This window comes from Podarcis bocagei (genome assembly GCF_964188305.1).
Source record: "Podarcis bocagei genome assembly, chromosome: 2".
NCBI classification, from domain to species: domain Eukaryota; kingdom Metazoa; phylum Chordata; class Lepidosauria; order Squamata; family Lacertidae; genus Podarcis; species Podarcis bocagei.
The window spans coordinates 65,603,992-65,891,748 of record NC_138126.1 but is presented as its reverse complement, the minus strand read 5'-3'; the positions used below and the strand labels follow the sequence as shown (position 1 = coordinate 65,891,748).

Here is a 287,757-nt window from a genome sequence, read left to right as displayed (position 1 = left end):
GTCTACACGTGCTGGCTATTTGTTTGAATTCCTCTTTGGTGGTTTCCCCCCTTTTCCATTTTTTGTACACATCCTTTTTTAATCTTAATTCAGTTAAAAGTTCTTTAGATAGCCACCCTGGCTTCTTTAGGCACCTTCCATGTTTCCGTCTCATTGGTATTGCCTGACGTTGTGCTTTTACTATCTCCCTCTTAACAAACTCCCAGCCATCATGAACTCCCTTTCCTTTTAGTATTACTGTCCATGGGATCTCACCCAGCACTTCCCTAAGTTTTATGAAGTCGGCTTTCTTAAAGTCAAGAAATTGAGTCCTAGTATGCTTGGCTGCTCCTTTCCGCTGTATAGTAAACTTCAGAAGAGCATGATCACTCGCGCCTAATGATCCTTCCACTTCTACCCCACTAACCAGGTCATCAACATTGGTTAGGACCAGATCTAAAATGGCTGTTCCTCTTGTTGCTTCTCCCACTTTCTGGACAATGAAGTTGTCTGCAAGGCCAGTGAGGAATCTGTTTGACCTTATGCTCTTGGCTGAGTTTGACGTCCAACAAATATCCGCGTAATTGAAGTCCCCCATTACTACTATCTCCCTTCCTTTTGCATGCTTGGCCATCTGTTCCAGGAAGGCATCATCTATGTCCTCCGTTTGGCTTGGGGATCTATAGTAAACTCCCACAATGAGGTCTCTGTTATTCTTCTCTCCCTTAATTTTGACCCAAATGCTCTCACATTGGCTTTGAGGTTCTAAATCTTGGATCTCTTCACAGGTATACACATCCCTGACATATAACGCCACTCCTCCTCCTTTCTTGTCTGGTCTGTTTCTCTGAAATAGATTGTATCCCCCCATTATTACATTCCAATCGTGGGACTTATCCCACCAGGTTTCAGTGATGCCTATTATGTCATATTTAGTTTGCTGTACCAAGAGCTCAAGCTCATCTTGTTTATTTCCCATGCTTTGCGCATTAGTGTACAGACATTGAAGTCCATTAATCATTCCCCCGTGTCTCTTATTTAAGGATTTTTTCCTCCCACCACTAGGTCCGCGTGCTGTTTGCTCCATTTGGTCTATGACATTTGGATGATCATCTTCATTAATTGAAAGACTCCTACCTTCAGGAGCACTGTCTCCCTCCCCCACATTAGTCAGTTTAAAGCCCTCCTGATGAGGTTTCTGAGATTTTTGGCAAAAACATTCCTCCCAACCGTTGTGAGGTGCAGCCCATCACTTGCCAGAAGTCCATCTTCAAGAAACTGCAGTCCGTGATCTAAGAATCCAAACCGTTCCTGTTTACACCATTTGCGAAGCCAGCTGTTCACTTCCACTATTTTCCCCTCTCTCCCTGGGCCACGTCGTTCAACTGGGAGGACAGACGAGATGACAATTTGTGCATTTAGTTGCTTCAATTTCCTGCCGAGAGCCTCGTAGTCTCTTTTGATCTTCTGGAGGCTATTGCTTGCAGTGTCATTGGTTCCCACATGAACCAAGAGGAAGGGGTATTTGTCAGTGGGTTTTATGATTCCTTGCAGTCGTTCAGTTACATCTTGGATCTTAGCCCCGGGGAGACAGCACACTTCCCGAGACATCTTGTCAGGCCCACAGATCACTGCTTCTGTTCCCCTCAGTAGGGAATCCCCTATCACCACTACACGCCTCCTCTTGGGTTTGGTCGGGGTTCTTCCGTGAGCTGTCCGTTCCAAGGTCGCCTGCACATTCCCTGAGGACTGACTTTGCTGCTCGTCTTCATATACCTGATCGACTGTAATGAGGGAGAGATCCTCAAATGGAGTCTGCTCTTCGTCTTCCATGCTAGGGGAGAGGACCTCAAAGCGATTGTGTATTTCTAAACAATCAGAGTGAACCCTGGGCCTCCTACTTCTTTGAGTCACGTTTCTCCATATATCTGGCTCCTGTGTTGATGAACTAGCCTCCTTCTCAGGGGAGTCCCCTGTCTCCTCCTTGGTGGGGACGGTGTGCTCTGTTGCTTCCAAGAAGAGCTCCAGCTCTCTAATTCTTTGGAGCGTAGCTACACGTTCCTCCAGTTGCTGGACTTTGTCTTTTAAAAGGGCAATCAACATGCAATTGCTGCAGGTGAAGCTGCCTGCAACCTTTGGCAAGATGGCAAACATTGCGCAGGAATCGCAGGCGACTGCAGCTGTTCCCTCCCCTTCCATCTTGAGATCGTGTTGTTGGGGGTGGCTACAGAGGTCCTCCATCATAAAAAGCTTGAAGACAGGACAAATAACTTCGCCCACAAAAAAAAAAAAACAAAAAAAAAACCTAGGTCTCCCCCAACAAACGTTTGAGACTAGCTCCCCTAACTCTAAAAGATGGCCTACAAACTCTGATAAGCTCCTCCCACAGCTAATCCCCTGCCTCAACAGAAACCCTGCCCCCTCTGACCTTTACACAGGGAAAAGAGCTAATCAGCCACAAGAAACACACACACACAAGAAAACCCTTTTTGCTCCTTCTTCAACTGCTGCCCTACAAACTCTGATAAGCTCCTCCCACAGCTAATCCCCTGCCTCAACAGAAACCCTGCCCCCTCTGACCTTTACACAGGGAAAAGAGCTAATCAGCCACAAAGAAACACACACACACCAAAAAGTGCAAAAAGTGCAATTGAGGGGGCAGAATGAAGTCTTGGAAAAGTTAAAGACAAAAAGTAGAAGTGACTACAGAGTTCTTCAAAGCAGCAACTATTTTAGAACGCTGTGACCTCATTTTCATTCTGATTAGGGATAATATAACCAGAGTGTGTATACTTGGTGAGCTGGAAAATAGAGGGAAATTAAATAACTTGAGGATTCATGCTGCTCTTGAGGGCCCCATCAGACCACTGTGTAGTCTTTTTGTTCCTAATGAAAAATAGAAAGTGTATAGAGCTGTCTTTGGCAAATATATATTTTAGAGATGACCAAAGGCTCTTTGTGAAGCTGGGTTGTGATGCTCAGTCTTTCCTTCCTATTCCTTGGTTTCTTTCAATCCTGAAATGAAATCCACCCCACCACCCCAGTCATCATTGGTTTTTTTCCCTTCACATTAAATCTATTGGAAGAGAAAGTTCCAAATATTAAAACTCTCAAGAAATTTTAAGATTTGTCATCATGTTAAATAATTATAAATTTTATTTCATCTACAGTTGGGGCTAAGAGAGAGGCAGACAGTTACTGGGCACCATAACCTATTTAAAGAAGGAAGTGTATGTGGTGGCCTAACTTTCTATCCACTAGGCTCCACTAGCTCAGGCATACATTTGACTGAATCCTTTTCCTGAAGATTGTTTCATTTGTTAGCTGGCTGTGACTGATACTTTGCCTTAGGTACCAGAAGAGCTGTAAAATGATTCATCTAAATATCAACTATACACAAATCCGGCATGTCACTGAATTATACAAGGAAGGGTTCATTCCAGGACCTTGTGAGGCTAGACTGTGCCATGCAGTCTGGAGCCCTCTGCGATGGTCAGCTACCAAGGGTACATCAAGTCTTTATGAAGACAATCAAAGGCAGAGAGTTCCAAAGCATTTTGAAGCAAAATTGCTCTTCATCAGGAGAGTAAAATCTTTTAAAAGTCCTTGGAGTGGGAACAAAATCAAACATATGACCTGCAGCCTTCTTTTACAAGATGTCAAGATTCCATCTCCTGATGAAGAGCTATTTTAACTTGAAATGTGCTACAGCCTACTTTTGATTGTGCACATTACGGCATTGACGTAGAAAGGGTGCTATCTCAGACAGAGGGGCGGTTTTCAACCACTTAGAAAAGCTTGCTTTTGGATCCAAATTGCTTGCAAAAATGTAGTCAGTTTTAAGAGCCTTTGTTATGTGTGCATGCACAGAAAATGCCTACTGCACTCAGAAGGGGCTTACTCTCTGGAAAATACAGTGGTACCTTGGGTTAAGTACTTAATTCGTTCCGGAGGTCCATTCTTAACCTGAAACTGTTCTTAACCCGGAGCATCCCTTTAGCTAATGGGGCCTCCTGCTGCCACCGCGCCACCGGAACACGATTTCTGTTCTCATCCTGAAGCAAAGTTCTTAACCTGAAGCACTATTTCTGGGTTAGCGGAGCCTGTACAGTGGTGCCCCGCAAGACGAATGCCTCGCAAGACGAAAAACTCGCTAGACGAAAGGGTTTTTCGTTTTTTGAGGTGCTTCGCAAGAAGAATTTCCCTATGGGCTTGCTTCACAAGACGAAAACGTCTTGCAAGTTTGTTTCCTTTTTCGTAAAACCGTTAATACCCAGGGTGCATTGCTTGAAGAGGTGCAGTTGTGACTTGACTTCGAGGAGCAAATCATAGCACGCGGTGTGGTAGCCTTTTTTGAGGTTTTTGAAGACTTTGGTGATTTTTGAAGCTTTTCCAAAACTTCTTTTGCAGCCATTTGGTAAGTTAAACTTTTAAAACTTTTTTTGGGGGGGTTGGATTTTGGGTTGGGGTGTTTGGAATTCAAGGACTTGGTGTTGGGGAGGGGTTTGCAAGAATCTGGAAGCTTGTGTGTTTTTTTCCCTGCATTTTTTGGGCCACTCTGCTTTTTTTAAAAAAAAAAAATCTGGGTTTGAATTTCTGTGTGGTGGGTAGCTGGGGGAACAGTTGGGGAGGGGTTTGCAAGAATCTGGAAGCTTGTGTGGTTTTTTTTCTGCATTTTTATTATTTTCTGTGACCATTGGGCCATTCTGCTGTTTTTTTTAAAAAAGAATTCTGGGTTTGAATTTCTGTGTGGTGGGTGGCTGGGGGAACAGTTGGGGAGGGGTTTGCAATTTCTGTGTGGTGGGTGGCTGGGGGAATAGTTGAGGTTTTTGAAGACTTTGGTGATTTTTGAAGCTTTCCCAAAACTTCTTTTGCAGCCATTCGGTAAGTTAAACTTTTAAAACTTTTTTGGGGGTTTTTGGATTTTGGGTTGGGGTGTTTGGAATTCAAGGACTTGGTTCTGGGTTTGAATTTCTGTGTGGTGGGTGGCTGGGTGCTTTTGAATTTTTTGGATGTGAAGCACTGGTGTGTTGTTGTTTTTTTTGTTTTTTGTTTTTTGTTTGGTTTGTGAAGGTAGGAGCTGTGCTGCCATGGGACCCAAGAAGACTGCTGCTGCAGAGGCCGGCGAGGGGAAGAAGGAGAAGGTTACGCTGGAAATGAAGGAGGAAATCATCCGGAAGCATGGCGGTGGAATGCGTGTGACAGACCTCGCCAGGGAGTACGGGAGGAATCCATCGACCATCCTGAAGATGAGGGAGAAGATCCTTGCGACTGATGCAGCCAAGGGAGTCACCAGGATCGTGAAGAACCGCCCAGCTGTTCTGGAGGAGGTGGAGAAGTTGCTGCTCATCTGGTTAGAAGAGAAGCAGCGTGCAGGGGACACAGTGACTGAGGCCGTCATTTGTGAGAAGGCCAAGGCCTTGCACGCAGACCTCGTCCGGGAACAGCCAGGAACCTCAGGCGAGCCAGAAGTCTTCAAGGCAAGCAGAGGCTGGTTTGACCGGTTCAAGACAAGATCTGGAATCCACAGCGTGGTCAGGCATGGAGAGGCTGCCAGTTCTGATGTTTCTGTGGCTGAAGACTTTGCAGCAGAGTTCCTGGAGGTTGTGAAGACGGAGGGCTACGTTCCACAGCAGGTCGTCAACTGCGACGAGACCGGGCTGTTTTGGAAGAGGATGCCCAAAAGGACTTTCATCACACAGGAGGAGGCCAAGTTGCCTGGCCACAAGCCCATGAAGGACCGTCTGACCCTGCTCTTCTGTGCCAACACAAGCGCGACCTGAAGATCAAGCCCCTGCTGGTGTACCACTCGGAGAACCCACGGGCCTTCAAGAAACACAAGGTCGACAAGAAGCAGCTGAGTGTCATGTGGCGATCCAACAGTAAGGCTTGGGTCACACATGTGCTGTTTGTGGACTGGGTCAATCTTGCTTTTGGCCCTGCTGTCAAACAGTACCTGCTGGACAACGACCTGCCCCTGAAGGCTTTGCTTCTGATGGACAATGCTCCTGCTCATCCTAAAGGCCTGAGGAGGACTTGTTGGAGGAGTTCAGCTTCATCAGCATCATGTTCCTGCCGCCTAACACCACGCCACTGCTCCAGCCGATGGATCAGCAGGTCATCGCCAATTTCAAAAAACTCTACACCAAGGAGCTTTTCAGGCGATGCTTCAAGGTGACTGACTGCACCACCATCACCCTGCGGGAATTCTGGAAGGACCACTTCGACATCGTCACCTGCTTGAAGATGATCACCACAGCCAGAGAAATTTGAATTGCGCTTGGCGCAACCTGTGGCCGGACTGTGTGGCACCAAGTGATTCTGATGCACCAGAGTCAACAGTGGTGCAGGACATTGTTGCCTTGGGGAGGACCATGGGCCTGGAGGTCACAGAGGAGGACATCAGCGAGCTGGTGGAGGAGCACGACCACGAGCTGACCACCCAGGAGCTGGTCGAACTGCAGGCAGAGGCTGCACAGAAGCAGGCCTCGCTGGAAGAGGAGGAAGCAACTGAGGAACGGCTGTCCTCCAAAGAACTGAGGGACATTTGCCTGAAGTGGAAGGATGTGCAGGCTTTTGCACAGCGGCACCACCCTGACAAGCACGTGGCACATGACCTTGCGAACACTTTTGATACGAGGGTCATGTCGCCTTTCAGGGAGGTGCTGAAAAGGCGGATGAAGCAGCAGACCATGGACAGGTTCTTCAGCAAGAAGCAAAGAGTGGAAGAGGAACCTTCTTTGAGTTGTCCCCCAGAGTCTTAGAAAATGTACTGTACACTTTGTTGATTTTTAAATGTTTTTCTGTCATGTTTAGAAACTTAATTTATTGTTCTTTCAATTTTTGAAATGCTCTTTACAGTATGTGTGACTTTAAAGAGCACTTAATAAACTCTTGTTGTACCAAATTTGGCTTTGTTTGGACTTTTTTTGACCATAGGAACACATTAATTGAATTTCAATGCATTCCTATGGGATTTCGTGCTTCGCAAGACAAAAAATTCGCTAGACGAAAAAACTCGCGGAACGAATTGATTTCGTCTTGCGAGGCACCACTGTAACCTGAAGCGTATGTAACCTGAGGTACCAATGTACACTATGGTGTCCATCAGGATTCAGTTTTGTCTTCCACAACATCTACATGAAACTCATGAAACTGCTGAGTGAAGTAATCTGGAAGCCTGGGGTGAGGTGTTAACAGTATGCAGATGGCACCCATCTCTTGGAACAAGTGAAACAAACGCCACCAAACTCTTTCTAAGAGACAGTTTTCAAAAAAGTTTTAAGACTTCACACTCTCTCCCCTCAAGCACTGTGAGTGGAAATAGTTGAGTAAGGTTAGATTATAGCCCTGTAGCTCTCAATAAGCAAAGTCCAGCTCTCCTGTCTCCACCATGGTGTGCTCTTTATATGGTGTAATTGCAACAATTTGGAGACTGTCTGTCTATGTTTCTGAGAGACTGTTTTGCGCAACAGATTGACACAAATCACTACAAATACATTTGAGTCAACCTGACCTGCTCTATAGCACTTTGAAGCTTCCTTGATCCAATCTGGGCAAGGCACAGATGGGCCCAGTTCAGGATTTGGCCAAATCCAGGGCACAGGCTTAGTTTTCAGTGGAAGCGGTTGAAAACCCCCCCCCCATCAAATGTACAGCAATTAGGTGCAGAGAAATCAAATGATATATGTGAATATATAAACCAATCCTCTGTCTGCACAAATAAAGCTGGATGGTCTTACCATGCAACCAGAAGAAGAACTCTGTTTCCCAGAAACAGTATCCATGCAGACTGCACTATTCTCTAAAAGGCTGTGTTCCCTGTGAACTGGAAGACAAAAGATGACAATGGCATTTGCCACTGACATTTATTGATGAGACGAAATCCACAAGAAAGCCTGCTTTGGATTCAGACTGAATGTGACTGTTTAATGGATGGCTGGAATGTAAGAGCCATTAAGGGAAAATAAAGATATCATTAAATAAGTAGACAGAAGGGAGTTGACTGTGCTAATGGATGGCCATAGAATACCAAAGGGAAGCAAGAGACAATTGAATAATATATTGTATTAGCAGAAATGCACTAGTGACCCAAAGCTACAGTATAAAATGGAGATGAATCAATAGAGTGTAATGGGAAAGAATTATATGTGGGTTGTTGAAGATAGTGGCATGCTTTTTGGATGAGAGCTGCCCCCCAAAAGACTACTGTAGTTCCCTGAGAAGTATAAATCTTTAATCAGCTTCCCAGCTTGTTCTCTCATTCTTGGCACAAACTCTCTGGCTCCCGCCATAACTTAGTTTATGGATTTTCTTTTGCTCTAGTTAAAAAAACACAAAAACAGGCTCATTGGAAAACAGATTCTACAAGATCAATACAATATTTGTGGCAGCAATTTTATTATTATTATTATTTTAAAAGTGTGTTTCTATATAACTGTTCCTTCAGATACAAAAATTCATTCTCTTAACCAAAGACTTTGAATATGAATGTTTGCTGATGACTTACATGACTCTTGAGATTGTGGAAGGAAAGTGATGGCCATATTGCCCAACAAGACAATTAATACATGTCTTCTAAATGGACACCAGTGCTCTAAACCAGTGTTTCCCAACCGGTGTTCCGCGGCACACGAGTGTGCCGTGAGACGTTGCCTCGTGTGCCGCGAGATGCCTGGAGGGAGGCGGGCGAGTCGGGCGGCGAGAGGCGGGGCGGCGGCGGCGAGGAGAGGCCGCGCCTCCTGCTGCTGCCTGGCGCTCCTCCTCGCAGCTGGCAGCGCTGCCTGGGCGCCTCCGCGCGACTCTGCCTCGCTGGGTTTGGTCTCCCAGCAGAGACGGGTCACACGCGCACCTCCCTCCCTCCCTCAGCCTGCGCTGAGGGAGAGCCAGAGAGAGGCATCGCTCCTGCGCGGCGGGAGAGGGAGCAGCCGGAGCGATGCCTCAAACGAGCTGAATTCCGAGCGAGGGACTGAGGGGGGAGGGGAAAAACTTTCACTTTCGTGCGTCCTCCCGGCGTGACGCTGCGCGCTGACGTCACGGGGCGGGGCTTTAATGGTGGTGTGCCGCGAGATTTTTTTTCAGTAAACAGGTGTGCCGTTGCCCAAAAAAGTTTGGGAAACACTGCTCTAAACTATACAACTAATGGTGAGTGAGCCTTCTCTCTTCCCTACAGGGCAGTCAAAGCTAAAGATCGAGTCATGAAAGTGGGGACTCCTCACCAATGCAGGCATAGAATAGTAAATCTTTCTATGACTGAAAGTAAACTATTGCTCTGCTTGAAATAGATAAAGTCCTCCTTCTGCACTTGGCACTGTGTTATCTTTAACCTTCAACCTAAAGGTGTCCATGAGAGTTGTGGCTGCGAGTCAAGGCCTCATCCTCCGCTTTATGATGAAATTGGACACAAGTATTTTAGGTTAATGGGCAAAAAAGGGCCACAACTTTATTGGTTACAGAATGTGAGTGTCATGGTCTGGGTTACAGGCAGTCAGAGTCCTGGCTTGGTACATCGGGACCAGGGTAGAGGACAGGAAGCAGGAATCAGCAGTCCAGGGATCCGGAAGCCAAGAGTCCATGAATCAGGAAACCAGGAGTCAGGAAGCCAAGAGTCCGAAGGTCGGAAGACCAGGAGTCAGGAAGCCAAGAGCCCAAGGGTCAGGAGAGCAGGAGTCGGGAAGCCGAAGCACAGCTAGTTGGGTAGCATGTTGCTGTGGCAAAGAGCCAGAGGGAATTGCTGGTCTTATATACCCCTCCTGGCCCTTGTCACCAGGTGCTACGAGTCTTCTGTCAAGCCTCACCTGTTCAGCCGTGCCTTGCCCTTCCAGGCCAAACTCAAGAAGGCCCCAGTCCTGTGAGACCCTACCAATCACAGGGCCAGGCTCCTGCACGCACTCCTGACAGTGAGTAGTGAGGGTGTGACACAGGCCCAGGACTCCCTGCAATACAGGGGGACCAACCACGCTGTGATGCGCGGGAAGCGAGTCCTGCTCACAACCCCTCCCCTCACGGAAGAGGAGAGGCTTTTTATTTGCCCCCATTCAGTTGCCCTGGTTCTATGGAAGAAAGAGTGTTCCACTGTGAAAGATTGTCATTGAAGAGTGGGCAAAAACATATTGGAGGTCACCTGACGTCTCCAGTTACAGTCACATCATTTTGCCCCATATAAGACAATGGAACTCAGTAACTAGGCTTCAGCTTTGAGAACATCTGAGAAGGAGAAGAACATGTTTCCCTTTTGCTCCAGATATATGTCTGAGGAGAGGCATATTCTGACTCCCCCTCCAGCTTAAAATTGGGACACAGCTCATGTGTCAATAGAATCTCTACACCCCATACTGATGCCCCCAATGCCTGTAGCAAAGGCATGTCTTGCTCCACTTGTATCTTAGCCTCTTTAGTTCCCCCCATTGGCCAGCAAAATTCACATCAGAGGGGTAACGACATGTGTCTGTTCCTTCCCCATTCTCATCAAAATGATGGGCATTTGCTAGTTTAAATCTGCATGGTAGAACTGAACCCTGCATTACATAAGCATCTTCAGGGGTACTGCAGAGATGTTACTTTGCAGATGCAGGAGCCAGGTGCAAACTATTAAACTGAAATACTGATACTATTTATGTGGAAGTAGTCTACTTGTTCTGTTTATAAGATTTTGGTTTGATGATCAATACAGAGCCCAGTGGGATTTCATAGGCCTCCTACTCTAGTCCAGGCTCCTCCAAATTGAGTGATACCTGCAAAGCTATTGATTTCAGTGCAGCTGTATGCATCGCTGGGAGTGGGGTCAACAAAATAAATGAAAACTAAAGCTACACCCTCGAAATCTAAACAATGCAGCAGCCCTATAGTCTGTAATGATCACTGACTCAATGTCAAACCAAACAAACAAATCCCAAGTTGTATATCAGATGATGATGTACTCCTTTGCCTGGTCCTTTGTTCTCCATAGCAATGTACCTAAAGTACAAAAGTGGTGCCAAGAGCTTGGATGAATGAGTCATATGCTTCAGAAACCATTCCCCCACATGTTTAGGAGTATCTGCAAGGTCTTCCCAAGACATTTTGCTGCCTGAGATGAAGGACAAGATGGTGTCCCCCATTCCACCAATAGAAGTCTACTGGAGTAGCAGCTGAAACTTACTCCCATAGTAGTGATACTACCTTCAATGACGAACTTTGGGCTTTAAAATTTCAGGGGCAGCTTGTGCAATGCATACAGACACACACACACCTCTTGCCTTCCATTGTTCATCACTGTTGCAGAACACCTTGTAGCACCTCTCAGCTCAGTGCCCAGTGCAGGCGAACTGGTCATGCTCCCCTAAATCCTCCTCTGCTGCCTGAGGGGGCATTCCAATGGCCACTCTGCTTGCCCCCACCTCCACCACTGGCATCAGCACCCATTTCCTCACTCGAAACCAGTGGCAGAGGTGGCTGTGCTGGTGGTGCTGGCAAAGGCAGCAGTGGCAGGCCAGGGCAGCACTTCCCATTTTGCCTCAAGCAGCAAAATAGGATTCTTCACTCCTGTTTATGGAGCTGCAGAACAGGCTGTGTGGAAGGCACAGCTCTATCTTCCAGCAGAAGGTTATGCGTGGAGACTTAGGAAAAACTGCTGGAGAACTGACACCGCTGCTTCCCATTGATTTGCCACTAAGGCAGTTGCCTCAATATGCCCAGTGGGAGGGCTGGTCCTGAGTCTCTAGATTACAGAGGAAATTTCCTATGGGGGTCATTGTGGCATTTTACTTTATGTATGCATTCTTCCCCACTGATGGACATGACTTGTATGCAATAAAATGTGATGACAGCATTTCACATCAACCAGCACATAGTATGTGAAACAATGGACATGTGAGAAGCAGGGCTTTATCAATGCCCCCTTAATGTCTGTTTGGGGTTCTTAAGACCATTTTTTTCATGAGTGATGATGACTATGCACTCTTAAGGTTACGGCCCAACCTAGGTGTTATTCAGATGACCTTTGTAGCTATTATGGAAGCACTGCTTTTGCAATAAATGTGCATCTCCTCAGTTTTTTGTGGTTTTTTTAAAGGCAGCAGCATACCCTCCAACATTTCTCCATTGAAAATAGGGCAAAGTGGGACATTCTGGAATCAAATGATCTAAATCAGGAACTAAAGTGTGTGTGTGTGTTAACTGGAATGTTTGGTGTGGCTCCTGCCTGCTATCTGGGTTACTTTTTACCAAACTATTCCTTGCCCATAGGCTCTGCTAACATGCTTTCTTATCATAGCTGAACACTGTTATGCATATAATTGTGGTTAGCTTAATTTTGTTCTATTATGCAAAGATGCAGGCTGAAAGAGGGGCCATAACTAGGAATGGGTACAAATTTGATTCATTTCATGTTTAACAGTGAACCTACTAAATATACACTTTTGAAAGCAATGCACAAGCCATTCTTGTAAATTCTTACTTCACCAGATTTTGCAATGTGATTCTGCAGCCAAGTAACATGTGTACAAATACACACACATGTGAAAATAACATTCAAATTGTATTACAATGGGGGAAATGACTTTGCAAAAATGTGTGTGTTAGGAAAAATTCTCTGGTGAATTTTATGAGGACTGATGTGGAAATGTGGAGAACTGGAAAAAGGAGAACCTGAGAGGAACCAAAATAAGCAGATTTGCCAGAACTCAGAATAGATACTTGGTAGGGGAAAGGTCTCAAATTCAAGTCCTCCCTGGCATCCCCAGTTAAAAAAATATCAGCAAGGCTGGAAAAGATTCCCAAAGCTTTGAAGAGCTGCTGTCAATCAGAACAGAAAACAGTGCTGAATGGCTAAAGACAATACCATATAGCTGTGTATTATATTTCATGTAACCTTTATGTCCCCTCTTATGCCACCCTGTGATTTTATGAAGAGAAGAGACAGAACAAAGTAAAATAATAAGGGCTGCACTGTCAGAAGCCTTCACAAGGACTTCCACTTGGGCAATGGGCCTTTCCCCTCTTTTCTTGCCCCCACACCAAAGCAACTCTGGGAGGTCAGGAGAACCCTAGAGCAGAGTGTGAGGGGAGGGGATGTAGAATATAGTATCTGGCAAGCATAAATGCTTGGATTGACATAAAGGTTGCCCTAGTGCTACTGATGAGTGTTCTGATACTATCAGAGCTCGTCCAGGCTTCTGGTAGCTTCAGCCACTCTTTTAAACAGGACTCACTTTTAATCTGGCAAAATAGCTCATGGAATTTTATATAACTTTTATCATCTTGACTTTTCAACTGTTTAATAGCCCTTATCAGCAAATAAAAACCTCCCACGACAGCTGAGCAGAGTGATCGAGAAAGCCATAAACACAGAAAGGAAGAAGACATCTATAGTTAAACCAAGCCTGAATGCCTGTTTGCTGCCAAAATCCTCCGTAAATACAGAGGTCTAACAGGTTTATTATCCTCCCTTTGATTGTATGTCATTATAAATGCATTGTTTTCAAAAACACCAATTCCTCCTTAGTGCACACTTTGCAGTAAAACACACTGATCTGGATTCTTTTAAAAGATTAATAGACATAGCTCCCCTCAGATTCTAAACTTGTAAAATAACTAGATATTGCTTTGCAAATTCGAAGTGTACAATTGCAGGATTTATCTATACTGTATTGCTAGATATTAGGAGGTGAGTGAGAAAGTATAATAGGATGAACTTTGGATTCATGAAGAAAGGACTACTGTTTAGGCGTGCATTACAAAGGTCAAGGGCTGTTTTCACCAAGCTGGTGCCTTCCAAATGCTTGATCTATTACAATTCCCATCAGTCCCTTCCAACATGTGTATAGTACAGTGGCAGAGTGTCATACAGGCGGCTAAGAAGCCAAGGATTCAATTCCCTCTCACTGTATGGCTGTGAGCCAAGCATCTCTCAAGCTAAAATGAGCAGGCACCAATAAAATGGGCAGGGGAGGGCCATGTATGCTACCTTGAAGTCCTTGGAAGATTAAGGCAATACAATCTAAGAAATAGATGTATTGTGTAGACAGGCATATCCATGTTTGGATGAACCTGCAGCCCACCTCAGACATTCTCCCTCCTGCAATTTCCATCATGCAAGACCCTCCAAGTGTTCCTGTTTTCAAGGGCCAGCCCCAGATTAACAGAAGACATACCAGTTTCTGATTTGATCCCAGAGTGTCCCGCTTTTTCTTAGGATGTCCCTATTTTCATCAGAGAAATATTGGAGGGTATGGTAGGATGTTGCTCTTTTCATCATATAAATGTTGGAGGGTATGCGACCCCCGAGCCAAGGAGGTTTAGACAACATCTGAAGGCAGCCCTGTATAAAGAAGGTTATTTTTTAATGTTTAATGTTTTGTTATGTTTTTCTGTATGTTGGAAGCCACCCAGTCAGATGGGCAGGGTATAAATTATAACATTATCATCACCACCACCACGGGTAGAAACTGTTCTTTAACCTGTTGGTGCGGCTTATCATTCTTCTATATCTCCTGCTCGCCAGGGTGTGAATCACCCCTGAGAATGTTCCTCGCTCTTCCGAGGCAATGGTCTCCTGCGATGACATCTAGCAGACTCAGGGGACAGCCCATGATATTGTGTGCTGTCTTCACCACCCTCTGTAGGGACATTCTGTCCATGGCTGTCAAACCAGCGTACCACACCGTAATACAGTATGAGAGAACACTTTCTATCATGGACTGATAGAAGGAAATCATCAGTTGCTGTCTAACATTGTTCTTTCGCAAGATCCTAAGGAAATGAAGTTGTACAGTACCTTGAGCTGCTTCCATATCTACCATGTGCTTTACTGTGATTAAGACTCTGAATAATACTCTTCCTGTTGCTTTTAGTAACTTGAGGGAAGGAGCACTGAGGATTCTATTTATGGCTTCCAGCCGATATGCAGAGCCTGAAACCCTACGATGACCTTCAAAAAGAAATCCTGGACATCTCCACAGTCCAAGTAAGCAATCTAAAAGGGGATAAGGAAGTTCTATTTACAATTGGAAGATATTGATTAGTTTCAGAAGCTAGGAAGTCTGGTTTTCAATTTTAAATATATCCAGAGAACTGAACACCCCAAATCCAAGATCCTATCCTCCCAACACAGTTTGCCACCACCACCACCAGTGGAAAAAGCTCTAAAGTGCTATGAAAACTATAGCTCAGCAGGTTTTAAAAAATGGCATTCGGTTGTAGCAGTGCTTTGTGGATTCCACCCATTATTTCTGGAGAAGTGCTCCAAAATGAGAGAAAAAAGCCCTTCAGCAGAATTTCTCAGACAGGGATCTTATTTTCCCTGCATTTCGTATTTCTTTGCCATGCAGCTCCTTCTCCTTTATCGCCTTCATGAGGCTTCTGCATCTTTTCCAATCAAGCAGATTTGTGTGTAATTTATTATTAGTTAAGAATTAATAGGCAACTGAAAGTATAATGCTACATTTCCCCTCTTATCTTTTGGTTTTCAGCAGCATTAGGCACAGGAGTCCTGGCATTCAATTTGTCATTTACACACATTGTTTTGTCATGTAATATATTGTGATGTTAGGCTACAAGAAATTTTAAAAAGCTCTTAACTGCTTTTGTCTGATGTATGTTTCCAAAAGAACCCAGTGCTATTTAATGAGCACCACTTACAGATTTGTTAAAAAAATATATATTAAACAGTTTATAAATGCTTTTAAATGAATAAAGGTACCCCTGCCCGTACGGGCCAGTCTTGACAGACTCTAGGGTTGTGCGCTCATCTCACTCTAGAGGCCGGGAGCCAGCGCTGTCCGCAGACACTTCCAGGTCACGTGGCCAGCGTGACAAAGCTGCTCTGGCGAACCGACACCAGAGCAGCACACGGAAACGCCGTTTACCTTCCCGCTATAAAGCGGTACCTATTTATCTACTTGCACTTAAGGGTGCTTTCGAACTGCTAGGTGGGCAGGAGCTGGGACCGAACGACGGGAGCTCACCCTGCCGCGGGGATTCGAACTGCCGACCATGCGATCGGCAAGTCCTAGGCGCTGAGGTTTTACCCACAGTGCCACTCGCATCCCTCCCAAATGAATAAAAATAAATAAAATAATGAACATCTCTCTTCTTAAATAAGATTTATTTTTATACTTGCAATGCGTTTCCATGTTTCACATCCCCCTGAAATGACCGTATTTTGAATTACATATACATGTTCTTTTTAGCAGGGATGTGAGCAGCAATGCAAATTATACAGTTTGAATTGCATCTCCTTGGTAAAGTAAGTAAGACAGAGAGAGTACATCACAATGGCTTCTCTTTTTATTGTGGAATATTCCTTCCCTCCTTCATTGCATTGGCTTTTGAAGCTGCAAACATCATGGTATAAGAAATCTGTATAGAGGCAGTTATGCACAGAATGTGAGTCTTTTCCCACCATGAAGTAATTTAAATATGTGAGTGGAACTGAATAGACAAGAATGGAAAAGTAACACTGCAATCCTATGTATTTTTACTCAGGAGTAACTCCTATTAATTTCAATAAGACTTAATTCCTAATAAAGATGTTTAGGATTGCAGCCTCAGTGGAGGGCTACAGTCCCACTAACTAGACAATGAAATGTGGACAATGAAATGAAATTAAGGCTTTTGAGGGAGCATCTATAAGACTGCTTGTAGAACAGAATATCAGCACATAATACTTTAATATTTTATGTGCTTCTGAAAGACACCAGTATAAAGAATGGGCCATATATTTTGTTCTGCATTGAAAGCTTCTGCTCTCCATGGATTCTAGCCATCATTAAACCGAATTTTAGCCCAAAGATTCCATTACAGTTTTAGGATTCTTCCTTCAAGTTAGAAGTTGAAGGGCTGACATATATAGGAAAGGAACATAGTCTTCTCCAGGTTTAACTCAAAGATCCTATCAAAGTTTTAGAGACTCTTGCTTCAGATGAAGTTTTACAGAGCTGTTCTGATAGTGCTCCTTTTTAAGAAGAAGGCTTTTTTGTGAAAGCCTTCCCTCACGAGGTACCTTAATATGTTCCCAAATATTGGTATGAAAAGGAACTTGGACTCTCTCATATCACCCAAATCGTCCATAAAAGGTGTTTCAGTGCAATTCTCACTGAAAGTATGGTGTGTGTGTGTGTGTGTGTGTGTGTGTGTGTGTGTGTAAATAGTGTTTTTTCATCCATAGCATAGTGAATTTTCATTAGCAGTATCTTGTAATGGGGAACAAACACATATATTTAACAGTTATGTTAAACAGTTACATATAATGTTTTTACTTGGATGGGTGGATGATGAACAAGTAAGAGTTCATTTCCCCCTAAGAGTTCATTTTTACCATTGTGTAGACTGGAAAAATGCTAATTCCCTGCAACAGCAGTGTTTCTATAGCAGAGGACACCCGAATCACCTATAAGTTGGTAGTAGCCATATTTCAGGAAGGCTGGTTCAAAATAATGTCAGAGGCTAAGGGGACATTTCCATTATTCTATTTTTCACGTAAGAATTGCTGAGCGATACAAGACAGCTGATGTAATGTACTTTATTCTGTCACATTTCACCACATATTGGCTGTACCCATCAATTTTTCAGGAAATGGTTACAACATGTGGGAATGTGGAATTGCTTTGTCAAAATTATGCTCTTTCTCTCATTTTAATCTCAAGAAATATTCAGCTTTCTGTGTGTGTAATAATTACATCCTTCTCACTTTAATTGTCCCCTACTGTTTCAATTTGAGACTATGCTCTTCTTTATTTCCTTCCCTCAACTACCGTGCTGCGCTGCAACTCTTCCTGTCAGTGCTGGTGGGTCATGAACCAACAGTTCCATTCTTTTCTTTACCGGAGTTGTTATACAGCTGGATATGTGTTAGTATAAAGTGCTCTGAGACCTTGGAAATGAAGAGTGCTCGACAAAAAAGTGAGGTATTGTGGCTGGATTTGAAAGTGAAGTGGAAAACAGAGCACGGAAACAAAAACCAAAGCACAGAGGGCTCAGCCCAGTGGAAATGTTGCAGACAGCAGTGTGAGTTCATGGCAATGAATGATAGATGAGATACGCTGGCATTCGCTCTGTGCTGGGAGCAAGCTTGGCAAAAAGAAATAGCAGAAGTGAGAAGTTCGAAGAGAAAGAAGTTAGATGTCTCAGTCATTTTGCTACAGAAAACACAGTACAAAACATCAGGGAGTGAACTTAGGGAGGCTTAGCTGAAAGTGCTTGCTCTGCCTATAAGGACCTTAATGGCCTATACACTGGTCTACTGAAGGACTGCACCATCTCATATGAGCCTACTTAAGGTCACCTTCTGAAACCTTGTTCCAAGTGTCTCCTTTCACAGGTTTAAGTGGGTTTCCAAGGACAACCCTTTTTTCAGCTAGTACCCTTTCTATGAAATGCCCTCCAGAGAACTGTTTCCCTTTTAGGTGGGAAAACTTTGGTCTCCAGATGTTGCTGGACAAAATGCTGTTTTGATGTTGTTGTCCAATGCTGTTTTGGCAGCCACCAGTTGCCCATCTCTGCTCTAAAATAAATGTGCATTGCATGAAAAATACTTCGTTTTCTTTGACCTGAACCTATCCACCAATCAATTTCACTGGCTGACCCCAAGTATTTTGAGAGCATGGGGATGGAGCCATTTTTCACACCAGAGGGGCTCTTCCAAATGATTATTACACTGTAGAAGAACCTGGTTTAGCTAAAACTTAACTCTGCAGCATTCTCAGCATCTGCCAGCTGTTTCTGAACTGAAGCAAAACTGGTTTGTCAAAACAAATAGTAGGGACACGGCCATCAAGAAGAGAAACCTTTAACCTTAACCTGTTTCATTTTTTTCACCTGAAGAATTTTTAAAAAGAGACATTTTATATACACAATTTTTTTTTTTTTTTTAAGGGAAAGGTTAGAAGGTTTAAGGAGAGATTTCAAATTAAACAGCTTAATTTGGTGCTAGGCAAATGATCCAAAACTTTAGTAAATAATTCATCTGCACAACGTACATCATATTGCAGTGGGGCCTGTGATGCAAATTGTGTCAAGGGGGGCTTGTTTTGTGCAGAGACATCTTAATTCAGTACACAAAGATAATCCAAACCCCCATAAATGATTCATTACTGGATTGAGCACTGTGGATTTCTCCACAGACATGCTCTATAGTGCATTAAATATGCACGTGGCTTTTATGATGCATATTGGTAAAGTCTGAGTTTGGGAGAGAAGGATAATCAGTGCCTATTTTATCGCACAGATAACTTAAAACTGAGAGAGTCGATATCTAAGCACAACAATGGAAAGCAACCACCTACCTGCGATTATTGCAGTAAGGCACATATACAGTGGTGCCTCGCAAGACGAAATTAATTCGTTCCGCGAGTCTCTTGGTCTTGCAGTTTTTTCGTCTTGCGAAGCACGGCTATTAGCGGCTTAGCGGCTATTAGCGGCTTAGCGGCTTTAAGAAAAAGGAAACAAACTCGCAAGAACTCGCAAGACGTTTCATCTTGCGAAGCAAGCCCATAGGGAAATTCATCTTGCGGAACGACTCAAAAAACAGAAAACTCTTTCGTCTAGTGTTTTTTTCGTCTTGCGAGGCATTCGTCTTGCGGGGCACCACTGTATGTGACATTTCATCACAATATAATCACTTTGGAATAATTTCAGGAATGCAGCAGCTTCAGAGACATACCTGGCCCTAAGGTTCGCTACAGATTACACATTCATCATCCCTATTTCCATTTCACCCCTAGCTATTGATCATTGATCATGCTTGCTGGGGCTAATGGGAGTTATGCGTGCAGCAACACCCAGAAGGCCCAAGGTTCTCCACACCTGGCTTATGAACTGATTTTACCTAGGAGAACTCCTCCATGTAAAATCCAATCTTCAGGGAGGTCAGTGCCAAAATATATATATCGGAGTTTGGATTGGGTTGAGTTTGCATTTTGCATGCTCTGCACTGCACAGAATGTGAATTTACGTTTCTTTCAGGATTGCACCAAAATCATTTTTAGGTGGACTATTTTTTATTTTATTTCATCTCCTCTACTTCAGTATGTAATAGTATGTCATATAGATAGAATTGCTACTTCAGATCATGCTCCAGTATGTCTTGCCATGCAGTTAACTGATATTGCTTAAATAATAATAATAATAACAGTAATAATAATAATTTATTAATATGCCACTCATCTGACAGGGTTGCTCCAGCCACACTGGCTCTTGGCATTTAAACACGGGGCTTCTGAATAATGGGGGGGGGGGGTTAAGACAGAAGGGAGTTGAATTTCAGGAATATTTTGAAAATAATGGAGGTACAACTTCTTCATGTACTATTGAATGGTGAGCATGTAATGTAGAGAAAACAGTGAATCCCTTTTCAAGTCTATTTGCAGCATCCCCTTCTCCAAATCTGCATCAAAGTTTACAACACGCTAAATATGAATTTAATAATTTATTGCCTGTTAAAGCTGAATTTGCATTGACATAAATATGCCAGAAGTATTGGGAACATGCAAATGTTCCATCTGCGCAACCATTGCAGTTCACCAGACAGAATGACCCCCTTCCCCATGCACTATTTTGGGGGTTCTCCTAAAACGCCCCAGAGCCAATTTCGTGGTGACACAGGGGTAGTGGGGAGGAGAGGGGTGAAGCTACGATAATAAACATTTAAAATGGCTACTACTATGGAAATTTTATGCTATGGCTTCATGTAACATCTGCTATCATCAGTCCATGACATCTCGTCCCAGCAAAAGCAATAAAATAAAACTACAACATCACAACTCAAAGCAGATGCAGCAAAACTAAAGGATAAATAATATAAATAACTAAGTGAGGCAGAAGCAGCAGCAAAATTCAATATCATTAAAAAAAATCCTGCAGCAAAGTAAAAACTCCAGATAGAATAAAAACTACCATGCTCCCCCAAAAGCTTCCTAGAAAGCAGAGTTTTTGCCACACGGTGGAAGCCATTAAAAGGAGAGTGGGGAAACTCAAGCCAGGTGTCCATCAGTTCAAAATCCTAGCCACAGCTAACCAGAGTTGTTATACTTACAAGGCCACCCTCTGTTATTGCTGTGAAACTACCTATTCTTTAGCTCTGGAGCCTTGTGCTTGTTTTATTTAGTCATCTTGCATTGTTCTTCTGTCACTCATTTTCTACCTCTCTTCTTATGACAAAAAACGCTGCTCATCAGCTGGGCTTTTTAGCAAATATATTACTTATATTCTCACCTTCCTAAAAAACCCAAATGTGTTTGCATTCAACTTAGAACTTGGAAATGAACCAGAAAAGTAATGAAACGAGGATGAAAGCACTGGTAGGAACCATCTGGTATAATGAGGTCTATTAAGAAAGTTACATTGGCATTCTATTAATCTTGAAATAATCTTTTAATTCCCTCTTCTTAAAGGATTTGCCTTCCTATCTCAGCCACTGGCTGGCTTTGCTATAGTTTTCTTTTGTGTTTCCTCATTATCCAATCCTTGTTCCGAAATAGCTGTATCTTCGTTTTTAATTACTTTTCTCCGCCTTCTCTATATTAATCGGGCTAGTTAGGTCATTATCTTCTCTCTTCAGGCCTTTTTGAGCCAATTTATTGGTCATTTTAGTGTAGACAATTTCCCCCAAGCTGCAGGTATAGGTACACGTCAAATGATTTCATAGACATAAGCTAAATCTTTGATTTAATTACCACATTGCTTCATGAAGCAGAGCTGTGGTCCCTTTGGATTCTCCAGATATAATACCATTAAGTTTTGACATTGAATCGGAACAAATTAAAAACCACTTGGGCCAGGAAGCTGCTGTTCTGTGTGCCATAGTAATTGCAATAAATTGAGCACTGTAGAATTTCAAGGCAACATTAAACTGGATCGATTCCCCACCATGCCCACCGTCACCCTGGTTATAAATGCAGTTCCTAATGCAGGGGTGAAGGTCAGGATGACCAATAGAGAGCCAGGCTAAGAACCTCTGAAGCCATATTATAGGGCCATCTAAAAGCTAAAAGCACAAAGCCATTTTAGAAAGCTAAAGACTATTTCTCTTTCTCATGTTTGTCACTTTGCCACCTTTTGCAGAGGCAGCAAGCATGCAAGCTTGTGGGTGCAGCTAGCTTGCCCCTGCAGGAAGTTTGCCAGTTGAGGTTAAGCCATTTCTGAGAAACGACCCCTGACAAAGGCAAGTAGCAGGATGTTTGCTGACCGCCAGGCTCCAGATATAACGCTTAGGTGTGAAGTTGCTAAACCACAAGGACATTTCTTGGAAGCGGGGGGTTCAGGGGCACTTCCTGGAACTAGTACAGAGGTTAAGTAGATTATAAGCCAGTAGCGCCACCTAGTGGAATAGGCAACTTGGAACCGAAAGGACACACCAAATTTATTCATTGGTTGAGCTTTAATGAATATGTATCAATGACCATAGGAAATTGTCAATCATTGGCTAAAGGGATGCCAAGGGGCTGAACTGTGCTTTGCAGAAAGATATATAAGTTGACTGCCCCAAAGGGGGGGGTGGGCATTCTTCATTTTCCTGAATGCACCCTATTTGCTTTTTGTCTGACAAAAATCCAAATAAAAACTTTTTCTTTAAGAAACTTTGCTGCCTGATTTTTACATTCCTGGTCTGAATACCGATGTCCCTTTCATTTCTGGTGCCGTGACTCGGATCAGAAGGACTTTAAGTGTCCTCAGAGACCAGGAGGCAGCTCCCTTGCCCTCTGGGCAGAGACGGCGGAGGGCCAACAGACCTCCTGGCTTCCACGTGCACACCGAACCTTTTCTTCGGAGGGGGACAGAAGGCGACTTGACCCTCTTGCTGTATCCTGGGACAGAGGACAACGGATTTGAAGAGCCGAGGTTGGGAGGACAGGGCAGAGAAGAGCCGGCTGGGGTGAGTACATGGCAACAAGACCTGAGGGCATAGGAAATCCTCCTTTTAATTAAGGAGAAGGGAGATCCTGATCAAATCTCCAGCGTGGATAGTGGCATTAAGTAGAAGGGTTGACTGCTGACAACCACCCACGCTTTGGTATTAGGAAGGAGAAAAAGGGGGGGCACAGGGTGGTTAGTGTGTCGTGCAAGCGTCCAACGAGAGAGGCATTTTGTGCATGTATGTGTCTTACCCCGGGGCATTCCCCTGGGGTCGTAGCAACAAGTACTCCATTTCCCAGTCGGGCGACCGCACCTGGGTGAGAAAAGTTGCGAAATGAATGTGTGAGTGTTTGGTGTGGGGACGCTGTACAGGGCCATACTGAAAATGGGAGGGGGGAGGCTTGAAAGGCTTGAAAGGTCCAGTAATCCCCCTTCAATGTATGTTAAACAACTTCAAGAAAGGATTCAGCGGAGACTATGGCATAGACCAGGGGGGACATCCTGACCAGATTCCCTATATAGACAACTGGCTGAAGTGGTAGATGACAATTCCCCCCCCCCCCCGGTTGAAGAAATGCAGGACTGAACATTGCAAAGTCACTCCCTCATGTCAGGTTTTGGAGAGGGAAGATGTACAGAAGAAGTACAGTGTTTATGGAGAAGAGTGTACAGAGCAGTAAGCAGTTATTACTGCATTAACAGAGGGAAATAAAAAAAAAGAGCATGAAACAGGATGCTGCTATAGAATTAATGTAACAGGATCTTGAACAGACAAATGAAGGACTTAATAGATTAAACACAAGTCATTTAGAAGAGAGGTCTCAACTAATTCAAGACCTCCAGAGGCATGGAAGAGAATTTGACAACCTCAGAGAGGTTTTAGTTGAGAAAGACAAAGAAATTTCTGCTATTATTTCAAATATAAATGTGTATTCTGAGTAGATTAATATTCTGAAATGTCAGATCAAGTGCAAAGAGGATGAAATGTAAGACAGGGAAATAGTGTTGTCTAAGGCTGAAAGGGAAGTCCAGTTACTGAAAGATCTACAAACCAAAGGTGTGAACAGTGGAGGCAGAAAGCTTTCAGAACTTTCTGAACAGTTAAGTGCAATAAAATCATAACTGGCTGAGAAAAAAAAAAATTTGAAAACGCTAGTAAAACAAAAGAGAATGAAGAATTTGTTAGGCAAAACAAAGAGACTAGCCAAACAGTTAAAGATCTTCATTCTACAATCAATACTTGTGATGTTACTTAAAACAACAAACTCATGGAGTGTGAGTCACAAATTAAATTGCTTAAAGAACAAATAAGTAAATCAGCTAAAAATTGCAAGAAACAGAAATAGAATGTAAGGAGGAACAGACCATCTTAAATCCCAGGTCGATGAACATATCTCTGTAAAGGAGAAATTGAACAAGTTACTAAAATTAAAAGAAAAACAAAGAACAAAGTTTTGTGAATGAGCTGAAATCAGTGAAAGATTCATACAACCAGCTCACTTTACAAAATGCAAAAAAAGAAAGGGATGAAGATTTAGCTAATTTATCCAGACAACTTGCTGAACATACTGACCATCTAGAAATTGTCAAAAGGTCACTGCAAAAAAAAAAAAAAAAGGCAGAGATTGTGATATCCCTAAAAGACAAGCTTAAAGTTGTGGAGCAGTAGGCTTTTGCAGAATCCTGATCCAAGGCTTCAGTATTTTAGCAAAACCTCTAAATGAGAATACCAGAGGAAGAGGAAGAGACCCCTTTGAGTGGGGACCAGCCCAACAAGAAGCCTTTGAGACTATCAAGCAATTAGATTCCACAGTGAAAGGCTGGCCACCCTGTCTGTGGCCTGTCACTGCCACCGCCACACTAGTGGAAGAAGCAGGCAAGTTCATGTTTGGCCAGGAGATGCATGTGAATGTGCCCCATTCAGTTCTCACCCTTATGGAATATAAGGGTTACACATGCTGAAACAGGCTTTGCCCAACCCATTGAGAAGTCTGCAGGCGCAGTGGAAGCTTGTGAAGCAGACGTGCCTGATGCTCTGGAGAGACCAAAGGGTCCTAGCCATTTTAAGGGCCAGCCTTGATTCTTGGCTGTTGCCAATACTCCAAGGGAGGAAGCCCTGGGTAGCGTGGCAGCCACTGAAGACAGCATGTCAGGCCACAGTGGCAGCCAGACCAGAGGGGGCTGGAAGCCCAGAAGGGGCTGTGGGACGCCCAGAAAGCCCAGAGGGGGCTAGAGGATGCCCAGAAAAAGTACCAAGCCCAGAGGGGGCTGAGGCTGTTTTGGGAAGCTGTTTCTACGCTTCAATAAATCTGTATGATGGACTGTGGGCGGAAGGCAGTTACAAGTTGTTCCTCAGGCAGCAGAGCACCCAGAAGTGGGGGTGCAAGCCAGGCAAGCCGTTCCAAGAGCTCTAAGAAAGCCAAAGTCGCCAAGAGTTGTTTGTGCTCTGAGGCGAAGTCCAACAGCAAAAGGCATTGCCCTGCAATTGGCAGCTGGATGCAAGGCTGACGTCCAGAAGTTGAGACGTTACTGGAAGCAGTATGGGGTCCCGAAGAGATTGCCGTGATGCACTGCAAAGGCCATGGGAGAGGCCGGGACATGGTCACTAGGAGCAACCGGAAGGCAGACAACGCAGCTCGTGAAGCAGCTTTGAAACCTCCACCAGCACTCAACGCAGCCCTCATCCCACAACTCACTCCAGACGATGTGGAACCACGCTACACACCGGAGGAGCAACAGTGGGCACGCCAGGAAGGAGCAACACTCCAGGAGGGATGGTTCCGTCTACCAGAAAACCGTGTTTTTGTGCCCCAACATCTGGCTACCGTGATTGTGAAGAATTACCACGAGTCCACTCATCTAGGGGGTCCAGCTGCCAGAGCACACCTTGGGAGACTTTTCTATATCACTAACCTTTCTCAACTAGTTGCTGCTATATCCCAGGGGTGTGTCCTGTGCGCCAAGAACACCCCCAGACAAGGCCACCTTCCCCCACCGGGTGTACAACACGTGGGCTTTACCCCTATGGAAAGCCTGATTGTGGACTTCACTGAATTGCCTCCAGCTAGGGGTATCAAATACCTGCTTGTGTTTGTCTTCACGCTGACGGGCTGGACAGAGGCGTACCCCACTAGAACAGAGATACCTCGTGAAGTGTCCAAGAAACTGTTACATGAACTCATACCCCGATTTGGCCTCCCCAGAAGTATTGGCAGTGACAATGGCCCTGCCTTCATTGATAAAGTTGTGCAAGAAGTGTGCAAGGCGCTGCAGATAAACTGGAGGCTACACGCAGCCTACAGACCCCAGAGTTTGGAAAAACCTGAGCGTATGAATCGCACCTTGAAGGCCCACTTGGCCAAGTTGACCCAGGAGCCGGGACTACACTGGATAGATGTCCTGCCCATTGCCTTGTTTCGAATTTGGAGTGCTCCAACCAAGAAACTGAGACTATCACCCTTTGAACTTTTGTATGGCAGACCAACCCCTTTCGTCCGAGACATCCCCGCCAGTTTGGGGCGGGTGGGAGATCACATCACTCAGGAACAAGTGCAATTCCTGTCCCCGTGTGTTTGCTTCCCTTTCCAGGTACTACCTCGAGCCTACACCGTGCAGTCTCGCTGAGCCGGTCCACCAGTTCCAGCCGGGTGACAGCGTGGAAGCGCAACCCCCTCATCCCTAAGTGGCGAGGCCCGTATGCCGTCCTCCTCTCCATCCCAACTGCGGTGAGAGTAGCCGACGTGATTCCCTGGGTGCATCACACGCGTCTGATCATCACCTTGTGTCTGACGCTACCGGAAACGCGTTGGGCCACGGGCAACGAGATCCTGCGACTGATCATCACAAGGACTTTCACAAGGACTTTCCCCTTTTCTCTATTATGTTCTGTATTGATTTTGCTCTATGTCCTACTGCCCTTTTTGCTCTATGTCCTATTGCCCTGACCCCACCGAGCCATACCGACCCTATTGGTCTGCGGACCTCTGCTACGACTGGTTCGTCTTGCCAGTGGTAAGAAACGGCGTGCTCATTGGCTATTGGGAACAGGGCTTTGATGAGGTTGCCGTATTGAAACATCCCACTACCCCACTGTGGCTTCTCTTCCACACCACTGTCCAGCGCACATGGGTACTGCTCCTACGGGAAGTTGCAGAGACGGTTGAAATCTATCGAGTTCTGGACCGCTCTTGCTGTTGTGGGGGGGGTAACCAACTGTCACTCAGGGGGTAGAGCACTGTACCAACCCCATCTGGTAGACCAGGTCCTAATCTTAATCCAGGTGTTGCATGGGACGGAGCCTATCTTAATGCAAATATTGCAGGGGAGGGAGCCTGAACCAGGTGCGCATTGAAATTGCTGAACAAGTGCCAGTAAATCCTGCAGCCCCACCTGTGGTTGTCGTGGTGGCTCGAGCCTCCCATAATCCCAGAAGAATACCTGGCCTGGTAACTCCACATCTAATACCCTTGAATGTGGTAGGGTATTCTTGTGGCTGCATAAGGGTTACCACTCCAGGCTTCAGCCTCCATAGGCCCTGGTCAGAGACCACGTAGGTGACCGCTACCCAGTAGGACCAGCCTATGAACTTTACAGAGTCTATTGCCATCCCTATAGCTCCCGAGGCCTAACAGTGTATCAGTGCCAGGCGGCCACTTTTCCCTGTGTAGAGTGGGAACGTTTTGTGTGTAGACGCTGTTCACGCCTCAGTAGGGCCAGGAGTTAGAGGCCCACATGACCTGGCCTTCGTGGGCCCCCATCCCTTTGGCCTGCGGTATTACCCTTTTTGTGGTATTTCTGTGTTGGTGGTACAGTTCTTTGTTCTGGGCCACCGAACATCCCTCGAATCAGGATGTGGATCATACCCCGCCTCCGGATGGTTCTCACCTCTCAGATGGCCACCGGGGGGAGGGAGAACACCTTCCTGAACATGACCATGGCTGTGGCCAAGAGCCTGAACAGGTCTGAGTGCTGGGTATGCGTGCGAGGTCAAGATTCTGAGCACCACCTATGTGGTTCCCGAGCACCATATTTGAAGTCTTGACAGGGTCATAGAGGGAGGCACGTGTATCCACAGGAGTGTACATTTCCTGGCTCTCTATGATGTTGCACCTATAGGTCCATCAAGCGAAAATGGAGAACCGTGACCGGTCAGCATTTTCGTGATGGAAAGGGGGGAATGCAGGGGTGAAGGTCAGGATGACCAATAGAGAGCCAGGCTAAGAACCTCTGAAGCCATATTATAGGGCCATCTAAAAGCTAAAAGCACAAAGCCATTTTAGAAAGCTAAAGACTATTTCTCTTTCTCATGTTTGTCACTTTGCCACCTTTTGCAGAGGCAGCAAGCATGCAAGCTTGTGGGTGCAGCTAGCTTGCCCCTGCAGGAAGTTTGCCAGTTGAGGTTAAGCCATTTCTGAGAAACGACCCCTGACAAAGGCAAGTAGCAGGATGTTTGCTGACCGCCAGGCTCCAGATATAACGCTTAGGTGTGAAGTTGCTAAACCACAAGGACATTTCTTGGAAGCGGGGGGGGGGGGTTCAGGGGCACTTCCTGGAACTAGTACAGAGGTTAAGTAGATTATAAGCCAGTAGCGCCACCTAGTGGAATAGGCAACTTGGAACCGAAAGGACACACCAAATTTATTCATTGGTTGAGCTTTAATGAATATGTATCAATGACCATAGGAAATTGTCAATCATTGGCTAAAGGGATGCCAAGGGGCTGAACTGTGCTTTGCAGAAAGATATATAAGTTGACTGCCCCAAAGGGGGGGTGGGCATTCTTCATTTTCCTGAATGCACCCTATTTGCTTTTTGTCTGACAAAAATCCAAATATAAACTTTTTCTTTAAGAAACTTTGCTGCCTGATTTTTACATTCCTGGTCTGAATACCGATGTCCCTTTCACTAAAAGAGTCTCAAGGGATAATGGATGTCCACGCACCACATGGAAATGGGATAGCAAACTGAATTTCTTCTCTGATGTCGAGTTGGATTCACAATACATCAGAGGCTTACAAAACTCATCTTATATATGGGGGGAGTAGAAGAAACACTTATATCCAAAGAAAAATTATACTTTAAAAGCAATAGAAGATGTTATACTCTAACTGGGAACAGGTTCAAATCTTAAGATTTGCATGTGAGCATAAGTGAAAAACATATTGGCATGATGGCACTCCATATGAATGCTATAATGTTTGTAAACAGCTTACCATATTGCTGGGGCTAATCTCACAATACATCCCATGCTTCACCTCTGCTTCCAGGAACATATGTTCAGAAAATGCTCCTCCAGTCCACCTAGTTAACGGATGATTGTGAAATCACCATTGAAATCACCATGGCAACTTGTGCTTTTGTTGATACAGTCTAAAGAAAGGGGTTGAATTACCAGGCTGGTGGCATGGAATTTTAACAGAACAATATTGTTTAGTAAATGTGATTTTCTCAGAACTACACCCTCGTGTAACTAATTGTCTTTGCTATATGGTTTTAAAGCAATACCATAGCATTGGCTCCATGTCTTATAAACAGGCATGCCGTTGTATAACTGAAGATCCTCTCTCTATACCAGACTGACTGTGCTCTGAGATTTTCTCAGGAGGCTCTTCAATGTCTTTTGCAACTGAGGGAAGCTCATTGTGTCTGTTATATACTGTATTTTTTGCTCTATAAGACTCACTTTTCCCTCCTAAAAAGTAAGGGGAAATGTGTGCACGTCTTATGGAGCGAATGCAGGCTGCGCAGCTATCACAGAAGCCAGAACAGCAAGAGGGATTGCTGCTTTCACTGTGCAGCGATCCCTCTTGCTGTTCTGGCTTCTGAGATTCATAATATTTTTTCCCTTGTTTTCCTCCTCCAAAAACTATGTGCGTCTTGTGGTCTGGTGCGTCTTATAGAGCGAAAAATACGGTACATAACGACTGTATGTTTGATTGTGTACAGCTGCATTAGGTAATGCAGCAACAGTTACATGAAATGGGGGAGGATGTTGGGATTTCATTCCTCCCGTTGCAGGATGTGTAATTGTTTTCATCACATGTCTGTGTTGACATTCTGTACTGTTGGAGTCATGAGAACGGAAGTTTCAGTTACACTGTTCCATTATGTTGTACTATTGCTTTTCTGCTCTCTCGGAGATGGAGAAAGGAGTCATGTTTTCTTTTGTTCTTTTGTTCTGTTTTGTACATAATAAAGTAGCTTAGAAATCCACATCTCCAATGCCTAGCTTCTGCTTGGACTCTGCTATTGTATTGTGTGCATATATCTTCAGATATGTGTTCCAGAAGTGCATCGGGAAAGAAGAGTGATGAATCATCCCAAGGGTCGCTTGTGGGGGAGAACGTAGCTGCCTGGCATTCTCTAGTTGGTGGAAGAAGCCCAGCAAGGTCTATCTCCATGTACGCAGGCACCAACAGGTGAGACGGAACATGAGCCTTCTCTGGAGGTGCCTGTATCATGGAATCTCTTCTCACAAGCGCAACAGGCACAAACATTAAAATTTTGGCACCAGGCTATTTACTTGTTTGCCCAGGCATTATAAATTGATGGTTATTTAGCTTGCTCTCTTGCCTTGAGCTGTGTGTTTTGTTTCTCAATTGATATGTATTTTATCATTTACGTTTTGTAATTTATGTATCACTGTAGATGAAGAGTGGGTTGGAGACACTTTAAATAAATAAATAAAATTGTGATATGTATCAGGTGCAGAAATGCCCATCTATGTATGCATGCTTGATTGCTTGTTAATGATCAGTGATGATCAGCTGATGTGCTGATGCTTCTAGAGCCAGATGACATTTATTCAGTGGGTAATATCAGTGAGTAAAAGATGTTACTTCAGTAGCCTAGCTACAAAGCATGTAAGTTTGTCTGCAGTTTTAAAAATTAAGGTGCCTGGGGAAAATGTGGAATGATGGTGGTGGTGATGATGCACATAGCCAGAATCCCATCTGTCAGCCATGATGCCATGGCATCTTAGAAAAAGAATGACATGTTGTGAACATTTCCAGGATGCACTCTGTAAACATATATGCACAAAACTTCAAAGATGCTCCAAAAATCATAGGACATAATACGTGGAAGCTTTTATCAAACTTAATTTGGCTAACAGATTCTGAATTGCAATAAGGTACTAATGGGTCAGTCAGTTCACTCATCCTTGCTTTGAAGGACTTCTTAAGTGAGAAGGAATGTTAACCTTAATACGTCTTTTTTCTTTTTCTTTTACTTTGTCGCTCTTTAAAGAGCTGCCATGTTTGTCAAGTTTCTCTGCATCCCGGGACTGTATTTCTTATGCCTTATTTCTTTAGAGGAATGTATGTCTCTCTTGGTTACTTCTCCAAAAGATCTCTTTAACCTTTCATTAAATGTGCTGACAGCTGGTATCAGTTCCTCATGAATTAGTTCAGTGCATTTCCATTTACATATGTCCCAACAGAATTCATTAGCGTTCCGTGCAGGTTCCTATCCTCTGATTTCCTTTGTAAATTCAAACATGAGCCAGAGTAAATAATTGGAAGTGAGGATATGGAGAGCAAGGTGGGGAAGAAGGAATGCTCAGGTGCCTCTGTTGCATCTAATTTACATTTCTGGGGCACGGTCTCCATAAGGCAGATTTGCTCAGACTGGCTTCTCCATTATCTTGAGGAGTGCATGTGTATGATGCATTATAACTTTTCAGAATGATATGTCAGATAGGTTGGGAGTGTTTGAATCAAATCCTGTCTGTTCGTTGGTCAAAGGAGGCATTCCACATTGTGCACTACCCTTGCAGAAGGTGCCAAGCATTTCACTGCAGTGTGCTTTTCCACTTCTTTTGTAGAAGTTTGAACTTCCAATTTCTTTTGTAGAATCATAGAGTTGGAAGAGACCACAAGGGCCATCGAGTCCAACCCCCTGCCAAGCAGGAAACCGTGGTGCAGTTACACCATCAGAGCACTCCTGACATATGGTTGACCTCCAAAGAAGAAGACTCCACCACACTCCTTGGCAGCAAATTCCACTGTCAAACAGCTCTTACTGTCAGGAAGTTCTTCCTAAAGTTACCCCCCTTCTAGTTACCCCCCTACTGTGGTTGTCTCCCCCTTTCAGCCCCACTAACTTGCCATATCTGGAAGAAAGAGTAACAGACAAGTTGTAACTGCACCACGGTTATTTCTCATTCTTCAAGACTCATCAAAATGCCTGGTTAACAGCTTGGAGGCAACATCAGACAACATGGAGGCAGCTGACAAACAGCAACGAAGGTATGGTTTCCATTGAAAGACCATGGTGCAAACTGTGCTAATGGTTCTAGCTGTCTTAGGATATTGAATGACAGGACTGCAAAAATGTTGGGGAAAGAATTTGAGTAATGGAACAGAATGCATGGGAAAGTGCCTATGAAATCAATCTCAGCAAAGATTCAAGAATCAACTCTTAAACTTTAGGTAGCACTATACACTTGTAAAATGCTGTAAAAGAACAGAAACTCATGTATTTCCATTTATTGTGGCAGGGTGCAACATTCTCATGGACATGTTTGCTCCAAAGAAAATGACTGAATAAACTGAAGGCAATGGCCACACTGAATCTACCAAGATACAGAGCCTAGATGGTTCACAATAACTGAACAGGTCACTGAAGCTGCAGTTCTATGTACACCTACCCATTAAACTAAGAATTATGAGTACTTGTATAGGCTTGTGCTGTTAGAGTACCAAACTCGTTAAAATGCAAATATTTGTTCATGAGCTAAAACAAAAACTCAAACATGAGCTAGCTCAAACACATGGAGGAGAGCACTTCTCACTTGCATTTCTGGGGCAGTCTGCACAAGGCACAAGTCCTCATCATTAGGCAATACATGAATAGTTTACTTAAGGATTTTATTTACTTTAAACATTTTTAATAGATTTAACCAATTTTTATTTTTATTGTATTGCATTCCTTGTACACCACGTAGAGACTGCTGTAATTAAGCAGTGCTGTATATACATTGTCTAAATACAGTGCTACTACCACTACCCATAACAATAATTCCGCAATGCTTCTTTACATATTAATCACTAGCATGATTAAAATGTATTACTTGTAAAAGGATTTGCATGATGTAAGCTAAACAGCTAGAAATTTGAGGAAGAAAATGTTTAAGTAATAGAGTTTAGCATTATTAGTAACTGCTGAAATAGCAGATTACTACCAGATGGAAAATAGACCAACATGCTGTTGCTGCTGCTGCCACAGCTGCAACTAATATCACAGCCACTACCATTATTTACCATTCATTTTATGCTTAGTACAGGATTTAAAAATTACACATGAAAGGTGGAAGCAGGGAAGAGAGCCCAATAAAAGAAGAGAAGCGGGGGGGGGGGGGAGAGAGATGAAGTGGTTAGTTGGCAAATAGATGCAATAGGGCGATCAGCATAATTTATGCAATCTGTCATTCAGGAATGCTTCTTCGAAATGCTTCCATTCATGGATCTTGAATTTGTAGCTAGATTTGAATGTAAAAATGTGACTGCTACAGAGGAAACATTCCATTCTCTCCTCCTGTTTCAGCAAGTGTTTGTTCGGGTTCTTCATGTGTGTTTAAGCTGCAAGGACAAGCACGAGTCTTTTAAAACTTGGGGTAAATAAGTACACGGTTGTTTTGTTTAACTTATTCATTTAGCTCAGTTTCTTTCACTATACTGTAGTTCCGGTGCCAAATTAAGATTGCCAACCCACAAATGGGTAAAAGTATTGTACAATACATGGATTTAGTTGGGCCTGAAAGTCATTGGAGTCTGTAAGTGTAGTGGTTGTGTCAACATACTCCTTAGGATAACAGATTTCTTAGGATAGTAAAAAATAAATAAATCCTGTTTACTCCCCCCACCCTTCAATATTAGCATATTAAGCCTATGGGATAGCATCCATTGGATAAGTGCAGAACAATTACTATGGCCACATTGATATTTCCCAAGAAAAGAACTCAAGTCCTGCCCTGAGGCTTACTTATAGTCTAAAAGAAAAATTGAAAAAGGACAGGGCTATTGGGTAAGGGTAATAAACACAAAGGGAAAAGGAGAATAAATAGAACCAGAAATGCTAGTGTGGGCTCATATAAAAATTATTATGTCTCTCTTTCAATTAGACATAAAAAAGAATTGGTTTGCAAACTAAACTCTAACCTTTTGGTTTCGTCAATGTGGTATTTTCTAATCTTTTTACCTAGAGAGGGAATGAAGATTGATTAGTTTTAATAGGAACATCTATTCTAGGACAGTATGATGCAATTTAGTGAACCAACAGACTTGGCTAAGTCATAATACACAACTCTTGAGGAGTAGAAAACTTTCACTAAAAGCAACAGGAATAGCATAGCAAGCAGTCAGGAGTCTTCTTTGTGCACAACTGAAAGACCACACAGAAAGAGATTGCTGAGGGTGACTTCAAAGATTCACCCAAGAGGGTTTCATGCACTGGAAGAGAAATGGAGCACTGAAAGTGGCAAGGCTCCCTATTCCTTAATAATCATAGGAGACATGGGCTGCAGTGCTAGAGAAGAGTGTGCAGCTTTTAAGTAAGAAGAGAAAAGAGAATAAAGCTCTGTGAAATTGCAGGGACATCGCTGCAGGAACACAGTTTTGTTCAACATTCTGGTGCTTCACAACCACTTGAGTTGTTTTTTATGCTGATAGTCCACTCTGTTTAAATACAATTTTATTTTGGTGTATATTGATGTTTTATGGTGCTGATTATGCATGAATCTGATAGCTTTGCTTAAGACTGGTGCAAGGGCTCAGTCCTACACACACTTACCTGGGAGTAGGGAATGGGGGGGGGGAGTTCATTTCAGTATGCATTTAAAGCCAAATCTATGCAGTCTGCACTTTCTCAAACAATATACAAACAGAAATGCAGCCATCCTTATCTGGTGCAGTTCTCCAGCCAAGCAATGTTTACAAAGATTAATGTACGTATTGGGGAAAGTGCATAAAAATGAAGATGTTTGTAAAAATAACATACAAAAATGCTGGGGAAATTGCTTGTAAAAAACAAGTCTATACAGTGGTACCTCGGGTTACATACGCTTCAGGTTACATAAGCTTCAGGTTATAGACTCTGCTAACCCAGAAATATTGCTTCAGGTTAAGAACTTTGCTTCAGGATGAGAACAGAAATCGTGCTCCGGTGGTGCGGCGGCAGCAGGAGGCCCCATTAGCTAAAGTGGTGCTTCAGGTTAAGAACAGTTTCAGGTTAAGTACGGACCCCCAGAACGAATTAAGTACTTAACCCAAGGTACCACTGTGGTGGTCAAAACTGCATATAAAAATGTATTGATTAAGAGAAATTCACACTAAAATGCTGATTTCTTTTACACTTTTATGTAGAAATCTTTATCCCAGTTTGCATCTGTATTGGATTTGAATTATTATTTTTTTGTTTTAAATTGTTTTAAATTACTTTTAAATATTGAGTTGGTTTTAATGGTTTTTGTTGATGTTTTTACTATTAAATCACTTGAAGATTTTTTAATTGATAAATATAATCAAATGAATAAAATAAATACTCTCTCTCCTCTCCAGCATGGAAGGAAGGAAGGGAGGGAGGGAGGAACCAACCAACTAACCAACCAACCAGCGAAGAGAGAATGGTCTATGAAATGTCAGAGGCATTCCTGGAATGTGAATGAGTTGTCTTGCTAGTGTGCTCTAGGACTAGATTAGCAAACTGGAGCTTTGTTAGGGGAAAGTTCCAAAAGATTTCTTCGGTACCAAACATTTATTTAAAACAGAGTACAAACTGCATATTCCATACTTACGTCTCATTAGCAGTACTACTGGAATCAAGAGGAGAACCGAAAGTGCAATAGCACCAAGAATCAGCACTTCCTAACAGGAAAAAATACAAACCAAATAGGCTTTTAAAACTGTTATGATCCAGGTTAAGTTTGCCAACAGACGGGGACACCTGGACCCCAGTGTTCTGGCCTGAAGCTCCAGTTGGTGGGCTGAAAGGAGTGGATCGATCAGCACATTTCACTTGAGTTGGATTTTGTGATCCAACCCACCCTAGCTTCCAAATATACGAGTTCACTTTTCTTTTACATTTAAAGATCAGAACTAGAGATGTAGATAAAAGAACATTTACACATGCTGGGGACAAGCTTTCAATAGATTTCTCTTTCACCTGGATCAGGGTGCATTTTTGAGGGTGTAAATTGGAACAGTCTTGTCATGGTAATCCCCTGTGTGCTTACATTATGGCCAGAAAAAGCATATGCAGATGTATGCTGAAGGCCTGACTTTTCTTCCCTGGAGTAGAGCAGGAGAAGGATTCAGGGAAGTAATGCATGTCCCAGTGGTTGACAATACAGAACCCATGGGTACCAGTGTGCCCACCAGTATCATCTATGGCACCCATGAAAAGTCTCAGTAAACATCTCAAAAATCCACGATACATCAGAGACTTGATCTTTCTATTCCATTCCTGTTTGCACTGGCTCAGTCTCTCCTACAATGAATATACTCCCTTAAACCTGTCACATTTAATTGAGTGTCAGGATTGGACACACACCTTCCCACCCATTCTGAACAGAGAAGAGGAACAAAGAGTTTCCCTCCATGAACAAGTCTGGTGGTGGCTGATATAGATGGATTTCTGCCCATTGACAGGTTGACTGTTGTGGGAGAGGGATCATGCCTGCACCATTTTGTGGCCCCACCTCTTTTTCTGCTCTTTTAGATGTGGCAGCCATTTTGTGTTCTGACATGGCCCCACAGCTGTCATTTTGTAACTGGTGTCAAGATATGCCCACTGACCTCCAAATGTTGGTAACCCCTCACTTAACCCCTTTCTGACTGGCTAATGTTTCTGCTCCAAATCCCATGCTTTTCCCTGTGTACATATATGGCAGGAGTCTGAGCTTGTTGGAAAAGTAAGCAACCAAATACAATAAATACCTTATATGTTACTAGCATATCAGAAATTCCAAACTGGTTTTGGCTAAAAAAAAAAAGAGAAAAAAATGAGGATCACAAATCATAAATACACATTTTAAAGCTTATAACATTCCAATGAGAGTTTACACAATAAAACTGGTTGAACAGACATGGAGAAAATTAAATTTCTTTTATTTTTATTTGCAGTGGTGGCCATCTTTATAATGTCATTGCAGCTATAAGCTACTAATGAGAACATGACACCACAGATATTCTTCCAGTACATGGGATTATGAATCAAATGAAACCACCCTAACCTCTGGAACCCTATGGGATGCCTGGAGTAGGGTTACAAGGAGGCAGCCATTCCCATCCCAGGTTGATCACAAGCAGCACCTTTTCTTTCCATTGCAGTTCAGCTTCTGCTAAAACCTGTTACTCATCTCACTATTCGCTATGGCTGAAATGTATGTAATTAATGAAGTAATTAATTTCAGTGCATTTCAGTGGAAGGGGAATGTTAGGAAAAAGAGCAGAAAATAATGTAATGACTTGTGTAACATTTCCGGGTAAAAAAAGAATAGTGAATACCTACTTGTTATTTGCTGGAGTCATTTCCATTCCTGACTTCTGATTATCATGTGAATGTTGGGGATTTTCACTTCCATTCCTGTTTCCAGTGGAGTTCTCTGACATCTGTGGGTGAACCACAGCACTTTTGGGGGACTGAAGGGTTTGGTCTTCTGAGAAGTAAGGGAGAGTTCTCTGAGGAGATTCTAAGGGATTTGAGGAGGAACATTTGACTGAGTAGACTACAGTGCTGATGTAGACAATAAAAACACCCACCTAGAGTAAGGTTACCAGATTTTTTTCAATGAATCCGGGAACACTTTTCAACTTCCTACTAAATAGATGGATTTTGTCAGGGGATTGATTTGTAAATCTGGGGACTGTCCCCAGGAAACGGGGACATCTGGTAACCTTAACCTAGAGAATACAGTGGAGGAGAAAGCAGCAGGAGATACAGCCTACTGAGCTCACAGCGATCATCCAGTAGCAGCTCCATTGCCATAGGAATGAGAGACACTGAGGCAAACAGCTGCTTTTGAGCCCAGGACTGTGTAGCAAGGGGCAGGTTTAAGAATCTATTCACATTAAACTGTATACACATCTTGGGTAGTCCCACAACCACCACCACTTTCCACTACTTTCATCTACTTTCCTTCAGGCAACATGGGGGCTGTGGAGACAACAAACATAATGTTGGGGCCCTGGCTTTGTTTCTCATCATGCATCTCAGGTCCCATAATTCCTTCCACTTGGGAGTATGTTCCCACCAAACAGTGGAAAAGAACAGATAACATATTCCACTGTGATCTCTTTACCTCCAGGTAGGATATTGCCTTATAATGCTGGTGTTTTTACTTTTTACTGGTTCCTACGATAATTACCACAAACTGTCCATTGCATAGGAGAACCTTCAGGGAAATTATCTTTAGTGATTTTTCACAAATGGTCTGACACTTACAGTATGGTAAATTTCAGGCTTCCAGGAACTCTCCAGTTTGCAGCCCCCTCACACCATTTCACCAGAGTGCATATTGGGGGGCGAGGTAATATGGAAATACTGACTGGCTTGGCAAGCTTTTCAGGCATCTGAATTATCTGAGGAAAGCCTTGAATTGGTTTTTGTTTTTAAAGTGAGATGGGGGGCGAAAAATATGGTTAGAATTTTTCTCTTTCGGAAGAGAGGGTTTTATTCTGGAATTGTTGCCTAAGTTTATGGGGTATTTTCACATGGGAGCAACAGGAAATCAATGAGCCCTCCTTCCTCCCCCTGCCCATCCCCAGACTTGGATGTTGGCTGCTCTTTGTGGCTAGGAATTGGATTGTGGAAAACAAAACAATTAAGTCATGAACGCACATGTCAAATCTAGAATCTGAATTTCTGAGGACAGTTTCACAGAGGCCACCGGGGAGTCTGGCCAATCCTTTACAGTAGGAAAGGCAAGTCATCATAGGCCAACCTCTCTGCCATGAAGAATCCTTCTTGTGAATGCAACCTCCTTACATGGTATGACTTGCATTAACAAAGTCTTGAAGAATAGCTCAAAATGGAGAATTGAAAACAATTGTTTTGGTGGGTTGCATGGGAAATGAGGAAGCTCATAAGCAGAAGGAAAGGAAACTTCTGTGTTTCTTTGGTCCTAATGCTAACAATCTGGAACATAAAATGTGATTTAAGTAACTGTGTTCCAGGGTACACTTGACTTCTGGAAAACTGGCTCTGCCTTTGGGTTCTGGGAGAAATGCCCAGGCCCATGAAATAAAGACATTTTTGGGGTCACGCGGTCAAGCTATATCTGTTGCAGAAAAGATTAATACAGAACTAAGAAATACTTCAATCTGACAGACAATGGAACACACTTAAGAATGTCATACCTCAGGTTACGAATGCTGCAGGTTGCGCATTTTCGGGTTGTGGGCCACGCCAAACCCGGAAGTACCGGAACAGGTTACTTCTGGGTTTCGGTGCTCGCACATGTGCAGAAACACAAAATGACATCACACGCATGTGCAGACACAGTGCTTCAGGCTGCGAACACTGCGGGCTGCGAATGTGCCTCCCGCACAGATCATGTTCGCAACCAGAGGTATGACTGTAACTGTGAGGGAAGAGCAATCCAGATAAAGTGGAAGGTGGGGTTAGGGGGGATATTTTAAAAGGAGCACAGAAGAAGTGGGGAGCTATTCTCCACCCCCTTTCTTTTTTTTCTCCTCAAAGTTGCTTAACCTAGCTGGTTTTTCAATTGGAGCTACTTCTAGTCCCAGATTGTCGGGGGGGGCATATGGGAGAGCCAGTGTTTAGGAGGAATGAGTTCACTTCTCCACTTCCACCTACCTTCTCACTTATGCCATTTTATGCTTTAAATTGTCCTGTCTTTATATGGATTTCCAGTTATTTCACCTGTATGTAGCTTGTGTGCTTTCAATGCCTGTTGAAAACCCTTTTTATTTTACTCAGACTTTCCCTAGGAGAACAGCTGTCTTTTTGTTTGCAGCTGATTTGATTATTACTGGTCCCCCTGCCATCTTGTTCACCAGTTAACTATTTTATATCAAGCATTTTATAAATTCTTAGAGCAAATAAATAAATAAATTGAACTTAAAGGAGGCAGTTCTTCTGGGTTAAGCATTGTACCTGTAGCTGGAGGGGCAGTCACTGTGGTTATTAAGGGAGAAGGAGTACTTGTGGTGATAATCACTTGAGGTGTGGTGGCAATAGTTGTGGTAGAGACTGTAGTGGTTGCTGTAAGAAAACAACAAAAATATGTATCAGAACTACATCTATGGAATGGGAACAAAGCAAATGGTGGCCAAAAAGATGACAACTCAAGCCAACAAATGAGGTTGAAGGTTGAAGTGGAAATTGTTTACTAACTGAGATTCTGTGATAGGTCAGATGAAAATATTTTTGATTAGATTGTTCAGCTCTGCTGCCAGCTAGATCAACTGCAGCTTTAAATTGTCCTGTCTTTATATGGATTTCCAGTTATTTCACCCAGATCTTCCACCATCATTTCTAATTTGACAGCCTGTATGTAGCTTGTGTGCTTTCAATGCCTGTTGAAAACCCTTTCTATTTTACTCAGACTTTCCCTAGGAGAACAGCTGTCTTTTTCTTTGCAGCTGATTTGATTATTACTGAAGAATATTCAGTCATGCTTTCAATGTTATCTTATGGCTGGTCCCCCTGCCATCTTGTTCACCAGTTAACTATTTTATATCAAGCATTTTATAAATTCTTAGAGCAAATAAATAAATAAATTGAACTTAAAGGAGGTTTAAGCATTGTACCTGTAGCTGGAGGGGCAGTCACTGTGGTAAAAAAACAACAGACATTTTCGGTCAACTCGTCCTGGCGACGGGTTGGTGATGGTTTGAAGTTGACTGATGGAGAAACAGTTGTAAGAAAAGCCATGTCTGTTGTCACAAAAGATGTGGTCATTGTTGGAATATGAGCATCAGTGGGGGCTGCAGTGGGGGAATCGGGGCTATTTGAAATAAAAGGAGAAGCTTGTGGGAAAGTAACTGTGGTTATTAAGGGAGAAGGAGTACTTGTGATAATCACTTGAGGTGTGGTGGCAATAGTTGTGGTGGAGACTGTGGTTGTTGTGGTGGAGACTGTAGTTGTTGCTGTAAGAAAACAACAAAAATATGTATCAGAACTACATCTATGGAATGGGAACAAAGCAAATGGTGGCCATAAAGATGACAACTCAAGCCAACAAATGAGTAGGTTGAAGGGGAAATTGTTTACTAACTGAGATTCTGTGATAGGTCAGATGAAAATATTTTTGATTAGATAGTTCAGCTCTGCTGCCAGTTAGATCAACTGCAGCTGAACAATGGTCCACAGACTCCCCACACAGTGAACTTGTAGTGCAAAGAAACCTAACATCTACTTTTCATAATTCTCATAGGATGGGGAAAATGGGCAGAGGATAATAATTCCACTCACCTCTATTAACCTGTAGATCCAAGGTCATTTTAATGTCATTGAACCAGCCTGGGATTTCAATACGACAGCAGTACAATCCTTTATCTCTTTCATTTAGACCTGTAATTGTCAGGGACACATCTCCCCATGTCACAGATCCCCTTAACTGGTACCTATGTGAGTTTCTTGATATCACCCGCCTTCCATCCGTGCGGAGAATTTCGTTGCTGCATTTAGAATTCGGACAGCTGCCTCGGCCCCAGCACATATCAGTAAGGTCATAGCTGTTCCGGACAGGATAGGTGCATGGCAGTTTGATGGCTTGGCCCACCACCCCTCTTACTACTGTTTGAGATATGGTATCCACTGAGAAGAAAAGAACAGAGAAAATGGTCAAAAATATTTTACTCCATAAAATGTAACGTTGCTTTCCTGAAATGAAGGAACCAGTTTTCCTGAAAAACTATATATTTAAATTGTTAGCTATACATGAATGTGTTCGTCACTTTCCTGTTATGTATATAGAAATCAAGCACACCTTTACATTTATTTATTTATTTATTTAAGGTGTTTAATAACCAAGCAACATATAATTAAAAATAATTAAGTTCAACAGTCAATATAACATATCAATACAGTGGTACCTCGGGTTACATGCGCTTCAGGTTACATACGCTTCAGGTTACAGACTCCGCCAATCCAGAAATAGTGCTTCAGATTAAGAACTTTGCTTCAGGATAAGAACAGAAATTGTGCTCCGGCAGCCCGGCGGCAGGAGGAGACCCCATTAGCTAAAGTGGTGCTTCAGGTTAAGAATAGTTTCAGGTTAAGAACGGACCTCCAGAACGAATTAAGTACTTAACCCGAGGTACCACTGTAGTCTGAAACAAATAATCTAAACTAAAACCCAGTTGAAACTAACAAGCAGCAAGTCCATTTGACATGTGTTTTGATCACAGTGGATTGATAGAGGGAGAATATTTTTATCAGACAACGCTTCACTTATTATTGCATGAATCGGAATCCTATTTATCATGCCTTACACCCCAGTCCTATACACATCTCAGCTGTAATTCCCAAGACCAATCATGCTTAGGTTAATTTTAATTTTTTGCCCGTTTTCCATCTGCCTTAGATTTCCTAGTCATTCCTGAATCATTTTCAGTAGAGGTTGCCTTCCAGATGTTCTTAACTACAACTTCCGTTATTCCTACCCATTGGCCATGCTGGCTGAGGCTGATGAGAGTTGTAGTCCAGAACACCTGTAGCTTTCCACCCCTTGTTTTTTTAAGTAAGTAGATTCTGGCATCCCCACTGTCAATGCCAGTTTACACTAGAACAGTGAGTTGTACTTCTGTGACCAAAGCATCTTGTGTTTGGGGGATGAGGTCAGAACTCCCTTTGTAATGCTTGAAACACAGAGAAGGTGGATTCTCTCATATTCTCCCTTTTGCTTAAGGCACTCTGACAAAAGAAAGTTCTATCAGGTGGAACAAATTATCTGCTTAACTTCATTGCATTTCAGTCGGGTCAAGGAAACGAGGATTTGTAACATTGTGCTTGTTTCATCCTTTCCTAGCCTGCTCTACCCTAGAGTTTGACTATTTATAATCCATACCTTTCTTGTCCTCTGTATGAAGTGACTTCTAATATTTTGCTGAGTAGAGGGCATGGGGGGGTCAATGCAATGCCTGTGGCTGCTCAAACTACACAGTGCCCCTCTGCTCCTGTGCCTGGTTGTTGAAGCAGCAAAACGACCCTGTGATTCTAATCCCTACCCGGCTCAGCTCTCCCAGAGAGGGCCGCAGGCATGAAATGCTGTGCCTTGATTCTGCTGAGCGGTTCTTCTCCGGAGATCTGTGAATGTCATTTCCTCTTGGCAACACTCCCAGGAAAGATGCGGAGGCTCCTCCAAATGGGCCCTCATAATTTTCATGCAACACTCCCCAGGTGATATTAGGACGGCACTGTCTTGCTATAGGATATGTTATTGGGATGATATTGCTTCTGGCCCGTGGGGTTTACACATTCCAGTAATGCTCTCATTACGAAGCAGGCTAAAATAATTTCAGGGGTGGAGGGAAGTTCAGTAGGTAATGAAATGAAATGGAAAGCAAGGGCATTGGCCCATCATTACCACACCAGCATTGACCAACAACCTTTTATTTTATGGCATATAGCATAAAGAACTGATAACCTTTGTATAAGAACATTCAGTGAACGTCTAAGAATTCTGTTCTCCTTAGTACTACTAAGCTGTTCATTAAAGGTCTGCTCCCACTGAAATTATTGTTAACAGTAGAAATTTCAGTGATGACGAATAGAAAGGGCCAGCTTTTAGATTAGCCCTACTGTTAAGATTTAGGGGTCTGAATATTGAGAGATAAATCAGAGATAGCCACAACCTGGGAACCTCCTGTGTGGATTACTGTAACGCGTTATATACACTTAAAAACAATCCAGAAAAGTTAGTTGGTCCAAAACAGGACAGGCCCATTCGGAAAGAGGTAGACTCCACCGTGGGAGCAGGGCCAGGGTGGGAGAGTGCTGGAGTCCTGTCTAGTCAAGTTGTATGAGATCAGTTCCAATCTGTTACCTCCAAGGATGTGGACAAGCTGCTTGGACGAGTGAAATCAACCACCTGTCTCCTTGACCCTACCCATGCTGGCTCATAAAAGTAAGCTGGGAAGGGCTGGGTGATAGGCTCTGCAGGGTGGTGAATGCTCTGCTCTGTGAGGGAGCCTTCCCAGACCCGCTGAAAGAGGTGGTCATTAAACCGCTTATTAGGAAAACATCTTTGGACCCAGGCAATATGGCCAACTATCACCCATTCTCAAATCTTCTATTCTTGGGCAAGGTGGTTAAGCGAGTGGTTGCTGAACAACTCTAGGCATGCCTGGAGGATGCGGACCACTTGTATCCCTTCCAATCAGGATTCAGGCCTCATCATGGGACTGAAACTGCACTGGTTGCACTGGTTGATTATCTCTGGCGGGCTAGATAGAAAGGTGAAAGCTGTTTCCTAGTTCTGCTGGATTTCTCAGCGGCCTGGTCGATGGACCATGACCTCCTTCTGGACCATCTAGAGGAGCTGGGAACTGGAGGCACTGTTATACAGTGGTTCTGTTCCTTCCTCCTGAAGCCACTGGGAGAGATCATCAGGGGGTTTGGGCTGGGTGTTCATCAGTATGCAGATGACACCCAGCTCTACCTACCTCTCCTTTAAATCAGAACCAGTGAAGGTGGTGAAGGTCCTGTGTGAGTGTCTGGAGACGGTTGGAGAATGGATGGCGGCTAACAGATTGAGGTTGAATCCTGACAAGACAGAAGTACTGTTTTGGGGGGACAGGGGTCAGGCAGGTGTGGAGGACGACCTGGTCCTGAATGGGGAAACTGTGCCCCTGAAGGATCAGGTGTCCAGCCTGGAAGTCGTTTTGGACTCACAGCTGTCCATGGAGGCGCAGGTCAATTCCGTGTCCTGGGCAGCTGTCTACCAGCTCCATCTGGTATGCAGGCTGAGACCCTACCTGCCCGCGGACTGTCTCGCCAGAGTGGTGCATGCTCTAGTTATCTCCCACTTGGACTACTGCAATGCGCTCTACGTGGGGCTACCTTTGAAGGTGACCCAGAAACTACAATTAATCCAGAATATGGCAGCTAGACTGGTGACTGGGAGAGGCCGCCAAGACAATATAACACCAGTTCTGAAAGACCTACATTGGCTCCCAGTACATTTCTGAGTACAATTCAAAGTGTTGGTGCTGACCTTTTAAGCCCTAAACAGCCTCAGCCCAGTATACCTGAAGGAGCATCTCCACCCTCATTGTTCTGCCCGGACACTGAGGTCCAGCTCTGAGGTCCTTCTGGCGGTTCCCTCACTGAGAGATGTAAGGTTACAGGGAATCAGGCAGAGGGCCTTCTCAGTAGTGGTGCCCACCCTGTGGAACACCCTTCCATCAGATGTCAAGGAAATAAACAACTACAGTAACTGACTTTTAGAAGACATCTGAAGGCAGCCCTGTTTAGAAAAGTTTTTCATGTTTGATGTTTTATTGTGTTTTTAATGTTCTGTTGGGAGCCGCCCAGAGTGACTGGGGAGGCCCAGCCAGATGGGCGGGATATAAGTAATAAACTATTGTTATTATATATACAGTCATTAATATGAAACAATGATCCTGACTGTCTTGCAAAAATATGTTATTATAATTTTCAAATTTCTGGTGTGGCTGATGAAGGTTCCTGATATAAACGATGGGTGTTAATATAAGAAATAAGGTACCACTCTATGCACTGGAATTTATCTGTCTTTGCTTTTTCATTAATAAATCTGTGGTACCAAGTTATTTCTTCCATCAGCATAATAGTCCAGATACCATGCGGGCAATGCAGTGTTGGCCAGTGTCTTACATGATACCACCTATGGTTGAAGAGAGTCAATTCACAAATTGGGAATTCCCAAATAAAACTGCTAATCAACAAAAGACAGGAAATAACCTTTATTTATTTTCAGGATTTTGCCATGTTTGTGTGTGAGTGATTTAGAAGGACACACATAGTAAAGGACACATAATAGTAAAATCTGAAAACTCATGGTCTCCAGGAAGTGGAAAGCCTGTGTGGAATATAAAACTCAAACTGATATATCAAAGTAGTACTTTGAGTGCCCTCTAGTGAGCCACTGGAAAAATTAGAACATTGTTTTCCCTCTGATCTGCAGATAACTATAAATGACTAATCTGTATTAAGCTGTATATCTGAGTTGTCCCTCTCGTTTCCTTCCTCCTCTTTTTTTTATAAAAAAGTTTTATTTTGCAAGAAAGTTTAAAATTATGGGCAACGAAAAGGAGGAGCACACATAACGATGTAAGTAGATTGATAATCAAGGGGAAAAGGAAACTTAATAATTACAGCTCGTGGTGGTACAATACAACAGATTATATCAATCTTGTGGAGGCTGTGACCGTACTCAGGGATGTCAGCCAAGACTATGACCATGTGAATTGCATTGCCAACCCTCTGATTTCAATCAGAATACCCAATGAAAGATGTTATCCCAGTACTTGACCCCAAGGACTGGAAAACTGGTCCATCACGTGGGGAAAGATTCCATGTAGTAAAGTTTTCAGCAGCAGTCACATGGCTGCTTGTTGTCCTTCTTTTAATTGAGAGAACCTCACTTGCATGATATACATAGAAGACCTAAGAAGTTGTATCTGTGCCTTTAAGTGATGGATGGCCAATTAAACAGACAGTAGGCGACTGTGGCGTGGTTCTTCAGAAGGAGAAACTGGTTATGGCATCCTTTTCCAACTTGATGCCTTCCAGATATTTTGCATGGCAAATTTCATCATCCCTAACCACTGGCCATGCTGTCTTGGCTGATGGGAGTTGTAGGTCAAACCATCTAGGGGACATCAGGGTGGTAAAGGCTGGGTTATGGCACAGAGTCAGGCTTCCAATTCTGGTCTGTTTCTCTTACACAGCATACTAGAGGGAAACACATATCAAAGCACAGTGGTATGCATATGTACTGTAATAAAGTTGCAGTGTCTCACGCTGTAGAAAAACATGTGAAGTTCTCCCCAAAATGTCTGGCCACCAGTGAATCTGGACATACTCGCTGTTTTACTGATATCTTTTTGATAGCCAGTCTGCTCCGAGTAACACCTCTTGGTGTAGTTGTCAACACAATCCAAACTGTGCATATTATTCTTATTCTAATCCATCTCATAAATATTTTCTGGTGCACGGACACCAGTCTCCATAACATGTCGAATTCCTCCAGTGGCTGAGCTTGAGATTGCCACCTGACTGGAAAGAGCAAACAAATATAAATCACGTTTGGGCTAAATGAAATATGTGAAGTCATAGCAAATATACTATTGTTAAAGTAACAAGTTTGATCATTCAACAAATCTTAGTATTCCCCAGTTTTTGGAGTCTACCCGCTAGGTTATTCTGACCTAGGACCTGGCTCCCTAAAGAACACCGTGTATTGTTATGAAGCTGTTCAGCTATTTAGTTCTTGCAGGAGGGGCCCTTTTGAGGATACTGCCATCTACAGAGGCCCGCTTGACAGTCATGCACAAGAGCTCTTTCTCCTTATCGCTATCATATTCTAGAACGTGCTCCCCTCAGAGTTACAATTGGCCCCTTTTCCTTGTTTTCAGAAAAGGTATCAAGACACCTCTTTTTAATTTGGCCTTTTAAATATTTTTGTTGTGTTGTTGTTTGTACTGCTTTCATTGATTTTAACATTTTTAGTTCTGCGAGTAAAGCAACAACACTTGCAATAAGCTACCTGACCCCGTGAGGGGGAGACTGTGATAGAAAGAAAGACAGCCAGTTCTTCCTCACTTCCTTCTTTTTTAGTAACTATTCGTTGGTAAAGTAGATCACTTCCTTTCAGGCTTTAGTTCCTTCCTGATTCTTCTCCAAGCTAGGGGTACTGTCTTGGTGACATGTAATACCTTTACTCAGAATGGCTTTGGCTGCCCTAAGTTTGCTGTGAGGCATCTTGATGCTGCTATGAACATGCGCTGCAGCATCCAGGCCATACACCTGAGGTCTATGTCACCTCCCTGCTAGCTCCTTGCTTTTAAAAAAATTCAGAAGAAGTGTCCCTCTCCGATGTAATAATCCCATTACAAATCATATGCAAACTGAAACAATCTGGGCCCAATTAAGTATAACCTGAGGAAGACTTGTTTTCTGAAACCATCAAAATTGTACCTTATCAACATCTCTAGAAATAACTCAGGACCAAACAAAATGGACAAATTATGGTCATATGTTTTCTAGTGCTGAACTGAAAGTTACCAAGTGAGAATTCGTGGCTCGAATTTTAAAATCTGGGGGACAAAACATATCCACAGCTTTGTGTTTTGCTGCAGCCACCACCAGTTTTGTGGCAACACCATTCTCCCTCTCCCTAAAATAATTACTCTGCAAATGCCATAGCATTGTTGTCAAGGATGTACTGAAAGATAGAAATGGTCACCAGAAATAACTCAATATACCCAGTGGGGTGTTTCGGGTTTTCTTTTTTTACCTTTTCTTTAAACAGCAGACCATTACTTCATTTCATAATCTGCTTTTGAAATTCCCCTCATTTTGAAAATTGGTATTCAGGCCTATCCTTCTGTCTGCTTCTCATACCTAGCCCCATGTGGCCTTGGGGGTGCTGCTGTTTGACACACATGGAAGTATTTGCATGCTTTAAATCCAGGCCTATAAACATCCTAATGTAACCCATGATGTTACCTATATATTTCCAATGAATGTGAATATGTAGCACTCGTGCTGAACTCTCCAACTGTACCAGAACAATTGCAAGTTGTAGAATTACTATAGCATCTACTCTTCTTAGCATTAAACTAGAAACAGACTTGAATAGTAATTACCTTATAGAATTACTCATCTTCTGCTTCTTGTGTAAATACCCTGTGGGATGTTTTTAAAAAGCATAAATAATATAAAAGGCAGTTGCTTTCATTAGATTAAGAGTGAGATTAATATAGAGGAACTACCAAACAGTACTTCCTGATATTACTGCCCTCCAGAAAGTCTGTCCTATTTTCATATTTTTATGCAGCAAGTAAATCATCCTGATTTTGCTAGTAAGGCATTACCTGAATATGTTTGCACTTTCATTGTTCCCAAATCCATTTTGATGAAAATAGGGCAATAGACAACCTGGTTACTATGGCAAGGTGACTATTGTCTCTCTTCTCTACTCCGCAGTATTGGCATAATGAATTACAGTATTTGGCAATGAATACAGTTTGTGTTTATTGGTATTAAAAAAATGTTACTTATTAACTATATATGGTTGTTTGTAAAAGATGCTATGCTTTTAGTGAATAACAACAAAAACCAAGGATTGGTGGCTGCTATAACATCAGTGGACTGGACTTACTAAAAGCCAGATGTGCCAACTTGAATAAAATATTGCGGGGGCCAGGAAGCCCCACCCTACATAGCTGCTTACATGATGTGGCACACACATACCATTTGAATAGCAATGCCCATCAACTTTGGGGCCCCCGGCCCCCTCAAATATTTTACTGGGTTGCCAAAGACTCCTCAGCCCCTAGGATTTGGCTCCTATGCTAGAGGCATTGAAAAGTTGTAAATTGACAGGTGTTGCATGCAGTGTTGGCATGAAAAGCTTTGTTTTTATAGTAGGACAGGGATGCAGAAGGTGTGGTCTTCCACATGTTGCTGGAATTCAGTCCCATGAGCCCCAGTCAGCATGACCAATAGTCAGGGATGATGAGAGCTGTAATCCACAAATTTAGCAACTCTGTGCATAGTTTACAAAAATTTATTAACAATAATCTACAACATTTCAACAATTTATAATACATGGTACCTCGGTTTACAAACTTAATCCGTTCCGGAAGTCCATTCTTAAACCAAAGCTGTTCTTAAACCAAGGTGCACTTTCCCTAATGAGGCCTCCCGCCACCAGTGCCCTCCCACCGTTCGGCTTCTGTTCGTAGACCAAGGTAAAGTTCACAAACCGGAACACTAATTCCAGTTTTGCGGAGTTCTTATACTGAATAGTTCATAAACAGGGCTGTTCTTAAACCGAGGTACCACTGTACATGAAACCTTAACAATATATACAATGCCAAAATAATAACCACATGCACAACTCAATATCTCAAAGCCAAACGGTCCAAATATTTCTGAAATACGTCCAGAGAACTACTCTCTATATGTGTACTTGTGCTGGTGCAAACCAACGAAGGGATGTAGGATACTCCAGAACAGATTTAAAGGGCACATGAGGGCAGAGGCGTGGTGTCATGGGCCAGGGAGGCCATGGCCCTGGGCACACACCTGACTGTGCTCCCACAACAGGCACGGAGTCCTGCTGGCAGGCGAGTTTGACTAGTGGGCAGGTGGAGAGAGGCAACAGGCAAGTAACCTGTTGAAGGCGGGCTCTGTTCATCCTCCACAAGCACTCCCTGGTGCGTGTCCCCACCCCAGCTACCCAGTCTACCAGGAGGTGCAATACTTGCCCCATCCCGGGAGCTGGCAAACCCATGCTACGCCACTGCGTGAAAGGAGGGGAGGCAGAAAGACCCATTGTGCTAGTGGTGATCCTTACACCATTGGGACCTTGACATAGCGCTGCATTGAATACAATCCTTTAGTCCCACAAATATTGACTAATAATGATACTGCATCTCTTCCAGCACTAGCCCTGAGAGATTCTGTCTTCCCTCCCTCATTTGCCAATGTTGAAAAATATATAGCGAAATTCTGCAAAACTACAGGAATACTTACACTTAAGTGCCAGCATTGCCACAATGAGCAATAATACTACTGCACATGTTCCAGTGCTAATATATAGGACTGTCCTTGAAGGTTCTTCTTTTCTTTTCTCTCTTTCTAGTGTGATAAAATGTACAGAAATATTCTGCAAAAATATATATACAGAAATGACCTCAATGAGTAGAAACTGAAAAGTGCAATACAAACACTTATGTCCAGATATAACAGATTACCTTTCAAACAATTTACTTATACAGAAATGGAATTAATAGGGTAATTTAGATGAGGTGAGCTAATCTGCTAGGAGTGTTATAGTACTGAAAATTATGCTTGTGCTCATGAAATCTGATGAGATACAGCACTTTCCCATGTACAGTATAAGACGAGGGGTTTTTTTCTTTTCAAATGATCTCCAAACTGGAGGGGAGGGGGTCGTCTTATACATGGTGCAGAATTGGCACGGGGGATTGGTCATTTTCGGGAGCAGGAGATTGTCAGTGGTGTTTGGGTGGGTGATTGGTGGCTGCGGCAAGCACTGCTTTCAATTTGCTGCGGTGGTGGCAATGGGGTGTGTGATTTGCGTCATCTGTTGTCGCGCTGGCTGGCGATTGGTGGGTTTTTCGAGTTGCACTCCTTGTTATGGCGGGTGAGTGTTTTTTTGCAATCCCCCCCCCCAAAAAAAAGCTCAACAACTCTGGGCAAGCTCCCCCCATTTTCTTAAATTTGAGGCATCTTATATATGGGGGCGTGTTATACACAGAGAAATACGGTAAATTATGATCATAAAGGAAAAATGTCTGTTTTATATATCCATCTATGTGCACAGTACTTTGCAAAGCAGAAAAGGACACTTTCAATCTGAGAACAAACACAGGGAAAGACAGCAGGTGGAGGATGGAGGCAAGATAAAACAAGAAAGAATATTAATTTAGTTATACTTAAGCTTAATAGAGTAGAGCATGGGGGGGGGGGTAAGAGAGTCTGCCAAAGGCTTCATGTAAGAGGAAAAGAAGGTCATTTATTTATGGTTCACTCACCAAAAATGATGGATAGCAATAACAAGAAAGAACAATATTTAACACAGATAAGTTCTGGAAGGACATTTTGTACCTATAAGTTATGTAACATTTCCATCAATCTGCAAAGAGACCATGCAGATACTTACATCCTGTGGGGATTGTGTGCTGGACATCCATCTTGGTTCCAAAGCAAAGTAAGTTTCAGTGAAGTGTATAGTAGCTGGACAAAGCAAAGATAAAGCGGCATACTCATTCATACAACCTGGATTCACAGTGTTGGTGCTGACCTTTAAAGCCCTAAATGGCCTCAGCCCAGTATACCTGAAGGAGAGTCTCCACCCCCATCGTTCATCTTGGACACTGAGGTCCAGTGCCGAGGGCCTTCTGGCGGTTTCTTCACTGCGAGAAGTGAGGTTACAGGGAACCAGGCAGAGGGCCTTCTCGGCAGTGGTGCCCAGCCTGTGGAATGCCCTCCGGTCAGATGTCAAGGAAATAAACAACTATCTGACTTTTAGAAGACATCTGAAGGCAGCCCTGTTTAGGGAAGTTTTTCATGTTTGATGTTTTATTGTATTTTTAATATTCTATTGGGAGCCACTAGATGGGTGGGGTACAAATAAATAATTATAATTATAGCTGTCTTTGTCTTTGAATACATAAATGGATGCTTCTGGATGATGAGTCCCATGTAATATGCATGGATAAGAAAACCTAGTTTTGTCAGTTTAAAATGGGAGTTAAGCACACTCACTATTTCTTCTAATTTATTCTTTCTTCTTTTCTTTCAGAGTTACAGTCAACACTTCATTTCATTTCACTCCATGCTTCACTAGACTTGAGACTAACCAATGGAGACTAACAAATTCACAATCCATCTATATACGCATACCTGGTACTCTAGCTGAAGTTGGACTCCAGTTCCCTGATTAAGAAAAAGAACAGACAAGTCAGTTGCACGATACCATATTCAGCAAAAATGTAAGTCTTTGCTATGTTACAGGGGTGGTGAACCTCTTTGAGCTCAACTACCTGATTTGTACCTGTCCAACTTTCCAAGGGCCAAAGTTCTTACAGGTGTGTCCTGTTTGGAAGAAATTGTCTCACAGACCGTTTGACAGGACCTGGCAGGTCTATTTAGTTTGCAGGCTTAAGGTTCCATACTACTGCTATATTAGCTTTGGGTACAAGCCCCAAAAGCATTAGATACAATGGAATATATTTAGCGTTTTTTGGCCTTGTGCCTGAAGCTAATATAATAAAGAATCATGTGAACATCTACTGGTCATTGAGGTTTACCAAACTATGGATGGCTGTGCAGAAGTTGCATTCACACATATACTTTGGACTTGCCCAGTGGTCTCTTTCTTTTAGCAGGAGATCAACTGCTGTCTCATTTTTAGTTTTACCTTTCATTCCAGCAGAGGTCAGCTATGACCAAGCCCTCTGATCATGAACCAAATTCCTGCTGCAACTTTTATATTTCAGCATGTCATATGGCCTGAAAATCTGAGCCATCAACTTGTTGGATTGAAGTCTTGGAACTATTTCTAAGAATATGAGAATATAAGAGCAGAAACCCTCTCTTCCTCCCTCCCTTTAGTTGTGAGTGTAAATACAGATGTATATTGTGTGTGAAGGAAATGTGATTATTGGGTATTTATGAAGGATTTAAGGGCATAATGACAAAAGAACTGCTTTGCTGCAGTAAACCAAAAGCCCATTGATTTCCATTTTGCTATTGATACCCATCCTCTGCAAATATGCATAATCATTTTTTTGATGCTTCCCATGTTTGGCGGGGGGAATAGACATATGATTTATTGGGATTGCTAGCCTTCATAGCAGAAGCTCTACATTTTTTGTAAAAAGTTTTATCAAGACCCTTTAACATTTTGCCAAACTTAAAAAATATGCTACAAATATTATCTTAGGTAGTGACAAACTGGCATATGCCTGGTGGAAGCATTCTGCTCACCTTTCTCAATCACAACTTCAATGTTATGTTTCAGATCGTTGAACCAGCCACTTATGTCCACACGACAACAGTATGTTCCCGAATCTTCTTCTGTTACGTTCACAATTGTCAGAGACACATCTCCTTGATGAACATCTCCCAGTAGATAATACTTGCTATCCTTCTTATATATTGATTTCCATTCGTTGGTATGGAAAATTAGACTGGAACACCAAGATAGAGGGCAACTTCCTCGCCCCCAGCATATGGTTCTGATCCCATTTTCCACAGTAGAATAATGACAGGGTAAAGTGATGTTCTGGCCCACTTTTCCCTGTATTGTAGACCCAGAAACTGATGTCAACAAGAATGTAGGGGAAGACACTACAGTTACAAAAAACGAAAGAAAAAAAGAATGGAATTATGACAAACTGTGGGAACAACACTGTACAGTGGTGCCTTGCAAGACGAAATTAATCCGTTCCGCGAGTCTCTTCGTCTAGCGTTTTTTTCGTCTTGCAAAGCAACCCTATTAGTGGCTTAGCGCTATTAGCGGTTTAGCGGCTATTAAAGGCTTAGCGGCTATTAAAGGCTTAGCGGATTAGCGGCTAAAAGGCTATTAGCGGCTTAGCGGCTTAGAAAAAGGGGGGAGCAAAAAAAAATCGGAACACTTGCAAGACGTTTTCGTCTTGCAAAGCAAGCCCATAGGGAAAATCGTCTTGCGAAGCAGCTCAAAAACGGAAAACCCTTTCGTCTAGCGGGTTTTCCATCTTGCGAGGCATTCGTCTTGCGGGGCACCACTGTATTTGTAAAAAGATTTCCATCTCAGCAACTTTCCTAAAGCCTAATATTATGCTGACTTTGTAATTTGAAAATATTCTTCCCAGGCATATATTCCAACACCTCGGCTCAATCTCTTGAGTTGAAGCCAAGAAAATGAAGAGTAAACACACCCAAACTATGCTGAACAATAATATGGGTGCTCAAACATGAAGTATATTTCTCCATGACAAAATGTGTAGTCATTTATGGGGGGGCGGATTCATAGGGCTGTATCCAATGGAGTCCATTCAATATCAGAAAGCTCTCTGAGCTAATAGAATCATAGAAGAATGGAGAAGGAATGTGATTTTTGAATGGGGGACCTTTGGAACATTGTGGAAGGTGGTGGGGTTGCAGGGAAGAGGGTGAGTTATAGGCTCCCTGTTCTGCTGAGAAACCTTTGCTGGATCAAAGAGCTTTCCACCAGCAGAGGAATACCATTGGATGCAACTTGTAAATGCTAATTTTTCAATAGCACTCATCACTTATGCACTTCAGTGGAAGTTTCTGAAATGTTTGGTAAATTCTTTAGCAAGCAACAAAAAATAACTGATAGATATTCTTATTAAACAAATCAGTTTAGAGCAATGGTTCCCAAATAGGGGTCCGGGGACCCCTGAGGGTCCATGGAACACACCCAGGGGACTTGCTTATCTTGTTATTTGCACGATGAAAGCCTTCCACGGATCATCCAGCCTCTGCTCGTGACCAGTGCCTGCTTGCTGACCAGGGAAAAACTTGTGAAAGAGTTGCTGGGTGCCAAGTGAGCTGGGATTGAGCAAAAACCTCTGACACAGTTTCTTAGGGCTTTTGCGACTGGAGGGGGCAGGGGAGAGGAGAGCAAATGGTTTGCTCCACGGGGCGGATTGACATGCCTATCATTTTTTTTAAAGTAAGGGTTCCCTTCCCCTTGCTCTCTACTTTTTAACTAAAAATAAGTTCTAATTTCTTCCAAGGTCTATCAAGTTTAGAGGACTCTCCCACTGCTTGTGGGTAGGGTTTTCAGTGAATATTGCCTTATGACTTTGGGATTAATGTCTCGGTTTGGAAGTCCAACAGGGAAAATAGCTAAGCAAATTGCCACAATATATATATAAATTGCAACAAAATAGCATTTTGTTTTCTTGTTTTCTGAGTCAAGCTATGTGGCTACATTTGGGAGTGGGAGGAAACAGATGTAGGGCAGAAACCAAATAAATTAAAAAGTTGGTTGTTTCTATTGGGTAATAAGCAAGAATAAAAACCTCACTCCAAATAAGTACTGTATTTAACTAATTAATCTATTTCAGCCAGGGATGAAACGGGCACAGAAGGACTGTATTATAAATTATTACTACTGCTGCTATTACTACTACCACCACCAAAATCACAAAATTCCATCTGTTTTCTACTCAGTCTTCACCAATACTTTATCAAACCCTGACCAAGCCTTCACCTATGTCTTGAAGATGCAAGATCCCTCAGATTGCTGAACCTTATGCTACAAAGCTTTGCTAAGATGCACCATCTCAGATTACAAGTAAGGAATAGCATATAAAAAGCCTTCTGCATATAGAGCACTTGCAAGTTCTATACACAGTTCCTTTTTTAAATTCAGTTGCAGTGTAGCTAGCAATGGAGAACTTTTCCTACTGTCTGGGGATAGGCAATAGCTCAGGGTAGAGCATCTGCTTTGCACATGCCCTGGCACCTCTGGGTAGGACCGGCAGAGATTCTTATCTGAAATCCTGGAGAGCTACTGCCATTCACTGTAGAGACAATACTGAGCCAAATGGATCAGTGGTCTGACTCAATAGTTTTTCTGACAGATTCAAAATTTCATGTGATCAGTTGAACAACTTTCTGTAGTTGTGTATGATAGCCTACTTAGCAGACATTTTCACATACTTGAGCACTCTCAACACAAGCCTTCAAGGTAATGATGTGAATATTTTTTATGTTGAAGATAAGACTGCGGCAGTGATTTAAAAATTATGATTATGGGCAAGCTGAGTATAAGGTGGCAGCCTCACTAATATCCCAACACTGGAGACATTTTTGGGGGCCAGTGACATAGAATTGATGCCAGAAGTAAAACATTACATCACTGAGCACCTGCGTGATTTAGCGACCAGCATCAGAGATTACTTCCCTGCACAAAATCCTGAGCACTCATGTGTAAGGAATCCTTTTGAATGTGGTGATGTACAACTATCTGCAGAAGAGCAAGATGTACCTGTTGATGTGACTTGTGATGGTTCATTGAAATCATTTTTAAAAGAATGTAGACTGGACCAATTCTGGGTGAAGGTTTTTGCTGATTATAAGACGTTAGGTGAAAAAGCTTTGAGACATCTAGTTCCCTTTTGGTTCCACATATCATTGTGAACAAACATTTTCAACATTTTGTTATATGAAGACCAAGCATAGAAATTGACTTGCTGCTGAACCAGACTGAAGGATAAAAGTAGGAAATATTGAACCAGATGTGGAAAGGATTGTTTGGGACTAAACGAGGCATGATTTCTCCCATCACATTTAGCTTTAGTGTGAGAAAAAGAAAAGAAAAATATGTTCTCTACCAGAAACAAAAGAGCATTTGCTCTGGTGGGAAGCCCCTTGGCGGTTAAGGACTGTGGTCAGATTTCGCAGGAACAGAATATATTTTCTTTCAAATGCTGAAGTCTGTATGCTGATAGCATGTGACTCATATCCTCACAGCTCTTGCTGACGCTGTTGAGTAGAGCCCCGTGTTTCAAATCATACAAATTGATACTGTGCGGGGATATCATAGCATATTGTAGCACAGAACCAGGTATTCTGGAAACCTAGGGTGCATGTGAGGTTTATAGTTTTCACATGGTTATCACAAGGATCTGTTCCAGTTAGGTGAACATGCATTACATGTAGTCAGCCTCAATAACATCTTAATATGTCACATGGTTGATGCTGACTGTTAGGAAAATAACGTAGCATTAGTGCCTAAGCTCTTGAAATCATATACCATATGCAAACAACAGCAGCATGTTAACTTTCTCTCATTCCTGCATCTTCATCCCTAAGCACGTTTACTCAGAGACAAGTCAATTTAGGTATATATCTGGTATTACAGCCTTAAAATGTTAGAAATCACAATCATTTGCCAGATGTCTGGTCTTGAATTAAAGAGAATTAAATATTTACATACTGAACAATTACACTGTACAAGTCTAAAACAATGATTTCCCAGAAGTGCAACTCCACAATTTATAATTTTGTTAATGTTTGATTACCTGTAAACACCACCAACAGAATTCGTTCCAGGGGAAACATGGTGTAGGCTTAGATGGCAGCAGAGGGTGGCTTTGTTCCTACTGCAAGCGGAGATTTAACAGAATGCTCATTTCACAACCAAGCTTCTGACTTCTCTAATTTCTGATCTACATCATGTGTGACCTAAGTCACGGCACTCAGTAGCAGGCTTTCTTTCTTTCCCCCACCCTGTGGTTAGTTCACATCGCACTGGGCCACCCAATGCTGGTGTTTGGTAAATACTGTGGACATCTTGGTTAAAAGGCAACAGACTTCCACAGCAATGACAAAATGCTTTGCTCAGGACATCAGAGGATGGGATTTGTTCTGTACAGTACTCCCATAATCTTCAGAAATTGCCTATAAGATTTAAATGTGAAGATAAAGGCTTTCTCATTATACTGTTCTACATCATCTTTTTTATTGCAAAGTGTGGCTGGAAAGTTATGTGTAGACAGGGAATTAGCATTCAGGCTAGGATTCAACTATTACAGGGTCTTGATGTTGTTCAAATTAATGGCTTGCTAAAGCAACTAATAGATTAGAATTAATCTAGTGCATGCACATTCACTGTGTCTTTAAAGAAGAAGAAGAGTTTGGATTTGATATCCCGCTTTATCACTCCCCTTCAGGAGTCTCAAAGCGGCTAACATTCTCCTTTCCCTTCCTCCCCCACAACAAACACTCTGTGAGGTGAGTGGGGCTGAGAGACTTCAGAGAAGTGTGACTAGCCCAAGGTCACCCAGCAGCTGCATGTGGAGGAGCGGAGACGCGAACCCGGTTCCCCAGATTACAAGACTACCGCTCTTAACCACTACACCACACTGGCTCTCAGTGTGAAAAGAGAAAGAGAAGCAACCAAGACTCCCTCCCCATTTCCAGGGGTGGAGGACATGGTGGTGTGGCAGTGCTTATCTGGAGAGCTGAATCACTGATTACTAGGAAGGAGTGGGTGAGGTCAGTGCAGTTCAAATGCTCCAGCAGAAGCACCAGCTTGGGTCTGCCGGTGTGTTTGCATTGCACTAACCTCCTTGTGTTAAGCAGCATTGACACTACTGTTTGAAGGTCAGGTAAGCACCACTGTGAGCAGCTGTCTGCTGTTGCCTATTTTGTGCCTTAATCTTGCCAACATCTTGAGTTTTATAATCAACTTCAAATGATAAAATTCAGAAAAACTGCACCCCCAGAGGGTATTATTTGTGGATTTTATGACACCCACTAGGTGGTATTCAACTAAATTTTATTCAGAGTAGAGCCATTTAAATGAATGGAACTAACTTAGTCGTGTTGATTAATTTCAATAAGGTCTCCTCTAAGTAAAAGTTGAACACCACCCATGGAGTTGGCTCCAGGCTAAGTTAATTGAGCTTAAGTTCCAATCACTTAAATGAGGCAAGTTAGTCATTATTTTAATATAAGTCCCATTGAAATCAATGGGATTTAATTTTGGTCACTACTAGCAACCAAAGTCATGGCACTTTAGTGCATGTGCACAATAAAATCCAATGCACAATAAATGTTGATTTCTGAACATGGTGAATGCCTTAAAGAACTCCAAAGCCTTATTTTGACTGACTACTGGGGTTTGCATGAGCAACTATAAATAAATATTGCATTCAATTCAGACAATATTGAGAGGATAGCTAATGAAGATATGCTTTTCTCAGCTAAACAGCACCACCAATTTTTATTAGTGCACAACAATGCACTAATGATTTAGTTTCAGATTAACATAAATTGTTTATAGCAATGCCACCAGCAATAGATCCCTCCCCAACCCCCAGGAGGCAGCCCATGTTAAAATCCATAAATTCAATAAATAATGAATGCAATGTACTGAATAATATATTGGTAATTTCAGCATAATATTGCTTTTCTTAACCAAGGAGAAACGAAAAAGTAGCATCTTACTTTGTAAAGGTAAAGGGACCCCTGACCATTAGGTCCAGTCGTGGCCAACTCTGGGGTTGCGGCGCTCATCTCGCTTTATTGGCCGAGGGAGCCAGCGTACAGCTTCCAAACCACCAGTGCACGGAAACGCTGTTTACCTTCCCGCCAGAGTGGTACCTATTTATCTACTTGCACTTTGACGTGCTTTCAAACTGCTAGGTTGGCAGGAGCAGGGACCGAGCAATGGGAGCTCACCCCGTCGCAGGGATTCGAACCGCCGACCTTCTGATCAGCAAGTCCTAGGCTCTGTGGTTTAACCCACAGCGCCACCCGTGTCCCTATCTTACTTTGTAAGAGAAGAAAATAGCAATTCATCTCATTGCTCCTTCAACTCAATAAAAAGTTTAACCCATACCCAGTGCACAAACCTAGTGTGGACAGTCACAAGTCAGTCCTCGCAAAACAGCCCTGTACCATTGCTGTCTGTTTCAGTCTAGCTTTTTGAGCCTGCTGAAACCACATCCTGTATGAAACAGAAAAAAGGAACCTGTCCATTGCTGATTTCAAGAATAGACTGGTATTTATATTCATGCTGATTCAACCCTTGACATTTTCCCTAGCCAAGACATACATAATTATTTATTTACTGATTAAATACATTTTATTTGTTTGTTTTAAATTTGTATTTTGCCCTTCATTCCAAAGTGCAAATATATCACATAGGACACTGGGTTGAGGAACCCATGGCCCTCTTAGTTTTTGGATTCCCACTTATTTCACTCTTAGCCAAGATTCAGAGCTCTTCCTTCTATAATTTTGCTTTTAATTTGGTTGATACCCGTCCTAAGGTCACATGGGTGTGTGGGAATTAAATACAAAACAATAACACCCAGAGATGGTGGACAAAGGAGGCATGGCAGTTCAGCTAACTGTGGTCCAGACCAGTGGCTTTGAAGCTAATGCTCCATCATCACTTTATTTTGTTCCTTTTTATATATATAAAAAAGGAGTCCTTTTAAATGTTCCCACTTTCTCAGGAGCGTATGAAGAGCCTGTTTATCAGCAGGTATGCAGGAAGTTGACTGGGGATGCAGTCTCCCCCAAGCTAACTGGCCTCCCCTGCCTTGAGGGGAGACATGCAAAACTATGCATGCTAATTTGTTTTATTTAGTTAAGTTTTCAAAATTGTCATCTCCTAATCACATGGAAGGGGTTTTCTTTAATTTCCTACAGTTATAGTCATGGTTTTCGATCCCAGAATACAGTGAGTGGGAAGCAACTGTGTCAGGATGAGTGTGAAGAAGCACAGAATTTGTCACCAGGCCCTCTACCCACTGGCAAAAGCAATTGTTGGCCAAGATCTCCGGGAGACACTTAGTACAGTGGTACCTCGGGTTACAGTCGCTTCAGGTTACAGACTCCGCTAACCCAGAAATAGTACCTTGGGTTAAGAGCTTTCCTTCAGGATAAGAAGAGAAATTTGTAGAGAATTATCTCTACAAATAAATCTAGATCTAAATTATTTCATCTCATTTGCTATGGCTGGGCATCACTAAAAGTGCACTGCAATATTAGCATCAAGCACACAACTCTGAACACCAGGGACCATCTAGGAAGGAAGAATCATTACATTCAACAGATATACAGTGGTACCTCGGGTTACATATGCTTCAGGTTATGAAGCTAACCCAGAAATAGTACCTTAGGTTAAGAACTTTGCTTCAGGATGAGAACAGAAATTGTGCTCTGGTGGCACGGCAGCAGCAGGAGGCCCCATTAGCTAAAGTGGTGCTTCAGGTTAAGAACAGTTTCAGGTTAAGTATGGACCTGCGGAACGAATTAAGTACTTAACCCGAGGTACCACTGTAAAAGACATTCTAAGAATGACCATGCTTTTCAGCTGTTTCCTGAAGAAAAGGAAGAGAACTACTTCATCCTACAGCTGATTTAAAGTGTTTGCATCTAAGGCTTTAGTTTTCACCCTGCTTTTAAGTGTCACTGTACTATTACCCCAAAGCAGAGAAACATATTTATTACATTTATATACCACCTTTATCTTCCAAGGATCTAAAGGTGGGGTACATGGTTCTCCTTGTACTTGGTGTACAAAACTAGTTTACTTATGTCCCTAATGCATGATATGACTAAATGCATTCTTTATGAAGGCAGCAACATAGCATGCCGTGGCAAAACCACAACTAAGATATTTCTTCATTTTTTTTAAAAAAAAGTGGGTAGAATAATATTGTACTTATGAGGAAAATAATCATAATTTGCAAGTTAGGTGCTGCCCTCTTTTGCCAACTCACAGGAAAAACACTGCAAGTATGATTGAACCCTTAATGTCACAAGAATGACAACGAAAAAAAACCTGCCATACACAGTGAAGTTAGTAGAAATGTTTAATACATGCACACTCCTGTTTCATTCCTGAGGCAAAGAAACAATGTTTCATAAAATCATGAGGATTCAAATTAGAACACATTGATCCAAAGAATCTAATTTAAAGAGGGGGAAATACGTAGGAAGTCCATTGGCAGGAGAGCCAGTAGCCATTGTGTGGAAGTGGGACTCTAGGTGCTGATTTTCATGCAGAACCCCTCTCCCCGCAGTACCAACATTGGGTTGCTATCCATTTTGGGCTGCTGGTTCTACTTCTAAGTTTCCACCTCCACTCTTATCTTTCCTGAATTGTATCCATGGCAGCACTGAACTATCCAATATTCTAAAGACAAAAAACCTCTTGACCTACTGCTGCTTTTATCAGCACTGCTGCTCTAGTGTATTGGGGGACCCACTGGAACAGCACTATAATGGAATCTTGTGTCATGATCGTAGGGCCCATCATGCATGATGCAACGTTTAGTGACAAACAGAAGTATTTTTAGAAGTACATTCATCTCAACAGACAGGAAACATTTAGGTATTTATTCGTGTGTGTGTGTTTTTTAAAAAGGTTGTGTTAAACCAAAAGCAGTTACTTCAATTCATGAACTAAAATTCAGAAAGGAAATTCTTGGATGCTTTTTTGCTTATATATGGCATAACATTGTTTGCAGCAGTCTAGCAATATTCAGTCTTTTACTCTGACTGAAACAAAAAACCACCAGAGTACAGAACTTCCCCCACACAATCAGGAAATGAGTTATCAGCGGAATCTGGGCAGTAATAAATGACAAAAGTGATGCTTTCCAGAATAAAGCCATCTATCAGTTTTACTTTTATTTAAAGCCAAGTAGACAAAAACATAGTGCACACTGAAATACTATAAAAATAAATCAGAGTTTATTGTCTCTTACAGACCATGTTCCATGATTGCTCATTAAGTATCACTATCAAAAGGCAGCATAGAAGAAAATCTCAAACTCTACTGAACTCTTCAGCATCAGTTTCATTTTCACTCCCAATAACTTTTATTAACTCAAAATAAGTCTCCAAAGAGTCTTTATGTCATTTCATCAATAATGCTACACATGTTTGCATCTTTATCCAAAACCTGATCCTTTTTGAGGTTAGAGCTTGCTCTCTGCTGGTCATTCTGTCCAATGCAACTGAGACTGTCTTCATGGTCCAAAGGTTCAGTTTTTATCCTCATCCCTCCATCTGAGTGAGGCAAGTCATCTGGCAGAGAGGCCAAGCAGTTCTGGATCATTTCAACAACTCGTTCTAAATGCTTCTGGAACCTCTCTGCAGTTTCCAAACGCTGACGTTTCTGCACTTCCATCATGACTCTCAATGTCTCTCTGGCTTGGTGGGGTCGATATTCATTTATAAGATGATGCACATGAACAAAAAGCAGTTTTAAGTCTTCCAGTTTCTCCTCTCGTTTTATGCTGCCTGGGCTCCTTATCAATATATCCAAAAGGTCCAAGAAGTTGATCAGGATAGACATGTTGAGTTTCCTCAGTTCTTTCTTATGGTCAAACTGCATGGGATGTAATCGCTCAATGCCTTGGCTTTCCAATGGTCGAATAATTAGTTCATCACACTGAAACTGGTTTCCAAACATCATGTAGCTATCTTTAATTGGTGGCGGCGGCTTCGGGGTGATACCTTTACGGATATTTTCATCTGTATATTCTTTAATATATTGCATTGGAGGTGCAGGGAGGGCACTCACTTGCTGAGGTTCACCCATTGTGGAAGATCAAATCACTAAAATAATGAACAATTATTTAGAATGTTAGTTTTAGAGCAAACAAACAAACAAACAAACAAACAAACAAACAAACCTACCATATTTTAATACCAGTAACTAGAGAGAAAAGTATTTATAAACTAGAAGAAAATGGTTTGCTTAATTTTTCCTTTTAGGCCTGCTATGGGAGAAAAATTACTAAGAAAAATATTTACTAGCTACTTCAGGCTTCCTCAACCTCAGCCTTCCAGATGTTTTGAGACTACAATTCCCATCATTCCTGACCACTGGTTCTGCTAGCTAGGGATCATGGGAGTTGTAGGCCAAAAACATCTGGAGGGCTGAGGTTGAGGAAGCCTGAGCTACTTAGTTGGGCTCCTTTGAATGTTTCACAACAAACATAATTTAAAATAAAATGAAATATTGACAGAAATGGTAGGCAGCAACTATTCAGCAATATTTCAGAAACAGAACTTGTTTCAGAAAGCACTTTAAATTACATGGACACCACAGCTTACATTACATAAATCCATGTATTTTGCAACCGTGCTGTGAATTTAGAGTGCAATCTTATATACACACTTATTCAGAAGTATTATTACTATTTATTTAGTAAATTTATCAGTCACTTTTTCTTGCCAAAGACAACTCAAAACAAAAGCCCACATAGCTACATTAAAACAAAACAAAAATACATTAAAATATTACATTAAAAATACATTATAGCCCCACCCCATGCTAAGAGGCCACAGACAGAAGCCAAAGCTTCTTTAAAGAAGAACGTTTTTGCTTGGTACCTAAAGATATATGGGACTTAATGGGATTTACTCCCAGTTAAATGTTTAAATAGCATGGTTTCCAACTCATGGATAATGGAGCAACACACAGTCACCTCGCTTGCTTTTTCCTGATCCAAAACAATTCCTCCCAGTAACAAACACTACTGTTATTATTTATTAAATTGACATACTGCCCTTCATCCAAGTACTACAAAACAGTTTACGGTATAAAAACAAATCTTGGCTGTGAGTTCTGGAAGAGCTGCTCCCTTCCTTCCTGGCCTGAGAGGGTGGAGCCCTGAATGACTGCACCTACAAAATCTGAGCTTTCTGAACAAACCATTGTGTTGGGCTTATTTTTAGGGGCTTTGGTCAATACAATTTTTTTGCACATTTAAATCTTTCATGACTTAATGCAGAAATTGTTCATGTTGGTTGTGGTCTTTTTGATATGTTTTAATTTATTTACAGCTACTTCTGCTACATTTGCGATTATGTACACCAGGCATCCCCAAACTCGGCCCTCCAGCTCTTTTGGGACTACAACTCCCACCATCCCTAGCTAACAGGGCCAGTGGTCAGGGATGATGGAAATTGTAGTCCCAGAACAGCTGGGGGACCACGTTTGGGGATGCCTGATGTACACCTTTTCTCGCTGTAAGCCGCCTTGAGCATGGTTTTAACCATGGAAAGACGGCATACAAATAAAATGACAACAAAAATATGTAACATCTTAACAATAATTAGAATCACACACAGAAAATTTGAATGCCCATAGATTGTTTAATTAGCCAAAGGCCTGGAAGAGGAGGAATGTTTTTGCCTGGAGCCTAAAGATAACCTGACTCGACTTCTCTGGACTGTAAGGATTTAATGTCTTTTTAATATAATGTCTTTTTAATATAATGTATTTTTTTAATGTAATATGGGCGGCTGAGTCGACCTTAGTGCGTTTTCACTGTCGTGAAAGGAAAATAAAGTCTCTTATTAAGCTCTTCCAGCTCAAGTAGCAGTTTAGATTCTCACCCTGTGGCGAAGCGAACCAGGTGGGCGAACATTTTTAGAGGGAGGGGCAGATCAGAGCTTTTGAAACGGCGGGCAAATGGCGGTTCAAAATCAAAATGAACCCCGCCCCCCGCAACATCTCCCCCCCCCCACTTTAGGAGCCCTGGCCCTACCTGGTTCTGCAGACGACGCAACTCACCTGGTCTCCCTTCGCAGCTGCCGCCTCCGTTCCTGCTTCGCTTCCCTCCGCTTCTTCCCTCCCCGCAACTACCGGCACAGAGCCACTTCCGGCTTCCTGCCTCCCTATTGGCTTACGCGTCGGGACGACAGGCAGGGGAAAAGACGGAGGGCGGGAGCAACAGCCATAGACTTGACCGCGGGCGGAGTGAAAGAGTTGCTTTCTGATTGGGCCAATCAGAATTGGCAGCTCTTGATATCCAACGAGGTTTCGTCATCTTCTTTGCCATAGATATTAGAACGCGGAGTCTCCTAGACTGGCCATTCTTCCACGCGCTTACTTTGTGATTCTGGTCTCATCATTGAAGGGGTGAGATCGCAGGAGAAGCTCAGAGGAGACCGTGCCAAAAATATGATCCACCAGCATTTGTCCCACTGCTGAGTTTAGATGGCGCTTGCGCGTTTTTCCCTGCAGCACAAAAACCAAAGACGGCAGTCGTCTTCTGTAGGAAACTTCTTACATTGCTGATACTGCTGCTTCTGCAATTTCTTACTTTCCCGTTACCATAAAATCCCAGGGTGGGCTACATCAATTTAAAAATTTATGTTAAAACAATTAAAAACAAATTGCGATCTCATGAATAGAATGGCTTCTAATATATGCATATATGCTTTCTGGGGTAAAAAAATAAAGGTGGTCCTGAAATACAATTGCTCTGTGTGTGTGTCAGCACAAAATGGCTGCCTTTGGCAAAAGGAGGGGGAAAGTGGCAGTACAGTACAGAGTATTTGTGAGCACTGACACAAAAATACCCTGGCAATTAAAGCTCATGGTAAAGAGGTGTGTCTTCAACACAAGCTACAGAAATCTGTGAGGAGGGAATTCCACAATTTTGAAACTGCCACAGAGAATGCTCTCTGCCATGCCCACCAAAAGAGCTCCCTCTTTGGGTCTGTGGGCTTTCACATATCTGAGGCCCATGCGCTATCGGGTTTCCACTGGTCCACACTGGTTTTGCATAATAGTCCTTGGAACAAAACAGAACAGGAGTAGGGAAACTTCTCCAGCCTAATAAGAAGCTCAAGCAGCCCAAGGGCAGAGCCAAATATGTCCCAGGGGCCAGGTGGGCAGGCTCCATAGGGCCACATCGAACCCATGGTCTGGAGATTCCCCAACCCTTCTATAGAAGTTACGAATATTCTCTTTCTAACACAATGCAAAGGAGCTTGGAATTTGGATACATTGTGTATAAACCAACAGTGTAATAAAAACAGAGTCATGTCTCGGGATGTTCAGCACCAGGAGAATATCTACAGCCAAATGTTTACAAGTGAAGAATTCATTCTGGTAGGTGGTATTGTCTTATGTTAATATAAGATACAGCACTTAAATTACATTTGTCTTTGTGTTATGCCTCTCTTAGGCAGTAGGGAGCAGCAGTGATATTGTCTTGAAAGGAATACATACATTGTCTTTATTATTTTGGTTTCGTGAAATTCTTATATGGAAAGCGCTGAAAAAGTGAAAATACTTTTTGGAATAAAAAAATGGTGCAAACCTCAATGGAGGTGTATTTTTAATGTTCTTTGTACTTGTTTTTTTGTGCCCGATGAGGCAAACAGCACTCTCTGCAGTGATTTAGGTGTGAGAAATAACAAGGGAAGGGATAAAAAAACCTCATTCAGGATTCTGCTTCTCAGAGCAAATTAGTAACACCCTTTGGCTGCTTTGAAATAGAGTGCTGTTGTGCTCATGTACTGTGTGTCGGCTTCCCGTGGTTATCTGGTCGGCCACTGTGTGAACTAGATGGACTTTGGTTTGATCTAACGAGGGCTCATTGTATGTATTTATTAACAGTTCAATTCAATACATTTCTGCTCAGAAGTAAAGACCATTGAATTCAATTGAACTTATTCCTAGGAAATTTTGTATAGTATTATAGCCCTAATTACAAATCTCCCATGTCATGTAATTTTTAAATTTAATTGTTTCATCATTGCAGTGCATATATATATATATATATATATATATATATATATATATATATATTTGCTTTCGTAGATTTTCACGGGTACAGGAATGCAGGTTTTGGTGTCTTCGGGTGTCTTCCCGTGTAAGAGTTGGGGTGTCTAGGCGACGTTTCGACGAGGTCTCACTCGTCATCTTCAGGCTGGTGCTTTCGGCTTCTAGTTACTGGAACAGAGCAGGATCTCAGTGTTTGAGTTCCTATAAATACTGTTGAGGGGGTGTGGTGTATGGCCTCCAACGTTCTGGGCAGAGAGGAAGTTCCCAGGTTAGTGTGTCTTTTCTTCTTTTGTTCATAAATTACTTGAGGGATATCTTGAGTGATTTCTTGAGTGATATTCTGAGTACCACTTAGGAGGGTCATTAGGTGTGGATTAGTTGCTAAAGCTTTCGTGTCTTGACCTCTTGAGCTTGTGAAGAGTTTTTTCTGAGAAGATGGCTGTACTGCACTTAGTTGTGCTCTGGCTTGGCTTCGTGTATAGGGGCGAGCTGTGGTTTTGTGCCCTGTGCCAGCCAGATCTGTGTAGGGATTGCAGGGGGGTGCAGCATCCGGAGGTGCCACTATGGTTTGGCTACTGGATGGTGTCTGTAATTTATCTGTGGAGAGGGTCTGGGTTTGGGTCTGGTGTGGTTGATTGGAGATGGCGTTCTGTGTGCCTCTGGTTCTGGTGTCGGTTTTTGTGGGGAGGGCTATTTTCCAGATGTCTGGCAGGCGGGACGTATCGTCACGCTTGTTCATGTTGTGAGGGTGTTTCTCTATCTCGATGGCTTCCATGATTATTCTCTTGTGGTGGTGTTCCATGTTAAAGAGCAATTTGGAATCTGAAAAATTAATTTCGTGTCCTGTTTCTTTCATGTGTTGGTAAAGAGAGGAAGTTTTTTCTTCTTTTTTGACGGCATTCTTGTGTTCTGCGATACGTGCATTTATTCGTCTGTTTGTTTGTCCAATGTACGTGGCTGGGCAGACTTTGCAGGGTATTTCATAGACCCCTTGGTTTTCTAACTGGATTTTATCTTTGGGGTTTCTGAGGATATTGGCTATTTTTTGGTTGGTGCAAAAGGCTGTTTTGATATTGTGTTTATGGAGGATTTTGCTAATTTTATCTGTAGTGCCCTTGATATAAGGAAGGAGGGCCATGCCATTGTTTTCTTCTGTGTCTTGGTTTTTGGGGGGTGTTTCTTTTTGGATTAGCTTCGTAACCCTGTTTTGCTGGTATCCGTTGGCGATTAACACATTTGAAAGATTCTGTAACTCAGTTGTCAAGTGGTCTTTGTCAGCCAGGCGTTTGGTTCTGGAGATGAGAGTCTTGGCTACGGAGTTTATTTGTGCAGGGTGGTGGTGTGATTGTGCATGTAAGTAGCGGTTGGTGTGTGTTTTTTTCCGGTAGATAGTGTGTCCTAGGGAGCCATCAGGTTTTTTGTAGATTAGGACGTCAAGGAAGGGAAGTTGGTTGTTGGCTTCTATTTCCATAGTGAATTGTATTTTGGGGTGTAGGCTGTTGAGATGTGTGAGGAAGCTATCTAGTTTTTCCTTCCCGTGTGGCCAAATTACAAAGGTGTCGTCAACATACCTGAGCCAAAGTTTGGGTTTGTGTTCTGACTTGTCTAAAGCATTGGTTTCAAAGTGTTCCATGTACAGATTTGCGATGACCGGTGAGAGGGGTGATCCCATAGGTGCTCCTTCTATCTGTTTGTATCTTTGTCCATTGTGGATGAAGTACGTGTTGGTTAGGCAGTGGTTGGTCAGGTCCAGGATGTATTCGGGGGGATTGTATTTGTTTTGAATGGCTGTCAAGGCTTCATTAATGGGCACTTGTGTGAAGAGAGATACAACATCGAAGCTCACAAGTAGGTCGTCGGGATGTAGGTTTTGCTTCTTTATTGTTTCTATGAACTGGAAGGAGTTTGTAACGTGTGAAGCGATAGATTCTGCATAGGGCTGAAGTTGCTTAGCGAGAAATTTAGCGAGATTTTGTAGAGGTGAGCCTATGGAGCTGACTATTGGTCTGAGTGGTGTTCCTTCTTTGTGTATCTTGTGTATCTGGGAAATCCAGCTAAGAATCATCCCCAGAGAAAAATCATCCAGATGCCCCAAACTCTACGGTCTCCCCAAGATACACAAAGAAGGAACACCACTCAGACCAATAGTCAGCTCCATAGGCTCACCTCTACAAAATCTCGCTAAATTTCTCGCTAAGCAACTTCAGCCCTATGCAGAATCTATCGCTTCACACGTTACAAACTCCTTCCAGTTCATAGAAACAATAAAGAAGCAAAACCTACATCCCGACGACCTACTTGTGAGCTTCGATGTTGTATCTCTCTTCACACAAGTGCCCATTAATGAAGCCTTGACAGCCATTCAAAACAAATACAATCCCCCCGAATACATCCTGGACCTGACCAACCACTGCCTAACCAACACGTACTTCATCCACAATGGACAAAGATACAAACAGATAGAAGGAGCACCTATGGGATCACCCCTCTCACCGGTCATCGCAAATCTGTACATGGAACACTTTGAAACCAATGCTTTAGACAAGTCAGAACACAAACCCAAACTTTGGCTCAGGTATGTTGACGACACCTTTGTAATTTGGCCACACGGGAAGGAAAAACTAGATAGCTTCCTCACACATCTCAACAGCCTACACCCCAAAATACAATTCACTATGGAAATAGAAGCCAACAACCAACTTCCCTTCCTTGACGTCCTAATCTACAAAAAACCTGATGGCTCCCTAGGACACACTATCTACCGGAAAAAAACACACACCAACCGCTACTTACATGCACAATCACACCACCACCCTGCACAAATAAACTCCGTAGCCAAGACTCTCATCTCCAGAACCAAACGCCTGGCTGACAAAGACCACTTGACAACTGAGTTACAGAATCTTTCAAATGTGTTAATCGCCAACGGATACCAGCAAAACAGGGTTACGAAGCTAATCCAAAAAGAAACACCCCCCAAAAACCAAGACACAGAAGAAAACAATGGCATGGCCCTCCTTCCTTATATCAAGGGCACTACAGATAAAATTAGCAAAATCCTCCATAAACACAATATCAAAACAGCCTTTTGCACCAACCAAAAAATAGCCAATATCCTCAGAAACCCCAAAGATAAAATCCAGTTAGAAAACCAAGGGGTCTATGAAATACCCTGCAAAGTCTGCCCAGCCACGTACATTGGACAAACAAACAGACGAATAAATGCACGTATCGCAGAACACAAGAATGCCGTCAAAAAAGAAGAAAAAACTTCCTCTCTTTACCAACACATGAAAGAAACAGGACACGAAATTAATTTTTCAGATTCCAAATTGCTCTTTAACATGGAACACCACCACAAGAGAATAATCATGGAAGCCATCGAGATAGAGAAACACCCTCACAACATGAACAAGCGTGACGATACGTCCCGCCTGCCAGACATCTGGAAAATAGCCCTCCCCACAAAAACCGACACCAGAACCAGAGGCACACAGAACGCCATCTCCAATCAACCACACCAGACCCAAACCCAGACCCTCTCCACAGATAAATTACAGACACCATCCAGTAGCCAAACCATAGTGGCACCTCCGGATGCTGCACCCCCCTGCAATCCCTACACAGATCTGGCTGGCACAGGGCACAAAACCACAGCTCGCCCCTATACACGAAGCCAAGCCAGAGCACAACTAAGTGCAGTACAGCCATCTTCTCAGAAAAAACTCTTCACAAGCTCAAGAGGTCAAGACACGAAAGCTTTAGCAACTAATCCACACCTAATGACCCTCCTAAGTGGTACTCAGAATATCACTCAAGAAATCACTCAAGATATCCCTCAAGTAATTTATGAACAAAAGAAGAAAAGACACACTAACCTGGGAACTTCCTCTCTGCCCAGAACGTTGGAGGCCATACACCACACCCCCTCAACAGTATTTATAGGAACTCAAACACTGAGATCCTGCTCTGTTCCAGTAACTAGAAGCCGAAAGCACCAGCCTGAAGATGACGAGTGAGACCTCGTCGAAACGTCGCCTAGACACCCCAACTCTTACACGGGAAGACACCCGAAGACACCAAAACCTGCATATATATATATATATATATATATATATATATATATATATATATATATATATATATAATCTAAAAACAGACACATATTATCACAGGTGATTTCACGGTTGCCAGGAACAGTATCTTTCAGTTATCAAATGTCTGATGAACAGAAATATTTTTAAATTCCTCCTGAAGTTAATAATGAGGGAGAGAGATGCTCCTCACCTGGGCAGGCATCCTATGAATGGGGAACCACTTCCAAGAAGGCCCTGTCATGGGTCAGTGCCATAATCCAGTGATAAAATACAATATGCAATAAGGGTACCTATATATCAAACACAATCAGCAATAAGATGATGATGATGATTTATATACAGCCATAATGGCTTCTAAGCAGTTTACAAGCAAAAATCCATTTAAAATACGTAATAACTATACATATGAAAAAATTCCATCAAAACATTTAAAAAATGTATTTCAAATAAAATAACATAAACATAGAACAATTAGCAATAATGCTTTAGAACTGGCTATATATTTGTTTTGACCTTTTTCAAATATGTCCCATTTAGTCTTAAGCTCTTGGGAAAGGTTTTCTAAACAATCTTCTTTGGGGAGATATTGAGAAGTTAGGTCATACCTGATACAATAAATTAATAAATCTCAGATGACAGCAATACATGCAAGTTTGAAGGGCTTTCTGTGGAAACATCAGACCTATCAGTTACTTAAATAGCAGGTGTGGACTTCATCAGACCTAATGCTCGTGCTTTACACATTCATTCCTTTATTATTATTATTGTGTTTATTAGGTAAATTGTAAGCAACTGTCTCTTGGCTTTTTTTTTTTAATCCGGTGCCTGATTTACCTTTCCATTTTCTTTTTCTTATTCATTCCCACCTCCCTTTCTATGAGCATATAAAATAATATAGTGTGCACTTTTCAGGTGACAGTGTATGAAAGGATGTGGTTATGGTTTTTACATCAGAAAGGAAGCTAGCTGAGCAGCACTGCCTGAATGACAGATGGAAAGATAAGCACCTACGCTGCTTTTTGCATCCACTTTTGTGAAAGACAACAGTGTCTATCACATGAATTCTCTTTCCCAGGCTTATGGGCTCTGGTATTGGGGCAGGTGTCTTTCCATCCTGGAAGGACCCCCATTACTTGACGAACAATGAACAACGGTGTTCTTCTTGAAGAAGAGCTGATCAAAAAGTCTCAGCAAAAGAGAAGGACGTCTCCCTCCAATTTTAAAGTACGATTCTTCGTTTTGACAAAATCAAGGCTGGCGTATTTTGAGCATCGTCTTGGGGTATGTGTGTTGTCTCCCATATCTTTTTCAGAGCATCTTATCAAAGGATAATGAAGGGGTAGGGAGAAACTGAGTGAATGAGGTAATCTGGGGCTAGCTTATGCGATAGTGGCTTTCCCAGCGATTGTGTTTTCTTTATGTTTGAGCAAAATTGTCCTATGTGTAAACCATGCATTCTTATTTTATTTTAGGGTTCTGAATAAAGATATGATAGTGCTTGTTCCTTTCCAGGAGAACTGTTTCAAGGCATTCACAACTGATTTAAAAAGCATTGTTTGCCACATTGTATGCCATTGTAAGTTTATAGACGCCAAGAAGGCGGACAGCTTGATGTAGATACGAGAATGTTGATTCTCAGTGGTTTGAGGGTTCTAGAGCAGCCTTTTAACTGCAAGCTGAAACGTTTATCAGGGCCTTTTATCTTCTGTGGCTTTGAAAAAACGGAAATGGAGCCAAGTCCTGCAGAGCCATACAGGACACCAGTCTTACTTACACACAAAACACAAACACTACCCCATCATTTAAGTATCACCCGGATCTGTTCCTTGAACACCACACAAAGTCTCATTGTCCAGACAGAACTATTGTTTCAGGAATTAGGATGTCCTTGGAAAGAATTGATACGGTTTGCTAAAATACCACAGTGGGACTAAGTAACAGCTAGCCTGTAGTTACAGCTTCTGCTATTGGGTGTCCCATTGGTCACCCCCTGCCCCTGCATGGCTTTTGTCATCTGCTAAAAAGCTGCTTGCTTTCTAAGGAGTTTGCTGATCATTGTTGCAGTTTATTGAAATCTAATGGTTGTTTTCTCTCTGTGTTGTTGGAAAAGCTTTTATCAACATTGTAGGTGGATAGTTCAGACCCAATGTTCAGGCTCAGGTTGCTAGGATTTTGTTGGCATATATACCACAGGTGCTGGAAGTTGCCTGTTATATTTCCAGCTGGAAAAAAATCTTTCCCTAACTTTTGCAGTCTTTTTGTCTGCTCTCATCCCTCAAATGCTACAGACCACACCTAGAGACCAGGTCACCAGTGCAGTAACTGGAGTTGTGTGCGGATAACATGGTAATAGAGGAAACAGGCAAGAAGAGGAACTACATTTCTCTTCTTTCATATGGTACTGGTGGTGTTGATTAGGCAACACCTAGGGTCCAGGGTAGGAGAGGACAATAGGTAGGATGCTCTCATGTCATTATTAATAAGTTTGTTCGGTTCTTGAGATGGCAGATCCAAGATGGAGAAATTATTAAAGAGCTTACAGAATAACAAGTGCCTCTTCCTGGGAGGTGAGAGCAGCATTGTTGCTTTCTTCTTTCATTGCTGTTAAAAGGGCAGGATATCTGAATTAGGATTCCCCTACACAGATTTTAGATTTAGGTTAACTAGGCAGTGGAAGACTAAAACTTACTCTGTTTAGCACCACTAATTTTGATAGGACTCAGTTGGTGCTAGGGATCATAGAATTGTAGAGTTGGAAGGGGCCACAAGTGTCATCTAGTCCAACCCTCTGCAGTGTAGGAATCTTTTGCTCAATGTGGGACTCAGTGGTTATGTTAGAGGATTCTGTCTGAAATGGAAACGGGAGCGGAAGTTGCCACAGCCTTCCTGTTCGTCATAGGTCAGGAATAGAAACCACACAAGAGAAGATGGGCAGTATTCACTGTTGTCATTTTTCCCCTTTTAATCTGTAAATGTTATAACTAATTGTGTTATTTTCTGCATTGCTTTTGATGTTTCCCTTCTACTGAAATGTATTGAAATTATGTCAAATTTGGCCATAGTGGATAGCGAGACAAACAATGTAGGTTTTAGCAGAAGCTTCTGTAGTGGAACAGAAACAATGCTGATTACAACAAGGACAGGACTACCGGTAGATGAAAATTGGTGCCTCCTTGCATCCTTAGTTGATGCAAGCCTGTGTGCATATAGCATAGAAAAAAGTAGGAAATGGGTAAGAAAAAGTAGAATCTTCCATCAAGGACCTGAAAGGAGCACATCTCTGAAAATTATGTACATACTGTACATAATCTAAATTTGGATGGAGGTAGATTCCTGCCAACCTAGCAGTTCGAAAGCACGTCAAAGTGCAAGTAGATAAACAGGTATCGCTCCGGCGGGAAGGTAAACAGCATTTCCATGCGCTGCTCTGGTTCGCCAGAAGCAGCTTAGTCATGCTGGCCACATGACCCGGAAGCTGTACACTGGCTCCCTTGGCCAGTAAAGCGAGATGAGTGCCGCAATCCCAGAGTCATTCACGACTGGACCTAATGGTCAGGGGTCCCTTTACCTTTACCTAGATTCCTAGAACCAAAACAGATGAGACATAGAAGAATACGAGATCAGATTTTCCAATTAAGTTTAACTTAAAAGCAACCAAAAGGGGGGGCCTAATAGGATTATGGAAGCAGAATTGGGAGGGAGAAGGGTTTTCCACCCTCAGCCCTTTCTCCCATCAACATCCCCTATTAAAGTATTATCCCATAGTACATCCAGTGCTTTTTCCTTTACAGTTCTAATAGCAGCTTCAGAAGAGAGAGTGATTTATAGTTGAATCATATTTCATAGTAAATGCATTTTTTAAAAGTGTGCATAAACTTGTTTAGTTTTGAAGAAAATGCACATAGGAGGGCCCTGCTCTGGAACATATTACTGCTCCAGATTAGAGACTGTACAGATTTTCCTAACAGAAATATCTTTCCAGAGGCTCCCCCACCTCCAAATTACTCTTTGCTGGTAAACTGTACTAGGGTGGGGTGTGGGTGTTGAAGCACACACTGCCCCAACATTATTTCTGCTCTAATCCAATACAGATGCCTCTCCTGGTCATAGATCTCCTGCATATTGTCTAATCTGGCCCTTAATCCCTGGTAATCTGAAACTATGTTTTGCATTTGATCTTGTTATATATCTCATGACCTAAGAATTTATTTTAACCCAACATTTAGGCTGCAATCCTAGGCACGCTTACCTGGGAGTTAGACCCATTGAATACAGTGGGATTTACTACCCATTATCTATGAATATAAGGACACTTACCGACTTTTTAACACTAGTTTTGTGGTATAATTTAAGGCCATGGAATAAATGGGGATGACTGGCACAGTAAATCCTTTTTAAAAAAATCAACAGGCATTTTAAGTGTGTTTTTCTGATTTGATGCTCTATCCCTGTTGTGCACCACTTCGAAATGATGGTATTAAGCTAATAAAATACATAATTAAATATCAATATAATAGTCTTTTATTAACATACATAGCCTGATCCTGCACTATAAAGTGCACTTCTAAACATATTTGCTGGGGAAGACGCCTCGTGCTCCATTGAACTTCTTGTATGTAAACATGTTTAGGATTACACTGTTAGAATATAATTTACAAGACACTAGATGTGTTGTTGTTTTTAAGAATAAAAAAGGCAGAATAGGGGTAATTTTCGTCAGGATTGCAGCATGCAGGCGTAGGGTGTTCGATGAAAATTCCCACTTATTTTAGTGTGAGAGAAGGACCACTAGTGCAGAGGGTTTTTTGGTTGGGATAATGGCTGGTGAGGGAAGATGCTGCTGTCCTAAATGCAGATGTTCCTCCCTAATGTATGCTATTAATTAAAATAAGAAAGCAGGGTGGCTGCTGCCTTTAGATAATGGGTAGGCAAACTAAGGCCCGGGAGCCAGATCTGGCTCAATTGTCTTCTAAATCCAGTCCTGGAATCAGCATGTTTTTACATGAGTAGAATGTGTGCTTTTATTTAAAATGCATCTCTGGGTTATTTGTGGGGCATAGGAATTCGTTCATTTTTTTTTCTTTCTTTCCAAAATATAGTCCAGCCTCCCACAAGGTCTGAGGGACAGTGGACCAGCCCCCTGCTGAAAAAGTTTGCTGACCCCTGCTTTAGATGCTGTTCTGCTTGCCGGGCTTCACGCAGACACCTGGTTGGCCTCTGTGGGAACAAGATGCTGGGCTAGATGGGACATTGGCTTGATCAGCAGGCTCATCTTACGCTCCTTACTGTCTATTTTGACCCTTAATCTTCGAATAACCTGTAGCAAAACACAGATTTTAATAGAGCCCAATAGCAGCCTTTGGCAAATGAAATCTTTTGTGGGCCCATTTCTCAGGTCTACTGAAAGAGCAACACTGCTGCCTTAACACACTGCATTTCCTAAATAAATTATCTTTTCCAATAGCGGAACTACGTGTACATTGCATGTTGTTCTGGAACAGTTATGTGATTCTGGGGCAGTGGAGGTTTTGTTTATTATACAGTGGTACCTCGGGTTACATACGCTTCAGGTTACATATGCTTCAGGTTACAGACTCCGCTTACCCAGAAATATTACCTCGGGTTAAGAACTTTGCTTCAGGATGAGAACAGAAATCGTGTTCCGGTGGCGCAGCGGGAGGTCCCATTAGCTAAAGTGGTGCTTCAGGTTAAGTACGGACCTCCGGAAAGAATTAAGTACTTAACCCGAGATACCACTGTACGTGGTTCCATTCTTTTTTTTTGGGGGGGGGGTGGAGACCTTGTTTCTCTCCTACACTAAGACTGCAATTTTAAGAGGAAGACTGGCATGATGGAGGGAACTAGGGGCCTCTTAACTTGCTCTTCTTGTGACATTTTCCCACTGCAAAATGTCCTCATCCCAGCCACCCTCAGCTGATAAGGCAGCTTTTTAAAAGCAAATAAATAAACTGAAAATGTTGAAGTTGCTGACAGATTTGCAGTCCGCAAGACAGTCTTCGCTAATGGACAGATTCTTGTTGTCAGTCAGACTGTTGGCATACGCACGGTTAGGAATGCATACGTCAGTACAGTATATGTGAAATCAGACTGTTAGGGGAAAAGAGAGAGTTTTGTCTGCAGCAGCAATTTGCATGTTATAATAGGGACACGGATTCCAAGACACTGGTGGATTTATGCAGGGCGGCAATCTCGAAAACACATATCTATTATGCACGCTTTACTTCATGGTAAGATGGCCCCTCATTGTGTACTGTATAGTGAAATTTAGAAGACACAGATCCTTATTGTTGCTAGATTTTCTGAGGTTCATTCTTCTCCTGGTGTATGTACAAACCTTCCATTAATGTTAATTGCAATTATGCACTAAACACGAGAGGAGAAAGAGCTTTCTGTTCCAGGGATGAGAATTAGAGTTTTAAAAGTCATAGCAAAGCTTGCATTTAAGAAGACCACATCTTTGCAGTTAGGAAGAACATAGCTCTTAATTCTCCTAATAGCAACATATTTCGCCAGTTTTTCTTCTTCTTCTTTTTTTAAAAAGCGGACTACAAAATCAATACAATGCCATGGATGGTTTCAGTGGCTGGGAGCTAGGTTGTTAAAATATTCTGAAGTTTCTTGGTTCTCAATGGAGAGCGTTGTGGCAGACAGCACAAAAATATGTATATTTAGAAATTTAGTCCATTGCATCCACTGTGGTTCTCCCTGCCTCTCTTAATAGCAAGCATCTCTCCAGGCTTCAGCCACTTGGTCAGCCAGGAGTGTGAACCTTTGATGAAATCTATTGGATGTTTCATTGAAATGGTTTTACTGTGTTAGAAGTCTTTTGCCAGCACAATGTTTTGAGATAGCAACAGCTGCAGTGTAAAGTAGAATGTAAAACAGCATAGTATTGCTGCAGAGACAATAATGAACAAAGCTGACAGTCAAGAGACACAGAACTGCACCTGAAACAGCTATTTATTGCCGATATTGAACAAAGCCACCTTGCCCTGTGTCTTTTGTAGGTTTAGCTGCCGTAAGAGACTCAGAGTTGCTGTTTCTCCAGGTCTTTTTGCTCTCTCTTCCTCATAAATGCATACGACAACAAACACAACTTCATTACATATCGTGATAATGTCCAAGGTGCATTCCACCCCGCCACTCAGTGATTTGGGGCAGAGACCCTCCAAGCCTCTTGGCATCTGCAACATGTTTATTTGTATTGGTTTATTTAATAACATTTCCCTAGTTTATTTAAAACATTTAAAATTCCAAAGTGGTTTACAACACATAAACACTGATAGAATAAACAATCATTTCAATTCAAATAAAGACCTGATCTCAGATATTAAGCAGACCAAGAGGTGTCTTTAACAATATTATCTGAATAGTTATTATTTCAGTTTCTCTAAATATCAAAAGTCTTAGAGTACAATATTTTTGTACAGTGCCATTGCATATGTATGTAGGTTGTATTTGTATTTGTTAACAATGATGAAAACCATGTGTGTGTATTATAGCCAATGCAGGAGCTTCCACAATAGGTGGACAATTCCATGCACAGAGAGAGAGATTTTCTTATAGTTTTTGGAGTCTATTTTGATATATAACTCACACATTTCTGTATTTCCTTCCTTGCACCAAACTCCTGCTGTTAGTTATGTTTCCTCATTTCTCAAAAAGCCAATTTCATTTTATTTGCTTTTCTTTGATTTTCAAAAATGGCATATAGATGTCCCCTTGCAAAGTATTGTTTTGTATATCTTTCCTCTTTTGCTGTTTCCTTCAGTGAAGTCTGTTTGGACCCAGGAACAATGCATAACTTGTGCTGTTTGTCTCTTGAACCTTGATGCAGATAGATCAAGAATAATTTAAAGTGCAATTGTACTTTGAAAAGTGACTATGTAAAAAGGCCTCTTGCTGTTCAAAGGCCTTCTCCCAGTGTGCATTCTGATTCATAACTGCTGGGTTAAGTGACAATGATAATTGTTTTCTCCTTTCTGTTCTGTTAGCTCTGGAGATTGAATCAAGGAAGCAGTGGCAGCAGTGCCGGGTGTGTGTGTCTCTTTGTGAGCATTACTAAAGGACTGCATTATTCATTTCCATCAGTTTATGCCTGTATGAATCTATGTTCACATTGGGTCAAGATTCTCAATGTCTGAGGCAGGTTTCCTCAGTGAAGTAACTAGATGAGATGTGCCCTTTAATCCCTAATGCAATCTGAACACCAACCTTCCTCAAGGGGAAATGTTATTCCCATGTTGATTGCCAGTTTGTTTCCAGGCCCATGGTGTTCACACTGGTGTTTAAAGCCCTAAATAACTTATGCTTCAGATTTCTGAAATGCTGCCTCCATCCCAACCGACCCCCCCTCAAGTTTTAAGATAGGCAGAGGGAGGGCACTTGTCATAGTTCCACCACCATCAGAAGTGTGCCCTACTTTACAAGGGATAATCATCTATTTGAAGGGCCATCAGTCCTCTGTTTGGAAGACCTTTCTGTTTGAAGGCCTATCTGGTCCAAGTGTGGTGTAAAGATAAAGAACCTCAAGAAGGGAGAGCAAGGGGGACCTTAATGTCACCCATCAACAATTAACACCTGAGAGTCAGTGACAAGCAGGACCAATTTTTGTTCTGTCCCCATCCTCCTCTCTGCTGATTTCTACAAGGGCCACCCTGTGACTAAGGAGGAGGGCAATATCAGGCAGTGCCGTCCTCCAGGCTGGTTGCATTCTGCTTAATATCGGTTGAACATTAGCATTACAAAGCGATTTAGGCAAAAGCTGTTTTAATCCTCACGTGTGAAATCACCACAGGAGTACTGGCTGATTTAGAATGCCATATTTTTAATAAAACATTTAATATGGTCATTAGGTGGTGTGGGCGCTAACAGGGTTAGCATGCCCACTTTTTTTGCTTCATCAGAGTTAAGGTAGGCTTGAACAGACCTTGCCTACGCCTGTTAATAAGAGATGTTCACATTAAGTGGTGTGTGCAGCAGAATCCTAATTGTTGTGAGCCTCCTCAAGCTCCTCAAGCTCTGCCAGACTGTTTGCCCAAGGTTACTTATGCCGAAATGTGATTTTATTGCATTTTGTGTGTATTCATTATATAGCTTCATTGTATGCAATGCATGCGAGTAACATGCAGGTGTTGTTTTGCTTCCTTTGTTTCACTAAGCGGTGTTTCACATACAGTGTGTGCATTGTGGGTTTTCCGTGCTAAAACCACTGTGTGAAAGAGACGAAAAGCCTTTGCTGCTCAGATCCTCTCCCGCTTTGCGTTGTTTTTGAGGCTCTGAAAAAGGAGATAAGTATTAGATCCTAGAGTGCCCTAGCACCTGATGCCAAGACATGTTAGCCTAGGGTGTGTCAAGAATGGGACCAGGGCAATATTTCCAATCACAACACCATTCAGGTGCTGTACGGAAATCGGAACAGGGTGCCTGGATGCAACTCACAGCTTCATGTTAATTTCAGGGTCATGGCAGAATCCACAGAGACCTGCAGATTATTTCTGTCAAGACTTTTGCAGAAAGCAGCTCAGTTGCCCATGTTTCCCACTGCCAAGATGGCTGCAGCACAAAATAATTGATGCCATTTATAATAATAATAATAATAATTACTCTGGGCGGCTTCCATAAAACCAAAAATACAATAAAATATCACACGTTAAAAACTTCCCTGAACAGGGCTGCCTTAAGATGTCTCCTGAATGTCAGGTAGTTGTTTATCGCTTTGACATCTGCTGGAAGGGTGTTCCACAGGGCGGGCACCACTACCGAGAAGGCCCTCTGCCTGGTTCCCTGTAACTTGGCCTCTCGCAGTGAGGGAACCGCCAGAAGGCCCTCGGAGCTGGACCTCAGTGTCCGGGCAGAACGATGGGAGTGGAGACGCTCCTTCAGGTATACTGGACCGAGGCCGTTTAGGGCTTTAAAGGTCAGCACCAACACTTTGAATTGTGCTCGGAAACGTAAGTGAGTGCATTGTTCAAAATACAAAAGCAAGTCTCCATATAATCAGAAAATAACACTGACTGTGAAGGTTGCTATTTGGATTTGCAAAATGCTGGTCTGTTTCCTCCTTGTGTCCAAAAGGTCTTGCTGCTTCTCTGTATCGGGTGCAATGGTTCAGTTCACACATAGTGTTAAATGAGGGTTTAGCATTACAAAGGAGGGAAGGGGAGCTTGGGAACCTGAGCTTCACTGCGGCTTGTCCACATTACTGGCAAATGCAGCCGGTGTGTCTTCAAGGAACACTGGGCAGCTGATCATTGTAGTTGATTGCAACATTGTAGGAGTGTAGGTGATTGCTACATTGTAGGAGTGCTACTGAAATTGCTTCCCCTGGAAATGTGAAATACCATTAATATGTGCAGATTTTGTTCAATTTTGTTCAATAAACTAGTATCTATTTCTTAAGCTTTGAAATTAGAACTTGAAATTGGAGGGATATTGTTCTTCAAAATTGACATTAATTACATCCCCGTCCTAATTTTCCTGAATGCATTATGCTGCTGAATGTCAGTACGTACCTCACAACTACTAATATATATTTCCCTGCAGTGAATTATTTTTGTAAGCTATGAAGGTTTGTGATAGGTTATGGGAGGGAAATGAGAATAGTAAGTGACAAAATGGAGATGGGGACAGGTGTCATGAAAATGATGGGATACATTATTTTTTAATTTATTTGAAAATGAATATTTAAATCTAGTTTTTCAAGATAGGTTACAAAAGAGAGCTATAAAACAAAAATAAAACAGATCAAAAACATTAGATATAAAAGCAATTATAGTAACAGTAAAAATACAAAAATTCAAACTTTTTAAAAAAATTGTCTAAAACATGGCTCTCTGGGCAACCCAATCCGATGGGTGGCATATAAATAATAAGATTATGATTATTATTAAGCAAGCCTACAGAGTGGCAGGGATATGTAGAGAAGGACCTCTGGTGCCAGAGGTCACAAACAGGTAGGTTCCTGTGGAAGGAAGTGATCACTTAGGTGCAAGCGTGAGACGTTTTTATGCAGCTGGAGATTAAAATCAGTTTGAATTGCACTCAGAAATGAACAGGAAGCGACTGCAAGATATGATCTGACTGACCAGGTCAGCAATCTTGTTGCTGAAATTGTTTTCAAAGACGGAGCCACATATAACGTACAAAAGTAGTCTAATCTGGGTGTTGATGACAGGATATGGATAGCATCTGTCTAGAAGAGGCTGTAGCATGTTCCTGGAGTGGTATAATGCATCTGAGCATGTGCAGATGGCACCATATAATATCTATAGGGAAAGTGTGCGTAGAAATGAATATATTGAAAACAAAATACAAAAATGTGTTATTTTAGGGAAAATTACTTTGCATAAATGTGTACATTAGTCGAAACTGCATACAATAATATGTTTAATAAGAGTAATCTTTATATTTTCCATTCAAACTAGCATGTTAGGAAGAAGATTTTAGGCAAATGAGTTATACTTTGTAGAATAAATTGTCCTGGAATCTCTGCCTAAAAAGGAAAATGCAAGATGAAATGATTATATTGATCAGAAAAAAAAGCAATTGCATGTTTGGAAGATTGATTTAATATTTCTTTCTATCTCTTTTTGCATTCTCTCTCTTTCATTGGTTCTAAAAATTGTAACATAGATAAGTTTTTTCCTTGTTTTTTTCCAATGTGCTTTTCAGACATGAAGGAATAACCCAGTCTTGGTCCTGTAATGTTAACAGTAGAACAGGCACTGCCTACTTCGTAACATAACCCTTTAGAAAAATTACAGACACAAACTGAATCCTGTGTTGTTGTTTTTATTTTTTATTTTTGTAGAAAAAAAGAATTCTAAAAGGCTCAATTGAACTATCGAAGATTAAGTGTGTAGAAATTGTGAAAAGTGATATAACAATTCCATGTCACTATAAATACCCTTTCCAGGTAAGTGCAAGTTTGTGACTTCGGGCCAGCTATCCTGTTAGGCAGAGTGATGAAGCCACATCAGGCATGAAAGGGTAGCAAGTATTTAGATACTTAATTCATTTTTGCTTCCAGAGAGAAGCAAAAGAGGTGGAGTTTTCTACTTTAGATGACAAATAGCTTTGCTTGCCTTAAATTGCCTTTCACCTTGACTTTGCCTGCGGTGGGGTGAGGGGCGATTGGCTAAGCCTCAGGAAGCAAGGTGTCTTCTTGGTCCAGCCCTATCAGTTCCATAACCTAAGCTGGGCTAAATCAATCAGTTTGACAAGTACCAGAGTCAGAGAGACTTTTCTGTAGCAGGCTAACAGTGCCCAGACTGTGGAGCTTCTTCCCTGAGGGGAAATGTTAAGCCTCAATGTTTCACTTTTAAACGTATCTGGAAAATGTTTGTTTTCCTATTTCTTAACTGCACAAGAACGAATTTGGGTATCTGGGGGGAAATTCAGCATTAGGAAAAACTCAGTTGGCTTTCCTCTTCTAAAAGACAATTCCTAACCCTTTCGGCAGCAGTTAGCTTTGGAACTACATGCAGATTAGAGTAACATGGGTGATTTATTTGAGTCATGCAACTGGAGATAATTTGGCAAATAATTGAATTATTTATTTCTGCTACAGATATATAGATAGATGATAAATAGACAGATAGATAGATATCCATGCCATATTTTGACTTTTAAAGAGTACTTATGTCAGAAGTAGGTTATTTTCCTATTTGGCCTGGAATTTATTCTATGCACCTTTTTTTCATGTTGTAGATTTTTCATGACAACTATCTGCTGTACGTCTTTGCTCCCAGCCAAGCGAGCTGTCAGAAATGGGTGCTGGCTCTGAAAGAAGGTAACTGATCACAGTGTAATCTCTCAGGTCAATAAATATTCCAAGAGCAGGATCAAAACACTAGAGTTGTAGCATAAACTTTAATGACTCAGAGCCCACTTCAACCACTTTCACACATGCTGCCAGTACTGCATGTCTGCTATTGAGTTCCTTTTGAGTGCAATCGTCCTGTTGAGTTCCATGGGATTTACTCCCCAGTAAAGTATGAGCACACCTGCTACCTGAAATGCTTATAAGCCTCTCTCCTGCTGTCAGCATACATATATGAAAAACAGAAATGCTGCTTTAAATACCTTTGTATAATTTTTTTTGATTGATTGATTGATTGATGGGCATGCACGAAGGCAATTTCTGCTTCAGTTCGTATGCTGTCTTTGTGTCACTTTTGAGCTGAATTGTGAGTTGCTGGCACTCTGGACTGAACCATTTCAGACTGCAAATGAGGGGTCATATCTCTTTGTATGTCCCCCAGTGTGGGCAAAAGCACCGAAGCTTCCTTCACATAGTAAATACGTAAACACAACAGCAAGAATGTTTTAGCACTCCCCCATATGCTTGGGACTATCACTGAAATGGTATAAAAATACCTATAGTAAATAATTTTCTGTCCATGCTAGGGACTTTTGACATAGGGAAACTTTTTTTTTTTTTTTTTGAAAAATGCAAGAACCACGATCCCGGTAATTTAAAATAGTGCAGTCTGGAATCTGTTGCTTCACTCCATGTAACATAACTGTTACATATTCAGTAATCCAGCTGTATTTCTTTTGGAAATTTGGCCTAGCCAAAGAAGAGAAAGTATTGTATCTCTGCTGGCTGGTTTATATTTAGATTTAGATAAATTTATTGTCATTGTCCGTATATACACAGTATACACAACAACGAAAATCAAACACCCACCCAAAGACCGGGTTCACATATACATTTGCACGTATCTCCGACACTCTCATCCTATTCAGACATAATCTATAAAACATAACATAATCCAGAATATAACATGACCTATTAAGGCATAACATAACCTAAAACCTAAAACATAACCTAAAACCTATCTCATTCCTTCCTACTCTCTGCTTGCTAAACCTTGCAACTGGCCCTGAGATCATTATTTAGTGCAATCAGAGCTCTTGGATAGAAACTATTCAGAAGGCGTGTGGTTCGTGTTTTCATTGTCCTATATCTTCTGCCCGAAGGCAATAGTTCAAAGAAGTTGTGAGCAGGGTGGGTGGGATCTCTCAGGATATTATGTGACTTCTTCAAAATGCGAGACGTGAAGATCTCATCCAGGGTTGGTAGTCGGAGCCCAATAACATTCTGGGCAATTTTAATTGTTCTCTGTAAAGCTTTTTTATCCGTTTCAGAGCTGCTCCCATACCACGATAATATACTATAGGTTAGGACACTCTCAATGGTACTATGATAATAGGACAGAAGTAGGTGCTGGGATAGATTCAGTCCCCTGAGCATTCTCAGGAAATACAACCTCCCCTGCACCTTCCTCACAACCATATTAATATTTACAGTCCATGAGAGGTCCTCCGAGATATAAATGCCCAGGTATTTAAAACTACCAACCCTCTCCACTTCCTCGCCATTTATGTGCAATGGTAAAAATACACTTTTCTTTCTCCTAAAGTCAATTATGAGTTCTTTGGTTTTTTTGGTGTTAAGCATAAGATTATTTTCTTTACACCATTGAATTAACCCCTGTACTTCTTTCCTATAAGCAGTCTCATCGTTCTCACTGATGAGCCCCACCACTGTTGTATCATCCGCAAATTTGATGATTGTGTTGGACTTATACAGTGGGGTGCAATCAAATGTGTACAGGGAATAGAGAAAGGGACTTAGCACACATCCCTGGGGGACTCCTGTGCTTAATACTAGAGTAGAAGAATAGTAAGGTCCCATTCTCACTGTCTGCGGCCTATCAGTCAGGAAATTCCTTACCCACAGACAGATCTTCTGATGTATACCCAAATTGGTCATTTTAAGAAATAACCTGTCTGGCAGAATTGTATTGAAGGCAGAACTGTAGTCCACAAACAACAGCCTTGCGTAGGTTCCCTGTCGTTCTAGATGACTCAATACAGTATGGACAGCGATGGAAATAGCATCATCAGTAGATCTGTTTCTTCTGTATGCAAACTGGAACGGGTCTAAAGTGGATGGAAGACCAGCCTTAATATGATCTAGCACCAGTCTCTCAAAACATTTCATAACGACAGATGTTAGGGCTATTGGTCTATAATCATTGAGAGATACCACCACTGACTGCTTGGGGACTGGCACTATAATCGATGTCTTCAGGCAGGTAGGGACAAAACCCTGCACCAGGGATAGGTTAAAAATGTCCGTAAATACGCCAGCTAATTCTGCAGCGCAGTCCCTAATAACCCGTCCCATGATTCCATCTGGTCCAGCTGCCTTCCTAATGTTAATGCTCCGAAAGGCACGTTGTACGTCACAGGTCTGTAATAAAAATGGTTGTCTATCAATAGTAGTTTCTGATGATGTGCTGGTGGCCAATGCTGTAGTGACGGTAGTTCCAGTTCCCTCCTCAAAGCGGCTAAAAAATTGATTCAGTTGATCAGCCAGGTGCGCACTGCTGCTAGCCAATGAATACCGGTCTTCGGAGTGCCGAGCCGCTGCAAGTGCTTGCGCCGCCATCTTGTCCCCTCCATCGGCATATGGGAGGTACTGTAACAGCATTTTTCATCAGAACGCCACGTAACAATAAAGATTGTTATAGATTGTCATGATGGATAGGCTGGGGAAATTTGACACAATCTTAATTTTTCCATCCAACTTTTTCCAGAAACTAGGAACAACAACAATTTGGTGGAAAAGTTTCACCCAAATTTCTGGATAGATGGGAGATGGAGATGTTGCGCTCAGGGAGAAAAACTGGCAACAGGCTGTGTGGAGTATGTTCCAGCCAATACTGGTATGTACATAATTCATTCCAAGTGTCCTCATCCCTCCTGAATCAGTACTGAATTGATGATTTACCCTGATGTACGATGCTCTAATTTAGATGAGATATCAAGCAAGGACCTGGTCACCTTTGACAGTTGATATCCCATGACATTTCTGAGGAAAGAGAAAAAAATGTCCAGTGCTCCCTTGTGTTTAATTAAGTCTTCGCTCACACACATAAAGCTTATTGCAAGCTGACTGTGTTATTTGGTTTGACTCACTCACTCGAGTGATCTATTCATGCTATTGTTTGAACCCCTGGCATAGGAGTTGTCCTTGGCACTAGAGGTCCACAGCCTCAGTGTTGCCCATCTGCAAAATGGCTACATGTTATACAGAATGTCTTCTGAATCCTTTGTTCTTTAATAATTAGCTGCATGGTTGTATGCTATGTATAGTATGCAGCTGGCTTTGGCTGCTTGAGTTTTACTTACAGTTTTATTTATTGTTTGACAGAAGGGTGGGGTTTCCCTCTTCATTTTGATGGCTTTAGAACAAAGATGGGAACCTCAGGCCCTGGGGCCAAATGCAGCCCTTACACCTATTTGTCTGGCCCTCAGGACTCCCCCCAGGCCACCCCCCTCACTGGCCCTGCTCTACACCCTCCTTTAGCCTGGCTTGAATGACTTCCGGAACTTTGATATCTCTCGTTTGCATGGATGGAAAGATGGGTAGGAGTGTGTAGAAACCTCTGACGTGTGTGGCTGCTGGAATGCAGCCTATTGTACAAAAGGAAGAGTCATAGAACTCTAGATTTGGAAGGGACAACAAAGGTCATCTAGTCCAACCCCCTGCAATGCAGGAATGTTTTGCCCAATGTGGGGCTTGAACCCACGACCCTGAGATTAAGATACTGATTTGTCCTGCCCACTTTTCCCTCTAGCCCTTCTGGAGGAAAAGCAACCCTTGGGCTGAAAAAAACATTCCCCTCCCTTGTGTTAGACAGATCAGTGATTACCCTGGTATTAACCAGTGTCAGGGTATTTGTAAGCATGTGGAATAGCCATGTCTCTGAAGTATACAGAGCATTTTCCATGGGGATTACTCCACCCTCTCTTTGCTGGATTCACTGTGCATCACAGCTCCTGTTCCTTTACCGCTAAATTCCCTGCTGCATAAAGCTCTGCCTAGTTACTGCTGGGCTGTCCAATGGGAAGCAACAAGCTCCATCCCTTGGCGTTGATACCGAGTCGGACGGACGTGTTGGAGTTAAGAAGTGAGGCCAGGAAGTGTTAAGGCTTAACACTTCTTGGGCTCACTTGTTATCCAAGGGCTTTCTGGTGGTTCCCTCACTGCGAGATGTGAGGTTACAGGGAACCAGGCAGAGGGCCTTCTCAGTGCCTGCCCTGTGGAACACCCTCCCATCAGATGTCAAAGAGATAAACAACTATCTGGCTTTTAGAAGACATCTGAAAGCAACCCTGTTTAGGGAAGTTTTTAATGTTTGATGTTTTATCATGTTTTTAATATTCTGTTGGGAGCTACCCAGAGTAGCTGGGGAAACCCAGCCAGATGGGCCGGGTATAAATAGTTGTTGTTGTTGTTTATTATCAGTGTTCACCCAGCTTTACCTTTCAGGTGTTGGCAGCCTTAGTAAGTGGGCAGTGTGTTTCATTCAGCAATGCTCATGTTTAATGTAACTTCATAACAGCACTGTATAAATGCGTGACTGCCATTGTGGAGGAATGGAAACTTGGTCCAAAAGTGGGGAGAATAGTGAATGCCATTAAAATTTATAGTTTTGGGAGTGGTTAATAGGAACCTCAGAGACAGAACTTGCAGGTTTGCTTTGGGCCGGTTCAAATGAAGGTTTGCTATAATATGATTGTAAGAATGTACTACTTCAGGTCTGCTTGCCTGAAGCCTCTGGCTGTGTGGTTAATTAACCATTATTCCCCATGCCCATGCCCAGTCTCTGAGCCACTGCAAAGTGTGGTGAGAGTTGCTTCATTTCATGAACAGAAACTGCAGAGCAACCAACTCTCCGTGTGAAAACAGAGCCACCCTGTGGCTGTTTGAATTTGCCCAGATTTGTAGGATTATGATAGTTCTTTCTACTTTCAGAGGAGGTTTGAAAAAGGGCAACCACCCCCTGTGAGGAAAGGTTGCAATGTTTGTGGCTGTTTTGCTTAGAGAGAAGGCGAGTAACAGGCGGCAGGACGGAAGTTTATAAAATTGTACATGGTACAGAGAAAGTGGATAGATCGAAGTTTTTCATCCTCTCCCATAACACTAGGAATGGACATTCAAAGAAGTTGAATGTTAAAAGACATGACAGATAAAAGAAACCACTGCTTCACACATTGCTTAGCTAAACTGTGGAGCTCTCTCCCACAGGAGGCAGGAATGGCCACCAACTTGGATGGCTTTTAAAGAGGGTTAAATTCATGGAGAAAAAGGTTATCGGCAGCTACTAGCCGCTTTATGTTCTGCCTCCACAGTCAGAGGCATTATACCTCTGAATACCAGTTTCTGGGAACTGCAGGTGAGTAGAGTGCTGTTGGGCATCCCACAGGCATCCGGTTGGTCACTGTAAGAGCAGGATGTTGGACAAGGTGGGCCTTTGGCCTGGTCCAGCAGGCTTGTCTTTTGTTCTTTATGCTTTGTTCTAAACATAAATTGTATTGTTGGTAAGCGTTTCTTTTTCTTTTTCTAGTCTCCAAGAAACCTCTTCCCCCAACTCCAGAGGATAACTGGGTGAGCGCAAAGAAATGGCACAGGCATAGCGATGAAGTGCAACGTTGTTAAAATTCAAATACGTTCAGATATTTCTATAATATTTGCATGTATCCAAAGGAGCACCTATATATTTATATATATATCATCTATCTATCTATCATCTATCTATCTATATCTATCTATCTATCAGTACTTTTCCATCTATAAGACGCCCCCATGTATAAGGACCCCCCCCCCATTTGGGGGGACTCGGTTTTAAGAAAATGAGAGGAGATGGCCCAAAGTTGTTGAGCTTCTCCCCCCCCCCCCCCACAGCTGTGGGCAGAAAACACTCCCCAGATCATTTAGTGCTTGCTGCAGCATCAAGGAAAGTTGCGCTCCCGCCAACTGGCTGGCTGGCAGGTGCGCTGCTTCTCCCCACCCCCACCCCCATGCTACTACCCATGTATTGGACGACCCTCAAAAAAACCTCGTCTAATACACGGAAAAATACGGCATGTGCTTGTCTTGTTATCATTTTTAAATAGTAATTTTTGTTATGTCTTTGTGGAAATATAGTAAGGGTCCTGAATTGGGTATATATCTTCTTCCCATCTATAGCTTTGAAGTGCAGTATTTCATAGTTTGGGATTTAAGTACTGTATGCAGTTCTTTCAAATCTACAAATCATGCATATGTGCAGAAGATTGTTGTGTGTCTCCAGTGCATGTATGATGTAACGTGAGTCGCAGACATTTTAATATACTTATTATTTTCATATGCTTAATCTGAGCAATCTTTCCATCCTAAAATGGGAATGGAAAGATTGTGAGTATCTGACACATTGACTGGGTTCACACATGAAGTCCAACTTTGGTTTATCTATCTGCAAACTAACCACCAGCTGTAATGAAGGTTTGCCCTACAGTTTACAGCTTGTGCTTTGCCTGAGAGAACTAAATCGTGAGTCTTATGTCAGTGTAGTGCAGCAGCAAAAAGACAGAGGAGGAGTGAAGTGGCCACAGTCTTTTCTTCCAGAGCCCACACATGCAAGTAGGTATTTCTTGTAGCTAATTTTGCATATTTAATATGGCTCATTCGAGGTTTTTTTTGTTATTTCTGTACAGAGATTATTTGCAGAGTCCAAGGAATCTGCAGTAATAGCCATTTATGACTACAGTGCACAGAATCCTCAGGAGCTGGAATTACGGTGCAATGAAGAATACCATGTTATTGATAACTCTGAGGTCCACTGGTGGTTGGTTCAGGATAGAAATGGGTAGGTAGGCCATTTGCTTGGAGTTTCTCTTCTATTTTTAATTGCAGACACAGAATTAATAGCCACACAGCTTTCTCAGACTGTACTGCTTCCTGCTCAGATTGATGGTTACTGGACTCCATCTATAAATATAGTTTGGAAGCTTATCCTCTGTTACCAGTAATAGCCCTTTCTAGAAGAGAGTTTAAAAGGCATCGTGCTATTATAAAACATTTTAATTCATGTATACTTCGGGTGAAAGATGTCTGGGTTTCTAGTGTACTAATATTAGAGCATTCTGTTTTTAACAGGCATGAAGGATATGTACCAAGCAGCTACGTGGTAGAAAAATCACCAGAAAATCTGCAAATATATGAGTAAGATTGTTTTTCCTCTTTAGCTACAACATTGGCTTGGATCCCAGCTAGCCACAAATGGAAGAGTTCATTCCATTTGCAGAGGGAACTGGGATCTAGCATAGTAGAAGGCACCCTGGGGTACAGGGACGAGGCTGAACAATCTCTTCTTTCCCTGCACTGTGTCTCAGCCTCCAGAGGTTCCCCAAAGCCCCTAAAGCATAGTTTTAAGGGTACAGGGGAAAGGTGAAATACATGAAAGGCTACTGACTTCTTTCTGCTGATGTGTCTTGCTGCTGATGGGACACTCCTGCTGGCAAACGCTTAAATAGATCTAAGGCCAAGTGATTATGACTACCAAGGGGGTGAGAATTCAGTTGAGCAGATTTTTTTTAAAAAAACCTTCCAAATGAAGGTGTAAATTTGTTTCAGGTTTGGGAGGGTTAAACTGATAGACAGGATTGTGGAACTAGTGAAGGGGGGTATTATCTGTTCAAGGGGCAGAAAGCCATTTCAAGGAATATTTAGTCTGCTGAATTGTGGAGAGTAACTCTCCTTTTCCTTTACCAGACGTGGCCATAGCCATGCAGTTTTTGCATGTGCTGAACATTCAGAATCTGCTCAATTTGTAATGATGAATGAATTCTGATTTCCTTAGTATGTTCTTCACAAATTAACATGGATGATAGTTCATGCGCCATTTCATGTGCAGGATAAAAACAAGAAAGTAACCCAAATAACTCCAAAGCCAAGGAGTTTACAGCTAAAGCTGTACAGCCTAACCTCACATCCTGGGACTCTTTGATCATTGCAGGTGGTACAACAAGAATATCAGCAGAAGCAAGGCAGAAGCCCTTCTCAAGGAAGAGGTAAAGTGAATTCCCTATGGAGATGGTCTTTTATTTTTCTTGGATATGCATTTTTTATGCTTTGGTTACTTTGAACATGTTGCAAAAGAGACATATTGGGGAAATGCAACGACACTCTTAGTAGCACCATGTGCTCCTGATGTTCAACATGTCCTACAAGACCAGGGCTTTTACAATGGTGGCATCTGTGCCACACTGAAATGTGCTTCCAGTGAACATCAGGCAAAAACCTACAGGGATTTTAAGGTGCCTTATAAGATTTGGTCTGTCCACTCAGGCTTTCCCTTAGGAGTAATCTAGCTATGCTTATATAGTAATTTTCTAGTGATTTGCAATGTATTTTGTACATGTTTAAGTAATGTAATTTATTTGGGGGGAGGGTTCGGTTGTCACAATGCTACAATATTCTCCCCCCCCTTATTGCTAGTGCTACAGATATTATTTTAATTAATTTAAAATAATGATTTTTAAAGTCACTATCCAATCCTCTGTCACCTGAATTGCCTGATTATATAATTTGCTGGGTTGTAAGTAGTAATCCTTCCACCACCAGTTCCAGGCAGGTGTCTCTCCCATCCTTACCTGCTTGAACCTGGACCTTATGCTCTACCACTGAGCTGCAGCCTTCCTCTAAAAAGCAGGATGAAATATAATACAGGATGCTAACCAAGTGTCTTTGAGGATTGGCTCGCTCTTTTCTCATATTTGTACCACCTGTGTTTGTTCTTTTTAAAAGAAGCCCAACTTCCTGCCTTAGCACCAACACCATTATACTTTGTTCTAGGTCAGGCGGAGTTGTGGATTTGGGGATTGGTGATATGGCTTCAGCCACTTAGTTTAGGGATTCTGAAGCCTCTGCTGCATCACTGCTCATCGGCTCTGATTTTCTGACTTTCTCCATCTCCTCCTCTTCAGGGTAAGGAAGGAGCCTTCATGGTGAGAGATTCAAGGCAACCTGGCACATACACAGTCTCAGTTTTCACAAAGGCTTTGAGGCAAGTCAAATCCCAGCGGATGTTTGCCGTGGTTCTGTTATTTGGGTTTTTGTTTCAGATCTTCAGATGAAGGGCAGTAAATAAATTTAATTAATATAACAATAACGATTATAATTTTATTATTCATACACTGTCCATCTGGCAATAATAATATTGAATCGTTTAAAAAGGTATCAAACATATCTGTCCCCAGACTTTCCAAAGTGTGACCTTCTAAAGGTGCTCTTTCTAATTATTGTTTAAAGAGAAACAATGGAAGGGTTTCTTTTCACTACCTTTTTAAAAAGTAGAGGCTCCAAGAGTCAAATAAGTGTTTGTTTGTTGTGTGTGTGTGTGTGTGTGTGTGTGTGTGTGTGTGTGTGTGTGTGTGTCTGTGTGTGTCTGCATCTGTGTCTGTGTTTTCCACGTCATATCTACAGTATGTGCCCAAAGTTTCATTGATGCTTGGTAATTCTAGTTTGTTTTTTAACTGCTTCTATACTGTTTTGAAAGGAACCTTATTTGTTTGTTTTGTCTATTTAAGCAACGAGAACAACCCTGTTATAAAACATTATCATATCAAGGAGACAAGCGACATCCCCAGGAGATACTACTTGGCAGAGAAGCATGTTTTTGATTGTATCCCGGAACTGATCACCTATCACCAGCATAATGCAGGAGGTATGTCCAGGCAAGAACAGGAGAAACAAACAGCTTTGAAATGATCCGAAGATGTTAGGATTTATATATATAACAGCAGCTGAACTGAACTTTGATTTCCAGAGCAACTATATATATATATATATATATATATATATATATATATATATATATATATATATATATATAGTTGCTCTGGAAATCAAAGTTCAGTTCAGCTGCTGTTAAACATGAGTGGTTGTTTTGCAGATGCAGAAGTGCCTCTTGGTGTCAGCAGTGGATTGCTCTGTTAATTAAACTTAGTTCCCATAACTTAATTCACACAAATTTCAATGGGAAATAAGTTCAACTAACTTATCCAGCCCTGTGTAAATTACCTGTGTTTCTGATTATCTGAATGATTGTAAGTTATACATTGTCTCTTATATTTGTCACTCTGGGCCCAAACTTTATACTGACAGAGCTTCATAGAACTTCCTTGGGATGTAACTTCTCTATGAATCATAGTCATAGACATATTCAAACATATTATGTGAAATGTGGCTGTCATCTATCTCCTTAGTCTACATTAACTCTTGGCTCCATGGCCCATCTCTTTTCCACCCCTTCCAACAATCAGCAGTCAGTGTCACCTTTTCCTCCAATTCATGTATATATATTTCCCATCATGCAGGTCTTGTGACTCGTTTGAGGTATGCTGTTTGCTCTTGGAGAGAAAAGGCTCCTGTTACTGCTGGCCTAAGTTATGGTGAGGAGACTGCATTGACTTGATTGTGCTTTTATTCTTTAGTTATATTCATTTGGCATAATGGTTTCACTTGTCTAAATGACATGTGCTATGACTCTATAGAAGTTAATGTTGCATCCATTTTCACTGAGAACAGGCTCACATCAATGAATGGATCAAGTAGAAACGTACTTTTAGCAAAAACAACAGAACCTCATAGTATCTTATATACTAAGGGTGAACTTCAATGGAACGCTTAGGAGATTGTTCCATCAGTGCAAACATTTCTGCTTGTCCAGTAGAACAATTTCCCTTTCCTCCATCTGTATTCTGTTTTGGGGTTTCCCCGAATGCCCCCCAAGCAGATTTGGGGAGTGCATGGGGGCAACGGGGGGGGGGGCATTTAAAAAAAAATGTGTATGATGGTGCAGTCTAATGGAAAACTGATGAATTACTATAAGAATCTAACCACGTTCCATTATTATCAAGATTAAATTGTTAAAATTTGAATGAAACTTCTGAAATCCTTAAAATCTATTATCATAGCTGGGGGTATTGTAAAAGGCCTAGTACTGCTGCACTCCTTTTCTTTCATAAAGCACTACACAGGCTTGAAAGTGTTCTTCTGCTGCCTTATCCTAGGAAAATGGATGATTAATCCTCAGGAACTGACATTTGACCAGGAGATTGGCCTTGGCCAGTTTGGGGTGGTTCATCTTGGTTACTGGCTGGGCCGGATGAAAGTGGCCATAAAAACCATTCGCACAGGAGCCATGTCAGAAGAAGACTTCATTGAGGAGGCCCAAGTCATGATGTAAGCAATCTTGCCAAGGTCCAATACCAGTCAAGGTCCATTACATTGTGTCAAGCCTTTAGAATGATGTCAGGTGAACCCAATGTTGTGTAAAACAGAGACACTATTTCCTGTTATGAATCAAATGGCAACATGACTTTTTATCTCTTAGTGCAACTTACACTAATGTCCAGTTTTGGACAATCTCTATAACCAGAATTAAAATGTATCGAATGTTGTGCTTCAAATACAGGCTGAAAAGTTCTGGGTCATATGAGTGCTTTGTAAGGTTCTCTTTGTCCCCTGTACTTTGGTGGAATTGGTCTTTACTGGAACAATAAGAGCTAACCCCTGAATTTCATTTTTTATCTATGTGCAGACATATGCACAAATAAATATTAATGAAGTCATGATGCTTGGAGGCTACTTAGTGCAGTCCTATATATCTACTCAGAAATTTGATGGGAGTTATTTCCAGTCCCAGCTAAGGATATAATTTCAGCCTGAGTTTCTGGTTGATGATGGATCTTTATGGTGTACTTTTAAACACTGGGCAGTTCTAGAGGGATAAGGAATATAAAGCCGGCATACAGCAGGCTATTTTTACTGCAGTCTTTGCTTGGCTCAGCAATTCTTCTTTTTACGATTCTATGAATTTTTGCTTTTGTTTTGAGATAATATTTCTCTAGACACCACGACAAACATGAAAAATGTGGCATCAATTATTTTAAAGCTTGAAGAAAATATTTTCGATTTTAAAAAGCAGTAATTTGAATCAATATAAAGATGGGGTAAAATGCTGTTTCCACTGGGACTTTTGATGCTGCACAATCTCTCCTAAGGATGAAGTTGGAAATGAAAGATTGACTTTGATGTCACTGGTGCTATACTCAAAGGAAAGGCATAAGTTTCGCTTTTTATAGCTCCTTCAATAAAAATCCCTATTGTATTAATATCTGATGCTTATTTTCATAAAGACACAAAGCAAGCTCAGGTTGTTGGGGAAACTGCATGAGCATTTATTATACACATTCTGAAGTATTTAAATGCATTGCGTATGTGAAGAGTATTTAAAATACATTCAGCAAGGCTGTTGCTTGAACAGAAAATAGGGGAAATGTCAGTTACATTTTGTTTATATGTCCAAGCAGTGCAGAATCCATCTTACTTTTCAAGAGATTCATACCATGATGAGAGAAATACAACATGAAATTTTCCAGGACCCACAATTTGTGTGTATACCATTCCTGGGTCTGGTTTTCTCTTTCACATTGATTTTCTTGCTCTTTTCTTAAATTTCCAGTTGAATATGCCCATATATCAGCTTCTGCAAAGGACTTCACATGACCACACTGATTTCTCCTCCTATGTCAACAGGAAGCTCTCCCACCCCAAATTAGTCCAGCTGCATGGGGTATGCATGCAACAAGCTCCTATGTGCCTAGTGTTTGAATTCATGGAGCATGGATGTTTGGCTGATTATCTAAAGAGGCAGCGAGGGAGTTTCTCAAAGGAAGAGCTCCTTGGAATGTGCCAAGATGTGTGTGAAGGAATGACTTATCTGGAACAAGCGTCTGTCATCCACAGAGACTTGGTATGTCTGGGTCATGTCCGTTTGTACCTCTAGCAAAGAAATTAGCAGCTCTTAAATTAAGAAGGAAGTGAAATTATCACCACTTACAAACCATAATTTAAATAATTACAAATATTCTTCCATTTCAGTATGTGAGCCAAAAATAGCGGTTGTGGGGCCATTATAGTTATTGCCTGAAAAATCCTTTTATTGTCAGAATATTTACTCTTTTAGGCGACCCACCCCCCATCTTCAAATGCTATTATTTCCCTACCTGCTGAGGCTCTGGTGCCATTGTCCTTGTCGAGTTTTTCCACAGACTGGCCAGTCACATGGGCAATCCCAGCCAACTGGAAATCGCATGCTAAATGGGATGATATCACATCACTATGTAGCCAATTGTATTTTGCTACATGAAGATATTAGTGAGGGAACACAGTCTGCTGCGAATGAGGGCAAAGCTACATGGATCCAACATATTCATGGGCCCAGCCAATCAGATTTGACCATGTGATTATGTCGTTGAGTGAAGAAGACAGACTAATCTGATTAAAAGAGGAGGAGCAAGTCTGAGATATGTAAATGAATATGCAAACGTTTTCACAACCTCTGTGGAAAAAAGGTGTCGGATGTACTTTTCAACACAGCTAAAATTGCTCTTGAGAAATAATGGGTTGTTTCAGTTCAGCCCTACTAATACTCTCTTTTTCTCCATTCTACACAGGCTGCTCGGAATTGCTTGGTAGGAGAATTCCAAGTTGTCAAAGTGTCAGATTTTGGAATGTCACGGTAATTTGAACCTTGTATGCATACTGGATGAGTAGAATTCCACTAAAGTTTACCCCTCCTTTTGAAATGTGTCCAGCAGCTACTTCATTGTTGTGGCAAAATATACATTTAGTCTGGTGCTCATAGTTGTCCTGTTCTTGCTGAAACTTCCTCTAGCTGTTCCCTCCTTTGACAATTCTTTTTTTTTTTTTTATGTGAACTCAAATTGCTGGCGGCACCATTTCTCATGATTTCCACACTTGATTTCTTTTGCCCCATTGTCATTTCCAATCAAACAGTTTGAGCCATTGTGAAAACCTATAAAAACTAAGAACAAAGAAAATAATGAGATGCCTCTATCATATCACATTCAACCCTCTGGAAAAGAAATCCCATCAACTGTTAAACCACTGTCATCATCTGCTGTTTTCCAGGCATCATTTCAGCAGTTGCTAGCCGGATATGTTCTGTAGTTAACAGCACTGTTGAAATGGTTGGCAGTATCTGATAATATGGAACCAGAGACAGTGAACCATTTGGTTTAGCTTCCAGTCTGGACCAGGACATATTATCCTCTTACACCAGTAATCATGTATTATAAGGAGGATGTTATGTTAGCATAGTGCACAGTGTTTTTTACTATTATTAATTCAATTTATATACCACCATCACAAGATCTCAGGGTGTTCACAGAATAAAATCCAAGATATAAACACAAGTGAACAACTCAAACTAATACAATAACCCCGCCCCCAAAGAAAAACCCCTAATACTCACCCACAATATTGTATGAGATCCTGAGAACTGATTCTTACGCTTGCAATGTATGCATTCTGCCATGGAGCTGCAGCTTTTCTCTGTGTACAATGGTGTTTGTGTAACGTGGACCCTGGAATCATTCAAATGGGTTGTGGCCTAAAACTGTGCTCTGTTTTAGATACGTCCTTGATGATCAGTACACCAGCTCCATGGGCACCAAATTCCCCATCAAATGGTCAGCACCAGAGGTTTTCTCTTATAGTCGGTATAGTACCAGATCTGATGTATGGTCATTCGGTAAGAGCCTTTAATCTCAAAATTCCCATTCACTTAATTACTTCAAGTTCTTCTTCTTGAAAAGACCTTCCATTGTTAATCCTTTCTAGATAAGGAGTTCCAGCCTCGTCCTCATATCCCTTTTGTGTAAAAAGGCTTACATTATTATTATTTAAATGTAATATGTTTTAAACCATATTTGGCTTAACATTTCCTATAGATGGGGAGGGGGGGATTGCAGGCGCCAGCATGGTCTGTGACTTATTATTAATTTGCATAGCATGGTTTGCATAAGAGGATTCTTCTGTCAAGTCATGGCATCATGCTTCTGCGAGCCTTTCCGCTTTGCTACCCCTCAATCTTTTCACATTCTCCGCTGGGTCATTAAACCATCCTACTGTGACCTGGATCAAAACACCCCGAGGAACGACAACTAGCCTTTACCTATGAGTGAGCACTTCAACTAAGAGTTTCGTAATTTTGCTTATTCACCAATAAAGAACATCCCCTAGATTTATAAATGTTTCAAAGTGCGTGTATCATGAAGATGCTTCTTGAGAGCTGACATTACTTAGCTGATATGAATACAGAATTCCGCTAGAGACAGGGTAGCTCTGTGCTTTTTGCATACAGTTGTCAACTGCAATTAAGAAAATATCCTTTCCATTTTGCCTCTTTATTTTGAATTCGCAATTAGTGTTTTGGGTGGTTTGTTTCTAGTCATGCAGAACAGCAACACTTGTTTAAAGTGAGTTTCACAGTTTCGATTTAACCGTGTTTTGATTCAGCAGTTGTGTTTGATTAATTAATTTTGACCCTTTTGAAAAGCAAGTTGGCAGACAGATCATAACTCCAGTGAAGAAGTTGCATTGTCTGCAACAAAGAAAATTTTAATAATTTACATGAGATCATTGTGGAGAATCAGTGGTAAAGTCTGGAGAGCCAGTGTGGTGTAGTAGTTAAAATGTCAGGCTTCTTCTTCTTTGGCGATCACTCGTAGCCAAGTAAGATTGTCTTCCATAAACACGGTCTTAACAGTGAGTCTGTAAGTGACTGTGGAGGCCAATTCTGTATCCACACATCCTTCCCAGTGGGGATATAGGTTTCCTGGTGGGAGTTAATCACAGTATGGATTTGCCAAGTGTGCCTTCCTCTTAGCACGTTTCTCCCTTTTGTCCTGAGTTCGAGCATCTTCAAAGCCCATGACACCTTTGGTAAAGCCTGTTCTCCAATTGGATCTGTGAGGTCAGGGTTGAATTCCCCATTCAGCCATGAAGCTCACTGGGTGACATTGGCCAGTCACTGCCTCTCAGTCTAGTATTCCTCTCAAGAAGAAGAAGAAGAAGAGTTTGGATTTGATATCCCGCCTTTCACTCCCCTTCAGGAGTCTCAAAGCGGCTAACAATCTCCTTTCCCTTCCTCCCCCACAACTCTCAGGGTTGTTGTGGGGATTAAACAAGGAGGGAGAGAATCGTGCAAGCCACCTCCAATTCCTTGAAAATATGGGATATAAATGCAATTGATCAGTCCTGGCTCCCACATGTAGGCAGAGGCAAACACATAACGTACTGACAATCAGGAAACCAGTGAGACTATTTCTATTGTAAGCCTCATTTAGTCTCAACATAGGAAGCTGCCTCATTTATGTATTTATTTATCTGAAATTCTGTTCACACTTTTTTAGGAAGGAGCCCAGGGCAGCAAAGACAGCCAGTCTTAAAAATAAATAAATTCCAAAACTGTTAAAAACACCTTAAAAAGATACATTTTAAAATGAGTCAGCAAAGTTTTTCAGCAGGTGGCCGGTCCACTGTCCCTCAGACCTTGTGGGGGAACCGGACTATATTTTGGAGGGAAAAAATTAAAAAATTCCTATGCCCCACAAATAACCCAGAGATGCATTTCAAATAAAAGGACACATTCTACTCATGTAAAAACACGCTGATTCCTGGACTTTCCGCTGGCCGGATTTAGAAGGCGATTGGGCCGGATCTGGCACCCGGGCCTTAGTCTGAGTACCCATGTTTTAAAGCATTCTAAAAACTGTAACAGTTAAAACCATTGTTTCATCCAGTGATCTCAGGATTTATTTTATTTTAGTTGTTGTATTTATATCCCACCTTTTCTTCCAAGGAGCTCAGGGTGGCATATATGATTCTCCCCTCCCTCATTTAATCCCCACAATAACCATGTGAGGTAGGTTATTTGTGGGGCATAGGAAATCATTCATATATTTTTTTCCAAAATATAGTCCGCCCCCCCTCACAAGGTCTGAGGACAGTGGACCAGCCCCCTGCTGAAAAAGTTTGCTGACCCCTGGACTAGATTATCCACAGGGTCCCTTCTAACTCTAGGATTCTCTGCTGCCACTGCCATGTGGTAGGAATAGCTATGCACATGTACCTCTTTTCAGTCAGATTTGTGCCACCTGTGCCCTAGAAGACGATTGGCCAGGGCTCCTCAGTAAACCAAGTAGCCTCCCAGACACAGAAGATGTCTGTGGGAGAAAGGCGGGCCATGACATTAATGTGGATGCGCTCTCTTCCAAAATTATATGTTGCTTGTTTTCTTTCAGGAGTATTGATGTGGGAGATATTCAGCGAAGGCAAAATGCCTTACGAGAACCGGACCAACGCTGAAGTGGTGGAAGAAATCAGTGCTGGTTTACGTTTGTATAAGCCCAGACTGGCCTCCAATACCATTTACACGCTCATGAGACATTGCTGGAGTGAGGTCAGTACTAGAACAGGTGCAGATTACTTCATATATGAGAAGAGGGATCACCTCGTAAAGGCGGATCCGAAACAGCACTGGTCTTTACTTAAGGAGAGCAGAAGTAGTCCTGCTAACACATTTAAACATTCTAAGAAAAATAATATGCAAATTTAGAATTTTAAATGGTCAAAAATTATGGAAAATCTGTCATGTTAGGGTGGGGTTACCCCACTGCAGGTGTTAACTAGATTACCAATGCCAGGACATTTGCGTTTTCATCAGCAATATAATTCTCGTAAGCTTTAACATACTTGTCAGATTAAAATTAAGAATGATGATGATGACGTAGGGCCACAATCAGAAGAAACCCTTTTCACACATTTACCAGCTCATGGGGCCCTCTGCCATATTCTGCACCTAGCCTTTTGCTTCCTGGTGAGAGGAAGCTTTGTCTGGTACCAGAAGAAAATGGGCTCACTGCACAGAAACAGGACTGGGCTGGCTTGTCACATATGAGCTGCTGTCTATTGTTTTCACCATCATGTAATGCTTACTAAACAACACTGCAGCTACTATACTTTTTATATATGCTGGAAGCCGCCCAGAGTGGCTGGGGCAACCCAGTCAGATGGACAGGGTACAAATAAATTATTATTATTATTATTATTATTATTATTATTATTCCTTCTTGGAAGGTTTTCAGTAAGAATGCTGGCATTTTTTTTAGCTTATTGTTGATTTTAATTATTTGTTTGAATGTTTTAAAATAATTGTTTTTAACGGTATTTTCCATGGTAATTTTATTCTTTTTGTAAAACACTTTTGAGTTTTTGTTACAATCAGACAATATAGAAATCCTGCAAAAATTCATTAATTAATTGCTTTACTGGTTGCTATTGGCCTTCACAATATGGTATTCAGTGTTGTCTTCTATGTTGTCCCTTCAGAAGCAAGAGGACAGACCCCCCTTCTCTACCCTGCTCTACCAGCTCAACGAAATATCTGAATCTGATCTTTAACTAAAGATGAAAGGAAGCTTCTTCTTAATTAAAAAAGGAAAAAGATATGAAAAGCATGACCACGTTTAGCACGCATTGTTCAGAAGTATTCATTCACACTGAAGTAGCTGACCTGGGACAGAAATAGCGACAGGAACCCTGGCTATTTAAAAGTCCTACACAAACTGAGAAAACGGATAATGCAAGATGCTTTCAGGGTTGTGTCTAATTATCTGTTCAGTGAGGATTCAGTGAGGATCCAGGAGTCTATCTTCTGTTTCACATGGTGATACCGATATTGAAGATGATGAACTGCCATTGCTTTATGGAGCTGACACTCTTTTTTTAATTGAAAAATGACTCATTTCAAGGGGAACTGAAGTATGACTCTCGTCCTCCAAGCCTGCTTGAAGCTGAACGGGAATATTAAGCTATTCATAAACAAATGTTTTGACAGCAAATTCAAAACACAATCTTCTTGCAAAATAAACTGCATGGATTAACATAGGACACAGCAGGGACAGTTGGGACTCGTTACTGCATCTTGTACATTGGGAAAGTTAAGAATGGACTGCTTGCTTTGAAGCTCTAGAGTATAAAATATAGGATTCTGCTATTTGTTTATTTTCACTTTTTACATAATGTGTTGAAAGAAAGGGTGGGAAATATATATATTCAGCAGGGTTAGCTAATATACAAATATTGTATAATATATTCTTTCACTATCAACTGTTTTTAATGTCGCTACAAGAAACATGGGTAAAAAAAATGTGAGCACCTCAGGTGGCAAGTGTTGAATGCTATTAATGATCGCAAATTGTTACTTTATTTTACATGAGAGAAATATAAATATATGATATATAATGTACATTATATTGAACTTCCACCTTAGTTGCCAAAATTTCTTGAACTGGCCCTTTACCTTTTTCCAATGGTCAATTACAATGTACATTATTATAAAATACCCTGCTGGACTGCTCTCCAATTGAGGATGACTTTGAACTGATTGTATTGTATTAGAATAGTATAGCTATTTAAGAGTTTTTGTACATTGTTATTGCTGTGATTATATTTTTGTATTTGTTTTCATTGTATAAATTTTGTTAGCCTCTTTGACCATTTTCAGATTGTAAAACTAGAGATTCTTTTAGAAAAATGCTGGAAAATAAATAATAACGGAAATACGGAATATGTAGATGAGATGAGAAAACTATTACAAACTGTTGGAGAGTCATATGTCCTGTTGTCTTCCATGTAAATACTATCATTACAAAAAGTTTCAATGCACAGGTTCGCATTTAACAAATCTTATATATAAAGGAGAGTTCTATTAGATATTGGTGGTTGGCCCCAAAACAAGACCTTTAAAACAAATGTCGTGATCCAGCAAGAATGCCACTGTATACGCCAGGCATCGGCAAACTCCAGCCCTCCAGATGTTTGGGACTACAATTCTCATCATCCCTGACCACTGGTCCTGTTAGCTAGGGATGATGGGAATTGTAGTCCCAAACATCCGGAGGGCCAGAGTTTGCCTATGCTTGGTAAACGCAGCCTACATGTGTTTCTTGTGTTAATGTCCGTAGTCCAGACACATCTCACCCAGGCTCTACTTAACTGACTGAATGTATTTCTGGTGCAAGGCTATACATCTGCATCCAGGACCACAATTGTTGCATAAGACCACTGCAGCTAAATCAAGGCCCAGGCTGTATCTTATGGAAGAGAGACTTTGTTGCAGAGTTATCTTTGACAGTGTTAAAAACTGAGATAAGAAAGCTAGAAGCTAAATGGCACTTTAAACCTAGCTTATGGGTGCAACAATGGCATTGCCTTCAAAGAGGTGGAGCTGTATCTTGCTCTTGCATTTCAGAGTTGTACCCTCAGTGTACAACTCAGGAGTTGCTTGTCCTCGGTATAAAGGAATTGTAATAATGTGATACTGAACATAGTTTTGCATAAAAGTCTTGCTGTTACACATTTTTTGAAACACTTGATTTCCTTTTCGCTTTTTTTTATTAGGCTGCCTTTTCATTTTCACACACTTATGGGTATGTTTTTTATCCCCCCTTTTTTTTAAGGAAAGAAAGGGTGGAAATAAGAAGCAGACACCTGATAACATAGGGCTGGCTGAATGCTGCACAGGCGAGGCTTAAACTGCTTGCCTCTCCCCATTCTTTTTGGAGCCTCCTGCTCCTGTGTTCAGCCCTTAAGATGAGAGAGAAACGCCGAGGCCAACAGGCAGGCACTCACTCTTTCTCACGGCAAGCAAGCAAGCGGACACGCAGTTGCTGCTCATGCCGCCGATTTCTGTCGTTCTTCTCCCCTCCTTCCCTGAGTCTGCCTACAGAATTTGCTCCAGCAGCAGAGCCCATTCCTCCAGCAGTTTCAAGGAGGACGGGCTTTGCGGGGGGGGGGGCGGTGGTTTCACAACCCGCGAAACTCCAGTCCCCTGTCGTTAACAGGTGCAGTTCCTGCCTGACAGGGGGACACGGTCGATGCACGCTGCGGAGGCGGCGGGAGGCGAGGCGTGCAGGGCGGAGGTTGCGCGGGGGGGGGGCAGGTTCCTTTCTCGCGCCAGGGGGTGGGGGGCGATGAGCACAAGAGCTCAGGAAGCGCGCAAGCTGTAGCCATTTCCTGCTCTTTGTGCGTGTGTGTGAAAAGGAGGGAGGGGGGGGAGAGAGGGAGCCTGTCTGACTAGGACTGTGTGTGCGCGTGTGTGTGTGACACGAATAGATCCGAGGAGGAGGAGGAGGAGGCCGAGGCTGTGGCGGCGAAGGTGGAGACTGCCGAGTGGTGGCAGCAGCGGCGCCTCAGCATCTCTGCCTCCCCCGTTGCCCGCCGCTCGCTGCTGCATCCCGCGCAGAGCCCAGCCGCAGAGGCCGGCAGCATCCTCGCTTCCAAGGCCAGGTAAAAAAAGAACCACGCACACCGGAGGATCCCGCCACCCCGCAGCCGGGGATCCTGGGGGCGCGACGACGGTGGCATCCCGGCGCGCGCGGCTGGGGGAGCCGCTGTCGAGCACGAGGCGGAGCGGCCACGACTAAGGCGGCGGCGGCGGGGTGGGAAGATGCCTCTTGGCGCGCGGCTTTCTCGGCTTCGGCGAAGGGTCTGCGGCCCGGAGGACGTGGGGGTGGCGGTTGCATTTATATATATATAGACGCAGGTGCGGGGTCGTTTTCCTCTCGGCGCCAGAAACGGCGGACCTTCGTCAACATCCGTCGCCCGCCCCTGCCCGCAATTCATTCATCTCCTGCTCGCTTCGGCCGCTGACCGTGGCGGAAGGATGTGATGGTGGTTTGATGTGGGGGCGAAATCTGGGCAGTGTTTGCGCAGGAGGGGTCTCCCCCCTGCATTGGCGTAGCGTGGGTTGTCAGCACCCGGGGCAAGGCAAGTAATTTGCGCCCCCTAACCCGTGGATTTGCGCTCCCTAACCCGTGGATTTGCGCCCCCCCAACCCTAACCCCCAGATGTTGCGCCCGGTGCGGCCCGCCCCCCCTGCACCCCCCACGCTACGCCACTGCCCCCCTGCCAAGCCTGGGAGCCCGTTACCTCCCAAGGGCCGAATATGACAGCTTTGCTTGAAGGGCGTTGAACCATGAGACTGCAAAGCTCTGCCATGATTCAAACGGGTTTGCAACAGGCTTCTGGCAAGACCCCGGGCTCTCCTCCCCCGCCCGTATGTTTTTATTTTTGCATGGGGGGGTGCATTTCAAAGCATCGATGCAGGCCTGGCGGTCTCTCTCTCTCTCTCTCTCTCTCTCTCTCTCTCTCTCTCTCTCTCTCTCTCTCTCTCTCTCTGTGTGTGTGTGTGTGTGTGTGTGTGTGTGTGTGTCGCAGGTGGCCAGGTGCCGAAAGAAATTGGGCCCAGCTTGGGCTCCGAAGGAAGGATTTTCCAAGAGATCTCCCAGAATGCCTAGAGCTACCTGGGATATTTCAAGGCCTCCCTGTTTATTATTATAGAGCACCAAGCAAGTTCCGTGTGATTGGTTTGTTTCCTGTGGGGGGGGGGGGTAGGGATGGAGAAATTGTGGTGGTTCCCAGGATTCTCTGCAAAAATGAAATGCTTATTCTGTCTTTCTTAATGAGCACATAGGGTTTAATTAAGCAGTGGCTTCCAGGATCAAATCGTAGCTTGTCATTCCTTTGCACAGTTGGCCAGTAATTTAGTCATTAGGTGGTTGTGGGGTTGTTGTTGTTGTTGTTGCTTTTGTTGTTTATTTCTGTCTTTTTGGTTGGGAAATTGAAGGTGTGGTGCATAGGCAGAGATAGATCAGGGTGTGGGAGGCAAATGGAAAATGCTCAAAGGGAAATGATGTGGATTCACAGCAAGCATGCACATTATCAAAACTGGAAAAATAAAATAAAAAAGATTAAGTGGTAGGGGTGAAGGTGCAAATAAACATAGTTGAAAAAACAATGTTGCAGATCATACTGAAAGAAGCAGTTGGAGCCAATGGGATATGTGGTCTTTAGCTTTGTAGAATTAGAGGTACTGTAATTCACTCAAAATATATTTTGGTTTGGGCAATAATAAATCAAGCTTGATTTTTTTAAAATTCTTTTCCTGTCCTGTGTCATGTACACTCATATCTGCATTCTATCCTTGAGAATACATTTAAACAATGTTATACAGAAGCATTTGTCTGAGTCAAACTTTTGAACCCACAAGGTGTGAGTGGGTTGGAAATGAATTAGCTAGTTTATAGGGCCAAGAAGGTGCCAGATGACAGGAGATGAATTGGTTTTGCAGAGAATTGCTGCACAAGTCACAGCTGAGATCTGTGAGGGGGGGAAACATGAGAAGGGCAAATAGAAGTGGGTGAGTTCTGATGGAGCTTCTCTGGATTCCCCCCCCCATATGTGCCTAGTGGGAGTTAAATATAAATAAATAAATAAACGAACAAACCAGAATTTGAAGTTGCAGCTGAAAAGGATATTGTTGGCGATTCAGAGGGGGCTTCTGAGCCATCTGTTGCTGTCATTGTGGTGGCTGGGGCTGTGGGGTTTCACATCAAAATAATCTTAAGTAATGAGGTTGAACTGACCTGCAGGAAATGGAAAGGAAGGCAAGCTGTGATCAGGTGTTATTTGTTGTATTAGACGGTGAACTGCACCTCAGGATGTGTAGAGGATTTTTGGTTGCTGAAATGTAAGTAATCAGCTGGCTCCAACTATTTTAAAATCAAGCTTTGCTCAACACAGCAGTTCTCAGAGTGAGAGATGCACCTCTTCACAGAAGTCATCTAGGAAACAGCCCCTACCAACCTACCTACCAATGAACTAACCACACTCTTCTAAAGGAGTGTTTTAGAAGTCTCCCTGTGATGTCATTGTGTGCATTTCTGCATATATTCTAGATCATCTGTTTTTCTTACAGTTAAGTTTTATTTTCCTGCAATCCTTCTCATTCCCCAACCTCATTTTAGCTTTTTATTTTATTTTATTTATTATGTGTACCTCACTTTTCCACTCCCCAAAGGCAGCTTATAGTCATTTAAAATAAAATCAAGAGGTAAATGCTATTCCCAAAAGTTGGAAGATCTTTTGCAGTGGCTTCTGGTGCTGTGTTGGAAACTGCAACCAGAATGGAAAATTAGATACACCACAGTACCCATGGAGAAGAACATGGGTATGTACCTGGAGCTGTTCTGACATAATAAGTAATTCTGGCTAGATGGAAATGGAAACTTCTGTATTCCTTGTGGCCACCCGAAAAGAGAGGGAGCTGGAGGAGTGTGCAAGCTCAAGGCTTGTGCACTTAATGCTAAATCATAGTTTAGTGTCCCATCCAAATGCAGTCATTGGGTCTTCCATTTTCAACTTGTATTAGATATGTATATTCTAATATTTCGACTATGAGAAGAAGGGGGGATGTTCCTTTAGGGGTGTAACAAGAAATTGGCTATTTTTCTCCTTTTTCACCACCTTATATTCCTGGGAAGGAAAGAAAGGAGTCAGCACAGGGAAAACATCAATGCATTTGTGGTACAGGGCAGAGGATCATGAGGTGGATGGTTCTGGGTGATTTCAACATAAAAGCCAAGGTGACTTTGTCTGGTGTAGTTCAGGAATTCATGGCCTCCATGACAATCATGGACCTGTCTTAGATTATATCTCAGCCAGTGCATGTTGCAGAACTCACAATGGTTCTTGCCTTCTGTCTGGAACAAGTGATAATGTCATTACTTGATCAGGTTTGACCTGTAAGCTTCCCAGGGGTCTGGGATGGTTTTGATGCTCCATCCTTGCTGGCTGATTGAACCAGAGGGACCTGGACTGTCAGCGTTGGCCATCTGCAGAGTCCTATATACTCCTATATACTTGTAGGAGCTTAGAGTAATTAAGTGATAGGCTCCACGGCTAGAGCACAGGGTGTCAGACAACTTGTAGCCAAAATGACCTAATATAGGTAAGAACTCACTTGATGTCTTGGCCTTTGATGGTGATAATAGTGAACAAATCATATGTGTCCATCACCATTGTGATATAGTGTTGTCCACCTCAGTATCGTCCAACAGAGCTGTTTTGTGTGGTGAGGGGTGTCCTGTGTGTGGGCTTCATGAAACAGACCTTGGAACCCATAGAAGCTCACTAGGAAGAACTAGCAGTGCATGAGCTACTGTAATGTGTTTCACATAGGGCTGCCTTTGAATCTGTTTCAGAAACTTCAGCTGATGTAGAGCATAGCCATCTGGTTATCGGCAGGTGGTCAGCACATGCTACCTTGATTGGGTTGCCAGTGCATTTTTGGACCCACGTTAAAGTACTGGTTATTACCTTTAAAGCCCGGGATGGTTTGGAGCCAATCAAGTTATTTAAAGGATCACTTGAAGCCATATGGTCTTGCCCACAGCTTAAGAACTCAGAGGGCTGACTTCAGTGCCTGCCTGTAAAGTCAGTAAGACTGATGAGCAAATGTATATAACCTGAAATTATGGAATGCAGTTCTGTAGTGATTAGGCAGACCCCCATCTCACACTTTTTTAAAAAAAAGTTTTTGATAGAGGGGGACATGAATGAGTTAACTGGGTTAAGGCTGAGTTAAAATTTATGCTGGTGATTTTAACATTATTATTTATTGTTGCTGACTTTTAAAAGGTTTTTTGGAATGTGTTTGCATTTTAAAATACTGTATGAGAAGGTACTATGTGGACACTCTCAGAAAGTGTAGTACAGTATATGTCCCTTAAATAAATAACTAATGTTACGCTTTGTAGACAACAGTGAAAGAGGGTATTTTCAAATAATTTGGTGGATGTTTCGTTAGCTTAGCTTATTGTTACAGAGCAGAATTTTATTTCATAAGAATTAATGTGTGCTTATAGGAAGCACTTTAATTGCATAGCTTCCATGTCCTGGCTTAGTGTAAATATATAGCTATCCATCAAAGCGACAGGTATTTCTACAACACCACTAGGACCCCCTAATAGTTCTTCTTGGTATAAAGTGTTTAGAAAAGCAGTATCCCAGTGGAATACAGTAATTCTAAAGTGATAGCATAGGGACATATGGTGGGAATGGATGTCATACATTAATTCATAGAACTGAGCAAATGAGATGAGAACTGGTATTAAAAATGAAAAAAAAAATTGAACTATTGAAAACTAATGAATATTAAAACTATTGAAAACTTTAGGCTGATGGTAGTTCAGTAAATGTGTGCCTCAATTACATTTTAGCTTCTTTGCAGTATTCCTGCTGGTTCCCATTAGACCAATGGTCTTCCACACGTGGGTCAGAAGAACCCATGAGTTGGCCATAGTCTGACCTATGGTCACAGCAGGAACTCTACCACCATAGCAATATATTATGTAAAATCAAAAATTGGATCTCTAAGCTCCTTGGGCTAATGATATATAACAGATGGGACAGCTGACCCAACTCATTTTTCAATATTAATTATTTCTGTGAAATATGTGTCAGTTTGGAATATGTGGTATTTACTTTATTCAGAATGCACACATTTTGATAATTTAATTAGAATGTTTTGCTTACATCCAATTAACTATTACTTAGAGGACAGGATTTAACAAATGAGTCCCATCACCAGAAAACCTCCACAAGGACTTCTGCAGTGCAACAGGGCTTCTCCCCCTCCCTCCCCTGCAGACCCCCTGCAATTGGCTTATGGGGGGAGGGGGTTTGCAAGAACCCCCTGGAGCAGCTCATGGAGAAGAGAGGGGATCAGTCCGTCTTGCAAGCCGAATTGCTTGTCCTGATAGAACAATCACATTAGTGCTACACTGAATTCCTCCCAGAGCAGATCCATTGAAATTAATGGATATAACTTAGTCATAGCTATTAATTCATCCAGTCTACTCTGAATATGGCTAATCTTGGATTAGAGATGGAAAGGCCTGAAAAAGGAATGGGGGGGGGAATGTCCCACCCAGGCCTTACTTTTGTGTTTTTTTCTTAATCATTCTCAAACAAAATAATAATTTTTTAAACAAAATATTTGAGACAAGGTGCTCATATATTTACTAATCCAAAACAATTTCAAAAAATGTGGAACAGCAAGACTTTTATGCAAAACTATGTACAGTATCAGATTATTACAATTCCTTTACACCGAGGACAAGCAAGTCTTAAGTTGTACATTGAGGGTACAACTCTGAAATGCAAGAGCAAGATATAGTTCCACCTCTTTGAGGGCAATGCCATTGTTGCGCCCTGTGAGTTCCAAACCTAGACGCCAGGCCAAGGAATGGCCTGAGTGGGTGCAGCTGCACTGAAACTGAGAGGATAACAGAAAGCCTTCCCTGAACCTTCTCTATATAACCTTCCATGATTCAACACAAGAATCAGGAGCACCTTTGCTGTTATAGGCTCCCCATATGAGCTTGCCTATGGCTTGAGGTTTACTGGGGTGGTCCTTCCGGTGCTTCCAACCCTGAGTGAAATTTGGGGTTCTATGACCTGCCAGAAGGCCTTCTCAGTAACAACATCCCAGCTGTGGAACACAATCCCCAGACTTTGCCATCAGTTGTACAGGCCTTTAATATGTGTTAATTATGGTGCCAAAAAGATATTATATGAAGGAAAGGGGTATAGGGAGAATCCAGGGCTTGTCTGCAGAGTGGAAGGAAAGGAGGACCTTTTTCTGCTTCCCCGCTTCCATCCGCTCTCTCAAGCATGGAGAAGAGACCCTTTTAAGAATATTAGGGGGGTGGGCAGGGGATACATGGCTTTGTTTTTTGCAGTCTTCACATGAGGACTAGACAATGTGAAAAATGAACATAATATTTTAGCTGCAGTTCATTTTCAGCTTTGTATTCTTGTTATTAAAGAAGTGCGCCTAGACATTCCATTGTTGCACCCATAACCTAGGATTAAGGTGCCATTTAGCTTCTAGCTTTCATATCTCAGTTTCTAACGCTGTGGCAGAGACGGCCACCTTGAGTGTCCAGTTTGCAAACCTAAGACTTAAGTGTCCTTCCATGATCCCACTCCAAGAAGAGCTTGCCTCTCTCCCCAGGCAGGATCAGTGAATGTGAGTGAGGTGACACTGAGCAAAAGGGATGGAGGGAAGGAGGGAAAAGCCGACTGTGTATTCCTAGCCCCGCATGGAAGCACCATCACAGCCTGAGCCAGAGCTGCTTCTTCCCGGCCACCTCCTCTCCCGGCACTAATAATAATAAACGTGCCACTCCTCTTGCTGCCCACCAGGCAGTTACCCCAGATGGCCAGCTGGGGGGGGGGGAGGCGCCTCTGCTCGGAGTTTCACACTCACCCCCTTCACTTCTCAGCCAACACCCAAGCAGTCTTTTCGAAGCAAGCAAGGCGGCAGGACTCAGGTGACTCTGAGGCCGGAAAAGAAAGACGCTTCTCCACTTCTCAAAGACTGGCTCATGCGACCAGAAACCTTGCCTTGGTTGTGCCTGAGCGGTTCCCACACGTGACTTGTGAATGGAGAGTTTCGAACTGTCCCTATAACATTTCCTATGGCATATAAAATGGTATTGTATTTCTCAGGCTCATGACTGATGCTCAGGTTGTGAAGGGCTATTCCTTAGGTCAGAATTGCTAAGTGACAGTTTTGATTGCTAGCGGTTTACTTGGAGGCAGTTTTGTGTTGTTGTTTTACAGTGTGTGTGTGTGTTGGTTGACCTGCTTGAGTTATCTGTTTTGCAGGTAGCATTTTGATGATTACCTGCTGCTATTCAAATGTCTTCTAGTAGTTTGACTCTTTGACTATCTTCTTCAGTTACAACTTTGTTTTTTGGAATTCTGCAGTGTTGAAGATGGAGCCGTTCTAAGTTCATTTCTGAATCACATGCTCCTTGTTAAACATGGAGGACCTATTCTTTTGATCTGCATAGGATGGTGACTGCACATTTATGAAAGCAATTGCCCCAGACCAATTGAGTAGTTTTCCCATGTTCATCATGGAACAAGTGCTTCCAGACAGCACAAGGTCATCCTACCCTAGTGCTAATTTTGCCTAGGGAGTTGCTGGTTTAGGCTGGCTTTGTGATGTCTGGAAATACTTAAATACTCTTTTTAGGGCCTCTGTGAAGAACAGAAGGTGTTGCACAGAAAATAATTTTTAAGAAAGGGGGACGAATCACTTAAGATTTTTTGGAGATAGAGTCTTCTGTGCTTCATCATGTAATTTGAAGCAGAGTATGTGCTGTGTGAAAGGTCAAAAGTCTCCGTGTGTTTTTTTGTGGGGGGGGGGGATGGAAAAAAGTCCCTTCTTTCAAGTTAGCTGATGCAATCCACTTCTAGTGTAGAAAGTATGTAGTTATCTGTTGAGAGCTTGGTGCTGTAACAGTAGTCGGTCAGGCATAACAGTGCAGGAAGTATTGCACCTATACATGAACCACAAAGAGTACAGTTTATATCCCTCCCACCCCATCCTGTTTTCTCTTTTGAACACTCGCTTTGTCAGCTCTGTCCCATATAAACCCACGAGGCACAGATGGCTTCTGTTGGCTAATACCCCCTGCTGACCTTTTGAGGATCACTGACCCAGTGACCCCATTGCAGTATCACTGGAAAAAAGAAGGAACTATTTGGCTTTTATGGCTGTGGAGATGATGACAGCGGCGGCACTAAGTAGCAGATGTTCTTGGCTCATGTGGGAAAGCTTGATAATTCTGCCATTATAGCAACAAAAATCTCTCCTTAAAATCATGAATTGAAAAGGAAAATACATGAGATTAGTGTGTAAGCTTTTTCAAGTTGAATCAATTGTAGGTAGGGTTGCCATTCCGCACCCCGCACCCCCCGAAAGGGCTCCTGTGCTTTGAACGGCTGCCCAAGGAGCAGATACTTTGCTGGGGTAATTTATCTTGGTAGGGAAATTAAATGGTGGGGAAAGCTTCATCTGTTAACATTTCTGCATGCCAGGGACCAAGCCAGAAAAAAACCCTGGCAATTCTAATTATGCAGAATGTGCATATATTTTTGCTTCACTGTTCTCATTTAAATATTTTTGTCTGTTTGGGGTAATGATATCAATGAACAATGGTGCTGATTTAGAGGGGAATAGTACATCCTTTCCCCTTTCCATACTACAGCCAAACTTTTGTAAGAAGCAATATTTGAGTGATAACAATACTCAGCCATGTTGTAAGCAAGGCTTTCTAGCTTCAGACCTGCCCTAGCTTCCTTTACTTTCAACAACATTTTCACATAGAGACTCTGCCAGTGAAACTTCCGCCCTCAAAGAAAACAGCATCTCAAAGCAACCAGCAGTGACAGGAGCAGCCATGCCTGCTGAACCTCTCCATGTCATGAAGCCGTTAAACGCACATGTAGTCTCCTTCATTTCATGAGCACATGCACAAAGAAATATGTGGAGCAGAAGCACAGCATGAAATCTGTGTGGGATGGAGTTTGCACTGAAGATATTTTGCTTTCTAATGCGGTTTTGTAAAGATAAACTTGGGCTGCCGTCCTAAGCCCACTTACCTGGGAGTAAGCTCTACTAAATGCAATAAGATTTCTAAGTGGACATGATTAGGATTGCATTGTTAGTCATGTATCATAGGCTGCAGACGTTACGTAACATGGAATGATCCAGCAACTGCAAGAAATTGGTTGTTATTGTTTTCCAAGCTTCTCTGCATGACCAAAACAGTGTTCATGTCAGAAAGAAATGCTCTTGTCCACATGCAACATTCCAGTTCTGAGACTAATGACCACTTTCTGAGGCACTCCAGCCCTCTTCTCCAGCTGCTGAACACTTCAAAATGCTAAACGTTATCACATATCAGGCACCTTAAATAGGACTTTCATATCACCTCACATCACCTGGCAGGGAAGCCTCAATGCCAGGTTTGCACATTTATGGTGTGAACCAGCCCTGAGATGCACAGAATAAAAATGTGACAGAATCGAACTGTGGGATATAACCTCATTTCATGCAAGACTGCAGTGAGGTAAACAAGAGCCATTCACTTCAGTAGCTCTGAGGGAATATTATTATAATGTGCGTGTTCCTCAAGAGGATTGCTAGTCCGCCTACCTTTGGGCTTGCTCCCAGGGGCAACGAAATGCAAGCTCTTGGGTCCTATGAATGTGTAAGGAGTTTCAGTTCAGCTCCTTCAAAATGAGAATAGTTGGTGTGACCCATATTTCTTCCTTCTGGAAACCTTTTCTTGTAAATCACTGGCCACAAAGCCTAGGCAGGCAGCTGCTTTGCTGTGACAGCTGTATATCACACTTGCCATAAGGACCTTTTCAGAATTACCTCATCTGATCGTTGTGTCCATCTGTTGTCACTTCCATACTTGAGATTGTAACACACATTAAATAACAGAGCCTTGACGAACACTACAGTTTTGCAGGGCCTACTGGTCCACAGATAAATAAAGATAAATGGACACCCATAAGTCCTTGTACCCTGATACAAGGGGAGGAAACACATTCCTTTGCTAGACATAGACGCCTTTGCACATCTCTCCCACTCCCCATTCAGTAGACTTCAGAGAATGTAGTTTGTCCTTTAAAGAATCAATTAGTTGTTTGATCCAATCTAAAATGCCCCATGGGTAAAGATAATTCAACAGTTGTATAGTGTGCTTGGATGAATTATCAGAATTTTACAGACTCAGGAATAATAATTAGTTTATTCAGCAATGTCGGCCTCTGGGTTATATTGACAGAGGCCAAACTTAATTGATAAAACCTCATAAACAGAAGTAGAAGAGGCATTTATTTTATTGAGCAATAATGCCAGTGTATCTGCTGCACTGAATCTGCACATGTTCTCTCAAGGTTGTGTTTCCTTTGCAGATATACGGTAATCACACTTTCCCACCACTCTGCAGGTGCCTGTGCAAGTGCTGTAGACATTTGTTGGTTGTTTCCTTTTTCTAATGTGAACAATAACAAAGTGCACAGAATATTAAAAGAAGCACATGATCAGTCCAGTTGAATTAACTGGATAAGTAGAAGCTTTTGAAAGATGCTGCAAAATAAGGGAAATGTTTTCTGGGTGTCACTTGTGAAAGTGTTATCATTGAGGACTTCTCTTCTGACAAACAGGGTTGGTTTCTCCATACTCAGTGGACTCCGTAGGTACATGAAATTATAAAGTTTGTACATTTTTAAAAAGCAGAGCAGAGTTCCCAGAGTGTTACTCGGGACTGTTTGTGTATGGAAATAGTTTAAGACAGTGAGGCAATGCTTCTTAAAGCGGCTGCACCACAGTAATGGTGTGCTGTTGGCCCATAGTATGGTAACCGCATTACAAGGTTACTATTGCACAAATGGCATGCAGAAGGTAGTCACAAGATCTTTAGATACACAAGGTACTAGAAGGCTACAAATTATCCTTGTACCTCTCATCTGTGTCTCTTTTATCTCTCTCAAGACAAAAACATTTATCTACCTGCCCACCATATGATTGTGGTGTAGTCTTGTCTTAACTGCTTGTGTATGTAAATCAAATCAAGTCAACGTGGTTTTCCTAATGATCTCAACGATCCACATGTGGGCTACCAGCAGGCTATCTTAATGCTATCTTAAGGCGGTTTCCCTTTGGAAATGCAGCCATGCAGCTTTGTCCTATGCGAGTTTACTCAGCAGTATATGGAGTGTTGTTGGCCTGGTGAACATTGGGGCTAAGTGTGTATAGTATTACAGCCCAGTCTGCATTCTAATCCATAGTTAAAGGTAAAGGTACCCCTGCCCGAACGGGCCAGTCTTGACAGACTCTGGGGTTTGTGCGCCCATCTCACTCTATAGGCCGGGGGCCAGCGCTGTCCGGAGACACTTCCGGGTCACGTGGCCAGCGTGACAAAGCTGCATCTGGCGAGCCAGCGCAGCACACGGAACGCCGTTTACCTTCCCGCTGGTAAGCGGTACCTATTTATCTACTTGCACCCGGGGGTGCTTTCGAACTGCTAGGTTGGCAGGCGCTGGGACCGAGCAGCGGGAGCGCACCCCGCCGCGGGGATTCGAACCGCCGACCTTTCGATCGGCAAGCCCTAGGTGCTGAGGCTTTTACCCACAGCGCCACCCGCGTCCCACATAGTTAGGTAAGTGTAAAAGGACCCCTGACCATTAGGTCCAGTCGTGGCCGACTCTGGGGTTGTGGCGTTCATCTCGCTTTATTGGCCAAGGGAGCCGGTGTACAGCTTTCGGGTCATGTGGCCAGCATGACTAAGCCACTTCTGGCGAACCAGAGCAGCGCATGGAAACACCATTTACCTTTCCGCCGGAGCGGTACCTATTTATCTACTTGCACTTGGAGGTGCTTTCGAACTGCTAGGTGGCAGGAGCAGGGACCGAGCAACGGGAGCTCACCCCGTTGTGGGGATTCGAACCGCCGACCTTCTGATCAGCAAGTCCTAGGCTCTGTGGTTTAACCCACAGTGCCACCCGCGTCCATAGTTACATCTTGCTTAATTCCCACTGGTTTTAATGGGTTGTGTGTTTGCATGTTGGCCTGTTGTCTAATTTGATTCCATTTATTCTGAATCCCTAAGTTTTCTGGCACTGGTTCTATAACATAATCTTATTTTCCTTGAGTTTAGTTGTGAGTCTGAAAACTTGGAGCCATGACGACTCACGTAACACTGGAGGATGCTCTGTCCAATGTGGACCTGCTGGAGGAGCTGCCATTACCTGATCAGCAGCCATGCATCGAGCCACCTCCATCGTCTATCATGTACCAGGTAAACAGCAGGTCTTCAAACATTTTATTCTAGGGCCTGCATGCTTTTGCCATTCATTTCTGCAGTTCATTGTATTATGAAGTCAAGCAGAAAACATTGTGATTGGGGAAATATGTAATACAGTAAGCAACAAAGGATAACTGCAAAGGTTGCAAGGTTTCTAGCTGGGGCAATCAGAAGAAGGTCCACTATTTGATTGCTGATTCATGACCCTAAACTGTGTTTTATGTAATCGACTTTTTATTTTGTTATCTGTACATCCCAATGTTTTATTGTTGCTATGGCCGATGGCTGACACAAATAGGCTGTAGTGAAGTATTTTGCAAACCTTCAAAGTGGCATATCCACTACTCACATCTGTTACCAAGTTCGACCCAAAGTATCACGCCGTGCAACCAGTGTAAATCTGCTAAATCTGCTAAAACTGGTCAGCTACACCAGCTGATGTTACACTATGCTCTTTTAATAATAAATTCTTCCACAAGGAGTTACAAAAAATCAGGGAAGTTGTTTCCTGTGTTGGTCTAAATATTTTCAACAGAGCAAGAAGCTGAAAGTTTGAGATGGAGGAGGGAAGCTGAGGGTGATTAAATCCTATGCCTCAAGTTCTTTCTGTTTTGACTGTTTAGATAATAAAAAATGACTGAGGTGGAAGAGAACTTATACCACTGAGATTCCAGGCCTTAATAAAGTTTCAGTACTCTTCCCTCATATATATATATTTCCCTCTCTCGCATTGCATGCTTTCTCTGGGGAAAGTTTGACTGACGCTGACCCCGGTGAAAGCGCAGAAACCTTTTCTTGTACAACAGTTTCCTTCCTGAGATTGATTGACTATCTTTCAAACAGGACTATGATCCCTTTGCTCCCCTTTCCATTCTGTCTTGTGGAAGCATGTATTGGTTATAGGTGTGCATTCTAAGCACAGTAATGATCAAGTAAGCATGAATTCACTCATCCAGATTGTTGGCTACTGCCTTGTGAATGACCACACCATATAGTTTATTAAAACCTGCTACTATGGCTTCCCTTGTTGACTAATTACTTGAGGTGATAAAAGACAGTGACACTGTAGTGACTGCATAATAAATCTATGTGTTCCAGCTATCAAATAAGTGTTACTCTGTGTGTGAGAGCTTGCTCTAACTGCGAGCGGCATTAACCCTTGCTTTTTGATTTGCTCTCAGGCCAACTTTGACACCAATTTTGAAGACAGAAATGCCTTTGTAACTGGCATTGCCAGGTATATTGAACAAGCTACAGTGCACTCAAGCATGGTAAGTGCCATAGACTGTACACAGCTGCCTACACTAAAGGGGACTTGGTGTGCAGTTGGTTGAAGTGTAATTGTTTTTTTGTGGTAACCAGCACTGCCATTCTGCCAAAATGTGTGTCTGTCTTCCAGAATGAGATGCTGGAGGAAGGGCATGAATATGCAGTGATGCTTTACACCTGGAGGAGCTGTTCCAGGGCCATTCCCCAGGTAAGATGTACGGTTGGACTCAAGCCAAGGCCACTCAGACAGAAATTACAGTCCAGGGGGAACAAGGCATGGAAATATTTAGAAGAATTGAATCATAGAATCATAGAGTTGGAAGAGACCACAAGGGCCATTGAGTCCAACCCCCTGCCAAGCAGGAAACACCATGAGAGCACTCCTGACATATGGTTGTCAAGCCTCTGCTTAAAGACCTCCAAAGAAGGAGACTCCACCACACTCCTTGGCAGCAAATTCCACTGTCGAACAGCTCTTACTGTCAGGAAGTTCTTCCGAATGTTTAGGTGGAATCTTCTTTCTTGTAGTTTGGATCCATTGCTCCGTGTCCACTTCTCTGGAGCAGCAGAAAACAACCTTTCTCCCTCCTCTATGTGACATCCTTTTAGTTGCAGAGAACCTGGGCTAAGGTATTGGCATAGGGGCTCTGATTTGGGTCTTGGTGAGGATGATACACGTCTTCTCACTATCAAAATGTTCATGAAGCGGTGCTGAGGTTCTGAGTTTGTGTGATCAGGGTGGGGTGGCTTTAAGAGGGGATTAGACAGATTCATGGATGATAAGGCTATCGGTATCTACTAGCTATAATGGCTGTGCTCTTCCATGGTTGGAGGCAGTATACTTCTGAATATCTGTTGCTGAAAACCACAGGAGGGGAGAGAGATGTTGTGCTTAGGGCCTGCTTGCATTTAGTTGGCCACTGTGAGAACAGGATGCTGGACTAGTTGGGCCACTGGCCAGATCCAACAGACTCTTCTTATGGGCCTTTGTTACTGGGTCAGGAACTTGTCTTCTGGGGATCCAAATTTTCTCCCACTGTGTTTGCTAAGATGCCTATATTAAACACAAATCAACAATGTCATTCCTGTTTCATCAGCATAAGCTTCCAAATGCCATACAGGTCACAGAGAATAGCATTGCACTAAGCACTGTTAAGGCCTCCTCTGGGCTATTGTGATTAACTTATAAATACCATTTCCAGTGTGAGTTCAGTATGATACCAGATTGCTCTATATGCAGCCTGGGAAATACTCTAATTCAGCAAGCAGTGCTGGTATCGGTGCCGTTATGGACTCCAAGCTGGATCAGTATGCAGCTCTCCTAAGGGTTATCTTTTGCTGTTTGACTAATGCGTCCCTATCCCTTTAGCCTTTGTAAATCCCAGCTGAATATTTCCTTGCTTCACATGAATTTTTGATCACATGCTCTAGTTTCTTGCTTTGATCACTGAAGCATATTGCAGGCGAATTTATGCAAACCAGGTTAAAAGACCACTAGATCATACTGATGAAGGGAACGACTCTTAGGAGAGAAAGAAAAAAATTGTGCACAAATTCTTGAGAGCCTAATATATCTACTTCTGTTGTTCTGCCTAGCTGCCATGCAGTGTATGCTACACTTCAGTTAACTTCACAGAGGCTTCGTGTGTATTTATTCAATCTGTTTCTAGTTCACCTTTTAGGTCACAAGCACTCACAAAACTGATTACAATAAAAATCTATGTAGGGCACCATCAATAAAGCTTGGTGGAATAAATAAGAAATCTTTTGGTGCCGCTTCAAGGCCACAAGAGAGGGAGCCAACCAGAATTCTGGGGGAGGTCCCATATTTTTCGCTCTATAAGACGCACCAGACCACAAGACGCACTTGGTTTTTGGAGGAGGAAAAAAAGAAAAAAAATTATTCTGAATCCCAGAAGCCAGAACAGCAAGAGGGATCGCTGCGCAGCAAAAGCAGCGATCCCTCTTGCTGTTCTGGCTTCTGGGATAGCTGCGCAGTCTGCATTCACTCCATAAGACGCACACACATTTCCCCTTACTTTTTAGGAGGGAAAAAGTGAGTCTTATAGAGCAAAAAATACGGCAATTGCAGAAGTTTGTGGAGCCATCACTGAAAAGGCTCTCCCTAGTACCTGCTAACACTATTGACTTTAGTGTCAGGCTAGAGAACAGGGCCTTTGAAGCCAATAATTGGGCTCTGGCAGGTTCTTATAGGTATAGGCTGTCGTCCTACAGAAGATCTCTTTCTTCAGCTAGTCATTTAATATTTGCAAATAAGTGTAGAATTTGTAATCTGGTTTTATTGAGTGGAACATTTTTTTCTTCTAAAGGAAAATAATTAAAAAGAAGTGTTTTTTATTTAAATTGTTTTGGAAGATAAATAAGATTTGATTTAATTAAAAAACCAAAAACTTTAGAAAATTTAGAAACAACAAAAGTAAGGGATGAAAATGAAAATGCAATATTATGATGTCTTCCCAAATGCAAATAGAAACAAAGTGTTAAGCAAATATCAAGTATGTGCTGCTGGCCAAAGATCATTTTTGATACATATTACTATTTAGAAAATGCTCACAAAATTATCTGGCTTGGTGACTCTCCTTATCACAGATCTCTGTCATGCTGCTGTCAAAATAAAAAAGCAGAACATTTGCCCCATTAGGATAACTAATGAAAATAGGTGTTGTCCTTCAGGTAAAGTGCAATGAACAGCCAAATCGGGTTGAGATTTATGAAAAGACTGTGGAAGTCTTGGAGCCAGAAGTTACAAAGCTCATGAAGTTCATGTATTTTCAGGTAGGTTTTGGGGGAGCTTCAAAATTCCTGTTTCAATATGATCTCCTTTGCTCAACAGCAAGGTCAGTTCTGATGTTGCAGAGTAAAGCTGAAAATGCTTCTAGGAATGTGCCTTAGTTCACCGTATCTCATTGCGGGGAGGTGGGAGAGCATTGTGCTTGCTTTAAATTTGGCACATTTGCCAAAAATGTAACATTCTTTTCATTCACATAGCTGACCTATTTGAAGTTCTTAGTTGACACGATTCAACTTTGGGTGGGATTCAGCTAATGAGTCCTGCCAGCAGAAGTCCTTGCACAGGGCTGGGGAAGGGGGGATCATTCCATCTGGCAAGCCCAAACACTTGCCTTGACAGAACGATCGCCTTAGTGCAGCATTGAATTCCTTCCATACTATTTTCAAAACTTTCTGTGCCTTCCCCCTGTTGAGTCAACAAACTACTTGCATAACTGATGGTGGGCAAAGTTTTAGTCTCTCAAATTCAGTTTGGGTCTTTACTTGTGGCACATAACATAGTCTATAAATGAGCAAGCCGTAGAATATGATCTCAGATGATGACAACCTTTTGAAACAGAAGTTTTTCCTCTTTAACGTAGCAGTATAAAGAACAGCAGCCAAATCAGTGGTCTGCCCAAAGTACCTAAACACCTTTTTGAGGGACACTAAATAGAACAGCAATGTTGGGGTTAGGTCTGAGAACCATTTTCTGCTTCAGGTATGCTGCTCTGAGCGCCAAATGTGGGTTTGTTTTCTTTCCTGTAAGATCTGTCAGCAGTTTTGAACATGTGTTTTGAGATCTGCAATTTCTACCTGAAAAGCTGCAGGGGACAAGCAGAAGAGAACATTAACATTTCATTTTCACATTTTATTCATCTCAGCAGATAAAACTGCCCTGCTGCTTGCTGAGTTGATATTTGTTTATTTCAGACTATCTATCTATCTACTAACTAACTAACTAACTACATACATACTATTCAACTACTTTTGCTGCTTGAATTTTGCTCGTTGATAAAGCTAAAAGGTCAATATTTTGAACAATGATTTCAACTGCTGGGTGGAAACATGGTAATGTTGAGGCTGAAAAGGGGAAAGAGCAGGCGATGGGATCCTGATCCTAGTCAGAACAAGGCTATTCTCAGCAACTATTTGCTCAAGGCCATCCCATTTCACCCCACCTCTGAATTATCCATTTGTTGCTGTTTTCCAGAGAAAGGCCATTGAGCGATTCTGCAGCGAGGTAAAACGTTTGTGTCATGCAGAGAGAAGGAAAGACTTTGTTTCTGAAGCGTATCTACTGACATTGGGAAAGTTTATCAACATGTTTGCTGTCCTGGATGAATTGAAAAATATGAAGTGCAGTGTCAAAAACGACCACTCTGCCTACAAAAGGTGAGATTGGTGAATGCCAATGTATTTTTAGTGTTGCCGTTCTGAGAGGGTGAATTGTTGGGACCTTTGGAATTAGGCCCTGTGTTATTCCAGCAGTCTATGAGAAATATTTAGCAGTAGAAATCTATTTTTAGGGAAGCAAAGATAACGAAACGGAATGCTTCTCTTAACCTTATGGTAAAGGCTCTTTTTACAGGCCTGTATTACATGGCCACAAACTTGCATAGTATGTACAGAAATACCCTGGTCAAGGTAGGATTTCTGTTGTCTTTCAGAGCAGCCCAGTTTTTGAGGAAAATGGCTGATCCCCAGTCTATTCAGGAATCGCAGAACCTTTCCATGTTCCTAGCAAATCATAACAGGATCACACAGGTATGGTAGTTTTATATTATTATTTTTTCTCCCGTCATGTGCTCAGTTAAGTTACTACTGTTTTGCTTTTTATGTGTGTTATAAAGCTTTAATTCCTGTTTTTAAGTCATAGACTGTCATCTTGAACATAGAATTATTTAAATAACTAAAATTAAATAATTTAGCAAAGTTAAATAATTGACCAATCTAGGTTTGTTGTCAGATTGTTGTCACCCCCATTAAACATTTTATCCTTGCAACAATCTGTGAGGTAGGTTAGGTGGAGAAAGATTGACTGGCCCAAGGTGCCCCTTTGAGTAGAGATTTGAACTTGGGTTTCTCCAATCCTTGTCCCAATGCTTCTCAACTGGTATCCTTCAGGTATTTCCGGCTACAATCCCCACCATTCCTGACCTTTGGCTATACTAGCTATGGCTAATAGGAGTTCAGTACAAAAAAATAATAATATTGAAGGCACTAGGCTGGAGAAGGCTGCCCATTGCGCCGCAATTCCTTTGTACCTGCATTTGTTATCTGGAAAGGCCATAACCAATACTTATTGGCTCTGTACACTGAAGTAATTAAATTAAGTTTCACAGTCTTTAAACATTTTTATTTTTGTCCTTTGTTTGAAATTACTGAGGGTCTTGTGGGTTGTTACGTTTTTTTAAGTGCCTGCATCAGCAGCTAGAAGTCATTCCAGGTTATGAGGAGTTGTTGGCTGATATTGTGAACATCTGTGTGGATTACTACGAAAACAAGATGTACTTGACGCCCAGTGAGAAGCATATGCTCCTAAAGGTAACGTCTCTACCTCTCTCCAAAGATGACTTATCTGTCTCTTGATCTTTCCCTCTCTCATTGTGATCCTTGTTCTAAAAATAAATGTTTTTATGGTTCCTGGTTATTTTCCTCCCCATTTTGCTTCCACTTTTTTTTTTTAACCCATATTGTGTCAGGCTTAAGTTCCACCTCTTCATGAAGACACAACAGCCCTTTATTTACAAATGGGATCAAGTCTTTGGCAGAGTCAGTTTAATGCCTCTTCCTTCCACATATTTTACTACTACTACTACTACTACTATTATTATTATTATTATTACTAATAATACTTACATCCCACTTCATAGCCCTGACAGGCTCTCAAAGCAGCTTACATAAGATTTCTCACAATAAAAACCATATTCAGGTCTGGTATCGGGTACAAAAATAACATAGCATCCCTACAAGTTCCTTCCCTCATCCTTGGTGTTTCCCTTAGGCCCCTGCCGACTAGGCAACTGGTGTCTTTTAAGACAAGAGAGTGGGTTTGAGCAGCTGACACTCACTCAGCCCATGATGTAGGCAAGCCTTCCCTTGCTTGCAGTTGCCAGTTGCCAGGCAACAGTTCCCACTGACGGGAGGCAATTGATATGTGCCTGCGTTGAGAGACCATTACTGTCTGAAAAGTGGGATAGAAAAGTAAGTAATGTACCCTCAGAGAATAAACACCAGTCTTCAGGTGGTGTGAAACATTTCTTCTCCAGTTTAGGATTCTACCCTTGAACTAAGCTTCCGAGCCACACAAAAGGCAAACTTGGTGTATCTTGGAAACATTCCTCATTACAGAGACCGGACCTGTTCCTAGCATTACCATTTAAAAAACAACCCTTACCTCACCTGTGTTGTCAGTCAGAGTAGACGATATTGGGCTAGATGCACAAAGTCTGGCATAGTATAAGGCAGCTTCTTATGATTATTAATGAATTTCAGAAGAAATAAAATTGGAAATGATAAGCCGTAAACACCCCTAGCTGTGATGTTGGATTAGCTTATAACTTTCTTGAAAATATCACTGTTCTTCCCACCAGACCTCTATGCTTATCTCATTTTTCTGCTAGGTGATGGGCTTTGGTCTCTATCTCATGGACGGAAATGTCAGTAACATTTATAAACTAGATGCCAAGAAGAGAATCAACCTCAGTAAAATTGACAAGTTTTTCAAGGTCAGTGTCTGGCATTGCTTTGGCTTAGGATTGTCTCCAAAGGAATCTGTGGTCATGCTGCTTGGGATATCTGTCTGGGGCAAAGCAAGCACAATTTGTGAAAGATTGAGATGCTGGAATGCAATTGCATTGGAAATCTTCAGTGTCTGACATTACAGTAAGCTGAACAGCTGAGTTTTTGTTTGATGCCATGTTTGTGATATTGGATAAAACTTGCTAAAGTTGCAGTCTCAACCTGCTTCTTAGTGTGCCACTCTTTCCCATTTCCATCACTTTTCTTTGAGGAATATTGTCATGGTGCTGCTAACTGTCCATATTTGCAGCATTTCAGAGTCATTGTACTCACGTTCGATTTTTACAGCATGGCTACGGACTTTATATTGGGTAGGGCAATCTGTTCCTATGTTATGCAACAGGTAGACTCCACTTATACCCAGATATTGTGCCCACAACATATAAGCTGTGAGCTGCCATAGTGAGAGTCCATTTCCATCCCTGTTGAAAATGCTGTATTCTGTGTTATCAACAATGCTTTCATTACCATGAGTGGTGAATTTAAGTGCCTTGGAATTTTAGCTACATAGGTAGGCAGGCGGGAGGTGCTGGGGTCAGTACTGTACAATTGCAAATGAAGCCTTCCAAATGGAGTATTTTAACACCATGCAAATATGCTCAAAAAAAGTGTAACAAAAACTACAGGTGCATAATAGTTGGGAAGGGACAGCTGGCTGGATAATGTGCTCATCAAGCCCTGGCTTCGCACCAATGTCAACCAATGCAATGTAGATCATAGAATGTGTCGCAAGCAGAAGGCAAGTACACTGTGGAGAGGAGCCAAAGAACAGTTCTTCAGATAACCCTGCCATCTTCAGTAACCAAGACACCAATATCAGTTTTTTGAAAAATGCCATTGGTGCCTTACTGCTTTTAGAATGGCCTTATTGGGGTGGACATTTGACATAGTTCCACTTGCTCTGCCAGTGTGGAGAGAAATAAAAATGGCAGATTCACTGAGGAAGAGCAAGGTAGCAGGTTGAGGTGCTCCCTGGAAAGCCACATTTCGTTGAGATTCTGCCTCTCCTCAGTGTTGTCACATGTAAGAAGAGAAGAAGAAGAGTTTGGATTTGATATCCTGCCTTTCACTCCCTTTAAGGAGTCTCAAAGCGGCTAACATTCTCCTTTCCCTTCCTCCCCCACAACAAACACTCTGTGAGGTGAGTGGGGCTGAGAGACTTCAGAGAAGTGTGAGTGGCCCAAGGTCACCCAGCAGCTGCATGTGGAGGAGCGGAGACACGAACCCGGTTCCCCAGATTACGTGACTACCGCTCTGAACCACTACACCACACTGGCTCTCCAGTTTTTAAACATGGCAACAAAACATGTTTAAACATGTTTTTAAACATGGCAACAAAATTTGACAGACAGCATATATTAAAAAGTTCACAATTTAATCGTTACCTGTGTTACTGGCATCCCATGAGTGGACCCAATGACCACTTGTAAACTTTGTCAACCAAGTTTTGGAATTCTGAAATCGCTTCCTGTGTTATATGAAAAATGAGTTCTCATGGCTGATGTCTATATTGTGAGGGTAATGAATGTGTGTAGGGGAGTCACTTGACTGAAAACATGTGGCAAAAATGTGTCCAAGAACCTCAGCCGGTCATGATTTATGTTTTCCATGTGTTTCCAGAGTTAACATGTTTCTTCCAGTCTTGTAGTGGTTACAACAGAGATGCACAGGGAACAAAGGAAAACTTAATTTTTTCAAAATAAATTTCAACATAAAGGAATTTCACTCCTAGTAGCTGAAGCATGGAGGGTCTTGCCCTTTTAAGCAATGTTAGAACAAAGTACAGTGATTCCAAATAGCCAAAGCTTGTTTGAAAAGCTGTGCTGTTCATTCTTTGGGATGGAGTTTGCAGACCCTTTTACCTCCCAACAATGCCTTCGGAGTGACCTTACATCATGATGTGGTGTTGTTACAACTGAGGCACTGGGGGGGATGGGGAATGGACAGGCCAACTGTCTGCTGACTACAGCTGCTGCACACTACCAGTTGTGACAGAAAAAGTAACTTTCTATTAAATAAAAGTTTTATTAAAATATGTGTTTTGGGCCCCATTGTTGCCTTTGAAAACCTATCCAGTTTTTGCTGCCTGCTCCAAAATAACTTGGTTTTCTTTTCCCATTTTACCCACCCCCATCCCATCCCAATTCACCCCACAGATTATCAGCAAGAGCTTTGGAACTGTACTATTTATTCATAGCCACACACTATTCCTGTGATGAAGGCAAACTAGGATTGTCAAAGTTTAAACCTCTGGGGGGCCCCCACCCTTTAGCAGCAACTTGACCTATACCACTGCCAGATACATTCACCAGCTTGTGACCTCTGCTTGCTGTTGCTAGCTAATTAAGAAAACTGTGTTCCACTATGAAGTGTAACTTAAGAACTGCAGTTCATTTTAGCTTAATTGCATCCCTTTGGCTGCACGCCATCTGTTGCTCTTCAGATGTGACAATATTACTCTTCATTTACCAGCTGAACGATGTAACCTGATCTGTTTGTGATAGTAGCTTCTGTTTATCAACATAGTCTCACTCCCACCAGCAGGGTCCACTGCCAAGGACACTAAGTAGTGAAGGGAGTGATTTTTTTCATTTAAGGTACTTGTAAGCTTTTTGACCTTGCCATCCTTTGAAGCTGTGGGCTGGTTCCAAAATGAATTCCAGAGCTCCCTGTCACATACATATGGGTGAGATCTACATGTTGTTACTGGTTTGCATGCTATATTTCTCCCAGGCGTGCAAATGACACAGTGACTCCTGTATCCAACAAAGGATAATACAGAAACCAATTTCTGATGAAATGTGTTTCAGAAATGAGAAGCACCAAAAATCTACAGCATCACTCTTGAAATTTAAACCCACAGAATTCCTGTCCATGTTTTAATACAGTTAGCGTAAACCGAGCTTTGTACCGGAAGAAGAGAGAAGAAATTGCAAACAAAATATTAGGGAAGAAATGTATTCCAGACTACAGTTGTTAACATCACAGGAAGAACAACAGAAAGTACTGGGTTAAAGAGACACTTCCTGTTAAAACGGTCAAAGCATGGTGATACCCTTTCTCTTGTAGAACATTGCTGCTACCGTACTATGTGTTGTTGTTTTTTGCTGTGTCTGTTTGGGCAAAGCATCTTAAGGCTGAATTTTCATACTGATTTTTTGATGAGTAATTTGATTCATTGCCAGCTGTCATATGCTCCCATTTAGTGAGTTCTGAATATTTACTGGGGTACTGAATGCTCCCCAGGATATAGTAACATCTCACTATGTAGGTGACATCTTCAGAAGAAATGATCACCACGCAAAAGTGACTGTCAAGAGTCATGGTGATTTTACTGTGTGAATCTGGTTTGAGTCAATGAAAAAACTCATGTATGCAATTCATTACTCAATAAGGCTCTTCGCTGATCCAAAAGTTATTAGGAAGACTGTTCCAGAACTTTATTCATCTCTGGCGGTTAAGTACCCCTTTCTCCCCCAATCTCTTGTATTGCTCTCTCAGACCCAAGGGAGCCTCTCTGCCTTATTTAAACCATCTTTTGTTTTTTCTTCCAGCAGCTGCAGGTGGTTCCTTTATTCGGCGATATGCAGATAGAGCTGGCCAGATACATTAAGACCAGTGCTCACTATGAGGAGAACAAATCCAAGTGAGTGCCTGCCATAATGTCTCTTGGCTTTGGTATGTCCTGGTCAAGAGAGGAAGTTGCCAGACACTTGCAACTCTCCTGCTCTCGTGTGTGAGGTCTGTGCATGGGTTCCTGCAAGTGTGTGTGTGTGTGTCCATGTGATTGTGTTACTGAGTGTGACTCTGTAGTAGTGAGTTCTTCGAGGCCGTATGTGTGTGGATTCATCATTCCTCATCCTTTCCTTGCTGTACCTTGGGTGAAAACCCCAATCTTGTGCAGAATTAGGTGTACCTAAACCCATTGAAATAAATTGTTTGGTTATAGTCCAAGCTATTCTCTGTTCCAGCATAAAGAGTTCTTGCTTTGGAACCTTATTTATCTTTCTCTGTTCTGTCTCTATTTTGACTGAGCCAAGGCTGTGCCCCTTTAACAGCACAACCAAGGAGCAGTTTTTGGACTCAATAAACTCTGACTCTTATTAGAGTGACATCTGTATTCCCTGATAGTTCCCCCACATCTTTCAGATTTTGTCACTGACTACTTGCCTAGAGTTACTGCTTCCTGCTAGCTAGTGCTTCCTCCTTTCATCTGTTTCAGACACATGATCTCACCCAAGCTAGTCTCAGAAGCACTGATGTGAGACAATCTAGGCAAGACCCATATTGCCCCCTGCATTCATTCCTGCCCTACCTTTTGATTGGATCCTTACTAGCTATGTCCCCATACCTAATCTTACAAAGACTTTCTGGATTACCGTCACAATGCTCATTAGTTAGACAGACGTGCCAGTACCTTATGTCAGTTTTCCTCATCCTGGTGCCCTCCAGATGTTGAATTACAATTCCCATTATCCCTGACCATTTTGCTGGTGCTTATGGGATTTATAGTCCAGACCATCTGGAAGGCATCAGGTTGAGGAAGGCTGCCATACTCATCTGTGTCTATGCTTATCTATGTACATGCTGTTCATAAATTGTGAGCCTGAATAGGTATATCTTGAGGATACCTGTAGGTGACTGCAGGTATGAGTGTGCATCAGATGTTGGTGGTTTGTGCTTAGAAAGGATATGAATGTATGAATGCCAGTATCTGAATGCACAGAGGTGTGTTCGTACTTTTACAGACTGATAGATGTTCATGAGGATTGGAGCAAGTTTGATACTCATCAGTGTGTGTATATGGAGTGTGCTTATGTGATTGCAAGAATGTGTGCATGTGTGACTGCATGTATTGTGAATATATTTGTGAATGCCAAGTTCAGTGTCTGTACTTACCTGTCTGCCACTTGTTCTGGTATGCTTTTATGCTTGGTGACCATGAATGCAGCAGTTATGGATGGTTGTGCTGTGGATGTGAATGAGGTGTGCCTGCTCTGGGTAGTTTTTATCCGCATTTTTCAATAGGATCTAAAATTCTCCAGAGCATGGACACTGCACTTTCTCTATCTGTCCGGTACAGACTACTTTTTTTCTCAGGGAAGATAGTAGGGGGTCAGCCTTGTAATTCAGGAATTTTAAACGGGTTTTTCAAAGAAATATAAGGTGAAACCCACTGTTTCAAGCTGCAATCTATTTGAAGGGAATTGATGACATGGAAGTGGACACTGAACACCAAAGTATGCAAACAACATGGCTCTGCTGCCTTAGATAGCATGTCAGTCATTGCTTAGTGAGGATCAATTTAAATAGATACACTGCTGAATATTCATTTGGTGATCTCCCACCTCAATTCACACATGCAAGATGATGCATGGGTGTTCTCTTGAAATGGAGATACATGCAGCAATCTCCACTTACATGCATGAGTTCTAAAGACTGCTGTTAAGTGTGTTGCAAGAACTTGTTCTATATCACTTTTCCTGAAACACCACCTTTGCTAAAATATTGTTCCACATCTCTCAGCTGGTATGTATTGGACAGCACCTTCCATTTCTTTTACACTCCACAAGCTGTTGTTGTCATTCTGTGACTTCCATGAAATGACCATGAATACAAGCCAAGTATGTGAAACTTGTTTCATGCGCTCTTTGCTTGGATTCAGAGCAAGCAAGTCCATGAAGTAATCGTATATACGAAGTAATCACCCTTACAGAGATTAAGCTTTCGAAAATGGCAGTGTCCTTTGGGTGCATATTTATGTAACATTCTGAAGGTTGTATTCAGCATAGCATTAAAGCTAAGGTTCTGTCAGAGCAAGGACATCAGCTTGCACAACGGAACATTCTCCCTCTGTTCTACCCCCATGCGCCAACTAAAGCTGTTCTGAAGTTTTCCCCAACTCTCCAGAGCAGATTTGGGACGACACACAAAGGGAGGAAAGTGGGAGGAAGTCCTGTTGCGCCAGCAGTAATTCTTCTGCATGCAAAACTATTTCATTGAATACTGCCCTGGATTTTGTCATGGGTGTAAAGTATCTAACCAGTGGTTTCCCTCACCAGCATGTATGTGTGGTTTGTCACTGATCATCCTTACCCAGGCACAGCATAGGCAAACTTGGCCCTCCAGATGTTTTGAGACTACAATTCCCATCATCCCTGACCACTGGTCCTGTTAGCTAGGGATGGTGGGAGTTGTAGTCCCAAAACATCTGGAGGGCTGAGTTTGCCTATGCCTGTCCTAACCTGTTACACAGTCTGTTGGATCCTAACTGTCATGAACTAATTTCCACGATATATGGAAAGGTTTTCCATTTGCGGAAGCTGTTTTAACAATTTGTATGTTTTAGTCCCATTTCAAATATCTCCCAGCTGCATCCCAATAGTAAAAATGTGAAATATTTCTTCCAACTGTTCTCACTTACTAACAATTCCTTTTTCGTTCAGTTTCCAGTCAGAGCAGCAACTTTCTCCTTCCTGGGAGAACAGATTTTGGACTTTAACGGGCTGCAGAATTGTTTTCCTGCGCTTTCATACCCCGTCCTTTACTTTTCTTGCTCCTTATTCATTTCACCATTGTGCCGAGATGCAATTAACTATGTTTTTATTGTATGGCCTTATAATTCTGACCATCCCTGTTAACCTGCCGATTCCTTTGGGGGAAGCAGGACACTGAAAGGGTAAGAGCAAAGTATTGGGATAATAGGACATCTGCAGATATAATTAGACGTGACCATCCACTGTGATCATAGTAAACTTAACTGCAGCTACCATAATATTACCAAGGAGACATAGTTCAGATTCCAAAAATGGGATAAAAACAATATATATGCTTTTATACTGAGATTGTGTGACATCTGAAGATATATCTGAAGAAGTGTATCTGAAGAAGTGTGCATGCACACGAAGGCTCATACCAAGAACTAACTTAGTTGGTCTTTAAGGTGCTACTGGAAGGAATTTTTTAATCTGAAGATATAATTAGACATGGTCATCTACCGTCAACATAGTTAACATATCTGCATCTACCACAATATCACCGAAGAGAGCTAGTTCAGAGTCCAAAAACAGGATGAAAACAGTATCTGTATCTTTAAATAGCTAATGACCAAAAAACCCCACAACACCTAGCAGATTTTGAATAGTGGAACAACATGCCAAAAGGCCAAATTGCACATCAAGGTAAGCCATGGTTGGTGGCTTAATCATGAATAAGCAGCATTCTAGTGCACACACCCTAATCACTCCCACTTTGTTCTTCCTCTTATGTGAATAGGAGCAACAGACCATTAAACTTGGCTTTTTGCTATGTCCAGATCTGGGGTTGTCATTTGTTTCTTCTGAAAAGACCACAATAACAAATCCAATATTTATTCTTGGCTTGCTGATATTGTTTTGGGGGGAGGAACAAACCATGATCCTGGTTCAAACATAATGACAAACTAAGTTGCATTGTTTGTTGTTCCTTCTTGCACCAGAGAAGGAGTAATTGTGCAGTTTGTACTAGCACACTCCTCATTCTTGGTAAGTCATCAATAATGGCTTACTGTGATATGCAAACAGTGTCATTTTTTACTTGTTTCACCTATTTATTTATTTTAAGCATTTATACGGCCAGTTATTGAATCTGTAAACAATACACATTTATCACAGGAAATGTTAGTGATTCAATTCAAACATCATACAAAAAGTTTAACTGTTGTTTTGGTGTGGTGTACAAACTGACAAGCTGTGGTTTGAAATTGGCCAGTAAACCAGAATTAAAAAACATACATCAAAGTGGTTTGATGTGATGTCTAAACTAAGAGGCCTGTGCAGAACAAAAATTGGGGGAGCAGACTAGCTAATTTGCCTGTACATTTGGAAACTCAAACCATGGTTTGGGTTCTAAACCATGGTAGGAATAAGCCATGGTTTGGTGTGGTGTCTGAACTGAATCAATGAATTAATTCATTCAAAGTCTCATTTACAGAGAGCTACTCTGATGATTTCTTTTGTGCCAGATAGGTATAATATAGGTATAATACACAGAGACCCTGCAACTCAGTTTGTGGAATGGGGTTTTTTTTGTTACTTTTTGTTGCTGCTGCTGTTTTTGTTCTGAGCATATGAGGACTACTGCAGCGTGCTCTGAAGATGGTCCAGAAGCTACAGCTATTGAAAAATTCTGCCACTTGGATTCTCGTGGGGGCCAGAAAATATGAATGCACAATTTTGTTCCGGTTGCTCTGAATACCAGTAGGTTTTTTGTCCCAACACAAAGTGCTGGTCTTAACCTTTAAAGCCCTCAGTGGCTTGGGTCCAGGTTATCTGAAGAACCACTTTCACCCCTGTAATCCTCGCAGTATGCTAACATCTGTCCCAGGGGTCCTCCTCAAGTGCCTACCATTAAAATCAGCTAGGTTGGCGTGCACAGGGCATTGTCAGTGATGGCCCCCAAAACTATAGACCCCCCTTCAATAAACTTGTATCTTGTCCCTTCAACCGTGGCATCAAAGGCTTCCTTTTCATGCTGCCTTTAATTGATACCAGAGCAGCTTCTCGGATTAATCTCTACACTGGTTCCGCTGTGACTTTGTACCTTGTTTCTCACTCCGTTTTAAATTAATTTGTGAGGACTTAGTCCTAAAAAGTGGCTCAAATCCTTCAAATAAGACAACGTATTGAGGAGACTTCTCCTCCCAGCTGTTGCTTTTGTGTTCCAGTCATACATTCACAATAAGAGAGATGCTGAAGACCAGTTTCCCTTTTCTCTCATGTCAGTCCAGTTTTCTCCATGCCTGCAAAATAAGTGCATTATAGATGCTTCATGAAGGTATGAAAGATGAGGCCACAGTGTTGCCCATGGTAAGTAATTGGCTGTGTAACATGTCATTCAGAGGAATATTGACAAGCACGCTTTCCCATGTGTTGACCGAAAGCGAAAGAATTGACATATTTACAGAGTGATGGAGCGAAAGTGTCTCAAGCAGTAACTGTTGCTCCACTGTGTTGCGTGTTACCCAGTCACATGAAGGCATTGGTTTTCTGCCCAGGTGGACATGCACTCAGAGCAGCATCAGTCCCCAGTACAATATCTGCGAGCAGATGGTTCAGATCCGAGATGACCATATCCGCTTCATCTCCGAACTTGCTCGCTACAGCAACAGTGAGGTAAGCTTCCATGGAGGGGAACAAAGGCCCTGGAGCAATTTGTGGAATGAAAGGGGGAAGGGTTGGGGAAATGCTCTGAAATGCTTAGTGGGTAAATCTCATCTGTAATGTTAGAGTGCAGATAAAACCACCCCTCAAGAGTGGTGGCTAACTACTCTGTTTTCCGGGTTTACTTTATTCAGTATTTTCACTGCCCCTACCCATTTTAACCAGCCCAAAGGAGAGTAGCATCCTGGTTGTGTTGTCGGGGGTTTTTTTAACTTGCCATATCCCTAGGCTAAACTTTTTGTGCCATGCTTTTAATCTTCCTGTGCACTGTACTTCTTCCTGTAAACTCCCCATACTTTCAACCTTTCTCTGAACTTTTTGGCCTTCTGTTGCAGAAGACCCCAAAATCAAAAGCAACCATTTTACAACCTAAAGACAAATGCAGAATGGCCAAAACTCATCCTCCAAACCCACCATCATTACAGAGTCCATACCCACTCTGTAATGTGCCTCTTTCTGAGGTTCCAGTTTCCCATCTCTGACTCCTTATTCCTGTTTCGTTTTCCACTTAGCACCATGTCTCAGTTCTTCTGCACCAGCTCCCTTTTCTTCAGGGCTGTCATTTCCGTTTTTTGTACAACTGTTTACTTTTTCTTGCTCAGATCGGAAACTCAGTTAAGGGAGAGGGTAGTACTTTTTAAAAAAAGATATGATAGTGGCATTGGATAAGATACAGTTGTTAAGCTACAATAGGCATGTGTCCCTCAGACAGAGGTACTTATCTGATGTTCTCCAGGTTGTGACTGGCTCAGGACTGGACAGCCAGAAGTCAGATGAGGAATACAGGGAGCTTTTTGACTTGGCTTTACGGGGACTGCAGCTTCTTTCCAAGTGGAGTGCACATGTTATGGAAGTGGTAAGTAGTGGCTATAGACTCTTATTCAGCCTGATTGGTGGCCATCGATTACCACGCAACAAAACTTAACGTAAATAAAGCAAGGATTTTGCATACAGTGGAGGAGTTGTGAGATCGTGAAATGGTTTCACTAAGATTTTTCTCAAATGACAAGCAGTGGTTGAACAATATCTGCTTTTGTTTTCTCTATTCAGTATTCTTGGAAGCTGGTCCATCCTACTGATAAGTTTTGTAACAAAGATTGCCCAGGCACCGCTGAGGAGTACGAAAGAGCCACACGGTACAATTACACCAGTGAGGAGAAGTTTGCGTTTGTGGAGGTGGGTGGCTGCATTGTCTCAATACGTTCAAAGTGGCAAATGTCTCTTGTACAGCTTCCGGGTCATGTGGCCAGCATGACTAAGCTGCTTCTGGCGAACCAGAGCAGTGCACGGAAACACCTTTTACCTTCCCGCCGGAGCGGTACCTTTTTATCTACTTGCCCTTTGATGTGCTTCCGAACTGCTAGGTTGGCAGGAGCAGGGACCAAGCAACGGGAGCTCACCCCGTCACGGGGATTCAAACCGCTGACCTTCTGATCAGCAAGTCCTAGGCTCTGTGGTTTAACCCACAGCGCCACCCGCGTCCCTGAGGTTCAGTATACTTGGGGTTAAACATTTTCTCCTTTGGCCAAATTGTTTCTGGTATTTTTTTTATCTGTAAGCAACGCCAGTCCCACTGAACACTACCTGTGTTAGGGCTTTTCCATACTGTACTTGCTTTTCTCCCTGCTCTTTCCAGGCACATGTCCATGCTTTAAAGCTCCATGACAGAGCACCTTTTTTCTTTTTCTTTCTCCTATAAAAACCTGCTCTTTAAAGCTGAATCAGAGCAAATGGCAATTTAGGTTTTCTACAGATTCCCATTTGCTCTGATTCAGCAATCCAAACATTAGTTTTGGGGGTGGGGGGAATTGACTTGCCATGTTTCCCTTCACTACAGAAGGGCATTGAAAATAAAGGTCCTTTTTTATCTTTAATTACTCAGGTGATTGCTATGATAAAAGGTCTGCAGGTGCTCATGGGCCGCATGGAGAGTGTTTTCAACCAAGCCATCAGGAACACAATCTATGCAGCTCTGCAGGATTTTGCTCAGGTGACACTGAGAGAGCCACTAAGGCAAGCTGTCAGGAAGAAGAAGAATGTCCTAATCAGGTGAGGCCGGCCTTCCCAATACAAGCAAAACTTGGCTGCGAACTCTTAAGGGAGAAACCAGATGCTGCATTCAACACAATACTGTCAAAAGTGGCAGCCCTGAATGCGGTTCCCCCAGAGTTAATCCATTTTGTGGCATTATCACATTAAGCCTTTCCCCTCTGATGTTCCATATCATTGGCTCCTTCTGATAGGGGTGGAGCAACACACAACTGAATGAGGTCACTGCAGGAGTTAGCATCTCTAAACATGAGGGAGGGAGGGAAAATTTGACATGGGTTTGGTGGCAATTCCATGTCAATCATAATTTAGTTCTACTCTTAAATGTTCCTTTGTTTCTACATAATACTCAAGAGCTGTGTTGAAAGAAAAGAACAATAGCAGCTATTGACATGGTTAAAACCATAATCCATAATCTCAGGATGTTCCTAAGCAATAAAGACAAAGGGTCACAATCCCCCAACAATTGCAGGATTGTCCAAGGGCTTGTGTGAAACCATAGCAGGATGATGATGATGATTGGATAAACAGACAACACCAACATTCCCATGTATTTTAATAAACTGCTTTATTAATAAACTCCAAAGGGCCACATGCATAGAGTGTTTATGTATAAAACTCTGACTTTCCTGTGGCTGGAAGGTAAGGATCACATAAGCTGTGTGACCCATTTTGGCCTCTGGCCACAGTACCACTGGCCCTATCAGGTTTCCCATGAGGTACTGTGGCCCCAAGGCTTTTAAAAAGACCCACACTGCTCCTGTATTAATTGTATCTTTGCATCAGTCCTGTGAGGTAGGCCAGTCTGAAGAAACAGTGATTTACTAGGCCCTATTCAGTGGAGAGTTGAATCGAATTTCTTTCATCTTCCTAGTGTCCTCCAGGCAATTAGAAAGACAATCTGTGATTGGGAGGGAGGGCGTGAGCCTCCAAATGACCCCTGTCTGAGAGGCGAGAAGGACCCCAAAGGCGGTTTCGATATCAAGGTCCCACGCCGAGCTGTAGGGCCTTCCAGCACACAGGTATGTACCTCCTTCTCTGCTGAGAGCAGTTTGGGACTCTAAGATGTTGTGTCTGTAAACTAAACATTTAGAATGCTTTTGTTTCAAAGTTTCTCTCTAACACCAGTCACGCTGTCTTAATTATATCATGTATAATTATGTAATGTGTGAATTACCTTCTGTGAATCGCACTGTCCTTAGCAAGTAGGATGTTGCAGTTCGTAACATTGTTTTCTGTTCTAAACGTGCAGTTGGTTCGCAGTTCAGCATTAAACACATTGGTTATAAAAGGAGGAGCCTCTCCACTAACATCAGCCTGCTTGTCCACTTTTCCTTTTCAAGGAGCCTTGATCCTCCTGACAAACAGATATCAACACTATTAACTCAGGTGGTGTAGGTCACATCTTGGGTCCTCTGGAAGTCTGGTTAGATCCTCTCACCTAATAGGTGATTGGCACTGTCAGAAATGAAAATCTAGTAAATGGTGCTGGAGTATTACGTATACATCATGGAGGCTGGAAATGGTGTTTTAATTCCCCTCCCCCTCCACAGTAGTTCTCTGAGGGACAAGATGATATTCCAATCAACATTTAACACACAGTACCTTTCATATTCATTGGTTTGGAGCTATTTAAAAGGTAAAGGGACCCCTGACCATTAGGTCCAGTCATGGCCGACTCTGGGGTTGCGGCGCTCATCTCGCTTTGTTGGCCATACAGCTTCCAGGTCATGTGGCCAGCATGACTAAGCCGCTTCTGGCAAACCAAAGCAGCGCACGAAAACACCATTTACCTTCCCGCTGGAGCGGTACCTATTTATCTACTTGCACTTTGACGTGCTTTCGAACTGCTAGGTGGCAGGAGCAGGGACCGATCAACGGGAGCTCACCCCATCGCGGAGATTTGAACCGCCAACCTTCTGATCGGCAAGTCCTAGGCTCTGTGGTTTAACCCACAGAGCCACCCAACCTGGTGCCCTCCAGATGTTTTAGATTCCTGTTCCCATCATCCCTGACCACTGGCCACCTGTCTGGGGCTGATGGGAGCTGTACTACAGTGTTCCAGGTTGAGCAAAGCAATTAAGTGGCATGGGAAATATAAATTGCCCACAAGCTTTTGAGCTGGAATTTTGTTAATAGGGTTTTAAGAAAAAGTACAGATGAACTCACTCTTGAGCAGTCATTAGCTGTAGGAGATGATGCAGACTACAGGCAACCTCCCATTTATGCAGGGGTTACATTCCAAGGCACTGTACGCATCAGTGAAAGTGTGTATATTTGAAAAACAATTGGAAAAGCCTACAAACATTCTTGAAAACCCCTTAAAAAATCCAAGCTCTCTTCAAACTTTGCTCGAAACCCCAACCCTCCATAGGCCTCAGTGGTTGGTGCAAGGGCTCTTGGGTTTGCACTTGCAAAGGTTCTTGGGATTGCTAGGTGCCGTTTCCATGCCTCTTCTGACCTTTCTAGGTTTTTGCCATTTTAAAATTCACTTCTGGGTTTTGCGCGATTTACTTGGAAGTAAATTTTATTGTGACTGTATGCGCAGTCACGTACATATTGAACACACGTAAATGGGGGGTTGCCTGCATAATAAGAATAATCGCTCTCCTCTTGCAGCTTTATATGGTGAGAACCATGCTGGAATCGCTCATTGCAGACAAAAGTGGCTCAAAGAAGACTCTCAGGAGCAGCCTGGATGGACCAATAGTTCTGGCCATTGAAGAGTTCCACAAACAGTCCTTCTTCTTCACTCATCTTCTCAACATTAGTGGTAGGTAGTAACAGTCACAGGTTTGATATGAATGCATGTTTGATGTGTGTAATACGTCAAGGATAGTAGCGTCTCAGGCAGCCTTTCTGTTGATATGAATACATGTTTTATATGAGTTAACATTTCAAAGGATAGTAGCATCTGGGAGAATCTCTCCCATTTGCTGTAGCTCATCTTAAGGTGCTTTTAGATCTGGATGTGAACTTTGTCAGAAATTGCTACCATGTGTGTTTAAACTGTTTTCTTGAATACAGTAGTTTATGGTCATGAAGCATGTTTATTTCTTAAAATAAAAATCGTATATCATGTACATACTCTTTTCTTAACTCATATATGCTTTTATATCTGATATATATTATAATTCATAATAATAGCAGATGTAGACTAGCCTTCTGCTCATCCTTCATAAGTGTTAAACCTTCCTTCGTTATTTGTGTTTGTAGAGGCCCTCCAACAATGCTGTGACCTATCCCAGCTTTGGTTCCGGGAATTTTTTCTGGAGTTGACCATGGGCCGCCGGATTCAGTTCCCTATTGAGATGTCTATGCCTTGGATTCTAACAGATCACATCCTGGAAACCAAAGAACCTTCTATGATGGAGTAAGAGCTCAAAGACGTTGTGGAATGCATCTGTGGAAATAAATGGGTTGGATATCTTTGAGATGGCAAACTGAAGGCATTTGTCTTTATTGTGGCATGTATTCCTTCTAGCATGTAAAAGGAAATAGTGGCCTAGTGTCTAAGGTCAGGTAGTATTCCATCTTTACTTGCCTTTCATTTGGGGTACATTGTCTCCTTTTGCCATCAGAAGGGTGGATGGCAATGAGGACTGTCTTAAAGGGTAAGCCAGATGTTTTGCATAATTGGGGGGGGCTCCTCAGGTGATGCATAAAATCGGCATTCATCGCTCTGGTCTTTTTAGGACTTGTGAAACAAGTGAGATTGATTTATGGCAGTGGGGGGTATGTTTCACTTGGGTAGTTCAAACTCTTCCATCAGTTTCAGTTTGTGTGTGTGAAGAAATTTGTTTTTAAAAGTCAGAGGATTAATAACATGCATTGTTAAACTGTAAATATTGATTACATTTTATGCATGAAACTAAGTTTCCACTGGATGTGCTTGGTTGGTTTGTTTTTAAACACATTCTTACGAAGTGTCCATTGCACACTGAAATGCAGGTCCTGATCTCTCTGACAGGAAGCTGCCATATTCAGAGTCAAACCATTGGCCCATGTAGCTCAATATTGTGCATGCTGACTTGCAATAGCTCTCCGATTTCAGGCACGGTTCTCTCCCAGCCCTTCCTGAGGAGGCTAGGAATTGAACCTGAGACCTTCTGCATGCACAGCAGATGCTGTACCAGTGAAATATAGCCATCCCAAGGACAGTTTCTGGTACTATATCTATCAGGTCTTCCGTTCTCTGCCATCACTGGCTCCCATTTGCCATTCTTCTTACTTCTTGCACCCTTGGACATGTCACCTCCTACCCATGCTTCCCACGTGCCCTTCTTGCTCATATACAAATACTTTTGAGTGCAAGATTCCACACACTCCAGGTTGGCTTTAGTGCTAAGTGAGCAGGCAGAGAACTTCTGCTTTAAAGAAGAAAGAAACGGAGGTGACTGTCATACCCAAACACTGTGCTGGCATGTCCTAAGCCTATTTCCTTCATTGCAGGTATGTGCTGTATCCATTGGACCTCTACAACGACAGCGCTTATTATGCTTTGACCAAGTTTAAAAAGCAGTTTCTCTATGATGAAATTGAAGCAGAAGTGAGCTTATTTTCTTTTTTCTTACCTAATTGTTCTTGTAACTTCATAAACAATTGTCCAGTCTTATGCATATTGGTCCTAAATCCTGTTTCTTTCACTCTTCTGACAGGTCAACTTGTGTTTTGATCAATTTGTTTACAAATTGGCAGACCAGATCTTTGCTTACTATAAAGCAATGGCTGGCAGGTAGGAGACTTCTGCTCGGTTTTGGTTCAATTGTCAAAACATGGCAAGCTTTTAACTGTGTTGTATCAGCTGCTATGTACAGACTGCTTCCTTATCTGAAGATCTTATGGCTTGTGCAGGTGGTGAGATCACAACAAATATACATTGCTGGGAAATGAGAGGAGATTGTTAGCACAGAGTTGAAAATGGTCCATGTTAATAACACGAACTGCTTAGTATTGCATACTCTTTATTGGCAACTACCTTTTTAACAACTAAATATTGTCACTTATCCAAAATATGTTGCCTAACCTCTGTTCCAAATTTTGCACCATGGAAACAGAACTTCTATGTTAGTAACTTACAGATTTTTTCATGCACTAAATCCCACAATTAATTTGATGGTTCAGATACCCTTGCTGAATGCGTATAGCATAGGGGTAGCAAAATGGAGACCTCCTGACTCTGTTGGACTTCTGGGGCGCATCAAGTTCACCACCTATTGCCTAGCTCTACTTTTAGGTGAAATATTGTTAATAACATAAAGCTATTCAAGTAAAAGCATTGACAAGTTGCTTTCCAATTACAGTGTATTATTGGATAAACGATTCCGGGCTGAATGTAAGAATTATGGAGTGATTATACCTTACCCGCCATCCAACCGCTATGAAACGTTGCTCAAACAGAGACATGTCCAGGTACAACTTAAGTCGGTTGCAACAAGATTCCCAGTCTTTTATATTGGCTTGCCAGCTGGGGAGGAGTCGTACATCAGGTTTACATTCCAGACATCTGTGCGTTGCCAATCTCTGCCATGCACAGAGATGTAAATATGAAAGCCTAAATAATTTTATATAGCACACCTCAGATCCCAAGCCAGCCAAAGGTACTCTTGTAGTTGCTTCACCTATGGTGAGAAGCATCACGCACATACAAACATTTTTTGGCCCTTAAAAGTAACTGTGTGAATGTACTCATAATATGATTTCTATCCCTAGTGAAATAATGGGCTTTAGTAGAATGGACAGTTATGGTTGGCATTTCTCATCCATTCATCTCATGGCATACTTTCAAATATGGAAGCGTTCTCCTTTTTATTGTTTCCATGGGAACATAGGAATCTGCCTTATACGGAGTCAGACCATTGGTCCATCTTACTCAGTATTGTCTTGCTCACTAACTGGGAGCCTCCCAGACAGGGTTCTCTTTTAGCCCTGTCTGGAGATGTGGGACTGAACCTTCTGCATTCAAAGCAGATACTGAGCTACAGCCCTTCTTGCTCATATGCCCCAGCCAGCAGGGGTTGTTTTACCGACTGAAGCTCCACTTCATGCATAAAATTACTCCCTTACCCTCAGTTTTACTACAGTGGAGGAAGCAGATCCTTGTGCCTATTCCTTTGCAAGCATGGGCTTTCCCTGGCTGCTGAAATGAATGGATCAAAATCCTTACCCCCATTTTATTATAGATAGGCCAACTCATACATTTGGGGTACAAGTTAGTTCTTTCTCTCTGCATAGTAATTCCGAATCAAGGACCACTTCTTAATCATCTTCTCACTTGCTGTCTGTCTTGTGACTTCCACAGCTGCTGGGCCGATCCATCGACCTAAATAGACTCATCACTCAGCGTATCTCAGCCGCAATGTACAAATCACTAGACCAGGCCATTAGTCGCTTTGAAAGTGAGGATCTGACATCCATTGTGGTAAGTTTTCCCAGTGGCTCTACTAAGGCTGGATGACAGGATGCAGGTTGGAGGGGGGTGTTCCTAAATAACAACAGTAGTAACCTCAACATGTTTTTTCCTTTCTTCAATTTTGTAAGTTTTTACATAGAACAGCTGTACTGTGGAGAGAAGATCCAGATACATTATTTCTCATAGTCAGAATGCCTCTGGGCACCATATGATCTTTCCCAAGACCCTCTCAGATCTGGATTAAGGAGAGGAAGCAGAATGGAAAGACCTACTTCCCAATGCACAAATATTGCATCTCTAGTATATTTATAATGCCCAGTGGAGTCTATTCTCTTATTACTAACATGCTTACAGTATGTAGATTCAGGTCTTGCTCATGGATATGTTACAATCAGGAATCAGAAAGGGAAGTTGTCAATCCTAAATGCATCTTTTGATAATGGTGCCGAAGGAGACTGTCCACAGTCACTGGACTTATCTCCAGATGGGGGAAGAACTGTCAACATCCTCTAGTGGTTGCTGATAGCCTCCACACCTTGGGCATTCAGCATAACATACCGCATTTTTCCATGTATTAGACGAGGTTTTGTGACTCAAAAATCGTGTGAAAAAACGGGGGTCGTCCAATACATGGACAGTGGAATGGGGGGGCGGGGCAGCATGCCCGCCAGCCAGCCAGTTGGTGGGAACGCAACTTCCTCCGATGCTGCAGTAAGCGGGAAACGATCTAGGGAGTGTTTCCTGCACACAGCTGCATGGGTGAGAGAAGCTGTGTGCCTCCAGCCAGCTGGTTGGTGGGAGCGCAACTTCCGGTGCTGTTGTGCATGGGAAACACTCCCTAGATCCTTTCCCGCGCACAGCGGCATCAGGGGAAGTTGTGCTCCCACCAACCAGCTGGCAGGTGGGAGCACAGTTTCCCCTGATGCTGCTGCATGTGGGAAGCGATCTAGGGAGTGTTTGCTGCCCGCAGCTACATGGGGGGAGAAGCTCAACAACTTTGGGCCATCTCACCTCATTTTCTTAAAATTGAGTTCCCAAAAATAGGGGGGAGTCTTATACATGGGGGCGACTTACAGACAGAAAAATACGGTAGATAAAATTTATTGGTTCTCTTCTTGGCAAAGAAGAGGCATAAATAACCGTGCACTGGAGTATGAGATTTTCAAATAGTTGGGTCACTAAGCAATTGCCAAGTGTGATACAATGGCTAAGAGATTGCCTTGTGAAAATTCAGCCTGAACCCCTTAAGTCTTGTCTCTGCCATAAATCCAGTCAGTGGTCTTAGGAGGTCACTGTGTCTCAGCCTGCGTCTCCCCTTTCTTCTACAGTTTGCAGTATGGGTACAATAATAAGCTTTGTAAGGGTTAGTCAGCTGATGTAAGTAAGCGGTATAAATATAACTGTTAAGAATATTGTGTTGTCTTTATAATTCTTCCCCTGGCATCAGTCCAGATCAGATGTATGGTGTTTTCAGTCCACAACCTGTTAGAAAAGTGCCCACTCCTTTCTTTGGGTGCAGGAGCTTGAATGGCTTTTGGAGATAAACCGTCTGACGCACAGACTGCTGTGCAAGCACATGACCCTGGACAGTTTCGATGCCATGTTCCGAGAGGCCAATCACAATGTCTCGGCTCCTTATGGTCGCATCACCCTGCATGTCTTCTGGGAGCTGAACTTTGACTTTTTACCTAATTACTGCTACAATGGGTCTACTAACAGGTAAGAAGAAAATGTCAAATAGCTCAGTTGGTAGAGCATGAGACTCTTAACCTGGGGGTCGTGGGTTCGAGCCCCACATTGGGGCTGCATTGCAGGGGGCTGGACTAGACTCTTGCCGTCCCTTCCAACTCTACAGTTCTGTCATTCAAAGTGAGGTGCAGTTTGAAGGCTAGTTATAGCTTATGGGTGCATTTCAAGACTCATGCTCTTCATCCTTCTTGACCCAAACCAAGGTAGATTACACATAATCAATTTCACAATAGAGTATTGAAACTGAAAACAATTATAGGCATTGCTCTTGAGTTGGTCAGGGTTTTGGCATAGTTAATTTTAGATCAGAAAAATGACATCTCATTAAGCTGTCAGGGTTGGATGGAAGGGGAAGGGTCACATAAAGCTGGTTAATGTGGGAGTCTTAGAGGATACTGTAAATATTTGTGTACAAATGCAGTGGCGTAGCGTGGGTTGTCAGCACCCGGGGCAAGGCAAGTAATTTGCGCCCCCTAACCTGTCCCTCCCCAGATAGTCCCTCGCTCTCTCTCCGCACCGCACCACACGCCTGGCACCCCCCCCTCCACAGTGGGCAGCGACCCAGCGGCTCGGATTGGATTCGCACAGCCAGCACTGCAGTGAGAGAGAGTGAGTGAGCCAGGTAGGGGCAGAGAGCTGCGAGTGCGAGCAGCCCCCCAGATGTTGCGCCCGGTGCGGCCGGCCCCCCCTGCACCCCCCACGCTACGCCACTGAAATGTGATGGGGTTGTATCCAAAGTTGTGGGAACGAAAAGCATACAGCTGATCTCTCCCCCCCCCCCGCAGTCCCTGCGGGGGTCCTACTGGACCAAAATCCTTCCACTTGCTGTTGGATAATTCCTCCCTCATATTGCAGCCCTTTTTCACATTTGCAGGGTTTTCAGAGGCTGGAGGAGGGAGGAGAGGAAGAGAAAGGTTGGTTGACTGAGCTCTGCCTTCTGCACCATTGGATACAGCCCACAGAATTCATAATAGACACGGAGCTCCATTATATTATATTATAATGAGCCTATTGACTAAACTGCGGATAAAAATATGTAGCATTGTTTGATACAGTTCTTTGAAGAAGCATTTATGTTAAAATATATTTTCAGTAACAGTGAAATTCTAGTGATTGGTATTAACAGTTAGAAATGTTCATTTCACAAGTAAAATAAAAGGGTTTTTTTTTACCGTACTTGGTAGGTGAATACAATAAAAATAGGAAAATATTGTTTCTAACTGAAAATATTAGTAAAACTGCCAGTTCATGCAGGAAAATAATTAGTTAACTTGGTGCATAAAGTAATAATGTAAGGAGGGAATCATAGTGCAATACACATCTACTCCAAAACAAGCTTCGGATGCCATTTTCTTCCATTTTTTCCACAAATACCAGATTTGTACGGACAGCAATTCCATTTACCCAAGAACCCCAGAGAGATAAACCAGCCAACGTCCAGCCGTACTATCTTTATGGATCTAAGGTGAGTCAGGAAACATATTGGGTATTCAGAGTCCAGTTTGGAAGGAGTTTCATTTAAATGAATGATTTAATGAAAGATGCACCTTAATTCAGTTAATGTCAGAGCATGGCAGCTGCATTGCGGCTTTCTGTAACATTAGTGTATCTGAGGGTCAGTGAGACATTTTTCACAAATGATGTCCATTTGGCCAGTTTCCATGTGATTTGTGCCAGGAAATACTGCAGGGGGCTGGTGCAGTCCTCACATCATTACACAAACCGTCTGCATCAGTGCTCCATTACTGCATTGCCTTGCTTAAATGTTAATGTTACTAACCCTCCCATAATGTTCCTTTATCATTGGACAAATATCGCAATATCCATCACCCCACCTGTTGTCTCAACTTCCTTTTCTCCTTATTATTGGAGAAAAACAAGCTTTGGAGAAGTATATCCATTACCCCTTTACAGATGGGCCTGGTTCATGCATAATGATCCCAGTCCAATAAATTATGGCTTCCTTTTCATCACCCCATCTCCTCTGTTCTCAAGTACCCTTTATTTGTGGGTTTTAAAAACCATGGTTTCAGACCTGGGAAACTGTTGTTTTAAGTATTTCCATCAAATGACAATCACAATGCAGGATCAGATTCTTGACTCCTGTACATTTTTCTGTTCCAACCTGAGGTTCATTTCATGGCAAAAAAATGTTCCTATGTACATAGCAAGCAGTGTTAGGCCACATGCAAAGCCTTTCCCCAACACTACAATGAATGAAGAAGTCAATCAATGCAAATTCTGGAGCTCATTCTTTAATCAGAGCATCTGTAGAGCTTTGGACTGAGGCAAACATGGTAAACATGTTTTTCATTAAAATCATTGAGTTAATGGCCATAATCCAAAGGTGTACACACAGAGAGAGTAGGATGCTGGCACAGCAGGAAATTTGCTCATTGCTCATGGCAGTTCCAACTGCTGAAGACAGAAACTTCTTTCTAAAGTAGACAGTGCTGATATCTTTGCAGTGGGAATTGAAGAAGGCATTTACAACAAGGCCCCCAACTGTAGACATGTTCCTCAAGTTCCCCACCCTGGTGTGCTCCGATCACTTCTTTGGATCATCACAATCTGTATTTTTAGGCTCGGGTTTTTAATCAGAGCTAATGACTCTATATATTTGCTTTATAGAAGGTTGAAACGTGATTATTTTAAAAAATAAAACACTATGGTGCCATCTGTTTGCAGAGACGGCAAAATCACATTGATAGGATATGCCATTGTCTGTGTTAGCCAAGATTTAGATCTGATCTACACATTACTCCAGCAACAGACCAGTTAAAACCATCTGAAAATAATGACTAACGTGAAATGACACATTGTTCCTCTGCATCAAATGGAAGGTCTCCATGGTCCTTCAGTAGTCATCCTCAGGCTATTCCAGCACAAGCATGGATATTCTTCACACAGTAAGCTTAAGAAGAGTCTGCTGGGCCATCTGTCCCAGCATCCTGTTCTCACAGTGGCCAACCAGATGCCTGTGGGAAACCTGCAAGCAGGATTTGATCACAAGAGCACTCTTCTCCTTATGCAGTTTCCAGCAACTGGTATTCAGGATCATTACTACCTCTGACCATGAAGTCCTCCATCGTAGCTAGTAGCCTTCAACAGCCTTCTTCAGGAATTTACCTAATTCTCTTTTAAAGCCATCCACGTTGGTGATCACCACTGCTTCCTGTGGCCACAAGTTCCATGGTTTAGCTATGTACCGTGTGAAGAAGCACTTCCTATTATCTTTTAATCTTCACCTTCATTGGATGCCTAGGAGTTCTAGAATTATCCATGCATAATTTCATGCACTTTCATCGTGTCGCAGAAAGGAGGACGGTCTGGGACTGATGTGGAAGCACTTATACATATTAAACCTGCAGTATGGAGATGCTACCATCTTGACTGCAATATGCAGCTGCCTCCACATGGGGGCCACAGCAGATAGATTGTTCCTCCACTAAGTTCCCATTCTTTAGAATGAAGAATTTTCTGTAGGTCAAACGCTTTTCCTACTCCACCACCAACAGAAGCTGATCCATTTTACCTGCTTCATGTAAAGTTAGCACTTCATTTGCTTGGTATACAGTGGTACCTCGGGTTACATATGTTTCAGGTTACAGACTCCGCTAACCCAGAAATAGTACCTTGGGTTAAGAACTTTGCTTCAGGATGAGAACAGATATCGCGTGGCGGCGGTGCGGCAGCAGCAGGAGGCCCCATTAGCTAAAGTGGTGCTTCAGGTTAAGAACAGTTTCAGGTTAAGAACGGACCTCTGGAACGACTTAAGTACGTAACCAGAGGTACCACTGTATTTTCATTATTTATTTATTCATTCTAAGGGGCCCTTCATCGTGTAAGATGGGTGGAGAAACCTTTTTTTAACACTGAGGACCACATTCCCATAGCAGCTTTCCTGGGGTCCACACGCCCAGTGGACCCCAGGTGATGGATCTAGGATGCCGTGCTGACTCCAGAGAAGTATATGGCCAGGTTTTCATTAGTTTCTGATCTAGTATATCAAAGAGTAAAATTTACCCACCAAAGCAGATTGATGAGAGGGGCTGTCAAGCACAGCTGTTTTCTTGAGATTTAGTTCCTGTTTTTCACCTGTCAGAAGAGAAATGCCTATGAGTCTCTTCCAGAGATGCACTTGGCATTCTGGAGTGATGGATTTACTTGAATGTTATGGGCTGTAGTAAAACGTAGGTAATGGCAGCAAATCAAGCAACAGCCGTTTAGATGAACTGCAGGTCAATCTTTTTGTTGTTGTTTTAGTCATTTTAAAGTTCAGTGTTTACAGTTGATGAACACTCTTGCCATGTGAAAATCAATACGCCAAGAGTAATGTATCCGGTTCTGGGCATTACAATCTAAGAAGGACAAGCTGGAACATGTGCAGAGCAGGGCAACCAAGATGACCAGGGGTGTGGAAACCAAACCTTGTGGGAAACAGTTGAAGGAATTGGGTATGTTTAGCCTGGAAAAGAAGAGTCTGAGGGAAAATACGATAGCCGTCTTCAAACGTCTAAAGGGCTGTCACATGGAAGATTGAGCCAGCTTGTATTCCCCTGTTCTGGGTGCTAAAAAGGAGATTCTGATTAAACTCAGAAATAACTTTCTGACAATAAGAGCTGTTCAAGAGTGGAAAGGCCTCCTTCAGGTTTTTAAGCAAACCATGTATGCCTTAGTTGAGATTCCTGCATTGCAGGGGTTGGACTGGATGACCCCCCGGGTCCCAACTCTACAATTCTATCATTTATATAAGTGGAAAGGGAGAGAGAGATGACTGGGATCAGGTTCAGAATTGCATGCTGTAGTCTTAGGGACTTCCTATGTTCAAGTGTATCTACAGGAAAATATAAAGAAAAATAGGAAAGCACTAGGTATTTCTCATGCTAGGTTCTCTAAAGCATTGTTGAGCAAACTGACATGCTTTTTAAAAAATGAGTCCTTTTTTCTGTGGATTACTGTTTGTCACTGTACTTGAAATTAAAATACCGTAGTAATGTTTGGATGGCTCAGGTTCCTTTTTATTATTTTATAAGCAGGGCAATAGGAAAGTGTTTGTCAGAGATGACTGTCAAGAGAAAATAGCCAGCCAGCCACCCACGTAAATTCACCTTTATAGCACCTTTTGCAGCAGAACCATTGTAGGTTAAAAAAATGGAATGTATTACTTTCCATCAAAACAGGAAATAATATGTACAAATATAGCACATGACTATTGTTTTCAAGAGTTTGTTCACCCAAAAAATACTGGTAGCATAACATTAGTAATTCTGATTTAAGGAGTCTCTAGTTACCTAATGCAAGAAGAATGGATGGTATTCTCTGTTGTTTCCTAATTTAAGGACTCTGTCTGTCCTGGTAGCAATACAGGAAATTGCACTCTGCCTTTGCCTATAAGGTGTGGAGCTGATGTCAAGTGTCTCCAGTGTGATTGTGAAACAGAGATGACTCCCCACTTATGTGGGGGTAACATTCTGGCCCCCCGTGCACATAAGTGAAATCACGTAAATTGGGGAGCATTCTTTAAACACTCTCTGTGCCCATCTCTCTTTAATCCACACTAAAAATACTGTATCCAAAAACATCCACAACTAGAATTGAAGCTCTGTGATCGGCAGTAGTTATTTTTTATTAACCAATCTTACAGTACAATCCTATGCATGTTTACTCAGAAGCACGTCTCACTGTTTAGGAATTATTATTATTATTATTATTATTATTATTATTATTATTATTAGGAATGTGTGCTTAGGATTCCAGCCTCAAAAACAGTGATACATAATGCCTTGCATGTTTTAAACAATTTCTGAAAATTCAGAACCGCAAGTACTTCTGGGTTCCTTTTGTAAAAATGGCATCATATTTATTTTCCAGGAATATGAAGTAAGCACAAGTATCCATTAGCAACTGAATTAATTCCTTTCTATTCCATTGCTTATTGCTACATATGAATTCAGGCAGGGACAAAGAGCTGCTAAAACTCCCACACAGAAGAACATGTTCATTCACTGCTGCTATATCCCTTTCTGTTCAGTAGCTGCAGTCTTCCTTTTTCAGTGTGTAAATCCACTTTTGAATAGTCATCAGCTGTTTAGCATCCACATGCTGTTATTTTCGTATTTGTAATAGCTGCAACTGTTATGCTACTTAATACAGGGAGTAACTTAACTACACTTCTTGTGCTCATCTTTGTAATGATTTTTACACGTTTTTAAAGAATTTACTTGTTTTAACATCACTGTCCCACGTAAAGTGATCCTTATGTGCATTTCTTAAACTATTTTTAAATTTTTATAACTATATTGTTTTACCTTCACCTCATCACTAGAAAGTTGTGCATAGGCTGTGATCAGGAGCTCTGATCAACATGTTGAGGTGAAGGGTCAACTCACACAATCCTGCTCCTCACTCACTCTGCATATTGACTGAACTTGTCTGAACAAGGCTATGATGAAAGTCTTGGGAAACAGGACTATAGCAAAGCACTTCTCACTATTGCTTATTCAGATTTCACTTGGACACTCCCATTAAATGGACTACACACCTGGTGTTCCAATCTTCCATAAATTGCTTAATGAAAATGATGTAACATACAAAGCAAAGAGACCTCTGTTTATATGTCATGGCACAATTTACCGTCGCTTGGCATCAGCCAATCATGTTAATTATATTTACTCCAGTATCTACATTAATTCCATTATCACATTGATATCAAAATATAGTACCTTATTGATGCACAAGCTAATGATTCATAGGAAGCTGTAATCATGATGTTAGAATAATACAAGGAAAGCCAACAGAAGGCCAAAGGGTACTTGTTGGACATGTTAAACAGAAGTGAACATCCAGTGTCTTATTGTGGTAATGGTGTTGCAATCACAGTTTGTTCATATAACTTTCCTTATAAATGGAGATTGAACAATGCATGTCTCCTCAGAAGTTAGACACGTTGAGTTCAGTGGACTTCACTTCTGGGAAAGTGTGTACAGGAGTGCAGCCTAAGAAAAATGTGTCCAGAGTTGGCAAAGAAACACAGATAACAACAGGGGAAAGAACACTGCATGAGAGGCACATTTGCTTTTGGACAGAGATTCCAGAGTTTTGTGCAGAGAATTCAAAATTCTCTGTCAGCCTACCACTAGATTCTGGAATATTATTAGCAAAATAGGAAAATGTTTACTTAGTGATCTGCAAGCTTCAAACAATTTGTATAGCTGTTCAATATATTTTGAAGATCCAGTAATGGTTTTGTTTTTGCCCACCCCCACAGCCACTCAACATCGCCTACAGCCACATCTATAGCTCCTACCGGAACTTTGTGGGACCTCCTCATTTCAAGACAATCTGCCGGCTCCTTGGGTACCAAGGGATTGCTGTGGTGATGGAAGAATTGCTGAAGATCGTCAAGAGCCTGGTAATGGTGAAGTTGTGGATGAGGTTCAGGCCAGGAAGTCAAAACAACTCTGTATATTGAACAATACATTTTAAAAATAAAATGTATATTATTTTAGAATATAATTTCCATTACATTGAGATGCCTGTTTTGGGTTGGCAGAGTATCTCCACTGAAAATATTCTGTTCTGGACTCTGATTACATTGTATTGGATCAAAGACAATGAGAACAAAATTAAGCACCAGGAACTTGGGAAATGAAAGATGTTCCTGGACCTATCTGCAGTGCACATTTATATCAGTCTCTGATCTCCCCAGACCTCACTTTGCAATTAGAAACATAGGAAGCTGCCTTATACTGAGTCAGACCAATATTCCCTCCTGTTCAATATTTTCTGTGATGACTGGCAGCAGCTGTCCAGGATTTCAGACACGGTCCTCTCCCATCCCTAGATGCTCTACCAACTGAGCCACAACCATTCCCCAGGGTCCCCTGAAGCTTTGTTTAGAACCTTTAAAAAAAGGAACACCACTGTTGTAAATCATTTTCATAACCGCATCTGTGGCCACTTTGTAAAACAGAATAAGCTTTCAACTTTAAGCTGATCTTCTAGAGCTGACCTTTTTGTTCTTCTGCTTCTTGTAGTTGCAAGGGACCATCCTTCAGTATGTGAAAACCTTGATAGAGGTGATGCCAAAGATCTGCCGCCTGCCAAGGCATGAGTATGGATCTCCAGGTTGGTACTTGGAATGCTTCATAAGATGGCTATCAATGTCAGTTCTTCCCTATGTGCATCTTTATTTATCTGTGAAATTTGTATTAATGCACTTTCACCATTCTGCTCAGGATGGCTTATGTGCGGTTATGCTTCTCTAAAATAAGTTATGCCAAGAGATAGTTACTTGCCTAAGGCCACCTTCATAACAATGGAGGTTTGAACCTAGGTGTCCTTGGCATAGGTCCAGTGTTCAGCCCATTATACCGCACTGCCTTTTCCTGTGGTTTCAGTTTGTTGATGTCGATGTGTGGAGAAGTCTCCTAAAAGACTAAAGATTATGGAGAGTCCATGCTGACATCCCACCAGGAGCAGATAGCCGGGTTATCATTCAAGAAAGCTGTTCTGTCCACCTACCCCAAGAGATTTCAGGTGGGGATGGAGTTGTATTTGGCCTGGACGGTGGTGGAACACGAGCATCAGCATGTCAGCACATGTTATGTCAATGCTGACCTAGTCTGAATTGATGGGGCTATATAGGTTTGCTCCACCCCTGTCCAGTTTGCTATTCTCAGCTCCTGCCAGGTTGCCCTTGGGCCACAATGTTAGGACTAGAAGGTCACTAAATTCCAAATAGGAATCCTCTAGTTTGCAGTGGTTTTGTTGCTGTTGTTTTGCCTACTCTGTACAGGGCCTTAGAGAAAGTAATATTTCCTAACATCTTGAGCTCACAAGAAACAGAGGTATCTGGAGTATCTTTCTCTTTCCCCTACTTTTTTCCGGGTATGATTGGCTGTCAGTAGCATCCTTCTACAGCATTGCTCTTCAGGTGTGGAGCAGCCCGAGCCACAGACTTCTAAGAAAGTTGAAATGAAAGGAGAGTGTATGAGGCAGGCGCTCAGGACCACAGCTACTTCCAAAGGCAACACCAACTTGCTCTTCGCAGTTGGTACCCTTCTTTCTTATCATATCAATCCCTAGTTAATTTCTTCCTTTCTCTCTTGCTTCTTACTAGGAATCCTGGAGTTTTTCCATCACCAGCTGAAGGATATAATTGAGTATGCAGAGCTCAAGACGGATGTGTTCCAGAGCCTGAGAGAAGTGGGTAATGCCATTCTTTTCTGCCTTCTCATAGAGCAGGCCTTGGTGAGTTTAAATGAGTTCTTTCAAAAATTGGCAGGGTTTTAAATAGATAAATCAACTAACCAACCAGATGAGCTCACCCAGTTCAGTTAATATGTTGATGCAGCTGTGATTTAATTAATGAGGGTGGCACCATTTGTGTGTGTGTATTTAAATGGTTTGGTATCAGTTGTAAAGCCATTTTAATGAGAATAGACTTGAGGAGATAGCTGGTGGAAATCGGAATGTACAAACCATGGCATGTGGGAATTAAATTAACATGAAAGTGGTGTGGATTGTGGAGTGGTTTCAGGAACAGAAAGGCTCTGTGCTTTTAACTGGTTTGGAAGAACAGATCATCATGAGGCTTCGTTGTGGATTTAGTGTGTTACATACACATGGCATGGAGCTATAGGGATAAAGGGGAGTTTGGGGGCTCTCATTTGCATGGCATTTTTATGTGGTATGGGTATGTACCCTGCTCGGAGTTAATCCAAACAGTCTACGTGTCCCTTCAACTTCCTCCTTTGTTGGTCCCTTGCCTGTTTTTATAGACCCCACTTCAGGATTGCTAGTAATAGTGATATCTCTACAGGTTGCATACTTTGCATGACATTGCTGTTTGAATTTGCAAACACAGTGCCTGAATTCTTAAAGTACCTCCACTGTACTACTTCCTGCACATCTGGTTTAGCACCAGCACCAAACCATGAGTGCGGATAGTTGCTTTCTGGATATCCCTTAGTGCCCAGCCTAATCCTTTTGGTGCATCCCACCTTCTGCTAAGAGGAAGAATGTGTCTTCTTGGGATGCTTGACTGTATCATAGCTCTCTTGAACAGCATTTTCTCCCATTGTGGCTATGTTGGTCCTTCCGATCTGCATAATGTTAATGTGCGCTTGAATGTGCACAACAGCCTCCCCCACCCCTTTACTGGATACTTATTCACTGAGTTGCTTTTCATAGTAGAGACACATCATTAGTGTATTAGGGAGCCAATACTATTTTGATATAGGAGCAAAATGCCAATGGCAGCATGGAGGTAAGCGCATCAGGGTCATAGTCCAAGGACAAGTATTCTGGGAAAGGACAATCAGCAGAAATTATATGTGTTGTATGTGAATAAACCTATCCAGTCTTTCTCTCAGTTCTAAGTTCATCAGTGAAGATTTGGATTAAATAATGTAAAATGAATCATTCCTTTGTACTTTCTGATGGCCATAAAGGCACACATAACTCAATCCAATACAAATTTGGTTACTGTGTTCGATATGACTGATTTATTATTTTTTCCTCTACGAGTGTCTATATATTTCCTGCTTGTGACTGAAGAGACAACATTTCGACACAAGCTTACTTTTCTTAATTTCACTGTTGTTGTTGTTGTTATTGTTGTTATTGTTATTGTTATGGATAAAAGTTCCAGAGTACTAGTGGTTTTGCCAATCATAGAGTGGTCTTTGACAAAGACCTTCTGAATTCATGATTTCCTGAACATCGTAATGCCACTTAATTTCTTGTATGATTAATTAAAAAGAAAGAAACCCATTTCCTTTTCCAAGGACAAACTAATCTATCAATTTACTAATCTATTAACTTGTGCTTGGGATGTGCAACAAAGCACAGGTAATTAAACATAAGAGATGTGGGCTGACGGACGCCTTCTTCATTGCCCGCCATGGAAGGAGAATTCCTTCTGCCATAGTCAGCAATGAAGGCCTCCCCTCTGTTTTCGAGATGAGATTGGACATTTAGCATGGGGTTTCTTGAAAAGTAGGAAGCAGTCACATACCATGAGACAGTTAACTATTTATTAAGTATTGCAATGGAAGTTGAAACCCATCTTCTAGGACGTTCATTGTGCTATTTTTGGTAAGCAGCCAAGGCTTTAGATGAGGGACCTGTGCACGTATTTTTGACACTACAAGGCATGGCTGGTGATTGGAGAATTGATCACAGCATTCTGAATGTGTCCTCGCACAGAGATATATTGGCACCTCCCCTTTTGCAGCGTCTTGCCTCTTTGCATGCAGCCTGCAGCCATCATGGTTTACTTTGTCGCTGTGCCGCCCCGTAGACTCATGCAGAATTTGCTGCCAACCATTACTCAAGTCTCCTCCAGCATTATTGCTTCCCAGGTCTTGCCTCTTTGTATGTCTGCACTTTGGATTACCTTTGAATATCTGTATGTGTTTTCAAGTTGCTTCTCATTCTTCTGTGGTTCCCTCTCGGCCTCTTCCAGCCTAGTCCAAAAGCATGGCTACTTGGAAGTAAGTCCCTCCTAAGGTCTCTTGGGTCTTACTACCAAAAGAGCATGCTGAGGATTGAAATTTTGATACTATTTATTTCTCTCTCCTCATTAACATTTGTAGGTCTTAACTATCTGCTTGCATCAACAGTAAATGCCTTTTGTAGAGCATCATAAAACCAAGCATACATATGACATTATGTAAGGTTTCTCATTCATCAACATAGGCCTCACAGCCACAGAGCTACAGAGTCCCTCCCAAGAGATAGCGTTTTCTAAACCTAGAGACGGTTGCAATGATTAATTGCAGTGATTTTTTTTGCAGTCTCCAATTTACATGCACTACACTGGCTTCTAAGTGTGTTTATAAATGTGGTGCCAAGCAGAGATTTGCATTCCCTTTGTTGCACATGTTCCTTGGAATGAACCACCAGACAGTCTTTTTTGTGTGTGTGAGTCTTAGAGCAGTTTTTCCAAACTGCTTTCAGTGGCAAGGTATTGGATGTGTCTGCAGCAGTTGCCCTCCCCCAAAGGCCTCAGAATACACCAGGGGAAGCTGTTTCGCTTTTCATACCAGGTAGCATCCCTGTCTAGGATTCTTTCTCTGGGCTTTGTACTGGGAAAGTCTGTACCTCATTAAAATTCTCTGGGTCCGGGTACATGAGGGACACTGACTGTGTTTAAGCTTGCCATTTTAAGCCCCACGCTGAGGTGTTAGCTGGAGTCACACAGTATCAGGTAACAGGTCCAGAATCCCAAACCCAACTAACGAAAGCAGGGTCAGCCTCAGGGCAAACTAGACTTAAAGATCTATGAACAGGATGTTCTGCTTTCTTTTTTTTTAAATTAAAAGCCAACTTGAGAGGTGTGTGTAATTTGGATTAGCGCAATGCGTAACCTGGTAGTTATATATTTTCCTCTGGGCGGTAAATAGGAGAGGGGATTGGGGGGAAGGGAATTTTAATCAGGAAAACAGTGTGGTGGAAGAGTTAATACCCTTTGCACAGTGCCACAAGCACCATCCAAGTGGCACTACCATCACTACCATCACCCCTCTGGTGGCTTTTATGTATTGAAAACTGGGATATCTGTGATATTTTCCAGTGCCAGTTCTAGTTTGAGCCTGAGGTTTTGAGGACCTAGGCTAATTCCCTGTAGGAGGTACTTAGGACAGCAGATATAAATGCAATAGAGCTTAATATTGCCATGATGTCTACTAGTAGGGCCTGGGTTTGTCAGAAGGCCCACTGCTAACTTATCCTGAGTTTCATAAAATGTAAAGGGGTATTTTACTGTAGTGCTGTATGGAGATGTCCATAGATTGTGCCTTCTCTTTCTTCATTGGCAAGCTGATGGAAGAGAGAACTGCTCTGAGTGTTAGGTGGCTCAATTTATACACTGCAAGGCCTGAGCTGTCCTTCTGAAGTTCTGCAATTGCTAAGTCGTCATCCTCTTCAGAGAGGTCTTTGGAGAACCAGGCAGAGGGCCTTCTTGGTAGTGGCGCCTGCCTGCCCTGTGGAACGCCCTCCCATCAGATGTCAAGTAAATAAACAACTATCTGACTTTTAGAAGACGTCTGAAGGCAGCCCTGTTTAATTAAGTGTTTAATGTCTAATGTTTTACAATTTTTTATGGGTTGTAAGCGGCCCAGAGTGGCTGGGGAAAGCCAGTCAGATAAATGATAATAAAAATTATTATTATTATTATTATTATTATTATTATTATTATTATTATTATTCCACATTAGGCCTGTTAGATACATGGTACATGAGAATTCCTGGACAGAAGGATCTGGCTAGGAGGCATTAATAGAAGGAATAGGAATTGAGTTATTGAGTTACAGTACCGGCTTTGCATAGGTTTATTATTATTATCATTATTATTATTATTATTATTATTATTATTACTGCTTATATACTGCTTTTGTCAGAAGTTACTTCTAAGTGGTTTAGGTTTACAAATGGAGACCATGTGTAAATGTTTGTAACCACACAAGGTATACCTTGGTGCAGACACTCACACAAAGTAGAATGAGGTTGAGCAGCACTTATCTGGAATCCTGGCAGAGTGTCGCACTGTTCAGCCACAGGGTTTGGACCATTATCCATCCTTGCCTTAGATCCTATTACTAGATGAGTTAAAGAACCACAGCAAAGCTCCAGATTTTACCATAGTTTTTTTAAAAAAATCTTGTATTGGTTTGCATAAACTTAACATGGATTCAAAAGGCATTCTCTTCCAGTTCTGTCACCCATGAGATTGGGCTATATTTGAATAAGCCCTCTGGAGGCACATAGATCAGTATGGTCACCCCAAGTCTTTCAGACAGCTGAACAACTAGTCCCACAGGGAATTTTTAACACCTTTTATCTTTCTTCCTCCTGCCTCAGTCCCAGGAAGAAGTGTGTGATTTGCTGCATGCTGCTCCCTTCCAAAATATTTTGCCCAGGGTCTACATCAAAGGTAAGGAGTGGAGAGGTGGTCAGATGTCAGTCATTATTCCCATAGATGTGTTAAACCTATAGAGCTGCAGAGACATAGCTGGCAATCGATAAGTTTCAACGAAACTTGCTTAGGCCCTTAGCACTAGTCAGCCATTCATTGAACTGAATTTAGTAGTCGCCCTGCTGAGCAGTCCTCATGAAAGGTAACTTTTCACAACCCTTATCCGCAAAAGCAAGAAGTTTGCTTTCAAAACAAGATCCTTTTACAAGTGTGCTGGTGTTGCGGCTGTAAATCGCAGAGTCCCTTCTTTGCGATGCGCTACCCTGCTTTTGTTCCGTCACACTGGTCCCAGAATTGGATAATGGTTGGGAGGTGACTCTGAAATGCTGGAATTTTTTTTCCCGTTTTGCTTTCTCATTTCACTGTTTGCTGCTCGCTTAACAGAAGGAGAACGCTTGGAGGTACGCATGAAGCGTCTCGAAGCCAAATATGCCCCACTTCACCTGGTTCCCTTAATAGAGAGGCTGGGAACACCGCAGGTAAGGATGACATTGAAACCCACACGGGGTAACTAAAAATTTCACATTACCCCCCCCTCCCCGCAATTCCCAGATTATCTCTGAGCTACAAGAAGTCTTTCTGGATACTGACTTCGTTTCAGTTCTACACGGTATAGTTTGTCCATAGATATTTCATTGTTACCAAGCAAAATTAAATTATCTTTACTGAGGATCAGTGCACTGTGTGTGTTTCATGATGGCCCCTGATATCACTCAGAAGCTAACTGAAGCAAAGATAAAAAAAGAATCAGTTTGTTCCTGATTGCCACAATCATGTTATTGGGCTATTCCAAATGGATTTTGAGTCAAAATACGGGTTCACATGAACAACGGCTCCTGTTTCAAATCTGCTGCCACATGATCAAAAATATGACCACAATTAAAACCCTCTCTCTTATTCCTGTAAAACCCAGCACTATGGCATTGCAGTGGCAAATCTTCTATGCCCTGATGCCTGGCTTATAGCATATTACAGAACTTCCCACATGAATTGTGATCAACTTGCCAGCTTCTCTGCCTCCAACATAATATGTCTAAGATACTTAAGAGTGTTTACTCCTCTTCATTGGCCATTTGGGGTAGTATCCAGCTAACTCATCCCATCAGTGCAAGGTTTTCCATTTGCACAGTGGAACTTCTCCTCCCCTGGTGAACCCCCAACTGTTCTGGGGCTTTCTCCAACTCTCTGAAGGAGCTTTGAGGAGGGCACAGGGAGATGATGGGGGAGTTTTGTTGAGCAAGTGGAAATCCTTGCATTGGCAGAACAAGTTAGTCAGAAACCACCCTTGGTCTGAAAGTCACTCTGCACATTATGTGGCAGGAAAACTTACACTTGCCACCTAGAGTACTCTCAACAGAGAGCTGCAACCAGTCCTGGATCTCTGAAGAGGATCTGTCATGCATGTTTCCACATACAGTTAATTTTATGAGATGCATACCTAAAAATGATAGTTGTGCACCTAAAAAAGAACACAGGAAGTGGCTCTGAATGATTGTCAGATCTAGAGGCAATAAGGAATTACTTCCAAGCAGATTGGCCTGGGAGATTTTCTTTCTTCTACAACAGGCGTTGTGAACCTGTGACCTTTCAGAGGTGGTTAAATGGTTGTCTTTCCCCAACCATTGGCCATATTGGCTGAGGCTGAAGGGATTTGGAGTCCAGCAACCTCTGGAAGGCCACAGATTTCTTATCCCTTCTCTGCAGCCTGTGGCTTGGCTCACTTGCATGAGTCATCTGAAGCTATTTGCTCTACAGCGCACCTGCTCTCTGCTTGTGGTCTGGATTTTGAATGGGTGGGTTGGCTCGCAGCAGGTGACCGAAATAGGTGGAGCTTTCTTGCCTTTACAACCAGCAGAATGGGGGCATTTCATTCAAAGAAAAAAATCATAAGGATGGTTATGTGTCTGCAGTTGCGTGCCTTTGTGTATGTAATGCTTAGTTAACTGTCTGTATAACTTTCCACTCAAATTTCCGAGTCTGTTAGCTCCTCCTATTATTTTCTACATCAATTTTCTTCGTAGGGGAGATAAAACAGTAGAGTAACAAGCCAGAAAAATTTGAACACCCTTGGTGATCCCACTGATTCAGTAGAAGAAATTTAAAGCGTACTCCTATGCAATCAGTCCCACTGAGTTGAGTAGAACTTACTCTCAGGTATTCAGTATAGGGTTGCAGCCTTAAGCATATACAATGTATGACTGTGATCAGTGACAGGCAAGAGTGCTTAACTTATGGTCAAATTGAATGTGATGTAAGAGAGATGGGATCAGGATCTGCCTGGGGAACCCTTTTTCCAGTACCAGAAGCAGCTTGCCAGGCGGGTCAAAGCCACTATGCTAACTTCCTAGCATGTGAGTCACTGGTGCTTTCCCACAGGGAGAGATGGCAAGAGGCTGACAATACCAACCTCCTCGCCGCGCCACCCCTCTCCCTCCTGGCAGCTGCGAGTTCCTTCCAGGAGGCCAGTACTGAATGGGTTTCCATGGCCTCCCACCCAGGCACTTCTCCACATCCTCAGACCATTTAACTGGGAATCCCTAGAAGAATTTTCTGGTCCTAATGTACACCATTGTCTTTATGAATGCTGCCGCCAGTGATTATTTAATCGAGGACAAGGCTATCGATATTAATGGCTAATAGTCGTGATGGCTGTGTGTAGTCACTGGGGAACAACAGCAGGTTGGGGCTCTAGGCTTTGTGTCCTGCTTGGAAAGTTTACTGTGGGAAACGGGATGCTGAACTAGTTAGACCCCTGCTTGGATCTAGCAGTGTTCATCTTACATCATCCAAAGACCCATTTCTGCCAGGTAATCTATTATGTTGTGTTCTGTTTTCTTAATCAAAGGAATTAGGCTGACAACCAAGGCAGTAGATTCAGAAACATGTATAGGCAGTTAGAGAGCTTTGGATGGGCAGTTAACCATCCATTACGTACATAAAATAGTGGGATAGTAGGACATAGGAATTCAACATTACAGTCTTCCAACCATCCCATCAGCGCAAGTGTTTCAGCTTGCCCAACAGAACAATCTCCCTTCTCTTCCCTGCACATGATGTTCTGGGGGTTCTCCAGTCCTCCCAGAGCCAGTTTAGGAGGACATGGGGGAGGAGAGGGGTTAAAGTCCCATTGCGCCAGCAGGACTCATCACACCAGTTCCTGCGAGTGCAGCTGCTTTGTTGAATGTGGCTCTCTTTGTTGAATGTGCCCTCCTAACTAGCTTATTTATTTACTTCTTACTAGATTTATTTGAGGGACATGGGTGGCGCTGTGGGTAAAACCTCAGTGCCTAGGACTTGCTGATCGTAAGGTCGGCGGTTCGAATCCCCGTGGCGGGTTGAGCTCCCGCCTTTCGGTCCCAGCTCCTGTCCACCTAGCAGTTCGAAAGCACTCTTAAGTGCAAGTAGATAAATAGGGACCGCTTTATAGTGGGAAGGTAAACGGCGTTTCCGTGTGCGGCACTGGTGCTGGCTCGCCAGTTGCAGCTTCGTCACGCTGGCCACGTGACCCAGAAGTGTCTTCGGACGGCACCGGCTCCCGGCCTCTTGAGCGATATGAGCGCACAACCCTAGAGTCGGTCACGACTGGCCCGTACGGGCAGGGGTACCTTTACCTTTACCTTTTTAGATTTATTTGAGACTGTCGAACACCTAAACACATAGCATTTTTTCAAACCCTAATTTCAGGAGGGCTGTAAATATTCCCTGTGCCCATGTAGAAAGAACAAGGAAAAGGGAAGCTATATTTTGCAAGTCTTCTTTCAATTTATGTTGTCCCAGCAATCCTCATTCTGTTTCGAAGAAGTGCATTCCGCAACCCCCAACACACATTTAATGTAACGTTTGATGCCGGCAGATCACTCTTGTGTAATTCATTCTCTCTTTCTCTCTCTCTCTCTTTCTCCAAAGAGAGCATGGGTTGAAAGATTGTGCAGATTGGACTTCCACATGGAGCACTTGACGTTATGTGCATTCGCAGCTCCTACTCCTTTGTCATGGGGGGGGGGATATTGTTGGGCTGGATGTACACATAAACAACCCAGGGCAAGAGGCACACAAATCCCATCAACTTCTTCATAGGCACAGGAGCCACAGACCTGCTTCCTTTATATCCATTTATACCTGATTAATAGGAGGAGTTAGTTGCTGAGACAACTGTCCAAACCTGGGGTGGGCAAACTTCCCATTCAGTTGATGAAAGTAGGTTAGTTGGCCTGTTTAAGAGCTGTATTCCACCATGATAGGGCAGAAGTTAGTATAAAGGGCAGAAATGGATCTCTCAACATTCAGGCATGTATGCAATGGGGAGCCACATGCATCTTTGTGTTTTATTGTGGGAAATGTCAGAAGAACATCAACAGCACTTGGCTCCAACAAACATTGAGAATGGTAACAGAGCTCGGCCCACGGAAAGTGCCTCCACCCAATTTTTTTGCCCTCTCCCCTTCATCTTCCCATACCAAAGCTTTAAGTAAGGCTTTCTGGGGGAAGGAGCGGGTGAGAAAGTCACATTCCACCAACTTCCTTCCCCTGGTTCTTCTTCGGATCCAAGCCTCTATCTGAAAAGGTTCTTCACACATGCTTTCTGTTGAGTATTAATTACTTCTCCAACAGAATGTCCTTGTAGCTATGCCTTAGATAACACTGGTGGAACTCCTAATCTCAATATTTTCCAACTGAAAAATAGATGGTGAGTTGAGATAGTATCAGGTCTGGGAACCTTTCTGGGAACGTTGGGAGTCTGTTTATACTCTGCAGCCAGGTAGAAGAGCCTGTGACCCTCCTGTTGGTGTATTTTGACTTTAATGAAGAATTCTAGCTGCCTCTGAACACCACTGTTCACCACTGTTACAAACAACAGCTGCTCAACCATATGCATTCAGCAGCAGTGGGATTTACCCTTGGGGGTTTTTTTATGTATGATTCCCACTTAAGAATCCTGGATATGCAAGAACTAAGAAACGTATGGAGTTGATATTTCCAGGCCTATAAATGCCTTACTGTATGTCACTTGTCTTACTCCTGGATAGGAAAGTCTAGTCATAATTTTCTCTGTCTTCCAGTTTTAGACGGTGAAGATACAAAAAGAAAAAGGGTGAATGTGTTTTTTTAAAAATGGACCAGTTTACTTAAAGTCAGCCATGCCAAGAATCCAGAATTGAAACAATTCCATGTCACATACCAAAAATTCAGATATATCTCACCACCACTAGGGAATGATGGATGGGTCTTTAATGGGATTGTTGACATTCTGGTCATAAAGTTATGTGAAGCTGGAGCAACATGACGAATGGCTTGTGCCAAAATGGTGCTGCAACATCCCCTTCAAAGCAAATAGGTCAAATCCATCCTGCTGTGCTTTTGGTTGGTTGCAACTACATTATCAGCAGTTACTGCTATATACCACCTACATAGGGTTGAGATGACATAACTGTATGATGGCTGAAGTGCCTTTAGTTGTTCCCCGTGCTGCCACATCTCATCCTGCCATCCTGCCTCCCATTTCTGTGCTGCGTATTTGTATTCTACTCATCTTACTGTTCTACATCAAGCAAAAGCTTACAACTTAGGAGTGCAATTCTCCAGGCAGTGGTCCTGTGTGACCCTCCTTCATTTCAGTCTGCAAATACACTGCCCTGTTTCTATTGTAAAATGTGAAGGAGGTCCCCTCTAGCAGTGAGTGTTAGAAAACTGGGTGGGTGGAGGAATCTTAACTTGATGATGCTTTTTAAATTTTGAGATTATTAACAAATGGGAGAAAACCTATTTACACATTTATCTTATTTTTAACCAGCCGTCAATTTCTAGTCAATATAACTAAAATACATACAAAAAAATGATTGGAACCCTGGTTCCCTTTTAGTATCTGTCTGAATTTAAAATATTCATAGAGGATGGCATCCCTGATTATCAAAGCTAAACTTGCACATTCAGTTGTATGTTTTAAAACATCCTAAAGAGCATATATCAAATAACTAGTGTGGATGTGCATATTTTGATTAATATTTCACAATAACCTGCTGTTATTAACAACAGTCTAACGAATAGGCATGTAAAATAATATAACGTACACTACAAACTCTGCAGTAACAAAGCGCCCTTGCATAGCAGTACTTTGCTGCCAGGCATTAAGTATGCAGAAACAATAAAATGTGCAGGAAATCTTGAAGATAATAATAATAAAAATAAAAAAGAAACACATGTTAGAGAAGCAAATTTCAGCTTCTCTTTTCCACCACACTCTTGGTTTTCCTCAAAGTAATGAATATTTGGATAAAGGAAGGATACTTTTGACAACTCACTCCTAATCTAAATAACAAAAGTACCTCAATTAAGGGCAAAGGAAACTCCTACAAGAAATATTGTTTCCAAGTGCAAAACACAGGAAGGAAAAGGTCAACGTGATGAGCATTCGAGTGGAAAGTGACGTTTTACACCTTCTTTTATTCTTGGGCTTCTCTTCCTCCTCAGCAAATAGCCATAGCCCGTGAAGGAGACTTGCTGACCAAGGAGAGGTTGTGCTGTGGCCTGTCCATGTTTGAGGTTATCCTGACTCGCATTCGGAGCTACCTCCAGGACCCCATCTGGCGCGGGCCTCCCCCTACCAATGGCGTCATGCATGTTGACGAGTGCGTTGAGTTCCACCGGCTCTGGAGTGCCATGCAGTTTGTGTACTGCATTCCTGTGGGGACAAATGAATTCACTGCTGAGTGAGTAGGCCTGCACTGGGTTGCATTGAGTTCTAATGATCATGTATTAGAGGATCTTTCCCCACAGCCAGGAAAGCTATAGCAAATCGGCAAATACCTCCTTACTTGAGGTTTGCTTCTACATGCAGGAATGTGGGCCGCTTTACTAATGACTGGACACTGTATCTCTGATGCCAGGAATGGGGATTCTCTAGTGATAGTCAAGTGAGTTATCTTTTGAATGACTCTGACCTATTTGGCCTAAGGCAAAGCACTGGCTTTCGTTATACTGGCTTCTGAGTTGATTTGCTCATGAACTGATACTTGCTGTTCTCTTAACATAGAATCAAGCAACCAGAAATTCTCAGGACAAGCAACTCAATAACACCATGCCAGCCATCCATTCTCGATAAGTAATTTCTTCTATGTCCCATTTCCCTCCAGGCAATGTTTTGGAGATGGGCTGAATTGGGCTGGCTGCTCAGTCATAGTCCTCCTGGGACAGCAACGTCGCTTTGATCTCTTTGACTTCTGTTACCACCTGTTAAAAGTGCAGAGGCAGGATGGGAAAGATGAAATCATAAAGAATGTGGTAAGTCTGGGGGTGAACACTGAGCAGAATGTCAGGTTGCTTGACTATTTAGCTCAATATTGTCTACTCCAGTGGTTCCCAATTAGGGGTCCAGGGACCCCTGGGGGTCTGTGGAATGCACCCAGGGGGTCCACGGCCCTTACCTTCCCTCCTCAACAATTTTTTTGTCATTTTTGCATGGAAATATCAGAAATTTTATGGTCTTTTCTTTAGTATATCTAAAATCCCTTGCTTATTAGGGGCTACCCCACATTTTGTTCAAAAAAATTGCTTTGCAGAGGTAACTACAATAGAGTTATCAAAATTTTCAAAAGTGGGGCTTGGCTTTTGAAAAATAGGAGGTCCTCAGTAATTAGCTAATTGGGAACCACTGGTCTACTCCAACTGGCATTGGCTGACTGTGGTCTGAGATAGAGATAGGTCACATCACATCACCTGCTACCTGGAGTGGAACACAAGAAGCTGCCTGGAGACCCCCGGGTATAGGGTGGTTGTTGTTTAGTCGTGTCCAACTCTTCGTGACCCCATGGACCAGGCACTTCTGTCTTCCACTGCCTCCCACAGTTTGGTCAGACTCATGTTAGTAGCTTCGAGAACACTGTCCAGCCATTTCGTCCTCTGTCGTCCCCTTCTCCTTGTGCCCTCCATCTTTCCCAGCATCAGGGTCTTTTCCAGGGAGTCTTCTCTTCTCATGAGGTGGCCAAAGTATTGGAGCCTCAGCTTCAAGATCTGTCCTTCCAGTGAGCACTCAGGGCTGATTTCCTTCAGAATGCATAGGTTTGATATACAGGGTGGTATATAAATTCAATTGATGATGATGATGATGATAAGCACTTCTGGGCTGGGGAACCTTTCTCGCTTTGTGGGCCAGATCTTTATCTGGATCTGCCTCATGGCCCAAATTTGACAGGCTGGCAGGGCCACCCACCTGTCAGTCAAGTGATGCCATTATGTTGCTAAAAGGTACGTAGGAAATAAGAGGTGTTATTGGCATTTTGTCTCTGCAAAAAGCTAGGAAGGAACTGTGTCAGGTATTAGTTTCTCTAGCTGTTCTTCGCTCCAGCCTTCCAGCATTTGCCTAGCTGTAGAAGCAGAGGTCTGAAAGCTTCATTGCTCTTTGCTTTGCCTGTCTTTTCATTTCTTCTCTAGCCTCTTAAAAAAATGGCTGACCGGATCAGGAAGTACCAGATTCTGAACAATGAGATTTTTGCCATCCTGAACAAGTACATGAAGTCAGTGGAAACAGACAGTTCTACAGTCGAGCATGTGCGCTGCTTCCAGCCCCCCATCCACCAGTCCTTGGCCACCACCTGTTAAATAGTCCGTGCTGGAAATGAAATGTGAGCATTCGTGTCTCTACATCTGAAGTCAGTGAGGAAGGAGCGACTGGACCTCAGAGGCCTGGAAGGGAAAACCCTGAGAACACAGATCTGTCAACGGTGCAGACTTGGATACAAAGTATACAAAGAAGCATTTTCCTAGAAGGCCTGTTTTGAATGCATGTTCTTCTATAGTATCTTTCTGGTTGGTTTTACCCATAGCTTTGAAAATGTGGTGAGATGGAACAAAATGTGGTTTTTTCTCCTGTGGTATCGTCAGCTTTTGTGATGACCAAGAACAACCCAATCAAGCACAAAACTTTATGGCCCTTAAAAGAGTTGTTGTTTTTGGGGGGTGTTACAGTTGAAGCAGTCATCGCTTCAGTGTGTTGCAAGTCTTCCGCTTGATGCACCATGTGACTGAAAAGCCTTCCTGCTTGATGGGAAACAACAGCTTAAATGTTTAAAACATTCAGAAATGCTAAGTTGTTCCTGCAATAGATGATAAAGAGCTGTGTGATTTACGCAAGCAAAAAAAAATATATCAGGTTCTTTTAGAGATGGAATATTGACTATCATTCTCCACCTAGAATTAGAGGATTTTTTGTCATTGCCTTGTTGTCCTCTGCCCTTCTAAAATTGTTTCGGGTGCAATCTTGTGCACAATTAGCTGGAAACAAGCTACATGTATAGGACAGTGTATAGGACCTTTCTAAGTTTACTTAAGCGGTGGAGCATTGACAAAAGAGTCTTCTCATATTTTGAATTGATTATCACTGCTATGGTGGCCCTGTATAATACCTTCCCCTTAACCAAGTACTGTTGGCAGTAGTTTTACCTGAGCGTCTAGAATTTTATACAGCCAGGAGAAGAGGCACTGATTGTCATGACCCAGACTCTTGGTAAAGTTGCCGGGTCAAGGAACTAGTAAGTTCTTTGAGAAATGCGATTGATGCATTCTTTGGGATATAGTCAATAGAATAATGAGATCAATACACTTCCCCATTCTGGGAAAATATATGACATTTGGTTCAGACTTAGGTATCCAAACTTTGGAAACAATGCTAAAAAATAGATTTGGCATGACTTCAGGGTGTTTAGAAAAGGCAGCAGCTTATGTATCATTAATATGTGTGGTTCCAAAGGCATGCAGAATTTCAACAAAAGTTAAAAATTGCCCTGTCATAACCCTGTAGAACAAAGAGGTAAACATAGGAATTTCTGTGTGAACGATTCACAGAATTGGAGATCAAGGCGGGACTCAAAAGGTCATGCTTCTGCAGTTCCCTACACCAAACGAGACCTCCTGTCACCAGTGTACCCTAGAGCTCAGATGAGAGTGTACTGCCTGTAGGAGGTAGAAACAAGAAAGGGATGTGTATGGGAGGAGAAAGCCTGGAGAGAAAATACCAGAGACAATGCAAAGAAGCCATGTGACAGTGCTACAGAGAATTCTCTCCAAACTAATGAGAAAGTTTAGAACAAGTCTACTGAGGCAGGTACCAAAGTTTAGGGCTGTATAATATCCTGAAATGAAAATAACATTCTTTAAGATATTGAAAGAAGAATTAGTTTCTGCTAGGCTACCATAAGGCACTTGAGTTATTTACCATGCAAGTTTCCCGTCCCCCAGTTGCCTACCGTGACTATTTAAGGGTTTCAGAATTGCAACCCTTTAATATTTAGGTAGTTTAGATTGAATTTCCTACAAGGAAAAGGCAGCATTTGATCTCCCTTCTGATTTGCTCTACAGATTTCAGAATAAATCATTAAGGAAATATTTAAAATGCAGTCTATTAGAAAAAGGGCACACAGTGCACCAGAAAGTTCTCCTATACAAGCCACAAAACAACGAAAGGGAGAAGTGCAGGACCATAACCATGTTCACTTCACTGGGGCTTCCTCAGGAAAACATCCTGGTAGATTGTTGAAGGGGTGTATATGTTGGTGTGTTGCCCTAATTTTTACCCTGTCAGGCTCCATCACTGTCAGGGCAGATGTCAGAACATCCAGCATTTATCCCAGACTCCAGACATTTAGTTCTTTAGTCTAACTTTCGCCAAGAGAAATCGCCACTTTAAAAAAAAGTGTTGGTTTTTTTTGGAAAAACAACCAGGTGTTTTAGGTCTGTGTTTTTCCTCCTTTGTCTCACCATAAAGCTGATACAGTACTTAATTGCTGGTGTTTGGTTCATTGTCACAGCATGATGACGGATCTTACGAAGCCAGAGACTCGGCATTTTTTTTCTCCTTGAGGGCGCATGAAGTAGAAACCTCTTAATTGTCTGTGTCAGGCACAGGAAGAACATTCTGTTTCAAGGGACAGCAACGACATGGAATTATTACCATGAAGTATGTTTCCTTTGGCAGATACCTTTATTTCCTTAAAGGCTCTCATCTTTTTCCAAAGTAACTAATAAATATCCCTCCACAGAATCTGGGGGGCATGTTTGCAGCATTTCAAACTGCAAGATACATCTTGCAATGTGGAATTAAGGCAATGCTCAGAAAAGTAACCTGAAGACTCTTAACTCAGGCAGAAACAAACAAAGGGGCTTGGAAGTCCAAAGGGGGGAAATTAACTTCCAGCAAATCCCATCTTAAATATCTAATGCAACAATTAAAGTGCTTCAGGGTTTTTTTGAGAGCACATATTGTCAGTTTAACTGAATTTCATTCTCTTCATGCACCTTAGTAACCCTCAACTTCAGATTTGCAAAACTGAACCAAACACTATGTAAACACCCCAGAGTTAGAATCTGAACACATCTAATGAAATAGACAAATAGGATGCTGTTCATTTTTATTTTTATTCCCACAGCCTTTTCAAAATAAAATTCAATCTTTTTGTGGTGGTTACTTAACAGAGCATGATACCACAGGTGTAAACACTCAGGCCACTTGAGAAAGTCATTACAATCCAGAACAAATGCCATTCCGAGGCCTACTCTGTAGTATCAGCTGCAATATGTTATATTTAACAGCTCATATCCAATAGAAGAGTCAACTAGATGATCATAATTCCAGTAATCGTTTCCAGTTCTATGAAATGGAATTTTTAGCTATGCTCACACATTGCATTTTAACACTGTTACTCACACATGGGTTGTGGGTTATTCTCTGTTGAGATCAATGCTATTTATAGGGAAATCCTAAATGCTTTAAGTACACAAGTGAGAAGGAAAACAGGGTTGACTTCTGAGTCTTTGAGTGTGGGGAAAACTCAGGGCAAGTTTACAGTATTTCCTAGACTTTTTAAAGTATCTGTCCAACATGGTTTCCTTTCTCCCAGGATGTTTTTGCCCTGAGATTTCCATCTTTTGAATTCCCAGCAAAGAATCCCAGTGGCCTTCATAGGATGCTCTTTATGAGATAGTTCTGGTCCTCCTACTTGCAGACTAAATAACAAAGTTGTTATCAAAGAGTGAACTGAGTGAACCAGATTTTCCTCCGTGCTAAAAAAGAAATGTAACATCTAAGTCTGTCCCCAACTGTGTGCGAAGATACACTGTCCCACAGGAACACTTTATGCTACAAGAAACAAATAAATATAATAATTAAGAATACCTGCAAGAATGTTCCCCGGAAGATGCTGTGGATGCATCTCTTCTGTGATCCACTGTTCTGTCCTAGCCTTCCCATCAACATCTACTGTAAGAGGATAATTCTTACATAAAGTGCCATTACTTGCCTTCCAAGAATGCCCAGAACAATGAGTCATATGGAAGAACGGAGTGGAACTCCTCTGAGGACAGACAGGTCTTACTCCAGACACATAGCTTATGGGGGAGTAAGCATGAAATGCACCTCCTATTTTATTTAAAAAGAAAAAGGTGTTTCTCACCTATCAGAATTACAAACCCTCGATCAGTGATCCTTACCTTTTCCCCTGTAGGTGGAAAAGCATACTGGAGAGGCCTGGTGGCTTGGACCCAAACTCATCCTGTTCCAATGTAATGCAAGAAAACCTCCTGGAGTTCTGCTGATTTTTCAGCCTTGGGTGGGCCATGCCATGCCCAACCTTTTGGGGTGTGAGTATGGTGGCGGGGACACAATGGAAAGGAGCCAGGCCAGGAAAGCCCCATTGCATGAGCAGAATTCTGCGTGTACTTCTCTGGATCCAGCCCATTATATTTTTGAATAGACCAGTGGCTGAAAGAGAAAGGGCTAGGCAAAGGACGGGGAATGATCTGGGCTCCCCCTCCCCCATGCCCACCTGTCATTCCCCTGGCATCATATGACATCAGGTTATTCAAGCTTTCCTTGTCGTAAAATAGCTGGGAGTCTTCCGGTCATTCCTTTGCAGACATGCCCTACACAACCTTGAGGATGTCTGGGTGGACACGTCTGGGGAGGGGATGGCCTTGTGAGTAAAATTAGAACCTCTAGAAGACCAAATTTGGCACACAGACCATGTGTTCCCTGTCCCTTAGTTAGGCTGCCCTAACCCCATCCTCACCACTGTCTCAAGTCTTGATTGCCGCTTCCAAGGCTGTTTTTCAGTAAAAATAAAAACAGGCACCATGTTTAGGGGCCGGGAAAGAAACATGCAATGGTGTGCGACATGTCATTTGGCTTTTTAGGTGTTTCTGGTGGGAACCAGGAAACCACAAAGGTACGTACCACAAGGTAGGGCCTGACGAAAGGATAAACCAAGCCTTGAGGATGTAGACTCCAGACTACTTCAGCAATGATGATGAACAGCTGTGGCCCTTTCAGGCTTTAAACAGTCTATCAGGTTGATTTTTTTGTGACTTGACGTTAAAGAACAAACTCTCTGCACTTCAACCATGTTCCCTTTACCAACAGAATTTGTCAGAAGTGTCAGTGGTCATATTAATTCCTATTCTCTTCTGTATTATTCTGGTTTTAATTGATATTTGTCTATTTGAGAACATGAGCAAGGTGCTGTTTTTAAGAACAGATGTTTTTAAAAAAGGACTTTGCATAATTCTTTCAAATGTATCATATTTGTATGAAGACTTGTCCAGGACTTTTTTGTACAATGAATTTACATTTATTTATGGTGCGGTATATTCAGAGTAGTGATCAACTATGGTGTTTGAATTCTTGAATCATATTTGCTATGCAGCGGGAAATGATATATCTTGTTTTGTATTTTTGTTCCTTCATCATTGGTCAACAGAAGTTCTTCATTTCCATTCAAAATGCTTCTGTATCGATAAGACACCCTGTGTGTGGTGACATGATGACCTGTATTGCAACTTCCAACAATATGTACAGCAAAGCTAGGATGAATCCTGTTAACAAGGGAAAAATAAAAGTTGAGTCATAAATGGTTTGAATGAAAGGGTGACAAAGTTGCTGTAGCATTATTACAAAAACAGGTGGTTTGGGGTATGAGGCGAATCAACTCAAATTGGGGCTTATACAGGTCTCGGTGCTACATTTAGATCTGGGGATTCAAATCTTCCCAGCTGTAGTTCCCTTGCCTACCAGTTGCCACAATACTTGTCACTGCCATGTTCTTATTACGCTTATAATTCAGCAAGCACAGTGTCAGGAGCAAGACAGCAATAAACCACCCCATAGTGGAATGTCAGGCATAACAAGCACAGTAGCTCATCCACAGTAAGTCTTGCCCCATGGATCTGTTGCAAAGACTGAAAGTCCTTGCCTCCCTAGAGCCATTTAAGTTCCCTCTCTCCAGGGCTTTTTCAAGCAATTGGAGATTGCACCTGTGTGAAGCCAACCTCTCTTCCACCCTTTTCATGCCTCTCTGAATGCAAGAATACAATAGCCACTGGAGCTCACAGAAAGTGTGGGCTGAGGTAAATCTCCCTAGCAAATTTCACCCGTGTTACATGAGCACTAGGTACACTGCACTCTCAACCCTCACCCTGTTTATGGATATACTAGTAATAATGACCTACCGTTGAGGGCTGTTGTAAAGATTACTGAGATTATTTGTTCAGAGAATTTCAGATACAGTATATCAGTAACCTTTTCAACATAGTCAAGAGCTATCTTTCTATTGCAGACGGAGAAGGGAACTGAGGCTAAATGTAGTTTACCTCAGACCACTATTCTCACATATATACACACACAAAAATAATGGCTTTGTGTGTATGTCAGTCTTCGTAAGCTTAGTTAAGTCCACTCTCCTTTACAGTACTAGTGTGTAAAATGTTTTCCCTCTGGAAAGCAAACATGGCCATTTCATTTCTCCAAAGCAATTGGATAAGATTCACCAGGGAAGCAATAATTTCTGTTACAGCCACACAATGAAAAATTTAGCAATGAACCTTTTTTAAAAAAAGGAGTATTGTTTTCAAAAACTTACAATAAAAACAACCGATGACAATATTCACGCAGAGCATGTTAGAGAGAGATGCCTGTATCACTTTACAGATCACTAACCACTTTTGCAACTGTGATTCCTCTTGGATTATCAGCCAGTGCTAATATAACCCCTCTACATTGTCAAGTGAGCTGGGTGGGTGGGGGATGGGACCTCCCATTTAGTTACAAATGTGAGAAGCTGAAACCACACCCCATCACAATGCTCCTTTTTACAATGCCTCAAAGCACCTGATTTTGCTGTGTGATACCCTCTCATACACCTGTGTCCCGAATGTTGAGCCAAGCCTCCTGCAGGAGGAATTATCCTTGAATGTCCAGATCAATGGCAAAAAGTGCAGTATAGAGACCGCAATAGCGAGGGACCGATTGCTGGTACCCTGAGTTGTTCCATTTCTCCCCATACAGCCAAAGAACATACCAGAAGGGAGAAAAACCTGTGTTAACCTACACTCCAGATACTTACAGTTGCCTCAGCCTCACAGCACACCATTTCCAAACCAGTATTTCAGGTGTGGCTACATTGCTAAGAGACCAGTGTTCTGCAGGGAAGTTTCATTAGGAGGGCTGGAGGGGGGAACTTGTAAAAAGGGACTCATTTGTCAAATGCATGTACTGTATTCAGATCCCTTTTCCATTCCAAACTGCATCAGGTAGGGGGAAATCATACTTCTTGTTATGATACTGTTTGAATTGCTTGAAATTCAAATAGGCTGGACCACAAATAGGAGAACAATCTAATATGGAAAGAGAAGAATATCCATGATTTTTTCCCCCACCCCCTGGTGGGCATGTAAACACTGAATATTATCAGTTTCCACCTGTAGAAAGAAGAATTTAGTAGAGGAAGGAACTGTGCCAATAGTACAATAAACTCTAGCCAGCTTGGTCAATTGCATGACCTGGTACAAGTCATTCTCAATGTGTAGGGTAGGAAATGAGGTTGAATAGCTTCAGTTAAAGAACTTCAATCTATTGGGCACTCCAGTTTTATCATCATTATAATAACAAATCATTCAGAAGGTGCCCCTGTAGCAGACTGGCCACTCAGATTGAAAGGATACCCCAATTTCCACCAAGCCCAAGGTTTTCCAGGTGCATACTGCATAAACAGAAGCACTTCACACACAGCCTCTCAGCAACACAAGCAAGTCTTATGTCACAGGATATGGTGCTTTCAGTGTCTCTTAATGTTAAAGATATCAGGCATGACCCATGGGCCAGGGGTCACCTGGGATAAAAATCATTCCCCCAGGAAGGGCATAGTTCCATGCGGAGCTGGACTCTCATTCCAAGGGCCTGAAACTACTGTACCTCTCTTTCACACCAGTCCAGGACAGCTGTAGTTCCATATGCTGGAAATGGTCCAAAGAAAATCACAAAGAAACAGCCTAGAAGGGGGGGGGGCAATTTCAACCATAGCCTATGAAACTAATTTAAAGGGGATGGGCCAAAGCAACTCAAAAGGGGAGCATCCTTTGGGATCAGCTTTACTGGCAGCACAGCCCACCACCACAGCTGTAGTTTTTATTCTTCCTTTCCTGGCACCAGAAGAAGGTATGCCGGGGGGGGGGGTGTGATGGAAAGTCCCAGCAGGGCCTAGACCTGATGATAAAATGTCAGCCCAGCAAGAACAAGTCTATTGGAGATGCTGAAATTGGACCCTGGGACATTTTGCATACAAAGCATACAGTCCCTGTCTATAAACTTGCTCACCTTCTCTGTGGGAATTGGATGTTTCAATGGCGTACGTGCATAGTTAGCACATGTTTTGTTATCTAAGAAATAAGGATCTTATTTGCTTTTGATTTCTGCTCCAGGCATTTTGTGAGAATAAAGTTCAACACTGTTGTCCGAGCCTTTCATTTCAGTGTAGTCAAACAGTATTTGGGGCTTGCCGAACACTTCTTAAACAAACTTACAGGGGGTCAGACCCAGGCTAAATGAAACATAATCAAGGGGGCTTGGGTTAGCTATTACTAACCATACCAGTTTCAATGGGACCTAAGTACAGTTAGCTTCTTCTGTATGCAACCCAAGAGCATAGTCCCTATATTCAATCTCCTCTCCTGAAAGTCCTTCCTTCCTATTCCCACGTGTGAGGTCAATGTCATCCATGTGAGCGTCATTTCTGTACACCCCTTTTCTCCACACTGAAATCTGGTTCACACATTCATACCTACATTTGATGAGTCATGAATCATACATAATACACTGCTATTTTTTTAGAGGTGCCGGAACTCAGCTGAACGCCTCCCTTGTTCTCTTATAATGGCAATTGTGCCCACCCAAGAGGTACTGGAACTGAGTTCTGACGAGTTCTGGCTGGGGGAAAAAGCCTTGCTTAGCCACATGTGTGAACTATATCATCTGAATTTGTTGAGTTGACTTTGGGTGGAAGGAAAGTTGTGCTGGTAATATTTGTCACACCAGCCCATCCACACATCCAAGACTTTAGTTTGCAGCTGGCAAGTAACAAACATAGATGTGTAAACTTGAGCTTATATCAGTGGGGGCTGGTTCATTAGGGCTAGCCGAGCACCACCCCACCAACCTCACTCTTTCCTCAGCCTTCTTACTTCTTACAACCACTCCAGGGGATGACCCTGCCTGTCAGCTTCCTCCTCCTCCTTGGTCTCTGGATTTCCCTTGCAGAACTCAACAGGGAGGCAGCTGGGGACAAACTTCCACCGGTGACTTGTCTCTGCCTGTCATTGGCTCTGGGCTCCACCTATTGTTGGTTCTATTGTCGGTGCCAATAAGCACCAGCCACCCCTGACACGGGTGGCGCTGTGGGTTAAATCACAGAGCCTAGGACTTGCTGATCAGAAGGTCGGTGGTTCGAATCCCTGCGACGGGGTGAGCTCCCGTTGCTCGGTCCCTGCTCCTGCCAACCTAGCAGTTTGAAAGCACGTCAAAGTGCAAGTAGATAAATAGGTACCGCTCCAGCGGGAAGGTAAACGGCGTTTCCGTGCGCTGCTCTGGTTTGCCAGAAGCGGCTTCGTCATGCTGGCCACATGACCAGGAAGCTGTACGCCGGCTCCCTTGGCCAGTAAAGCGAGATGAGCGCCGCAACCCCAGAGTCAGCCACGACTGGACCTAATGGTCAGGGATCCCTTTACCTTTACCTTACCCCTGACTTATATATGTGTTGGCAAAACATGTGTGAACTAGTCATGGGCATCCAAGGCCCATTTTATTTTGCTGCTTTTGCTAGAGAGGCTTCGTGGATTTCCCACTTTTAGAGTGCAAGTTAAAGAAACTTCCTCCAGCGCGCACACGCACACACAAAGTGGAAGGGTCTGTTTTCCAGGCAGAGCTGAATTCAGGTATGAGAAGCGCCCCCCCCCCCCATTTTCACCTTAGCGGTTCTCCATGAAACAAGGTAACCCGACATGTGTGGCATCTGACCCCGGGAGTCACGAGCACCTGCCGGATTTGTGCTGCCCCCCCCCCCACCTCGCGCCAGGGCAAGGAAGGCTCGCAACGCGCGTAGGCGCCGAAGAGCGCGTGGGCACAAGCCCCTCCTCTGGAGAGGGGGAGACGGAGTCAGATTGAGAAAACCCGGACCGGGAGGAGTGGTGGATCCGGCTGGGGCAGGTGTGATCTCAGCAGCCGCTTCTCTTTTCTCGCCCCGGGCAACTTCTCCGCTCGCCACAGGTTGGGGCGAGGCCAGCCGGTTGACTTCGAGTGTCTGACGAAGGGAGAAGAGCCAAGAGCGCGCAGAGGCTGTCCCAAGAATTTGTTAGTCTTGAAGGTGCTCTTGCCAAACGAGACTCCTTGGAGTTTTCGCTGCAACAGGCTGGTAGGGCTGCGCTGCCCCTCTGGGAACAGCGAGCGAGCGAAGATCGGCGGCGGCGCGGAAGAAGCGATCGCACCCACAGCCTCCTTGGGTCCTGTCTCCGGCAGCCGCGTCCTCTTCGCGTCGCTTCTCCCGGGGATGCGCTGATCTCTGCTGAGCCTCGGCAGGAAGGAGCACATGGAGCGACCGGAGCCGCTCTGGGTGAACAGTAGCTGCGCCAACGGTGAGTAAGAGCGCTCGCTTGGCCGCCACACGCGGGTTTCGAGGAGGGAGATGGAGAAGAGACTGCTGGGCTGCTCTCCTTTTCTTCTTTTCCTGCTTCCACTTCCCAAGGTTAGGAAGACCTTTCCATCTCCATCAGGCGAGTTCCTGGTTCAAAAAACTGATCGGTCCTTCCCACGCTGGCAGGCAAACCCATTAAAATAATCGCTTTGCCCCCTTTTGCTGGAATACATATAATTCTAAGAGGGAGATCAGAAGATTTATAAGGTCTTCGGAACCTCTTGCCCCATGTCGCCCTTGAGGTCTGTGTTGCTCCGAAGAGTGGCCTGCTTTGCGTAACTGTGAGGTTTGGGAAGGTGGCGTTTTCTTCTCCTTCGGTTCTCCAGGCGATTGCAGCAGCTTCCTCTGTTTCCTCCCCTCCGGGTGCCTGTAGGTCGCCAAGCAAGCAAGCCAAGCGATTGTGCAAAGTACGCCTGAAGAGACAGGTGCAGAGATTAAAAATAAAAAGTAGAAGCTTGTTTGGCAAGGGGGCTCGTTCTCACGATCAGCCCGGCCAGTCTCCTCCTTTGCAGGTGAAACTCAAACTTAAAGAGCAGGGTTTTCCCGGGGGTGTTTTACTTAAACTAGCGAGGTGGTCGTGAGATCGAATTAGAAGTAATTGTGTATTTCCTCCTTCTATCTTTTTTGGAACAGTCAGTTCTTGTGAGCGCTTGTGGGAATATGGGAAGCTGCATTGTATCAGGTCAGACCCTTGGCCAGTCTAGTCCAGTATTGTTTACACTGACTCCCAGTGGCTCCCCAGAGTTTCCCAGCTCAGCTTGAAGATGCCAGGGATTGAATTTGGGACCTGCATGCAAAGCAGACTCTCTAGCACTGAGCTGTTCACCCCTAGAGAAAAAACAAGAATTCTGGTGGCAGGTGGGCCGCGGTGCCCTGATGTATCAATGAGCTTGGACTTCTAACTCCTGTCAGCCCCAACCAGTGTAGCCAATGGGAGATGTAGTCTGACAACCTCTGGGAGGGTCAAAGGTTCCTTCATCCCACAGGTAAAAGGGCAAACGAAAGATTAAAGCATGGGAGGCTGGGAACATTATGGCCCTCAGGGCAGTTACTCCAGTATTATCATGTCTACAAACAGAAAGTTCATAAGAAAGTGGAAAAAGCCCTGAAGACTTCCCTCATGCTCAGCTATAATAGCTGCCTTGTCTTAAATTGTGCTGGCTTGATTGGGAATTATGGCTGAGTATGGCGCTGTGGGTTAAACCACAGAGCCTAGGACTTGCCAATCAGAAGGTCAGCGGTTCGAATTCCCGCAACGGGGTGAGCGCCCATTGCTTGGTCCCTTCTCCTGCCAACCTAGCAGTTCGAAAGCATGTCAAAGTGCAAGTAGGTAACACTCCAGCGGGAAGGTAAACGGCATTTCCGTGCACTGCTCTGGTTCGCCAGAAGCGGCTTTGTCATGCTGGCCACATGACCCGGAAACTGTACGCCGGCTCCCTTGGCCAATAAAGCGAGATGAGTGCCGCAACCCCAGAGTTGGCCATGACTGGACCTAATGGTCAGGGGTCCTTTTACCTTTACCTTTTTATTCCAGGATAGGGTTATGGGAGCAGTGGAAGGGTTAGGGTGCTAGGTGGGTGGTGCGAATGGTGAAAAGCAGTGGTGACTTGTGAATCCTACAGAACAATGTGGTGCTGCTCAGATTAGGGTTCCCTGTTCACCTTCCAAAAGAGTATAATGATTTTCCCCTCCATTCACAAGCAAAAGTAATAGAGATGGCTTCTTTTGCTGCCCTTCTGCTGCTGCTTAATTTGCTAAGTATGTTTTGAAACAGGATCAAAAGCCACATCTGCTTTCACAAGTCTGTTTTGTCATAGGCTTCTTGTGAAATAGGCTGTAAAAGATAATAGAAGCATATGACCCATAAGTCTTCAAGATTACCTTCTGTTAGCTTCTACTGATGAGCATGGCTGCTCCCTGGATTAATGTGGCTTTATTGGCTTGTGGCTCTTTTTAAATATTTATATTTTATTGAGGTTATAATAGTGACTTAAAGTAAATAGCGGACGAAAGAATATAAAATGGAAAAAGAAATCATCATCATCATAATTTTCTTATTTATACCCCACCCATCTGGCTGAGTTTCCAAATATTAAAAACATTTTAAAAAGAAGAGGAAAACAGCAATAACAAAATAACAATAAAATACAAAACTATACTGTATATATGTAGATGGATAAACTTATTGTTTCCCTCAGTATATGATGATTCATGTATCACTATGGTTTCGATAAATATGTTCCAAAGTATCATTAAATTTGTCCATGCCTAATCTTCATCTGAAAGCGATCCGTTCATGGGTTGCAGGAGTTGTCATGTCAGCTATCCATTAATTAAAGGATACTTCATCCATATTTTTGTCCTTCCAATGTATCAGTATCAATCCTTTTGCAGATGTGAGTGCATGGAGAATCCATTTACATTGTCTGATAGTCAAGCATCATATATTAAGTATATAGTTTAAAATGATGTTATCTTCTGAAATGTTTAACTCTGTCTCCACAATATTTATTCATTCTGCATCTCCAACAGCATGTTGTCACTGAGAGTCCATGTTTATGCAATCATGATGGAATCCAATAAACTCGAAATAAAATCTCTTGTTGTATGAGACATCGTTTGTAATCTAACGATACATTGGAAACAGAGGCTAAAATATTATCCCATTCTTTAACTAAGATGGAGCTTGTTAATAATGTATTCCATTTGCTTCTCAAAGTTTGTGCATCAAATTAATTAATACACAATAAACATTTCTAAAAAGTAATAGCTGGCTTTTTAGCCTCCAGGGATTCAGTCCAGTGTTTGAGTATCACCTTGGCTTGTGACTCTTGGTGTCAGGCACTACAGCAAGGGAATCCAAAGATGAATAAACAGATTTTTTAAATCTATCAATTTCAAAGAAGTTTACACTGCAGATTAGGACGGAATGGATGGCATACTTTTTCTAAGCTTTTATTTTATTTGTATTTTGGGGGGGGGGGGAACAGAGCAAAGGAAGAAAGATGTATGGCAGATTTTGATGAGTTTACAACTCTTTCATTCTCTCCTTTATCAGATAATCCTGAATACTTTCATGGCAGTTGGTTTACCTGCTTGTGATTTTATGAATATCTGGCTTGGTGGGGATGGCAGGCTATGGAGTGGGTATCATAATTAAAGGATTTGACCTTCGTTGAGATTCTATCAGTCTTTAGTATATAAATCACTTTCTCCTTGAAAATTAGAAACTATGTTTTCAAGACCGGAATTCACTAAAAACGTTCTTGACTGGGAATTGTTCCAGATGTCTGCTGCTGTGTGTGACACTGCCATTGAAGTATAGAGATGCCTCCCTAAACATGGCCAAGGTGTAAAGAGACAAGCGATTTGAGTCTGCATTGCTCACTGGACAACATACAGTATTGCACTCTGTATCCTGAGAAGGTGGTGGGTTGTGGGTCAGCTGCCTGTGGGTCTCGTCATTATAGTTGTAAGCTTCTCTGGGTGCCTTTTTTCTTTTGGCTGAAGAACAGGGCGAAATGCTTCTGATAAAAAACAGCCAACGCCTGCAAACCTAAAAGGGAGCAAGTCCTATTGAAAGTGAGACCTACTTGTGAGTAAATATGTTGTTGGTTGTGCTGGAAATTTCTAGTTAAACAGCACATTTGAATGTTTACTTCTGTCCTTTGTGATTTTTATGGAAGTTTGAAGGGCTGATCTACACACACCGTAGACTGAGGCGAAAGAATCTTATGATGCACAAGTGGGCTATACTAGTTCATGCTTCCTGCCAACGTAGCAGTTCGAAAGCATGCCAGTGCAAGTAGATAAACAGGTACCATTATGGCGGGAAGGTAAACAGCATTTCTGTGCACTCTGGTTTCCATCACGGTGTTCTGTTGCGCCAGAAGTGGTTTAGTCATGCTGGCCACATGACCCAGAAAGCTGTCTGTGGACAAACACTGACTCCTTTGGCCTGAAAGCGAGACACCTTTGACTGGACTTTACCATCCGGGGGTCCTTTACCTTTTACCTTTTTACTGCTTCATGCTGTAGTTGGGGGAGAGGGTTGCCTGTTTTTTATCACTCTCACATGTACTCAATCAACAAATTGTTTTAAAAAACTACTGTACTGCAGCATGGAAAAAAATAGTATCTCAGCCCATTTTCTTCTGTGCTGGTTTTCTGACGGTGCTGAGTCTCCCCCTCCCCCCAAAAAAAGTTGATTTCCCCCTCCCCACAGTCTGAAATTGTACAGTCCATTCTGTTCCCTCAGGAGTCTTCCACCTTAGCATTATCACCTTGGCTAGACAGAAGACATGTCCCAGATCCCATTTCATTTCTCTTGTAAAGGGGTGAAATTTGGTGGTGCTCTTTGAATTTCCCCTCACAGAATGCAGCAGAATCTGAGCAAATAAATTGGTGTGGTTGTAACTGGCCTCAATCCTCCCCCTTCTCCTTTCTTTTTTACTTGGGCTTTTGAGGATGTTGGTATTCTTGTCAATCCCCGAGGAAGGAAAAGGCTACATGACATTAGGGCATTGTGAGTATGTTGGAGATAAGAATTCACTGTTTGTTTTCAGGCTCACAAAGACTGGTCTGTATCAGGCAAATTGCCAGTGTCGAAACACCACGCCACATTTGCATTACTGTATTTGTAGCATAGCTACAATCCTGCCCTGTTTTATCAGACCATAGGTATATATGTTCTCTCCCTCTCATTTAAAGAGCTCTTGCAAATGGGTACACACCATTTCCTTTAACCTTTCCTTTAAGGGTCTGGGCTGCCAACAATTTTTTTCATCAGAGTGCCTGTGCTTTTAAAAAAATGTTGTATATATTTATTTAACACATATACTGCTCTGCAGCAAAGTGGATTTACAATAAACGACCATGTACAAAACAAATAGTAATAGCAAGGAACAAAACACAAAGCATATCAGGGTTCTTAAAAAAATGATTAAATAACCAATTTAGTTCAAAAATATTTTTATCACCTATATCCTGAAAACCAATGGGCAGGGTACAGAATAGACCTCCCACGTCCACTAGTTTCACATACCCTCCAGCATTTCTCCTATGAAAATAGGGACATCCCATTCTGCACTGATACTTTTACTATTTATACCCCACACATCTTACTGGGTTGCCCCAGCCACTCTGGACAGCTTCCAACATATAGAGGGTGAGTCCTTTAAAAGAGGCCCCATGGATATAGAGTACACATGTTCCACGGGGCATCTTTTAAAAAGACTTACCCTGTATCAAAACATTTAAAAACATTTTTTAAAAACCTTCCCTATACTGTAGAGGATTGCCTTCAGACGCCTCAGGGGCCAGATAACTTCTTACCCTCCAACATTTCTCCAATGAAAATAAGGACACCCTAAGGAATTGCCACCTCATGAGAAGTGTCCCTGGAAAAGGCCCTGGGAAAGATGGAGGGCACAAGGAGAAGGGGACAACAGAGGACAAGATGGTTGGACAGTGTTCTCGAAGCTACTAACATGAGTTTGACCAAACTGTGGGAGGCTGTGGAAGACAGGAGTGTCTGGCGTGCTCTGGTCCATGGGGTCACAAAGAGTCAGACATGACTAAACGACTAAACAACAACAACAAAGGAATTGCAGGACATTCCAGGATGAAATCAGAAACCAGGATGGCTTCTCTAAATCAGGGATGTACCTGGAAAATAGGGACACTTGGAGGGTATGGTTTCATAGCAGAGGTGCAACAACCATGAGGCTTTTCCTGTCTTTTAGCCACCCACTTTTTCAGATGGGGGCAGCCATTAGCAGGTTATAGTGTTTATCTCTGGACCATTAAAAGGGTCATCTGCTGATATCTGCTATCATACTGTTTTTAAAGGCATAAGCCCAGGCCAAACAACGTTTTTTAATCAGTTGGTAACATTATAGAATGTTTCACCTCCCTCTTTGCTTCTGATAGTTCAAGTATCAGACTGCCCTAACCCAGGTCCTCCACAAAGCATTGGAGTCCTTAGCTGCCACTCACTTTGCATAGCTCAAACAAAAGGTCTGGACAAGTTTTGACAGCACCTGCTTCTTCTCCTTTCTCTTCTGTTCCAGAGGGCAAAGTAGAACCTACACATGGAGATCGGGTGCTGTCAAGCCCTTTGGCCACAGTTTACCTTTAGAAATCTTCGCCCAACCTATCCTTATTTGAGTTGTAAGGTTTGTACTCTGCACCTCAACCATCCATAATCCGTTTAGTCACGGAAAAGAAGGATATTTATAGTAATGAGTGGCTTTGTAGAGATGGAAGAGGTGTAATCGTTTCCACCTGTCTTGTATTATGGTATAAATGAATTGGTGCCTTGGGTGTGTCTTGAGTCTGGGAATCACAGAGGCTCATCCATCCCCACCCACACTAGCTGACACACCTTAGATCTGGGTGCTGATAAAAAAAATTAACTGATGAAACTTGATTTGTATCTGTGTTCGTTCCAGTTAAAACTATGTTGCATGCTTTATTTGCAGAGCAGTCTATGCGTATGTATGTGTTGAGAGAGAGTGCGTGTTTCAATTCAATGCTCCAAAAATTCTCCTTTCCCCTTTTCTCTTTCCCCTCTGGTTTTATATCCAACCTGAGGGGAACCTTCTTCAGCCCAAGGCTCAAATTCTCCATGAGCCTCATGTGTGTGGTACTGGGTGGGACCAGAGGCAACAATGGGTAGGGAAACAGGTCTTACCTTCCTAAAATAAAAGTTAAAGGTTTCTACATATCATAGAATCATAGAGTTGGAAGAGACCACAAGGGCCATCGAGTCCAACCCCCTGCCAAGCAGGAAACACCATCAGAGCACTCCTGACATATGGTTGTCAAGCCTCTGCTTAAAGACCTCCAAAGTAGGAGACTCCACCACACTCCTTGGCAGCAAATTCCACTGTCGAACAGCTCTTACTGTCAGGAAGTTCTTCCTAATGTTTAGGTGGAATCTTCTTTCTTGTAGTTTGGATCCATTGCTCCATGTCCGCTTCTCTGGAGCAGCAGAAAACAACCTTTCTCCCTCCTCTATGTGACATCCTTTTATATATTTGTACATATACATATGTACCCACCCACTTCTGTCTGTCATCCAGCCAGGCAGTAGGCTGGGAATAAAGGGATGCAGGCTGGGAAGGATCCCAAAGCCAGGCAGAGAGGCCTGAAGGTCTACGTTCAGCCCCAGGCCTGAAGTTCTTCACCACTGATCTAAAATGTTGACTGCACTGGGAATATTTTATTCTCTCCTATGTGAAGATGATAGTGTTACCGGTACCAAGTCCAAAACGCTGTCCCTCCCAGGCCAATAAAGAGACAGTGGGTGGTAAGGTAAAAGTTTATTCTCAGTTGCTGCACACAGACTCGGCAGGATATCTCCAAAATCAAGCACGCAAAATACAAAGCATTTATGCCACTGTGGCAAGCAAACAAGCACATGATGTCTTGCATCACTATTAGCTTGTGTGAACAAAGCATGCCTAAGTCAGGTATTCTACTTGGCTACAGAACAATTACTCACTTATCCTTCTTCATATCGTGCTCAGGCCATTCCAGGTGTGACTGGCCTTATACTTGCAACTGTGGGAACATCTTGCTGTTGTGACTGTGTTTATGCGGACTCAGCAGGCTGTGGTTAACTATGTATGTGACATACAAACTTCAGAGCTATGGCACCCAGGTATCACTAGTGTTTAGTTTGACTTTGACTTTTATTTAGTTAACTTATTTCAGTTCTTGCCGAGGTAGGATTGATTGATTGATTGATTGATTGATTGATTGATTTCATTTTCAAAGGTAAACTCACAAGTTTTGAGCCTTTCTCAGTGTTGTTGCTTTAACAAGGATAGCACATTTGTTGGCACAATTTGAACAATCACGTCTTGGCTTAGTAAGCTAAGATTTTAGCAAGACGTTCTCCTGCCCAATCCTGTTCCAAAGCTAGTAACGTGGTTCAGATGAAACAGGAAACTGTGGTTCATTATAAACTCCACGAAGGGGGTAGAGAAGGGGCTGCCAGGGTGGATAAGAGGTGTGTTCATATCTCAGTTTATTAAGATGAGATTTGATTGTCTGAATCAACCAGTTATATAGTCCCATATAAATCTGGAAATCATGATTTATTTGCATTTGCAAAAAGAGGGGTTAGTTATTATCCTCAGTTGCAGCTCAGTCAAGTTTTTCCAGTTTTATATTTTTTGATAAATGATTTGTTAGTGATGAAATGTTACTGATTCAGTACAACTGTATGAAAGAGATTTTGAGAAATGCTCTCTTTATATGATGCAATACATTGTAAGACAGACTGTAAGACATACAGCATTATGTCAGCTGTACAGTTTGTTCATTTGGCAACATCTATGGCTCTTCATAGGAGGGAATTCTGATGAACAGGTATCATTCCCTTACTTCCATCATCCATACAGTAACTACATCTATTAGTTCATGGAACTGTTAGAAATCTAATAAGCGCAAAAGCTAATCGTGTTCTTGTGCATGTTCTAGGAACAATCATGTTCTAGTGATCTAGCGGGACATTTCTTTTCTTCTTTCAAGGAAGCAAAGGACCTAAATAATGGCATGTTTTGAGCACGGCACGCAAAATAAAGGCAGCAAATGTATTATTTGCTTAAAGTCTTAATTTCTGCCCTCTTCCCATTTTCTTGTCTTCCCAGGTTCATTATTAGCTCTGACATGCCTTTCTGGGCAGACGTTCTGTCAGGTTGTTGGGAATGTCAGCTCAACAGTCTTACCCCACAATAATATCACCTTAAACACAAACTGGATGGTACAGATAGAAGACAAATATGGCTTCTACATTGGCTTGGCCTTGGCCATCTTCTCCAGCTTCTTGATTGGCAGCAGCGTCATCCTTAAGAAAAAAGGACTGCGTCGGCTTGTGGAGACAGGAGGCACCAGGGCAGGTATGGTTTCAATGGCTCAGGAGGTGGGTGAGGAATTATTTTCTGAATGAGCTGTGGTTGTATCTGAGACAGGGCTGGCCAATATGGCACCCTTCAGATGTTTTGGACCACAAGTCCTATCAGTCCTGACCACTGGCTGGCAGGAATCGTCATCCACATCTTGAGGGTATCATGTTGGCTATTGCTGAGAGATCTGACTCTGAGCCTCAAAGTGTTTTGGATTCTGATGGCCTTTGCCTACACATTACATAGAGGCAAATCCTTGCCTGAAGAGGCAACTACAGCCAATCACAGTTCATTAGGGAGTGTGCCTGTTTCTCCATCTAACCCACTGAACTTCAACTGGTAGATGAAGTTCACCAGGGGTAGGCAGGGGTAGCTGGTCAACAACTTGCCTCAACCCTGACCTTTGGTCATGCTGGGTGGGCGCTGATGGGAGTTACAGTCCAACATCGAGAGAGCACCACATTGGCAACTTATCTCTGCGCTACTTTGTTACAGCTTGACCTAAGGTGAGTCTCAACAGCAACACCAACACCATGCAGATATGATAAAAATGAAGAAGCAGGTCCCCAAGTGCATTTAACTAAATCTATTTTTTGGTTGGTTCATTCATTCATTCATTCATTCACAATCTATTTTATACCTCAACTCAATAATCTTCCTAGGATGGTTTACCAAAAGAATTTTAAAAATGGAGAAAATAGAATAATGTGAAATCCACAAAATTATAAAAGCAGCAAAAAAGTCAGCAAGGTTAAAATGGCACCTAATAAATTTGGGAACAGTTTCTGACACTGAAAGGACAATAAAGTAATCACCAGCCAAACCTCTTCCAACCCTGGGCTGCCACCACCGAGAAGCCTCTTTTTCTGGAAGTAACTTGTCTTACCTTGGATGGTGGTGGTACTGCGAGGCACTTGCAAGGAGGCTCTCAAGTGAATATCTTAACGCCCCTGTTTTGCAAAGCTTGAAGGCAACAGACTAGCTCTTTCTCTTAGAAAAATATCAGCAGTCCCTGCTAAAAGGAAATAAACTCGAAGAGCACACACAGGTTCTATAGCTCTTACAGGACCATGGAGTTTCTAGACTTGGCTGTTCTACTCTCTTCCCCTATATCTGTCCCATCTAATCTCATGCCCATCTAGGCATTCAGGCCATATTTGTTGTCATGGTATCTAGGTACCTCCCTCTTTCTCTTGCATTTTAACATTCCTGAAAGTCTGACATCTATTGATAGGCGGTGCTTCCTGTTTTGCTAGTACCTATTTTCAGTCTTAAGCTGCTTTGGTTTCCAATAAAATACTGGAATCAGGATTCTTGTGTGTAGCAGCTGATAATCTCGCTCTGTGTTTTTCCAACAACTTTTTTTTTACCTTGTTTTTCAGTGTCGTGTCTTGTTCTAAAACTAGTATATCATTATTATGAATAGTAATAATGTTCAGTTAGCTATGGTAGGAGTCACTATACTGATATGCATTGACAAATAGCTTTTAGATCAGGGCCTCAAATTTGCAGGGAGCTTCCACAAGTAGAGCTGGTTCTCAACTGCAGGCACTTAACTGCAAAGCATGTAGGGTCAGGGGGCAGGATCCTAATGGAGGCACTGGGATCTTTTAAGTGCATCCTTGATATCATCCCCCTCTCCCAGTCTCACGCAATGGAAAACATATGAGGGGGAATACTTGATTAGGGTAGCATCACAATCACATATTTAAAAATATAAATTGTCATTCTGGGAAGGAAGTTAAAAATGCACCCAGAGCCCACTGGTTTGCATGTGTTTTATCTCTTTTTGTTTCTATTTAATTTTACCTAGTATGTGGTTCTTATTTCCTTTTGAAGTCTCTAAGCATGTCTGCCTTTTGCTTTCCCAGGGGATGGTGGCCATGGCTACCTTAGGGACTGGCTGTGGTGGGCTGGCTTGCTGACCAGTAAGTATGGTTATTCACACTAGCCTAGATTTGTTCCTATCAAATCTTTATCACTTTCCCTCTTTTTCATTCGCTACCGCTACCATGTGGAGGCTATTTCCACATGCTAGCAGTGCTCTTTGAGAGCCTTTCCCCACAATGACATGGAAATGTCTAGGTGATCAAACTAAACTATATGGAGATGGCCTTTCAGTCTTTACCACCACTGCATGAAGCATGCATTCAGCTTTCTTCAGCTTCCCTGTGGGGACTGGAATGTATAGAGCTCATCACCAAGGTTGGGGTGGAGGGAATGATCATCACCAGGGCCAACCTAAAACATATTGGTACATGAAGCAAACCACAAAATGGTGCCCTCCCCCTGAAAGAAGGGCTGAGTTAAGATCTACATCAGGAACGAATTGGGGAATCAAATCAACCTTATATGATAGCTGAAGTGGGAATCAAAGACTGTCATTGGGAGTAAAGGGTCCCGCTCTGAATTGTGTCCAAGAGACCCAATAGGGCAGCCCCCACCATTTCCTCCCTACGGGTGAGAAACCAGCAGTGCACCCTATTCACCAAGAGGCTGCTGTAGAGGTGGCATGGGGTGGGGGACCTGCTGAGGAGTGGCAGATCCAGCCTCCAAGGAGTGTGACACAGCTGTTGTTGCCACATCAGCAGTAGCAGTAGGCGATACATTCCTTGGAAGCCAGATCTGCTGCCCCTGTGGATTCTGCCACCTGAGTGGTCGCCTCACCTTGCCTCATGGGTGGGCCAGCCCTGCTCATCACAGTACAGTGGTGCCTTGCAAGACGAAATTAATTCGTTCCGCAAGTCTCTTCGTCTTGCGAGTTTTTCGTCTTGCGATGCACGGTTTCCCATAGGAATGCATTGAAAATCAATTAATGCGTTCCTAGGGAAACCGCCTTCAGACCAGGTCCGGGGACAGTCTGTCCCCGGACCTCTTCTGAAGGCTGGGGGGGCAAGGGCTTTTCTTCCCACCCCCAGCATTTTAAAAAAACCCCGGGACAGCGGAGGACTTCTCCGCTGTCCGGGCGATCTTAAAATGCTGGCGGGCGGCATTTTAAAATCGCCCCGGGACAGCGGAGGACTTCTCCGCTGTCTGGGGCGATTTAAAAGCCCCTGGGAAGGCAGGCAGGGGGGACAAAGACTTTTGCCCCCCGCCAGCCTTCAAAAGCCCTCCGGGACAGGCAGGCAGGGGGGAGCAAAGACTTTCGCCCCCCGCCATCCTTCAGAAGAGGTCCTGGACCTCTTCTGAAGGCGGGCGGGGGGCGAAAGTCTTTGCTCCCCCCCCCCCGCCTGCCTTCAAAAGCCCTCCGGGACAGGCAGGCAGGGGGGAGCAAAGACTTTCGCCCCCCCGCCCGCCTTCAGAAGGTGTTCCCGCCCCGCCGCCCGGCTTCGGAGCATCGTTCCGAAGCCGGGCGGCGGGGGCAGGCTTCTCCCCGCCGCCCCTTGCTTCAAAAGAGGTCCGGGGACAGCGGGAAGCGCTTCCCGCTGTCCCCGGACCTGGGGCTGCAGGGAGAAGATCGCTTCGTCCCCGCTGTCCCCGGACCTCTTTTGAAGCAAGGGGCGGCGTGGAGAAGCGATCTCCCCGCAGCCCCTTGCTTCAAAAGAAGTCCGGGGACAGCGGGGAAGAAGCTTCCCGCTGTCCCCGGACCTGGGGCTGTGGGGAGAAGATCGCTTCTCCCCGCCGCCCCTTGCTTCAAAAGAGGTCCAGGGACAGCGGGAAGACCTGCTGTCCCCAGAGCTTGCGGGGCAAGCTTCGTTTTGCGAAGCAAGCCCATAGGGAAATTCGTCTTGCGAGGCAACTCGAAAACGAAAAAACCTTTCGTTTTGCGAGTTTTTCGTCTCGCGAGGCGTTCGTCTTGCGGGGTACCACTGTATAAATGATTCACTCCTCAGTAGAGATGTTTGCTGGCCAAAAACAAAAAATAGCCTCAAGGCACCTTATGGAATAAGCCAGCAGTAAGCAGCCTGGTGCCTTTCATATGTTCTGAACTGCAACTGCAACTCACATCCACCCCAGTTTGGCCACTGGTCAGAGGGAGATGGGTGGTGGGAGATGTAGGAGGCTACGTTGTTGCTGCCCCTGGCATCAGCTTTCATGGGCTAGAGTCCACTTCAGAAGGACTTGGAAGCAGATTCTAGTCCATGGGCAGGCAAACTAAGGCCCGGGGGCCGTATCCACCCCAATTGCCTTCTAAATCTGGCCCGCGGATGGTCCGGGAATCAGCGTGTTTTTACATGAGTAGAAAGTGTCCTTTTAAATAACCTCTGGGTTATTTGTGGGACATAGTTCATATTTTCCCCAAAAAATATAGTCCAGCCCCCCACAAGGTCTGAGGGACAGTGGACCAGCCCCCTGCTGAAAAAGTTTGTTGACCCCTGTATCTAGTCCATGAAAGCTTATGACACTCTTAAAGGTACTCCAAGGTTTTGGAAGCTACTGACCCAAGGCGGTGATCAGTCATTTTAGCATTGTCTGGTTTGCTAGGATTGGGTCCATTTTCTAAAATTGGCTAGGCACATCTGCCACCATATTGGATTCTGATCCATTACTCAGGAGATATTTGGTCAATACTTTTTGCACGGAGTTCCTTGAATCTACAACATGACTCTTAAGATGCCTTTTCTTGTTAAAAAAAATGAAAACACCACAGTGATTGGTGTAAAACCATCTTTCTCCTGGTTTTTAACTCCAGTGCTCTTTTTCACTGGGCCAAACTATGCACTGAATGCAAACAAAATTAGCAAGAACACTTGAGCAGGAATAACACTCATTGTAATTTACCTGTTCTGTTTATCCTTTGGCTGTTTGCTCAGTGGGTGGAGGAGAAGCTGCCAACTTTGCCGCCTATGCCTTTGCTCCTGCAACAATTGTTACTCCGCTCGGAGCCCTGAGCGTGCTCATAAGGTGATTTCCTCTCGTTTCTATTCTGTCCTCCCATATTTATTCTAGGTCTGTAAATGTCAGTGGTAGTAACATGACTGGCCATGCAAACAGAAAAATAGCCTGATAACTTTCTACCAGTACACAGAAGCCAAACATTTGCTTCAGCCTGGCTGTCTAACCCCCCCCCCCCAAAAGCAGATCTTGCATGGTACTTTTTGACACACGGGTGACTTTAATGACTTTAAATGAGTGCATTTAAAACAGCAACGAGCAACCTGGTGCCCTCCAGATGTTTTGGACTGAAATTCCAGTCATTCTCGACCATTGGGCATTCTAACTGGAGCTGATGGGAGTTGTGGAAACACCAAAGTAGTGGTCCCAAAGGATGAACTCCCTTTGGGTGCAAAGTGGTGGTGGCAGCCTGACGCATTGCAGCAGCACCCCTTAAATATTAATCTCAGGGCTGGAAATCAGTCAATAAGTTACAGCGAGTGTTTTCCTCTTCCCAGTGCCCTATGAACCTCAAGGGCGTTAGGGCTGCTAGGAAGGGATGTGTGGGTGGAGTTGCTCCCCTCTTTCGTCTCTGTGCTCCTCATCAACTGATACACATGGCAGCTAGAATATGATTGGAGGAGCAAACCGGTTGCATGAGAGTCCCCAAAGCTCATCAGTATATCAGCTTATTAAGCTAAGATATGAGCATCTGAACATGCCCATTGTCAGTTAGATGATTGGTTCTGATTTAAAGTGTCCAAATATCGCACATGCCTCTCTGTTTGTCACTGAAAGAAGTTTCCAAAGTTCTGTAGAAGGCTGTTATTAATGAGACAACCATGTATTCTGACTTCTTGTTAGTTTTCTGTGTGTTGATTACCCCAAAGCAATTTTATTGATTTTTCTCCCCTATTACCCAGTGCCATTTTGTCCTCGTACCTGCTTGGAGAGCGGCTGAATCTCCTGGGCAAACTTGGTTGCATGCTGAGCATTGTGGGTAGTACAGTTCTTGTGATTCATGCTCCAGAAGAAGAGGAGGTCACCACTCTGGACGAAATGGCCTCTAAACTGAAAGAGCCAGGTAACCAGAAAAGCAGAAGGTTAAAGGTATCACCAACCAGCTATAAATGTAGCTTATTATCTGAATCCCTTGTTCAAGTGGGATGGCAGTGGCATGGCACTTCAGTTTTGAATCCCCAGTATGGCTGTCATCCTATTTGTGAGCATTGTGGTTCAGTGCCATCCCCTGAAATGTCTTTGCACTGCTGCTGCTGTTTCCTGGAAACATTGCCCCCTTCACAGATCTCTCATGCCCCATTGCCAAATTGGACACGCAAGGGCAAGTGAAATGTGGAGAGCTCACTTTGAAACCCTCTTCAGACTCTTTGCACTAAAACACACAGTGGTCTAAAGAGGAACCTGTGTGCCTAGTGATGTTGGGCGCATGATGCCCTCCCATGATTTTAAGTTATGAATTGTTAACCTGTGGCCCTCTAGGTGTTGTTGTACTCAACCAGCAGTGGCAGGGGTCAGGGATGATGGGAGCCACATCTGGAGGGCCGCGTTGAGAGGGAACCACCTCCATTCTAAGACCTTGTTCAGGCAGATGTCCAAATAGGTCTTCTGAGTACATATGCAGGTGCATGAATTAGAGCTCGTGCACATGTCTTTCCCTGGATCCCGCCTTTATGTGTGCTTATTTTCTGCATTTTGTGTCAGTCCTTTTGGCAGACTCACCTCGCCTAGTTCCATTTGTTTAGGTGGAATAGTTCTCATTTCTTACAGCTAGGATTCTATTGGTTGATCAGTTGAACTCCTTATACCTGTTAGTGGTGTGTTACCGCCTTGCCACAACTTATACTCTGCTCCTCATAAAACTGCCGCAACCTGGTGATGAATTCCTCACCCCCCTTCTTTTCATTATTCCAGGTTTCCTTGCTTATGCCAGCATTCTGTTGGCGGTCTGCCTGGTTCTGATTTTCTTCCTCGCCCCACGTTACGGCCAGACCAACATTCTCATCTACCTCACCATCTGTTCTGTGATTGGAGCATTCTCAGTATCTTCAGTCAAAGGACTAGGCATTGCCATTAAGGGCTTTTTCGCTCACTGGCCTGTTCTTAAGGACCCACTCACCTGGATTCTTGTCCTCACATTAGTGGCCTCTATCACCACCCAAATCAACTACCTCAACAAAGCTCTGGACATTTTCAACACCTCTATGGTTTTCCCCATCTACTACGTGCTGTTTACCACCATTGTCATCACCACTTCAGTCATCCTCTTTAAGGAGTGGGTCACCATGTCTGTGGTGGACATCATTGGGACAGTCTGCGGGTTCCTCACCATTATTTTAGGGGTCTTTTTACTCCATGCCTTCAAAGATATGGACATCAGTTTGAGGAACCTGCCACAAACCCTTCAAAATGCTGACGAGGCCCCAGCCGTCAAGGACGACAAGAACATCCTGATAGAGCTGGATAATCCAGAAATCAAGGCTGACAACAAACCCAAAGTATTCATGATCTACAGCTGAAACCTAATAGCAACAATCCTGCAGCTGCAGGAACTTGGATTGAACTGTGTGTAGGTAATACAGGCATGTGCTATATTTTGCATTAACGGGTACGCATACGCATCTTCTGAGAAATAGCAACCAAGTTGAATACCGTGAACTAGCTGTCTCATGTTTTGTCTCAGTAACCCTTTCCTCCCATCCTTTGGAATGTCACTGCACACCCCACACTCTGGAATTGCCTTGACTGCTTTGACTGTGCCTGCCTCAGACAAGCAGGTTTTCATTAATCATTTGGGAGTGGAGGGGGGATTGGTTCCATCTGTGGTTGAAGTTGCTTCTTGGCCCCTTTGCATGACGTTGTTTCCTCCAATGTGATGTTCCCCTGAGAGGCTATACTGAGGTGCTGTGAGGCTACGAAGAGCATTCAGATTTGAAGTCCATGACCTGTGAAACTTCTGGGAAAGTTCTTGTGGCCTTTTTCAACCCTGAGTACTCAGTCCTCTACTGAAAGCGTTAACAGAAAATAACTTAAGGCATTCTTCTGATGAGCCAATTAGATCAGATATCAAGCTATGCTAGGACTCTTTTCCCAGACAACTAGCTTTCTGTTGTTGCCTGACAATTCCTGATGAAGGGTGGTTGCACCATCATGCAATTGCCTCATCTGTATGCTAAAGAGGGAACAATTTCACTGGGACAATATTGCATGCGTCTTTCTGCCTATGCATACTACCCTTTAGTGCCTTTTTGGTCTTCCGCTGTTATTAAGTTGTTCTGCTTAAAAGTGGATGAAGTTAACCCATTAACCTATTGCCCTGATAGTGCGGCAACTGTCTTACAGTGCCAGTGTGTATCAAGAGGACAATTCTGATAGTGGTCCCATTTCTTGTACTATAGTGCCTATGTAATAATGTATTATGAAAAGGCATAACAGCCAATGCAAAATTGTGAAATATGCTTCATCCCTTGTAAACTTCTGGTGAGACAAAATGCTATTTGTATTTCTGTTAGCTTCTGCCATTATACCAAAGGGTCAGCCATCTAACCAAGGGTGTTTGAGAACCTTTTACCTTACAGTGTACATAAGGAGAATCAGTCGACTGCAGTATTCATTCCTGTGGTGGTAAGAATCTTGCCCATGCACCCAGTTTTTGGTTGCAGGAAGATAATGCAGTTCTCCTCACCACAAGCAGCATACTTCTCATGCAACATGCTTGGTTACACATTGTGTGCACTTGGGCTCAGTACCCATGTTACTCTGACGACTTGACAGCTGCCAGGGAAACATGAAAAGCCCTGGCCCACACCCAAGGAACCCATGTTAAAAAGCTAGGGCTTTTAACATGATAGATATGAGAGACTGGTGTTGTGATGTAAATATTGTTGGCCAATAGCCCTCCATGTTCAAAAGTGCCTTAAGTACCAGAATGATGGTGGTATCTCATGAGTTCTGTTTGGGGTACTGTGTTACACCATCATTAATGGGGGTGCAACATGCTAGTTATGTTCTTAATAAGATTTGTAAGTGGCTATAACCATTAGTGTTTATTTTCAATGTTAAGTTCTATACGTATGTAGTAGACCCCCCCAAAAAACCCCCACCTTTCTGTACAGCTCAAATCCCCAGTTGTGATCACGGCAGTGTAAACTGGGGTCAAGTCTGCAGGATTTATGATGTCATGAAAGTTGACGGTGGTTTGGGTCCCATGACTGTCACTATTTCCCCAAATGCTTGTAAGATTTCCTTTGGTCAATGAAAGTCTTTTTGCTTAGCCTTGATGACCAAAAAATTGTCAAATGTACTGTAACAGGCACATGCCCTTTTTGTGGAAAACCAATAAGAGAGAAATTAGGCAGGGTTAGGGGACAGACATCAAAATCCTGAGAATGATGAATCGAAGCTTTTTGCAACAGCTCCCACCAACCCTGAGTCCATGACTGGCTATGTGTATAGCAGGCAAAAACATTTAGAGAGTGCAAGGTTGGAGAAGGGTGCTCTGAATGAAGGGGCTCAGGGGGAAATGACGAGCATTGGGTGCCATAAAATCCACACCCTGATCCTGTGTTCTGCTCCTGTGAAACAGCAAATCATAGTGCCTAGTGCAGGCTCCCACTTCATGGAGAAATGTACGGTATTTGCTTGCTATGGGGAGGGACAACTTCTCAGTCTCCACAGCAACAGCAGCAAGAGCTGTGCATTTAAAAAGAGCAGCATCCTAAGATTTATACGGACAGCACAGGCATTAACCGAGAGCTGGCAAAAACTTTAAAGGAAATTTTAGGATGCAAAAAGAGTTGATTTTTGCATGCTGGTAATACTTCAGCTGTTGAAGTACAAACAGAAGCTCTGCCTGTCTTTACATAGTCTCCTTTTTTGACATTTAAATCAGTGGTTCTTCATTCCAGAAGGAAGAACTCCAGTAAGAGTGTTACCCTTCTAAGGTTCACTTTCATTCTGCTGTGCTTCTTTTCCCAGTACAAAATGGCAAACTGGAGATTATTGGCATCTAAACTTATGGTGGCATGTATGTTTGATGCTAGGTATGAAAAGTTGACGAGCTTCTAGTTTCTTCTAAATTTGAGGTCCTTTCTTCACTTCTGGAATGAAAAAAATGTGGTGTTTGAAGCCTCCAGGATGTTGAGCTCTAATGGCATAATGAAATCTTACAATAAGATTTGATGGGAAGGTTGGAGAGTGGAGCTCCATAGAGACTGAAGTGCACCCAAGTTCATCTCACCACCATAGTACAGTGGTACCTTGGGTTACAGACACTTCAGGTTACAGACACTTCAGGTTACAGACTCCGCTAACCCAGAAATAGTACCTCGGGCTAAGAACTTTGCTTCAGGATGTGAACAGAAATCGTGCTCTGGTGGCACGGCGGCAGCAGGAGGCCCCATTAGCTAAGGTGGTACCTCAGGTTAAGAACAGTTTCAGGTTAAGAATGGACCTCCAGAACGAATTAAGTTCTTAACCCGAGGTACCACTGTACAGAGTTCCAATATCAACCAGAAATTTTGGCTTTGGCACTGATGCTGACAAATAACATTCATCTGGAAAAGGGAGGAGATGGATCTTGAATGAGTACAAGCTACAGATCAGAGATCAATGAAAAGTCACCAACTCAGTTGAGAGGTCATATTTCAAAACTCTATGGCAGACCACAACTGTGGGCTAAAAGTCTGTTCTCTTCATTGTCTACAAAGGTCTTTTAAAACTCCGGGGATCTTCATTCCTAATGAATGTATTTTACAGTTAAATAAGATCAATGTAACGTTGTGAATAGTTATGATGGACAACTTGGATTTACCCCTCCCTCCACTCCCAAATTTGAACATATGGCATTTCAATGGTACTCATTTGTACTTGGAGAGGGGAAGAATAAAGATCTTTTTGTACAAACTCTTAAAAGGTGGAAATTTCAATTGTTTTAAGTTTTGTTTGCTTCCTTGTATTGCTTCCTGTAAGATTTGCTCTGTGACCAACCAGGAAGGCAAGTGCTGCTAATTAGATACTGGGATTGCAGCACCCTCTGCTGGTGATAATAAATAATTTTTGATTTATTCTACCTCAGACGTTCTGGGAAATAAATTTGCAGCGCGGCCAATGTACTGTTCTCCACACACAAGGACCATCTGGCTAACCCAGTAGCACAGGTGACATCTGGAAGTGGTGCAAGCCCTGCCCTCCCCCATTTCTCAAGACCAGCCCTCCGTTCAATGATTTAGTAACTGTACATATCGACCACAAAATTTATTAAATATAACTAGGCAAAAGGCACAACAAACTGCATTATTCAAGTATTTGCATAGATGCACAGAGATCATATTGTAAACCTGCGAGACATAAAATGGTGACGCATGATGCAGAGGCTCTACCATAATAATAATAATTAAGAATAATAATTAATAAACACTGAGTGCAGCCCTGTGTGTGTTTACTTGGAAGTAGGTCCCACTGAATTCACAAGGCCTTACTCCTTGGTAAGTGAGCATAGGACTGCAACCACAATGTTCTTCTCCCAATCTATCCTTTCAACATACACACGAAAGTACAAAACGATTTCCGATGCACTCATCAACCTTGTTTGAAGCAGGGGTGCCAGTTCCCAAACCTGTCTATTTAAAAACACATTGTAAGGAAGAAGTTCAGCAAAACTGGGCTGTCTCCATGGGGCAGCATCTGCATGCCACCATCTCTCTACCCTGCCATCTCTTGTAGCACCCAAGGAAACTTTACCTTTACACTACAGCAGGTGAGGACAGAGGGCCTACAGCCACATTTCGGCAGCATTAGGGAGGGGAAAGCAGAGTGCTGGTCTCTTTGCTGTGGAGATTTTAAAAGTAAGCCTGGATTGACATTTGGCAATGCTTGAGGAAGATAACCTTCCAGCTCTGAATAATCCCCCCCCCCCTTGAAATTGTAGCGAGTTGATCTTCGAAGTATTCTGAGATGGCATAAGCCAAGACCTAGCAAAGCCATTGGCTTCAGGGAGGTACTAAGTTAGCAGAACAAATCTGTTTTGTCTTCACCTGTGACAGTTCTGAACGGAAGATTACTGAGTGCCTGAGACTTAACCTGAAAAGACAGAGACCAGGATGCTGTTATGTTTTCTGAGACGCACACCTTCTGTCTTGAAATGGCTGCTGGCATGTGTTTAAAGCACACTAGTATGTGTACAACCATTCATTTGGGATATTTGAAACTAGACTAAAAATGTTTTGGAGCGTTAATTGTATTTCCAGTGACCGTTCTTTGTGGCACCAGTTCTGTGCTAGAACTGGAAGAATTTAATGAGCACAACCTGAGGATTTGGGGGGGAAATGCAGTGCTCAAAACCACTTGTGCATTGTTATTGATAATGCAGCAGACAGCATAAACCACTTATTCTGTAACATGAGAGCAATGTAGGTACATGCATAGTTAAGATACCACTTAATTATTGCACTGTGCACAACTTGGGAAAATTTCTAGGAAACCTTGTTTTGCGTACTCAAGCTGAGTTTTGGACTGTTGAAATAGTGTTTTGGGCCTACAATTGTTTAGGCTCATCTAGAAAAATGACAACTAAGCCCAAAGGGCCTTTTTTTTTTAAAGAAACAAAACCGAAAACACCAGTTTGTACTGCTGCCAAAAAAACAGAAAGTCTCTGCATAAACAGCACCTAGATCCATTTCTAAGACTGGCTATGGCAGTTTTGATTCAAGTTTCCTAACAATTCATGGTATTAGACAAAACAGTTCCTCATTTTTAGCACCAGCATATTTGCAAAGCCAACTGAAAAAATATCACCGGGCAACAAAAGCACCAAAAACACCTAAAACCTGAGAAAACATTCATAAAGCTTCAGACAGGTAACAATGTTGCAGCTGCATATTTGGAAGTTGAGGTTATTTATGCACTATGGTATCCAGTTACAGTATTAAAATAGCTGGGGTTTAATCAGCTACCCAATGGTAAAAGCACCATTAGTTAATTTTTCTGTTTAGCCAGCTGAACTGTGTTAAGACACCCAATTAGGTGCCTACAGGTGAATTGGAATACAGAGGCTAGAAAGAAGGCACACAGCCTATGATTTTTTGTTGAATCAAGTGAGATGCAGCAAACCACTGTAATAATAGGAAAAGAGTATTAGGATTATAGCACCTGTAGTACCTTGTCCAAGGCTTGATCACATTGTAAATTTGCCATTGGTAATCCATTTTACACCAGCCCCAAATTGGAAAGATGCAAAGGGAATTCCAATTACACCGAGATTTAACCAAGGGTTATTTCCAAATTACTCAATGTTGGTTTCGATCAGCCTTCTCAAGCCTGGTGCACCCAGGATGTTTTGGACCTTAACTCCCAAACAACCCTAGTTAGAACTCCTATCGTTGGAGTCCAAAACATCAGGGGGCACCAGGTTGGGGAAGGCTGGCTTGTATTAATTTATTGCATTCAATAAATTAATTGCATTCAACCCTGCCCATCAGCTATAGGCTTCAAAGCCTTAGCTTGATAGTGTTGAGTGTAAACTCTCAACCAAGATTATCACATCAGGAGAGGATAACTATCCTCAGGTAAATTAGTGGCGCCAATTTCCTGAGTGAGCTAGCCCAATCCATAAATAGACAAAAACTAAGCTGAGTTACTTGATTATATGAACAAGATGTAGCACGCGAAAACAGATAACTAACTGCAATTAATACTAGGAAACTCTTAAAATGCCTTGCTAATATTTGGTTGATTGGTAGAGTACATTTCTTTTGGGGTGTCATGGGAACAGTGTGCCACCACACAAAACCCGCCTTGCATTCTGTGCAGCTGGGCAGAACCTATAATTAAGATGCCGCATGCAAACAGGTTGATGGCGGTTGAGAGCAGAGGAAGGACTCACCATAGTTATGCCACCAACACTTTCAAACCTTGAACGTAATGACCAGAAAAGCTTTGGGCTAAGAAGGTGAGAGGGCAAAGGTAAAGCACTGAACCCTGGGAGATTCCTTAAAAGAGGGAATAAATATAGTCAGTACGTAGCAAAATTCCACAAGCTCAGACTACGTCTCCATACAGTACTTTGGAGGAGATGAAGTCATTACAGGGGCACCACAACACTCTCTTCCCCATAGGATTGTCTGTGGTTGTAACAAAGCTGGAAAAGCTGAGAAGGATGCGGTGGCTCAGTGTTGACTAAAATACATTTGTCTTCTGTTGAGGCGATAATGAATTGCTGGGAGAAATAGAGGCTTCTCCCACTTCCGTTCCAGCACATTGCATATTGCACTATAACACACCAGTGCTATTTTAAACAAGTAACTCCTGTAATGAACAAATATCCAAAAGGCAAAGCAGGTCACGTTAACCTTGGCATGCATGGATAGAATCCCCACAGACGTCCAAGGGTGTGTCATCGACCTGTGCCAAGGTTGCTAGAACCGGACCTGAAATTGGTCTCGGCTAGTCATACAAGGCTGGGGGGTGGGGAGGAAGTTGAGATTTGCACATGCCCAGCATGTCTTCTTCCTGGAAACAAAGCCCGTGGGAAATCCCAGGTCAAGGAAGGAGGAACCGGTGTGGAGTTCAGAGTTGCAAGATGACCTTCAATGTCTAAATTTCAGGGTATTCACAGCTTCAGCATTCTTCATGACTGAATTCTAGGAAAGGGAAAATGACTGTGAGTTCAATGGATGCTAATTTAGGTAAGAGAAGCAAGAGAAAAACAGCACCTCTAAAATGGAAATACTTCAGTCTCTTGTAACTGTTCTCACTTCACAGTTATAGACCAATTCGATGTGTGTTTATTCAGAAATAAGGCCCACTGAATGTAATAGGACAGTCATCCCCAAACTTGGCCCTCCAGCTGTTTTGGGACAATAACTTCCATCATTCCTAGCTAACAGGACCAGTGGTCAGGGATGATGGGAACTGTAGTCCCAAAACAGCTGGCAGGCCAAGTTTGGGGATGCCTGTAATAGGACTTGCTGCTAACTATAGTATCTCAGCTTTAATTATATATACAGTGGTACCTCGGTTTACGAACTTAAGCCATTCTTAAACTGAGGCAAGTTTTCCTTAATGAGGCCTCCCACTGCCGGTGCCCTTCCACCGTTTGGATTCCGTTCATAGACCGAGGTAAAGTTCACTAACCGGAACACTACTTCTGGTTTTGTGGAGTTCATATACTGAGTTCATAAACAGGGCTGTTCTTAAACCAAGGTGCCACTGTAGTTTTATGAGTTCTGTGTTACAAGCTGGGGGCTGTAGAAGGAGAGGATGGAGGAAGCCTACTCACATTGGATTCTTCTTTCTAAAGCACCCACCCAAAAAACCTTTTTGTAAATGCCTTTGTATATGACAGAAGCAGTCAAATGTAGCTGCTCTCTGCCCCTCAAAGAAAAATGGTACTGGCCCAGATTGACAATCCCCAACATCTCATAGTCAGCTGACAAGGCCACAGATTGAAGACCTGACACTGAACGCGGTGGAGTTCTGGCCTGAAGTATATTGCTACATAGCCCTTGGGCAATAATAGCATCTGTTGTCCTTTATATGCCTCACCTCCTGACGTACTCTCGTATTCCTTGCAGCAGTGTAGGAGGGTGGTACTGCTGGATTGATCCTGGGAAACCCAGCTCTGTTGCTGGCAGGAACTGGATTAGCAGGAAGAGCTTTCTGAGGTGGTCGTGGTCTGGAAGAATCCTGGGACAAGAAAGTAAGATCTAGCAGGGATCTTCTTAAAAAAAAACCAACAACCTTCCAACTATCCAGTTGCCAGGATGGGCAAAACTCTGTGTTATCTCTATTCCCTGCTTTATGATCTACAGAAATGTTAGGCACCAGGAAAATAGAGCAGTGCATTTTTATTCTTCAGAAATGCATGTAATAAGGCAAAAGTCCAGATTTCCTTTTCAGAAAAGAAAAATATGGCCTTAATTCATTTGCATGTGAAAACACATGCAAAAGTTTGGGCCTGAGCTCATATGAAGCACAGCCAACTGGCAACAGGATGTATGCCAATATAGTTATACCTGTGTTTTTTCAGTGTTGATATACACAGTTGGTGGGGAGGGGCAATACCTGTCCTGCTTCTACCAAATGCATTTTTCCATGCTGAAGCATAATTAACTATTCTAAAGTTTTATTAGCCCTCATTTACTAATATGTACCAATAGTAAGGCCAAAATCAGCTCTTAGGCACCATTAACTCACATATTCACTCTATTTTAGCAAGCCTTGGGAACAAGTTATTTCCACGGGTCTAAAGATATCAATCTGTATAAAAATACTCACCTGAGAAATAATGACTTTTGGTGCTGGTGGCGCTGGCCTGCTTGGAGGAGTTCGCTTGGGGAAATTATTTGCCTCACTCTGATACCCGAGAAAGGGAGGTTTCTTTGTGTTAGCTGGGAGTGCAGGTGGTGGTGGTGGTGGTGGTGGTGGTGGTTGCGCATGAATTTTGAGCTCTGGAGGTGGTTCACAGTAGAGCACTTCAGGCTTTGCAGGGATATTCTGTATGCCAATAGCCTGCATGCAATCACACAAAAAGCAGGTGATCTTTCTAAAATCACTCCTGCATTTACATTGTCTAGGTTTACTCCTGCTGAGACACTTCAGATGACCCAATATGAATAGATTTATTAACCAACCACAGAATCTCAGTGCTGCTTACAAACACCATGCATTTAAAGCATCCCCCAAGAATCCTGGAAACTATAGTACGTTAAGGGTGCTGGGAATTGTAGCCCTGTGGTGGGTAAACTGCAGTGCCCAGGAATCTTGTGTGTGTGTGTGTGTGTGTGTGTGTGTGTGTGTGTGTGTGTGTGTGTTCTTTAAAAGTACACAAAGTCCTGGTCCCATATACATTTTGTTCCCTGAGCACTCCTTGTGTTTATTTATGAATTTTTGCAATTTCTCTCCCACTACTTGGCTCCATTAAAGCCCTTAGGGTGAGTTACATCTAATATAAACAATACAAATGAATTATTTAAAACATTGACATTAATACATTCATGCTGGATCAAATGCTTGCAGGCAATCATTTACCGTGAGAAAAGGTGCTCACGAGAGCCCAAAGAGGTTCCCTAAACAATCACTTTCATCTTGTGTCTCTAGGATGTAGCAAGAGAAGCAGCTTTGCAGTTCCAGCATATTGATTGATTGATTGATTGATTGATTGATTGATTGATTGACTGGATCATGTGTTTTATAACGCATGGGAATTATCAGCTTGGATCAATACTGGGTTAGCAATACAGTGGTACCTTGGTTCTCAAACTTTATCCATTCCAGGAATCTGTTTGACTCCCAGAACTGTTCGAAAACCAAGGTGCGGCTTCCAATTGGCTGTAGGAACTTCCTGCACTGAAGCAGAAGCCATGTCGGATGTTTGGCTTCCGAAAAACATTTGCAAACTGGTACCCTTACTTCCAGGTTTGCGGCGTTCGGGAGCCAATTTGTTTGTCAACTAAGCTGTTCGAGAACCAAGGTTCTACTGTATAGAGAAGATCAGGTGTTATTCAACATGGCAGCTGTAAGTAGTTTCAGCTTTCAGGTACCTTTCTCTGTTCCTGGGGGGTTTTCAGCTTGAAGGCTGGGTTGGCATGCCCAGTCACACCACTCTGAATGGGAGGAGCGGTACTGCTTGGGGAAAACAACAGGAAACAAATATTACAAGGAAGCTGCCTCTCATGGTATAACCATGGTATTTAACCATTTCATGTAGCTGAGTCAGAATCATGTATCAAAAACAACAAACCCAAATAATCTAATTTAGGATAGAATGGGAGCCAGACTGAGGTGTCTGGTTCCCATTCTATCCTAATTTAGATTATTGGAACAACGTTTTTGCAAGAGGCCAATATATATTGTAAGTTGATTTGAGTTTATTTTTTGTAAGTTAAAAAAGGAGACTAAGAAGTGAATATAATTATAAATAACAATTATAATAATCTGGCCAACTCAACTGTAATAATCCAGGCTCATTTACTGGCAGCGAGTACTGTTGATAAACTAAATTTTGCAGCAGGAAGTCTCTGCATGATGAACACTAAATGGGCTAAATGTCTGAGGTGGGAAGTAATTGGAATTTCATAAAAGAAGAAAGGAACTAGTTTAAACATCTTCCCTTTTCAGTATATATATCTTTGTTGTTGCATATGCAAGAAATACATTTGTTTATCAGTCTATCCGTATCCTGGTCTTTCTCCAAGGTGCATGGTGCGCAAGGCAACTTGCACATGCAATCCCAGACTTCTTTATCCCGGCATGAGAAATGGAAACACATCTGTTGCTGTCATACTATAAATATTCACCTGAACTGCTGCATTTTCTTTGGAGGAATGAAAGCCTGCTTTAGTGGCACAAGCCTGGCTCTCCATTTATAGCAGCAAAAAGCAACTCCAATTGCAATCAAAAGCAAGATGGAAAGGACTCCTATTATGATTGGGAAAGGACCTAACAGGGGGGGAAATAGACATATCAATATTGTTATAAGTCCTCCTTTCACATTATTTCCACCCCCACCCCCACCCCATACCTTGGTGACCAGTGAGAGGAAGAGGGAATTTCAGTAAGTTCTACTTATGTCATAATGTTGCCCAGGAACTTGCTATGCCCAGATGCCAGATGCCACAAGTCAAGGTAGGTTAGGAGTTACAGGACCACAGACAGCTCCAAGAGAGCAACTTGCCCCAACCAGGTTGAGCGCAGACCCAGGCTTTAAACCTCTACTCCCATACCACCCCTTCCAGGCTCTACCCCCTGTGGATTATTAAAAGGCCAACCCTTTGGCCTGAAGGTGGGCACTCCTCCCCATTCCATAGCCTCATGCCAGGTGTGTGCTCCGTGCACTGCTGGATGGGTAAGATACTGTAGGATGCATTTGGTTCCTACAGATTCAGGGAAAGGTCCTGTGAGGGTCTCAGCACTGGCCCTACAAGCCCTGGTGACTTGGGAGCTTGTTCTATTGGCTCCTGTCTGTCAGCCTTAGACTCAACAGTGTCCCAATCTCCAGCAGCTGGTCTAGTTCCTTAGTTGGAGTCTCTGGGCCATAGCTCAGTGGTACAGCACGTGCCTTGCAAACAGAAGGTTCCAGGTTCAATCCCTGGCATCTCCAGGTAGATCTGGGATAGACTTCTTCCTCACATCCTGGATAGCTGCTGCTGGTCTGTGTAGCGGACCAGCAGCAACTATCCAGGATGTGAGGCCCCAGATGCTGTTGGACTACAATTCCCATCATCCATAGCTAGCAAGGATGATGGTAGTTGTAGTCCAAGAACATATGGAGACCCAAGGTTGAGAAAGGCTGGTGTAGACAATACTGTGCTAGAGGGACCAATGTTCTGACTCATTATAAGGCAGTTTTCTATAGCTGCTAGAATCTGGAGTTATGACAAAAATCTGCCTGCCAAATTCCATCGCCCATTCAGCTATATAGGTACAGGTTCCCTTGCCCTCTATTGTATCTAGTTACCTTAATTCCCTCCCACTCCCTTCAGATTTCCTTAATTTCCCCAAATAACATAAGTCGCACCCACTTTTTTGAGGCATGGGCCCACTGTCCAGGCTTCCTCCATTCCCAGGTTTATTGCAAAATGGAGGTGCCCATCCACTGAAACAATGGCAGTTCTGGTTGTTGTTGCAAATCTGTAGAGAGAACAATGAGGAAATTTGACATTACCCTTTCCTTGTTAGCAGAAACATCACACACTATGATCATTCCAATCCAAAAGCACAGCAAGGTGGATTTGTAAGGAGCACTTGTGCCTTCTGTTGACAACTGTTAGGGCTCAACAACACTACATCTATATGAAGAATGTCTCATCTCCCCCATCCCCACCCCTCAAAAGTCATGTCTAATACCACCCAGCCTTCCTAAGAATTGCAATGGAAATTCCTATCATTTCTACCAACCAAGTTCCAATGGATATGTTTTCACCCTTCAAAAGTATACTGGGATATATGCACATTCCCGAAATGGGACCAAACTGACTTTCCACTATTTTTAACCTCCCAGCAAATGTTTCCCGTAACATTGTCTGGCCCTGATGGGTGTGGATAGCTTCTTCTCAAAAACTGCAACATGGCTTAAGAACAGCTAGCACATCGAACACATGCTATTCAAAGTCTACATAACACTCAACAGTCCTCCTATGCCAAACAAATCCATGAAGACCTCAATTAGACATCTATGTTTGAAAGCCCATCCATAAATGCATGCAGTTGCACAGGAAGCCATTCTAGCAGGCCACAGGGCAGAGCAGCTAGCATGGTGCCCTCCAGATGTTCTGGAATAACACTAGCTATGGAGGAGGAATCAGTTTTCAGAGGATTTATAAACCAATTTTACTTTTTTTGAGGTGGGCCAGGGTCTGAACCAGTTGAGCTTTGCTCACATCAGTTTATTTATGCAGGGGTTATGTCCTGAGGCACTGCATGTATCAGTGAAATCAATATATTTCCTCCTACAGATAGAAATAGAAATCACTAGTTGAATGGGAAAGTAGCACAGAGTTTTGTATTAAGAAGGCAGAAACCAAGATACCTACTCCATGGCCATTGCACTTCTTCCCACAGTCTCCAGTGTCAAAGAAGGAGGTGTTTCTACAGCGCCCCTCAAAGCAAATCTGTAGGAGGAAGACAGGCATTCAGGATAAAACTGAAGCAGCACTATGAAATGTATTCCTAGGCTGGGAGATAATCAAAACTGCATCCATTCCTTCACCCCACAGAGAATACTGCTGCTCTTGGTAGCTGCTGGAGTGGTGGAACAAACAGAAGTCAAAAGGTGGTGGAAGAATGGCAAAAGCCAATTATTATTGTTCTGTGGTTCCCCTCCACAGCTTGCTGATCTGCTGACATGAGGTTGAACAAGAATTATTTTGCTTTCACAGATCTGTAGTGTTCCACCCAACATTTGATGTGGTGGAGCTGGTGAAACGCAACCAGCCTCAAGCCTCACAGTATTCCCTTGTATTGAGCACAGTTCTCAGAAGGGATCAAATTTGGGGGTTGGGAACATTCCCTCCCACATGGAGCTGCTTTCCAAGAAGCACATGACAATGAGCACACTCATTGTCATGGACTGGTTGGATGGCAGGAGACACAAGCTGGGGAACCCCCAAGGGAAGAAGACTCAGAGCCAGGAGGAGTGGTGGTGGGACGACAATGGGTCGTCCGAGGGAGAAGAGGGAGTAGATTGGGAGGAGGAAGTGTCAGAAGCTGAAGTGGCAACAGGATTTAGTGAGCAGGGAGAGCATGGGGCAGAGCGCAGTCCAGAATCAGAGGCAGAAGAGGGAGGGGGGCATGGGACAGAGATGAAGTAGGCTGCTGAAGAAGCCAGGGAGTCCCCCACTCCTACTATGACCAGCTCCGTGTCCTTCCTGGTCTCCCAGAACATGCAGAGAAATTAGGAGGACAGAGCAATGAGAGACAAGACAACAGAGCCTTAGGCTGCTGAGGGAAAGAAGTTGAAGAGGAACCTTACAGAGTGGTGGGAAAGTGGCGACCTTCAGTCCTTGCAACTGCCTCACTGGGGCAAGACCTACTGGGAAGAGTTGCTGTGATCACTAGGCCTGTGCTATTTTGGTTTCTTTGAATAAAGAGCTAACTTCACTGGCCCTGGTTTTTTTTCTTCTGACCTACTCCTGGCTCTGGTTCCTGACATTCATTTCTGAAGAGAGTTCTACTGGTTGTTTTTCTTTTTCAAAGCTGTATCAAACCTCTGAAAAAGTGGTGCCACTCAGGTGCTTTGAAAACAAAACAAACTGAGCTCTCTTCATAGCGCACGGTTGGAAAAGGGGCCAGAGCATTGTAGGCAACCTGCACTTACATGACTGTCACCACACTTCGTTCCTGCCATCACAAGGCCCGGGTCTAACATGTCACCTTCGTCTTCATTTCGGTATACATGAGTTCCACGACAGAATATGTTCCTTCCGTCTAATGTGATAGTCGTGTCAATTGCAACAGCATTGGACTCCAAAGGCTTGGAAGCAGAACTTTGGCACTGTATCTTGCCACACTTAGCATCTCTGGAAAGTGAAAATAGTGCATGAGAACCTGAGCATTCTGGCTAAAGTGTCAGCTTTTCTTCACATTCAAGAAACTATCATTTCCATCCTACAAAATGAGCAAATTTGAGACAGAGAACTTTCTATGGGTCCAGGAGCTAATGTTCCTTAGGCATAACTAATGGTGTGTTTGCATCAACTTTTCCCTGGATTTTTTCTTGGGATCGCCCTCAAAGGAGTCAATGCTTAGAGTCAGGCTTGGTTTTGAGAAACAAAGTTTCTCATTAGAGTTTCTCATGAGGGATCACCTAAGCCTCCTCCTTAAAAGATTGGTGGCAACCCATCAATAAGTAGTACCTGAGGTGGCGAGCTGGGCCTCTTTTCTAAGTAGCAGATTTGTTCACAAATGAGCACCTCACACAGTTCATTTCACACAGTAGGTTGGGGGCTTACTCACAAGTCATGCTGCTTTTCTTTTCAGATGCAAACCACACACTCAGAAAAGCCAGCGGAAGGATATTTTGAAAAAGTATGACCCAAAAGAATGGTTTACGTTCACATGGCATGAACATTCACTAAAATATAAGCAACTGAATATTGCTAACAAAATTCCTAAGAAACCAGAAGTCATCTTCAGCCAGTTACAATAGAAAACTGGTTATTTTTAAGCCTTTAACCTGTAAGGACACCAATCCCACCCAGAATAGTTGGATCTGCTTTCTACCTTAAGTTGCACTTCCTGTATCGGCCATTGATATCCTTCCCACAGTTCCCATAGGAATCGCCAGCAGCATTAACCCTCTCAAAGCAGATGTCAGGTGCTGGCCTTGCTCCTGCATGGAAGAGATTCATGTAACTGCTTTCTGTGGAAGATAGTAGCTTACCCAAATCTGCCAACCACCGACTTTCTACCATGGCAGTAGATGTGAACTCTCTACTGTCGTTTTCAGGTGAAAAGAACAAAAAAACCAATAGCAACACTAAGAGACCGAGGCATACAAGATAAGTCATCAATATCACTCCCCCTGTGGCTCAGACTAGCATAGCATTTCTCAAACTTGGGTCTCCAGCTGTTGTGGAACTACTACTCCCTTCATCCCTGACCACCGATCCTGCTAGCTAGGCATGATGGGAGTTGTAGTCCAACAACAGCTGAGGACCCAAGTTTGAGAAAAACTGGTTAGCATGACAGCGGATTGCTACAAACAGTGGAAATGTAAGATATGTGTAATGTGCTCAACACGTAGCTTACGAAGCAACTTTTCTTGGTATGTGGAATCATGAGAATTCCATACTCCTTCTAAAGAAGGGTTTTTTGTTCTGCATGGTTGTGAAGAAAGTTAAAAAAGCTATTCCCCACCATTCAAAATATCATAGGCAAGAAATAGGAAAGTGGGGGCCGAGATTAAATTGTTTGCTAAAACCATATTTATTTAAAAGGCAATGTCTTCCATAATTTTTAGAGACCAGGAGATTCAATATTTGACAACCTGGATAGAAAATTACTGGTAGAGTAAAAGGAATAGTTTTCCTCGTTCCATTTGGTTGGACTGCTACCAGCCACAATAAAGGTATGGACCCAATAGGTTGATCATATTCAACAGGGGACAAGGGCTGTGTAGCAGAAGGGATTTTAGCATATGCAATTTCCCTTGAACCTACTGCACTGTGATAGGAGAAGCTGCTCCTGCTAAAATTCATTCTACTTAACTATTAAGAGCACCACAAGTCATGGTTGCATCTGGTCACAGTATCTGGTAGCAGACTCAATGGATGTAAAGTCCATTCCCCAATCTATCATTTTCCCTGCTCCTCTGTCCTAGTACAGCTCCATCCCTCAAGCTCAGGATATCAGCAGGGGAACAATTTGCTCCTTCCCTTCCCTAGACCCCATGCTGTTTGAAAAGCCCCCCACCCCATTTAGTCACATGTCCTTCCTTACCATATCCCCAGAGCTGCAAGCACTGCTGTTCGTACGTGAGGCACATTCCGCTGTAGCAATACGCCCTGCCATTCGCGCAAGGAGTGCCATCCAGTTGGTAGAAGTTTGCAGGGCAGAACGGGGATTTGCCTGTACAGTATTCTGGCAGGTCACAAGGTCTGGCTTGTTCCCGGCAAAGAGTCCCCGGTGAAATCAACTAAAGAAAGAGGAAACAATTAAAAGAGTTGCTCCAGGGTAAAACTCAGGTAAGCACACCTGGTGACTTAAGTGAACAGGTTCATCTTTCTGCCTGTAGGTTTCCCACATCTTCTAAAATGTTCATGATTTTATAGAATACCAGTTTGAATAGGTATGCATTGGTGTACCTATTCCATCAATCCGGCAGTCCCTCAACCTTGTGGGCACAGAAGAAGAAGAAGAAGAAGAGTTTGGATTTGATATCCCGCCTTTCACTCCCCTTCAGGAGTCTCAAAGCGGCTAACAATCTCCTTTCCCTTCCTCCCCCACAACAAACACTCTGTGAGGTGAGTGGGGCTGAGAGACTTCAAAGAAGTGTGACTGGCCCAAGGTCACCCAGCAGCTGCATGTGGAGGAGCGGAGACGCGAACCCGGTTACCCAGATTACGTGACTACCGCTCTTAACCACTACACCACACTGGCTCTCACCACACTGTATTGGTCAGCAGCAGCAGTGACATGAGGGTGGCTTCTGGACATTGCCCCACCCTGCTCAGATGCTACACCCTTGTTTGTCCTTAATGTCATAGGTTCGATCCCCAACATCTCCATTTTTTAAAAGATCTCACTCAGACAGCAGTGCTGGTAAAGGCCACTGAGGAGCTTCTGTTACTAGCCAGAGTAGACAGCACCAGGTTAGATGGGAAGGGCAGGGAGCAGCCTATGTCTGTGTTCTGCACGGTGCCTGGAATATACTGCTGGCACAACATAAAGTTTCAGCGCAATGACAGGGCGGAAGAGAAGTATCCGTGCTCACACAAAACACAATGAATCTTGTGTGCAGAACTCTGAAGGACTAACAGCTGCTTCTCACCATCATCAGGGCTACGGTGACTGCTTTAAAGTGCAGTGATTGTCAGCCTTGTAGGCAGCTGACACCATGTAGAGCAGGTGTAGGGAACCTTTGGCATTCCAGATGCTGATGGATTCCAACTCCCATCATCCCTGGCCATGCTGGCTGTGGCTGATGGGAGTTGTAGTTCAGCAACATCTGGAAGACAAAGAATTCCCTGAAACTGATGGAGAGGATTAAAATGTTGCAGTTGTCTGCAAAAAGATGGAACTTGCTTGGAGAACGACTGGACCTGATAAATTGGCCACAAACAGAGCCAACATGTGCAATGGTGATGATGATGATGATGTGCCGCCCATCTGACTGGGTTGCACCAGGCACCTGATTCTAATGGAAGTTGGCATTTGGAGAGGAGCATGGAAGCAGTTAACATACCAAGACTGTTTTAACTACACTTGCCTAGGAAAACTGAGACGTAAAATGAGACACAGGCATCTGCACCCCACCCGAGCCTACCGCTACAGTTTTATCAGTCAGTTGGCTGGCAAAGGAATTTGGGTAGTGTAAAGCAGAACAGAAAGCTATTAAGTGAGATACAAGGCAGTTTAATCCCCCTGGAAAACAGCCTCTGTGTGCCCAAGTACATGTTTTGTCTCCCTAGCATTGAGGCGCCCGCAGCGCAGAAAAAGAAATATCAATAACTGGTAATAGAATCGAGCAGGGAGGCCCCACACCAGCCAGTTGCCTGCTTTGAAAGACAAGCCATCCACTTGCAGTTGCTATTTCCCATAATCACAAGGCGGCACCAGTATAAGCCAAAACAGCTGGCGGGGTGGGGGCTGGGGGCTGGGGCTGAGGAGTAGGTTTCCCACAAGCCAAGAAAATAGGTGGCTTTTTCACAGTCTGGCCTAGGCACACAGACACTTGTAGATTTCTGTCCAGCAGTAACAGAAGGCATTTCAATAAAAATCCAGCCTGATGCTAGCAAAATACACTTGTGGCATTGTCAAAAGTGAGCAGTTTGTGCATATTTAAATGACCAGGTCTCCCCTGCAGTGACTGCAAAAGTGGGGCTTGATCACTTGGTTTGCTGTTTCTGTGTTTACTATAAGGAAAGCCACATATTTTAACCCCTGTGCCCAGTTTACCATTGAAAGTGCTATGCATGTGTTCTTCCATTTAAAGTGGAGTACTTTTTTACCTGGGTTTCCTAAAAGAAGTGTGTATCTAACATGCAAACCAGCCCCAGACAGAACAAGGTCACAGTCTCCCTCCCTCTCCTTCTCAGTTATTGTCCTATAAACAGAAAAGCAAACCTTTATTTGTTGTGCTGTACAGAGAGGAACCAAGTAACCCCACCTTGCAGAGGTGACAGCAAGTTCCATGGGCACACTCAGCACCAGGCTTCAGAGAGCAATTAGAGGCATTGCAACAAGGATTATTACATTCCTAAGGGAGAGGAGGAAGAAACAAGACACGTGCTGTGTTTACAGGGCAGACAAAAAAACACCAGGGAGGATTGGGCTGCTTTCCAGGGCAGGTTGTAAGGTTGTAACTACATGTGCAATTGGTCTTTAAACCACACACACAACAATTAATCTGGACACAGATAGGTAGCCGTGTTGGTCTGCCATAGTCAAAATAAAAAAAATTCCTTCCAGTAGCACCTTAAAGACCAACTAAGTTAGTTCTTGGTATGAGCTTTCTTCAGAAGAAGTGTGCATGCACACGAAAGCTCATACCAAGAACTAACTTAGTTGGTCTTTAAGGTGCTACTGGAAGGAATTTTTTTATTTTAATTAATCTGGAGTGAGCTCCAAGCACATTTCTAACTGTATCACTACCTCCATGATGTGCTTGGGAGCTGCCAGAATTATCAAACTGCAGCAATTCTCACATAAATTTGGATCAGAATGTTATCCTTATTATCATTGCCATTCATTTATTTCATTGCTGAATCGCTTCCCATGAGATTGTGCATCTAGTCTAGTTTTGTGCTTTTCTCACAAGAAAAATTGTCTTCCAGATGCCACAAGACTCTTGGTTCTTTAGTTGCAAAGGGGATTTGGAATTACAAACAGCGCAGTAATCATTCTATGGGGGTGGGAGTGGGACAGAGGCAGAACTATTCCAGGTTTACAGAGAATGTTTGTGTTGCTGATATGTCACTGTAACATAATTCCATTTTCTCTGCTTATGTTGAAGCCGATGTTTTAGTTTTTAAAAGTTGTTGTAACATGGATAAGAGAAAGTCGTGCCAGTGACCCCTTTGATCATGAAATAAGTCCAACGAGAGTTACCTCTTCTTCTCCACAATCACACTCCTCCCCTTCCTCCAGGTAGCCATTTCCGCATCTCTGTCCTCCGTATAAGGTCTTGGTATCTGGCATATTGTAAAGACACATCCCTCCACCAGACTGCAAGTACCTGTCCAGCTCCTTCATATTGCATCTGTTGAATACCCTGGGGAATGGGTCCCTGCAAGCAAGGAGGGCACATTGTTTTGAATGGATTGTGAAGGAATGCATTACAGTGACACAAGAAAATATTTTGTTACTAGAAACCACCAGAGAACAATGCTTCCTTTCCCTATCAGTATATTATTACTGTGTCAAGTGAAAGGCAGGCACAACAGAATTGCCCTTTTTGCGTTTAAGCAGGAATCCGTCCTGTACCAAATATTCGGGGGGCGGGGAGTGCTGTTTCATTTTATCACTGAACTTTAAGTGCTAGAGTGTTAGAACTTTCCTGACCTCTGAGAGAGTGAAAAACATGGTGGGTAGATTTATATTTGGGCTTGTTCACTGTTCCATCTGTCTTGTTGCTTTCCCCCAGAAAAACTGGCTCTTTAATGCTGAATCGGAGCAAACACCAATCAGGTTTTCCGTGGATTGATGTTTGTTCTGATTCAGCAGGAAAGTGGTGGGGCAAACAGAAAACCACTTTGGCTCATGGCTAGAAAGCACAGAGCAAGCAGAAAACCTCTCAGAAGTGTGGATGAGTCCTTGATCAAGTTATAATTCAGATTAAAGCTCCTTCCTCAAACCAGTTGCAAATAAAGGAAAGCACTCTTATGCAACCCAGTTCGTAGCATGTTTTTACCAAACAATGAGAAGAGCCACCTCACCCTGTCGCAGCAGCCATGATGCAACCTCCATCTCTAGCGCTGGCCATACAGCAGCCAGCCGCATCGTGGCTCATGCCAAAGTTATGGCCCATCTCATGGGCCATGGTGGCAGCAACTCCAATGGCATTTTCAGAGTGATCCTGCCCAGGCAAGGAATCAAAGGTGAGAGTCAGTATACCATGCAGCACATTATGAACAGTAATATGTATTATCTGGCTCAGGAGACGGGCCTGTCCATCAAAACGCCCAGTGTAGCATGGGTGGAAGATGCTCTCCTCTTCCTCAGCTGTGCAACATTCCTGGGAAGAACTACCCTCAGACTCAAGCCAGATATCAGGAACCTGTGCCCCTCCAGTTGCTGTTGGGACTCCCAACTCCCACCATTTCAGCATATCCTGGACAGGGATGACCGGAGTTGGCAGGGCAACATCCTTGGGAAGGGGGCAAACTGGAGGAACCATCCCAGGCTCCACACTCTGATAGGTACTAGGTACCAACAACCCTGCTGCCTTCCATCCACCCAGTGAGACTCTTCACCTCCTTCGTTCCTATAGCAAGGCAGGTTGGGAGCAGAGGGCCTTGGTGGCACTAAAGTGGCAGAAAAAGCAGGGGAATGTAAACCAGGGGGACAGAGGGGCAGCTGCTGCTGCAGCAGCAGAAGACAAAACAAGAAGTGAGGTGGGGAAAGGGGTGCCACTGCCATCACAATTAAGAGGATGGGCGGCATAAGCAGGGAGAAGATGAAGGAATTGTGGGTGAGGGGTGGGTGCAGACAATGTCATTTGCCACAAGCCCTCTTAGGGATGCCCTGAGAACTGGAGTCCAACAGCAGCTGGAAGATAACATGTGCCCCATATATGGTTTAAGCTAAGATCCCATGCATATCTACTCAGAAATAAATTTCACCGTGCTCAGTGGTACTCCCAGGTAAGTGTACATAAAACTGCAAATCTAGTTTACTGGGACGATGATCACAGGAATCTGTGATAGGGTCACATGTCATCTCAAGGAGTGCTCTTGGGGCAAGGGGTAGTCTCCTGAATTACCACCAAGCAATGTTAACTTGTGACCTAGCATTCTCTGGATGGTGGTTTCATCAGGCACAAAACAATACGGGAAGTATCCAGTGGAAGTGTGGGATGCTGTGCTGCTACTCATTTCACCAGATCTTGTGCACAGCAACTTCCTGGAGGGTTGTGTTCTTTCTCAAGTTTATGAAGCTTACCATATTCACTCCTCCAGACTGGTAGACAGAACACATGGCCATCAAGGGGGCTAAGCCAATTGTAGTACCGTGGAAGGACATCCCACTGAAACAGATTTGGAGAGACGTTGCAGAGAAGAGCTGCTTGTCAAAGTGCCCAGCATTCCATAGGAGTCTGTGCTGCCCTTTCTCCACTGCCATCACTGCAAGCAAACCTAGACAGGGCTGGGTGGCAGCGAGGTTGGGGCTGTGCAGTGCTCTGGTAGGGTCACCACATACAGTAGGTGTTCCCACTCTGCCCTGATCTCACTACCACCCTGCTATACCCCAGCACCGTTCCAAAAAGCAGCAATGATTCCAGTGGTTCATTAAACACTGCAAACATTAAAGGATTCACACAAACCACAGCCTTTTAAATTGGTTTTGGGAATGCAGTTACATTTTAGAGGCAAATCTGGAAATTAAGCCTAAGCTTGCAGCTTGCATTACAGACGCGGGTGGCACTGTGGGTTAAACCACAGAACCTAGGGCTTGCCGATCGGAAGGTCGGCGGTTCGAATCCCCGTGCCAGGGTGAGCTCCCGTTGCTCGGTCCCTGCTCCTGCCAACCTAGCAGTTCAAAAGAACATCAAAGTGCAAGTAGATAGGACTTCCGGGTTAGCGCGATCGGTCAATGGCGGATTCCCTCTGAGCTCCGGAGGGAATCGGCTCTACTGAGGACGGGTCCTGCCGCGGCGGCGACGCGGGGACCCTCAGAAACCACAGGCGCGCAAGCCTGTGGACTTGGTGACTCGGCGGGCACCATTTGAGCCCCCCCAACCCACAAAGAAGCCTTTTTAAAGGCTTTGGAGAGGGTGCGGAGAGCGGCGCGGTGCTGTGAGTAGACTGCTCACAGTGGAGTGAAGCCACGAGCCATGGCCGGACTACTACCCGTGAGTAGTAAGGAATTTGGATTTAAAAATCTCTTTTTTCGTGAATTTGGAACGATCGGGGGAGTGCTAAAAGGAAGTCCGCTCCCCCTTTCTGCAGATACTTAAAGCAAGAATTGGACAACTAAGGTGGACTACATATCTCTTCGTGAGTCAAAAGTTATTAATTTCACGATTGGCATTAGAAGCTTTGTGCTGGAGGATGAGAACGGAATTTTAGAAGTTGATGTGAAACCCCCCCCCCCGGATCCGGGAGCGATCCGTGAGTGAGGCTCTTGAGGAGACGCAAGGAGTTTGACAGCTGTCAAAGGAGCTGTCAAACGAGCTTTTAAAGCTAGAAAAATCGGTTATTTACTATCTTTGAGACTGAATGAGTTACATTTGATCTTAAGTTGTTGGAAACAAAGAAGAAATAAATAAATAAAGTTACTGACTGTTGGAGAAGGAATACTAAGTAACCAGAATCCCTCTAGGGGGGATTCTGAGACATTACAATGGCTGCAGATGGAAAATGACAAGCAGAGTTAGAAAAAATGTTCTTTCTCGTGGGAATGCTACAAGACCAGAACACAGCTATGGCTACAAAACTTGTGACCTTGAATGCTAAAGTAAATAATCCTGCTGACTGTGTTAAGGACTTGACAAAAAAACAACTCTGCAGCTGAATCAGAAGAGATATTTTCAGGACTAGAGGAGAGAGAAGGAGGAGCGGAAATATTGCTGGTGGAAAGGGCCAACCAGAAGCCTACAATTGTGGAATACAAAGAAAACAAGGAAATTGTGGATTACAAAGAAAATAAGATTTGGATTATGAGAATTTGGACTGAAATTGAGTATGAAGTAGGGAGTGATCCCTTTATGGGGGGATTGGAAGAATTACGGATGGCAAATTTGTTCAAGATGAAAGGGGAAGCCTTTGGGACATTTGGAACACTGGGACTTAAAAGAAGCAAGAAATACGATTGGGGCTCCCTTTTGGAATATGGAGGACTGGTTGGAAGAAACTTGCATCCTATTGGGAAAGAGCTCCTTCGAGACCCGATGACCAACATAAAGGACTACCAACAAAATCGGCGGAGAGGGACTGATGGGGACTTGAAGGCCTCGGACGTGAGAAATCCAGGCTAAGAACTGATATTGTGGACATCTTTTGGGGATCGAAACTGGGAAAGAGGGAGGGTGAGAGCTTCTGAATCCAAAAGGAGGAGAATTTTATGATATTTAACTTTAGTGTGTTTAGTAACTAATACTTAAAATTGGGAAATTTGTGGAAGGGAACTTAGGTCGACCTTAGGAAAAGATGTTAAGATTATAATTGATGTATAAGTTAAAATTGGTTAATTAAGAAGAACTAAGTTAAAAAAAGGACTATAATAATATTTTGAAGATGAAAGTAAGAACTTGCTGAGCCAACTATTGGAATTAGGATGTATGAAGGGGTGGCGCGGGGAAGTCAGAGAATGTGGTTAAGAAAGCAAGGATTTGAAACTATGCATGTTTGTCTTTGTCTTTGTGTGTTTGTGATGTCAATGTAAAATGTGAAAACCTAATAAAAATTTATTAAAAAAACAAAACAAAGTGCAAGTAGATAAATAGGTACTACTCTGGCGGGAAGGTAAACGGTGTTTCCGTGAGCTGCTCTGGTTTGCCAGAAGTGGCTTCGTCATGCTGGCCACATGACCCAGAAGCTGTCTGTGGACAAATGCCGGCTCCCTCGGACAGTAAAGCAAGATGAGCACCGCAACCCCAGAGTCGGTCATGACTGGACCTAATGGTCAGGGGTCCCTTTACCTTTACCTTGCAGCTTGCAAGGTAAGTCAATACGAACCAATGCAAATCTTCTACAGAAGGGGTTGGCAAGACATGAAAGTTGTTGCAGGTATTTTTGAAACAGGATCTGCATTTGGTCCTTTATACCAGGGAGGGGGGCACACAGCCAAAGTGTGACTAGTATCAACACAGTTCCATAGAACAGTACCAGTTCACATTTAGTAACTAGAGAACTTGGAGCAGCGGTCATATTATTCCTATAAAAACAACTTACGTGATTAGCTGGGCATTGTCGTGCTTTTTGTACATAAGCAGCTTACGCCTCCAAGCAAGAAAAGACCACAGGGTCGAATGTGGGTTCTCAGAGATGTCACACTTATTGTGGTCATTCCAAACCTCAAGCCCAACCAGAGCAACTCGTATGTTCAGAGATTTGTAAAACTAAGAGGTTGGAGAAAAGAAGAGCTGGAGTTAATCACATGCCTCTGTTTCTACCATATTATAGCTCCAATGTGAGTTACATCTTCCTAAAAGACAGTACACCGCATTCTTCCTTACCTAGCTCTCCTTGGGAAATAAATGTACATAAAACATGCAGCAAAAGTTGGAACTGAATTCTTTGTGATTCTTAAAGCTGTACTAGACATTGCATGCAAATGCTCAGAATTTGCCACTGATTGCTTAAATATTTGGAAAAGCAGTTGGGAGGAGAGGGGATGTAAAGAAAAAAACAGCATAGGGTTAGGTTCTTAATCTTTTCACATGCCAATCATTTTTCTCCTTCAAATGTCTCCTGCAGTGGCTTTCCCCCATACAACAAATTTGTCCTCTGAAATACACATTTGTATTATTATTATTATTATTATTATTATTATTATTATTATTATTATTTGATACACCAAAAAAGGGAAAAACAAAACAAGAACACAAACAAAACAGTAACAAAGACAATATTAATTACAAATCAATAAAGCAAAAAGTGCTCCTTAGACTATAGACCCAACCTCCCGTCCATTCCTTATTTCATTTATATATTATTTGTGGCCAATACACACTTTTATCTTAAATTAACTAATTATTGGTTTATCTTAAGTTTCATATCTTTCTTAAAGCTACTACTAAAATTATTCAAATACACATTTGGAACTTCACAGGAGAACAGCGACCTTGGGATGAAAGTTGGAATGATGGGAGGGGTGAAAGTTAACCCTTCCCCCCCACACACACCATTTTTTTTTAACAACAAATGAAACTCCCCAAACTCTTTTCTCATTTTTTAAAAAGCGAATATTCACTTATAAGCATGTAGTTAAGTCCTTAGCATTTGGCATCTTTCTTTGAAAAAATAAAAGCAGTTTTCTCATAAAACGTAGCTATTTGGTCTCACCTTATCTACATAATTGGCAGCCTCCAGTAACTTATTTTTGGTTGCTTGAAGATCATAATTATGCTTCTGAAACTGGGGAGGGAAAAGCATTTCAGAATTATTCCATAAAATATCACTGCCATTCCTAACTCTGTGAAATTTATTCCTTTGAGATTCTGACCCTGACTCACTAGGGGAGCTGCCTGTTTTTACTGCCCAACTACCAGGGATTTGAAACTCGCATTTCAATTTATCCCACGAACATTTACAAGCTTTAATAATTTCCTTGGACTCTGCGCTTCCAGAAAACACTTAAATAATTTTTTGAATTCTTTAGATAAAAAGTTCAGCATAGTCTTTATATGGTCAAATTTTTGGAGCACATTTCAGGCACCTTTGTGCATTTCAGGCACTGCTGTAATAATCTCTAATTTTAGAAATGGAAAGGGTGAACAGCCCTTATGGAGGTACACAGCCCTTATGATGTGGCTTACATAGCAACATCAGAATGGCACCGAAATCAAAACCAGCTCTTAGCACAGCAGAGCCTAGAAACTCTTCTGGTCACCCTGCCTGTCCTAGCAGAATTAGTGTCACCTCTCACCCCTGACAGATTAGTGGGGCTCATGAAAGTACAGTCCAGATGGCATAGATGCTAATGGTTTCTTGCTGCAGCTGACTGCCCACTAACCAGTGTTGAGTATTCCTCTGTATCAGGCTATTTGTAATTTTAAAAAGAGGACAATCTCTCTGTCCTACATGACCGAACACAGTTGTTACATTATCCTGAAATGCCACCTATAAGTTTTTGGCAGGATTAGTTGTATTCTCCTCATATGCACAGCATGCTATCTAGTAATTAGTGTTCTAATCCCTGTCCCTCAAGCTCTGCTGGTTGCATCACCCACACTAGCCTCGGGGCAACTTATCCCATCCAGATGTTTGCATAGCAACCTCCATAAATTGCCGTGCTGGTTTTTGCAGACACCGCAGAGCAGATGTAGCTTCTGCTTTGTGGTGTCTGCAAAAAAACGCCACCCAAAAATGGGTGTGATGTGCATGTCCCTTAAAATATTGTCTGTTAACTGAACATAGGTTGCTTGATCCAAGCAACGACCATTTGTGGGTCTGTTTTGTGAAATGGATTTCCCCCCCTTTTAGGGCGTGATTGGGGAAAAGGTTGCCTATTTTTCTTTCTGATGTCTCCTTATGTATTTCTGTATTCACTTTGTCTAGTAAAAGGAGGGTGCGAAAACAACTAGAAAACCCAGAATGTTATTTTTCTCACACCACCTGCTCAGCTTCTCAGTGCCTACCTGTCAATCACCTGACATTACAATATCACCAGGTGAAATGTTCTCCTTTGCCTGCACAATTTGAAATTCAACCACAATAGCATAGGCAGGGAGTTTTGCAGGTGTCAATGACAAGCTGATTAATAGTGCCTCTAGAGCAGTGTTTCTTGAACTCAGGTCACTAGCTGTGGATGGACTACAACTCCCATCAACCTTGACCACTGGTCCTGCTAGCTAGGGATGATGGGATTTGTAGTCCAACCACAGCTGAGGACTCAAGCTTGAGAAACACTGCTCCAAACCCTGATTTTGACAGGTAGTCACATCCTTTCCTGCCTCACACTTGGCACCATATTTGTAGGGCAGGGGGCCATGACTTGAGCAAGTGAACAGACCTGCCAGGTCTACAAGTTAGATCAGTGGGCCAGAGGTACCCCACCACTGTCTGAGGCTGAGAAAAATGCAGTGGTTTGTCTACTCTGCTTGGAACAATTTGGCCCAAGTGGGATTGCAGTTTTGATTGTAAAATCCAAATGGCACTAGTTGTGATTAACTAAACACAATAGTTATGCATGATATTTATGCATAGAGAATTCAGAGACACAAACTCTAGCATAATGGAAGCCTTGTGTGTATGTGCATGTGTGCAGACACACAGATATGTCACAACAGGGGAAATGTGCCCTTTACATCAATTGTAAAATTGCAAGTGGGAAAACAACAGTTATGAAGAGATCCAGTTATACAGAGAGGATCAGGTTACCCCGACATAAATTATATGAGCAGCGATGAAATCTTAGGAGAAGAGTGTGCCAGGAAAAAAAGCCATTAAAATAAAAGATGCGAGAATGACCTAATGCTCTTGGGGTTGGTTAACAAGACAAAGACCCAACTAGCTCCAGGTCAATGATTAGAAACAGATTCCAGGCACATGCAGACAGGATGTTTTTACATTTCTGTCAGTTGCTAACATACACAATATGAAATATATGAGTGCTCTCAATACAGTTTGATCCTTTGCTACATGTTTCAGCAGAAGGGTCTGTAGCTAAGAGAACAGGAGAAGAGAATTACACAGATCTGGGATAAGGAGCATTGTTAAATCAGGTTTGGAAAAAGCACATAAATCATACTCATTTTATTTCTATACCGCTTTGTATTTCTGAGAAAAAATATCAAAGCATTTTAAAACACATTAAAACATCAAATAAAACAATCCAAGACAAAACATTCCTGTTTTGCTATTTTTGGTAGCTCACCAGGTCCAATTAACATATCACGCAGGATATTTTGATTTTGTGTCATAATTTTCTGTATTTTTACTTTAAAGCAGCCTCCAAAGTTACTATTAACACCAAAAGGGATGGGGATATGGATGCAGGATCCCCCTACAGCTCCTTTTAAGTAAAAAGACAAATCACCAGAAGGTCTGATCATTGATCTCACGTGTAATAAGTAGTTTGGCCCTGAACTGTCTATCCTGGGTTTGATTCTGGATCTGGTATAAATCCACGTCCCTCTTACCTCTGCATAATCAGCCACTAGAAGGAGCTCCACGTATTTCATAGACTGTTGGTCATCCCTCTTCACCTATGGTGGCAAAAGTACACATCCCAAACTGTTTCATGAAGCTCTTTAAAATTCAAAAACCACTTTTATTAAAATGTACTCATTTTGTGAGGTTCAAAAATGTCACATATGCTGAAATAATTAGAAACTGTTTGTAGTCCTCATAATTTCAAGAGAAAACCCCACCTCTTCAGCTCAGATTTGAAGAAGAAGAGGAAGAAGAGTTTGGATTTGATATCCCACCTTTCACTCCCTGAAGGAGTCTCAAAGCGGCTAACATTCTCCTTTCCCTTCCTCCCCCACAACAAACACTCTGTGAGGTGAGTGGGGCTGAGAGACTTCAAAGAAGTGTGACTAGCCCAAGGTCACCCAGCAGCTGCATGTGGAGGAGCGGAGACGCGAACCCGGTTCACCAGATTACGAGTCTACCGCTCTTAACCACCACACCACACTGGCTAGGTGGCATGTGGGCAAAGAAGAGGAAGGAGAAGTTCTGTTATGGATTCTTAGCTCAGACTTCATTTTCCTGGGGGGGACCTAAGGCAAATCACTGTTTTTTAGCCTCAGTCCTTCATATGTAATCTTGGAATAATGATGCAGCCTTTTTTATACTGCTGTTCCCATGATTATTGAGATAATACAAGTGGAGTACTTTAAACATTTAAGCAAGAATCATTGCTTTCCTTAAAGCTTTCAAAACAGATGTCTTCTGGGATGCAACGGAATAATTCCGAAGTACTAACCCTGCGATAACTGGACGCTGCTGGGCTTGTCAACTCTCCAAGCCAATCCATAGCCTTTGATCCTGAATGCTGGTTTCCACAGGTACCCCTGGCAACCTTGAGATGTTCAGACCTGTAGATCAAGTGTTGCTCATGGCTATGAGGCAGTGGTTCCAAGATATAACTGAGGTTGTTGCTCAGGACTATAAGGCCACTGGAAGACAAAATCAATAAAGCAGAAGTTATGGAAGGCAAGTATTTACACTTCATTATGCCTCTGGGATTGCTCAGTCGCTTGAGCATCTTAATCTTAATCTCAGGGTCATGGGTTCGAGCCTCATGTTGGGCAAAAGATTCATGGATTTGCAGGAAGTTGCACTAGATATCCTTCATGGTCTCTTCCAACTCAGTGATTCTATGAATACAAACCAATAATCACCTAGCTTGGTGTATGTTGTGGAGAATAATTTTTTTACTGAATTTGTATAAAAGAAAGTTTCAGCACATTTTGCTAAGGCCTAAGATCACGGAAGGGACGTGGGTGGCGCTGTGGGTTAAACCACAGAGCCTAGGACTTGCCGATCAGAAGGTCTGCGGTTCAAATCTCCATGACGGGGTGAGCTCCCGTTGCTCGGTCCCTGCTCCTGCCAACCTAGCAGTTCAAAAGCATGTCAAAGTGCAAGTAGATAAATAGGTACCACTCCGGCAGGAAGGTAAACGGCATTTCCGTGCGCTGCTCTGGTTCATCAGAAGCAGCTTAGTCATGCTGGCCACATGACCCGGAAGCTGTACGCCGGCTCCCTCGGCCAAAGCAAGATGAGCGCCACAACCCCAGAGTCGGCCACAACTGGACCTAATGGTCAGGGGTCCCTTTACCTTTACCTAAGATCACGGAAGGGTAAGATAACACATGGGGTCATATTCTGTGCTAGCAGAAGTCAGCACTAGGATACCTTATTATTATTACTCTGGGCACTTATTTTCAGTAAAGGGGCTTTAGTTGCGATCACTTCAACTAGAAATTACAGAAAGGCCTGTTTTCAACAAAGGAAACTAGTATTGTTTCATGAGAATTGCCTATATAAAATTGGGTGTTTTTGCTCTCCCAGTTATTATTTATGAAGAATGACTGGGAACAATTTCTCAAATGAGATTGTTTTGAGTGCATTGTACCAAGGAAGAAGTGTTTGGCCTTAGAGATCGTTACACCCTTCCCCACCTGCTCACTTCCCCCCTTGAGAAGTACAAACATATGCAAGTGTTTAGCTTCTGTATTCCTCCAGAAATTCTGAAAGGTCTTAGAACAACATCAAGGATACTGGCCAGCACATGGACTAACTCTACTGTAAATGAAAAATGAGGTTTCAGATGGTCATTTTGCAGCCAGGAATATAGTACTGGAAAATGGGGGGGGGGGTGAAAGTAGGCCAGCATGCACCTGCGATGCTTCCTATTTTGTGTGGGCTCTGTGTATTATGTCAGCCATAAATGGCCAGGATTTGCTTTGTTTACACTACTGGACAGTTTGTTTACATTAAAGTGACTTGAGGTCATTGAGGGATTTTGGGGGGAAATAAAAATTGGCCAAAACTGTTTCCTGGCTGGATGACAGCCCAGCTTTCAAATGGCTTTGAATAAAGGTGACCAAAAGGAAACCATGTCCTGTTTATAAAAATAATCTCTTTAACTTGTCATTTCAGGAGGTCAAATCATCTCACGTGGAATAAATATGTGCGTATCTGTACAACAGACTTGTGGCTAACATGGGATGTTATAGAATTCTGTTCTTGCGAGGGGTAAATGGAAGAGAACAGCTTTTCAGAAGAAGCATGTATGTCGTGACTGCTATAAAATGCTGGCACTGAAAGGGAGAAATTCAGAATAATCTGCTGAGATAAAGAGATAAGATTCTAAGAAGGCAGGAAAGCAAGCATGTGGTGGAAACTGAAAATACTGAAATGAGTCTATTGATGATGAGATTTGATGTAAGATAGAATTCAGAGGAATAGAATCTTGAGTACCTAATGAACATTTCTTCAAATGGTGCTTGGAGGTGAAAATCTTAATGCAGATAACCTCCTTTTGAATGTACATTACTGGGGATCCCTCACTGATGTCATTTGTCGTTTCGGTATAGTTCAGTTGGTACAGCATGAGACTCTTAAATCTCAGGGTCGTAGGTTTGAGCCCCATGTTGAGCAGAAGATTCCTGCGCTGTAGATGACACTGTAGATGACTAGATGACTCTTGTGGTCCTTTCCAACCCTACAATTATGTGATTCTGATTCTAAGTTTGAGCTGGGGCAACATAGGAACTGTTCTAGTGGCTTAGATCAGGGCATGGTCTTGCTGAAGCTACACAGGTCTAGGTGTGGTCAGTGTTTGGATGGGAGACCACTTGGGAACCACATGTCTGCTGCACAGGGTTCCATTGTAGGAAAAGAGGAGGATATAAGTGCAATAAATAAACAAATCAAATCTACCATTCTGTTACCAACAGTGTGTAGCTCAGTAGTCCAAGTCCAGTTCAAGTCGTTTCATTGGTCATGTTGTTCAGATGCCTGATTATCATCTTCCAGAGCAACTACTCTATTCTGAACTTAAAATTGGAAAGCGTAATGCTGGTGGTCAACAAAAGAGGTTGAAAGACTCTCTCAAGGCAAATCTTTAAAAAATGAAGTATAAACACTAACAACTGGGAAACACTGGCCTGCGAACACTCCAGTTGGAGAACAGCCTTTACCAAAGGTGTCATGGGCTTTGAAGAAACACAAACTCAGGATGAAAGGGATGAAATGTGTTAAGAGGAAGGCATGCTTGGAAAATCCTCACCATGATCAACTCCTGCCTGAAAACCTATGCCCCCACAGGGGAAGGATGTGTAGACCCAGAATTGGCCTCCACAGTCACTTACAAACTCACTGTTAAGACTGTGTTCATGGATGTGTAACAGCTGCCATAGTTAATGCCCATTAACATCTGTCACCATTCCTCCATGTATGGCTAAAAAATAACTAATGAATGGCTTAAAAAAACATGTCATTGCCATATTGTCTGATAGGGAATTACAAGACTATCAGAATGTCCCTGTGATCCCAGAGAACTAATCTAATTTGAGATTCTGTAAAGAAGAGCTTGGACGCGGGTGGCGCTGTGGGTTAAACCACAGAGCCTAGAACTTGCCGATCAGAAGGTCGGCGGTTCGAATACCCGTGACGGGGTAAGCTCCCCGTTGCTTGGTCCCTGCTCCTGCCAACCTAGTAGTTTGAAAGCATGTCAAAGTGCAAGTAGATAAGTGCAAGCGGGAAGGTAAACGGCGTTTCCGTGTGCTGCTCTGGTTCGTCAGAAGCGGCTTAGTCATGCTGGCCACATGACTCGGAAGCTGTACACCGGCTCCCTCGGCCAATAAAGCGAGATGAGCGCCACAACCCCAGAGTCGGTCACGACTGGACCTAATGGTCAGGGGCCCCTTTACCTTTACCTTTAAGGAAGAGCTTGACCTTACCGTAGACCATTGCATATGCTGAGTGTCACACTTGAGTCTTCTACCTCTCTCACAGTACCATGGTAAAAGCAATGATCCTGGAAGGACAGAACAAAGACTGTCAAGGTATTATTCTGTAAATTTATTCTTCCTCCTCAACTCCCCTTGATGGTTGATGCAAGAAAAGGATAGCAAAATGTATAGATTCCTCTCCACCTGCTCCCCAAAATACCCTGCATATGAGAAGTCCATAGTTCATATGCTTTTTTCCTTTATTGTCAAAGAAACCTAAGGTGCTTTGAAACCCAAAGAAGGGTAGATGTGGCTAAAGCACATGGCTTGAGTATAAACACCTTGTCATTTCCATCTGGCAATGTACATGTACTATTTTGGGGAAAACAATTATACATTCAAGTCTCCTTTTCGTTAGGTATATTCCACCACTGTAAGCAGCTCGTCTGGTGTAACAGTTAAAATGCTGGGACTAGGACTCAGAAGGCCCAATTTCAAATCTCTGGAAACTCACTGAGTGACCTTGGGCTTGTCACTATCTCTATGGTTTGCTGTGAGGAAAGAATGGAGGCAAGTACCTTGTATGTTGCCTTTAGCCTCTTGGAAGAAAGGTGGAATATAAATGCAACAGATAAATGAAATGTTCCTATTCTATAATCTCATGAAGAAATATTCAGGTGTGAATAAAGTACAGATCAGTTACTCATAACCTCTCATTTTGGCATAATACTATTGAGTCCTGCAGTATTATTGAACGTAATTCCTTTGAAAGCCTGCCTAAAGGCCAGATCCAAAGCACACTGAAATCAATATGAACTTTACCGCTCACTCCAAATGGTTCCTGGAGCATTGTTACTTTTCAGATCTTTAAAACACCCACATGGCATGAAGTGATAAAGCCCTATTGTAGCAGGTTCCTGTCATTACAAATGGCAAGAAAAATGTGCTTTACAACCCAATTGTCAATAAAATTTCACCACAGTAATCTTTCTTATGAAACTTTAAGCCTAGAGGAAGGGAAGAGGAAGCAGCATCAAGAAGGATGAGCTCATAGACATGAGCTTTTTCATTTTTTAATCATCTAATTAGCAATATGAATTTTTGCACTGTTTTGGTGAAGTGCCAGCCAGTCAAAGCATTTCTACTCAGTTAATTCATGAAGAAGGTCCTGCTGTATATGAGCCAGCTGGCAAGGGCTAGCTTTGCAGTGATCTGAGAATATAACCAACGTTCAGATCCCTCTTAGCAGAGGACAAGAGCAGAGTGGCCAGCTCATGGATATCCAGTTTTAGATTCAAGAGGACTTCTTGAGAAGAAGTGTGACCTGCCAGGGTGGAACAAGAGCCAACAAGAGCCAATCCAGTTTGTATCGTATGGCCCAGTTCACACATCATAGCAAACCATAGTTAATTGCTTACCGTAAATGCACTGATCTGGGCTGCCTTGGGTCTTCTGCCTACTGCACAGGAGAAACCAACTACAACCTACAGTTGTCGTCTCCATTCACTATTCCCTCTAGTCAGTTAGGCTCCCTGGGGTGGGGACTCTGCGGCTGGGCACGCAATACTTACTGTGTTGTTCAAAGTCACAATGTGGGGAGTTCCGCTCTTAGTATAATGCGTTTCCGTATAGCCTGGTGCAAAGAGGTGCCTGCCAGCAACAAAGGAGAGACAAAAGAGAGCAGGAAAGAATTATATTTTGCATGTCATTACCTAGACTGTCCACCTCTGTGAAATCTTCCTATCATACATCATTAAAGGCTTACACCAATATCTTACAAAAGCTTTTTTTAAAACAACAACAACATTGTCATGTGGCATTTGGGCCTGCCAAAGTTGTATGTAGAAAATAGAAATCTTTAAAATAAATAAAAGTACAGTATCTTCTTTTTAAGAAGATCAGACCTATCCATTCTTAAGGAAATCAGCCCTGAGTGCTCACTGGAAGGATAGATTGTGAAGCTGAAACTCCAATACTTTGGCCACCTCATAAGAAGAGAAGACTCCCTGGAAAAGACACTGATGTTGGGAAAGATGGAGGGCACAAGGAGAAGGAGATGACAGAGGACGAGATGGTTGGACAGTGTTCTTGAAGCTACAAACATGAGTCTGACCAAACTGCGGGAGGCAGTGGAAGACAGGAGTGCCTGGTGTGCTCTGGTCCATGGGGTCACGAAGAGTCGGACACGACTAAACGACTAAACAACAACAAATCTTCTTTTGGGTCTGTACAATATATTGTTGGAGATGCAGCTGGCGTGGCAGAGTGGAGTGGAGGTGGCATTGTTCACCTTGCTTCCCAGTGTGGAGGTTGCTGCTGGTAACCGAGAGGGAGAGGTGAGGCGGGGCAGAGGTTGATGCTGTGCAAGCACAGCAGCAGAGCCAATCTAGCGCATTTGCAGTGCGCTGACCTCCCCACTGACTTGCCCTTTTCCTTCTTGGTTATTGGCAGTGAGTTCCATGTTGGGAAGCCAAGTGGGCAGTGCTGTCCTGTTCCGCTGGACACCACTGTGTTGCTAAAATAACCTGCAATGTGTACCATCAAGCTGAGTAAAATACACAAATGCAACTAGGGGAAAGATAGGCTTTTTGAGGCTTTGCAGGAAGTCTGGTATTCACCGACAAATGGCCCCTGGCACTTCACCATGATCTGTGAGTCATCAGGAGAGATAAAGGAAAATGCATCTCTTTTCTTCGCTCCCTTCAGAAGGATCATCATTTAAACCCCTGCATCATTTAAGTTAACTTCAAAAGTTGTACTGCTCACTGTCTGGCCTAGGGTAAGCTGTTAGCTCTTAGCTGCATGTCTTTCACAGAAGGTTACGATATTAAAAGTACCTCTGTATACTGAATGTGCTCTAGAGATAAATAAAGCCAACTAATGCTAATATGGCAACCTTTTATCGTTACTGTACTCCAGCAAAATTAATTTGGCTTCCCTGGCCTTCTTTGCTGATACAGAACACTAAGCCTTGCAACTGCAGACTACAGATAACCACAATAAAACAAAAACCCTAAACAAAAAATACTGCAAAGTAAGCTCTCTATTATCTCCTATGTTGTCATGGTCTGGAAAGCAAGAAACAATTATTTTCCCCACCCAAACTGTGTTAGCTTCCAGAAAACTGACATAAGCAATATGCTCAGATCAAGGAATGGCCTTAGGAGAGGCTGTGCCAAACTTGCTTCAGGTGTGGTAAACCCAGATGAGGTTAAATAATAATAATAATTAAAGTAGTGACTCCTGGAAGCACCTCACAGATATGCAAAGGGTTTGACCAGTGTAAGCTCTTCCAAGTTGGCAGTTCAATTGCACACATGAAACTATAACTAAAAACATGGAAGTCACATGGAATTTTAGAATTTGAATGGAGTAGTACTTTTTTTGTTTCATCAGGGGACCTAGCATTCTAATATTATGAGAGGAGACAAAATCCCATTTACCCACTTTTCCCATTCTATTTATAAATTTTGTGAAAATTTATCCCATTTAGTTTCTCTCTCTCTTTCTCTCTCTCTCTCTCTCTCTCTCTCTCTCTCTCTCTCTCTCTCTCTCTCACACACACACACACACACACACACACACACACACACACCACACACACACACGTATATATCCTGGTTCTTAAGTCTGGGCTGAGACCAAGTATATGAAAGTATATTTGAGCAATATATCAGACTGAAACAAAATCGTCATTCCCTCTGACAGGAGAATCTGGTAACTTGGACATGCCGGTAGTTGTGATTTGGATGAATGGTGATTTGCATATGCCAGTTCATGAAAGAGCAATGATTTTATAGCTCCCCTGACAATTCATTGCCCATTAGGACAAATGTCATATGCAAGCACTCAGCTGTTGTCAGCTGCCCTTGGTTATCGGTATGTCAGTTATCTTTGACTTTGGATATTGTTATCAGCATCCACCCAAAAAATATTGGATATTGTTGTTTGGTAAGGCTGAAAATTTTGTTTAGAGATCCCTCTTCCCCACCCTCATCCTCACAGAACTACAATTACCTAACTTACCCATACATAGAACACTGTACCCCTATGCCTGTTCACTTGAACTTCATTTTACTTGAAAATCTTTCATCTCCTCCCATCTTTGGACATCTGATTAAAAGAGGATAGATTCAAAGCTACTGAGTTATGACTTGCACCTTGGCATATGTACGGCGACACTAAGGGCACTATAAGCTCAATGGATATTGTTTATATTCCCCGAATTGTGTGTCTCTCACTCCATTTCCCCTTATTGTTTCCCAACTTATGATGCCATTCTTTAGACTACAAAAGAAACAGGAAATTTTGGGGTTATTTACACCGAGCAAACAAAACCCAACAATCTGAGTTTTGCCCTACTCATGCAAACTTAATTTTATTGTGGTCAAGGCTAACTCCGGAGGGTGGGTATTTACCAGGGCCCAAAGATAAACTGAGATCCCATCGCTCTAAAAGTCCTGCCATTTCCACTTTACAGGGTATATTCCAAGAAAATCAGGTGCAGCTTAATAGAACTGTTATGTCCCACTGGGGGATTGGGGCGCAGCCACCATGGTGGAGGAGCAGGACATGTTGAGCACTCAACAGTGGCAAGTGCTGGGCAGTGAGTGCCAAGCCACAGCAAGTGGCAGGCGCCCAGTGGCAAGGCGGGGGCAGGGCACAGTGAGGGCGGTGGTTTTGCCTCAAGCAGCAAAATGACCCAGCCTGGCCCTGAGTATGAATCTTATTCTAGAGAAGTCAAAACACAAGTAATCATGTGGTATTTTTATTTTTTAAAAGTCAGGATAAAAATATTCAAAATGGAAATTTTCAGTTACTGTAACTTGCTGGTTTCCATTTTTTGTCAGCCTACCACACAAATGTCAGTAAACGCTAAATGTGTCATGCTGTGGTTAACGAGTACGGGCAAGATGTGAAGGACCTACCAGTATGTACAAATGTGGCCGGCATGTGACAAATTGGGCTAAGTCCTGAAACAAGGCAAGTCACAGATTCTAATTTTTCCTATGGCTAGAGGCTATGGGCCATCCAGCACAACAGCTCTTACATCAGGAATTTAAGAGGAGGGAAAGCGCATGGTGCAGTCAAGGAGCCCTACCTGTGTACTCCCCACCTCCAGAGGTCATCCTACTGTCTGGAACATATGTTGTTTTGAGATTATTTGCAATCCCTATGTTTTTTGAAAAAACAAAAACAGATCTTTCTAATTCTTATGTTCTTATTGTCAAACCCATGGACCCAAAATAAGCAGGGTTAAGCTAACTTAATGGCTATGAGCCACACCATTTCATGATTATGAATTCAAAAATAAAACATCCTTAACTGGACAGTAAACAAATGCCTGGCAGGGATCTACAGTTAAATCCAACATAAAATAAAACCAAACATTGAAATGGCAATCTAACACATGAGCAGCAATGTAATTCTGAGGTCATTTGGCCAACTTTTTGCATGTGTTATTATTTATTTGAAAGAGGAAGGTCTGGTTTCTGCAATGCTGACCAATATGTTCATATCCCAAACAGCTGTGGTAAACATTTTTCTTTATGCGCTATAAATTACACACACACACAAGATTGTGACATGGTTCAGATGTTGGCACTAAGCCAAATCATGGCTTAGCCTGTATGAGCACCAGTAAAAACTGCAGCCGCATTAGTGCTGTTCTCGTGAGACCCAACACTTTTCCATAGGTTTGCATAGCATTACATGTGAATCTGGGCTCATGGTTCACCCTCTCCAAACTATTAGTTCTATCTTTTGCTCGTTGAATAGTTGTTGGTTTATTATTTCTCAGATGTTATTGTTTTGGTTCTTTAAACAAATATATAGTAGAGATTTGGACTGACTTTTATGTACAACAGGTCTCTGAGGTCCATGTTTTAGATGAAGGTGCAGTTCTGAAAATGCCTAAATAAATAAATGTCTATTTGTCACCCCTACTAAAACAGGAGTGGGGAACTGCCGACCCCTGGACTGGATGCAGGTCCCAGTGCCTTTCTGCCATGACCTCTCTTCTTTAGCCCTGCTCCATCCTCTTCCGTGCCATCCCCTTGCCCAGTGATGACTTCCCAACCTGTTGGTTTTCATGCTGGTCAGGAAGAAGGAGAAGCTTCTTTTCTTTCCACCCACCACAGAACCAAAGCAAGAGGAGGGCACAGAGAACAAAAGAGAGAAAAAGAGGTGGGGAGGGAGAGATGGGTGCCTCTGCCCACTTTTGGCTTTGGTCCCACCTGCCACCAGGTGGCCACGCCACCAATATGGATCCCCCAAGAAATCACTCACAAGCGACTCACAACACACAAAACACTTCCTCCTTACCTCTGCTATTAAAACTCACATGTGCATTTACTGCAGATCTTAGGCACTTCCAGTATACTCTCTTGTGATAAAGTAATATGAGCCACTTGGTTCAGATTCTCTGCCTCCCCCCCCCCAAAAAATACTTTTTGTTTCTTTCCTGCCAAAGGGATGAAAATCACTAAGTGGTTCTGCTGACTAATATGACAGTTATCATTTTTCCAGCATCACAGGCAATGGCCCTAAAGAAGAATACAAGTTAACTATGACAGTGAATGTCGTGAAAAATCAGCCAGATCCAGACTACCTGGCAGGAAAGCAATGTCAGCACCATAGATCAGGCTCTATTCTCTAACAAAGACTGACCAGCCAGTGATTTCAAAAAGTGGTTTGTGCATCAGCCCAACCCTGTTGTAGGGGGCTGATAGCATTTTGCCAGCTGTTGGCTTCAATCTCATATTCTATCTGCAGTGCTTCAGAAAGGAAGCTGCTTCTGCTGATAAGATTAACAACAAAACTGGAACTGTTTTTCAAAGCTGATGTGATTTCAGAAATGGCTGGAGCACACACACACACACAACCCATTTTAAATTGGTAATATGTGGGGGGTTGCAGCCTTAACCCAGAAGAAAAAAATAACTGGCCTACATCTAGGCAGGGGAAAGCTGACCTTGATACACCCACATAGCATGCACCCAGCATTTGCTTTGAAAAAATAACTTCTGTGGGTGCAGGCTGCTTGCTGCTGCCTGCAGTTTTGAATGTCCTCCTGCTGAAGTATAGATGCAGGCTGTATGTGGACAGCTGCTGCCAGTTTTCATTGCGCTGCAAACCTCAGGAGCAGGGTCAGATCCAAGGAGTGAGCAAGGGCCTGGCCCACAGCCACAATGTACAGATGTCTTAAAGTCTCGTTTCCAGCCCTATTCAGAGCCCTCTTGGCTCGGCTCCACTCTGTCAATGATACCATTGTTCCTAACAAATCCTCCATCTTAACACCATGGGGCAGATCAGCAAAAGTGCCTGCAGTGAAGAGGCTTCTATTTTGTGGTATAGGGTGGGGAGTGTCAAATATTTTATGTATGAGGCAGATGGAAATTAGGTTAGAAAAGAGCATTGTGTCATCCGAATGGCAACAAGGGAACAGAGGCACACACATTGCAGCTCCCTTGTCGCGTGGCTCTTCTGGAGATTTCATCAGTCTGAAGCCTCCACCAGAATGGAGAGATAAATCCATACTTTCCAACATGCCTCCATGGCATCATAGAACCATAGTTGGAAGGGACCACGAGGATCATCTGGTCCAATCCCCTCCAGTGCAGGAGTCTTCCACCCAAGGTGGAGCTCAAACCCACAGCCCTGAGATTAAGAGTCCTATGCTCTACCGACTGAGCTATCCCTCATGGTCAGAGGGATGCAAGGACTGAGGAAGGGAAAGGCACAATCCCTCAGCACCATCCCAGAATATTTTTATGCCTAAAGAACAACTCAAATGGTGTCCCCTCTGCATGGGCTTCCTTGGCATCTGCACCATTCATACACCCATCCTTGACTTCATCATTTTGCTCTCATAGGAGAAAGCTGTTTCACCCCACCATAAGAGCTATCCTACCTCTGGTTCCAAGAGACGAACAAAAAGTACATAAGAACATAACCATGGTCAAAATAAAAAAAAATCCTTCCTGTAGCACCTTAAAGACCAAGTTACTTACTGAAGTGTATCTGAAGAAGTGTGCATGCACACGAAAGCTTATACCAAGAACTAACTTAGTTGGTCTTTAAGGTGCTACAGGAAGGAATTTTTTTATTTTGACTATGGCAGACCAACACGGCTACCTATCTGTAACTGGAACCATGGAAGGCACCACATTGAGCCGCATGAAATGGAAGTCCAGCAGTGTATCTGAAGAAGTGTGCATGCACACGAAAGCTTATACCAAGAACTAACTTAGTTGGTCTTTAAGGTGCTACAGGAAGGAATTTTTTTATTTTGACTATGGCAGACCAACACGGCTACCTATCTGTAACTGGAACATAACCATGGTTCAGCAGTAGAGCATCCTTTGTGCTCTACCACCCCAGAGAGCCCCAAATTCAATCCCCAGGATCTCCAGGCAAGACTGGGAATGTTCTTGGCCTGAAACCTTGGAGAGCTGCTACCAATCAGTGTGGATAATATTAAGCTAGATGGACCAAAGATCTGACTTGGTATAAGGTAGACTCCTATTTTCCTATGTGTTCAAAGTCCAAAGAGAGAAATAAAAGATGAAATTCCAATGAACAGAAACTAAGAGATACAAAATACTGCATGTCTTGCTTTCATTCACACTAGATGATGTCAGTCAGCACTGGCTAGGTCTTCAACCTAAGACAGAAGCATAGCTATAATTTAAAGATATCCAACAATACAGATTAATGAGCAAATGGGGACCATTTCAAATCAGGAGAGAGAAAGTACAGCTCAAGAGAGAAAAACTGATAAGAAGTCACAACATCAGCTTCACTGAAAAACTATGAGCAGCTTCCAGGGGAGGAGAAAGGAGAGGGAAGCAGGTGAGAACTGAAATATACAAAAGCACAAACAAACAAATAAATAAACATACGGTTTTGAGTTTTCAGAATTTAAGGGTCTGGATTAATTTGAGAAATTTACCTTCAATCTAATGTAAAACTTTTGAACAATAGGGACTGTTGCTGCACATGATACTGTATATGCATAGTTTTCACAGCAACAGAAACCAAGTATTATAAGAGTATGTGAAAGGGTAATTGATGACTTGGCTTGTTAGCCCATTGAATAAATGGAATAAGCAAGTGAATGGAACAGATCAGGAGCTTCCTCCACCTCAGTAATTCCTGACAATGGCTATTTATTATTATGACATCATCAAACTGGGAATGTGTCCATGTCCTTTGCACTTACAAACATCTATATATTTATACTGGGAGAGCACCTGGGAACCCTGTATATGTAGTGTTGAGTCCCATGATGGAAAAAAGATGGATTGGCCCTTTATGATAGTGGTTGCAGAAAAAGTTATGGAGCATAAGAGACAACACAGAGAGGTCAAATCTAAGACATCATTCTCTATTATTTGGTTTCCATTTGTCAAACTTGTTTTGCAGGGAGGGTGCATTGCAGTAATCCAGCTTTGAGGTTACCAATGCATGGTCTACAGCAGTCAGACTATCCATATTTTGTACCAGTGGATCAGCATCCTTCTGGATAAAGGGATAAATGTAAATAACAAATCCTGACAACAAACTGCGTGAAAAGGACAATAGTGACTTTGAAAAAGAATGGGAACCCTTTACAATAAATTTGCAGAAACAACAGAAGGAAATGGTCTCGCTGGCAGGATTTAAATAAACATTTACAATTTTATTTACAGAGAACAAGTAGTACAACAATGTGATAACATAGTATTGTAAATAAACAGCAGAATGTATCATCTGATGTAATAAACCAGAAATGGTAGTTGAGGGAAGTCAACGGGGGGGGGGGGGGATTGGAAAATGTATGTTCAGCAATGATATTGGATATTTGTTTTAAGAAAAGAAAATTAATAAAAATTATTTTTAAAAAACTGTAAATAAAAAATCCTGGACTCTTCATCTTAGTGATCTGAACAAGTTGGAGCAGCAGTTTTGTTTAAGAATAATGTATTAGTCTTAAGTTGACCATATCCTTTCCTCAATAGACTGCTGCCATTTATAATAATAATAATAATAATAATAATAATAATAATAATAATAATAATAATAGGTGCATACAAGTATGACAGTCAAAATCCAATATCAATTCATTGAATTTGACAGGGGTATGTCAAAATGAGGTCAAAATCACATGTGCCAAAGCCCACTGACAGCAAATTCTTAATATGAAACAATAAACCTGCCCAAATGGCTTGCCAAGAATACTTGGAAGTAGAGGAAGGATTTATTTCTCAGCGATGCTTTATACACTGTTGGATTAGGACCCAAATCCCAGTTCCTACACTGCTGTGATTCCTTTTGGCTGCAGTACAAATGCCTTCAAGTGAGTGATAATTTGACTTTGCTCTGCCACATTACTCCAATAACATGAAATCACCATTTGTTATGAAAAACAAAACCATCCCACCCATGCAGTATATGCCAGTAATGAACTGCTTTTTAAATTCCAGAATCACATGGGATTGGAAACGTTCAAATTCTGTAAAATAATTAAAGCTTGAGGTTTTTAGTTGGCTTATGAACTTTGGGAGTTACATATCACACTTTCTTCATAAGTTCTCTTGGGACTCAAGTCAGCAATATAATGCAAGCCAGCAGCCCTTGGATGAATTGTTCAGGATTCTCTTCTTCTTCTTTGCAAAAGGTTTAGTGTCATTTGCAAACACTTGCCGTATTTTTTGCTCTATGAGACTCACTTTTTCCCTCCTAAAAAGTAAGGGGAAATGTCTGTGCGTCTTATGGAGCAAATGCAGGCTACACAGCTATCTCAGAAGCCAGAACAGCAAGAGGGATTGCTGCTTTCGCTGCACAGCGATCCCTCTTGCTGTTCTGGCTTCTGAGATTTAGAATATTTTGTTTCTTGTTTTCCTCCTCCAAAAACTAGGTGCGTCTTATGGTCTGGTGCGTCTTATACAGCGAAAAATACGGTATGTCTTTCCTCGGGTCAACCATGTTTCAACCAAGCTGTCTCTAAGTGTCAGAACTGCCGGGGCGAGTTAACGCTGATGGGCAATGAGATGTGCCCCAAAGCATGCAAAGCCCAAAAGTCAAAGGGAAGCAAATAGAAAATGTGTTCTTCTCACAACTTTTCTTTGTGGCATGTATAGATCCACAAGTTTTTAAAATAAGAAGGCATTTTCAAGTGGGGCTTAATGGGGTTCATAGTGCTGCTGATGCCAAAGGTTTGGGTTCTGCTTATATCATCTCTTCTGGAAAGTATTTCCTTCCTGGAGCATCTTATGCAGAGCTAAGCAGGTCTCCCCTCTTATAACCCCAAAGATTAAAGAACTGTAAAGCTGCAGAGTCCAACTGTTTGTACATCTTCCTATAAGATAAGCAAAATGAGGACAGGAGAGAAGGAAGCTTTCTTCCTGGCTGGGAAATTGTGCAATGTTTAGAGTCAATGAAGAGATAACCTAGCTTCCTTGCCTAGCCCTCTGACAATGAAATCACCATTCCAAGAGGAAGATGAGCCAGAATCCCTCCCGGAGCGGGACCTGGCTTTCCAACCATTCAGAAACTCTTCGTGCAGAAGAGGTCAAAGCCTTCTGTCATTTGTTCCCATTCATATCCTACGTGTGTAGGAAGTTACCAGCAAATCACAGTGTGTGTAGCGCCTATGCAAAATCCCACAGCAATCCTTCCTATGTAAAGCTGAAATAGGCAACAGCCACGTTTGTTTCCAGTTTTCTGTTTCCTTAAACAAGCACTGGAAAGGAAACCAGATAAGGCAGGAAATTATAATGGAAGTGACCCTGTATCCAGCAGCTCAGAATCTCAGGCAGTGGTGGGGGGTGGGATCTTGTTAGCCCTGACACATGGAAACAGTACAGTGGATTTGTCAGTTTTGTTTTCCAAGGTACAGTAATTCTAGAATTAGATATTTGAGCTGGGTTGAGAGCCAGAGCATTTTCTGTGTCAACTAGCCAACGACTGCATGTCTTGGCTACCATCACAAGGAATTCTTCCCAGCCTGAATTATAAATGCCCTTTCTAAACCAACCTGTGCCAAGGCTCATTGCTGCCATTAAATGCCATGCCTTGCGTGTTGAGCAAAATGGAGCAAACCACACAGGTGACACAGGAAAGTTTTTAGGTTACCAGTAACAAACTTCCATTCTAAAACAAGATCCTCACTAGCAGTAGAATATTTTCTTCTTCTTCAGTACAGCTTCTCTTCTAAAAATTACCCTCTTCATCCAAAGGGACAAGTTCCTAGGCATAGTCTTTTGTCATTAATTACTTATATGTTTGTCACATTTTCAACCTTGCTATCTTCGGCCAAAGGGGAATTCTGTCTTTCTTTCAAAAATGCACACAAAGTTTAAAACAAATCTGTTTACATGTGAGGTTCTTCCTGAACTATGGCCAATGTTATTCTTAGAACCTCTCTCCATCTATTTTGTTATCCATCTGCATTGGATTTTCTGCTTTGCAGCTGCAGAGCTTAAGCATCTCGACAGATCATTTATTAATCAATTGGGCTGCACCAGGTGTCTGGGAACCTATTCAGAGATAATAGCTAATAGAGTAACTTCCTGTGGAATTAAATAGAGCTTGAACCTCCTCAATCCCAGCTATAACCACCACCAAAACATAAATTGTTAGTTTCTAACATACTCAAAGTATCTTCAGATGTACTGAAACGAAGCTCAAGTATGTGTTAAACTTACTTCAAAACACTAATAGTGCAATACTACACAAACCTACTTGGAAATAAGCTCCATAATAAAATTAAGAACAACAACAAACCAATAATCCCCCTCCCACAACACATTTAAAAGGGCATTGATTAAAAACAAATAACCAGAAAAGTAAAGAAAAACATACTAGTATAAAAATTATACTGGCAAAGAGCTAGCATTCTATGTTTGGAGCACTTGACGAAAGTCTCTACCAGTAGCCAAGTGAGGAGTTGTACTTATTACACATCACAGACAACTATGAGCCCTGTACATTTTCTCCTGCAGCCCCTTGCAAAGTTGAATGGGTCTGTGTTTAGAGGAATGAGGGGTCCAACTCAGGAAGTAAACACAATATATGTGTTCCGTTTTGCTAGCCTGTTGAGAGCAGGCCTTAGATGAAAATAGCACAGCATGGTTCCCAGGAGACACCTGGAAATTATGTCATCATGCTCAGAGTTAATCTACTGCTAATGTTTTGCTCAAGAGACTCTGCTTCTGCCAATTCTCTTCCACCACTCATAGCTTTCCCTTCACAATTCCACACAATCCCAAAACACCAGAAATGTAAAAGCAACTGGACAAAGGTCCTGTTTCTGTTAGGCTGCAGACCCAAACCAATTCTTCGGAGCAGACAACAGATTTTTGCGTGTTCAGACCTTTAAACCTCCCCCTTAAATAAATTCAGACACGACTCAAATTTTGGTTTGTTTTTTGGCAGAATTTAGGCCACAACTTTATTGATTACAGCAAGTGAGTGGTTGCATAGGCTCTGCTTCGACTAGCTCCTTGCACCATTGCAGGTAGCGCTGACTCAGGGCACCAGCATAGGTCAGTCTAGGGTGAACACCTGGATAAGGGGAAAGCCGGGAACAGGCTATCTCCACCACCCAAATGCCCCCCTGGACTCAGGTACGGGCACAACCCCTTCTCAGGGATTGATCAAACCATCAAGTCCCTGGATTCCTTTAACGGAATAACCTTCACATAGGGATGTCGAGACTGCTCTCCCATCCCTATCACCTGAACCAGAGCCTATCCACAACCTTACAAGTTGTGATGATTTGCTACGTGGCAAGCGAAACCCAAATGGCACCAGCCAATCAGCCAAGTGGGGAAAATTCCTGCCGTGCCCCTGTCCCAACGACAGAGGACACACGACAGCATAGCAAAGTCAAGCGCAAAACCCTAAAAATAAGGAGAGGTGGGCGGGTGTTCCGATGCACGAGCCAAACGAGGAAGCTCTGGGTATATATAGGTATATATATATGTCCCTTGATCCATTTAGCCTGCGTCCCATTGGCCTGATTAAACCCTGCATCAAGGGACCTACCAATTGGGTGTTGTGGCTATCCGATCATACCCACCCACAACACAGGGTTTGGTTGCCAGGTCTCACCTCTTTAAAGGAGGACCCGATTTCTCAGTTAAAGGGCATGTTGTGCAGCTAAAGCCTGACTTCATAACAGAGTATATTGAATACATTTAACGATACTCTAATCATTTCCCAAAAGCCAATGCAAGCATGCGGTTTCATGGTTTGTATTAGAAGCTGTGCCGAACAGAAATCTAGCATGTGTTTAGCAACGTAAGATGTGTCAATTTCTCTTCCCCTATCTCGCCTTAGCTGTTGGAACATGTTTAGCAAGTAGCATTTCAGGGCGGGCTGACTGCTCTCAGAAGGTTCCAGTCTGGCCTATTAAGACAAAATCTTTTCTGGAGGGGTTGGGAAGGCCTGTAGACTTTTTAACAAAGGCCTGCCACTGACTACTTGTAGGACTCGAGCTCTGCTTTCTTCACAGGACCAACATCAACTGCAAAGGATTGAGAGCATCCTTGTGATTCTGTGTATCCATCAGCCCTGTGAACCCAGAAGTGCTTAAAGTGATTAAAGGCACTCAGTCAAATTAAAGTAGCAATAGTCTTTCTTTCCGAGGAATGGAATTCCTTCTGGGTAGCTGAATAATTAGATAGAAACAGAAAAACAGTTTCTCCAATAGTGGCATAAGCCACTATGGCCTACACTGGCATACCCTCCAAGATTTCTCCGATGAAAATTGTTATGTACTGAAGTTCTCACCTTGGGTCAGCAGGGGGATACTGTAGATAGTTATGCAAATGAAGGATCGAAAGTGGCGTTCAGTGATTGGATAGTTTTAGAAAGTTGTTACAGTAACGAGGTACTGGAGCTCTATATAAGCAGGCTGACTGAGCCCTTCAGTTCAGTTCTGTTTTAGCTTACAAATAAAGAGCTGCTTTGGAAGAATCGCTGTGTCGTCTGATATGTTCACTCACAACTTAACAAAAATAGAGACATCCTACTCCATAATGATAATTTTACTATTTATCTATTTACTATTTGTCCTCTGCAAATATGATGAGCACCCCCCCCCTCATCCCCTATATTACAGTTACTTATAAATAAAACTATTTCTAATGTCTTTCATTCCGGAGAGTATCAAAGCAGTTTACAACAATAAATCATAAAACATACCCCTCCCCCAAAAAACCAATAAAATATTAACGTTAGTTACAGTAATCAGGGTGCTAAAAACTGGTATAGAAACAGCCTAGAAATGGCTGAGGAAATAGGTAAATTGTTGGGGGGGGTTGCAATTTTTAAAATAATGGATAGGTTTTTTAAGCACACTGGAAGCACCCAACAGTTGGTGCCTAGGCTCATCTCCAAGGGGAAGTCATCCCATAGAGTAGGTGCCCCCACAGAGAAAGTTATATTTCATACAATTATAACTTCTGCAGCTAATGCAATTAACATGGCTTTATCTATAAATGATCTAGAACTGTAGTTCCCAACAGGTGGTCCATCGAGCTCAGGGGGTCCACAAAACCCACCAGGGGGGGGGGTCCATGGCACCATTCACCTAACAAAAACAACCATAGAGATATCAAAATTTTCAAAAGTAGGTGGTCCATGGTTTGGCTTTTGAAAAATCGGGGGCCCACCATACTTAGCTAATTGGGATCCACTGGCCTAGAATGCAAATGATAACAAAAACTTGGAAATGTCTTATACTTCAGTCTCTTGGCAGTTGCCAACACCACCAGAACCCTCTGTTTTATTTGGCTGGATGGCAGCAACAACTAGGCCTCTCTCGCATAGGGCAGAGTCTTCTCTTTTGCAGAGTGCCTTTCTTCTGATCTATGGATTTATGTCACGGGTGGAAAACCTTTCCCAGCCCGAGGGTGGCATTCTTTTGTGAAGGGGGGGCACATATCAGTGGTGGACACAGCTCGAGACAAAAGTGGGCAAAGCAATAATGTGACCATTTCCTTCATAGCATTGGCTACATTGCAACTATGCAAAAGCCAGAAGTTTCTGCACCTATGCCTCTTCATCTTCGATCTAGTCAAGCAAGTGGCCTTTTAAAATGTGGGGTTTTTGAGGGGGGAGTTATTGGATTATTGTTGTTTTTATTTTGATTCTGTATTTTGTGGTTTTATATTTTGATTTTATTCTGTGAACCGCCCTGAGACTTCCAGATATAGGGCAGTATATAAATTGAAATCAAGCAATCAATCAAATAATTACAGTTTAAGGACACATAACCAGCCAAACAAAAGCAGTTGAAGAAGGCTCTGAGGATGGCATAGGGAGAGTCCCACAGACCAGCTAAAGATGCCTGTAGGGACATAACCCCTGGGCCTGACGTTACCTCTGATTTACATAATCCCATTTCTAGTGCCTAGGAACAGGAACAAGCTAGAGTTTTTGTGGTTTGTTTGTGTACGAGTTTCACAAGTCTCTTTTGGAGGCTTGCTCAACATCTTCTGCCTTTGCATTTTGACAGCTATACAACACCATAGCAGAAGATGTTCCACTAACTGAACTTTTATTAGAGGAACAGGAGTGCCCTGTTTGGAGTTCAAAATGGTGGATAACCTCTGCTTAGTTCACACAATAGATTAACAGGAGTGTATATTTAAATGTACCCTGCCTTTTTGTACAAGGTTACTTACTCATTCTTCTCAACATCCAAGATGAAGTTTCTTCCTTCAGCTGTTATTTCTACTTCCGCTCTGGGTGGGTGCTGCATACAACACAGAAACAATAGGTTTACACACACTCTGCATTTCTGGCTTACGACAGAATCAAGATATTAAGCAAAAGTTGAAAAATAATAGCAAATAGTTTATTTCACTGATTCTCAAACAGTAGACTTCAGATCACTTACAACCCAGTTGCTATGACTATTTACTTAGAAGCAAATCCAGAGGAGTTCAATAAGACCAACTTCCAGGTTGCAACTGGATTGCAGGCTTATTGGTCCACAGTGGTATACCAAGACCATAACACAACCAGAGAAGAACACTGGCAAACTATATCTGGAGCAAACCGTGATGAACGCCGAATTAAAATTCCCTTCCTGGGCTCCAGTGCAGCTGTAATGAATGGACTGGCTTGAATGTAAAGGAAAAGCAGGGCTAGAGAGTGGATAAGAACATATGAAGCATTTACTGGATCAGGCCAATGGCCCGTCTAGTTCAGCATCCTGTTCTCACAGTGGCCAGCCTAAGAGAAGTCCAAAAGCAGGACTTGAGCACAACAGCACTCTCCCCACTTGTGATTCCCACCAATGGGCACATGTGTACTGCTTGCAGCTGTGAAGACATGACATAGCCATTGTGCGGTTGACAGGAACTTGTAGATTTGTGCATGATGCATGCCACTGCGACGTTGGTTGGTCAAGACATTACTGTTCAAGACTGATTCAAAGGACAAGCAAAACACAATACAACGAAGTTTAGGAAATCATTGGCTGACTGGGAATGATGCAAACCCTAATAATGCCTATCTAACACCACCCAGCCTCCTTCACTGGAGGTTGGGTGGCCCTCTGTCAGGGATTCTTTAGCTGTGGTTCCTGCATTGTAGGGGGTTGGACGAGATGCCGCTTGGGTTCCCTTCCAACCCTACTATGGATATTACAGTATGTTCTCTCAGAAGCGGAACTTGGCTAATGATTCTCTGTGGTGGCTTACGAAGGCTGCAAGGTGGAAATTGGCAAATATTAGCTGAAGTGTCAAAGGCAGAGCAGACGAATGAGGCAGGAAGTCGCTATCACCTCCCCCCATGCACCCTCATAAAAAAGCAAACCACAACCTGTTAATAAGAAGGAAAGTGAGTAATGTTGGTTGTCCCAAGTAATCAAAATTGCACCATTGTTAAACATGTTCCCATCCTAAGTGTGGTCTATGAAGGAACCTAGCCCACACTGAACAGCAAATTGTTCAACCAAAATAGCCTCCAGCTTCTGCATTTCTAGTGCTTCCACCCACCCACCCACCCACACACACACACACACCCAATGGTTGCTACAACTTCCATGGAGAACACCATCCTCTTTTCCTATTCATATATCGACACGGTCCTTGACTATTCATAGCGGCAACAGGTGTGCCCCCCTTCTCATGCCTAATTTTAAATGATTTTTCCAGTTTCATTTTAGAGCATTCAGGAACATTTTTGAGAGCTTGCATGAGCAGGAGGAGGGAGAGAGCGCTTTGTGGCTAATGTGCAGGGCAGAGACTCGGGAGATGTGGGTTCAGTTCCCAGCTCGAGAGTTGCCTGTGCAATTTCTTTGTTGAGCAACTTGTTCCGAGCAAGAAAGAAGGACAAAAAAGAAATAGCAATGCCCTCTTGCCCTTATTGACACATCCTTCTTCGTCAACTCTGCAAGGGATCTGATAGCAAACGGGTCACAGAGCTGGCCCTTCCCTTTGATCAAAAGCACATTTGCATGGCCACACACATAGCAGTAGAGGAAAACTGATGCTTGCTTTGATTAAATCTCTGCTTCCCATCTGCCTGGTGCTTCCACACAGCCAAAACAGAGACGGCCAACAACAACTAGCTGAACTCCTCAGATAATTCTGCTGCACATCTGTGACATTTTTGTAGGAAATAACCGGGGAAGGGCTGTGGCTCAATGGGAGAGCATCTGTTTTGCACACAGTAGGTCCCAACTTCAGTCTCCTGTATCTCCAGGCAGGACCGGAAGTGTTCCTTGCCTAAAACCTTGGACAGCCACTGCCTGTCAGTGTGGACAGTCTTGAGCGAGAGGGACCCATGGTCTGTCTTGGTAAAAGGCAGCTTTCTATGTTCTTAACTGGATTGAAGTTGGAGAAACTCCCAATGTTGGCTTGGAGCAGGTGGAAGACGAACAGCACTATTGACTATATCCAATGCTAAGCATACAGAATCTGATTCCTGTGCATCATATAAGGAACCACATGGTACCACAACCAAGGGGGAAAGGGGAAGCATTAGTGAGAATTTGGCTGTGCACAGAAAAAGTTGGCAGGCATTTTTGAGGCCACAGCTCCAGCTTTTCCAGCTGCTGCAGTCTCGAGAACTGTTGCCTCTTTGTGTAGGCTAGTTCACAGCATGGTATCCTTATGTGACTAGAGGGGCTACAGATGCTCTAGTGTGGGGGGGGGCTTACAAGCTGCTTCCAAGCCTTTTGAGAACCAGATGGATCAACCCAGTGGTTTGAAATTGTCTTCCGCAAATCACACAGTCTATGTCTTGCTTACTCATCTTTACAAGATGAGTGGCCTACTTAGCAGGATGGGTGAACAGAACTGATGCACTGTTAACTAATGTAAACACTGATAAGGCTATCACACTCTTTTCCCCAGGCCCCATACCAAAAAGCCCTTTATCACCAGTGGTCATAAAGGATCTAAGGGAAGCAGCAAGAGGCACTAAGAAAACATAGTCACAAAAAGGCACTTGCAATACACAAAAGACCACTCCTTCTAAAAAAACACTTTCTCCATTAGCACAAATAGTATTTAAGGCCAGGTGCGCCTCTGCCAGAACCATATTTAAAAGCAATTTGCTGGTGCCACCAGCAGATACAATTCCCTCTGCAACATAGTGAAATGTAATAAATTCTAGAATTTCTAAATTCTGAGGGTGGTATTCAATGAATTTTTACTCAGAGTAGACTAATTTAATTAAAGAACATGACTAAGTTAGGTTTGTTAATTCCAATATTCATTTAGTTTTGATGCTCTTGCCAGATGATGACTCAAAAGGCCACAGAACATCTTCACACATACACCCATATGTGAGGGGGAAGGGTCAAAGTTCAGTGGCAGAGCACCTGCTTTGCCTGCAGAAGGTTCCAGATTCAATCCTTGGCACCTCCATGTGGGGCTGGCAAAAACCATTGGAATCTGAAATCCTAGAGAGCCACTGCCAGTCAGCATAGACAATATTGATTGAGCTAGATCAGGGGTCAGCAACCCGCGGCTCCGGAGCCGCATGTGGCTCTTTTACACCTTTGCTGCGGCTCCGGGGCGGATACTAGCGAGGGGAGGAGGCGCATTGTGCGCCCCGACACTCCTCACTGTGGTAGGCGCTGTACTGGCTGTGACGTTGCATGGGGGCGGTGTGTGCGTTAGTCACGCACCGTCCCGACGTCACCTTCCCGCCCACCCGCCCGCCCGCTACATTGTAAGGGGCATGTACGCTGGTCACTGCATTGAAAGGGGGCATGTACGCTGGTCACTGTTTTGAAGGGGAGTGAAGAACACACACACACAAAAAGGTAACTTGTTAATTTAACGTTTATTTCTATGAGGAGGAGTAATTCTGAGGGGTCAAAAAAGAAATAAAAATAAAAAGTGACAAAAAAGTTATTTTTATAATGACGAGTTTTGCGGCTCCCAGTTTTTTTCCCTTCGGAAACGGGTCCAAGTGGCTCTTTTTGTCTTAAAGGTTGCAGACCCCTGAGCTAGATAGACCAAAGGTATGACTCAGTATAAGACAGCTTCCTTCATTCCTCTTGGTATTGATAATGGGTATATGAGTTTATATGACCATCACTCTATCCAGCTTAGGCAGATTTTACAAGGCACTTCACAGCCAGACTGTCACTGCTATATAATTCCCACCCATGATCGTATCAGGAGGAGAATGGTTATTTGAAAGGGACGAGAAAGCACAGCTCGTTTCCTGTTATTGTGGCTAAGCAACCTACCTTATCATCGCCAGAGCTTCCATCTGATCGCCACTGAGGTATTATGATTTCATGGTGCACCTGGGAGTGGACTGCATTCCATGTCCCTGAGGAAACATAAATAATTGTTCAAAGCCCCAGTCTGAACTCTGAAAGGTCAAAGGAGAAAAGCAGCACACAGGGGGGGGGGGAAACCCCACCAACATCCTACTGTACCTATCCAAATAGCCAATGGTGTCTTTTACATACCCAGACAAGACTTTTTGCCAGTCAAAAGCAGCCTTTGTTCTTGAGAGCAGATTCATCAACCACTTTCCTCACCAATTCCATTCTCTGTTTCACAAGTATAACTATAATGCTGGCTTCTTGGCATGGAGAGATTAGACTGAGCTGGATTTTTGTGGATAATACACCCCCCCCCCAAAAAAAAAGCATTTGGGGCGTCATTTCACCTGGGTCCATTGCTGTCATTGTAGCTGATTTGGCACATGTGTTTTTTTAATGGTTTCTCCTTTTCCTGACTACATGGTCAAGCCAATCGGGGGTCATAGAGCTAGTATAAGCACATCAAAGCACCACACAGCCAGTCAGATTAATTTTTCCTTGAACCACACTCCCTCCTCCTACATTAACCCACAGAGTAACCGTGTTAAGGCAAATTTTGCTGAAGGCATATAGTAGCTGACCACAGATTGCTATATTTGGGGTAAGGTAAAAGGTAAAGGACACTTGGATGATTAAATCCAGTCAAAGGTGACTATGGGGTGTGGCGCTCATCTCGCTTCAGGCCAGCTAGGCATTTGTCCACAGACAGCTTTCCAGGTCATGTGTCTAGCATGACTAAACTGCTTCTGATGCGATGGAACACTATAACAGAAGCCAAAGCGCATGGAAATGCCATTTTCCTTCCTGCCACAGTGGTCCCTATTAATCTCCTTGCACTGGCATGCTTTCAAACTGCTAGGTTGGCAGAAGCTGGGACAGAGCAATGGGAGCTCATCCCGTTGCGCATATTCACACCACCGACCTTCCGATGAGCAAGCCCAAGAGGCTCAGTGGTTTAGACCACAGCGCCACCCACTCCCATTTCGGAGGCGGGGGAGTTAAGAAGGTATTTTCCCACAAGGTTATTCTGGCTGACACTTACAGGTGTGGTTTTGGTGAGTAAGTGTGATGAAATAAGCTTGTTTAAACTACGTTGCTTTGCTGTTTCTTATGCTACAGACAGTTCTGGGATGGTACTACATTTGTCCTGGTTTGTGTTTCTTCCTTATTTGTAGAATTTTGCTGATAGTTCTGCTTTATGGGCAAAATGAGCCTTCATGATAAGGAAGAAAGCTGTTCTAATAGGGGGCATCTCCAGCCTAAATGCTGTTGCACTCCAGCTCCCATCAGTCTCAATCAACATGCCCAGTGGTCATGGACTATGGAAGATGTAGTCCAGGAGTCAGCAAACTGGGGCCGGTCCACTGTCCCTCAGTCCTTGTGGAGGGCCAGACTATATTTTGAAGGGGGGGAATGAATAAATTCCTATGCCCCACAAATAACCCAGAGATGCATTTTAAATAAAAGGACACATTCTACTCATGTAAAAACACGCTGATTCCCAGACCATCTGCAGGCCAGATTTAGAAGGAGATTGGGCCGGATCTGGCCCCCGGGCCTTAGGTTGCCTACCCATACTGTAGTCCAACAACCTCTGGAGATCCCTATTCCTTGATTTACAGGCTTTTGCCAGAGTCAAGCACACTGAATCAGCAACTGACAATTTGGCACTACATTTACAGAACAATCCTAACCCATACCTCCCTCTGCCCCTTGCTGGTGAGGATTTGTGGCAGACAGTGGAGTGGAGTAGGCAGAAAGAGGATGATCAGTGCTGATCCATGCTGACCATTTCACCAACTCCAGAATGGCACAGGGAACAGGCCCAATGCAATTATGTGGTAGCAGAGGGACCCATTTGGGATCCAGTGAATTTGTCAGGTCAACCCTGCCCTCTCCAAACCTTCAAGTGTCCCATTTCAGCTCTTTCTGATGGCTCCAGCCAACAGGTACCCCACTATTCGGCTTTACTCCTCAGCCACATATTTGATGGCTGGAAAAGGGAGTCTGATGTTTTCGCTTCACCAGTGAGGAGGCTGCCTTGACTGTGAGAGCTGGGGGGAGGGGGAGTCTCCATCTGATCCAAGCCATCCACCCCTAATCTGGAATAAAGGAGGGTCTAGATTGCTCTGTTACTATGAAAGTAGCTGTCCAGCAATCCCCATCAGTGCAGGACTATGTAGCTGTCCCATACAGGGATTGAACCTGCAACCTTGGTGTTGTCTTGAGAGGGCTACCTTCAGAGGGGCAAAAAAGAGTAAACCTGAGAGTGCATACTTCATGCATCTGTGAAGTGGAGTTTGGATGGGGAAAGGGATTGACTGTGTTGTGAACTCTGCGCTTCCCACTCCTTTCCTTCTACTGTATAAAGATACTGCATTATATTGAGTGAGTTGGCCTCTATTTTGTGGGAAGGATTCAGCTGGATATTGGAAATTTAAGATTACGCAATTCATAGGAGTAAAGGGCTCAATGAATCCACTCCCCCCACCCCTTTCTTTTTTAAAAAAAACAACCAAAAACTTCTTGCAGTTAGGAAAATGCACTAAAAAGTGTGGAGTAACATGTGATTAGGGACATGGGTGGCACTGTGGGTTAAACCACAGAGCCTAGGACTTGCCGATCAGAAGGTCAGCGGTTCGAATCCCCGCAACAGAGTGAGCTCCCGTTGCTCGGTCCCTGCTCCTGCCAACCTAGCAGTTCAGAAGCAAGTCAAAGTGCAAGTAGATCAATAGGTACCGCTCCGGCGGGAAGGTAAACGGTGTTTCCGTGCACTGCTCTGGTTTGCCAGAAGCAGCTCAGTCATGCTGGCCACATGACCTGGAAGCTGTACGCTGGCTCCCTCGGCCAATAAAGCGAGATGAGTGCCACAACCCCAGAGTCAGCCACGACTGGACCTAATGGTCAGGGGTCCCTTTACCTTTTTAACATGTGATTGACAGAAAGACGTATAACCTCCCCACAAACAAATCTGGATGAATGCTCAATAAAGAATAAACTTTGTATAACCTCCATGCAAACTTTGCTCAATAAATGCATCATCTGGAGGAACCCTGGGCCATATTCAACTAGCTGGTCCTGCTAAGTGGAAGTCAGAAACAGGATGTATGAAGTTGCATCCCTCCCCAAGAATCCAATTGCCTTTTCCTGTTCATTCTTCCCCACATGCTTCCAGAAGGATGTCTACGGTCCCTTCCCCCTATCCTGGATAAATGCTTAGCATGTTCACCTAATAAAATATCTAGTTAACTCTTTTCTAAAAAGTGTAAAACCTAAAAAAAAAATAGCTGGTCGGAGAAGGGTAGAAGTCTGACATAAAAAAATGACCACAAGGTCCAGCCAATTAATGTTGCGCACCCCTCTGGTCTGAAGAGGGGATGGTCATAGCATAATATTATCACAAGGACTGGCCAATCAGTGATCTCCAAATCCAAAAGAACAGATTCAACCTAATCCACTCTGGATTAGAAAGCAATATGCAGAAACTAGGCAGATTTGAAGGATTAGAAATCTGAGGGATTAGAAATTTGGGTGTCTGTACATTTATCTGCCAGTTTTTGCCTTGCATTTTGGTCCTGCATTTCCTACGTTTTGAACAGCAGATGCATTTTTCTTTATTGAATATTCATGAAAGTTCACTGTAGTTCAAAACAATCTTCCGTTCATTTAATTGTACAAAGCAATAACTTGGTGAATATGATTAATGTCACGAGCTCTTAATTAATCTGCCACTGTTCTGTAAGCAATATAGGCATTCCTGAAGGTTAAAAAGGTTTCGAATTATTTCCTTCTGAATTTTAAAGGAACAATTAACAAAAGGTTCATATAGTAGAAAATCTCAGACACATGAAATTAGTTTCACCCCAACTCCTTTCAACTCAGATTGCATGGCCTCCTAGATCAAGTGGTGTGTGTGTGTGTTGCAATCCTTAAGCAATTCAAGGAATTAAATAAGCAAGTGTTTCAGGGTTAGAAGGATTCAGCAAACATATTAGAAGCTTGCGCTCTAACACACTGCCATCAGGTTTCCACGCTGCTTTGTTATCATGAGGACTAGAAACTTACTTTACAGCTGAAATGGTAATGAAGCCTATGCATTGCAAGTAAGCAGCTCTCTTATGCATGGGTGACATTATGATTGACAGAATGTTTTTGACCCCTGTGACAAGTCTACAATTAAAGACTTCTGTATTTAGTTCAACTGTGGAGCTGCACAGCTGCCATTCAGTACCCCTTCTGGTCCTACCTAGCTAAGACTGTGGTAAGAAGAAATGGAAAATCTGCAGTTCTATTTCTATAACCACTCCCATGGGCATACCTGTTGAACATCCTTTCTTAAATGAATTTGTTGCTTCTGAATTAGAGCTTCATGGCTTGAAGGGAGGGAGGGAGGGAGGGAGGGAGAAGGCAGCATCTTCTACACCAATGGTTTATGTTCACAGCAATCTTGTGCATTTAGCATATTCTTATCAAAAGTGCTGAAACCTTCTTTCCTGTTCAGGTGTGCTCCCAGCTAAGCATCCATCCTTTCATGCAAGTATTGCATATACCAAAAGGTAAATACGCTGTTTAAAATGAAGGTTCGCAAGATTTCAACTCATATCTTGGTTACTGTCATTTGGTGGATTACACATTACAGCACAATCCCATGTATACTCAAAAGTAAGTACTATTAAATTCAGTGGAATTTACTCCTAGGTAAGTGGGGTGAAGACTGCAACCTTAATCAGAGCGTTGTCTCTCCCCCCGCCCCCTTGGTAAAACTGTTCCCACTTTTTATCCTGCCCTCCTCCACAGTGATCCAGACACTTACCTGCCCAGCCTGACTCCTCAGCCGGCAACTGCCTCAGCCAAAGCAAGATGATGGAAATAGAATAAATCAAGTCTCCTTTTGCAGCACCGCACATGATCCCTCCCATGGTCTGCAGAGAAGGCACGTTTCATAGAGATGGAGATGTCATAGCTGCTGGTGGTTCTTGATGCTGCTGCTGCTGCTGCTGCATTTGGCTTGGTACAGAAGCCTCCGCTTTTGCAATGCTTTGGTAGGCACATGAAATAGTGGCTTAAAAAAAAAAAAGACCAGCTTTCAAATCCCGCCCATCACGGAAGCCATCATTCCTATTCCAAGACAGATGTTGGCCGGTGACGTAGCAGCAGCAGCAGCAGCAGCAGCAGCAGCAGCAGCAGCAAAAGGCAGGATCCGTCCAACCATTATTATCCGACGAGGAGCCTTTAAGAAAGCATAGCGGGAGGTGGTGAGAAAGGCAGTCTTGTCTTTCCTTGCAGCCCGCCTGAAAATATAGCGAGAGCTCGTTCCTGTTACTCCTTTGTCTTCAAACCTACCGGCGGTGTGTGCAGTAAATTTCAGTTGTATTTATTTCAGGAGCTCCTTCGGATTCTGAAATGTATGACTTAAAAGCTTGAGGGGTCGTTTATCAATCAGTCAGTTATAAGCTCACAGGCATTAATTTGATAAGCAGTAAAGAGATCAGAGTGCATGCACCATCAGCCTCCTTGGAAGAAAACGCACGCCGTGCGCATCTCCAGGCGCAGAACAGGGTTGGGGCATTTCTTAACGAACAGTTACCTTCCCACGAGGCATCTGTATTAAAGATGCATCTCGACTTAGATCTGTTCATCCGCCCTCTAGTGGCAAAATCAAGAGCTGGAGCAGCCCAAACGGACACGGTTGTGTGGCTTCAGAGTCCAGGCAGATCCAAATCTTACACTCTCCATTCCTTGTGCCAGCTCTGGTGCCTGCTATTTTTAAGCCAAATGCATTTCAGCAACCAAATACATTTAAAACGGTTTCTCCAGTAAATCACTGGACCAGTATGCGGTGAAGACGAAGGGGATATAGTCTGCCTTCTTCGCTTGTTTGCAAGGGGGCGGGGGGGGGGTTGCTCTCCTTTCCACTCTCAAGGCAGCTTAAGTTATGCATAAAATGTTATGCAACAGAGAAAAGTTATTTTTAAAAGGCAACAATGCATTCAGACTGCAGTTCTATGTGCTCTTACCTAGGAGTACCTCTAAGTGAACTCAGTAGGCTTTACTTGTTTAGGGAAGTTTTTAATGACTGATGTTTTAATGTATTTTTAATCTTTTGTTGGAAGCCGCCCACCCAGAGTGGCTGAGGAAACCCAGCCAGATGGGTGGGGAATAAATAAATAATTATTATTATTATTATTATTATTATTATTATTATTATTATTATTATTATTACTGAGTAAGCAGACACTGAAAACCCTCACTTTGCAGTATCACACCCACACCCACAGAAAGAGAGTAAAACAAGGGGGACGGCTGTACTGATTTATCCCAGCAACCCCATTCTGTGATATCATAAGGGATGGAAAGTGTCCATACAAGCCTATGCAGTTTACAGAGAAGTAAGTCCCCTATGCTCGTGGAGTCCCAAGTAAACGTACCTCCTCTGAACATCAGTAACCCCAGACAAAGACAGTAATCCAAACAGCAGAAAGAGGAAGGATAGGCAAGAGTTACTACGAAATTAAAAGATGCCTGCTTCTTGGGAGAAAAGCAATGACAAACCTAGACAGCATCTTAAAAAGCAGAGACATCACCTTGCCAACAAAGGTCCATATAGTAAAAGCTATGGTTTTCCCAGTAGTGATGTATGGAAGTGAGAGCTGGACCATAAAGAAGGCTGATCGCTGAAGAATTGATGCTTTTGAATTATGGTGCTGGAGGAGACTCTTGAGAGTCCCATGGACTGTAAGAAGATCAAACCTATCCATTCTGAAGGAAATCAACCCTGAGTACTCACTGGAAGGACAGATCCTGAAGCTGAGGCTCCAATAATTTGGCCACCTCATGAGAAGAGAAGACTCCCTGGAAAAGACCCTGATGCTGGGAAAGATGGAGGGCACAAGGAGAAGGGGATGACAGAGGACGAGATGGTTGGACAGTGTTCTCGAAGCTACAAACATGAGTCTGACCAAACTGTGGGAGGCAGTGGAAGACAGGAGTGCCTGGCGTGCTCTGGTCCATGGGGTCACAAAGAGTCAGACATGACTCAACGACTAAACAACAACAAGAACAACAACTAAGTCACTCTCCATAGTGACCAGTAAGGAAAAAGGCACAAGGCCACCCATCTTGCTGAATCTAAGCAACTCTGGGTCTGGTCAGTGCCTTCCTTGGAGGTTTTTAAGCAGAGGTTGGATGGCCATCTGTCTTGGATGCTTTAGTTGAGACTCCTGCATTGCAGGGGGTTGGACTAGATGACCCTCAGGGTCCCTTCCAACTCTATGATTCTGTGTACAGTTGCTCCATGATGGAAGGAAGGTGAGATATAAATACTGTATAAGGAAATAAATAAATCCCAGTCCATTTGGGACTCGAAACCATTAGTTGAAAAGGGACAAAATGAAAGGAAGAAGACCACAGTCCTAAGCATGGAATGAAGCTCCACTGAAATAAATGGGGTTAACTTTCATGTATTTTTTTTAAAAAAAAGATCAGAGGAGGGGAGATCTATTTATCTGCTTCCTTTATCAATGCTTTTATAGAAATCTCAAGAGACGGGTGGGGGAGGAACCCTCCTAATTTGCTGTTCAGCCTCTTAAGAATAGTATCGACCTTTCCGTCTATAAAGACTTCTGCATTTGTACATGTGTAGTTAAAGTGGCACTGTATATATATGAAAGCAATGAGGTGCAAGATTCAAAGAGCAGCAGTTTGCAGGTGGTATCTATTGATCTTTTGACCATATACCAATAAATCAGCCAGGTGGGAAAATAAGGAATTTATTTAAAAGAAAAACACACTGTCTGGAAATAATGATTTTTCTGCTTTGTTCTAAGCTTCAGCTTCTCTCATTGTTTTGAGGTTGTTATTCAGGGATGGCATCATGGCTCTACCATTAATAGGATGGCCTCCTTTTAAGGCAGATGGATGCTGAGGGGGCAGGAAGAAGTGGCAAAACCCGGGGGGGGGGCCGGGGACAGAGCTTAGTGTATGCCATGTAGTCTGTTCAACACCCCTAAGCTAGCCAGTATTCCTAGTTATGGTAGAGGATGCTGCTTGGCTGCTAGTGTTGAAGTAAGATTCAACTACATGGAGTGGGGGGTGGAGGCAGGCACGATTTTGTCTTTCATCTCAGGCAGCAAATCTAAGAAAGTTGTTTTGTTAACTTTTACTTTTGTTTAAAATGAACACTGTGTTTATCTTGTACACATGTGTGCTTTTCAGGGATCAACTATCTTTTGGGGTCTGTCAGCACATTTCCAAATGTGTAGCATGAGCATGCACACGCACGTGTGCGCGTGCACACACACGCACACACATACACTGCAGCCTATTCCATTGGCTGCAATAGAAAGTGTCTTTCAGTAGGGGAAAGAAACCCTACAGGCGCCTGACAAGGTCTCTAGATAGATAGATATAGATAGATGATAGATGATGATGATGATAGATAGATAGATAGATGATAGATAGATAGATAGATGATAGATAAATTATAGATAGATAGATAGATAGATAGATAGATAGATAGATAGATAGATAGATAGATAGATATAGATAGATGATTGATAGATAGATAGATGATAGATAGATAGATAGATGATAGATAGATAGATAGATAGATAGATAGAGTGGTACCTCGGGTTAAGAACTTAATTCGTTCTGGAGGTCCATTCTTAACCTGAAACTGTTTTTAACCTGAAGCACCACTTTAGCTAATGGGGCCTCCCGTTGCCGCCATGCCACTCCCGCGCAATTTTTGTTCTCATCCTGTAGCAAAGTTCTTAACCTGAGGTACTATTTCTGGGTTATCGGAGTCTGTAACCTGAAGCATCTGTAACCTGAAGTGTCTGTAACCCAAGGTACCACTGTAGATAGATAGATAGATGATAGATGATAGATGATAGATAGATAGATAGATAGATAGATAGATAGATAGATAGATAGATGATAGATAGCCTATGAAGCTGAAAAAGTGGGTTCTGGCCCTCAGTAACTTTTGCCATAAGAAATGTGTTAGTTTTTTGGTGCCATGAGACTTTATTGTTTTTTTTGGGGGGGGGGGATGAATATTCTTCTGACAGCCTATAAAGTTGCTGCTTTTTTTTTTAATGGAAAGTATCATCTGGAGAGTAGTGGTTTAGCTTTTGTCTCCAGCCATATTGTTGTAAATACGTTCCATGATTATGGAGCTTTCTCACTCTCTAGGATTTTGCCTAGGCTGGAACTCCATGCTGGGCAAGGTGGTCCTGATTATTTGTGTTTGATGACCAACAGCAAGCCAAGCCACTAGAATGTGCATAATGCCACATCTGTCATTGGGATGGCTGAGAGAAACAATTCAGTCAGTCTGAATGTGGAAAGGAGAGAGAGAGAGAGAAAATCGGTGCTAGTTTTGAATTTGTTGGAAAAGTTTGCTAAGTTGCTGCTGAGGAGAAACTGCTGCATAGGATACTACATGGTAGACTGTTGCTGTTTTAAAGCTAGTATTACCTGGGTACATGCTTGCTTCCTTTATGCTCAACCTCCAAATTTATACACAACCAACTTTCAGTAGTGTTGTCTTGTAATGAAACTTGTAATATAAGAATAGTCCTGGAACCTGCTACATACTGTATCAGAGAAGTGTGTGGCACTGCAGCATGTAACACAATTATTTCTCAGAAGTTGCAAGAAGAGTGTAAACCAAGTCGGTTCATTCACTGTTACCGTACCACAAAAATGTGACACCATTCAAATAATGACATTAAAGATGCATTTGATTAAAGTGGTGGATTCTAGTCAATGAATGCTTGTGTCATAACCATTTTTTAGCATTTAAGGTGCTGCAAAATTATTTTAAAGTCAAAGCAGACTACAATAATCACCTGTGGCTGATTTGAATTCAAGGCTTTTGTCAGACACATCTTCACCATGATATTCCTTAAAACCCACTCATTCTTAAATTGCTGGACAGGGATGCTCTCATGGTATGTGGCGAGTGTCAGATGACTGAATGAGGCTTGAAAATGAGATCGTTGAATTTGGTGTGTATACACTCATATCTCTCACTTCTGGTTAATTGGCTGTGCAAGGCTCTGTATTGCTTCAAAATCCTGTTTCACCAGAAGCCTAAGCTTCCTGGGAGATCTTCATGACAAAAAGGTAAGATAGAAATTCCTAAATAAGTTTTTTTTTTTAAAGGAGAGATATAAAACAAAAATGTCTGTACACAATTGGAACCAAAGCTTCTTCCAAGCCTCTCTCAGCTCTCTTGAAATGGATATCTGTTTCCAACCTTAAAGAACTTTCTCCATGATAAACATGAAGCATATGGCATTCCAAAATCCAGCGCATTATAACTGAGGATATGGTTGCTGGAGACTGTGGTCTGTGTTAACAATGGAAAGCCTGTTCTACCCAGGATTTCCCCTCACATAATTCTATGCTGTGCAAGTACTGTAGGAGGGGGCTTTCCTAGAGTGACAACATATTTAGGAATGCACACTATTATGCATCATCTATGCAGAATTGGAAACCGACAGATGATAGACCTACTTTTCTAGTTGTTCACATAGAATTGTGTTTCTATGAATCAGGATCTGGTGATGGGGCTGTGTTGGTGCACTGACTACAGAATGGTATCTCTTCCTCTTGTTCTTCAGTTATTCAAGATACTAGGCACATAACAGTCACCCTGCCTTTCAAATAAAGTTTCAATCATTTAAAAAGAAAAGAAGTAGCCTGGGTATTTAAGCTAGTTTTGCTTGATTTACTTTTTGGACAGTTGCAAGAAAAACAATGGGCAAAGCTGTTCCCCCTCTTCCCTTAGACATTTTAACAGCTGTGTATCTTTAGTGTATAGTCAGACTTTGTTCTGGGGGTCTATCCTGAAATAGTAAAAGAAACATCTTGGGATCCACCCTAGAGACTTTTATTCCCCTGTGGCTGCCACACCCAGGCTACAGAATTTTTTTGTTTCAAGAGTTACCAATCCTGCTCTTCAATTGCCAAGATTTTTCATTTTACCAGATCATCACATTTAAAGATGCATAGAACTTTTAAAACAAACAAACCCCTGTTAAGTTGTACAAATAGAAAGCATGCTGTAATGAAACATGCCATATGGCAGTATTTTTACCACTGGGTTGTGGTCACTTGAGCTTTGCTTCTCTCTCTCTCTCTCTCTCTCTCTCTCTCTCTCTCTCTCTCCTTCTGTCTGTCTCTCTCCCTCTCCCCACCCCGCCTATGTTCCAGGAAACCCCCTGCATAAAAATATGAGCTGTTCACTGTCCAGTTGTGCATAGCTTATTCTATATATAAAATATCCTTTGAAGGGTTCAGACTATTTCACAGAGAGAGGCCAAGAAGATCAGTGAGGTTCTGAATAGACTATGCTGTGAATGTCATTCATCCTACATCAAGCAGAAATATTTCACTAGCAGCCTTTTTCACTTTATAAATACCATTGATATTTCTGATTCAGGCAACCCCTAGTTAAGCTGTCTGAGAGGAACCAGTCATGAAGCAGAATGAAGAAGCTGGAGCAGTGGTGATGGCAGGAACTGAGGCCTCATCAGCATTCTATAACTATGTGGAAGTCTGGGCCTCGTGTCTCACAATGGATGGGGATCTCATTTTGAGTGGGGGTCTGATCTATTAGGCTTGGGAAGTCAAAGATGGTGGAATGTGGTTTGTTATTATGTATTTATTACACTTGTATCCCACCTTTCTTCCAAGGAACTCAAAGTGACTTACTAGTCTTGCTCCACCTCCACCCATAATGTCTTCACAACAACTCTGAGGAAGTGACTGAGCTCAAGGTTATTGAGCTTCAAAGAGGTGGATTGAGTTAAACCTGGGTTTCACTTGTCCTACTGCTGCACTCTACCCACTAAGCTACATTGACTTTATAGAATTTATGGTGCAAAATCTGACTTTGGTTTATGGTTGCCCTTCCAAAGTTTGCCAGTTCCATGCATTTGCTGTGCCATCTTTGTGCATGGTGCTCCACAAAGAACAGATATGGCAGGTCTGTACGCCAAGGGGTTCTGGAAGAAGGGAAACAGGAATAGTGAAAGGAGGGTGGGACTCAGTTTCTACCACCGTCCCTCAGTTGCCATACACACATATGTAAACATCTACATGCTGTTTTCTGCTCTTCAGCAAAATCCTGGACAAAGAGGTCTTTTTCTCCATCAGGTTTCCAGTTCAGAGGTCATTCCACTGAGGCAGCCATCACTTCATCCCTTGGAGTGGTAGCCAAGTGGTAGTGTAACTGCTCTGCATAGAGAAGGCCACAGGTTCGATCCCTGGTGTCTCCATGGAGAGTTCTTACCAGTCAGTGTCAACAGTACTGAGTGAGATGAACCAATTGTTTGACTTGGTATAAAGGCAGCTTCCTATGTTCCTTTATCTGTTGTGAGCTCAGTGGACCATGGGACATTGCTTTTCTTGGCCATTTCTGGTCTCTCCTTTTGCCTGTGTGTTCTGTCCTTGCATCTCCACCTTTGTTGAGCCCTGGGCTGGGCAGTGGCAACAACCCAGCTGGGTTAGGCAGGCACAGCTGCACAGTATAAATGTCTTTTTCTGGCACTGTGCAGCTTCCGGCTTGCTGTGCTAATGCAACACAATAACTAGCCACATTGTGTGAGGGCCTAAGCACTGTTGTATCCTGCTCATGTGGCACTCGGCAGAAGATGTGACTGCGCAGAAGCACTGCATTCTTAGCTAACACAGACAGGGGGTTGTATTTGCAAACTTTATTTGAGAATGCCCCCCCCCCAAAAAAGAAGAAAGCTACATTCATTGTGGTTTAATAAAAAGACAGGCTGAAAAGGATCCAAGAAGGATGGCTGCTAAAGTAATATAGCGGTTCAGAGAACAGCTTGGATGGATATCATACTAAATCTAGAGGATTCATTTGAGGAAAGATGGTTGAACAAATCGTTTCAAAAAAACCAATCCACACTGAAAAACAGATAGATATAAAAGATAATGCCTGTATTATTCTCTGTGCCTGGAAAGAGCACCAAAGGCAGCTCCCCACCCCCACCCCGTGCTGATTGGTGTGTGGAGAGGGGTGATTTTTGCCAAGATCACAGCTGTGGAGGGAAGGCTTAGACCTCACCTCCCTGCACACCGACTGCAGTGCTGATAATTACTATTGCACCTACCTACCCTATGACAACGAACACCACCAATATGTCTGGTATTTTCTTTTTTAAAACTCATGGTGGGGTTGCTAATCACATTGTTAACATGGTATGCAGCTGCACTCTAAGAGGGGAAAAGTAAAAAGGCAGTGAAAGAAAGAGCGCAAAAAGCAGAGCCGGGAGCAGTGAATCTTGGCCAGGCCTCAACAAGGACAACCCAGATGGTGTGGAATTGTTTTTAAATGTGTGTATGCGTGTGTGTTGGAATTGTTTTCAATAGTTTTATATATGGAACGTCTTATAATTTCTTGTTTTACAGATGTAAATTTTCTGTTTGCTTTACCATGGTGTATTTTATTGTTGTAACCCCAATTTTACAAGGGAGTAACTCCACTGAATACAGTGGGCCTTACTTCTGGGGAAACATGTATAGGGTTACATTGTTAATTGTGAATAAGAGACATGCAGACTTCTATTTGGGTGTATAAACACAAACAATAAGCACTAATGGTAACAAATCGTAATTTATTTTTTCCTAATTGCTCAGGTTTGGGGAATCTGTGGTCTTTCAAATGTTTCTGGGCTAGAACTCCCATAATCCCTTACAACTGACTGAAGGGATGATGGTATTGTGGAGTCCAACAATATTTGGAGGGCCAATGGCTCCACATTGCTGCACAGTTAAGATACTTTTTATAACATTTCATTTTCTTCTTCATTTTTCATATCTCCATAGTGAAGTCATATGCTCTGTGCTTCTAGTCTTTCTAAAATACACCACACATACTAGGGTTGCCATGTTTCAAAAAGTAAAGAAATTTTTAGGAAACACCCAAAATTGTTGATTTTTTTCCCTTGCCTAAGATCCAGGACAAAGCACCAGATGTCCAGGAAAATCCAGACATATGGCAGCCCTATATTAGGCCTGAGCCATGACGCTAAAAATAGGTTCTAATACAGTGGTACCTCGGGTTAAGAACTTAATTCATTCTGGAGGTCCGTTCTTAACCTGAAACTATTCTTAACCTGAGGTACTTTAGCTAATGGGGCCTCCTGCTGCTGCTGCTGCACGATTTCTGTTCTCATCCTGAAGCAAAGTTCTTAACCCGAGGTACTATTTCTGGGTTAGCGGAGTCTGTAACCTGAAACGTCTGTAACCTGTGGTACCATTGTACTAACTTCTGGTGGTCGCTGGCCTAATTTAAACTCTGAAATAATTAGCTCCTTCGTTTTTGAGAGTTTGGATTTAAGGTCACAATTGTGAACAACCAGGAACAAATGTTTTTGGGCATTTTCAAAGCTTTGGTGCTTAAATCCTTTGCCAATGGTGTGTTTGCATTCCCCTAAAAATGGACGGATTCAGAAACTTGTGAAGTGATATTCATGAATTTGAATGGGCAAATTAATTCCGAATTTGAGTAACTGGAGTTCATCTTTGTCTGGAACATATGTTAATGCCCTCCCACATGGAAGTCTTCCCCTCTATCCAATGGGTTACAGAAAACAGTTGATGTTTCTCAGTGAAAAAACAGTGACATCTGCACATGTTTAAATGTACTTTTTCCTTTGTAAGCACTGTATGCAGCTTAATGTCTGCAAGGGAAGGAGCTTAAAAAATTGCAGCTGCACAAACCCAAAAGTCAACAGCTGCCCCTGATTTAAACATTTTTGCTGGCCCTGTTCCTCTGCCTGCAGCTGCAACCTGACACACACAAATCTAGCAGGTAAACATTTCCCCACCACTTCAAGCCAGGAAATATTCGTCTGTGAACTAAAACAATTGTTTATCAGGCTGCTGTTAAAAGCATAGGTGCAGAAGCAGTCAAAACCTCCTACCTATAATGTTAAACTCTCTCCTGCTGATTTTAAAAAGTAGTTCAGAGTTACATGGATGTCCCTAATCTCTAAAAACTTCCTTAGACAACATCCGAAGGGCCAAAAATTCCCTACAACTGTTTTAGGATGATCAGGATTGGGGGTGTCACTTGCCCATTCTTATTACAGTGCCATACAAATTATATTTTGTGTTTATACCTTGCATTGGGAGGCGGCAAATACAGTTGCTGGACTACTCTGGAGATGACAGATTCTAGAGGTGTACTGTGGCATTAGTTTTCATAGCCAGTTCAGGTGCAGCTGTTGTCCTGCAACTGATAATGTTGGCTCTGAGCCTCTGGCCTACAAAAGCTTATGCCATGCAATTTGTTAGTCTTGAAGATACCAAAATACACTTACCAGAGGTAATAAGCAAAAGGTTTGACTCCTGGACCAATTTAAACTATTTCATACTGTGTATTTCAAAACAAACAAACAAAATCTGTAAGAGTTTTGCCATTCTTTCAAATGAAATTTGCCTATGTAAAAAGGTAAAGGACCCCTGGACAGTTAAGTCCAGTCAAAGACGACTATGGGGTGCAGTGCTCATCTCGCTTTCAGGCCGAGAGAGCTGGTGTTTGTCCGCAGACAGCTTTTTAGTCATGTGCCCAGCATGACTAAATCACTTCCTGCCACAGTGGTACCTATTTATCTACTTGCACTGGTATGCTTTCAAACTGCTAAGTTGGCAGGAGTTGGGACAGAGCTCACCCTGTTGCGCGGATTCGAACTGCTGACCTTCTGATCGGCAAGCCCAAGAGGCTCAGTGGTTTAGACCACAGTGTCACCCACTTCTTGGATTTGCATATATATATATATTACAATGAGTGAAAGTATTAACCTTCCCCCCAAACCAGACCTTGGCTTTAAAAGTGCATGGCAGAGCTTTGATGTGATCGCGCTTTACTGTTTGTCATAATGGAGAAGGCTGCTCAATGCATGCATTTCATATGGTTGCTAAGGATTTTGTTGCTGTTTTACTGGTTGTGTGCCTTAAAAGTCAATGGACACAGATATTTAGCTGCTAAAACTTTCCCCATCACTTTGGCTGAAGACAGATGGTAGTAATTTCAGAGCTGAAAGCGGGTGGGGAAAAGCACTGTTGGTTTTCTTAACCATGATGTGTCCATTCCTAACACTGCTCTCTGTGCTAAACATGTACAATTCAGTGGGGGGGTGGGGCAACAAAACTAGTAGTTGGCTCTGCCTGCCACTGACTCTAGCTCCACCTACTGCTGGCCTCCCTACCTTCGGCCCCATGAGTTCTAATGGGCACCAGCCACCACTGCCTACATGCCTCAGTCATATTACTTTCATGCAAAATATTCCAGTCTCCATCCCTGGCATGCCCAGATGCAGCTAGGAAAGATTGCTGCATGAAACTCTTAAAAACTAACAGGAGCAGGGAAATATTCGATGGAAATGAGATCTGAGTCCTTAAAAGAGTCAAATGCGATCTCAAAATACTGTGAAAACAAGGAAAGGGCAGTGACTTTTTCACAGTTCAGAGTTTCTTTCCTCCATCTCCCTTCCCTGTGTGTGATTTCCTCCTATCTTTCTTGGTTTGAGCCAAAGCATAGTCCCACCAGCACGCTTACGGTTTGCACTTGCCCCAAAGTGGAAACCAGGGTGGACTGTGGCTTCCAGTCTTGGTCTGCATAGCAGAAACCATGCTTTGCTAGCTCAAGTGAAACGGCAAGCTACAGTTTGCCTCAAACCAGGAAATGTGGGAAGGAATGGAAACATGCAAAGGGAGGAGGGGGGTCGTGTGAGCCCAACGGTCCAGCCAGGCTCGTTCACATAGCACCAAAGCATACTTTGGCATATGACTGAAACATCAGTCTGGATTTAATAAAACTGCAGTCAACCAATATATGGTTCCAGCTAGCCAATACTGCAATTTGTTTTAAAAAGAAAAAAAAAAGATTGGGGCAGGACAGATGGGAAAAGGCAGATGGAGTGAACAATCCGACAGCTGTTTTATACTTTGGAGCCATAGTTATGTGGGAAATAGCACATTTGCCCACAAGAATTCTTGAAGGTCATCTTTCACCCAGTAGTCTGTTTCGGAGCTAGGGCATGCTTTTAGCTATTAATAAGACTTTCCCTTAAAAGCACTATTGACATAGAATGCACAATGGAAGCTGAGGGTCTGGTTGCAGCATTCATGATGGATAAGCCTGGTCCTCAACTACCTTAACTGTATTCAGCACAGTTGGAACAATGTACTGGAAATGCTAGGTCCAAAGTTTAGAGCAAAACCATAAAGATATTGAAAGGACAAACTGTACACAATTTTGATGAGACACTGCCAACGATTGTCAGTGAAAATTACCAGTGAAGTATATGAACTTCTTTGTTCCTTTTAGGTTTTTCTGCTTCAGTTCTGACTGCTACCTTGAAATATATTATCATAAGGTTGTGTACTGTCCACATTGCTAGCATTCTAAAAACGATTTTTAAAAATTTATAATAAAATCACCCCATAAATGTATAGAATGTATAAACTTTTGAAGCAGCCAATCTTTTCTTTTATAACAAATATCCCTGAAGAGACTTTAAAGTGGTTACTGTGTTTTCACTTATTATTACATGGACACAATAGGATCATGACATTCTTAATTCATAGTTCATCACAATATATAGAGCTAACAACATACAGTTCATGTGATTTTATTTTAATATAACAAAAATGGAACAAATGTACTATCAACCCCACCCCCAAAACAAAGAAAAATATCAAAATAAAAATGTTTTCTAACATGAACATTTAGCAACATTACCTTCTGTTACATCTATTTTTCAAAAGATACATTTAAAATGTATGCCTGAGATATTACTGTTAAATATACTCTGGTATAGAATCATAGCCCACTTGTATACAACACACAGCTAGATTCACCATTACTTGTTTATTCAACAGTCCCATTTATGTGGGCTTTAAATATGAAATCCTCTTATCGAGGAGGAAGTTAAAATCATAAGAGGGGCTGTAGAATTTCAGACTACTATGTAACCATTTTCAGCGCATATATATATATATATAATCTGAAACAAGTGCTTTAAAAAGATAGCAATTTTAAAATCCTGAAAATAAAGAGAATTTCATTTGCTCCATAAATATGTAGATTAGAATGAACATCCCACTATGTCATCTAGGAACATAAATAACAAAAGTTCTGAGTTAGGAAAGTCTGCCCCCATAAGTGAGTGATCCTATTACCATGTAGGATTAGAAAAGCCTGGTGAATGTATCTGCTGCTTCTGGCATTGCATCGACATAAAACTGATGGCATTATGTCCTGACTCCGTGAATGAGTCACACCTTTCCTTTGCATGCATGTAAAACTGAATGCATGGTGCAGGTAGATCACTGCTGTGTCTGTGCAGTATCAATAAAGTGCATCAGTCAAGTTCTGGAAGTTTGACAGAAAGGTGGTGCACAAACATATAATACAAACAGCTCAGTCTTATGACCTACCCTGACAAGGTAAAGTATATGAAATCAGGTGTATTAAGGTACAACTCCTGCGATGGTACAGTGCCCTGAAAAACCTCCAATGTATCATAACAATTTTAAAACCTGGATCAATTATGTCTTCTTGACCACACTCACTAAAATAGTGTTATATGACCAACATGTTTTATTTCATGCTTTAAAAAATTATGCTGGATACTATCATTTGGGTTTTTTAAATTACAAATCTCTTAACACCTTTCCTTCTTCCTCGTCATCACTATCAGTCACATTGACCTGCTGTACACTAGAGGGTGTGGATGGGGTTGCAGTAAAAACATTCTCAAGGGCCCCAATGTCCAGCTGTGGCATAGGATTTAAGTATTCTTCTTCAGTCTGACTGTGGCTGCTGTAATAGGATGTCCCTTCTAAGCTCTCGCAGCTACGGGAGTCTTCGCTATGTGTATGCTCATCAGGATACTCTCTAAAAGGATAGTCTCTATTCAGAGCAGAAAACATCGCCTCATGTTTTTGATACTGGTCTTCATAAAAGCCAAGACATTCAGGCATGGAGCTGGGGAAGTTTCCGTAGCCAAATGGTGGGCGACTGTATGGACATGTGCTGCAGCAAGACAAAGATGAGTTACATCATGGCTTTTATCATAAAACTGAATGATACATTGTAGCTTGTTTGTATTCAAATCTGGAAACCAGTTACCATAATAAAGGGATTACCTTAGTCATGGGACACAATTGCAAATAGAATACAATAATATGGCCGTGTTTCAAAAAGCCAAGATGTGTGCCCATGGTACATTATACAGAATAACTAATTTAGAAGAGACAACAAGAACAGGGTGGGGACTTGTACCCCTCCAGCTATTGTTGGACTCCAACTCCCATCAGTCTGAACCAACATGGCCAGTGGTTACACATGATGGGAGTTGGAGCCCAACAGCACCTGGAAGACCATATGTTCCCCTTTTCTGGTCCAGAAGGTCATCCGGTCCACTTAAGCAACCAGGGGCAGGACCATGTAGCCACATACATCCCATAACTCTTAATACAGACCTGTTTTTTTGTAATGAATGATTCCAACTTTTGACCTATACCACACCTCATAACACCTCTACCACACTTCATAACATAAAATAGCAAACAAACCATCAGTATAAAAGTGAAGTAAAACTGAAGACTACATCAAAATAAACAGCTTTGCAAAATACGCAATTTAACTAGCTTTTTGAAACAAACAAACAAACAAACAAACAAACAAACAAACAAACGATATACTAGCAAGCAGCAAGATTGATAAACCACCTCAATAAGAACATTACACAGTATCCAAGCCACCACTAAAAAAGCCCCCTTCTTCATAACCATCAGCCTAGCTTTTAGACTGTGGCTCATTGAGCAAGGTCTTCTAAGCTGATATAAGCATGGGTGAATACCAACTGTTGCAGAACATGATGGCCTTTTGTGATAAGGAAAGTGACATGAAAAGGGACTGGAAACTTCTGCGATAACACTTGTTTGATGCAATATTGACTAATTTCCCCACAAACATATCAGGCTGAATGCTCATTAAACAGGTCATCTGGAGATGACCAAAGAGTCAAGAGAACCCGAATGAGAGGTTCTCCTTTCAAAGGAGGAAAGTGAGTTGAGGAGAAAAGTTTAAACAACAATGTCAAGGTCACAGATCAAATTTAAAAAGCAAGAATGAAAAAGAAACCCTTATAAAAAAGCCCTTTGGGCACTGCAAAGTATGATGAGAAATGTTTCAGTGGAATGAAATGAATAGAGGATAAATGTGTGAGGAAAGAGGAAAAAAGATGGACAGAAAGGAAGAGTATACAGTCGTACCTTGGAAATCGAACAGCTTAGTTCTTGAACAGTTTGGCTCCTGAACGTTGCAAACCCGGAAGTGACTGTTCCAGTTTGCGAACTATTTTGGGAAGCCAAATGTCCAACAGGGCTTCTGCAGCTTCTGATTGGCTGCAGGAGCTTCCTGCAGCCAATCAGAAGCCGCACTGTGGTTTCCAAACATTTTGGAAGTTGAACGGACTTCTGGAATGGATTCCGTTTGACTTCCAAGGTACGATTGTACATGGAAATTCACACAGGTTCTTTTCAATCTTTTCCTTGTAGAAGTCTGCAAATCCTTCCGTGGTTGTCTGTCTACATAGGCACCTTTACTGCAGAACACAAATAAATAGCTGCATTACCTTGATGGGAAATAATGGGGCCCAGGTAAAAAGTAAGGATGATGAAATGAAAATCGAGGAGGAGCTCCGAACAGGGTGGCTGGATGACCGATGGGAGGAGGTTGATAAACGTGTGGATGGGGGATGGGAGGAGCTTGAGGAATGGGTCCATTTCTAGAACAAGAAGAAACACCTGAGTACTCCTTGGGGGGTTGACTATTTGAGACATTGTATCTGGAATGTGTGGTGTTTGTATTATTTGGGTTCCTGCTTGCGCTTTCGATAGAAATCTGGGTTGGTCTCTTTATAGAGCAATTTGTTCCTGAAGATACACGGTGAGCTTCTGTTGGTGAAGGTGCAGCAAAACGCTGAGGTTGAAGCACTGGACGAATCGGCAGATTTGCCGTTGAGGCAGCCAGTGGCGCTGTGCTTCCTACATTTGGCTGGAACAGCGTAATAGGGCCTGGATGCTGAGCAGAAGGACCTGGCAGCTGGATAGTAGAAGTGGCTTCACCTTTGGAGAAGAGAAAGTATTAGCCGTAAGTGAGAAGGTCCCATTAACACTACGTTATAAATATTATACTATGTGATTATAGAAAGAATGATTCATGAAATAGCACTGGATCATCCCTCATCATTTTTTAAGCTTTTCTTTAATATAGCATAACCTATGGTTGCCATATGTCCAAATCGTCACTGTTTGAAATATGGCAACCCTAGCATAACCTACTGCAGTTTCATACCCGAAGATATCTATAGATGCAATTTCATGAATCAGCAACATTAAGAAAGACATTCAATATTTAGATTGTTAATTTTTTAAAAAATGTCTTTTCTTTATAAAACTCCTACAAGTTTTCCTCACAATGATGCCCAGTATGCAGTGTGCTGTCATTGAACATGGAAGGCTAAGACTTTCCAGGCACTTTTTGGCAAGTCTCTCAATTCTCTATCAGCATAAAACTGAATCTTTTATATAAAATCAAGTCCCCAACATTTTCTCCCCTAACAGTGTCTCATGGGACCAAGGAAAAGACCTACAAACAGGGCTGTGCAGACAGGGACTAGCTTGGTTTTTAATAGTTCCCATGGAGTTCTTAAAAAAAATAAAGGAAACAGTTGCAATATGTGATACAGCTGAAAGGATGAAAAATCTGATTCTCATTCCAGACACTGGCATAACTGAGCATAGGGAATGGGATATAATGCTTCTTCTTCCCCTCCTGAAGTCAACTTCAGAGTGTTGGGGAGGGGCAATATATTTCTAAGGGAGCCTTTGAAAACTGGGATGTGGGCTCAGGAGGGAACACAGAACCTGAAAGACCTTTAGTGTGGTAGTGGTGATGAAGGTTCCTTATTCCTTCCTCAAGACTTTCAAGCCATGTTCATTTTAGGGAAACATGGGGCAGGACTAGATTTAGAAAAGTGAGCATGCCCTGGTGTCTTACTCTTCATTAAGTCAATGATATATGAAAGGGTGGAGAGTGGTGAGGCAGAAGAGAACTGAATCACTTTTGCTTCTCTCATCAGACTTAACAGACATTTTGCTAGTAAGAATAATGACCCAACTTTGCTTTGAGAATGATTAAAACAAATAAACAAACATATAAACAAAACATTCTGTAGTTCACTAATCTAATTTGGAAATGAATTAATAAGGCTACCGCAAAACTATGGCCACATCTCATCATCAAATATTCCTACATAATCCTACATAATCATACTCTCAACAAGAATACAGACATTGGGTTTTTGTAGTTCCTATCATATAATGAACTCACATAAACTATTGGAATGAACTCACAGACTGGGTGTCCAATGCTGTTCTGTACGCTGGGTATGACCACAGAGTAGGTGGGAGATCGGAAAGGGTAAATGGTAGTTGGATTTGTAGTAATAATATTCTGAGATGTCCCAGTAAAGACAGTGGAAGCTGTCATTGGGCTGGTAGCAATGATATTCTGAGTAGTGCCAGAGAATACTGTGGAGACTGTCAAGGGGAACCGCTTCCTTTTGCCAGGTCGTGGCTGGTAAACCCAACCTGTGGGAATATAAAAGAGTAGGCTCACTGAAATATAATGGGTTATTTTATTTCAAAACTGATTAATGTAATAACAAAGGAAGGAATGGTGAAAGCTCTTTTGGTAGATTTGGAAAGCTAGGATAAACGTGTATAAATATGAATACTCTGTCACAATATAAAAAAGTACTATCTAAAAAAAGAGGGCGTTTAGGATGGCTTGTAGGCCCTCAGAAAAATAAGACATGTAGCACCCCTCTTTTTTCTCCATGGATACTAGCCCCATCAGTGTCCCAGCCCCTATTCCTCCTTCCCACTATTTTTGCATCATTTTTCATGCAGGACAAGTACCCAACTGTACTGTGTCTAAGAAGTTATTACTACTCTAATACTGAAAAATATTGGTGCCTAATTAAATTCTTATTTTATTACATCAAATAATTTCTGCATTATTCAAGCTGCAATCCAATACTCACTGACATGGATTAAGCATCAATGAACACATTGAGATTTACTTTGAAGTATGGGTAAAGGGACCCCTGACCATTAGGTCCAGTCGTGACCGACTCTGGGGCTGTGGCGCTCATCTCGCTTTATTGGCCGAGGGAGTCAGCATACAGATATGAATACGCTGTCACTCTTCTTTGAGTCCAAGTTACATACTGTAATTCGCCTTTGCTTTTTTATTTGTATATTTTTATTTATGTAAAATTAGATCTTTGGGCATCATTACATTATCTGCTAGTTAAATAGTTGAAAGGGATAAGAAAATGAAGGAATTGACTTGAAACAGGAATATACAGGGTGAGTCCTTTATAAGAGGCCCTGTGGATACAGAGTACACATGTTCCACGAAGCCTCTTTTAAAAGACTCACCGTGTGTGTGTGTGTGTGTGTGTGTGTGTATGGTGGGAAATGCCAGAAAAAAGAGCCTGAGTTTTAGTATAGGGGAAATGGTCATGTTAAAATGTGTTTTAATTGTGTATATTTTATTTTCCCCATACTTACTCTGTTAGTTAATGAATTTCATAGAACATCAGTTGGGCAAAATGCCCACATTCAAGGCTTATTACTACAATCCTGAATATATCCTACCTGCCATCATAAAAAAGACTATTACTACTTAATGCTAGTGGCATATAGTTGCACCAGTATATATGACCATGTTATGATTGAAATGTCTTTAGATGTCACATATAAGTAAGCCATCCTTTGTCCCAGCCAGTTTTATGCTATGCAATACAGCTGTATCACATGATGGTGTTGACTAGAGTACTGCTGATGTTTTATTCTGGCCTATCAATATTAGATATCAGTTCTTAGATATTAACTCATATGCCAGTATTCATTTTGCAGAATTTTCTCTGGTGAACAACTCAAAACGTGTTGGGTCTTAATTTTTATTTTATTTTATTCATTTCCCAAGATTTATATAGCACTTGACTGTAATAAAACCTCAAAGCGTTTTACAACAAAGAATAAAACAATAAAATTATCTGTAAAAAACAGTTAAAACACTTATTCAAAACATCCAGAAATTATTAAAATCAATAATAATAATCCGATTGAAACACATCAGCATTCTACATTCCTGGATAGGCTTACCTAACAAAAATGTTTTCAAAGGGCACCAAAAAGAGTACAGTGAAAGCACCTGCCTGATGTTAATAAGCAGGAAGTTCCAGTGTCTGGATCAAAAGATCAATTTCTTATAACTGCAGAACAAGTATTATGTTGCACCTGTAACAGTGCCAGTTCCGCTGGTGGAAGCTGTCAATTGAGTATATGTAGGGTAAAGTGATCTTGCAAGTAAACTGGTCCCATCCTGTTAAGGGCTTTATATACTAATGGCAACACCTTGAACTTGGCCCAGTAGCATTTGGTATAATAAATCTGCTATTGTACTCAGTTTTAAATACTTAAATAATGTCAATGGCAGATGCTGTAAAAATGCACATGTGCAACATCCATGCCTACAAGAACTTACAGAGTACAGCTCCTTTAAGCAGCTCCCTCTTCTGAACTCGTTTTTAAACTTTCAGAGCCTGAAAAGAAACCACTATGGGAATAGAAGGGGTGGTGTGGTGACAAAAGCTTTAAGGAAGACTGCCTCGTAGTTCCGGCATGGTGGTGGGGATTTTATTGTATTTCCTTCCAAGTATCGTCCTTGATACCTTTCCCCACTCATAAACCTATTTCTGGGTAACACAAGGCACTGCATCAAGACCATCAGATGTTGAGAAACATGTAAAAAAACCAAAACCTATTTTATACCAGGGAATTCTTCTCTGTGCTTTTCTTTAATCTTCTGAGCTTCATCATAATAAGGTTTCTTTTGCTCTTCTGTGAGTTTGTTCCACTCCAATCCAAGCTGAACGCTTATCTCCGCATTATTGGCAGCAGGGTTAGCTTTGGCTAAGGCTGGCCGGTGAATTCTTGCCCACACCATAAATGCATTCATGGGACGCTTGACATGGCCATCTCTGTCTTTGCTAAATGGAGTGTCTGGTATCCCTACAGGAAAGAAAGACGGATGGGTAGGCAGTATAAGTACCATACAAAGTTTGTAGTTAAAAATACAGTAATGAGTTTGCTAATGATTCTGGGCTCATTACTTTAGTGCAGACTATGGAAATAAAGGCCAAGCTCCAAATAACCATGAAACCATTGTCATAAGCCCACAGGAGCTTTTGGCTTATTTTCCTTAAATTTTTATAAGACACCTTTCTGGATCAAGTCCTCTCAAGGGGGCCAACAGCAATATACCAAAAGAAATACAGTAATAGAGAATGACAGTGCATATGCTATATTTTAAATGTGATACAGTACTGTAATGTAATGGGACTTTTAAAAAAAGCTTCTATAAAAATAGAATTCAGCTGCTATAAACACATTTCCAGAATCACAGCAGGAAAGGAGTAACAGCAACTCTCTCAAACCACATGGCAAACTGTGCTTGAAATCGAAGGGAGCTTCACAAGTGATTTGTGATATGGCAACTTTTTTCAGACAGAGCCACATTCTCTTCCAAGGGCCATGTGTCAGTGGTAGGTGGCGCCAAAGACAAAAGTGGGTGGAACAATGAATGTAAATTTTATCTTTGTCCACTAGGCTAGTTTTACACACTCTCACTCACCCCTTCCATCAACTAGACAAACTAGAGGCATTATCAGAGTTCAAGGACATATTCCAGCCAGTTCAAGAAGAGCGTAAAGTAGAGCTGGAGAGGAGTAGGTTTTGGGGTAGAGTCCTCAGAACCAGACAGGGCTATGATTATATTTGCTTACTTGAAAAACAAATATTTATTGATTTATCAACAAAATCCCCTTCATTTTTGAGTGTAGGGAGGTATTGCATACTGCCAAGAACATTAGAGACGGTGTCTTTGTGCTCCATATATATATATATATTGCACTGCCAAAACAGCCACTGCATCTGTTGTGATTTTCCAGAGAGGGAGCAGTAGACTGTATGTCTGAGTCCCTCCTAATTCCTGGATCCAACAAGGATCCAGTTGCTGCTGGAATAGCCAGACACGTTTCTTGAAAATGGCCCTGCAAGTATGGGTCATTAAGGTAACAAAGGAAGTGGCTCTGTGCCACAGCAGAAATGAGTGGGTCTCCCTCCCTCAACTGTCTGGCAGTTAGAAAGACAAAAACAAGGGAGGTGTGTAAGTGGTAGAGGCTGGAAGCAGCCTGGGCAGCTGAGAGACACACAGCCATGTCTGACTTGTGCTGGAATCCAAGGCTGTGGCTATGGGAGAAGCAAGATGCTGTGAGCACCTCCATCGCAGGCTCAGGTTGTATATATGTGTAAATAAACCATATATCCTAAAGACACCATGGTCTCCACTGTCCCTCATTCTGAGGAAACCAAACTCTGGGTAAGTGCCTGGAACCCCTGGATCTCGCACTACTCAGAGATTGGGGTGGTGTTCAGTGGTATATAAAACATGCTCAGGGAAGGGCGGTGGACACAGGGGAACAGGAAAAACCCAGGCAATACCCAGCAATCAGAGACTGCCCATCTGACATACAGGGAGTCATTTATTAGCACATGACACGCTGAGTAGGGGGTGGGGTTATTGGGTTGTTCTTGATTATTTATTTATTTATTTATGCCACGTAAATAAATAATAAATAAAATAAATAGGAAGAAGACACACAATATGGCACCCACACAACATGGCACCCACACAATTTCATCAGCAGAATACCTGCAAAGAGCACACACCCTTACTGGGACAGGGATTCAAGACCCACTGGGGGGACGGGACACTCTAGTTGACAACCAACCAGGGGGAGTGGCCAGAACACACACTGACAGCAGCAGCAGCAGCAGCAGCAGTGTCTCACTCTGTAGGGCAGACTTTGCTAATATGGTGTGTTCCATATATTTTGGACTACCAGTTCCCATCATCCCTTCCATTAGCCAGGTGTAGCCCGGGGGGGCAGGGAGGGGCAGTTGCCCCCGTCAAGTAAAACAATATAAATACTTAACTAACTGACCAATCACATTGGTTCTGCCCCCCCAACAAAAATCTCCCCCCCCCCAAATATCCTGGCTATGCCCATGGCCAGGTGGCATGGCTATTGGAGTTGTAGTCCAAAATGTCTGAAAGGCATCAAGTTGGGAAAGGGTGCTGTAAAGTATGGAGCTGGGAAGCAGGAGAAAAAGGTTTGAGCATCACCATGCAGAAGGGGGCAAAATGTCCTGGCTCAACCCTATACTGAGCAGTTCCCTAACAGTTCTGCTGCCACTGCAGCAGACATCAATCAGACACATTGTGTGGAATTTGTTTTCTCCATGCTTCAGTCTCAATATAGGTACTGACACCAGCAGCACAGAGCTGAAAGGAAAAGCCCTAACTAAGTGAAACAGCTTGTGATTGCATGCCTGAAGTGTTTGATTTGAATCCAGGGTACATCCCTACACTAGGAAAGGGGTGTGTGTGTCCACCCAGGCATACATCAACCATTCAGGAGGAGCACCACTTCCAACCAATAGCTGTTCCTGAGTCATTTTATCTCAACCTGTGGGTCCCTAGAAAGGCCAGAGCTCAGGGATGATGGGAGTTGCAGTCCAACATCTGCGGACCCACAGGTTGAGAACCACTGGCTTAAACAGATATGTACTAAAAGCAGAATATTGTTTTTAGGCTAAGGTACTAAACTTTACTCATACATCTGAATCTAAGCTTCCTGAATTATTTCAAAGTACAAGTATTAAGGATTGGCATGCATATCAACAACTTCTATTAATCTATGAAAACAATTGCATATCCACTACAGATGTTCCTGTGGTCAGAACTCAAGGGATACAGCTTAGAAATGGTGAGACCTAAATTTAAAGTTGTCTGGTGCTGCAATCCTATGCACCCTTATACTTGGGGGAGTAAATCTCACCGAAACTAATGTAGACATGCACAAGATCACATAGCAAGCTTTTTTGTGAGATCTAAACTTGGCAAGCCTTAAATTGCTCAACCTTTGTGTCTGACTTTGGAAAGTCACTCAAGAGATAATTCTGAACCCTAGTATTTCAAAAGTATCCCCATTAATTTCACTAAGGTGGGTAATTTCACCAGACTGGAATATTGCAATACATTCTATGTGGGGCAGCCCTTGAGGCTGATGAGAAAACTTTATTCTTGAAGGGTAGTATTGAAATTTATTAAATAAAAATTTACTTTGAGCATGTTTGCCTCCTACTTACTTGCACTAAGCAGAAACAAACCATGACATCTGGCTTAGAGTAACACCCAAGCCAGCGATCAAGGTTTGTTTTGCTACAACAACTCATAACTGGTAATCTTGACTACAAATCATAGTTTGTTGGGAGCAATGCCTCCAAGTTCTATGTTGCTCACTGTCCCTTCATTGAGTTGGCACAAGGCTTGTTACTTCCTTCCCCCTTGAAAAGAACATAGAGCTGAAGGAAGAAGTTGAAAGGATGGCACTCTTTTCTACTTCTTATTTCTTCTCTGTCTGCATTTCAGGGCTCAGAAAAATGAAAGAAGGAAGGCATTGCTCTTTCAGCTCGATGTGCTTTTCAAGACTCAGATCAGCTCCTGGGCTGCTAACAGAATGTGAAGGGAAGAAAGTAAATAGCATAGGAGGGAAGGAGGAGTTATCTGGGAGCCTGAAGAAAATGGATCAACCAGGGGAAACAGGTGCCATGGGAATAAGGAAAGAGGTGCACACATGTGCCTTTGCACATTGGAGCCAGTAAATCAGATCCCCTTGGAATTGCAGAATTTTTCACAGGTGTTTCCCAGAACCAGTATCACATCATATATCACGTGTCAATTGACTGAACCATGGATCTGGTACTTTCCAGAGCTGCCATAGCACAAAGACACTGATCTTAGGCACAGATATTCCTGGATCCTCGTAATACAAGGGATCTCTTCAAAACCATAATCAAATCATAGTCACCTGTGTCTGCAGACATATTCTGCAATTTATTGGAGGTGTTTTTTATTGTGTGTAAAGATCGAGTAGCCATGCTTTGATCAGTATTTTTGATTTGAAAGCACCGGATCTGCCTTTTCTTTTTTAAACTGTGTTGTGTACCACTATAAGGTGGGGTTGGGGTTTTTTTGGTTGTTTTTTTTGGTTGTTTTTTTTTTTGCGGAACCCCACATAAAATCATGCAAATTCAAGAGGATTCATTTTAATTCAACTGGATTTGACTTTTACCAAACATTTTGAAAAACCAAACAATCTCTGTGTGTGCTTTCTTTCTGACTACTGGGAGGAGGGGGGGAAGCAACTAGAGGTGTTGGTGCCCACAATACTCCTTCAAAATACCTAATGTGCCCAAAGGCTCAAGAATGCTTTATGGGTAAAAGTCTCAGCCAAGCCTACTTCAGTATTGTAGTGAAAATAAAGGTGGATGTTTGTACAGTGCCCTGGGCTCCTTGGAAGAGGGTCAGAACAAGGCCTAACAGATTTATTGTGGCATAAACTGGCAATGAAGTGGATACTGGTCTATGAATGCTGATGGCACAAAAAATGTTAGTCTTTAATCTGCCACACATGAAAGAAGCACTTTGTTGTTTCTTCTGAGGATCACAGTTAATCTCTGTCCCCTGGTTACAATGTATTAAAGAGGGCAGGGGCACACTTCTGCAACAGAAATCTCCTGCAAATGTTAAAAAGTTGTAGATGGGACTTTGCATAACTGACCATCTTCATAATATTTGATGGTTGCAACAGCCAGTAAAGTATACAGTGAGCTGTTGTTAATTGCATGAACTTGAGAGAAGCCCTATCTTCTTTCTGTCCCTTCATTTTTATTTTTATTTTAAGTTTGGAGTAATAGTGGTGCAGATTAATGTGTATGAGCAGTTCTATCCCGGTGTTTACTTGTACATAATAGGGCAACTTGGCAAATTCTATTATACCTATCTACTACCTGCATCTGAGGGTAGCACTGTGAGAGGCACATCTTTCGTTTCTATTTTCACTGAAGGCTCCAGCAAGGACTGCATTTTAAGGGGTACTTGTGCCACTGGCACTTTAGTCACTCTTATGAGCTCAGATGGAGGTGGCCCCTGAAACTGGATTCTAGCCCCAGGAGGGACAGCATGGAGCGTGACAGGAATCTTCAGTTCTTGAGGATGCTGAGTCCCGAGAGGCTGAGCCAAGTCAGCATCTTTGTGGACATGAGCTGGGCCGTTGGAGGAGGGGCGAGGCTTGGATGCCACCTCTTCCCTCCCCTTGCAAGCTTCCTCGCGAGGCTCCACCAGTTCCGTTTTGATGGCCCCTTCTTTTCCGGACCCCAAGGCTTTGGCATCACAATTCTCTTCCACCTTCACCTCTTTCTTGATCTCCTCCGGCTCTTCTCCTTTCCCCACTTTGACTTCCCCCCCTCCTTTCGCGCCGCTGCTTCCCTCCTCCTTCCCTCCTCGACGACTGGCAGCCGCCCTGTGCTCCCCTCTCTTTTTCTTGTTGCTGCCGCCCGTCGGGAGCAGTTGGTTCTCTTGCTCCCGCTCCTCCGCTTTCACTTGCAGCACCTTCTGCTGGCCATTTCCCTCCGTCACCGCCTCTTCCAGCTTCTCGGAAACCCCAGGTTCCAACCCGAGGCCAGGCTGGCAGAGCTGCCTGGCAAGGCAAGGCTGGTCTTCCAACAGGTGCTGCTGCTGCTGCTCTTTATAGGCAAGCCCTTCCCCAGGCAGCGGAGGTTTCTGCTCCCTGCGCAGGGCATTTTGCTTGGGGTGCAGCAGGGGGTGCTGCGGCCCCTGTTTGGGGGAGAAGAGCAGGAGGTGCGGGTCCCTGGCCCCCTGCCCCGAGAGAGGGTGCAGGAGAAGGTGGTCCATCCGGGGAGCGCCCTGCCAAGCCGCGGGGTGCAGGAGGCGGTGCTGCTCTCGGGGGGTTTCCCCCTGCGCCCCTTCTTCCATGCCGCAGCCCGCCCCCCGGGGAGAGGGATTGTTGCGGGGATTGTGAGCTCAGCCTCCGCCCTCTGTGACCGCCCGTTTGTTTCCTGCGGTTGGTTCGCAAACGTTCTCGGCTCCCCCTCCCACCAGGGGCACGCGCGCCGCGCTCGGACCCCGCCCTCCGGCTCGCTGGAGCCTCGCGCCGCCTCGGGGCACCGGCGGGAAATGGCAACAGCCGCGGGGCTGGATCCACGTGCCTCCCGCACTTTCCCCTCCCTGGTGTCGCCAGGGCGACCCTGCGGGCCGCGTAACAATGAGGTCGCCATGGAGACCCCCGGGACGAACCCACGTGCCTTTCCCGCTTTTTTGAAAGGGCTTCGTTTGGCGGCGGCGGCACGCGCGCCCTCCGCCGGCTCCCTCGCCCCCAACGTTCCCTTTCGCCAACAACTACCGCGCGAGGCGCGCTTCCCTCAGTCCATGCGCTTTCAGCGCGTCGCCTCCTTCCTTGACAAACACCAGCTCATTTCCCCCCTACGGGATTCCACCCAGCGTCGGGGTTGGGAGGATGGAGACGACCACGGCGAGGATAAAACTTAAAAGGAGTGCGGGATGGGTTACCCCCGCACGGTGCGACACGTGTGCACCTGATGGTGGGAAGGGAGGATTCAACGGGCAGAGGGAACTGGGTTAATGGAGACCCGAAACAACACTGTCAGAATCCCCATTAAGCACGTTCGCCCGCCTTTCCGCAACCCGGCGTCGCAGGACTACAACTCCTATCAGTCCCGGCAGGCTTGGCCAGTGGCCAGGGATGATGGGAATTGTAGTCCCCCGACACCAGATTGAGAAAAGGCAGGCGCGCGTGCGCACATAACACACACGGCGCGAGGACCTCTTTTCCTCCCCCGCCCCCATTAAACGCCCCAGAGCAGCCTACGCACATCCAGGATGGGCGGCATCGAGACTGGAGGGCGTGGCTTTCAGCCTCGGTTCGCTCTGCATTTATCCCGTCGCCTCTGCTGCGAGGCTTTTTGCGCCCGGCACTGCGAGGCGGCTAATGCGGTTAGGGAGCTGCAATCCCGAAAGACCTTGCGGCGTCATAGAGACTGACGGCTAGAGCGGAGGACGGGGGGGGGGAATGTGTGTGCGCGCGCCAGCCTTCCGGGATCGCGCAACGCAGCTTCCGCTGATGCAGGCGCTGCTTAGGCTTGGTGGCGTTATTCCGCCTGCTGCCGTCGCCGCCTCCCCCGGTCTGCGCGCGCGGCTGAGCTGCGGCCGCGTCGCCATGGCGAAGAGCAAGTTCGAATACGTGCGGGCTTTCGAAGAGGAGGCCACGTGCTTGCCCAACTGCTGGGTCGTGGTCCGGTTGGACGGCCGCGGCTTCCACCGGTAAGCCCCGCTTCAGCTATTGGCGGCAGCTTGGTTGCCGCTGGCGACGGCTCAGCCAATGGTGGCGGGAGGAGGGAGGGGTGGAGAGGTTATGGGTATCGTGCAAAGATAGGGAGCCGGTGGTCGGATTTCAGGGTAACAGCTGCCCTTGGGTATCGGGAGGGCTCCACCCAGAGGCGGATGCGGGCGGGGCAGCATCCTTGGGACACAGCTCCTTAGCCAAGACGGCCACTTGTCGTAATCTGAAGACCACTGTGGGAAGCTTTGGTTTGGGAGGATTTCTCCGTTGGGAGTGTGCGCATCTGTTTATTTCGTAAAAATTCTGGACCCACACGTCGTTCCACAGGGGGAACGTAAGTTTCCCTGCGGGAGTTGATCACGATGAGGGTTTGCCAAACGTGCCTTCCTCTTAAGCACGTTTTTTTTACTCCCCACAACCAAGTGGTGTATAAATTTTATGAAGCTAAGTTCAGAAAATGTATAACCACTTGATTGTAGGGAAAGCCCATCAGAGCACTTTACAAAGAAAAAAGCAATAAAAGGATGCACAAAAAGTTTACAACCATAATTTAAAACACTGATTATTATAATAATTTTTATTTATACCCCACCCATATTGGTGAGAAAGTTAAAACTGCATTAGAATAGACTTAAGACAAATTAAAACTCATGCAATCTTCCTAAGCATCTAGGTAGGGTTGTCTGAAAAAGATTGTATTCAGCAGGTGCTGAAAAGAATACAATATGCAGGGAGTTCGTGGGCCACCCCTCCCTTATTGCATCCACCTGTCTGTTTCACATATTGTAACTCACAAAACTCACTTCCAGTCATCCCCTTTTGGTAGACCAGATAACAATCAGTATTGTAATGAATATTTGAAAAGCTGTAATTGTCCTGCTGATTCTGAATAAGGAAAGGAGGAATGGAAGGTTTTCATCCTGCTTAAAAAGACACTGAGCTATATGAGTTATAGCTAGGATTCTTAGTAGTGCCTCAGTGGAAGTAGTTTTACTGTTATGTACTGAAGTTCTCACCCTGGGCCATCAGGGGGATACTGGAGATAGTTTTCACTTAGGTCCACATATGCAAATAAGGGATTGAAAGTGACGTTCAGTGATTGGATAGTTACAGAAAGTGGTTACAGTTGCGTTGTAGTGTAGCTCAATATAAGCAGGCTGGCTGAACCCTTTAGTTCAGTTCTGTTGTGGCCTGTGAATAAACAAGAGCTGTTTGAAGACTTGCTGTGTCGTCTGATATGTTCACCCACAACTTAACATTTACCTTCCATTTGGCAAAAATGTGAAGCAGTTACAAAAATCTGCTGTTTTTAATAAATTATAAATTAGTATTGCAACACTAAAACACAATAACATGCATATGGGATCCAGTCCAAAATTAAAAAATAAAAACATGCTGATAACCACTTTAATAACTTTGACAAATTTAATTTCTTTGTATTTTTCCCTTTTTGAAGCTTTGCCGAGCAACATGGTTTTAAGAAGCCTAATGATGATCGTGCTCTTAACTTGATGAACAAGTCTGCACAGACAGTAATGCAAGAATTAGAGGATATTGTCATTGCCTATGGACAAAGTGATGAATATAGCTTTGTTTTCAAAAAGAAAAGCAACTGGTTTAAGAGAAGAGCAAGGTAACTGGTTTTAGCGCTTCTCTCTCCTCCCAACCCAACCCAATATTTGCATATCTACTCTTCATATAACATGTTTTAAATATAACCAGTTTGTTTAAATTTTATTATATAGTTAGAATATTATATTGATTAAAGTATTAGTAACATTGCTCTTTTAAGCCCTACTATGCTCAGTTCTTAGGGACGCGGGTGGCGCTGTGGGTTAAACCTCAGCGCCTAGGACTTGCCGATCGTATGGTCGGCGGTTCGAATCCACGCAACGGGGTGCGCTCCCGTTGCTCGGTCCCAGCGCCTGCCAACCTAGCAGTTCGAAAGCACCCCTGGGTGCAAGTAGATACATAGGGACCGTTTACTAGCGGGAAGGTAAACGGCCAGAGCAGCTTCGTCACGCTGGCCACGTGACCCGGAAGTGTCTGCAGACAGCGCTGGCTCCCGGCCTATAGAGTGAGATGAGCGCACAACCCCAGAGTCTGTCAAGACTGGCCCGTATGGGCAGGGGTATCTTTACCTTTAATTTATGCTCAGTTCTTGTGTCTGGTTATACAGACAATAACGCATAACAATTCTGATTTGGTAGAAATTGGCAGCTTTTTAATAGGTGCTGTGTAAAGGCAAGGGGTGTACTATTTATTTTGCTTAAAATTCATTTTCATCTGAAATAATATAAAAATTTGACAGCTGTTGTATGCATGCAACATGTGTTGCTTTTCATAGATTTGGTAATGGCCTCCTTTCATGTTCATGCAGTAATAATTGCAGAAAACAAAAAAAAAGCAACCAAACTGGGAGGTGGAAGGGGTTTTGGTGGTGAATTCAGTTCACAAGGTAGGAGAGCAAGTAACAAGGAATGTATACAGATAAGCTTCAATTTGCACATTTTCATTAGTTTAGTCTTTCCATTTGGTTTAGTAGGTGGTCATCAGCTGCTGTTATTAGCATATGATATGCTTTAAGAATGACAGTATACTGCGGCTTTCATTCTATGTCATGAACTCATTGATGCAATCAGCCATCCAGTCCTGAGAGTTGACTGAGCACTATTATGTATGATAGTTCAGCCTGCAAATGGCCAAATTCATAGAATCTTCATTTTCTGTTAGCCAGTTTTCATATGCATGCGATGCTCTCAACCTCCTGGACTTGGAAAATGTAGGAGTGAATCATACAGATCTGGAAAACTCTGAAACATTCAGCCATTAATGGTTTACGGTAAATGTGCCTTTTAGTCTGTTTCACTCCTTCCTGCTAGTGCTGGGAGGAAACAAACCATGATTTCTGTGTTTTAGGTTTTGTAGTTGAACCAGGAATAAAGGTTTCTTTTATTCCCAAGCAAACTGAAGTATAGCCAAGGTTTATTTTTGGCTTACCGGTTATGGTTTGTCGGAAGAGAACAAGCCATGATCCATGGGTTGGATGTAATGCTTAGCCAGGGATTGTGTTTTGTTTCCTTTGTGCACAAGCAGGGAAGAAAGAAGGTGCTCTCTTGGGCATGATCATGGTAAAGTATTAGCCATGGCTTTTGATGATGTGCGAACGGGGCCATTGAGTCACATGCATTTTTGCATTACATAGAGTACTCAAGTGTTTATTTATTTGTCAGTATTGTAGTACTGATGTTATTAACTTTCACTTCCTTTTTATTTTCTGTTTACAAGTAAGTTCATGACTCATGTGGTCTCCCAGTTTGCCTCCAGCTACGTTTTCTATTGGAAAGATTACTTTAAGGACCAGCCTCTTTTGTATCCACCAGGATTTGATGGGCGTGTTGTGTTATATCCTAGTGACCAGAATTTAAAGGACTATCTTAGTTGGCGACAAGCTGATTGTAAGCATTTCTTACACACATGAGAAACCTCCACCATCAGGTTTTTGTGTTTGTTTGTTTGTTTGTATGTATGTTTGCATGGGTTTATGATTGTTGGTCAGTATTGCCTGCAGTTACAGAGAGTTATCCTTCAGCTGGGATATTCCAAGACTTTAGTTCTTACACATATGGAAAAAGTTAAAACCTTGGAGAGGATCCAATTTTATGCCACAATGGGAGAGGCATTGCTTTCATGTCTTTCCCCCCTGCATCCCAACGGCAGCATGAGAAATGCAAACAGTGTTATATTCAATTGTGTAGTAAGATGTGAACCCTGCTGCTGCCTTCAGAAGTCTAGTCAATGAATGTAAAAAGCATGACAAATAAGATGGACATTCACAGCAACCCATGTTGTTGTTGTTCTCCCTTTACTGCACACAACAATTTACTTGCATGTTTTCTTCCACCCCACCTCCCCCCACCAATTATCTGGTTACCTGACTGAGTAGTGTTTCCATGAAATGGATAGCAGTAGTTTTAGATTGGCTGGATGGTCTACAGAAACCCTCATGTTTGATGTGACAAAAAAACTGCATAGCAGGAAATTTTATCTATTTTAAAAACATGTCACAGGAACTGTTGGTAGGATAATAATATATGGAACACTGATAAATACTGAACCAAAATACTGGACTTAGATAAAAAGACATACTACTATTTTTACAATATCATATTCATATAATAGTTACAGGTAGGTAGCCGTGTTGGTCTGCCGTAGTGTGCATGCACACGAAAGCTCATACCAATGACAAACTTAGTTGGTCTCTAAGGTGCTACTGGAAGGAATTTTTTTATGTTCATATATTAGTATACAAGTCCTTCAGTAACTACTTCTGTGGCAGAAAGCTTGTTCAATGTGCTTCCCAATGTAGTCTGATGTTTGTTATTTCATTCCTGCAGGCCACATAAATAATCTCTACAATACAGTATTTTGGACTCTTGTGCAGAGAGGTGGCTTGACACCTGTACAAGCCCAAAAGCGACTACAAGTATGAAACTCTTCTTTCAAGATTATGCTAAGTAGTATGTTCACTCATGCTTGAGGTTTTAATGCCAGCATCATGTGCAGGCATTCAAATTACACAAGTGTTGTGGGCAATGAGAATTGGGAGTCTGGATGAGGTTGAAGGGGTTTGTAAGTGACACAGTTATCATAGTGTAAGTGTGTGTGTGTGTGTGTGTGTGTGTGAGAGAGAGAGAGAGAGAGAGAGAGAGAGAGAGAGAGAGAATAGGTTACCTGGGGGCCGGATGCGGCCCAATCATCCTCTCAATCTGGCCTGCAGGCAGTCCGGGAATCAGTGTGTTTTTATTTGAGTAGAATGTGCCCTTTTATTTAAAATGCATCTCTGGGTTATTTGTGGAGCATAGGAATTCGTTCATTCCCCCACCCCCACAAATATCATTTGGTCCACCACATGGTCTGAAGAATGGTGGACCGGCCCACGGCTGAAAAAGGTTGCTGACCCCTGGGTTAGATTTTTTTAAAAAACTATATCCAATAGCTTTATCTTCCTGTCTCCATATTAGTATGAATATAACACTTTTCAAAGTTTAAAAACCAGGTGGAACAAATAAGGATTAGCTGTTTGTCTAATTGAGAGCAGAAAAGGGGACTGGTGGGTTGTGTATACTCCATTCTGTCTCCAAATACAGTGCTCAGATCTAGATGGAGAGGAGTCAGTGTTTTCATATGCCTGTGTGGTGGTGTTTTTATAAGAAAAAAAATATTTTCTCTTTATCCTTAGGGAACAGTTGCAAGTGACAAGAATGAGATTTTATTTTCTCAGTTCAGCATTAACTACAATAACGAATCATTGCTGTATAGAAAAGGAACTGTTCTACTGTGGCAAAAGGTAATATAATTTTGACAGATAGCTATTTGTGTGTAATGCATTTTACAAACTGTTAAATAAAATACTTACCGTACTTGGGAGGTAAGTGGTTTTTGACAGTCATATGTGTGCTGATTTTCCAGGTGTGTTTGCTTTTATAACATTACCACTGTTCAAACCTTAAGCCTAGAAATATTCTGGTCTTCAGTGAAAAGAATAATTCCTCTGGTAACTTCACTCCTCAAATTTTAAGTAGTGAAGGTTCAATAGGAGCACATCTGCCACTGAAAGACCAGAACTTTACTAGTGATGATTCTAATTTGAGAGTTGTCTCATATTATAGTTTTAAAAGAAATGAAACTGGAATTGCCTTCTAGCCTACTTCAGTTCTGCGATTCTACATTAATCTGTCACCTGTTTTTATAGGTAAATCAAGCCATTAAAAAGAAAATTAAAATTCCAGAGGAAACGGAAGAGAAGGAAGTTGAAGTGACCCGGCCAAGGACTACAGTAGTTGCTTTGCACTGTGATATCATTGGGGATCAGTTTTGGGACCAGTATCCTGAAATCCTAGCTGATGATAGCTGACATTTGCCATCTGGATGTTGGTGTGAAATACTCCATACAGTTTACTCCTGCAAGGACCATGGGAGACGGATAGGTGACTGGCCCAGGATGGATATTTCAGTAAACTTGTGTGGTGCACTTAAGAAGCCATGTAGTGCTTGTATTCATTTTTATAGTTTCATAGATGTGTATGTTTTCCCATCAAAATGTTGAGGTGCCTTACAATAATATCATTGTCAGGTTGATAAACTTTTTACTTGAAAAGGAATGCCTTTAATTTAGGCTATGGCCCTCAAAGGCACTCTACTGGTACAAGTCCCATGAGATTTTGAGCTGCCCATTTAAAACTGAAAACATTTAAACTCCTGCTTCAAATTAAGTTCTATCATCAGGGAGCCAAGTTACAAATTATCCTAGTTGCTAATGTCTCTGGATTATATGAGTGATAAACAAAATACCCTAGCAAATGGCTGAAACTAATTAGGAAGTCTTCTCTCAAGTGTAAATTAGTTATGGCTTTTTTGAAAGCTATGGAAACATAATTTCCCTCCGTAATCATACATTTATTGTTTGGACTCTCTCCTTGCTGCTTTACTGATTATTAGAGAAGGTCTCGGGTGACCAAACTGGAATAATAAACTTATTGAATAAGGGGGGGCATCACAACAGGATATGTTTGTAGGTCATGCTCTCAATTTTCTGCTGCCTGAGAAACTATCCAGTTCCTGCTGTTGAGAATTGTGGCAATCAACTTACTGGAAGTTCTTTACTCTTCAAAAAAAAGTTTGTGTTGCGCTTCTGCCTTCTTTGTGCCGGACCTGTGAAGTAATAAGACCTGTTCCGAGGTGGGGGGGGGGGGAGTTGGAGCGTATGTGATACTTTCTCTGACTATGCAGAGACTGGAATGATACATGCTGGGAGATAATGACAAAAGGATTTTATGTGGAATATTTTGTTAATGTCATTCCATTCCTCACTCTCTGCCTTTCCTGCATTATCCCTTAAAGCCTCTTTGAAAAAGAGATAATAATCAACCAATTTATCTAAAATGGTGGACATCTTCATTGCTATAGTTAGGTTAATCATTAAGAAAAACAACCTTCCAAGCAATATGTGTTTAAATTATTGCTGTAATGTTAATAAAATTTTGC

At 42.8% G+C, this 287,757-nt stretch overlaps 9 protein-coding genes and 2 long non-coding RNA genes across 23 annotated transcripts; 6 read left to right on the top strand and 5 right to left on the bottom strand.

Annotated features, from left to right (window-relative positions):
- Positions 1–4,090: 4,090 nt before the first annotated feature.
- On the top strand, positions 4,091–6,786 carry LOC308582425. The gene is made up of 3 exons (XR_014005684.1): positions 4,091–4,396; positions 5,053–5,543; positions 6,495–6,786. It is a non-coding gene; the product is annotated as an uncharacterized lncRNA (long non-coding RNA).
- A 25,078-nt stretch (positions 6,787–31,864) lies between these two features.
- Positions 31,865–35,597, top strand: LOC308580036. Its single transcript, XR_014004679.1, has 2 exons — positions 31,865–32,057; positions 35,367–35,597. It is a non-coding gene; the product is annotated as an uncharacterized lncRNA (long non-coding RNA).
- Positions 32,262–41,585, bottom strand: LOC308580020 (uncharacterized protein). Of its 2 annotated transcripts, XR_014004675.1 has the most exons (8): positions 41,245–41,585; positions 40,581–40,919; positions 37,318–37,498; positions 36,744–36,786; positions 35,603–35,672; positions 33,969–34,008; positions 32,971–33,389; positions 32,262–32,514 (listed from the first exon to the last, which is right to left on the bottom strand). XR_014004675.1 is itself a non-coding variant. In XM_081181145.1 (7 exons), exons 1-7 carry the CDS (start codon positions 41,489–41,491, stop codon positions 33,317–33,319), a joined length of 993 nt encoding a protein of 330 aa, XP_081037271.1. In that variant the 5' UTR covers positions 41,492–41,585; the 3' UTR covers positions 32,695–33,316. The 2 variants fall into 2 exon arrangements, 1 of the variants encoding a protein (XP_081037271.1); XM_081181145.1 differs by lacking the exon at positions 32,262–32,514 and having other exon boundaries at positions 32,695–33,389.
- Positions 41,586–45,704: 4,119 nt separating this feature from the next.
- On the bottom strand, positions 45,705–57,855 carry HAVCR2 (hepatitis A virus cellular receptor 2). Its single transcript, XM_081181155.1, has 7 exons — positions 57,555–57,855; positions 53,503–53,865; positions 52,417–52,449; positions 51,674–51,747; positions 50,521–50,653; positions 48,627–48,666; positions 45,705–47,034 (listed from the first exon to the last, which is right to left on the bottom strand). The coding sequence occupies exons 1-7, from the start codon at positions 57,592–57,594 to the stop codon at positions 46,941–46,943; spliced, it is 777 nt and encodes a 258-aa protein (XP_081037281.1). The 5' UTR covers positions 57,595–57,855; the 3' UTR covers positions 45,705–46,940.
- Positions 57,856–62,726: 4,871 nt separating this feature from the next.
- Positions 62,727–65,730, bottom strand: MED7 (mediator complex subunit 7). The gene is made up of 2 exons (XM_081181171.1): positions 65,585–65,730; positions 62,727–63,618 (listed from the first exon to the last, which is right to left on the bottom strand). Exon 2 carries the CDS (start codon positions 63,599–63,601, stop codon positions 62,909–62,911), a length of 693 nt encoding a protein of 230 aa, XP_081037297.1. The 5' UTR covers positions 63,602–63,618; positions 65,585–65,730; the 3' UTR covers positions 62,727–62,908.
- ITK (IL2 inducible T cell kinase) lies at positions 65,116–104,051 on the top strand. 4 transcript variants are annotated; one of them, XM_081181170.1, is made up of 18 exons: positions 65,116–65,242; positions 66,786–66,910; positions 83,519–83,623; positions 84,418–84,499; positions 87,318–87,446; positions 90,135–90,175; positions 91,264–91,415; positions 91,706–91,771; positions 92,565–92,619; positions 93,535–93,614; positions 94,138–94,274; positions 94,927–95,001; positions 95,623–95,794; positions 97,151–97,367; positions 98,071–98,135; positions 99,052–99,170; positions 101,725–101,882; positions 102,812–104,051. In XM_081181170.1, the coding sequence occupies exons 2-18, from the start codon at positions 66,842–66,844 to the stop codon at positions 102,881–102,883; spliced, it is 1,794 nt and encodes a 597-aa protein (XP_081037296.1). In that variant the 5' UTR covers positions 65,116–65,242; positions 66,786–66,841; the 3' UTR covers positions 102,884–104,051. The 4 variants fall into 4 exon arrangements, with proteins under 4 accessions (XP_081037296.1, XP_081037295.1, XP_081037293.1 ...); XM_081181169.1 differs by lacking the exon at positions 65,116–65,242 and adding an exon at positions 65,906–66,141; XM_081181167.1 differs by lacking the exon at positions 65,116–65,242 and having other exon boundaries at positions 66,172–66,910.
- Positions 104,052–105,571: 1,520 nt separating this feature from the next.
- Positions 105,572–173,166, top strand: CYFIP2 (cytoplasmic FMR1 interacting protein 2). 4 transcript variants are annotated; one of them, XM_081181106.1, is made up of 31 exons: positions 105,572–105,772; positions 117,856–117,996; positions 119,184–119,273; positions 119,402–119,479; positions 121,966–122,067; positions 123,275–123,456; positions 123,732–123,828; positions 124,480–124,608; positions 125,688–125,792; positions 129,423–129,511; positions 134,900–135,017; positions 135,802–135,921; positions 136,116–136,241; positions 136,948–137,114; positions 137,989–138,136; positions 139,734–139,887; positions 140,331–140,487; positions 141,567–141,663; positions 141,773–141,849; positions 142,418–142,526; positions 143,416–143,535; positions 145,046–145,245; positions 146,653–146,740; positions 152,546–152,689; positions 153,315–153,405; positions 154,400–154,530; positions 159,145–159,217; positions 159,644–159,738; positions 165,728–165,966; positions 166,390–166,537; positions 167,687–173,166. In XM_081181106.1, the coding sequence occupies exons 2-31, from the start codon at positions 117,880–117,882 to the stop codon at positions 167,852–167,854; spliced, it is 3,759 nt and encodes a 1,252-aa protein (XP_081037232.1). In that variant the 5' UTR covers positions 105,572–105,772; positions 117,856–117,879; the 3' UTR covers positions 167,855–173,166. The 4 variants fall into 4 exon arrangements, with proteins under 4 accessions (XP_081037232.1, XP_081037230.1, XP_081037233.1 ...); XM_081181104.1 differs by having other exon boundaries at positions 129,420–129,511; XM_081181105.1 differs by lacking the exon at positions 105,572–105,772 and adding an exon at positions 106,022–106,150 and having other exon boundaries at positions 129,420–129,511.
- A 4,546-nt stretch (positions 173,167–177,712) lies between these two features.
- On the top strand, positions 177,713–197,921 carry NIPAL4 (NIPA like domain containing 4). Its single transcript, XM_081181135.1, has 6 exons — positions 177,713–178,201; positions 186,921–187,169; positions 189,047–189,103; positions 191,930–192,020; positions 192,914–193,074; positions 193,923–197,921. Exons 1-6 carry the CDS (start codon positions 178,156–178,158, stop codon positions 194,525–194,527), a joined length of 1,209 nt encoding a protein of 402 aa, XP_081037261.1. The 5' UTR covers positions 177,713–178,155; the 3' UTR covers positions 194,528–197,921.
- A 136-nt stretch (positions 197,922–198,057) lies between these two features.
- Positions 198,058–253,374, bottom strand: ADAM19 (ADAM metallopeptidase domain 19). Its single transcript, XM_081181112.1, has 23 exons — positions 253,056–253,374; positions 248,159–248,244; positions 244,128–244,198; positions 229,023–229,101; positions 227,461–227,537; positions 223,977–224,169; positions 223,189–223,254; positions 220,391–220,462; positions 219,278–219,444; positions 216,327–216,411; positions 215,102–215,241; positions 214,275–214,452; positions 213,334–213,423; positions 210,945–211,140; positions 209,727–209,835; positions 208,822–209,023; positions 207,539–207,616; positions 206,528–206,636; positions 205,304–205,445; positions 204,548–204,629; positions 203,283–203,516; positions 202,551–202,691; positions 198,058–201,646 (listed from the first exon to the last, which is right to left on the bottom strand). The coding sequence occupies exons 1-23, from the start codon at positions 253,159–253,161 to the stop codon at positions 201,593–201,595; spliced, it is 2,757 nt and encodes a 918-aa protein (XP_081037238.1). The 5' UTR covers positions 253,162–253,374; the 3' UTR covers positions 198,058–201,592.
- A 13,485-nt stretch (positions 253,375–266,859) lies between these two features.
- SOX30 (SRY-box transcription factor 30) lies at positions 266,860–279,672 on the bottom strand. The gene is made up of 5 exons (XM_081184932.1): positions 278,342–279,672; positions 273,197–273,436; positions 270,707–270,943; positions 268,924–269,416; positions 266,860–267,317 (listed from the first exon to the last, which is right to left on the bottom strand). The coding sequence occupies exons 1-5, from the start codon at positions 279,324–279,326 to the stop codon at positions 266,936–266,938; spliced, it is 2,337 nt and encodes a 778-aa protein (XP_081041058.1). The 5' UTR covers positions 279,327–279,672; the 3' UTR covers positions 266,860–266,935.
- A 180-nt stretch (positions 279,673–279,852) lies between these two features.
- Positions 279,853–286,752, top strand: THG1L (tRNA-histidine guanylyltransferase 1 like). 6 transcript variants are annotated; one of them, XM_081184974.1, is made up of 6 exons: positions 279,853–279,929; positions 282,167–282,343; positions 283,999–284,168; positions 285,108–285,196; positions 285,953–286,060; positions 286,466–286,752. In XM_081184974.1, the coding sequence occupies exons 1-6, from the start codon at positions 279,868–279,870 to the stop codon at positions 286,625–286,627; spliced, it is 768 nt and encodes a 255-aa protein (XP_081041100.1). In that variant the 5' UTR covers positions 279,853–279,867; the 3' UTR covers positions 286,628–286,752. The 6 variants fall into 6 exon arrangements, with proteins under 6 accessions (XP_081041100.1, XP_081041099.1, XP_081041102.1 ...); XM_081184973.1 differs by lacking the exon at positions 279,853–279,929 and adding an exon at positions 280,314–280,691; XM_081184976.1 differs by lacking the exon at positions 279,853–279,929 and adding an exon at positions 280,732–280,826.
- Positions 286,753–287,757: the final 1,005 nt, after the last annotated feature.

Bases quoted from the DNA above. Each gene is read 5' to 3' on its own strand.
- LOC308580020 (XM_081181145.1), bottom strand. From the start codon at position 41,491: ATGTGCTGGGGCCGAGGCAGCTGTCCGAATTCTAAATGCAGCAACGAA. The intron at 35,673-36,743 runs GTATTTATTGTA...TTTTCCTGTTAG, and splicing joins ATATGCTAGTAACATATAAG to GAAGTGCTGATTCTTGGTGC. The intron at 33,390-33,968 runs GTTAGAGTTTAG...TTGTCCTTGCAG, and splicing joins CACATTGACGAAACCAAAAG to CTTAAACACACATGAAGAAC.
- HAVCR2 (XM_081181155.1), bottom strand. From the start codon at position 57,594: ATGTTTCCCCTGGAACGAATTCTGTTGGTGGTGTTTACAG. The intron at 52,450-53,502 runs GTGAGCAGAATG...TTTCTTAATCAG, and splicing joins TGAAGTTGTGATTGAGAAAG to GGAACTGGAGTCCAACTTCA. The intron at 50,654-51,673 runs GTAAGTATCTGC...ATATTTTTGCAG, and splicing joins GCACACAATCCCCACAGGAT to AATATTTCTGTACATTTTAT.
- MED7 (XM_081181171.1), bottom strand. From the start codon at position 63,601: ATGGGTGAACCTCAGCAAGTGAGTGCCCTCCCTGCACCTCCAATGCAA.
- ITK (XM_081181167.1), top strand. From the start codon at position 66,719: ATGGTCTGGAGATTCCCCAACCCTTCTATAGAAGTTACGAATATTCTC. The intron at 83,624-84,417 runs GTAAGTGCAAGT...TTCATGTTGTAG, and splicing joins ACTATAAATACCCTTTCCAG to ATTTTTCATGACAACTATCT. The intron at 98,136-99,051 runs GTAATTTGAACC...GCTCTGTTTTAG, and splicing joins TCAGATTTTGGAATGTCACG to ATACGTCCTTGATGATCAGT.
- CYFIP2 (XM_081181104.1), top strand. From the start codon at position 117,880: ATGACGACTCACGTAACACTGGAGGATGCTCTGTCCAATGTGGACCTG. The intron at 122,068-123,274 runs GTAGGTTTTGGG...GCTGTTTTCCAG, and splicing joins TGAAGTTCATGTATTTTCAG to AGAAAGGCCATTGAGCGATT. The intron at 145,246-146,652 runs GTAAGAAGAAAA...CACAAATACCAG, and splicing joins TACAATGGGTCTACTAACAG to ATTTGTACGGACAGCAATTC.
- NIPAL4 (XM_081181135.1), top strand. From the start codon at position 178,156: ATGGAGCGACCGGAGCCGCTCTGGGTGAACAGTAGCTGCGCCAACG. The intron at 178,202-186,920 runs GTGAGTAAGAGC...TTGTCTTCCCAG, and splicing joins GAACAGTAGCTGCGCCAACG to GTTCATTATTAGCTCTGACA. The intron at 187,170-189,046 runs GTATGGTTTCAA...TTGCTTTCCCAG, and splicing joins GACAGGAGGCACCAGGGCAG to GGGATGGTGGCCATGGCTAC.
- ADAM19 (XM_081181112.1), bottom strand. From the start codon at position 253,161: ATGGGAGGGATCATGTGCGGTGCTGCAAAAGGAGACTTGATTTATTCT. The intron at 224,170-227,460 runs GTAAGGTCAAGC...TTTGTCTTCCAG, and splicing joins AGCATATGCAATGGTCTACG to TGGCCTTATAGTCCTGAGCA. The intron at 205,446-206,527 runs GTGGGTGCGACT...CCCCCCTGTTAG, and splicing joins TGGGCCCATGCCTCAAAAAA to GTCCTTTCCCAATCATAATA.
- SOX30 (XM_081184932.1), bottom strand. From the start codon at position 279,326: ATGGAAGAAGGGGCGCAGGGGGAAACCCCCCGAGAGCAGCACCGCCTC. The intron at 273,437-278,341 runs GTAGTAGATAGG...TCTTTCCTGTAG, and splicing joins AGTGCTACCCTCAGATGCAG to GGATACCAGACACTCCATTT. The intron at 269,417-270,706 runs GTGAGTTCATTC...TCTTCTCCAAAG, and splicing joins CAGCATTGGACACCCAGTCT to GTGAAGCCACTTCTACTATC.
- THG1L (XM_081184973.1), top strand. From the start codon at position 280,441: ATGTGTGTGCGCGCGCCAGCCTTCCGGGATCGCGCAACGCAGCTTCCG. The intron at 282,344-283,998 runs GTAACTGGTTTT...TCTGTTTACAAG, and splicing joins TGGTTTAAGAGAAGAGCAAG to TAAGTTCATGACTCATGTGG. The intron at 285,197-285,952 runs GTATGAAACTCT...CTTTATCCTTAG, and splicing joins AAGCCCAAAAGCGACTACAA to GGAACAGTTGCAAGTGACAA.